General features: G+C 46.1%; 8 protein-coding genes and 1 non-coding gene across 15 annotated transcripts in view; 4 read left to right on the forward strand and 5 right to left on the reverse strand.

The window, feature by feature from the left end:
* The window catches only part of Abtb3 (ankyrin repeat and BTB domain containing 3), a 269,082-nt gene extending 235,595 nt beyond the window's left edge, over positions 1–33,487 (forward strand). The window contains exons 6-17 of one of the 2 annotated variants that reach the window (XM_052165691.1): positions 928–1,017; positions 2,990–3,091; positions 4,968–5,061; positions 5,192–5,327; positions 5,943–6,163; positions 7,574–7,752; positions 14,413–14,518; positions 19,717–19,819; positions 21,991–22,072; positions 26,382–26,450; positions 29,654–29,767; positions 32,232–33,487. In XM_052165691.1, the coding sequence (XP_052021651.1) occupies positions 928–1,017; positions 2,990–3,091; positions 4,968–5,061; positions 5,192–5,327; positions 5,943–6,163; positions 7,574–7,752; positions 14,413–14,518; positions 19,717–19,819; positions 21,991–22,072; positions 26,382–26,450; positions 29,654–29,767; positions 32,232–32,441 (1,506 nt within the window). In that variant the 3' untranslated portion in view covers positions 32,442–33,487. The remainder of the gene's footprint in view (positions 1–927; positions 1,018–2,989; positions 3,092–4,967; positions 5,062–5,191; positions 5,328–5,942; positions 6,164–7,573; positions 7,753–14,412; positions 14,519–19,716; positions 19,820–21,990; positions 22,073–26,381; positions 26,451–29,653; positions 29,768–32,231) is intronic. The other variant, XM_052165693.1, reaches the window with a different exon arrangement.
* Positions 33,488–62,988: 29,501 nt separating this feature from the next.
* Pwp1 (PWP1 homolog, endonuclein) lies at positions 62,989–81,123 on the forward strand. The gene is made up of 15 exons (XM_052165357.1): positions 62,989–63,172; positions 65,691–65,749; positions 65,874–66,067; positions 67,710–67,795; positions 68,022–68,118; positions 69,751–69,861; positions 70,992–71,122; positions 71,544–71,605; positions 73,796–73,892; positions 74,648–74,709; positions 76,169–76,280; positions 77,426–77,516; positions 77,613–77,734; positions 78,826–78,931; positions 79,794–81,123. Exons 1-15 carry the CDS (start codon positions 63,101–63,103, stop codon positions 79,901–79,903), a joined length of 1,512 nt encoding a protein of 503 aa, XP_052021317.1. The 5' UTR covers positions 62,989–63,100; the 3' UTR covers positions 79,904–81,123.
* A 2,843-nt stretch (positions 81,124–83,966) lies between these two features.
* On the reverse strand, positions 83,967–109,004 carry Prdm4 (PR/SET domain 4). 3 transcript variants are annotated; one of them, XM_052165289.1, is made up of 12 exons: positions 108,834–109,002; positions 108,551–108,756; positions 104,123–104,256; positions 101,197–101,382; positions 98,217–99,011; positions 96,251–96,400; positions 95,050–95,168; positions 93,269–93,354; positions 92,094–92,221; positions 91,026–91,340; positions 89,537–89,705; positions 83,967–85,391 (listed from the first exon to the last, which is right to left on the reverse strand). In XM_052165289.1, exons 3-12 carry the CDS (start codon positions 104,253–104,255, stop codon positions 85,085–85,087), a joined length of 2,388 nt encoding a protein of 795 aa, XP_052021249.1. In that variant the 5' UTR covers position 104,256; positions 108,551–108,756; positions 108,834–109,002; the 3' UTR covers positions 83,967–85,084. The 3 variants fall into 3 exon arrangements, with proteins under 3 accessions (XP_052021249.1, XP_052021248.1, XP_052021250.1); XM_052165288.1 differs by having other exon boundaries at positions 95,050–95,189; XM_052165290.1 differs by lacking the exon at positions 83,967–85,391 and adding an exon at positions 89,372–89,435 and having other exon boundaries at positions 95,050–95,189; positions 108,834–109,004.
* Positions 109,005–122,912: 13,908 nt separating this feature from the next.
* On the forward strand, positions 122,913–124,209 carry Ascl4 (achaete-scute family bHLH transcription factor 4). Its single transcript, XM_052165699.1, has one exon. It carries the CDS (start codon positions 123,476–123,478, stop codon positions 123,908–123,910), a length of 435 nt encoding a protein of 144 aa, XP_052021659.1. The 5' UTR covers positions 122,913–123,475; the 3' UTR covers positions 123,911–124,209.
* Positions 124,210–132,884: 8,675 nt separating this feature from the next.
* Positions 132,885–155,412, reverse strand: Rtcb (RNA 2',3'-cyclic phosphate and 5'-OH ligase). Its single transcript, XM_052165335.1, has 12 exons — positions 155,230–155,412; positions 153,705–153,783; positions 148,480–148,547; positions 146,398–146,497; positions 144,326–144,482; positions 141,917–142,073; positions 140,958–141,117; positions 138,637–138,812; positions 138,033–138,221; positions 137,374–137,484; positions 135,147–135,266; positions 132,885–133,350 (listed from the first exon to the last, which is right to left on the reverse strand). The coding sequence occupies exons 1-12, from the start codon at positions 155,320–155,322 to the stop codon at positions 133,243–133,245; spliced, it is 1,518 nt and encodes a 505-aa protein (XP_052021295.1). The 5' UTR covers positions 155,323–155,412; the 3' UTR covers positions 132,885–133,242.
* Positions 155,413–157,521: 2,109 nt separating this feature from the next.
* On the reverse strand, positions 157,522–202,082 carry Bpifc (BPI fold containing family C). The gene is made up of 15 exons (XM_052165060.1): positions 201,959–202,082; positions 197,109–197,229; positions 193,466–193,594; positions 191,605–191,760; positions 191,414–191,477; positions 189,114–189,174; positions 181,095–181,186; positions 178,292–178,468; positions 176,815–176,868; positions 175,297–175,467; positions 174,441–174,508; positions 163,978–164,020; positions 160,192–160,255; positions 159,082–159,158; positions 157,522–157,644 (listed from the first exon to the last, which is right to left on the reverse strand). Exons 1-15 carry the CDS (start codon positions 202,080–202,082, stop codon positions 157,522–157,524), a joined length of 1,524 nt encoding a protein of 507 aa, XP_052021020.1.
* A 22,856-nt stretch (positions 202,083–224,938) lies between these two features.
* Positions 224,939–245,731, forward strand: Fbxo7 (F-box protein 7). 4 transcript variants are annotated; one of them, XM_052165569.1, is made up of 9 exons: positions 224,939–225,148; positions 227,438–227,732; positions 232,302–232,529; positions 234,431–234,572; positions 236,899–236,982; positions 240,175–240,270; positions 241,912–242,088; positions 244,213–244,250; positions 245,126–245,731. In XM_052165569.1, the coding sequence occupies exons 1-9, from the start codon at positions 225,027–225,029 to the stop codon at positions 245,510–245,512; spliced, it is 1,569 nt and encodes a 522-aa protein (XP_052021529.1). In that variant the 5' UTR covers positions 224,939–225,026; the 3' UTR covers positions 245,513–245,731. The 4 variants fall into 4 exon arrangements, with proteins under 4 accessions (XP_052021529.1, XP_052021530.1, XP_052021531.1 ...); XM_052165570.1 differs by lacking the exon at positions 224,939–225,148 and adding an exon at positions 225,224–225,344 and having other exon boundaries at positions 227,590–227,732; XM_052165571.1 differs by lacking the exon at positions 224,939–225,148 and adding an exon at positions 225,234–225,344.
* LOC127671380 (U6 spliceosomal RNA) lies at positions 237,475–237,578 on the reverse strand. The gene has a single exon (XR_007974741.1). It is a non-coding gene; the product is annotated as a U6 spliceosomal RNA (small nuclear RNA).
* Positions 245,732–251,725: 5,994 nt separating the features above from the next.
* Positions 251,726–286,873, reverse strand: part of Syn3 (synapsin III) — a 397,752-nt gene continuing 362,604 nt past the window's right edge. Inside the window, exons 7-13 of the mRNA XM_052165574.1 lie at positions 278,409–278,551; positions 271,009–271,083; positions 266,735–266,837; positions 261,677–261,811; positions 260,904–260,991; positions 254,514–254,805; positions 251,726–252,894 (exon numbers count right to left, since the gene is read on the reverse strand). Coding sequence (XP_052021534.1) covers positions 252,762–252,894; positions 254,514–254,805; positions 260,904–260,991; positions 261,677–261,811; positions 266,735–266,837; positions 271,009–271,083; positions 278,409–278,551 — 969 coding nt within the window. The 3' untranslated portion in view covers positions 251,726–252,761. The remainder of the gene's footprint in view (positions 252,895–254,513; positions 254,806–260,903; positions 260,992–261,676; positions 261,812–266,734; positions 266,838–271,008; positions 271,084–278,408; positions 278,552–286,873) is intronic.

Below are 286,873 nucleotides of genomic sequence, written 5' to 3' on the forward strand. Positions count from 1 at the left end.
TTTTCTTGTTTACTTAGAGGAATTCTTCCTATATGAGGGCACGAAGTCCTTTAATGTGACAAATGCATCTCAGTTTGTCGTTGACTTTGGAACTGTGCCTATATTTTCTGTTACACAGCACCCGTGCTAGACCACCTTCCCTGTACGATGTGCTTTGTCACGTTTCTGCCTAGAGACGGAGGCAGAAGCCAACTTGGCACCGCTTACGATTTTAATTCTTTCTGGCTATCTCTAGTAAAAATTAAATGTTCTATTGGTGTTTAGTGTGAGATGTCTGTGGCATGACATCTTCCCAGATAGCTGCCTTCACAACCCTTTGGAGGGAGAGCTTCACCCCTTCCTCCCATTGGTTGTGATGTTCAAGCAAGAGTCACAGCAAGGAAGGTTCTCCCAAAGGCCATCCTGCCTCAGTTACCTTGTGCTTGTACAGAGCACTATCAAAGCAGGTGTCAGTGAAAGTGACCACAGGGATAGCCAGTGACCTTTGACTCTGTCTGACCCAAAGCTCACATAGAGCAGCAAGGACGTCTTGACATACTGTGGAAGGATACAAATGTCAGAGACACTGTATGCATTGTGGTTAAATACTTTAGGGTTGATATTACAGAATCCAGAAGGTTCCTGTGAGTCCCACCCCCACCCTGTTCCAATCAGCCACTTGTAAAAAATCACACACGGATAGGTCTGCTATACCGTTGAAAACCTTCCAACCCGAGCCTCGATCCGTGCTAAAAAGGTGACGTCGCCTCCCCTCACTCCTCCGCTGTGGTTTCCAGAATGCAGAAGTTGTGGCCCTGTGCGTGACAGGGCTCCACACTGACTCTTTTGTCCCGCCGGAGTCTGAGTCCAATAAGACGTCCCACGTGTTTGTTGACTGACCACGGCCACCTTGTAAACGTCTCCGTCTCTGGTTTCTGACCACCGCAGGGCATGACCCCCCTGATGTACGCCTGCGTCCGTGGGGACGAGGCGATGGTGCAGATGCTGCTGGATGCCGGAGCTGACCTGAATGTGGAGGTGAGGGTGCGGAGGGCTGCAGGCCCTGCCAGCCCATGCTTTCCCTTCCCAGACACCTTCACATCTCACCCTCCCAGTGACCGTGGCCCTGGCGAAACCACCTGGCAGATTGTGACCTTTCTGAGGCCCTAGCCAAAATCCCAAGTAGTTACAGAAAGTCCCCGTGTGTGCTTCACTTAAAGAAATAGCTATAGCTGTAGGGACCTCTGGCATGTGTCGACTGGGCAGCTCCCAGCTAGGATGGGACAGAAAAACCCCACATTCTAGCACTTTCCTGATGCCTGACACTTGCTGTGCTAACCAACACACACATACACACACACACACACACACACACACACACACACACACACACTGCCAGGCTGAGGTTTCCCTCCTCACATCTTCCATCCCTCCCACTGTGTCACTTTGTTGAGAGAGCTATCTCAAGGCTGCCGCCCCCCCATCCCCCCCCATCCACCCATCCCTGTAGTGCACTAGGCTGGAAATTGAAACGCCCCTCCCTGCAGGCTTTAGAATCAAGACAGGCCTTAGGTTCAAGTTCTGAAACTACCACCTGCTTTGAAGTTTGAGAAGTGGGGTGACTCCAGAGATGGAGGAGAATCCCCGACGCGCACATGATCGGGAGGAATCGATTCTGAGCAGAGGCAGTCGCCGTGGTTAAGGTGCCGTTTGTAATAGCTGCTCCAGACTCCTCCAAGGCTCGAACTAAGCAGAATCTCACTTGTTTCTTCTTTGCTGCCCGAAGGCCTGCTCAGGCGTCACTTGGCGGTTGCAGATGTCAAGGAGATTGGTCTGCTGCAGTCACCAATCGGCAGCTGACAGAAACCTTTTAGCTTCAAAATTAGATGCCCTGGCACTGTTACCCCATGCTTTTTTTTTTTAATTATTAGTGAGTTTTATATTCATCTGAGGAATGCAGACAGTAAACACAGCTCTGAATCCAAACCCAGTTTGGACCTTACCAGTTGAGTTATATAGGGACTCTCTACCCCGGTATGGGGCACTAGGTGCCCCAGACCCTTCCAGGTCCTCAGCTACAGAGATCCTTTGATCCTCCTCTCCAGCCTCTCCCATGCGTTTTTCTCAGTGCCTTTGTGCACTAGAAGGACACTCTGGCCAAGGTTCCATGTGACAGGAATGCTAGGGAGAACACCATGTGCTGGTATTAGTATCCCAAGTCTCCAATTGTTGGTTTCCCTAATACCTCCCAGTGTTGTATATGTTCCAAGGCCTCCCTCCATCCTGAAACCCAGTCTCTCATTATTTTTCATGGTATGTTCAGGGCAAGCTCTGTGCCTGTGTTTCCGGTTACATGAGGGCCCTTGTCGACTATGAAGCTGGAGGTGACCCGTGAGCAGAGTGGCAGAGTGGCAGGGACATCCACACGCAGATGACTGACTGTCTTCCCTACTGTGAAAGTGTGAAACAGTCCCACTCTTCACCTGAGATTAGCTGCCCTCTTTGAGTGAAGTGTGGACAGAGCGTTAGTGACAATCACTAACACCACTACGTCACTTCCTGTAGCTCTCAGAACCACCACCTTCCTTAAGCAGAAAGAGGGAAAGACAGATATAGAAGCTGGCTCCCTGGACTATGTTTCCAAAGCATCCGTATGAGTGAATAGTCTTTCAAGAGGGAAAGAAAAGGCTCAGAACACAGTCCCAAAAACCTTCCCCTGCCCCCATGGATAATGTCCCCAAACACAGTCCTCTGATGGCCTGCTTTCAGAAAGCTACTCCAACATCTCTTCTATCAGACATAAACAAGACCAGCTCCCAGTTCTGGCAAGAGGTTGCCTGGGGCAACAGGGGAAATCGCTACCTACCATCACCACCATCTCCCAAGGCACCTGCCAGGATATCTTTTTGGTACCTGACTAGCCTGTGTACCTGGCTACAGATAGGCGAGATTCTGCAAGCCTAAATATTGTGAAGGTCACATTTTGAAAATAACTTCAATTTGTTTATAGGTTGTCAGTACTCCTCATAAATATCCATCCGTCCACCCTGAGACCCGCCATTGGACGGCTCTGACTTTTGCTGTGTTGCATGGACATATTCCTGTAGTTCAGGTATTAACGTATTTCCCTATCCACATCTGACCGTTAACTGTAACTTCCTCCATGACACAAATCTAATTCTCTCCCAGCATGCATTTCTCCCTGAGTGATTCGTATTGGTTAATTGCAATTCCCTGTAACATATCCCTATTTTATAATAAAAACTATTATACTTAAGTATCTATTTGGCCAAGCATTAACCAATATGAAAACATCACGTACCTACATTCAGCCTCACGTACAGAGTGACTTGATCTGTGGAGTTTTCTTCCTTGTTGCTCTGAGGTGGGACTTCAGCTGTTATTCTGTGGATTGGCCCCCTTATACTCGTCTTAACATGTGTGAGACTTAGCCAGGGTCAATACCTGGAGGGACTCTTCCCTCGGGTGTGGCCCTGGTGTTGTGTAGACTCTGGTGGTTTCCAACCAGTGGGAAGAAGCATCCAGATCAACAAGGGGCTGTCTGAAAAGATGCACTGGTGTGAGTCCTGACTCTTGAGAATCGGCTCCTGGAGATCTACAGGAGTCCCCTGTATCTCCTGAAACAGCTCCAAAGGTGGTGACATGCCTGTAACTGTGATCCTTTGAAAGTATCATTGTCACATTTTCAGACTGTGGTAGTCTTGATGGTCAGGGGATGGCCCCGGTCTTAATGTGGTCTTTACCTGATCAGAAGAGGGAGATTGGCGTCCAAGTCCAGGACCACACCCAGCCCCACAGCTAGTGTAGAGCTTTTGAGACAGCAAGAATGTGACTCTTTGATGTGGCCTGTGCTTCTGAATTCTGTGCCTCAGAGAGCAGGGTGGCAGGGACAGCCCAGCAGTGTTGGCATTTCACCGGAACCTTTGTTGTTTCCTGGCTATGGGGAATCCTCATGACAGACCCGTAGTGGCGTTTCAGGAGGCTGAGTGTGTGGTGTGGCACCCTTAGGGCTGGCTTCTGCTTGTAGAATATCGACCTCAGCCCCTTCCTCGCAGAGGGGAAATCTATGAAAGAGGGGAGCTGGTGGCTTCTGGAGGCCACAGACAGCACCTCTCAGTGGGCAGTTGCATCCTTAGGCATTCGTTCAGGAAAGGAGCCAGCTGAAAGCCAAGCAGAACTTCCTGGCAGTCAGGCTGAGTCCGTGCTGCAGACTCAGTCACGGGGCTGTGCCCTCAGTAGGTAGGTAGTGAAGATGGGGGATTCTTCCCCATGTTACTTGCCTTGCAGATGGCACCCTCACCGAGAGTGGTGAACCGGCATGGGCAGAGCCTCCGTCTCCTTTACTAAGCTTGTATGTCTCAGCAAATGCACTGAATGAAGGCGGGAGAAGCAAAACTTCTGCAGCATTTGCTACATTGCCGGATCTTGCTGGCCAGAGAACTAACTAAACACCTCACCTGTCCTCAGAACCATCCAGGGGGATTCTGGGGGGGATTTTCACCTTGGCTGGCCAGGCGTGTTCCTGGAGTCATTCATAATCCCAGAGCTTTGGTGGGCAAAAGGGACTACTTCAGTTGCCTTCAGAGGCTTGTGACACAGATCGGACAGTGGAGAATTGCAGCATTTGGATGCTTCTATCCCAGTGCTTCCAGAAACCTTAATATACCTAAGGATGCCCTGGACGGCCTGTTAAAATACAGACTAGTTCAGAGTGTCCAGGCTGGGGTCCAGAGACTCAGCCCTTCTAACAAACTCTCTAACACATTCTTGTGCATGGACCACTCTGGGAAGTCTGGGGTTCTGGAAGATGGGAGAGGCTCCTTTTCTGAGGTAAAGTTGCCTCAGTGCACATAGTAACTGACCCGGGGGTAGGGGACACTAGTGTCTGACTGATTTCTGCCGGTGCACTGGTGTCTCCTCATCATGAGTGCTGTCCAAGTGTCTCAGTGGCCATTTTTCCCCTGCAGCTTCTCCTGGATGCTGGGGCCAAGGTGGAAGGCTCCGTGGAACATGGCGAGGAGAACTATTCAGAAACTCCTCTCCAGCTTGCAGCGGCCGTTGGTAAGTCACCAGTTCCAACTCAGACCTCGTGTCTCCCCTGTGGCCTTTGATGTACCTGTGACTAGTTTGTTTTGTTTGTTTGGTCGGTTGGTTTTATACTCTTATGAAATCCCCTTCTCTGGGCTTGCAGGAAATTTTGAGCTGGTTAGTTTGCTGTTGGAGCGTGGTGCGGATCCCCTGATAGGAACCATGTACAGGAACGGAATTTCTACCACCCCCCAGGGTGATATGAACTCTTTCAGCCAGGCCGCAGCCCATGGACACAGGTAGGCTAGGATGGGCCAAGGCCGCCAGGTCCCAAGTGGTGCTTGTTAAAAATGCAGATTCCCAGGCCTGCCCCAGACCCATTCTCTCTCTGGATGTGGGGCCCAGGAAGTGAGGTGACCCCATCTCCAGGCCTAGCCAGACTGCCCTCACTCACAGATTCCTGACAAGAGCTAATTCCCTACACTGCACATGCGTGCAGACCGACATGTTCTGTTCGCTCTCAGACAACTTTAGGCACAAGGATGCCTCACTCTCCTCCAGTATGGGTCATGATGTGAGAATTCACATAACAATGACAGAGTTCTTCATGAGTTTGCCCATGTCCTGTCTAGGTTTCTGAAAGATTTTATTGCACATTACCTCAAGGCAAACAAATTTACCAGACTGACACTCAAAAAGGCCAGAGTTCCAGAACCTTCTGGGTATTATTTCTCCTCAAGTTGCCCTTCAGGAAGCATGGCAAGTCATACCCCACCATCTCCCTCATCCCCAAAGCTGCCATGTGTCATTCCTGATCCTGAGTGAAAGCAGCTTCCTAGCCCCTGATGTGCCCCTGCCCCAGCACAGCTGCTTCCATCTCTGAGTGTCTTCCTCTCTGGGTTTATGATTGACAGGAATGTGTTCCGCAAACTGCTCGCTCAGCCAGAGAAGGAGAAGAGCGATATCCTGTCCCTGGAGGAGATTCTGGCTGAGGGGACTGACCTGGCAGAAACAGCCCCGCCCCCCTTGTGTGCCAGCCGCAACAGCAAGGCCAAACTGAGGGCCCTGAGGGAGGCCATGTATCACAGCGCTGAGCACGGCTACGTGGATGTCACAATTGATATCAGGAGTATAGGTCAGTCTGAGCACCATTCACCACTAGACATAGCATGCAAACACATATACGTACACATACATGCATGTATGCACACATGTCACGGGGTACACACACACACACATGTCACATGGGGTCTCAAGGAGCTTCACTGGCTAGAACATTTCCAACCCTGACCCCACAAGCAGAAGTACCCTGCCTGCCCTGAGATTCCACACTTAGATCATGTTGTCCTGGTTCCCAAACTCTGCACCTTGAGGCAGGTACTTAAGTCACCTGGGGAACTTGTCTGAATACAGATTGCCAGGCCCTGCACCCAGAGGCTCTGCTATTGAGGGTCTGGATGGATAAAGGCTGGAAATCTTTATATTTAACAATCACTCCAGGTGGTGCCCAGTGGTTGAGGACTTCTTGTGTAGAACACGCAACACTACTGACACAGAGTGACCATCAGGGCAAGGACAAATGCCTCTTCATTAAGACGTGTCCTCTGGGCCAACAGGAGCCATTCTGACATGCAGCAGCTTCTTCTGGTGTGAACTAGCCTAGAACTGTCTCATTGGTGTGTCTGGGGTTCGAGGCTAGGCTAACAACGGTCTAGTAGCTCTGACCTAGCAAGAAAGAGAACAGGGAGGCATGGAAACAGGTCCCTAACATGGTAGGCTGGAAACCAAATAGAATTGGTATTCTGGACAGAACCTCTTGACAGGTTGACTGTTCGATATATGGGAAATTTATGCTTTTGCCCTGAGAGTCTGTCTTGTGCGATTATGAAGCTCGGGCTAGGAATGATCTACCTATTCATTTTGAAAGAGGTGAGGGGTGTCCTCCTTCTTCACCACCTCACTGCACCTTACAGCAATCATTTGCTGAGGAGACTTTGTTAAAGGGAAAAGGCCCAGTGAGGTGCTGCAGATGGAGATGTTTCTCACGGGGGACCAGTAGGGGTCTCCTTCCCTTTATTAAGTGGTGCCTAGAGATGGTCAAGTCCTATTGATTGGTTTCACCAGTTCTAAGCTTCCATCTGAGTGTGGCTGTCTCATCTCATCCTGGACAAAACTTGTTCTTCCCTGAGTCCTTTTCTCCCCCCACTGAGTGCAAGGAAGACCGTGGACGCGGAGGCGTAGATACATACGAATGAGTAACTAAAAGACTCAACTCTGTGATTGGTTTTGTAAGATGCAGCCCCTAATAATACGAGTAGTGTCCGTAAGCAGAAGAGGATGAGTTACGACCTTCAAGTCCAACTTCTGCAAGTCCTGCCTGTGCTCACTGAACTCTGGGCCCTTGGTCTCATAGCTTGGGAATGTCCTAGACAAAGGCCAACTTTGGGATAACGATATTCCTGTTCCTTGGTTGTGTTCTGCCTTCCCCTTGCCTGCCCTCCCCTCCCGCCTGGCCCAATGCCTCCCCCACCCCGCCCCCGTCCAGGTGTCCCATGGACTCTGCACACGTGGCTGGAGTCACTTCGGATTGCCTTCCAACAGCACCGCAGGCCTCTCATCCAGTGTTTGCTCAAGGAGTTCAAGACCATTCAAGAGGAGGAGTACACAGAGGAGCTGGTCACCCAAGGCCTGCCCCTGATGTTCGAGATCTTAAAAGCCAGCAAGGTACAAGGGGGTGGGGGAAGGGTGGGAAGCCGTGATGGCGGCATCGGAGAGTGAGGGTGGAGGCTCACGGATCTGGATGGTCCATTGCTAGGAACCAACGGTCCCTAACATCCCCACATCACAGCCATAGGTGGAGAGCATATCCCCGCTGCCCACAGCTACCTGCACAGTGGGCTCAGAGGCATAGGTCCATACGAATGAGTACTTAAAAGCTGTGGGGTCTGCTTTTTGACTGAGCATGTGCTAAGTACCAAGGTACTTGGGCACAAGGGCAGGTCAGGGACCTTTGACTCACGGAATTTGCATTCAAGCCAGGGGATAACACCAACACATGTGCTCTAGAAGCATAGAAAGCTAGTTTCCCTAGACCAGGCCAAAGGAAGTAAAAGATTCAAAGGGGGAGGAAAGGAGCTTCCCGAAGGTGCTGGCACTGGCCAGGCCTCAAGGGACAGTGGGAATCAAGTAGGAGGAGGAATCTGGGAGAAGCCCTTTCATGTAGATTGATAGTATATCCACCATGCAGCCCACAGGATACAAGCATCCCAGGATAACTATGAATGAAGCCCAGCATATTTGTAGATGATGTCACAGCGCAGTATCAAAGTGTTGCACACCGCTGACAGGAGAGCCAGTCAGAGGAGCTTCATTCTGGCTCCTTGGGGTTCACATCTACCAAGGCCTCCATTCCAAGCAAAGGAATCCCGCATCCCCACTGCCTTTCCAAACATCAGTCTTGTTCTCTGAGTATCATGAGAGTCATCCCACTAAAAAAAACAATCCCTGTGGAGTTATCCTTTTGGGAATATCATAAAGGCACCCCAGGCTGTCCAGGGGTATATGACCCACACCTGTGTATATGTGGGAAGTACTGACTTTGGGCAACCTTGAACTTCCTTCCTGATACTCATTGGGGTCAAAAGCCAAAGACAAGAGAAGACTGTAGAAAATCCCCAAGCACTGTGACCGTGATAAGCACTAGGGAGGACCAGTCTCTCCGAGAGGTTCTAGAGAGTTCATACCCTAAGCCGTCACATCCCACAAGGCCTTGGGCTCATAGAGCACAATGGTTGAACATATGTTCCCTGGAGCCAAATTACAAGGGTTCAAATCCTGGCTCCCTCACTTACTAGCCCTTTAGTGCTGGTCAGGTTTCCTAAATCCTCTGCCTCAATTTCCCCCTTCCCCCCCCCCCCCCGACTGTGAGTCAATAATCATACGGGCCTCTCTAGGTGACCTTGAGTACAAAGTAGTTAAAAACTGCAGTTCCTTCCACTTGGCCATGACACCAAGTAAAAAGCTTTATCTTTGAGGCTTTGAAAAGCTAGTTAGAGGATGCAGGCCCTCTGTGCTTTCTCCGGGTTCTTCTGTAAACACCAGGCCGTGGCAGCTGCACGCAGCATTGAGCTGTGAATCCCTGGGTTGCCTGTCACCTCCTGCCCTCAGAGTGACGGGGCACTGTAAACATTTCTCTCTTTGGTGCCCTGAATACCCTAATTCACAAAAGGAATTAGGATGTTTCCCAAACTCATTTGTCTGTGGAACCCTTTCACAATGAACTGTCTCAAGACATAAATGAAGATTTTTTTCAAAACTTATACAAACATATACATATATATGTATATATATATGTATATATATACATATGCGTATGTGTGTACAATTATTAAGAATATATATTTAATTACAAGCCAGCCACTCACTTAAGCATATTTAAGGTTAAACTCTTACAGCTTTCCCAAGCACTTCCAGATGAAACCCTAAATTTATCTCTATTTAACAAACAGGAGAAATGGAGGCAGGATGATGGGTAACTAACGCAGAGACAGCCTGTCAGCAGCATCGCCCATCTGCTTTCAGAGCATCGGGGAGCCTTGGGGCCAGAGCAAGTCCCATAGGTGTGCCAGTCAGTGCCAGCCCTCAAGCCAGCCTCTGCAGGCCCCTGCTGGCTGTGTTGAGTGTCCCCTGTGCCACTGAACCTCAGGATAGCAGGCCTCAGTGAGTCCAAGGAGAGCGGAACCTGCTGGGATCATTCCAAAAGCCAACTTCTCCTCTGTCCCCCTCCAACTCAAAGTAAATGATAAATGCTTTCACCTGAAATTACCCAAGAACTTCCTCGGTGAAAAGGCATGGCTGGACGCGTTCCCAGTGTCTGTATTCCAGCATATTCTGGCTTGTCTGGTTTTAACTTTTTTTTCCAGGCTACAGAGGAATTCCAGAATTTATTGAAGTACTTTGGATTTATGTTTTTTAGGTATTTGTTTGGTTTGGTTTAGTTTGGTTTTGTGTGTGTGTGCGTGTGCGTGTGCACGTGCGCGTGCGTGTGCGCGTGTATGTGTGTGTGTGTGTGTGTGTGTGTGTGTGTGTAAGTGTCACTTTGAAGTATGACATACCCTTAGGAAATTTCCCAGGTCCTAACTGCAAAGCTGAATACCAAAAAGTCAGCACTAGACCACAAAACCCAGCACACCTAGCACCCCAAGGTCCACTGTCTCCCAAGCCACCCCAAAAGCCATCCCTCTCTGACCGCTCATACCCTGTAACTAGCTCTTTTAACTAGCAGAGCTCAGGGTATGCCGAGCCTCCCACGGCACTCCAGTGTCTGACAGCAGGAATAGGTGGGTCATTGAGTCGCCAGCAGCCCTGACAGGAGCATGAGAAAGGTGAGAAGAAGGAAGGCCTTCACCACATGTGAACTGGAACCTGCTCCCCGGCAGCCATGCTGCCCATCCAGGATAGGTGACCCAGAGGCAGCACAGGCAGCTCCATTCTCTAAAGGTGCAGGCCTGAAACGAATGGTACAGCCAGGAGGGAGGAAGGAAAGAGGGTTGACTGCTTACACAGGAAACCCCAGGGAAACTCTTACCTGTATGGCATGATGCCACATAGACTGACCCATAGGGAAACATAGTTTAACATAACTGCAGTGTGCAATCAAATATTCCCTGAACATGCACTGCTCCACCATCTCCAAGCATGCACTGCTCCACCGTCCATATTTTCTCCCCATCGAAGTTTTTTTGTTTTTTGTTTTTTTTTTTTTTTACATTCTAGTTGAATTGTTTGTTCTTTTGTTCGGTTTAAATGGTTGACTCCTAATAGGGTTGTGTGTGTGTGAATCCTAATAGGGTTGTGTGTGTAGGGTTGTGTGTGTGTGTGTGTGTGTGTGTGTGTGTATGCTAAATACTAGTCCTTTGCCAGCCATAAGGTTTGCAAATATTTTTCTCCCCCTCTGTAGCTTGTCCTTCATCCTGTTGTCTTAGTGCTAGTATTTATTGACTGTCCTCAGCATCATCAGACTGGGCACCAAATTTTAACACATTTTACAGGGAGACAAAGCATATTACCATAGCAGCTTATCATGAGGAATCTCTCCACCAACAGGGGACAGAATATGATTGTTTGAATTAAAAAAAAAAATACTGGTCGGCTACTTGTCCTAGACTTTCTGGAGTCCTCTGTGTGATACTTTGGAAATAAATCTCTCTTTTACAATTATTTTTTTTAAAAAGCCTTCTTGCTGGTATATACCAGTATTATTCTATGGAACGCATTTTGGATCTCAGCTACCCTCAAAGAAGCAGGTGTGTGTCCAAACTCCCTTGTTGGACAATAGCTAGTAGCAACACCAAAAGTGTAAAAAATAAAAATAAAACGTCAATCGAAGCAGGAAAAAAAACAGCTAATCAACTGGACTAGGGAACCTCTGAGCGACCTTCCAAGCCCAGCTTCCAGCCGTCAAACGGCTGCCAGAGAGAGTCAGCGCTAAGTGAATTCCCCATCAAATCCTGGAAGCATCAAAAAGTCACCACAAGTCACCAGAGACAGCCCACCATCTTCTCAACAGAGCTTCCAAACCGTCTCCGGAAAACTTTGAAAATGGGATTCGGTGTAAACACCGTCTGCTAAAACTGCTTAATTTATCAACTTCAGAGAAAGCACTGGAGTAGGACAAGTGTGTGCTCAGCAGTCTTCCCCCTCTGCTTACACCCATCCATCAAAGCCTTGTTAGGACTCTCCTTCCCTGCTACCTTCCTTCCCTACGTCCCTCACACAGCTCGCAGTCCATCCTGTGCCGCCTGTGCCCGGGGGCAGTGCCGTGCCGTGCTGTGCTGTGGACACTTAAGCCAGGACCTGAGTTTAAAGATGATAATCACCCATGTTGCAAAGCACTTCCATGTGCCCAGGACCCTTCTATCCATTCCAAAATCACCCATCCTCATAAGGACCCCTGGAGGGAGGGGCTCCTGTGTCACCATCTCCATCTGAAATGGTAAACCTGAAGCCTGTGTGGACATGGATGCAGAGGAGCCAGGATTTTAATCCAGGCAGCCTGGCTGTTGCAAACCTCATGCTTTCAACCATAAAGTAAACCTGTGCCTCAGGTCCCCCTCAGGTTTGTCTGCAGTACATGTTTCATTGTGAAATGACAGTTTTGTCTTCATGGATGAGAAAGCAGACATCAGTATGCAACCATTGAGCCTTCTGCCAATGGGAAGGTCACCCCACATCTGCTGATGTTACAGCCAGTGGTGGCTGCCTTGAAAGGAACCTTGACTGTCACCTACACAGTGATTTCCTCTACTCATGTGCACCCTGGATTTGCCCAGATACAAAAGAAAGAAAAGAAAAGAAAAGAAAAGAAAAAGGAAGGAAGGAAGGAAGGAAGGAAAGAAAGAAAGAAAGAAAGAAAGAAAGAAAGAAAGAAAGAAAGAAAGAAAGAAAGAAAGAAAGAAAGAAAGAAAGAGAGAGAGAAAATTATTTTAAAAAGTGTGAGATCCAATCCAATCTGGTAGCTTTGCCTGTTGTGCCAGTACCTAGAAAGGTAAGCAGATAGATCCGGAGTGTAAAACTAGCTTAAGCTACATATTTAAAAACTGAGAAACACACACACACATACACAGAGAGAGAGAGAGAGAGAGAGAGAGAGAGAGAGAGAGAGAGAGAGAGAGAGAGAGAAGAGAAGAGAAGAGGAGGAGGGGGGGGAGAAGGAATAGAAGAAAAGAAGAAAAGAAGAAAAACAAACAAACAAACAAACAAACAAACAAAGAGATTTCTATTCCTTACCAGCTCCCAGGGGGCTCCAGTGCTGCTCATGGGGAGGGAGGACCCTTTGCTCGCCTGAGGTGGCTGCCACAGGGGAGGTTGCTAAGGGGAGGAGTGCCCTCCACCTCTGCTCATGACATACCATCCGCACCATCCTTAGAAAAGCCACTTCTTCCTTTCACTCTAAGGACACATCTATAAATCACGTCCCAGGTGACACTGTGCCTTCTGTGATCTGTCCACTTTAATAGAAGAATTTAGATTTTCTTTGCACATATGGAGGGGCTGTGTCCTGCCCTAGGGGTTTAAATTTGAGAATATTGTAAACCAATGGCATGATTGTGGTTCCAAAGCCATCTTTAAAAAAAAAAAAAAAAAACAAATTTTTGAGCCTCCTGCCAAAAAAAGTTTATAATTTTGATCACAAAAGCAATACTCACTCGTTGGAAATATAAAGATAAAATTAATGATCTCACTCTGAGACCTCTTCAGTGTTTATTTTTCAAAGTGTGTGTTAACATACTTTAAAAAAAAAGTTATTGTGTTAGTCAGCTTGGCGTCGCTGAAATAGGTTGCCTGAGGTAATGGACCTGGAAGAAGCTTAACTTAAACCGAAGCTCACGGTTTCGGAGCTGTGTGGTCAGTTGTCCATTGCTTCTAGGGTAGAGGTGAGACAGGGCATCAGGGCAGAAGCTCGTAGTGGGAACAGTCAGGAAGCAAAGAGATAAAGCGCTGAGTAGATCAATGCCCCATCATCCTTTAGGGACACACGCTCGAGGACCTCTGATTTCCTGCAAGATCACATGAAGGTCCAACCATCTCTCCGCAGGACCGTGAACAAGGGACCACACCCCTAACACATGGGCACACAGGGATGCTTGATTAAGCCACAGCAGCAGTAACTGTTCATCTAGCCCCTGCCTTAGCCAGTTGCCCAATAAAAAACACCACAGTGATGTGAGTCCACTCCCTCCTCCTGGCCTGCACACCTGTTCTTGGACCAAAACACTAGGATGGAGGTCACCCAGGGCAGTCTCCTTCCTCCCTGAGGCACGGGCAGCTGGAACTTGGAAGCACAGAACTCTCTCCCTCCGTCCTGATTTTTATTTTTATTGAGAAGTGATTCAACCGATGACTCCCAGATCCAGAATGTCTGAGCCCTAGAATCCGACGTATTACAGGGCTGATTCAGAGGTTTTCATCCTGCCCTTGTGGGGGACAGTCACGGGATCACAAGGGCTTTCCGCTGCTTGGTCAGGACCGAGGACCGCTTCCAGAATTGGAGAATATAGATGAAGGTGGATTGAGGGTAAAAAGCTTTCTGTTCACGAGCTACACAAAGCCTGCTTTCCCTTAGCTAGTGAATGATCAGGGTGGGATGGAAAAAAATTTTTTTATACATTTCATGAGCACCCAGCAGTGAACTCATAAGAAATAGACAGTGGTTTGTAGACCCAGCAGGTCAGCCCAGGGGTGGTAAGTGAACACTCAGTGGCCATGCACCAGGAGGACAGAAAATGCTCCGGCTCCTCTCACCCATGGGAGCAGGTTTCTATAGTGACAACCTGGCTGGTGCGACCCAAGCACTCCCATAATGCCGCTCCTTTTCCTTCACAGAATGAAGTGATCAGCCAACAGCTGTGTGTCATCTTCACCCACTGTTACGGCCCCTACCCCATTCCCAAGCTCACGGAGATCAAGAGGAAGCAGACCTCACGCCTGGGTGAGCGGTGGCCCCCGGTATATTCAGGCTATGGCTGTGGGGTGTAGGGATGGGAAGGAAGCAGACATGGGGAATGAATAATGAGTGGGAGCTTTGGGGGGCTGGAGAGATGGCTCAGCGGTTAAGAGCACTGACTGCTCTTCCAAAGGTCCTGAGTTCAAAACCCAGCAACCACATGGTGGCTCACAACCATCCGTAATGAGATCTGACGCCCTCTTCTGGTGTGTCTGAAGACAGCTACAGTGTACTTACATACAATAATAAATAAATTTTTTTTAAAATGAGTGGGAGCTTTGGAGGGCAAACGAGAGACAGAGACGGGGGTGGGGGAAGGACAGAGGGGAGCCAGGCCCAAGAAATGAGCTCCCCTTCAGTAGGTGGTAAATCTCTTTGGAGAAAACAGCAGAGGAGATGGATAAGGGGACCCTAGTACCTCACCTCTGGAACCTCTTTCCTCATTCACTCACACTGGGGACATCTGGGGCATAAGTCCCATGCACCAGAGATTATGAGAGATGGCTCAGTGTCCATGTCAGCTCTGAGGCTTTTGATCGTCATCTTGATACATACAGTCTGTATTAGAATCACATAGGAGGAGAACCTCTAAGGATGGGTTCTCTAAGTTAGGTTAGTCTGTGGAGATTGCCTTCCCTGGATTGTCGCTGTGGGGAAACCCAGCCTAAAAGTGGGTGTGCTCTCTAGTCCTGCAGTGACTTGATGTGCCAGGGTGGGCTGGTATGGGTGGGCTCCCCCTTATCAAAGAAGAATGGGAGAGGGGTAAGGAGCTTTGAGACAGGGGGTGGGGGTATGGAAGGAGACAGGGGGCTTTGATCAGGATGTAAAGTGAATGGATGGATGGATGGATGGATGGATGGATGGACGGACGGACGGACGGACGAATGGATGGATGAATGGATGGATGGATGGATGGATGGATGAATGGATGGATGGATGGGTAGGTGGATGGATGGGTGAATGAATGGATGGATGGATGAATGGATGGATGGATGGATGGGTGAATGAATGGATGGATGAATGGATGGATGAATGGATAGATGGATGGGTAGGTGGATGGATGGATGGATGGATGGATGGATGGATGGATGGATGGGTGAATGAATGGATGGATGAATGGATGGATGAATGGATGGATGGATGGATGGATGGATGGATGGATGGATGGATGGATGGGTGAATGAATGAACTAATTAATGGGTGGGGGAGTGAGTGTGCACCATTGCCTGGATTTGTACAAAAAGGAAAAATGAGAAGAACATATTGGTGTGTGCATTCAGTCTCTCTCTGACTGTGGATGTGACCAGCCACTTCGAGCACCCGCCGCCACCCTGACTCTCTGCCATGACGGACTATAACCCGGAATTGTGGACTAAACCCTTTCTCCCCTAAGTTGCCTTTGTCAGGGTATGTTATCAAAGCAGCAGGAAAAGAAATTAAGACAGCGAGTCTCCCATCTATGAAGTCCCTCATCTTCACTACAGAGGAGACTCCAGTGAGTCAGGATGGTCCCTGGCGGAAGTCCTGCTTGAGGAAATGATAAAAAAAAAAGAGAGAGAACAATCACACACACACACACACACACACACACACAACTACAAAAACAAAGGCAAGATGCCCCAGAGGTTAGGAATGAGCACTGCTCTTCCAGAGGACCTGAGTTCAGTTCCTAGCAGTCATCTGCAGTGACTTTTAACTGTAGATCAGGTGAGATTCAACACCTCTGGCCTCTTGGGGCACCCACACAGAGACATACACATATATAGGTAATTAAAGATAAAAAAATCTTTTTTTAATTAAAAAGGCAGGACATACCTGAGCAGTGGAGGCTGGATGCTCTGAAACCCAGTGAAGAAACATGAGTCCTTTATATGCTCTGTAGATGCTTGCCCTGAGCCTGGTTTCTACCTCTCTGTAGCTCTCAGATATCCCGGGAGGAAGGATAACCCATACTCTGACTACAGTCTGGAAACAGGGTAGAGCTGGGACTTAAAGACCAACACTGCCAATGCCCTAGTTCCTCTCTGTGTAGGCCCAGCGCCTGAGATTCCCTGGGCAGGCCCTGGCTTCTTCCAGATCTGGGACTATGACAGGCAGGGCAGAATGGAAGAGACAGAGAAAGTCCTGGCTGTCTTGAGGCTGGGAACCTGAGCCTGCTGTTGCAGAAGCCCATCCCTTTCTTTTTATGATGCCCGGAGAATAATAAAAAAAATCAACAATGAAGGGTTGTTTTTCTTTTAAGGATTGGGATCATCCTGTTTCCTGTATCCTTTCTTTTTAAATATAAAACATTGGAGAAATGGAAGCATCCGAAGTTTCTATTCTGTAGCAAAACCATTCCTTTGCTTTGATCAGTCGAGACACTGAGTGCAGGGAGGCAGCTCGAAGGCCCTTCGTTACTGTTCTGAGTAACTTGTACGCTTAAGTGTAACACAGCTTTCTCATAAAATGGAACCGCTGGCGGCAGAGTCAAAGGTTAGATGTTACCTGTATGACAATGCCTGTGACAAACCTGAGTTGTACCTAAGTCACGAGTGTGTCCGCCCTGCAGAAAACATTGATCATCAGGGTGACAGGTTGGAAAGGCCAACCAAGTGAGAAGGCAGTAGATGTGGAGGGCCACCTTCCCAGAGCACGACAGCAGGGACATGACAGAACATGAGAGCCTTCTGAGGCGCCTTGTTAGTGTGAACATCTTGGAGGGCTGGGTCAAGAATACAGAAGAATACAATCAGAGTTGCTTCCCATGGCCAAAGTCGGTGCGATTTCTCTCATTTGCAATGAAAGGTACTCAGTCTTTAGGACACAGGTCCGTTCCAAGGTTAGCCCCCTAAGAAGACAGAGACAGGACTGGAGAAGTAGCTGCGTGGTGAAGATCACTTACTGCTCTTGCAGAGGACCAGGTTTTGTTCCCAGTGAGTCTTGGCTGTCTGTAACTCCAGTTCCAGGGCACCAGGGCCTCTTCTGACTTCCATGGGCCCCTGCATATACATGGCACACATATACACACTCAGGCGCCCATGCATAAAATAAAGTGAGTATTTTTTTTTTTTAAAGAAAGCATGGGTCTTGAGAAGGCAGAGGCAGAAAAGGAACTCAGTCATAACCGTCTCGTCAGGAAGTGTGGACTCGGGCTAGAGAGACAGCTCAGCAGTGGAGAGCATGGACTTATACTGCCCTTCCTGAGAACTTGAGTTCTGTTCCCAGGACCCACATCAGACAGCTCACAACCTCCTGTAAGTCCAGACCAGGGAAGTTAGAATCCACAGGCTGCACTGGCCTGCACATATCCGTACAAGCACATGCCATTAGAGGTAATGCAAATAAATCTTTTTTTTTTTTTTTTTTTTTTTTTTAAGGAAAGGAGTGTGGCTTCTCCTGGGAACACTAGGGAGCTATTGAAAGGTTTGTAGGAGGAGAGAGGTGCATCGTAATCAGAACCCACCCTGCCTGCCTCCACAAACACCAGTCACTGGAGACAGGACCTGAATCATTAAGCTGTGCTATAATTCAGAGAACCCAGGATCTGAGACAGTAGGCAGTGGGCTCACACACTAAAATCCCTTTCTCTCCTCTCCGGCCAGCAGCCTTATAGGGATGGTGGACACAGAAATAGTGAGCCAGTCGGGAGTTCAGTCTTGCCTTCTGCCAGGCGGTCGATCACAGCTCTGAGTCTCCTCCTATTACACCTCGGGGCCACTCCTGGTTCTCTGGGTATCTGGGCTCAGGTTCTTTTTAGATCCCCCCCCCCCCACTAGAGATTTACCTGAGGACCAGCAAGCATTACCAGGTGCCCCGCCCAGTAATTCAGAGAGTGTATGTGCGGATTCTTTCCTGCACTGTGAAGTGCAAGTGCCCAGCCCCCAATCGGGATGGGGTCTGGCTTTAGAAAGATAGCTCTCGTAGTGAGTGAAGGCAAGGAGAAACTCCGTAAGTGTTTAGAAAGATGATGTAACCCGAAAAGGGTGGGGCAGCATGCAGGGCAAGGAGGGAGGAGTGGTCGGGACTTTGGGGATGACCTAGCTTTGGTCCTTGTTTGGGGTTCATCTCATAGGGATGAAGCAGGGAGAATCATTTAGCTGAGTAGAGATGTTGTAGCTCCTCAGGAAGCCCTGTGGAAAGCCCTGACTACTGCAGTTCTGATCGGCTGGAGCTTTGTATTTGGCAAGTCAAGCCAGAGAACGGAATGCCTTAGTTCAAATCCTGGCTCGCACAGCCACTGTGATGTCTGCGTGCCTCTGTTTCCTCCACTGTGTGGTGGGGGGATGTGACCCCTGCACAAGGCCTACTGTGTCATAAAGTAGACTCAGTATGTATTAGCTACATTGCCTTTGGTCTGAGAGGTAGGAACAGGGGCGGGGCTGGCTCCTTTGTCACTGAGCCTGAGAAGAAGCCCGAGGGTGGGGAGATCCCCTTCATAGATGTGCCTCTCACACCCTGAGGTCTCCGAGCTCTACTTAGAGGTGTGTCTGCTGTGGAGAAGGACGGCTTTTTTTTTTTTTTTTTTGGAAATAATCTTTGTGAGTGTGAGGGTGTGGCTATGTGGGTGGTCACAGGATAATCTCAGCCATCAGCCCTCACTTCCCCCTTGTCTGAGGCAGGTTCTCTTCTTTTGCTGCTGTGTACACCAGTTCGGGCTGGCTGCCAAGGATCCTCAGACTCTACCCCCATCTCTCTGAACAAGATGCTAGTGCTACCATATCCAACTTTTCATTAGTTAATTAATAACTTTGTCTGTTTTGGAGACAGAGTTTCTCTGTGTAGCTCTGGCTGTCTCAGAATTCGCTCTGTAGACCAGGCTGGCCTCGAACTCAGGGATCCACCTGCCTCTGCCTCCCAAGTGCTGGGATTACAAGTGTGTGTCACCAAGCCTCAGAGACACATCCAACTTTTAAGTTGGATTCTGGGGATCCGAACTCAGGGCAGCCCACATGCTCTGACAGAGAGCTGTTGCCCTACTAAGTCATTCATTTCACCAGCTCAAGGGCTGCTTCTAAGCGCAGGTCAGCTTTGAGCCTCTCCTGTGATGAGCCGTAGTGGTGCATCTGTCCTCTACGGGTGCCGTCCTCCATTTTGACTCTTGGGTCACCCATGAGGGAGGAGTGTATCACTCTGCTTCCCTGTCTTCTCTCTGGAGTTCACCCTTCCTTCCCTAACACACCCACTCCCTCTTTCTGTTCTAGACCCTCATTTTCTTAATAATAAAGAAATGTCGGACGTGACCTTTCTGGTCGAGGGAAGACCCTTCTACGCTCACAAAGTACTGTTGTTCACCGCCTCTCCCAGGTGCGTACCCTTGGCGCTGCGCGAGGCTAGAGTGTGTCTGTGACTCTTGTTGTTACCGTTCCTTTTCTTTTCGGAGACAAAGCTCGTGTAACTCGAGAAGTCATGGAACTCACTGAGTAGCACGGTTGACCTTGAATTTCTGATCCTTCTGCCTCCACAGTCCTAGTATGCTGGGATTACAGAGACGCACCAGTATGCATGATTTATTTGGTACTGGGGGTTGTCCCCAAGGCCTCATGAATGCCAGGCCCCTCTGTACCAACTGAACAGCCACATCCCTAACCGATCCGCTGCTTTATGAAGTCTAGTGTGGTATTGTCACTGGGCTACTAGGACATTTTCTCAACATCAGAGATCCCGGAGTACAGGGTACCTCTTCATTCAGCCTAGACACCCTCTTGTCCTGGCAGAGCTCTGCACCAGGGGTAAAAGTGTGTGAGCAGATGCCCTCGGCAGCTGACAACTTCTCCCGTGGCAGCCTCAAGAGGCCCACTCTCCAAACGTGAGAGAATAGATTTGCTACAAGCCTCCAAAATGGAAGAGCATCAAACTTGCTTTTTTCCTTAACTGTGCAGTTAGCCCGTGAGAATTCCATGGAGAGGAAGCAAGCTGGAACACAGCCTAGCAGTATCGCGTCCTATGAAGCTCCGAGTTCTGTCCCCAGGGGAGGGAGGAAGGGAAGATGCATCGCCTCCCCTAGCCCTATGGCCGGCATCTCTTATGACTGGGTCTCAGTGCATCTGGAATATGTACAGGGGGCAGAGGGTGTGGTCTGTGCTGGGGTGATGGCTGGCACACCTGACAGAGACAGGAGGGGAGCAGAAGTACCCGCCTAGGGTGAGGATTCTGGCAGTGCATCTAGAGAAGCCCCTCTTGGAGTTTGCTCAGGGAATGATCACGCATGAGCATCTGTCTCCTGTGTACCCACGAGAAAAACAAACCCCAGGCATCTGCTTTGCAGCCACAAGAAAACTGAGCCTTCCACGTGGGTTTTTGATTGGTGCCACCAGACAAGCAGGTCCACGGTGTGCTGGTGTCTGATGCTTAGTGTTCTTCTTGGTAACTGTGGCCCTGGGGGTTTTACTCCTGAGGGAAGCTGAGGAGGGGAGCAAGGGTAGAACACAGCTGCCTGTTTTATTTATTCTTTTTCAAACCTGTTCTCATCCTGAAGGGGAAAGAAGTTAAAGAAAATAAAAGAGGCAGCTTGGCCTATTCTCTTTAAAACCCCATTCTTTGCCTGAATCTCTGAATCAGTGTGTCCCACTAATAGGGTCGCTATAGCCCAGAGACTTTGCATAAAACACCAAGACCTATGGTCACCCACGGGGACTCCCTCTCTTCCCAGGTCAGCAAGCGTACTGGCTGGTTGTGTGTATTAACTTGACAAAAACTAGAGTCATCAGAGAGGAAGGAGCCTCAGTTAAGGAAATGCCTCCATGAGATCCAGCTGTAAGGCATTTTCTCAGTTACTGATTAATGAGGGAAGACCCAGCCCCATTGTGGGTGGGTGGGTGGTACCATCCCTGGTCTGGTGGTCCCAGGTTCTATAAGAAAGCAGGCTGAGCAAGCCATGGGAAGCAAGCCAGTAAGCAGCACGCACCATGGCCTCCCCGTGAGCTTCTGCCTCCAGGTTCCTGCTGTGTGTGAGTTCCTGTCCTGACCTCCTTCTGTGATGAACAGCAATGTGGAAGTGTAAGCCGAGTTAACCCTTTCCTCCCCAACTTGCTTTTGGAGCATGGTGTTTTCATCACAGCAACAGAGACCCCAACTAAGACAGCAAGTGTGGGTTTAATGCTCTTGGGGGCTTCGTGCCTCACCAAAACCTAAGTTCCTACTCCTCTAGAGCAAAGCTTGAACACCGGAAAGGCCTGGAAATGACACCTGGGCACCAGAGAAGAGGGAAGCCAGGACAGATGCGCAGAATAGACAGACACCTGCGGAAGCCATCCTGAGGAAGTGCCAGGAAGCAGAGCATCCATTCCTTCCCAGAGCCAGTTTGGGAAAGAATATGAGCTCCAGGCGGTGTTCTAAAGCTTTGAACGAAGACACTAACAGCTATAATCCATCTGTGTTTTAGAGCAGGATCCAGAGATTTCTGACATAAGGAGAGTCAGCCTGGGTAAGCCACAGGGGTGTGGATGAGTCTTTTGATGTCTCTCTGTGTTATTCAGGTTCAAGGCCCTCCTCTCCAGCAAGCCAACAAATGACAACACCTGCATAGAGATTGGCTACGTGAAGTACCCCATTTTCCAGGTAAGCCCTGGGTAGCCTTCATCCCTTCATCCTGGGTAGCTCCTAACACCCCACCCAGGACACCCCTGGCTGTGCAGCTGGCACCTGCACTTCCGGCTCCGCTACTCCACCCCTCCCACACCATCCCTGTACCAAGCAAGACCAGTGCTTGCTACCAATCTTGGGCTGGGGGAAGGGAGCCCAGTGGTAAAGGACTCTCTCTCTCTCTCTCTCTCTCTCTCTCTCTCTCTCTCTCTCTCTCTCACACACACACACACACACACACAAAGACTCATAAGTCTAGAGGGAGAGGGAATATCTTGAAGCACTAGTCAGCCACGGTACACCGTGGCTTGTGTACAAAAGAGAACACCCTTTTCCGAGGAATGTACTATAACAGCTCAGACCCAGGACGCTGGGGCAGGGTTAGGGATGGAGAAGGTCAAGCCAAAGCTGGGAGACTCAGAACGAGGCTTTGGGCTTGAGAAGGAGGTTAGACCATTCCAGACAGAGAGAAGAATGCATGTGAAGGACTTAAATGATGTGTCCAGCCAGGTTAGCGAAAGCAGAACCTGTGTCCAGCCTGTCTGGTGGCCCAGTGCAGGGACTCCATTCTGAGATGGTCTTTCTACAGCAAAAAGACAGAAATCCTGTTTCCTCTGCCTCCAGAACACACCGGCATTGCCTCCAGAGCTTTGAAAATGCCCCCTGGATATCCAGCCTGTAACATCAGACCCATAAAATCAGGATCTCAGAGCAGGTCCCAACCTTGGGCACACTGAGGCTGCCCCCTCCTTCCTTGTCATCAAGAAGCCAGACACTCTACCCAACCGTATGCTGGCGGTTTCCCAAATGCCCCGGAGATTCTTGGGATGGCTGTTAAAACAGGAAACACATTAAATGAGAACTCCTAGGCACACCCTTACTGCCTGGCTTTCAGGCAGGAGACTTCACATTTCTGACAAGGGCCTCTAATGCTGATGGGCCCAGGCTTCCAAACCTGAAGGCTAATGCTGTCCTTGTGCCCTTTGACCCTTCCAAACGCCCCTGCCAAGAGCTCTTGGAAGGGCATGGCCCAGGTTCCCACAGCTGCCCTGTAGGAGAGCAGAGATTCAAACTAAACCCCGTTCCACTGTTTTCTCACATCCTTGGGAACCTGAGTCAGCTCTGGAATCACCTAAGCATGCAGAAAGAATCTATGACCTGTTAAAGGAGGATCGTGAACTGAAGGCAGGAAAAAGAGCACGCATGAACGTGTGTGTGTGTGTGTGTGTGTGTGTGTGTGTGTGTGTATGTGTGTGTGTGTGTGTATGTGTGTGGTGTGTGTGTGGTGTGTGTGTGTGTGGTGTGTGTGTGTGGTGTGTGTGTGTGGTGTGTGTATATGTGTGTGTGGTATGTGTGTATGTGTGTATATCTGTGTGTGTATGTGTGTGGTGTGTGTGTGTGTGTGGTGTGTATATGTGTGTATATTGTGTGTGTGTGTGTGTGGTGTGTGTGTATGTGTGTATATCTGTGTGTGTATGTGTATGTGTGTGTGGTGTGTGTGTGTGTGGTGTGTATATGTGTGTATATGTGTGTGTGTGTATGTGTGTGGTGTGTGTGTATGTGTGTGTGTAGATGTGTGTGGTGTGTGTGTGCGTGTGTGGTATGTGTATATGTGTGTGTGTGATGTGGCATGTGTGTGTGTGGTGTGTGTGTGCATACGTGTGGTGTGTGTATGTGTGTGTGTGGTGTGCGTGTGTGTGTGTGTGTGTGTGTGTGGCATGGCGTGTGTTTGCGTCTGTGTGTGTGTGTGTGAGCGTGCATATGCATGTGTGTGGGTGTGTGGGGTGTGTGTGTGGGGTGTGTGTGCACACGCACACACCAAGAAGTATTCTGGGACTGGTCAGCCTGGCCCTCACTGGGACGGCTCCAGTAATAAGAACCTGGCTCACGAAGCCCCTCAGTAAACGGTTGCCCAGTGGGCTTGTCTTCAGAGTCCTGCATGGGAAAGGCTGGCCTCAGATGGATCCCCGGGCCTGTAATTGCTTCCGATGGGGAAAGTTCGCTGGCCACATTAGTTTCAAGTTCCTGTTATGGAAACGGAGATTTATCAGGCCCTGGGGACTTGTCTGTGTCCCTGCCCATTCCCCATAAAAGAAAGTAACCTTCATGTGTGGCTCAGAATAGGCCAAAGAAGGCCGAATCCAACCCAGAAGGGGGCTCCCAGAAGCCCGTGAGCTTTACTCACTCCTGTAAATATTGGCAGAGGAGTTTTTAATAATTGGCACTGCCCTGTGTTTTCTCTCTCACGACTATTTAATATCACGTGTGTACAAAAGCCAGCCCCCCTAGGTCACACCTGGATAGCCTCTCTCAGGCTGCAAAGGTCCCTGCCTCACACAGGTTGGTAGTCGCCAAGAAAAACAGTTCCATGTGCTGGCCCTGTGGCCTGCTAAGGGCTTGTTGCACCCACTTGGAGGAAATGCTTACACGTGCAGAGTTGCACTGGCGGGGGCTGGGACGTCCGATTTAAGCTCCATTAGGCCCAATCTTCCTCTGCCTCAGCAGCAGTTCCAGCCTGTGGCTCAACCTTGAACAAATGAGACAACGCGTGTGACAGATAGGAAGGTGCTTTATAAATGCAGAGCCTGTGCTGGGGGCGGGGTAGACATTACGGTGCTGCCTCTTGTTGTTATTGGCTTGGCCTTTATAAGGAAGGTACTGGAGCAATCAATTGATTTTAATAAAACCAGTAGCCCAGTGCTGACTGACGGTATTCCCACACGTATAAGCTCCTCTCCCTAAGGTGAGAGTGGGGGAGGGGACCAGTGCAACATTATTTCCCAAGGCCTAGACAATGTCACCGCCTCTCTACCAGGCAGCCGGACCCAGAAACCCCAAGTCAGTATAAGGGAGACTTAGACACGGGAGACTTGTTATGTCTAACGTGTTCACATGGTGAGGTGTGGCTGCAGTCCCAGCACTTGGAAGATGAGGCAGGAGGATTGCCATGAGTTCTAGGCCAGTCTGAGAATACCAAGTGAAACCCTTTATCCAGATGATGATGATGATGGTGGTGGTGGTGGTAGTGATGATGATGGTGTGTCTGTGTGCCAGGCACTATACTAGGCACAGAAATACAGTGAGTGAGAGACCTCTGTACTCTCAGATGACTGTAAAGACACTTCAGTTGCAGATAAGCTGGGAGACATGACCAGGTTCCGGTAGAGGCAAGAGAGGAGGGCAGTGCACATAGAAGACACACCCCAGGGCGAATGTGGTGACACCCACTTGTAATCCCAGTACTCAGGACGTGGAGGTACGGGGAATGCGAGTGAGAGGCTAGCCTGGACTACATGGCAAGTTGTTTGTTCATGGTGAGATCTGTCCCAAAACAAGCAAGTGATCGAACAAACCAACTGAATTCTGTTAAAGATCTGCTTAACTGAAACGTGCAAACTGGGTAATTCCACAGGCTGTCCCGGCCAGCAGTGGGGGAGACAGAACTGTCTGCTAATTGGTAGTTTAAGAGTGTTAAACATTTCCCAAAATTGGTGTTTTAGTGTGTGTGTGTGTGTGTGTGTGCATCACACACACAATTGGATATACCATGGCACATTTGAAAAACAATTTTACTATGGAGGTAGTTTGTACCACAATGGGATCCCAACACAGGTTGTGACCAGTCTGCAGATTTTGCCAACCCGGTTGCCAAGGCTCCGGGCAGGTAAAGCCGGTCATGTGGAAGGAAGGGCAGTTGAAAATGGAGATCCTGGGGCAAATGGGACTGTGTGTGCATCTCGTGCAAAAGAACCCTTGGCTGTCAAGTAAAACATACACAAAATTCAGATACACCCATGGTATTCAGTCACTCAGGGCACACCCATTTGCAAAACTCTGTCATTTGGGACACGCTTCAGACACTGGAAGTCACATGACAAGGGGCAGCCCTGCTTGGACCATTCATAACACCACGGTGACATTCCAAACCCTGGACCCCTTATGGCTTCCTCTGGAGTCTTGTCAGCTTGTCATAAGGGACTTGGCTCCCGGAGTGGCCGTCTGGGACTTCAGGAAACTCTCTAAGTTGTGTCACCTGCACAGCCTGACTGGATGACCCGGGTGATTCAGCTGTCATGAGCTGTCATGAGCTCAGCTGGTTTCATTTGACCCTGTGAATAAACATGGAGGCAGGACCTGGAACCATGAGGATCACGATTTCAGGGTGTCGTCCGGGAACCTGTCCAAATGTCCCCCATCAAGTAGAGTGATGTTTAGGGTGGTGTGACGGCTTCCGACAGAACTGTGTCCTACTGAGGTTTTGTTCACTGTGTCTTATTCCTTCCAGCTGGTCATGCAGTATCTCTACTACGGTGGCCCAGAGTCTCTTCTCATTAAAAACAATGAGATCATGGAGGTAAGGAGACCTTTGTGGGTTTAGCTACCCCAGTCCCTTCTCTCTGGCTTCAGACTGTTGGCCCAGCCGGGCTCTGTGATAGTCCCTGACTCTGTGGTCCTCCCAAACAAGGCAGCTGCTTCTCCAGGAAGGCCTCCCCTTGAATATTGGCTGTACCAGGAGCCCTAGGTGGAAACCAGTTTTAACTGGCTTGTGAGGTGCAAGTTTGAGAGGTGAGATGGGGGACCACCTGCGCTGGCACGCATGGACCTCGACAGCACCATGGGGAAGTATCCTAAAGATCATCCTCTCTCTTGTGGTTGCTAAGAGAATTACACCCATGAGAAGCGTACCCGCTGTTCTCCATGCCTCCACCCCTACACGGTCCCACCCCAGCTTCTGCTCCCTCTGCACCTGACTCCCCATTGTATCCCCCTCTCCAGAGCCAGATCGCCGAATGCATTTTCCTAAATCAAAGTCAGGCACTAGCTGGGCATGGTGGCACACACCTGAATCCCAGTACTCTCCGCGTAGAGACAAGTGGATCTCTGAGTTGAAGGGCAGCCCTGTCTAAATGGGGAGTTCCTGGCCAACCAGGGCTAAGTGATAAGATCCTAATAATAATAATAATAATAATAATAATAATAATAATAATAATTAATAATAATAATAATAATAATTAGTTAAGTAACTTTTTTAGAAGCTGAAAGTTTAGTGCCAGAACCTTTCAGCCCAAATTCTGGGTTGCATAAGGGCTCTGCCTCATCTAATCTGTGGGGCCTTGGGTGGCATATTTGACCTAGCTAGCTTCCGTTTTCTCTCCTGGAAATGGCCATGGTCTAGAGGATTTTACAAACATCTGTTTTAGAAGATTCTTAGCCACCTTTGGCCAAGGAGAGAGCTATAGGGCTTGGCAGCCATAAGTGCCCAGTTTGTCCTATCTCCACTGCCCTCTGCTTACCCTCCCACACCCACACCCACACCCACACCTACACCCACACCCACACCCACACCCTGGGAAGCCTGTCTCTCCGGACCCCTCTCGTCTTGTCCTCCACAGGACCAGGCAGCTTTTTTTTGTTTTGTTTTGTTTTGTTTTGTTTTGTTTTGTTTTGTTTTGTTTTGTTTTTCCAGACAAGGTTTCTCTTGTGTAGCCCTGGCTGTCCTGGAACTCACTCTGTAGACCAGGCTGGCCTCAAACTCAGAAATCCGCCTGCCTCTGCCTCCCAAGTGCTGGGATTACAGGCGTGTGTCACCACCGCTGGGCTTTTATAGGCAGCCTTTATAAACATTTTTTTTATCTTTCTTTTTATTGAAAAGGGAAGTAAAAACACTTTATGATAAAAGTAAAGATTTACATGGAAAATATTTCAGATTAAATAGAAGAGATACATAGAAAAACACGTTAAAATTGACAATTTCCATGGAAAATTAAAGAGTAAAGTGGTAGACATGTGAAACATTGCTAAATTAATTAAAATATGAAATAGAAACATTTTATGATAGAATTGAAGATTTACATGGAAAATATTTATGATAAAATTGTAGAAAAATGTAGAAAAACATGTTAGAATTGAAGATTATCATGGAAAATTTTATATAGATATAATAATGGTAGCATAAAAGTATAAAGTAAACATTTTAAATCTTTCTTTCTACATTTACTACATTTACTAGTTTGTTAAAGAGGCTGGATAAACAGGCAGGTGAGGGTCCACACAGCCACCTCAGAACCCAAGTTCTGTGGAGTTGAAATGCGCTGCCTTCCCAGGACAGGGACGTGTTCACCTGCCCAGCATCCCTCGGAGCCGATTCCCTGAGAGACTTTATGTAGGTAAATAAATTCACATGTGAATCACAGCCAGCCATGATGTTTCATGTTGTAATTCCAGAACCTGGGAGGGATTCGAGGCCTACCAGGAACAGACAGCAAGCCCAGGCCAGCCAGGGCTACTTAGTGAGGCTGTGTCTCAAAAAAAGAAGAAAAGCCGGGCAGTGGTGGCACATGCCTGTAATCCCAGTACTCTGGGAGGCAGAAGCAGGCAGATTTCTGAGTTCGAGGCCAGCCTTGTCTACAGAGTGAGTTCCAGGACAGCCAGGGCTACACAGAGAAACCCTGCCTCGAAAAAACCAAATCCAAAACAAAACAAAACAAAACAAAAAAAACAAAACAAAAACAGAAGAAAGAAACAAATACAAGAAAGCTTAGGATAAACCCGGCTTTGCTCCCTCACACTTGGGGAACCATAGCTCCTCCTCTCCAGAGCCTGTCATTTCAGTGCACTTCAGGGAGCCTTCCATGGCCCAGAGCTGACCTCGGTGGGGCTGGGAGTGGCAGTGGCCCCGTGGGGTGAAGAACCTGACCTCCTGGACTGACGAGGGAGGCAGGACTGAAATAGCTTCTAGATAGGAAGTACCATAAGGAAGAAGAAGGGGTAAGGGGGAGGTCCCTGAGGTAGGGAGACAAAGAAAGACCCTCTGAGATGTGACATCAGAGTGGAGACCCAGAGAACACAGTCCATGGGGGAGTCACAGTGATATCCACCTTGCTCATAAGTATCAATCAATCATATCCCCTCCTCCTTGCTAGATGTGATTTGGGGCATCTGGGGTTCACCTGCTATAACAGGTATGTCAGCGATTCACTTCAGCACACATTACTCTTACCCACAGTTAACTTGCCTAACTAGGGCCTGTCCCTCTGGTGTCACCTTACGCCTGCAGTATGCTCCAGTCATCCCTACTTCCTGACCCTCAACCGGGCACCCTGTGGGCTGCGGCTATATGCATTGCTTTGCTATTGCTGTGTCAAAACACTCTTGACTAAGGCGACTTGGAGAAGAGAAGCTTTATTTGGGCTTGCAGACCCAGAGGGATAAGAATTCATGTTACTGACGTGGAGATGGCGGGACAGGGGGCAGCCGTGGTGGCTGGAGCAGCAGCTGAGAGCTCACAGACAGGAAGTAGAGGGAGCCACTAGGAGTAGGGAGAGGCCTTGAGCTCTCCAAGCCTGCTTCCTGTGGTGTGCACCCTCCAACAAAGCCTCGCTTCCTAAACTGTCCCCCAGACAGTGTCATCAACTGGGGACTGTGTGTTTGAATTCCTGGGACTATGGGGAACATTTCTCACCCACACCATAGTCACAGACTACTGTCACTCAGAGTCTTGCTGGTCTTTCTTCTGCCCCTTCCCTACCGCTAACAGGCTCTTTTTATGGATTCTAGCTTCTGTCTGCCGCTAAATTTTTCCAGCTGGAGGCTCTGCAGCGACACTGTGAGATTATCTGTGCAAAAAGCATCAATACTGACAACTGTGTGGATATCTACAGCCATGCCAAGGTGGGTCTCTCCTTGATGCCAAAGCTGGGCTTGCGCACCCAAGACCATCCTGTGTTATGTGGCTTGGGACTAAACTCTGGGCCTTAGCACATCTTAGCCAGTTGTTTCTGCTCTTCAGTTACGCCCCGAGCCATGGGGCTTTCTTTCCCGCCTCAGATATGCCATCTTCTCCACCTCCTTTCTTTCTAGAACACTAGAAGGTAAGCCAGGTGACAGTGGTCTCTAAGAGTGTCATTTACTCTGCAGTGACAAGAATCACATCACAGACTCTGCCGGACTGGGCTCTCAACTCTGTCTCCTAATCAGGTTCTAGCTGATGTCTCTTCGATCAAATGATCTAGAAGAGAAGATTTTAGAAGAGCAGGCCTCAAAATGTGGTCTCCAACTCAGCAGCAGGCGAAGGGAATTTATTAGGAAATCACACCCCAGATATATCAAACCAGAAACATGGAAGGCGGGAGGTTATTCCTAGGAAGTCACATCTATTAAGTCAAAAACTTGGGGGCAAGGAGTGTTCCTGATTCCAATGAAATCAGTTCAAGTGTATGTTAATTATCTTTCTGTTGCTGATAAAAACACCACAACCAAGGCAGTTTCTAGAAGGAAGGGGTAGTTTGGGCTTTCGGTCCCGGTCCAGTAAGAGTCTGTCATGGTAGGGAGGCATAGCCACAACAAGAAAAAACCATGGCAGGAGCAGGAAGCTGAAAGTTCACATCTTCATGAAGCGAAGAAAATGGATTTGAATTGGCATGAGCATTTAATCCCCTCCATCCAGGCTGTACCCTCCAAACCTTTCCAGCGTGCCACCAACTGGGAGCCAAGTGTTCCAATGCCCCAAACTGTGACTCATGCAAACTATGCAAGCTACCACTTTCCTTCCTGTCTCTGGGAGACACACACACACACATACACACACTCACACACATTCACACACTCACACATACACACTCACACACACACACACACAACTCATATATATACACACAGCCACACACTCACACATGCACACTCACACAGCCACACATACACACACATACACACACTCACACATGCACACACTCACACACATTCACACACTCACACATACACACACTCACACATACACAGACACACTCACACATACACACACTTACAAACATTCACACACATTCACACACTCACACATACACACTCTCACACACATACAACTCACATATACACACACATAGCCACACATACACACACTCACACATGCACACTCACAAACACACACACACACACACACTCATATTCACATGATTTTCTGGTTAGTGTGGAGTATACCCAAATTTAGTTCCTAAGGATCTAAACATTTGTTTTCTTTTTGAGAGAGTCACTATCTAGCTGGCTTTGAACTCTCCATCCTTCTGATTTGACCCTGAAGACTGAAATTTTTACCTGTACCCTCAACTAAGCAGTATTTGTCTTCATCTTAAACGGGTTATTTTGCGTAATAGCACTACCCAGAGAGACCTTCTATGCTCAGGAAGAGAACCAGTGTCTTCCTCCCTTCCTCTCCTCCTTTAACTGTGGTCATTTGAATCGCCCCGGAAAGCTGCCTCCGTGGTAGCTTTCTGTGGCTTTTCACTTTGACTGAATCCTGTCCATATCCTACGAGTCCTTAGCACATATCGTCAGCAGCACATGCCTGATGTAACTATGAAAGCTGATACCATGTGAGTCCCAGCAGGGAATATAGGCCAAGAACCCCTGTGACAGACAGGGGAGCAGCCTCCCACAGTACACCCTCTGCTGTGACAGACGTTACGTCAGCTTCCACTTCCAAGGTTCCCATCCCGGAGTAGTTCCAGTGTCAACATCTCCCATTTAGGATATTTGCATGTGGGAGAGGTCGGGGTCAGCTGCCTCCTGCTGTGTGTACACTGCTTCCCTCAGCCATGGACAGTGCAGCCTCAACAGATGATTCCCCAGCCACCGGGATTCTTGTATGGAGAGATTGTGTACTAAGAAGCAGAGAGGTACCAGTTGCTTAAACAGCCAAGGTCCAAATGTTCACAAGGACCTCCGCAGCATCTCCTCTGTGCTTCAGGGAACCACTTGAGACAGCTATGGCATTTAGACAGAGGAGAACCCTGGCCCGTCAATGTGCGGGTTAGCATCTCTTCTTCCCAGACGCTGTAGTGTTTTAGATTATTCTAAATATAAATGTTTCATGTCTTTTATTTGGGAACTAAATAACGTAGAAATAGCCATTTCCTAAACAGTGGCCGTAGGCCACCTCACCCATTCTAAAGTTCAGAAAGGTGATTGGATTTGCACAAGGCCAGAGGTAAAAAGAAGGGACTTCAGCCCTTGGAGTGGGAGCCACAAAGCCACAGCCTGGGACTGGGAGGATGGGACTGACAAAGCCTCAGGCTGGTGTAGCTGAGTGCACGTTCGCCATCTTTCTGTCAGTAACCACCTGCTCCCTTTCCTCTCCCCACAGTTCCTGGGGGTGACGGAGCTCTCGGCGTACTGTGAAGGCTACTTTCTTAAAAATATGATGGTCCTCATTGAAAACGAAGCGTTCAAGCAGCTCCTGTATGACAAAAATGGCGAAGGGGCGGGGCAGGATGTGCTTCTGGACTTACAGAGGACGTTGGCCATTAGGATTCAGTCCATCCACCTGTCGTCTTCCAAGGGTTCTGTGGTATGAGATGCCCCCCACGTGGCAACGCTTCCCAGGAGCAAGGTTTCTGGCTCCCTCCCACACTGGCACCACAAAAACACACAAATGGTTCCTGGTGTCTGTCTGTACTGGGCCAAGGAGCTGCCCTCCACTGCCTCAGCTACTTGCCGGTCAGTGAACTTGGCTTCCGTGTGCTCCCGAGTGAAGAAACTTCCATGCGTCTGCAGGTTAGACTATAGCAGAAGCCAGAACCTGCAGGCCAACTCAGAGTAGCCAAGAGACCTCCAATGCCCAGGAGCCATGGACACCTACTGCCCAGGACCATGACCTAAAAGACGGACCGAGGCTTAAAGATCCCTCTGCTTCCTGGTTGACTGATGAAAAACTCAGTAGTGTGACCTTGAAAAGCATCCCGTCACCTGCGAGTGACCTTAGAGGCTAGACTTGCTCAGGCATCAGCCATGGTGGCTAGTTGTTAATGCTGCTGTCCAGCATGAGGAGATCGCATGGCTGATTTTTAGGGGTGGGAACTTTTTAAAAAATGTCCATGTATAGGAAACGCAGAGAGGTCTGGTAGTTTCGAATATATTTCTAAAAGTTTAGCAGTTCATTTTCAACTGAATCTGTGTTTAGGAAATCTGTGTTTGGGGTTCTTTTCGTTTGTTTTTAGACAGAGAGTTGTGGGTCCATGCCGTGTAAACGTGCATCTGACAAATTCCTGCTGATACTATCCGAGGACATGTATTCCTGCCTTAGTGATTCGATTATGGTTCCACAAAAGAGGTGCACTGCCAATTGTCTCTAACTATCTCAAATCCAATAGTTGACAATAACCTGCATGCTGATTGCGGTTTGGGGGTGAGACTAGGGGACCCCCACATAACAAAACATGCATTTGCATGGACCTAACCTGTACAACATCCTGTTTGTGCTTTGTTTTCTTTTGCCAAAGTAAGATACGTTCTCTCGCTTCTTGCTAAAAGCCCATTTGGTGAAACAAACATATCTGTTTCTTTTCCTGATCATGAATGGCTCTGGGGATACTTTTGCAGAAACATGTTCATTTCTGATCCTGAACGGGGGTGGGGGGGTGGGGGAGCACGTCAGAGAATCTACTATTAATCTCAGAGCTTTTATCTGTATTCTCAGAAGATGTTCATAGTTTGTAACTAGCCAGAGAGTATGACTAATGTTAGATTATTTTTAAAGAAGAAAAGTGTAAGATAGGCTTGACGCTTTCTGGATTCTGAGAGTGCGCAGTCTACAATTATCTATGATGAAAGTTTATATTGACAGGGTTGTGTTTACTCTGCCATATAATATATATACATAGATGTATATATATATGCGAAAGAGATTGGTAAAGTACCACAATACTCCAAATAATTCTTGAGTTGCAGCCTTTTTTTTCTCCTTGTCCTTTATTTTTAATCCTAGATGCATTAAGGTTAAAGCTAGGAGAATGGCTTTTGTCTTTTGGGGTGGCCAAGTTTTGTTGATACCCCCATTTCCTAGCATGATTTTGGGAAGTTGTGCCAAACCCTAGAGTCCAAAGGAACCTTTGCCTGTCATCCTACTCCCTCGGCACCTGTCAGGGACTCAGGTTGAGTCTTGTTTCATGGGTGTGGTGTGCAGGGAACCCAGTTTGGGTCTGTCTACAGCATCAACTCCTGTGTGATGCAGATCCCCGAGGCCTCTCTCTTCCACGTAGTCATCCATGAGCCTACCCAGCCCTACCATTAAATGAGGATGGCAGCAACTGCTTGAGGTGACAACCAAGTCACAGACACACAAGGGTGACACACTGCCACTTGCCTTCTGGGGTGCTGCTGTCCAAGCTAGCTGGTTCTCTGTGGATGTCTAATGCTCTCTGGATCTCTGGGTCTGTACATTGGTAACGCCCGCCTAGGCTTCTGTTCAGTTTGGTGTGCTTTCCCTGCCATTAAAAGGAATTCTTTCCCACAGTTTGCAGCCTCTTTATGGTACATGGGAGTGCTTCCTCCCTCGACGCCTGCCTGGGCTCGCTCAGCTAGGAGATCAGAATGCAGCTCTGCAGACCATGAGGAGGATAGGAATGGTACCACAGAGAGGACAGGGGACAGGATGCGTGCCGAGTGGGTGCAAAGGTCTGTAATCACCTCTGAGTGACTCTCCAGGTTTCCTTTCCATAAGTATATCCACCCTGGCCACCCCAGTGGTACCTCTGGTCTACAGTGGAGATCTTGCCTGTGGGAGCCAAGTTCTGGATGTTCTCAGTGTTCCCTGGTGACACTCTGAGGAACAGAAGATAAGAAAATTACAAGTCTTAGGCCATCGAGATGGCTCAGTGGCTAGCCCACAGTGGCGGTACATGCCTTTAATTCCAGCACTTGGGAAACAGAGGCAGGTAGATCTCTGAATTTGAAGCCAAGTCTACATAGTTCTAGGACAGCTGAAATTACATCATACCTATCATTTAAAAAAAAAAAGGGAGGGGGGCTCAATGGTTATATGTACTTACTGTGCAAGGCTAGAGACCTAAGTTTGATATCTAGATCTCATGGAAAGGTGGAAGGAGAGAACAGACTCCACAAAGTTGTTCTCTGACCTCCACACAAGTGTTATGGCACTACAGCTCACACTACACACAGGCACACACACACACACTAAACCTTAGTTCTTTTGAAATTTGTCTTTAAAGGCAAGGCTCTTGAGTGTGGTGCTATGCCTATCATCCCAGCACACAGGCAGCAGAGGCAGAGGATTGATACAAGTTCAAAGCCAGCCTGATCTATGTAGTAAATTCTACATCAGTCAGGGATACATGTCATTAGGGTTGCTATTGCTTGAATGAAACATCATGACCAAAACAAGTTGTGGAGGAAAGGGTTTATTTGGCTTACACTTCTTCCTTGAAGGAAGTCAGGACAGGAACTGGAGGAACACTGGTCAAGGACCTGGAGGCGGAGGCTGATGCAGAGGCCATGGAAGGGTGCTGCTTACTGGCATGCTCCTCTTGGTTTGCTCAGACCTGCTTTCTTAACCTCTGAGTTATCTCTCTAGTCCCTCAGTCTGCTTTTTTACAGAACCCAGGACCACCAACCAAGGGACAGCACCACCCACAATGGGCTGGGCCATCCCCACCGTCAGTAATTAAGAAGTTACCCTACAGGCTTGCATACAGCTTGATCTTATGGCGGTGGTTCCTTAATTGAAGAATTAATTAATCCCTTAAGGATTAATTAATTATTGAATCCTCCTTTCAGATAACTCTAGATTGTGTCAAGTGGACATAAAACTAAGCAGGACATATGGCCGTCTTGAAAACGAGAAGAAGCAAGAGGAAAGGGAGGCTAGGAATGTGCCTGCTTCCCAAGATGGGCATGGGTAGATAGATGCCCCTTCACAGGGAGTGGGGAGGTCATCATTCCTGAAGTCAAACCAAGTCCCAGTTGGTGGGTTCTGCTGCCTAGCCTGGTCCAGCCCAGGACCCATGAATCTGGTTTCCCTTGGTAATCCACAGAGCTGCACCATAGATCTTTTCATGTGGCTGTAACAAATCACCTGACAAGGACTTTAATGGAGGAAAGGTTTATCTGGGCTCACAGTTTGAAGGGCTCATTCCATCATGGAAGGAAAAACATGACAATCGGAGGCCAGCTGGTCACATTGCATCTACAGTCTGGAAGCAGATAGCCAACTGGAAGTGGGACCAGGCTGTAAACTGCCAAGGCCCACCTCAAGTCACCCACCCATATCTCACACATTCGACCTTCCCAAACACTACAAGCTGCTGGAGACCAACGGTTCAAACATGAGCGTGGAAGACATTCTACTCAAACCACAACATTCTCCATAGCAGGAAGAGGCCAGCCTGCTTTGGCAAGCCCTTGGAGCATTCTGGGAACGAGCTGGTCTCACCTCCCATGACGACGGCTCGGTGGTCTCAGTAGGGGAGAGGGAACACAGCTGTGCAGGTCAGGTCAGGACAGAAGGTCCATCATGGCTGACATGCTTCTCTTTCTGCAGAGCCTCGGGGAATTGAGCTCAAGTCGTTCCTTTTCGCAAAATAAAGCGAGTTTTGTAGCAATCACCATTTTGTTGGTGTAACAGGTGACTTTGTCACTCGGTGAGGTCTATACAGAGCTCTCAGCATCTGAGGGACAGGAGAGGCGGCCCCTCTACCTCTCCTTCAGCAAAATGAAGACAAAGGCACCAATTTTGGCTTCTGGGCCCATTCCCAAGGTAACTGAGCATAAATATTACTATCCCTGAATAACATTCATCCTCCTTGAAGAAGCCAAACCCATTCTGGAAACCAGGTATGGGTGTCCACCACTGGCTAAAGTGGGAAACACACAGAACAGAGTTGGTTGGAGGGCCCTGGAATTCCGTGACACAGTTCATTCTGCATTCTGACCGTTGTGGGTTTCACAGTGACTTTTCATGTAAAGTCCGGGACAAAAAACGTCACTCCAGCTATGGTGGTGGTGGTGGGGGGTGTGTCATGAAAGAAGACCTTGTAGTGCATACAAGATTTAGTTAGGATTTCTATTACTGCGACAAAATACCATGACCAAAAAGCAAGTTCAGAAGGAAAAGGTTTGTCGGTTTATACTTCCACTTTGCTGTTCATCACTAAAGGAAGTCAGGACAGAAATTCAAGCAGGGCAGGAGCCTGGAAGTGGAGCTGATGCAGAGGCCATGGAGGGTGTTACTTATCAGCTTGCTTCCCAGGGCTTGCTCAGCCTGCTTTCTTATAGAACTCAGGACCACCAGCCCAGGGATGGCACCCCGCCCTGAGCTGGGCCCTCCCCAACTGATCACTAATTGAGAAAATGCTTTACAGCTGGATCTTATGGAGGCATTTCCTCAGCTGAGGCTCCTTCCTGTCTGATGACTCTAGCTTGTGTCAAGTTGACATAAAATCAGCCAGTACAAGGACTTGCCTTGATGCGTGTGGGCAAAGGGATGTAAGGGTAGCACTCCTAAGAACCTAGGCTCTGCTTTCAGAGTCCAGCACCTGCCCCTCTCTGTCCACCTTGAGTCACAGATGAAGGTTGCAGGAATGTTGCCTCCTTCCATGTCTCATGACCTTTCTGACCAGTACCCCATCAACCAGAGATCCTCAAAGACTGACAATCCTTTTCCTCGGTCCCTCTCAGGAATACACTTTTCTCTCCATCCTGGTTCTGACCCTGACTAATTCTGAAACTCTGGGAAGCTTATCAATGTGTCTAGTTTACATTTTCCTCTTGGGAAAATTTAGGCTTAAAGGATGTATCTCAGTTGCCAGAATGCTTGTCTAACATGCACCAAGCCCTGAGTTTTTATTCCCAGTTACCACATAAACCAGGTGCAGTGGTACACACCTATTTTCTTAGTTACGGTTTCTATTGCTATGAAGAGACATCCTGACCATAGCAACTCTTAAAAAGCCAAAGATTTAGTCAGGGCTGGGTTACAGTTCAGAGGTTTAGTCCACTATCATCGTGTTGGGAAGCATGGTGGCACAAAGTCAGACATGGCGCTAGAGAAGGAGCACAGAGTTCTACATCTGGATCCACAGGCAGAGACAGGGAGCCACTGGGCCTCACCTGAGCCTCTGAAACCTCAAAGCCCACCTCCAGTGACACACTTCCTCCAACAAGGCCACACCTCCTAATAACACCACTCCAGATGGACCTACAGGGACCATTTTCATTCAAACTACCACACCTACAGCCAGTAGTACTTGGGAATGTAGAAGCAGAAGGATCAGGAATCCAATATCATCCTTGACTACTAGTAAATGAGGCCAACCCAGGCTGCATGAGACAGGGTCTTGGAAAGAAGAAAGAAAGGTAAAAGAGAGAAAATGGAAAAGAGAGAGAAAATGCAGGTTTCACTATAATTAGCTGCCAGGGTTAGGATGAAGGCGTATGCCCTATGGGTTGCCTCATAGATAACAGCAGGAAGATGGCATTCCTAAGCTTCTAAAACCAAGCAGAGGGAAGAAGGGATTGACAATTTGTATAGGAAATACAACATTTAATACTTCTGCCCCTTGTTTCTAGAACTTCCTACAAAACTGATTCCCATGATGCCTCACAGTTTTCCAGGATTTACTGCTCATTTTAATGGATGTTGGGGGCCTCCCCCCAAACCGAATGTCTCGTTTATAACTCTTCTTCCCAGCACATGGCTTCATACAGTCAGTCATCAATCATTAGTTAGGCCAACGTAAGCAAGTCTGTTAAGCTTCCTTCCCTGCAAATATGGTATTTTCTGAAAATGTTTCAGGGATTCATTCATTCTTCCAAGATTAGTCAAGAAGGTGAGGATTATATTCGTGACTCCCACTGTGTTTGCATAAAAATTCCAGGCTCCACAAAAGACTAAAACAGGCCTTAACCCACCAGAGTCATCCGTCAGGCCAGCATTGGGAACCATAACTCTGTGGGCAAGGAGACGGGTAAGTCACAGCTCCTCAAACGATTCAGCACCAACCCCATATGTCCTTTGCTGCCTTTTGTACGGCCACTCAGCCCCTCCCTCTCCACTGAGAAACGGCCCAGATGCAACTCTAAAAAGCTTCTCTCTAACAGAATAAGCCAATTAAAACAGAAGTATAAAGGCAAGTTCACCGACCTCACAGGAGGAGGTCAGTGAAGTCACCGTGCAGACAGGGAGATGGGAGAACAGAGAAAGAGAGACAGCCTGCACACGGACGGACAGACAGAAGGACGGACGGACGGACAGGAAGGGGGAGCAATAGGGGAAGGGAGGGGGAGGGGAGGGGGGAAAGGGAGGAGAGAGGGGGGAGAAAAACAAAATCCAAAAAGACTAGATTATATAGGGAAGAACCTCTAGGGGAGAAGCCCAGCCCCCTGGGCCAAAACATTCTGAGTAGAAGGAGCTGTGCCTTGTAACAGGTAACTGAGGAATGCTGGGAGAACCTAGAGGTCAGGTCTGCTTTGGTATATCACCTCAGCCGATTGTCCCAGGTCTGAAACCCAGCTATCAGCTCTGGTCCTTCACTCAGCTAAGGCCCAGAGGCACGTGTCTCCTCCGGACAGGGCCTTCTCAGAAGCTGTTATAATCCCTGCTTTTTTTTTTTTTCCGCCCTGTTTAAAAATAACCCAGTAGATTTTGAACTTCCTGCTTAGGAAGAAAAAAATAGAACCTATACTCAGCAATCAAATTGCACTTTAGTTCCCATTCCTGATGAGGCATCCAGATAACAAGGGCCCCCGCAGAAGGACACAGCTCCAAGTTTAGATCGCAATAAGAGAAGACAATCTGTCTCTGAATAGGCAATTAAAAGAGATGCCCTGGTGCTGATCATCTCCTCTGGCTGTTGCTTCTCAGACGTAACCTTCTTCTTCGGATGAGTTCTGAATTTTAATGTCTTAAACCTTCAGGGTGAATGGGGAGCTGAGAGAGAGAGAGAGAGAGAGAGAGAGAGAGAGAGGAGCATGGTGAGTGTCACCCTTGGACCTGCTTCTGCAGTCAGCTGCCTGGGTGACCTTGGCCAGGCCTCCTCCACGTCCTGGACATCCTTCCTCAGCTCTGAAACTAGGGTCCTCTGAGCTGGTGACCTGTAGGTCTATATTAAGACATTGTACTCTCCCTTTCACACATCCTTGTCTTTCAAAACCTGGCAACCGTGTTTAGAGTGATAGAACATTCTGGAATGCATCTGCAACATGATGCGTTCATCAAACGGACTCCCAGCAGGAAACCAAACACTAACTTCAGAACCGCGTCCCGGCTCTCTGATTCTGAAGATTGCTCTCACTAGTGACCATCTTCTTTTCATCTTGCTGGCTTACCTTACATTTTATTTATAGATTTACAAGAAGTGGCGAAAAAGTCCCCATGTCCACTTTCCCACAGCTCCCTCCAGTGATGAACGTCAGGCAAGTCTAATCTGTGAAAACCAGGAAATCAGCATTGGTACGGAGTGTGTTTCATTCTGTGACATCGTAGGGAGATTCACATAAAGACTACCACAGTCACCGTGCCCCCACCGCAAACATCTAGTGCCTCTGCCACACTTTCTAATGTTAGAACACATGTTCTCAGTGTCACATAAGGAAGCAAAGTAGTTAAGGCAAGCCGTGTCCTCCCGAGGAAAGGGCGCTTCTGCAGCCGGACACTGCTAGCAAGCACACTGGGACAAGGCACTCACTTGGTTGGTATTCTAAAGAAGGTGATGATTTTGTCTTTTCTCCTATAGTCATTCAAGACTGACATTTTAAAAAGAACCAACACAGAAGAAAGAAAGAAAAGCAGACAGAAGCCAGCTGCTCCAGGCCATCAAGTCCTGGGGGACGACGCTTCAGGGTCTTTGCATCGTGTTTTCCAAGACGGGGGGGGGGCAGATTAATAGAACATTGGCTCTTGGCAGGCCTCGCTAACTTTGATAGAAAAAACTTATTTTCCTCTCATTAGGCAGCCCCACAAACCTCCCAAGCCCTGGCAGGCCCCTCTCTTCAGCATCTCTATATACCGATTATTTCAAGAATATTACACAGAGTCAGGTGGTAAATACCAAATATGTGCTCTGTCTTCTCTTCCTCCTTTTCCTCCTCCCTCTCTCCTCTTTTTCTTTTCCGTGGAATTCAGAATTGGACTGAGGACCTCATACACATTACGGAAGCGATCCTCCACCATGCTATACCCTCAGCCTTATTAAACGCTCTTATTTTGAGGCAAGGTGTCTCTAAGCAGCCCAGACAGGCTTTGAACTTGTGAGCCTTTAGAAACAACTTACAAGCTATGACATGGAAGTAATCTGCTGAGGTCACTGCGGCCACTGCTGCCACCAAATAGACAGGGGCAGAAATGAATAGGGGACCATTCTGAGTTTAGCAGGACCTTGTCTTCGGTGACAACCCCCGCCTGTAGCAAGCACTGCAGTAGCAAAGACTGCACCTTCCCGGAAAGCCCAAATTCTCCACCTCCTTCCTCTGCATGAAGCAGGGCCCCATTTCCTTCTGCTGTCCCCCCTGAGTGCACCCCAGGGCAGGAGGTCATTTTAGATGCCCGCGGGGGTGGGGCCGAGGGGGTTGTGGCATTAGGGACACAGAACACAGGCTATGATGGTTTCTATTGATTATCAAGTAGACGCCATCTAGAGTCACCTAGCAGACAGACTTCGGAATGTCTGTTAGAGAGTCTCTAGATGAGGTTACCCAGGGTAAGAAGACTCACTCTAAATATGAGCCGCACCATCCCACGATCTTGGACAACTGGCTGCATACAAAGAAGACCGTGAGGGGCTGAGGAGATCACTCAATGGCTAAATGCCTGCTTGGCTAGCATTAGAGCCTGAATTCAGGCCCTGAGCAGTGAGTGAAAGCAAAGAGTGCTGCATTCCCTGCACGGAGGAGGCTGGGCCAGAAGGATCCCTAAAGCTCACCAGGCCAGCCATCCTAGCTAACACCGCCTGGGTTCAGTAAGAGACCCTGGCACTCACACAGAAGGACGTGGAGCCAGGCATGCTGACATGGGCCTTTAATCCCAGCATCCAGGAGGCAGAGGCAGGAGGATCGCTGTGAGTTGGAAGCCAGCCTGGTCTATATAGCAAGCACTGGGACAGCCAAGACTACATAGGGAGACCCTGTCTCGAAAAACAAATGGCATGAGCGAAATGGAGGTGGACACACGACACCAAACTCTGGCCTTCACATGCACACAACTCAATGCACACATAGTCACATAGCCATACAAACACATATATATGCCACTCACATACATGTGTGAGGAGGGAGAGATTGAGGGAAGGAAGGAGGGAGAGAGTGTCAAACATGCTCATTCATTACTCTTTGTTCCCATCCCAGGATCGTGTGACCAACCACCTCATCTTCCTGCTGCCGTGAATTCCCCACCATGCTGAACAGACCTCAAGCTGTGGGCCAACCTCAACCGTCTTTTCCTGGAACGGTTTTTGCCGGGTATTTTGGTACAGCAACAAGAAAATGCCCTGCGTTTGTTTTATTTTTCAGGCAGAAATAAAGGTGGGGCACGAACACAGAAAGTGTGACAAAGTCACAGAAGGAAGCAGAGGCAGAAGGGCAGGCGGAGAGGGGTCATCGACTTGCCAGGGATCGGGGCTGCCCGGTCCGTGGACTCCGCCAGGATCAGCATTCAATTTATGAACAAAGACTTGGACCAGGGCAAAGCCTTCCCAGAATGTTAGGAGCCAGGCATGCTGGCACAAGCTGGCAACTCTGGTACTGAGCAATAGACACAGGAGAATCAAGGGTTCGAGGCCAACCTGAGTTCCAATGAGAACTGGTCTGAAAAATATTTAAAAATATTCAAAGCAAAACAAAACGCAGCAATGGGGAGTATGTCTCCCATCCTAGGAAGTAGTCGAGAAAATCCTCGCTAGCCCCTTGATAGGGGTTCAAGAAACATAAGGCTTGAGGGCCTTCTGGCCCCGAACACCATTCTTTCTTTCCTTCAGATGGGAATCATTTATATGGCCTCGGAAGACGGATGCCCGCCATGATAGATCTCATGTAGCACATATAATGACCTCGCGGCGTTCATTTATTCTTCGGCCAGGACTGCATTTTATTAAGACCTGCCACCTTATCTATCCCCATCAAGTTAGTGAGGCAGCAGGCTGATTCATTACTCTTAACTTATCTAGTACGGGAGGAAGAGAAATGGGCCACGAAACCTCAGCAGCCAGAAGAGAGAGGGGAGCTTCAAGCAGCTCCGTCGCTGAAATATGGGACTTCTTTTTATAAAGGAAAAAAAGTGGATTCCAGTCATCCATCAAGCTAGGGAAGAGCCTCTTTCCTCTTTATAATTAGAGTACTCTATCATTCCATTTTTCATATGTTATCTTAATTAGCATACAGAGCTACTGTTTCATTATTGCACTTTCATACTTATTTTTAGCCAATCCACTCTCTCCTCTCTGCACGGTCCCACCCCTTTCCAGGCTATGCCCTTATATTTGGTCACCTTCTCCAAAGCCCCTTTCTAGTCCTGTGGCCTGTACCCTACCTCACTCCCACATAAACAAACATGTCCTATCTTTATATCTCTCATGAATCAATCTCTTACTAGAATTCCATAGTTAGCTTTTCAGACAGAGTCTAAATCAGTCGTTTGCAACCTTCCTGACCCTGCGACACTTTAATAGAGTCCCTCGTGTTGTGACGAGCCCCCAGCCATAAAATTAATTTTGTTGATACTTCATAACTGAAATGTTGCTACTGTTAGGAACTGTAATGTGAAATGTCTGTGTTTTCGCGTGATGTTAGGCAACTCATGTGAAGGGGTAGTTTGCAACTACCGAGGGGTCACAGGTTGAGAGCTTCAGCCATTGTCTTAGTCGGGGTTTCTATTCCTGCACAAACATCATGACCAAGAAGCAAGTTGGGGAGGAAAGGGTTTATTCAGCTTACACTTCCACACTGCAGTTCATCACTAAAGGAATGGACTGGAACTCAAGCAGGTCAGGAAGCAGGAGCTGATGCAGAGGCCATGGAGGGATGTTTCTTGCTGGCTTGATTCCCCTGGCTTGCTCAGCCTGCTCTCTTATAGAACCCAAGAATACCAGCCCAGAGATGGCACCACCCACAAGAGACCCTTCCCCCTTGATCACTAATTGAGAAAATGTCCCACAGTTGGATCTCATGGAGGCACTTTCCCAACTGATGCTCCTTTCTCTGTGATAACTTCAGCCTGTGTCAAGTTGACACATAAAACCAGCCAGAATAGTCATGTAGCCCAGCATGTCCTCAAACTCAATATATAGCTGAAGATAAACTTGAACTCCTAATCCCCGTGCCTCTGCCTCTCAGATGGTGGGGTTATAGCCATGTGAGAGAAGGCTATTTTTTTAAAGATTAGACTGCAATGCAAGTTTATGACTGACACACAAACACACAGTTACACATTTCTTGTATTTTTCCTTTAAAACAGGGTCTCATGGGTCTCAGGATAGTCTGGAAATGACCATGTAGCTGAAGACACCTTTGAACTTTAGATCCTCCTGCCTCCATTTCCCGAGATCTGGAATTGCAATTGTGCGCCACTACCTCAGGTTCATATGATGTGAGGCATCAAACCCAAGGCCTTGTGCATATTAAATCACTCTATCATCTGATCGACACCCCCAGCCCCTTTTATATGGTTCTTGAACTAAGCTCAACAGAAAAAACAAACAAACAAACAAAATACACACAAGTTTGGCACAAGTGTCTGGCGAATGAGTTCTCACCAGCATCAGTCTTCCTGCCTGTAGAATGGAGGGTGTCGTTGTGTTAAGACAGGGAGGATCACAGGCCTTCTTGAAGCACCAGTGTGTGTGTGTGTGTGTGTGTGTGTGTGTGTGTGTGTGTGTGTGTGTGTGTGTGTGTAAAACGCTGTGCATGACTCAGGCCCTGGGTTTGGCTCTGATTACTAATTACTTAAACTCACTTCAACAGGTTGGCTCCCCAAAGAGCAGCACAGGCTCTATCAGACCTCTAGTGAGGGGCAGCCAAGAACACACACACACACATACATACATGCACACACATACACACATGCACACACACTCACACATACACACACAGACACACACACACACACACACACACACACGCTACACTGTAGAATCTGAGAAAGCATCTGCTCAGTTTCAGATTGATCTGTGGCACTCTCGACAGCCTCAATCCCTGGAGCTCAGACATATCTCTTGCTTGGAGCTGTCATTGGGGAAGGGAATTTCACTGTATGATTGACAGCAAATTGTCACACTCCATCTGAGAGGCCACGGGAGCACGGCCTGCATCCCGCGTCTCTTGTCAGTCAGAGATGCTTCTCTCACTGAAATCTCCTGGACTACAGTTTCCATGGTGTGGGGGCCAGTACATTTTCTGTCCCTCACTTCTCATGATGCTGTTTATACACAGCGCCTCAGTTCTCGTGGTGCCTTCCGCTTAAGACTTTCCATTTTCACGTCAGATATGGAAACTGAGGTAAAGCTAAAGGTAAGTGGTAGGCCTGGGCTGCATATGGGACTGATCTCACTCATAGCTCACACCTTCTTCTCAACTCTGCCCCTCCATTTATAATCATATGGTCCTTTTGGTTGTTCTTTTTTTTTTTCAAATTTATTGCTTGAGAACATCATACATGTATACAACAAAATATGGTAATGTCTACCCTCTACTTCTCTCCTCTAGCTCCTCCCATACTTGCCTCTGCCTGCCAAGTGCTAGGGTTAAAAGATAAACTATCATACTCAGCTTCTCTAGAAAGAAGCTTTTGACTCCCCTGCCCTGTGAACCCCAGGTAAGGTCTAACTGGGAAAGATGTTTGTCGACCATCTTGCATTCTTGAACTGATCCTCGCTGATCTTCGCCTGTCATAATTTTATAGAGAAAAAAAGCACAAAAGAACTTCTCATGGTATTCTGGCTGTCTCTTGCCACTTCCTCAGACTTGTGCCAATTCTGTGGAATCTCGGTATCTTCTGGATAGAGCTGGTGTTACTGAATCATGTTTGGTGTTTGCCAATTGGACTGGACTTCTGCTATTGATTCGTGTTTGATGTTTTAGACTGGCCTGCTGATATCTGGACAATGAAGATTGGAATCGCCCCCAAAGAACTTCTTCTAAACAGGTCCACATATCCCTGATCCTATTAATGATCTTCCTCATCTACCTTTGGACAGTGGACTAGAAAGGAGGTTGAAGCTTTCAAGAACCATTATTCAAGTAGGTTTTGAACAATCTAAGCCTACACTCATGGGCCTTTGACCAGGTTTATACGGAGCAGACTCAAATCTAATCAGAGAGCGGTTGGTTTCCCCAAGACAGTCATGCCGCTATTGCGCTGTGGGTACCTCTTGCCTGGTAGGCCAGTATTGCAGTATGCAGAGTCCAGGCCCAGAGAGCAACCCAGATTTTGGAAGTGTAGCTTTTACTCTTTCATTACAACACAGGAGGCCATCAAATACTGACCTACATCCAGAGCTTTTAGAATTGCACAGGTCCATAAAGAGAGGTGATCTTTCTTCCATTGCTCTGGGACCGGGAATGTGATGACTATTGGTTGTCAATTTGATGACATCGGGAGTTAACTACAATCCAAGCAGCTGTGTACACCTGTGATGGATTCTTTTCTAAATTAAATCATTTGTGGGAAGACCCACTTCTAATCTGGATAGTTGAGGTGGGGAGATACGCCTTTGATCTGAGCCACATCTTTGGCTGGCAGCCTATATACAGGACACAGAAGCAGGAAACAGAAAGCACTCGTTCTTCCCCTGCTCGCTCTTCCCCTGCTCCCTCTTCCCCTGCTCGCTCTTCCCCTGCTCGCTCTTGCTCTCACTGGCAAACCCATTGCTTCACTGCACTAGAGCCTACCTCTCAAAGATTTTTGCAAATACTGAAGACCAGCTGGGACATCCAACCTCACAGACTAAACAAGTACTGGATTCTCGGACCTTCTGTTGGTAAACAGCTATTGTTATACTAGCTAGAGCACAGTCTTTAAGCTCTTCTAATAAATCCCATAGATAAGCAGATAGGTAGGTAGGTAGGTAGATAGATAGATAGATAGATAGATAGATAGATAGATAGATAAATAGATAGATAATGATAGATAGATAGATAATAGATGATAGATAATAGATAGATAATGATAGATAGATAGATAATAGATAATAGATAGATGGATGGATGATAGATAGATGATTGATAGATAGATAGATAGATAGATAATGATAGATAGATAGATAATAGATGATAGATAATAGATAGATAATGATAGATAGATAGATAATAGATAATAGATAGATGGATGGATGATAGATAGATGATTGATAGATAGATAGATAGATAGATAGATAATAGATGATAGATAGATAGATAGATAATAGATAGATAATAGATGATAGATAATAGATAGATAATAGATGATAGATAGATAGATAGATAGATAGATAATAGATAGATGATAGATAGATAATAGATGATAGATAGATAGATAGATAGATAGATAGATAGATAGATAGATAGATAGATAGATTGTGTCAGTTTGTTCATCTAGAGAACCCTGACAGGGAACATGCACAGTAGTGGTTCTTACAAGCAGATTTCTTACTTCCACAGGGATACAACCTATTCCTTTGGCTGCCTTTACTGAGACATTAAAAACATATTTGAGGACTTGGAAGCTAGCTCACGTCAGGAAAGTGCTTGTTGCACAAACATGGGGACCTGGGTTTGAACCTTGGAGTCAGCCAGGCGTGGTGGCGCACACCTGTAATCCCAGCACTTGGGAGGCAGAGGCAGGCAGATTTCTGAGTTCGAGGCCAGCCTGGTCTACAGAATGAGTTCCAGGACAGCCAGGGCTACAGAGAGAAACCCTGTCTACAGACCAAAGCTGGGTGTAGCTGTGTGCAGTTTTAATCCTGACCCTGGAAAGGCAGACACAGAAGGACCCCTAGCAGGGCTCCAGCACAGGCTGGTTGTTGAGTTCTAAGCTAATGAGACCCCCCTATCTCCAAAGACAAACAGCACCAGAAGATGCCTGAAGTTGTCCTCTGCCATCTGCAGCCAGAGGTCCAGGAAGCGCTGAGCAGGACAGCTGGGAGGCAGTGTTGTTTTCCCAGGTCACTGTGACCTGCTCCTCTCTCTGAGGATACATCAAATGGTACCTGCAAAAACAGCCTATGTAAAGCCGGGACTGGGGGAGGAGATGGAAGTGGGGACCGAGAGAAGATGCTTCAAGTGCTTCCTGTATTCATCCGGAATAAGCCATTCGAAGAGGTCTGTGTTCTCCAAGGCCACATTTTCCCACAGTTTTGTGTTCATTCTTCTCTTGCTTGTGAGTCTCCCTGGCTGAGGTGCTTTACAAGCCCTTGGTGAATGTTTGTTAAATCATCTTTCTCACTGGATGGCTTCCCCTGATGTCTCTCCCAGGGGGTGTGTCATGGGAAAGCTTTAGCACTACGCAGGCAAGCCTTTCCAGCCACCTGTTTCCATGACAGCTTTGTGAATTAGCAAGCACTGGATTGCAAGCCGTTCCATTTTATAACAGAGAGTGGAGGGCTTTGAACCTTGGATAGCACAAAGACATGTGGAGAGTGTGCCCAGGCCACACTGTGTCCCCGACATGGAAAAGATGGCTATGAAAGTGTTAAGTGAAAAAGAAGATATGCCAAAGAGACATCCGTGCTCTTTCCTCGGCTGTCAGAGACCACACAAAGATGTACCCCAAGGAGCCTCTTGCTGGAGAAGAAAAAAGGCTGAAACCTTGATGCCAGCCAGAGCGGGGAGCTTGTCTCTCAGAAAATTTCACAGAGCTGACAGCCTGTCAGAATGCCTTGCAGGAGAAACTGGAGCCAAGACAATGATGGGCCAGTGATAGATGGGACCACACCTTTGATAAAGACGCCTTAACTATAGGGCAGGTATAAACATGAATTCTCCCTCTCAGGTATGTGAACACCGGCCCCCAGTGGTACTGTCGGGAGGCTGTGGAACCTTTGAGAGGTGGATTCTTGCCGGAAGAAGTGTGCCTCTGGGAAAGGAAGGGCTTGCTTCCAGTCTCCTCCGTCTTCTCTTCCTCTTCCATCTTTGTCTCAGAATTATGTTTGAAGATTCGAGCTCTCAGCTGAGTGGTGGCAGCGCATGTCTTTAACCCTGGTACTCTGAGAGTTTGAGGCCAGTGTGGTCTACAAAGCAAGTTCCAGGACAGCCATGTCTGTTACACAGAGAATCTCTACCTCGAGAAACAAAAACGAAAGAAGATGAAGATGCGAGCTGTCAGCCTCCTGCCCCCGCTGCCATGTTTTCCCCTGTGACAGTCAGGTCCCTCTGAAGCCATAAGTCCAGGAATCTCTTACTTCTATAAGTCTGTTTTGGCCATGATATTTCATCACAGTGACTAAATGAGAAGAAGAAAAAAAAGACATACATATGCATACTTCTTGTGTTTTGTTTGCCTGGTGTCAGGAAGGATCTCATTACTTCTGCCTGATCCCAATGTGACCAAACTAAATAAGTCTTTCTCTGCTTTTCACTATTATTTTCCTCTTTAACTGAGACGGCCAGGACCCAGGCTCTAAGCCAACAACTCCTACAACAAGAATGGAAATTTAGAAAAGGGAATTTCTGAATGCCTGAGCTACAGACTGAATGCTATGTCTGTCCTCAAACACATTTGTAGCTTAGAACGTGATGCAGTCACATCAGGAAGAAGACACTTTGGCATGCAGTTGGCTCTAGGGCTGTGGATGTGGGTAGTCTTAAAGAGCGCCTTTGCCCTTCCTACCCTGGCTGTGAGGTGTGAAGGCACGTCTAAGAGCAGGACTAGGACCCTTGCTGGATGGTGAGTCCGCTGCTACCTTGATCTAGAGTTTCTTGGCTTCTAGAAGCATGAAAACAAATGTTTGTTTGAGCCACCCTGTCTATGCCATGTTTGTTGGAGCAGCTCGAACTAAAACACTGAAGAAGAAGAGGAGGAGGAGGTCCATATAGATGTGTGTGTGTGTGTGTGTGTGAGAGAGAGAGAGAGAGAGAGGTAGGAATACCCATGGAGGCCAGAAGAGGGTAATGGTCCCCAAGACCAGGTGTGAGCAGCCTAACATAGGTGTTGGGAACTGAACTCAGGTCTTGAGGGAAAGCAGCTAGTGATCCTAACCACTGAACCATTTCTCCTTCCCAGACTCAGACAATTTGAAAGAGAAATTTCAAGGTACATTTATCCAGGAATATCTTCCTGAAATATCTTCCTTAAGAATGTCCTTCGAAAGTATAAAAATAATAAGAAATTACTTTTTATAAAATGTCCTAAATTGCCAATATTTTAGCTCTTAGGTTCTGCCCCTGTGTCCTTACCAAGAACTGCCAGGCAGATAGAAACAGTTCAGCAGCACAGAAAAAAAATTCCCATTCCCAAAGAAGCTATGGTCCAGTCCACGATGCAGCATGTCAGTTTTCCAGAAAATTCCAGGTCATACCCGCCCATTGCCACTCTACACAGCCATCATGCATGTCCTTTGTCAGAAAGATCTCACCGGGGTGGCAAGTCACACTGTTTGTGCTGGCTCAGCGAGCCACCTGCCTTGCTGCTCCCCATGTCTGCTCTGGAACACTGGTGCTCTAGACAGGGCTCCTTTGGCCCACAGGAGCATCCGGCACGGACACCACACAGGGCGAGAGCCCGCGGCGGAGGATTAACTGACCCTAAATATCAGCAGCACTCTCAAAGTTTCAGTATGGGAGGTGGGATATCTATAGATATCAATATCTAGAGGTGTGGCCTTATTAGAGTAGGTGTGGCCTTGTTGGAGGAAGTGTGACACTGTGGGCGAGGGCTTTAAGACCCTCATCCTAGCTGCCTGGAAGCCTGTCTTATCCTAGCTCCAACCATGGCAAAGCAAGCTCAGTTGAAGGGATTGAAGAGATGATCCCAGCCCTTTCTCTCCCGTGGAAAAATGTGTGGTGTGTGGTGTGTGTGTGTGTGTGTGTGTGCAGGCAGTGTCCCTACACTCCAGAACTAAGACCAGGCACACTCAGAGGGCACCATGGGACATCCCATGGCAACAGCCTGCCTACTTGTTTACATTTCACACCTGTCTTAGGTTTGCCTTTTTTTTTTTTTCCAAGACAGGGTCTTACTACATAGCTCTGGTTATCCTAGAACTCACTACCAAGACCAGGCTGCCCTCAAATTCAGAGATCCACCTGCCTCTGACTCCTGGGTGCTGGGCCTAAAGCCACCCTGCCCAACTCCTAGTTACACTTCTATTGATGTGACAAACACCAGGACCAAAAGCAATTTTGGAGGCAGAATGTGAAGGCACTCTTTAATCCTAGCACTGGGAAGGCAGAGACAGGTACATCTCCGTGAGTTTGAAGCTAGCCTTTGTGATAATTTGTATATGCTTGACCCAGGAAGTGGCAATATCTAGAGGTGTGGCCTTATTAGAGTAGGTGTGGCCTTGTTGGAGGAAGTGTGACACTGTGGGCGAGGGCTTTAAGACCCTCATCCTAGCTGCCTGGAAGCCTGTCTTATCCTAGCTGCCTTCATACCACGAGGTGAAACTCTCAGTTCTTCCAGCTCCACGTCTGCCTAGATATCCCCATGCTCCTGCCTTGATGATAATAGACTGAACCTTTGAACCTGTAAGCCAGCCCTAATTAATTCTGACCTTTACAAAATTTGCCTTGATCGTGGTGTCTGTTCACAGCAGTAAAACCCTAAGACAGCCTTTAAGATGTATTTATTTCACATATGGGAGCTCTATCTTTGGTGCCAGAAGAGGGCATCTGATCCCATTATAGATGGTTGTGAGCCACCATGTGGTTGCTAAGGATTGAACTCAGGAAACCTCTGGAAAAGCAGTCAGTGCTCTTAACCACTGAGCCATCTCAAAGACCCCGTCAAACAAACAAACCTGAAGAGAAAAGTGTTTATTTCACCACACAGCTTTGCCGACTTTCATGAGGGGAAGTCAGGATATGAACTCAAGGCAGGAATCTGAAGGCAAGAACTAGAACAGAGACCATGAAGCACTGCTCCCAGTGGCTTCACCCAGGGTGGCGCCACCCACAGTGGCCTGCCACTTCAGTCACCAATCAAGAAATGCCTCACAGGCTTACCTACATGTCAATCTAATGGGGGCACTTTTCTCAATTGATTTTCTCTCAGATGATTCTGGCTTGTATCAAGTTGGAAGAAAGAGAGAGGAGGGGAAGGGGGAGGGGAGGGGAGGGGAAATGGAGAGGGAGAAAGAGAGGGAGAGAGAAATGTAGGAAGGAAGGAAGGAAGGAAGGAAGGAAGGAAGGAAGGAAGGAAGGAAGGAAGGAAGGAAGGAAGGAAGACCTCAAGAGGGAACTCTGGGATTTGGTTCTTGGAAGTAGATCAGGGATCTTAGGAGGTTTAAAAGGAACCGACATATGTACGTATGAAGCCTTGAATGTCTGGATAACATTCTAAGCAGTAGGATGTGTGTGTACAGAAAATTTATACAGCACTTTGCTGCCCCAGTTTGCAGACAAGAAAACTAAAATTCGAAGATATTAAACGACTTGTAGGAAGTTACACAGAGTTGCACAGTGTGGGCTGGAGAGTTGGCTCAGGTTAACAGCACTGTCTACTCTGCACTTCCAGAGGTCCTGAGTTCAAATCCCCAGCAACCACAGGATGGCTTTACAACCATCTCTAATGGGATCTGACGCCCTCTCCTGGCACACAGGTGTACATGCAGATAGTAAGCTAACAAATAAATACGCAAAATAAATAAGTCTTTTAAAAAAAAAACTGCACAGTGTGGTGCCAACATCAAAGTCAGGAAGATCAGAACTCTGGCCTTGGCGTTGCCGCTATTACTGTTAAAGCCTTGGGCTCCTTACTTGATTTAAAACCAGTCTCCTCTACTGTAACATTGGTGGTCCCCACAGGCACACGACACGGACCCTCATCATCTGTGTATCTGATCTCAGACTCAGCTTCCCCATATAAGACAGGGGATGGCTTGCTCGAGGCCACACAGCTAGGCATGCATTTCAGGACAGCAGCTGCAGCGTCCTGTATTCATCAGCAGATCTAAGGCAATTCATCTTAGCTATTCTATTCTGTTCTCTAAGAGCATCTTTTCCAAATCACCTGCAAGGATGTGCCACCATCCTCAGTGTGTGTGAAGCAGGAACACGCTGATGGGCTGATGGAGACACCACGAAATTTAAAAAAAAAAAAAAAAAAAAAAAAAAAAAAAAAAAAGCTTTGGGGGTGCAAGGGAAATGTTCACGGTGCATAATTCTGAAGTGCCCACTGGGTGGCGCCATACCACTACATTCAGTGTGAAGAGCATACTTGTGCCTCATAAAACATAACTTGAAAAGGTTTTTTTGTTGTTGTTTTATCCATCTACCCAGTCATTCATCACATCTTTGCTAAGTGTGAAAATACACGTGGAAGGCCTGGGAGCTACAACCGTACAGACCATACCTAAAACCATTTTAATCATACCTGGCAGCTTTCTGGTAAACGAGTCTGCCTCCGTCTCAGGCTTAGACGCCATCTCATCTTACAGTAAAGACAAATTTATGACTAAATCTGTCTCTCAGGGGACTGGGTTATGCCTGTCCTGTCACCTTAACTACAAACGATTCTGTACCGCCTGTTCTAGGAAACAACAACTATGTCTTTGTTTCAAAGGTTATTAAGCCCACACTGTTCACGACCACGTTGTTATGTTATGCTTCTCCTGAACTATAAACATCTCAGTCTTGCCCGTGTCCAGTGCTGATCTCTTGAACTCCACCTTTAAAGAGAAGCCTGTTTTAATTATTTTGGCTGTGATGAGTTGGGTCTGGTCTTTCTCCCCAAATCTGTGGGATTAACACTTCCCAGTTCCTGTATGAATTTCACAGCCATGGGAGGACTAGATTGTTCCCCATTAACAAGCACTCAGCTGCATTATCCTTCCCTTCCGTCTTCAGGTAATATTTGGCCTCCATCTCTGCCAGTCCCTGGGAATGCTAGAATGGGAAAGACGCTCGTGGAGATAAGAAACACACTATTGGTATCAATTTGGCCAGGGCTACTTGGTGACTGAAGTTTGCAAATTCCAGAAACCCTGCTTCGAATCTTCTGAAATGTCAGGAACTTTCTCCTGTGGCCTCATTAAAGGGAGAGCAAACCTATGCCTAGCAATTCTCCCTATGCTTAAGGACGTGACTGAGTCCGTTGTATTTGTGACTTTAGGGAAAGCCCTTGCTTTCTCTGTACACACATTCCCGTCTTCCCTCCCAGAAGCTGCTATTCAGGTGTTGCAGACAGCATCCAGGAGTGGAGCTAGAAACCTGGATTCCATGCCCACATCATGGTCATTTCCTGGGCTTCTCTCTGCATCTGTGATAGATTAAAGTGTCACCTAACTCTAGGCATCCCGATTCCCGAACCAGCAGCCCAGAAAGAGATGAGATAAGATAAAGACGTGTGCTTATCTGCTAGGGCTGCTGGTGCTGAGGACACTGCGAGCCTGAAGCTAAGGTAGCTTGAATGATGTCATTTATGTGGTTACACAGGGAGTTATCAGGTTACCCGTCACTTATATCGGAAAGGATGAATGAATCAGTGGTCACATCTGGCAGAAACGCGTGTGGCGAAAGCCAAGGAGTTGAGTGGTATCTTGCTATTACTAACTATACAGTGCTTCTCAATCTGGGAGTCACAACCCTTTTGGGGGTCAAACAACCCTTCCACAGGTGTCACCTAAGACCATCAGAAAACACAGATGTTTACACAGTGATTCATAACAGAAGCACAAGTACAGTTATGAAGTAGCAATGAAAATAATTGTATGGTTGGAGGTCACCACGACCTTATTTTTTTTTGAGGGAAGGAAGGGTTAATTATTTCAGCTCATGATTCTGTAATATACAGTCCATCACTGTGGGACGTCAAGGCAGGAAGTTCAAATAGCCAGGCATAGCGCATCTCTAGTCAAGGGCAGAGAGAGATGAATGCGTACCTGCTCATTTGTGCACAACAACCTTCTTCCTCTCTCTCACAGTTCAGGACCCCTGCCTAGGGGATGGTGCCTCCCACGGTAGGCTGTGTCTCCCCACAGTTAATTTACAAAAAAATCCCGCACAGACATGACCCTAGACAAACCCTGTGTGGACAGCCCCTAATTGAGACTCTCTTCTCAAGTGATTCCAGTTTGTGTCCAACTGAAAACTAGAACTAACCATCACATATTACTTTACTATATAGCTAAAACATATTAATCAATTTCTATTTGAAAAACATATAGAGTGATTTAAGTATGCCACTATTATAAACAATACCTCAGAGAATATCTTTAGGCATGTATTTGCACCACGACTGTATTAAAGGGTCACAGCCTCAGGCAAACTTCCCAGTGTCTTTGGACATCGACGAAGGACATTTGTATCAATCCTTTCTCATTTAAACACTTATTGCCACTTTCTCTGTCAGGTACTGTGTCAGGTCCTGGCAATCCTGTGCTAGCTAGACTCATAGAAGATTTGCCCTCATGAAAATGGACAGTTCAATTCAGGTCTGAGGATTTTGGCACCAAATATATAAACCGAGAACATGGCCACTCCAAGGTATGGTTGAGAAGAGTTTTTAGTGTAGATATGAGGGTGAGTACTGCCAGAGGCATTGTCTTAGTTAGGGTTTCACTGCATGACCAAGGTTACTCTTATAAAGACAGCATCTGATTGGGGCTGGCTTACAGGTTCAGAGGTTCAGTCTACTATCATCAAGGCAGGAGCATGGCAGCTTCCAGCCAGGCATGGTGCAGGGGGAGCTGAGGCTGAAGGGAAACAGAAGCCTGGCTTGCAGGCAGCTAGCTAGGACAAGGGTCTTGAAGCCCAGAGTCACAGTGACACACCTATTCTAACAAAGCCACACCTCTTCATAGCGTCATTCCCTGGGCCAAGCATATGCAAGCCATCACAGGCTTCCATCTGTAAAATAGTAAACTGAATAGGGCCAGCGGGCTGGACCAGTCATGGTGGGGCAGGGCGGCAGGGTGGGAGAGAGAGAAGACGAAAGAGAGAGCAGAGCTGAAATGGCAGGGATCGCAAGGGAATGGGAAGCTGGAGTTGGGAAGCCCAGGAGGCGGAGACATGTGGGGAGGGGGAGGGGGAGAGCTGAGAGGAGTCAGGGATGTCTGCCGCCTCCCCTCCTCCCGCCTCCCCTCCTCCCTGACACTGAGGAAGCCAGGAGGCCAGAGTGTGCCCTGGTATACCAATAGGCAGGCACACAGCCATTTGTCCCAAGTTACTTTTGGACCCGACACTGAGAAAATAAATTTTCTTTTTTTCTTTTCTTTTCCTCTTTTTTTTTTCTTTCTTTCTTCTCAAACCCCTCCCTTGAAGGGTCTTACTATGTGACATAAGCTAACAGAACCCACGGTCTTCCTGCCTCAAATGCTGAAATTACAGGCATGAATTTGTAACCACCAGGTGGGGACTTTATTTTATTTTTTTCCCCGGTTTTTCGAGACAGGGTTTCTCTGTGTAGCCCTGGCTGTCCTGGAACTCACTCTGTAGACCAGGTTGGCTTCGAATTCAGAAATCTGCCTGACTCTGCCTCCCAAGTGCTGGGATTAAAGGCCTGGCCACTGCCCGGCCGGGGATTATGTTTTGTGTTAACTGGTTTGGTCTCTGCTCATAATCTCCAGCACTTGGTAACTAGTAGCCATTATTGTTCCTTCATCCTGATCTGCTAGTATTGCAGGTACGCTAGAGGGACAAAAACAGCCCAGTAGACTAGGGAGAAGGGTAACGTAGACTTGCTTCCCTCCCAGCTGTCTTAACTAGGGTTTCTATTGCCATGAAGAGACACCATGACCATAACAACTCTTAGAGAGTAAGGCAATCAATCGATTAGGTCTAGATTACGGTTCAGACGTTTATCCATCGCGGTAGAAACAGCTGAGAGCTCTACACCCAGATCCAAAGGCAGCAGGAAGTCAGAGTGACTGGGCCTGGCTTGAGAATCTGATCTCTCAAAGGCCCTCCCCTCACCTCCCCCAGTGACACACTTCCTCCAATAAAGCTACACCTGTGGCACCATGAAAGGCAGCCTGGTTCCTGGCTAGAAACCCTGGAGACCCGGAAGGGATGGTATAAGTTCCACCTGTTCCCGGGCACGGGGCCCCTGTCACTAGCCACAGCACTTCCCCCCTATAGATTTGTGGCTATCATTCACGTAAGGGCAGCACCCCAAGCCCCTCCATATGTAGAGGACTTGAAGCAGGCTCAAGACAGATCTCCATTTTAATGAGGTACCTAAAGGCCTGGAGGGCTTAGCCAATGAGCTTTCCTCCCCAGACACTCCTCCCTGCAAAAGGTATTTAACCTCAGGGCCACCCTGAGAAGTGGGTATGGTTTTACTCTTCCTCTCTCCGCCATGACAATAAATGACTTAAACCATGGATGCCTCTTTTCATCAGGATCCGCTGTGGGGAGCCAGGGAGAAGGCCTTCACCTATATTGCCACCGTCTAATCTCCTGTAGAAGAGGAGCCATCAAGGAGTCATCACAACCACAGCCACCACCAAGGCCAAGCCTGCAGCCTTCTGCCATCAAGCTAAAGACTCTCCCCCTTGGGACCAGTCAGAGCTCCTCACTTCTTCCTCCCCCACCAGCCCCAGGCTAGATCCAGTCTGTGGGGGTGGGGAGGTAGCAATCTGTTCTCGGCTCCTCCGAGGGTTCCAGTGGCACCTGGATGTCCAAGAACCTGAGAAACAAATGGCCATGGCCTCATTGCAGGCCCGGGGACCCCCAAGCCAGCTCCGGCTGTCCCACACCTCAGACTGTGCTTTCCCACTCCTGGAGGGGTGTCCCAGGGCTTCCCTATAGCCCAACACCACCTGCCCAGTGACAGAGTGGGGTGGGCGGGGTCAAAATTCCCTCGTCCTGTCTCTCTGAACAATCAACCCCTGTGGTGGAGAAATGGATGTGGGACCCATAACCCTATGCCAATAGGACGCTACCTCTTAACAGTGCCACTCCCTAAGAGTCTGTGGGGACCATTTCCTACAAAACTCCACACCAGCATTCAAGAGCAGCTATTAATGTTTATCAGACTAATTATAGAGGCACTGAACTGGAGGGCTCAACAGGAGCCTGGGTATAGGTCTGAGTTCAATCCCTAGGAACCCTTAGCTCTAAGTATAGCCAACATGCCTCTGGCAAAGAGAGTTTTCTCAGTTAAATAAGCTCATCGGTTCTCGAGAACAAAACTTAGAAACTGAGCTGCTTAAGCTCAATCTGTCAGTTCTTGTTACAAAACACCAATAATGTCAGCCGTTCACAACTTGGGCTGAAATGACACACTCTTGGAACAAGGGCCATGTTGTGCTGTTCTTGTGCCTGGTGCTGTTCTTGTGAACCAATCTCCTAATGAATAAAGGAGCCAATCACTGGGAGAGTAGGTGGGACTTCCGGGTTGGATGGAGGAAGAGAGGAAGCAGGAAAGAGTTAGGTCCTTTTGGAACCGAGACAGTGGAGGGGTACGATGTAACTGCTAGAGTTTTCTAGTATCATGGCGGATCTGCAATGACCCTCCACCGGAGGAATCAGATTTTAACAAGGCTTACAAGATTAGGTTTGAGTTGTTGCGCCCAGAGATTGAGTTACCATTGTTTCTGAACTAAGTTTGTGTTGCGTTGCAGCTCATCTGGGTTCAAGAGAGAAAGGTATGGTGGCAAAGTATGGGTTTGCCGGATGTGTGCCACAAAGACAGTGGGGGATTCGAAGCACGGGGTTGGCATGGTAGCAACCAGGGTGGAGAGGTTGTGGAGTTCTGAGTGAGAGTCCCCATGAGATAAAAACAGGTCAGCCATTGCCCACCAGTGTATGGCCAGCCAGGCCAGAGGGTTAGAGGCACACACTCCGGAACGTGCAGGTCCACTTTAATATTCCCCACAAGTCCAGCAGAAGAGAATAGCTTGTGTAGGCCCAAAATAATTATAGAGCTACCTCACCTTCTAGTCTTTATTTTGCTCATTCATTTGACAACAAAAAAAAAAAAAAAAAAAAAAAAGATAGTCACAAAGTGCTCGTCCTATACCAGACCCTATGTTGGAAACAAAGCAGACAGGGGCAGCAGCTAGCTCATAGGAGGAACTGCCAAAGGGAATCCAAAAGTCAGATACTCAGACACGGGCCCACCCATCTTGCCAAGCTTAGCCAGATATTTAGAAGTAGCCTCTACTAAGTAGTCAGTTCACAGCAGAGGGGGTAGTTCTTGGTGGTGCACTTGTCTAGCCTACCCTGGGCCTTGGATTCAACCCCAACACGTGAAAAGAAAGTCAGATGTGTCATTTGACACACACGAAGGGATCCTCACCTGGTCAGTATTGCTGCATTATAAAAGACCTCGAAATGTAGTTGTACTATGTTGTAACTGTAAACATAAGTTGCGCAATCAAAAGTGGTTTGAGATGGTAAGCTTCTATGTTATGTATATTTATAGAAATTAGGAAGTTAGGGGTGTGGCTTCACGGTAGAGCATTTGCCTGGCATATGCAAATTTCCATGGGACATTTTCATGAGGGACGCTTAAAATTGTGTCTTCAACACAGTATATTTACTACACTTAGTAATGGCGGTAACTCATAGGCGCTGTTTTTTTACAAAGAATAGGGTGTGCTGGCTAGTTTTATGTCAACCTGACACAAGCTGCAGTCATCTGAGAGGAGGGACCCCAAGTGAGAAAATGACTCCATAACTCCAGGCTGCAGACAAGCCCATAGGACACTTTTCTTAATTAGCGATTGATGAGGGAAGGCCCAGCCCACTGTGGGTGGTGCTACCACTGGGCTGGTGGTCCCGGGTTCTATAAGGAAGCCAGCCGAGCAAGCCATCAGGTGCAGGCCAGTGAGCAGCATTCCTCCAGGGCCTCTGATTCAGCTCCTGCCTCCAGGTTCCTGCCATTTGAGTTCTTGCCCTGATGTCTTCTATGATGAGCAGTGATGTGAAGTACGGTAAACCCTTCCCTCCCCAGGTGGCTATTGGCCAGGATGTGTCATCGCAGCAATAACCCTAAGATGGGAGAGAGGGCTTGGGCATTTTTAGCCAAGTCTTCCTATGAAGTGCTGTCTGGCCTTCAAATGGTAGCTGTTAGGTCTCAAACTTCGGGCAAACAGCTATTGACATATCAAAGTAGACTCTGGGCTCTAGACTTCCTCAATCCCTACCTGTTACAGGGTCCTCCAGGGTGACATGCTCCACCCCTTATCCTGGACTCTCCAGCCCAGGAGCTGGGCTGCCCTTTACTTAGTGGCTTTCCCTATATAATCCAGTAATTTTGGGTAGGCATCTCCTCCTGCCTTTTACTTCTCGGTCAGTCCCTGGCCTTAAGTGGTCCTCTCCCCCACTGGCTCCTTTCTTACTCTCTCTCCCCCTCTCTCAAAGGACCTGGCTCAGTCTGACCATGTTCATTCTGGACTCTCCAAGATAACGTGTTTCTGTCTCTGCCTCCATTTTTCCTTATAATTAAAGCCTCAAGCCCTAAGGAGCAGTCATGTCTTCCTTTTATTTCTTTTTTCATTCAGCGGTAACCATGTCTCAGCCTCCCCAGTGCTGGAATTAAAGATACACATCACCATGCCGGCTAATGTGCTAAATGTTTTACTATGAGAAAGCAGCATTAGGTAACGAAACTGCTAGGCGAGTTGACTCAGACCTGTTACTCTCATATCCAGAAGGCTAAGGCAGGAAGATCCAGAGTTCTAGGTCAGCCTGGACTACATGGAGAGAAACCGTCTCCAAAAACTGCAGGCAGTGAGGAGAGGAAGAGGATGTAGTTTATGATAGAGCGTGCATGGAGCCCTGGGTTTGATTCCATCTGTATGTGGTTTAAAAGTAAAGAAATAGGCCGGGCAGTGGTGGAGCACACCTTTAATCCCAGCACTTAGGAGGTAGAGGCAGGCAGATTTCTGAGTTTGAGGCCAGCCTGAGAAGAGAGTGAGTTCCAGGACAGCCAGGGCTACACAGAGAAACCCTGTCTCAAAAAACAAAACAAAAAAGTAAAGAAATAATCCTGCTGGCTGAAGAAGATAACAAAAGATGGAAAAATCTCCCATGTTCACGGATTGGTAGGATTAACATAGTGAAAATGGCCATCTTACCAAAAGCAATCTACAAATTCAATGCAATCCCACCAAAATTCCAACACCATTTTTTATAGATCTTGAAAGGTCATCTTAACATAAAATCAGATACACTAAGAAGTCTCATAGAAGAGAGTGGGAAATACCCTTGAACACATTGGTATAGGAGACAATTTCCTGAACAGAACACCAATGGCTCAGTCTCTAAGAACAAGAATCGATAAATGGGACCTCATGACACTGCAAAGCTTTTATAAGTCAAAGGACATTGTCAATAGGACAAACTGGCAACCTACAGATTGGGAAAGGATCTTCACCAACCATACATCTGACAGAGGGCTAGTATCCAAAGTTTGCAAAGAACTCAAGAAAGCAGACACCAACAATCCAAATAACCCAATTTAAAAATGGAGTACAGACAGCCGGGCGTGGTGGCGCACGCCTTTAATCCCAGCACTTGGGAGGCAGAGGCAGGTGGATTTCTGAGTTCGAGGCCAGCCTGGTCTACAGAGTGAATTCCAGGACAGCCAGGACTACACAGAGAAACCCTGTCTCAAAAAACCAAAAAAAAAAAAAAAAAAAAAAAAAAAAAAGAGTACAGAGCTAAACAGAATTTTCAGAGGAATCTCAAAAGGCAGAGAAGCACTTAAAGAAATGTTCAAGGTCCTTTGTTCAAGGTCCTTTGTCCCCAGGGAAATGCAAATCAAAACAACTCTGAGGTTCCATCTTACATCCATCAAAATGGCTAAGATCAAAAACTCATGAGATAGCACAAGCAGTCGAGGATGTGGAGAAAGGGGAACTGTCTTCATTGCTGGTGGGAATGCAAACTAATACAACCACTTTGGAAATCAATTTGGCAGTTTCTCAGAAAACTGGGAATAGTTCTACCTCAAGATCCAGCTATACCACTCCTGGGCATATACCTAGAAGATGCTCCACCATCCCATCCCACAAGGGTACTTGTTCATCTATGTTCATAGCAGTTTTATTTGTAATGGCCAGAAACAGGAAACAAACCTAGATGTCCCTCAACTGAAGAATGGATAAAGAAAATGTGCTTCATCTACACAATGGAATGCTACTCAGCTATTAAAAACCAAGACATCATGAATTTTGCAGGCATGTGGATGGAACTTGATAATATTATCCTGAATGAGGTAACCCAGTTCCAAAAGGGCATTCAGGGTATGTACTCACCTATAAATGGATATTAGCTATAAAATACAGGTACCATGTTACACCCCACAGAACCAAAGAAGCTAAACAAGAAGGAAGGCCCAATCAAGGAAATTTGAATCTCACCTAGTAGAGGGAATAAAAGAGTCATAATAGGCGGTGGAAGAAGGAAATGGGGGATTCGGGATTGGGTGTGGGGAAGGACAGGAGAGATAGCTACATGGCCACGAAAATGAATGGAAATCTGCAACTGACAGAGTGAGGAGGTAGTGGGGTGCATCTCCAGGAGACAAAGGCCTGGGATAAGGGAAGCAGCCCAAGAATCAATGGGGGTAACCTTAGCTGTGACTCACTACACTAGGGGATATGGAACCTGAAGAGGCCATCTCCTGTATCCAGAATAGAACCCCAGTGGAGCAATAGAGACACCAAGCCACCCACAAAACTTTCAACCCAAAATCTATACTGTCTACAAGACATGCAGACATGGGGTAGGGAGCAGAGACTGAGGAATCGCCCATCAATAACCATTCCAACTAGAGACCCATCCCGTGGGCTTAAGATAAACATCCCAAAGATGTTTCCGCTTGTCATCTCTTAGTCCATGGAACTACACGGAAAATGGAGTGAGTGGTGGTATGAGATTTTAACTCAGGCCTTTAGAGTTCCATGCACCTCCTTTGTCTCCAAAAAGCCACCGATAGCTTCAAGGAACCGGGACCACCCAAGAAGCCGTCATCTATTTGCATACGGCCACACCCACCTCGAGCAAGTTCCCCGCCCTTTTCCCTTGGCGCCTGCGAGTGACGCCAACTGGGCGCCCGCGCCTGCGCGCTGTTCCCCTTCGCGGCTCTCAAGAGTAGTCTCTCCCAGCGATTGTAGGACTCCAACCTGCGCCGGGTTCACGCCGAGGATCATGAACCGCAGCCGCCAAGTGACCTGCGTGGCCTGGGTCCGCCGCGGCGTGGCCAAAGAGACACCAGACAAGGTGAGGCCTATGTATGTGGCGGTGCCTCAGTATGCCCGCGGGCTCGGCCCCGTCTGGGGACGCACGCGCCCGGCAGGAGCCACGCGATGGGACCTGCGGGACCTGCCAAGGTTGGCCGGACTAGCCACGTGTTGCCAGGAGCGGGAACCCGGGTCCCACGCCCCAAATGTGCGAGCACGTGGACTTTGTGCACTGGGAAGGGGCGGGGGTGTTTGCTTGGTGCGAGTTTCTGACGACGATCCAGATAAAACGTTATGGGACAGAAAGAACGAGGTTGGTCAGTGTGACACAGTATGAAGGAAGTCGTACAAAAGCTGGACACCGTGGCAAAGGAGGCGGTTACTCGGGCGATTTTGTTCATTACATTAAGTGTTTTCTGCAAGCCAAGCGGAGCCTGGAGTTCCGGGAGCGATAGGTCAAAGCTCTGATTTTTTGCACTTGACTTTCGGGGTGTCATGGGGTGTTAAGTGTCCTAAAAGAAGTGAGGGGGTTACTGTGGGTGTAATTGTCTGGGTAGTGACAACTCGGTCTGTGATAGACATGGGAGTGGCCTCGACATGAATTTACCTGTGGTCAGGGATGGAAATACTCCTTATAGGTGTAAATTCCACCCGAGTACAGCTAGTGTTTAGTCACAGTTTTCTTTGGCGTTTTGGCAAAAGCAAGCAATCAATGTATATTGATAGGATAGGGACAACAATTACCTCATTAAACTTTCTCCGAAAGAAAATTGTTTTCATTTTAAAAGGGACATACAAAGCTTTCGAAATATTAGGAGTCTTAAAAGTTCCTAGTTGTCATGCCTCAACCCCAAGTAATACAAATACCTTTGTGTATGTGTGGGCCCATGTTAGTGTATGTGTGCGCTGTCCGCCTGAACCCAGAGCTAGCTAGCCAGAGCACCAGAAATTCTCCTGTCTCTGTAGTCCCCAGCGCTGAGATTACAGGTGTGCTCTACACTACGCCCCACTTTTCAGTGGACTCTGGGATAGAACTTAGTCCTTAGGCTTACTCAACAGTTTCCTGACTGACCTCCCTGCCTTCCCAGTGTTTTTCAATCTTTCTGGATCTTCCTCAGGCAGAATTGAATGTCATTCTCGGGAAGATTCTTGTATCACATTTTTTGTTGTTTTGGAGACCAGGTCTTACTGTGTAGCCCACTGTAGCTAGCCTCAGACTTATGACAATCCTCCTGCTTCAGCCTCCTAAACACTAGAGTTATAGGTGTGGTCCACTGAAGATCTGGAGGCTCTTTAGTGGAAAATGAGCAATTGATTCCCCTTCAGTCATGGAGTATCTCCATTACGGCCAACCCACACGATGGGCTTAAGAAAACCAACGCCACCAAACCAATGCTGGCCTTACGAGCTTAATGTAGGAGTGCTGCTCTGCTCTGGTCTTTTCTCCAGACAGGGTTTTTCTGTGTAGCTGTTCTGCAACTTACTCTATAGACCAGGCAGGCCTTAAACGCAGAGAGATCCGCCTGTCTCTGCCTCCCCTGGGATTAAAGGTGTGCACCACCACCGCCTGCCTGGTGGGTGTCTGAGTCACTGTTTAGGTGGGAGAATGCCAGTTTTGAAGAGGGTGGCCTTAGCTTTGAACTCCATTAGAACGAAAGATAGCCAAATGTGAAATGTTACTGGAAGTTGGGAAATTAGAGCTGGATTTCAGTGTTAGAGGTGAGGGAAGTTGGGGAGTTATTGGTTCCCAGAAAAAAATCCATTTACAAGGGGCAGTGTTGCCAGGGGAAAAAGCAGAGGACCGATGTTATGCGGTTTGTTGGTAGGTGACCACTGGCAAGAGAGGGAGGTGCCCTTGGAATCTGAGATAGTTGGAACATGGGAACCACAGATCCATTTTACAGAAGCCAGCTGTAATAGCTGGTTTTGTGTGTCAACCTGACACAGGTGAGAGTTATCACAGAGAAAGGAGCTTCAGTTGGGGAAGTGCCTCCATGAGATCCAGCTGTGGGGCATTTTCTCAATTAGTGATCAAGTGGGGAGGGTCCCTTGTGGGTGGTGCCATCCCTGGGCTGGTATTCTTGGGCTCTATAAGAAAGCAGACTGAGCAAGCCAGGGAAAGCAAGCCAGTAAGAAACATCCCTCCATGGCCTCTGCATCAGCTCCTGCTTCCTGACCTGCTTGAGTTCCAGTCCTGACTTCCTTTGGTGATGAACAGCAACGTGGAACTGTAAGCTGAATAAACCCTTTCCTCCGCAACTTGCTTCATGATCTTGATGTTTGTGCGGGAATAGAAACCCTGACTAAGACGCCAACCTATTTGAATATTGAGGAAGGTGGAGGAGCCGAGTGAGCAGGACTTCTAAACAGTGTTAGGAAGGAGGGGTATTAATCACAAGGATTTGTACAAGCACCGCCTCCTGTTTAGAGTCTAGATCAGTGTATGAGATGTCCTGATGGCTCTTGAGGGTGTAGTTAGCATTTGCTTGAAGACTCAGTTCAAAGGCTTCTAATGATGTTCATAAATATGCGCTAATGAAGCATTTGCTCCCTTGTAGGTAGAGCTAAGTAAAGAGGAAGTGAAACGTCTCATTGCTGAAGCAAAAGGAAGGTTACAGTAAGTAATTTCAAAAATTTCAACATGTTGCTGATTGTGGTCAAGTCCAGGCGAAGCGTGTTGTGCGCCTGTTGTTAGGAGGCACCATCGGGGTGACATCCTTTCCCTTTCTGTCTTCACTCAGAGAAGAAGGCGGGAGTGAGGAGGAGGAAGAGGAGGCAGGCAGTCCTTCAGAAGATGGCATGCAGAGTGCCCCGACCCAGACACGGCACAGGGAGGAGCCCCTGGAGGACGGAGATCCACAAGATGACCGTACGCTAGGGGACGACGAGCTGGCCGAGTACGACTTAGATAATTATGACGAAGAGGACAACCCAGGTGAGGAGCCGCTCACCTCCGCTGTGTCTGCTCATAGCACTCTACAGTCTGCTGTGTTGTCCCAAAGCTTTTGTCTATTTCAGGTCAGATAATTTGGCTCATGATTTGGAGTTGTTTCCCTAAACTAGTTTAGAAGGAAGTCTGATCTGCTGGTCTAAGGTATAAATTTGAGATCTAAAGAGGGCGTCTACTTGACTGCAGTGTCAGGAACTGGCTTGGGAGCTCTCTGCAGCTACAGCATGCTGTAGGAGAGGGAGCCGGGGAGGCAGAGGGGAGGGAGGTGCAGCAGAGGCAGTCAGAGCAGTGGCAGCCCAGGGGAAGGACAGTACCCAGAACACTGGCCAGGCTGCTCAGCACAAGAAGTGAGAGGCCTTCTGGTGTGGTCGCCAAGAAACTTATGCTTGAAACCTTAAGGGTGAGAAAAAGGCGGCACCGTTGTCTCTGAGTAGGTCAGTTAGCTCTGTGACATGGAAATCCCAGTCTCTGGAACCTTGTGGAGTTCTCAGATCAGCAATCCCAGCTAACAACTTCTGAAAAACAGCTGGGCTGGCACATCAACCGTAGCTCAGAGTGGCTTCTGCTGTTGTCGGCAGCAAGCTGAAGTGGCCACCAGCCTCTGTCCTCCGGATTTCCGAGGGCGAGTGGCAGTCTGCAGAAGCGTGTTGCCCCGTGGGAAGGCCAGCACACAGGCACCAGCGAGGGCGCCTCTCGTATTTGCTGTGTTCTTGGTGTTGATGCTTTTGTGCCCTTTGGCTGCTGCTGCTGCTGCTCTGATTCTCTCTCCTCATCAGGTCTGATTCTCTCTCCTCATCAGGTCTTCCCATCCTTGGCCTTACTGACCACCGAGTAGTGGGGGGTGGGGTGGTGCAGCACTGTTGGGCTTCGTGGCACTGTGGAGTCTGGTGCTGTTTCTTTTCGTGGGAGCTTGGATTTGGTTTGCCTTCCATTTTGGCCCTACCACCTGCCCTCCACCAGCTGGAAATAATGCCATCATATTTTAAATCCATTGTTTAGGTCAGAACTGAGAAGATTTAATCCCTTCCTGGCAAATAATTATCTAGCAACCCATTCCCTAACACAAGAGCCTTCAAAGGATATGTCAGGTCCAAACCATGGCAGTTACCCTAGGTCTGCTCGATGCTGCCCTTGCAAAGGTCGTATAAAGATTCATTCCCTTTTGAGATTTGTGAAGGGCCTGGTTGTAATATGAGAGCACTGCCTGTGGAGCAGCCTGGCCAGCCATGAAGCCTGCGTCTTAGTTTTTACCTAACAACCTAGTGTGTTGAGGACAGTGTTTTGGGGAACACTTTCTTGAAAATACTCAAAGCTGCCTCTCCAGCACCATGACTACTAATTGTATAGGACAAGGTAGAAAATCTGAACAGAGCTGCAATGCTTTCTAAAAGGGTTAAATCCTTGATTTAATTTTTTACGTTCAAAGATGATGACTTCCAAGACTTAGGAATTCATTCCAGGTGTCAGATAGAAATGACTTGGAAGTTTGTACAGTTTCCTTTACCAAATCTGAGCACTACGGTTAGTGATAAAGTAGACCCAAGCCAAAAACTAGAAGTCCTGGAGAAAAGGTTTTGTCAAGATGATTTTTAACTTTTCTGTTTTGACGGGTGGATTCTGATTCCAGATGCTGAGACCATTGGTGAGTCTCTGTTGGGCCTTACAGTCTATGGCAGCAATGATCAGGATCCGTATGTCACCTTGAAAGACACGGTAAATGTTTAGCCACATCAGTTCTCAGATTGGTCCTGAGTGTTGAAAATCCTCATTGAGGGATAGATGGATGGATGGATAGGGGGAAAGGGGGGGAGGGAAGAGGGCTTATAGGACTTTCAGGGAGTGGGGAGCCAGGAAACGGGAAATCATTTGAAATGTAAATAAAAAGAAAATCCTCATTGAGCCCCTGCCTCTAGCCAGTGACTGTTCCCTGTTCGCATAGGAACAATACGAGCAGGAAGATTTCTTGATTAAGTCGACTGACAACCTCATTGTTTGTGGCCGCGCAGAGCAAGAGCAGTGCAATTTAGAGGTGCACGGTGAGTATGGGGGCACCCACTAGAGAGCCTTCCGCGTGACGTCAAAATACTGCCGTGGACACTCTGGTGGGCCAGGTCCACAGCACCTCATTTGAGCTGGTGACACAAACCAGGTTTGCACCACACATCCTGTGCTGCTTATTCTAGGCAAGTATAGTCTAGAAACAGGTCCCTTGGGGAAGGGGTTCTTGTTTCTATTTCTTTGTGTATGATTGTCCTACCTGAATGTAACTGCATTGTGTATCTGCTTGGTGCCCAAGGAACCAGAACAGGGTGTGTTAGCTCCTTGGAACTGGAGTTGGCAGCAGGTGTGAGCAGCTGTGGCACTGGGAGTTAGACCCAGGTCCTCTGCAAGAACAACAAGTGATCTTGTCCTGCATGGTTTTGTTGTTTGTTTTAAGCTACTTGAAATAGTTTCCCTCACAAAACATTTTGTTTTCTTCTTAATTCAACACAGAGCTACTATTCTTTTAAACAATTTATTCAGTTTATAGGTTTTCTTGTGTGTATGTTTGTATACCAGGAGTGTTGCTACTTCATAACTGGTTTTGCTACTATTATGAATTACAGTGTAAACATCTGTGTTTTCCAATGGTTTTAGGTGACTTCTATGAATCATTTGACCCCCTCAGAGGGCTCACAACTCATGAGGAAACATATAATTATTGTCCATTTTAGCCCACATATCATTGTGTTCTGCCAATATTTGTTTCTATTGTAAAATTTTTCTAAAATAAGGCTTTCAATGCATGTATAGCATGAAGTTGTTCTAACTCCTGATGTTTTAAACTTTTAGATGTAAGCTGAGAACTATGCAGGTTAATTGTCTTTTTAAGACCAGTCCTATCAGAGAGTGGTGACATGGGTCTGTAATGCAGCACTTGGGAGGCTGAGACAGAATCCGTGCAAAAGAAATGTAGATAGGATTAGTCTCTGTGAGATTGCTTGTACATGCACATCTGAGATCATTATATCATCACCAGTTTAATTTACAACAAATGCCACACATTGGTGGTGGCCAAGGGTTTTACAGGACCATGCCTTCTCAGCAGATAGAACATGATGTGAGATTTCCCAGTTCCCATAATCTGTCCATGATCAGATCTAGAAAAGTCCTTACTTTATTTTATAACTTCTTCCTTAATAAAGGGCCCATTAAAGGAGACAGGGGCAAGTAGAACTTGCTATTTGGGCTTTCGTAATGTGATTTTGCTCCTTAACTTTCTGTGTCCTAAATGTTGAAGAGCTACTTTTGTAAGTTGCTGTATTTGAAACGGAGTCCCTTAAATGTTTGGTCTTCATAAACTCTTGGAATACTGAAATAATTTTTGGCAGGCATTTAAATTTATAAAGATGATTATTTTCCCCCAATGTTGTTTTTGTTTGTTCTTACCTAAAATCAGCTAGACCTTTGGCTGATGTCAGTCCTGCTCGTAGGGTGTTTTTTGTAATGATGGAAGCAGTCATTTATCTGGCTGGTAGTATCCACGGAGAATGCCAGGCGTGAGGATGTATTAGACTGGACAGACACACTGGCAGCAGTGACTCTAGTCAGTGTTGTCACCTTGTTTTCATAGTGTTCTGAGGTGGATGAGCTCTCGCTTATTAAGTCTCTCTTCCCAATCTTTTTAGTTTACAATAAAGAAGAGGAGTCTTTCTATGTCCACCATGACATAATCCTGTCTGCATACCCTCTGAGTGTGGAGTGGCTGAACTTTGATCCTAGCCCAGATGCATCTACTGGTAATTGGAAAACTTGTCTGTTCTTCTCAGAACTGTTGCTGAGCATTTGTGAAGCAGTACTTATGTAATCCCTAGTTTAGTGTCACATCGTTTGAGGTCTGTGTACCTCCAGACTTCAGATAAGCCACTACACTATGGGATGAAAGATATTGTACTGGCTGGTTTTGTGTGTCAACTTGACACAAGCTGAAGTTATCACAAAGAAAGGAGCTTCAGGTGAGAAAATGCCTCCATGAGATCCAACTGTGGGGCATTTTCTCAATTAGTGATCAAGGGGGGAGGGTCCCTTGTGGGTGGTGCCATCTCTGGGCTGGTAGTCTTGGGTTTTGTAAGGAAGCAAGCTGAGCAAGCCCGGGGAAGCAAGCCAGTAAGAAACTCTCCATGGCCTCTGCATCAGCTCCTGCTTCCTGACCTGCTTGAATTCCAGTCCTGACTTCCTTTAGTGATGAACAGCAGCGTGGAAGTGTAAGCTGAATAAACCCTTTCCTCCCCAACTTGCTTCTTGGTCGTGATGTTTCTGCAGGAATAGAAACCCTAATTAAGACAGATAATATCTTGAAAGCTTTTTTTGAGTATAGGTCTATTGGATCTCCTGAAAGTAAAATGGTATCATGTTACCAGCTGGAATTCGGGTATAACCTGTCTCAGAAAACACTCAATGAGCTAGGTATGGTAAGGTAGTGAGGGCATCATTTGGGAGCTGGGAAGGAGAATTGTGAGGTCCACGCCAGCCTGGACTATATAGTGGAACCTTGTCACAGAAAGCTTTAAAAAAACAAAAGGCAGAAACCATAAAACAAAGGTGGTGTCCTGGGGCACTAGCTTCTCTTGGTGCTCCCAGCCTTGGCTGGATCCTCCTCCCTGCAGTAGTGCACGGCGGAGAGAGCAAGAGCTGTTGCTTACCTGCAGTGCATTTCATAACTGAGGCTGAAGGGTCAAACCTTTCTTACTAAAATTAACCACTCTCAAGCTCAGGGAGGGTGTGGGAACTGTCAGACCCACAGGATTCCAAGACAGAGGCGGCAGTGGGGTTAAGAAGCACCATTCAAGTCACTCCGCTGTGCGACATGCTAGACGGGCAGATGTGGGTGTTAGTTTTCTAATGGAAAGGGTGCTGTCTCTCCCCATAGGAAATTACATCGCTGTGGGAACCATGACCCCTGTCATTGAGGTGTGGGACCTGGACATAGTGGACTCTCTAGAACCAGTCTTCACACTGGGAAGCAAGCTTTCCAAAAAGAAGAAGAAGAAAGGGAAGAAGGTAAAAAGGAGTGGGTATTTAAAAAGACAAACTAGGCTAACTTACTGGAGGGAAGGAATAAGAAGAACATGTATTTTTGCAATCAGATAGTTGTGGTAGAACAGGACAGGAAGTTACAAGGTTAGTGTAATTTCTAATTTCACATAGTCCATGTATTTTCTGGTTGCATGAAACTTGTTGGTGAGCCTTCATGTAGAATAGCTATCCTACTCAGTGCTAGGTTTTGGACTTTAAGTTTTTGTTTACCTGCTTGTGTGATCGATTCTGTTTTTCTTTTAGATTTTAAAATAGGTTTGGGGAGAGGTGAAGGGCAATGTTAATAGGCTATGAATTACTATAGTTTCTTCCTGAAAAAGAATATTTATGATAATATAGGATAACAGTTCACAATGGATTTTTTAATAATTAAAATATATTACAGAGTTCCTCTGCAGAAGGGCATACTGATGCAGTCCTTGACCTCTCCTGGAATAAGACAGTCAGGTAAAAAGACAGCATCTGTGTGGTGTGATGTCTGCGTGCGCTAGCTCACGCCTGCTGTGCTTGGGCCTCCATCTTTCCCCTTCCTGCCGTCCAGGTCACTCAGGCAGCAGCTGTGCTGTGAGATACCCTCACACCGCCTGGCGACTGCTGTAGGTGTTGTCTACATTGTCTCCACCCTGGGGAGTGTGGTGCCCGTGACGTCCCAGCAAACAGTACCCTCACTTTATTCCACTCTTACATATCACCCACTCCTTCATCTTAATCTGTGGCCGGATACTCACAGCATAGAAGCATCACTGGCCCCTTAAGTCCAGTGAGTCAGTACAGTCACGTCGTGCAGCTGCCGCCACCACCCAGGCTTCCCAGACTGAACTCTGTGCCTTATAAATACCAACCCTGCCTTCTCCTCTCCCATCCCTGGCCGCCGCTATTCCACTTCTGCTGAAATGCTTTTAGAATGTGTTTTGGTGTCTATCTTTTTTTATTATTATTATTATTATTATTATTATTCTCCCCCCCCCCCCCGCCCCCCGAGACAGGGTTTCTCTGTGTAGCCCTGGCTGTCCTGGAACTCACTCTGTAGACCAGGCTGGCCTGGAACTCAGAAATCCGCCTGCTTCTGCCTCCCAAGTGCTGGGATTAAAGGCGTGCGCCACCACCGCCCAGCGGCGTCTGTTTTTTTTCTTGGCTTTTTTCAGGACATGGTCTAAATATGTAGCTCTGGCTGTCCTGAAAATCAGTGTGGCCTAGGCTGTGTCAAGCTCACAGAGCTCCACGTGCCTCTGCCTTCCAGGGGCTGGCCTTAGAGCCGTAGGCACTGGAGCACTACTCCTGCCTCAGCTCCAGAATTGGAGCTGTGCACACGTCCTGGGATTGAAGTTGAGCATCACAGTGCTCGTGACCATTGTGTATGGGAAGTGTGTTCTGAAGTCACGCCTAGCCAGGCTTGTGTTTCCAGACACTCTGTCATGCTGTGGGTTGTCTTTCATTCTTTTCGTTTAACATTGGTTGGTTTGTTGATTTTGTGTTTGCGGTTGCATCCAAGAAGTGTCCCTCCCTCCCTCCCTCCCCCCAGGTCATCGAGCTGCATGCTAGCTGCTGCTCTGGGATGTCAGTGTTCGCTCCCACACTTAGGTCTGCCATCCAATCTGAGGTGTGGATGCTGAGATGGGGGTCAGACTTATTTTCACAAGGACATTCCACTGTCCTTGAATTGTTTGTTGAAAGTGCCAGCACTGTCATTCCCCCAACTTGAACAGTTCATTGTCTTGGCACTTTTAAAAATACCAATCGCAGAGAAATGCAAAGTGAACACAGCCACAACCCAGTGGGAGGCAGTGGGAGGCACAGAGCTCCAGCTCACTGGGAGGCTGAGGCAGGAATGCGGCTTGAGCACAGGCTTTGAGACCACCAGGGCAACACAGTGAGACTACATCCCGAACAAACAGCTGGTGAAGTGGCTCACTGGTGAAGCACGCTTAATGCTCTTATAGAGGACCTGAGTTCCCAGCACTCATATGCAGGGCTCACAACAAAGTGTCTTTTCTGAGATTACTTTTGTTTAGTCAGTCTATAGACTGACTGTTGTGATACTTTTGTTTTTCTTTTCTTTTTTTTTTTTTTTTTTTTTTTTTGGTTTTCGAGGCACGGTTTCTCTGTGTAGCCCTGGCTGTCCTGGAGCTCACTCTGTAGACCAGGCTGGCCTCGAACTTGGAAATCCACCTGCTTCTGCCTCCCAAATGCTGGGGCTAAAGGTGTGTGCCACTGCTGATACTCTTAACTTTTCCACTAATTTTAAATTGGGAACTGTGTGCTTTGCAGTTTTACTAGTTCCCTTGTTCAGGCATGGAAACTTTAGAATCCACTTGACACTTTCTGCTGAAGTTGAGTAAGCTTTTGAGCAGAGCCGGTTGAAGGTGTCCATGAGGCTGAGCTGTAATCAGATTGGAGCTCAACCTGGAGTTGCTGTTTGACTCTACAATATTATATCTTCCAGTACAGGAGAGGGGTCTTTCCACTTGGACATTCTTTCCTTTATTTTGATAATCTTTGGTAGTCTTTAGAGTGTAAGTCTTAAGGTTTGTTTTTTAAGTGCCTAATATTTTACTGTTCTGATGTTAACACGTGAGCTTATATTTAATGGGCTTTGTTTTTAACATGACTTCTCTCTTTTGTTTATCTGTTTCTCAGAAACGTGCTGGCAAGTGCATCAGCGGACAGCACCGTGATCCTCTGGGACCTGTCTGTGGGGAAGCCAGCAGCCAGGCTTACTGCACACACAGACAAGGTGTGGCTTCGTCAGTAAAAGGCTTGCAGAGAAATGACAGAGGGCTGGTTGAAGTCATCTGGACATTCGTATATGGCTTTCTGTGATTTACAAAGTACTTTTGACAGCATAGTGAGGTTCACAAAGCCCTGGGTGATAGCTACATCCCTGTGATCATTCAGAATAGTAAACAGGGACATTCTCACCCTGTGATTTGTTCATGAGGCACCTGGCCTGGGGCGGGCGTGAGTCCGGTCATACAGTGGTAAGGGAAGACAGCAGCAGGTGTGTGCAGCACACAGGCTCTGCGCAGGGTGCTGGTGCAGTAAGAACCCATGCACCTGCCATCCAGTCCACGTCTCCCCTTTCTTCCGAGGGATGTCAGTACTCCACCACAGTTTGAAGAACGCCACATTATTCTTAGACATGCTAGCCTTTAGCTGAGAATACGGTTTCTCTTTTTGAGTGTTTAATAACTGGCTTCTTGGCCAGGCATAGTGGCATATACCTTTAATCCCAGCACTCAGGAGGCAGAGGAAGTTCAAGACCATTAGGCCAGCCAGGTCTATAGAGCAAGTTTCAGGCTAACCATGTCTATATATTGAGGCACTCTCCAGAAAAAAAAACAAAAAACAAAAAAACCCCGAAACAAAGATTACACACTGTTGGAATTTCAAAGGTGAATGCATAGGAACACTGCCAGTTCTGTCTCACCACACCACAGCAATATTACTCAAAGTGGGTAAAGATAGATGTTTTATCTTTCCTCACTTTAGGTTCAGACTCTGCAGTTTCATCCATTTGAAGCACAGACTCTGATTTCTGGGTCCTATGACAAGTAAGAATGCACTTCTCGTCATGTCGCCTTGTCCTTGAACTGATTTATAAGGCCTGGGGGTGTGGCTCAGAAAGGCTATTGCCCAGTATGCTCAAGACCTTGAGCTCTGTCTGCGCCAAGGCAAGATGGGGTGCCCTCTGATGCTTACACACGCTGTAGTACTGACGTGCTACATGTTTAAATTTGTAAGTGCTGGTTTTCAACCCCAGTCCTTCATTTCCTCCTAAAGAGAAATATGGTTTTGTCATAGTAACCTAATTATAGGAACTAGCAACTTCTCTGGTTTTAAAAAGGTGTATGAGGTAGCCAGACTTTTGTGATATGAAAAAAGTGACCCAGTGACAGTCACTTTTCCCTCTTGAGATCCTGTCCCTGTAGACTGAGTTCAGCTGAGTTCAAAGTAGCGTGGTTAGGCTGAACAGAGACACTTGGTTCTTCAAAGGTGGATGTTCCAAGGCCTTTGGAGACCTGTTTCAGAACTAGTGCACTTCCTCTCCCTTCCCCCAGTCCAGTGTCGTCCCCCATGCACACGTCAGATGGCCTAAGAAATGAGATGCCTCTGTGGGGGCACTCCCACAGTGCATGCAGAAGCTAGGGCATAAGAGAAGTGGGTGGGGTGGGGCTACTCCATCAACTGTAGGAACCCCGGTCACACATGCTCCCCTTTTTATAGACTGATCTGAGGGGAAGGACGGCGAGTAGAATCAGACCGTTAGAAGAGTTTGTTCCCAGTTCTTCTTAGATGTGATTTGTGAAAAATTGTAAGAGTTGTATCCCTTAGTTCCCCAAGCACAGTAACCTGGTGAGAACAGCTGGGATCCTGAGTTGCATGGCTCTGAGCCCTGCCTGGGAAAGGGAACTAAGAATTGCCCTGGACTTGCCACAGAACCTTCCAGTGACAAAAACAAAACAACCCACCAGTGAGAGTCACCTCGGGACTGGAGGGATGGCCCAGCATTAACAACAGTTTGTTTGTTCAAAGATCCTGTGTCGGTTCCTAGCACCTTGACTCCAGTTCCAGGGGATCTGATGCCTTCTGTGGCTTCTGTAGGCACTGTATATACATACAAGCACTCGTGTGTTTGTGTGCTCCCGTGCACACAAACACACACATGATGCACATACGTTTATGCAGGCAAAACACTCATACATAAATCGAAAACAGAAAATGAATACTTCAGCAGGCTAGGGAGATGGCTCAGTCAGTATGCTCTCTGCAAGAGGAGCAAGTTCTCCTAGGTTCAGTCCTAGTACCTATGTCAGAGGGCTCACAGCCAACTGCAATTCTAACCCCCAAAGATCCCGTGTCTTCTGAACCACATGCACACATAATGGGACTTTCCCTTTTTATGTAAGTTTAGAACTTAAAACAAGCTTTAAATAATTGAAATGAATTCACAGTGCTGCTCTGTTACCATTTCACTAAAATAAACGTAACCCTAACCTGCAATGTGTGCAGATCAGTGGCTCTGTATGACTGCAGAGATCCCAGCCAGAACCACCGCCTGTGGCGGTTCAGCGGGCAGATCGAGAGAGTGACCTGGAACCACTTCTCACCCTGTCATTTCCTGGTAAGAATATGCATTGTTTTTTCTAATTCTATTACAGACATATTCTCAGAAAAGCATTTTCTCTGCTAGTGTGAAGTTTTTGGACCTTAGAATTGAAAAAGTAGAGTGTGTTGCTTAATAATACAAAAAAAATTTACTTAACTGCAAAAAAAAGAGTAGTTTGTGAATTAGCTAATTTTCAACTTTTCCATTGGGCTACATATTGTTTTTATATTTTTAAATCATTTTACTACTTATAATATTTTTGAAATTACTAATCATAATATTCTGTTGCTTCAAAGTTTTTTGATAAAGGATCTGTGTAGCCCAGGCTGGCTTTGACCTTGCAAATCCTCCTCCTCCTACCTATTTTTGGTGGTTTTTTAATGGTTAAATCAGTCCAAAAGATTCCTAATTCCTTATGTATAAACTGGAGAGATGAGGCTTGCCTGTGATTAATAGCACTGCCTACCAAGTGGGAGAAAGTAAAGCCTTTGTAAACATTCTCTCAACCAGACAGAAACAAGTCCTAGTGCCGTGAGAGGTCCCTGCTGTATCGGTCGGTGTTGCTGTGTCTCTCGTCTTTCTCTGCTCCCTGATTCTTAAGAGCCTTAACAGCTTCTTTCCGTCCGTCCCTCCACTGCTATGGCAATGCTGAGACATGATCTGACCAGGCCATTCTTCTTAAGTGCCGCACTGGCTCCCGGCATCCATCTTCCTCCCTGCAGCTGCCTTTCTCTGTGCTTCTCAGCTCACAGCCGGAGCAACCATGCTCACCAAGACTCTGGTGCCAGCCCCGCTGCTCTTCAGTTACCACCCCCCCACACACACACACACACACAAACACAAACGCATGCCTTCCCCTCCTGCCCTTGGGCAGTGGTGCCAGCCTGCTGCTCTTCGGTTACCGCACATGCGCGCGCGCGCACACACACACACACACACACACACACACACACACACACGAACGCATGCGTTCCCCTCCGGCCCTTGGGCAGTGACTACCATTTCTGTGTTTCCACAACTCTAACCTTGCTCTCTCCTGCTTCATGAGCATAGCTCATACAAAAGTAAGTTCTCGTGTTTAGTTCACAGATAAACATACTTTCTTGTAACCTATAGTGTCATGTAACATGATCATACCATACCTGTCTTTCCTTCTGCAGGCCAGTACAGATGATGGCTTTGTATATAATCTGGATGCACGATCAGATAAGCCGATTTTTACACTTAATGCACACAATGATGAAATCTCTGGTGAGCACGAATGATGCTTCTTTCAAATGCATTAAGTTATGACAATGGAAATCTAAATCTCAGGCAGTAGCTCCTGAACCACTCTTTATCTTCCAGGTCTTGATCTGAGCAGTCAGATCAAAGGCTGCCTTGTGACTGCTTCTGCAGACAAGTTTGTGAAGATCTGGGACATCTTGGGAGATAGGCCAAGTCTCATTCACTCTAGAGACATGAAAATGGTGAGCATCTCCCTGGCGTTTTTACTGTGATTCTGACCTATCCGCTGTCTTTTCCTAGGAATCACTGCATGCAAGGATGTGTTGAGGTTCATTTTGAGCTAGTTAAGTTTGGTGGGAGTTAGTATCTGAATCCTTTCTGGTTTAGAAGTTTAATAGCCACTGGGCAGGATCAAGAAGACTGGGGAAAGGACGTAGGGAGTGGCCACAAGGTATCCATAACTCAGGGCTACATCTCCGGCAGTGAGGCGCCAGAGCTATGGGGGCTTTATTTACTTCTCATGACTAGCTCTGTCTGCATCGAAACTGATAATATATAGGTGGGCAAAACATTTAGAATAAGTAGTACTCTTTAACAGATAGCAAGCACTGACTATAGAGCGAGTATTGACTATATAGGGCACTGAGTAACACTGGCAGCACAGTAGAGTCACAGCAGTTAAAACCATGTGTACTATCACTTAGCTTACTGAAAGGCAGGGAGGCAGGCAGGCAGGCCATGAAGTGTCTTAGTTCCTCCCAGCCTTTTATATATATACTACTTGATTGAGTGCTTATCCCCAAATGAGTTATCTCACTGAGGGGCTACATTTTTCTTGTTCATACTTTCTATAATGCATAATTTTTACTTATAACAATGTTCACTTATAAGGGGAGCTAGAGAGATGGCACTTCCTGCTAAGGCTGATGACCACTCCTGCGGGTGGTCCTCTGACCACACACATAAGACAAATGTAATGTTTGCCAGTGCTTGAGTGCTGAGGACACAGCTCAGTGGTAGAGCACCTGCCTAGCAATCTCTGCTCCCCAACCTGCACACAAGCAGAGACTATTTAAGAAAAAAGACTTGATAGTATCACTGTTATTGTTTGAGAAGATGAATGTTTCTGGGTGTACACAGATTCCTAGAATGAGGTAAGAGATTCTAGAATGAGACCTACAAACATAGTGACATCATGACCAGCCTCATGGTTCATGCAAACTGCCGCACCTAACCTAGCTTTGAGTAACCAATCAAACCTGTTCTTAGAGAGCAGTAGGGTCAGGTTAGAACGCTCTAGGGTAGAAATCTCTGACTGCTCTTTTCTCCCCAGGGAGTTCTCTTCTGCTCTTCATGCTGTCCTGATCTGCCATTTGTTTATGCCTTTGGAGGACAGAAAGAAGGACTTCGGGTTTGGGACATAAGCACCGTCTCTTCAGGTAAGAACCTTTGAGCTTCTGCTCTTTCTGGAAGTATCAGGACTAAGGGCTGGAATTTAATGTTACAGAGATGGCAAAGGCGTGTCCAGTGCGCATCCTACAGGCCTTAGAAATTGGAGTGGGGCTGGGCAGATCCCAGCACTTAGGAGGCAGAGGCAGGCGGATTTCTGAGTTCAAGGACAGCCTGGTCTAAAGAGTGAGTTCCAGGACAGCAGGGGCTATACAGAGAAACCCTGTCTTGAAAAAAACCAAATCCAAAAAACCAATGGGGATGGGCACGAGTAAGCTGGCCTTCAGAGTTAAAGTGTAAATAATTTTTTAATTACCTTAAAATTGAAAAGCTTCCTGGGAAAGCTGGAAGGAAATGTAGAAGTCTCAAGGAAGAGCCTTCCCCTTCCCCATTGTCTGAGTACCTCAGTGTGTTCCTTTCCCAGCCACCACAGCTCCTTCAGAATAGTGACTGGACTGTTGAGTTGTCTAGTGTGGTCTGCAAATAGTATGTCTCCACTAAATCCTCCCTCCCGTCATGAGGAAGGATCCTAAGATTTGTCTGGGTTGCTCGGATTTGAATTTAGAAGTATATATAGATTATACACATGTGGTCAGATACAGAGGGAAAAGGAAACCTCAAGCCGAGCCCTGTTCTCAGGCAGGTTAGAGAATAGAACAAGCCTGAGAGACATACAAAAAGACAGCAGGCGCTTAGGAAAAGCCCCACTCTCGGTAGCTATGCTAACTGATGAGGCTTCCAAGTTGGTTACTTTCTCCCTTAGCCTATGTTTTCACCTCACAGCAGACCCTTGTTTATCCTCTAGTCTTTATAGGATGCGCTCTTACCTCTTCATCTAATGGTTTCTTTCAGTAAACGAAGCGTTTGGAAGACGGGAGAGACTGGTTATTGGCAGCTCGAAAGGTTTATCTGTCAGTGGCCCCTGTGGGAGCAGGAGTCCACAGACACCAATGGAGTCCTGACAAAGGTCACAGCCTAAAACTGTTCAGAATGTGTACCTACAGCCATGACAGAACTCAGTTCCTGGTGCCGTCCCTTTCTGCAGCTCTGGCGGCAGTCTGCAGCCCTCTGCTACATACATACTGTACAGAGTTCTTTGCATTTCTTCAAAGTAAACATTTTTCAAAAATGATTCCTTAAACAGGCCGTCTGACCTAGGAACTGTAGGTTTATCAAATACATGGTAATTTAAAGAGTTTTTGAACAGAGTCTGGCTGTGTTAGCCAGGCTAGTGTGGTGGCTCGTGCTTGTCTGGCACTGGGAAGGACAGAGAAGATGGGCAGGTTCCCAGGACTTGTGGCCAGCCGACCTAGCCTGCTCAGGGGTCCACCTGTCTCCATCTTCCCAGGCCAGGATTACCTGTATGCATGGTAGGTTCTAGAACTGAATTCAGGCCCTTGTGTTTGCAAACCAAGCATTTTACTAACTGAGCGGTCTCCCTATCCTGTTTTTTTTTTTAAATGTAACCCCTAAAGGGCTTTTCACCTTTTGCATATTAATCATATTTTGACAGTGCTACCACCTTTTGGTTATCAACTTACATGTTCTTCAGGGATATTTTGTTTAAAAATGCCAGTATTTTTAAAATGAGGATTTTGTTCATATTATTTTCTATGATTGAAATATTTTACTAAATAGACAACAAACTGTCAAGAGTAAAGTCTGTACATCCTGGGTCCTCACCCTTTAAGTGCTGGTTCCAGTAAGTTCTCTGTCCAGTCACTTGAAGTGACTTGAGCTCGTCAGGCCCATAAAGCACGCTGGGCTGAGCGGTCTCACGCTGAGGAACCTCACGCTGTCCCTTTAGTCGCTCGGCCTCACAGGACTGGCCTCTCACTCCTCCCAGACTCCACCACTTCCTAAGCTGATTTCTAAGCTTTATGTTAATACTTTTTGAAGTAGTACAGTAAAATGACCTGTCTGTCATTGAGACTCACTTGGCTTTTACTTCCTTCGGTATGTCCAGAATGCCAGGGCACTTCCCAAGGCTGATCAGAACCTAGTTGATCATCATGAGCTTCCAAAACTGGAAAAGAACCACCCAGGTGGTTAAATTTGCTTCCCACACAGTGACGGTTGTGTAGCAGATAATTGGGAAAGTACTATTACCCTTCCTCTTGTCCTCCTGTAAGAGCCTACAAGCTGTTACTATGAGAATAAAGTTACCTTGGTGGAGACTTCATGCACTTCCCTTCTTAGTAATTATGTTGGCTTTGAGCTTGAAATTGAATTTCCTGGTTCCATCCTGCATTTCACGCCTATGACTTGGTTTCCAGACCAAGTCTATTCATCCTGTAAAGGCAGTTCAACTGCTGGATTACCAGCCCTTTACTCCTTATCTCTTCTCAGATAGGACCTCGTCCTGTTCCTAGACTTTTGGTTTCCAGACCAAGTCTATTCATCCTGTAAAGGCAGTTCAACTGCTGGATTACCAGCCCTTTACTCCTTATCTCTTCTCAGATAGGACCTCGTCCTGTTCCTAGACTTTTAACAAGTTGTACATACAGTAGCAAGCAGCAAAACAGTATGCAGTGACAAGGCCCCCATGGTTTATAATGGGGATGGAAAAGTCCCTGATAAGCAAACTAAAGTACAGACTAACATTCTAGCACAAAGCACTGCTCATGGCTTGTGCCTGATATAAAGCTAAAGCACATACAATGTAGTATGTAATGCTTAGTATTACTTGGAGGTATTACATGGCAATGCTATACCTCGGCCTCCCACACCAATGCTGAAGCCACACTGAATGATGGTCTATGCCATCTAGTTCTGTGTAAATCCACCCTGTGCTGTTACAAAGCAGTGAATCGCCTAGTGACATGGTAACACTGCTGTAGCATGACTCGGACGCTGTATTTGCAGGGCTCCTGTGTACAACTGCAGCCTGCTTCAGAATCACCTGTAGTGGGGAGCCTAACGGGCTGACTGCACACCCAGCCGGGGCTTCAGAGTCCTCAAGCAATAGGAATGTGAAGACAGATTTTGGAGGTCCTGAAAAATATTGTGTATAAATGGGCCACTGCAGAGTACTAAGCAGTCTCTCATTCCTCCTACAACGCCTCAAAACTGCTGACTCCACACGTCCCTTTTTTTGCTCTGTGCTTTGTCTTTTGATTTAAAATGGGGTCATATAGTCCAGGCTGGCCTTGAACTTGCTGCAGTCATCCTTAGTCTAAATGCTAAGATTACCAGCTTGTGTCACCACAATGCCTTACATGGTTTCCAAGGTTTATGACCTAAGACCCTTCAAGTATATATACATATTTAAGAAAAACTAAGAACAGAAAATACACAGGTGCCATTCCACCCCACTGACTGGTGGTTCTAAAAACTTCTTCCCACTTCTCAGGCAGGGATGTAGTCAGACAGTCAGCAGGGCATTGGCAGTGTTGCCCAGTGGCTGAGTGCCTTACAGGCGTCCTTCACACTGCTGCTGCACGAGTCCTCATCCAAACTCAGCTATTCATAAAGGGATGCCAATCATTGCATAGGGATTCAACTTGAGGACTTCATTTTAACTCAGATTAAATGTCATCTGAGAGGCAGAGGCAGGTGGATTTCTGAGTTTGAGGCCAGCCTGGTCTACAGAGTGAGCTCCAGGACAGCCAGGACTATACAGAGAAATCCTGTCTAGAAAAAAACCAAAAGACCAAAAACCAAAAAAAAAAAAAAAAAAAAAAAAAAACCAAAAAAAATAAATGTCATCTGAGATATGGAGGTTAAGATTTTAACACAAATAGGGGAAGATGATTTAATCCGTATAGACATTGGGTATATGGAGAGCTCATTCTTTAGTGTGCTTCCCGTACAGAAGTTGATGGGATAATTTGGTTCGTGAAACTGACAGAGTAAAAGCTGCTGGCATATTTGTTTCTCAGAAAACTCGTAAAAGAGTACTTCCTGCACATTTATTGGGCATCTGTACCCAGGTCACCAGTCAGCAGCCTGCTATAGACCTAGACTGACATCCTGCTGCCTCACAGCACGCTGAACCTTAGCTCGGCACATAGGCAAGAAATATGAACAACTCCCCTTTAAAGGACCCACCAACCACAATCAAGGCATTGTGGATATCTCTAGGCTCTAGCCCAGAAAAGCTTAGGACTTCCTGGCTATAGATCCCGTTTATCTTAGGGTCTGTACTAACATGAAAAAAAAAAAGTATAAAACAGTATTATTAAGAGGCACCCAAGCCAGGAGGTGGTGGCGCACGCCTGTAATCCCAGCACTCTGGGAGGCAGAGGCAGGCGGATTTCTGAGTTCGAGGCCAGCCTGGTCTACAGAGTGAGTTCCAGTACAGCCAGGGCTATACAGAGAAACCCTGTCTCCAAAAAACCAAAAAACCAAATATCCCCCCCCCCCCCAAAAAAAAAGAGGCACCCAATAGGCTGTGTAATTTGGCTAGGGTTACAAACTACTGTCCCACAGTAAATCCCAGCGAAGAACTTTGAGTTGAATCCAGAGCACACATTTACCATATCCTGTCTGACAGTGTGCCCACAACAGCAATAGTGAACACGACCTGTAGCAAAAGAGTTTAAATCCTACCAAAGGGTAGTTGCTAATTTATCTCTTAAAGAATAATTTTAAAATGTGACACTTAGACCTGAGAGGTTGAAAGGTAGAAGCTACATCCTTACAGTAAGGATTTTTTTTCCTGCCCTCCTTCTTGTCTTATTATTTAGCTTAATTACTGTAGGAGCATCTCTGTGTAGGGCAATGAAAGAATCTGCCCTGTGTGCTCCTGAGAAAAGGGAGAAATACACTGGAACCCTGATGGTGATGAGAGAGGCCTCATGCATTAGCATTAGCAGTCACCCACAGCACTGGCCTTCAACTGTGGACCTGCTAGTTTCTAAGGAGACAGTAAAGCCCTGCCCTAAGAGGGTGGGAGGAGGGGCTACAAACCCAGCAGCAGTCTGCACACCATTACACAGAAACAATTATGATCTCAGAGCTAAAACTAAGAAATGCTTCAACGCTCAAGTCCTTCCTCCACAAAAGATCATGAGAAATCCCATATTTTCATTAAAAATGATTTTAATTCTTCCTAGAGGAATACAGATTTGAATGAAATACATTCATTCTATAAATACATTAGCAGCAAAACCTTCCCAGCAGAGTCTTCTACTTAAGCCAAGGCAGTGCCTTTGAGCAGGAAGGCATGTTCCATCCACCAGCCCTGTCAAGTTCAGGATGTATCAGCTTCTTGACAAGCTGGGTATGCCTGCTCTCGGGGTGACTATCCGCCTTCTCTAACACCTCTGGTGTCCCCTACACCTCACTGGTGAGGACCTCAGCAAGGACGACGACTGGGAAGGCCCACTGAACCCCTACTTGTTGCCCTCAGCTAGCAACATTGTGATGGTTTCCATAAAGTAAGCCCACATTTAAAACACGCCCCCTCTTCCCCCTGTGGGCAGCAGTCATCAGTGAGCGCAGATGCACTCCTGACTGGAGACCGCCCAGCAGGCTTTATTTGAACACTGGTAATACTCTAGGTCCACTCAGAGACTGAAGGTTGGCTTTCCTGAAGACAGAGCCATGGCTAGACCACAAAGATGTGCACATACACATAACCAGGTGGCTAACCTCGGCTTCCATCAGAGGTGGGCGTCCGGACCTTTTCCTCTCTCGGCCAGTCCTCTGACCCACGGCTGCTGCTTTACCTGCCCTCTCAACCGCGGCAGAGGGCGGGCAGGCAGGCAGGCAGGGATTGTTTCAATTAATTACAGTCGTCCTAACACTTGCACGGCTGTTACAATTCTCTCTGAAACACATACCTTACAATAGTGCATGTGTAGTTAGCAGTGGGATGGCTCCAGTCACGTTGGCTGGGGGAAATGGAACAATGGGAGAGAGATCTGGTTTGTTTGGACGAAAGGACGTAAGTGCACCCTAAGTTACATGTGACTAAAGAGCAGGTATCAAACGCTGGGCCTCTCACTGCCACCCATCACTGAGAGACAGGACAGACCATGCCTCGCCTCCCAGCCACCTTAAAGAACCCACAGGACGTTCCTCCACCGGACGTTCCTCCACCGGCTGTTCCTCTGGAAGTGCTGTAGCGAGCGACCCCCACTCAGGCCACTTGAACAGCGGGTTGGTTTTATGTTTCCATCCAAAGCAGCTGCTTGTCCCTATTTATGTGCAGAGAGAGACTCATCTGTTGAGTAAATAGCACTGCTCATCCTGCAGTCCTCCGTCATGGAGTCTGCGAGGCCTTCTTCCTCTGAGTCATCGTCCTCTTCTTCCTGCGCTGAGGAACTGGAGGTGGGCTCTCTGCAGGTCTTCAGGTGGCGAGTGAGATGGTACTTGGTCAGATAAGCCTTTGTACATTTCTCGCAGACATAATCTCGTTTTCCTTCGTGAGAATTGAGATGCTTCTTCAAGTGGTTTGTTCTCAAGAACAGTTTATCACACTTCGGACACTTGATCTGGCGTTCTCTACGAGGAACACAAGAGTTACATCTGTGTGGGCTGTAAACAATCAGGCCACATCAGTCTCCTAATCTCAGGCCCTCGTAGGAGCTTTTAGAACCAGGCTGCTGCTCCCTTCTAGAGTACTATGCAAACGAGACCGTCCAGTGTAGGTTTCTTTCACTGGAAATGAAGCCTGTGATAGTCACTCGAGGTGCCCAAGTGCCTGTAGTTTGTTCTGCTCCATGAATATGAAGTATTTACAGAGTCTGCAACTGGTTTCTCTTATTCTTCATAGATACTCTGTTGGCTTTCAGTTTTATATTTTCATAAGCAAGAATATCTACATCTCTCTGTGTATACACACACATACATATACACACAGAGAGAGACAGAGAGATAGAATTATATTGATAGATGGATAGGTACACAGACAGATGGAGATAGAAGGAATTACACAGGAGAAACATACACTTGGATCAAAGGTGCGCACACCTTCAAGGTCAAAAAAGATGAAAGCTCTGCTATTTACTGCACACTAAGCAAGCAAGGAACTACAACTCTTGTTCCTAAACCATAAAATCCTGTGTTCACCTTGGGGACCAAATTTGAAACTAAGCAACAGGCCAAGAAATATGCGGAAAGTATAAAGACATGCCCTGACAGGAAGAGAGCTCTATGGAGACATGACAGTGGCCACAGATTACATAAGAGGCCCTTATGTTACAGAGCGGTTAGAGCCTAGAGATGTAACTGTAGATGTTCCCTGCATGTGGAAGATCCCAGGTTCAATTCACAGCACAATTCACCTTCACACACACCCCACCTCCCCAAAAAAAAAAAAAAAAGTGTTAAACCTGTTTAAATCTTTGCAGAGGACAGGTGTCAGAATGAAAGGACAGGCTAATACAAGCTCAACCAGAACAAAGCAATTCCTCCCAAATTACCTTGAATGTGTGGTATTCAGAAAGAAATAACATACCCATCTGCCAGAGACATTTGGAAAAGTGGTGTCCCACAGCATATCAGTCTCATGAGGACCTTTTTACAAACAGCAAGATTTGCAGGGCTCGGGTAAGGATTATTCTTGCAGAGGACCTGATTTCAGTTCCCAGTACCCTCCTTGAGTGACACCTATCAGCTTGAGGAAATCTGAGGCCCTCCCTCTTCTGACCTCAACATCCTCACTCATGTGCACAAATGCAATTTAAGATAAGTCTTAAGAATAATGAGGGGAAATGTAGCTGTGGGGGTACACCTATAACCCCGCTTTACGACAGTGGGGGAAGGGAAAAGGCTAGGCTGGGGCTCTGTCCAAACCAATCACCTTAGAATCTCTATGGTAGGAAGGGACCTGTCGTCAGTTGTTAACATCCCTGTGTAGTGTTTGTAACAGGCAGTGTTAGCGCTCAGTCTCTCCTACCATCTCTCACAGCCCCAAATTCCTATTTTGAAGCCCTACCTCCAGGGTGAGGTTTAGATATAGGAGAGAATATGGAGCCTAGAAGTGTAAGAGGAAGATACTGAAAGGTAAGCTCTTGTCCTTACCCCCTTCTCGCCACCTGTCCTCCAACCAGGAGGCCGGGGGCTTAGCGAACAGTGCTATTTCCAACAGCTCTGGAGGCCAGGGCAGGGAACTGGCTCACTCCGCCAAGTGCCCGACTCGTGGTCCTCAGGGCCACTTGCCCCAGCTGGGATGCAGCTGCTGACACACTGTCTGAGCATCTGCACCGAGGACAGCACTTACACGACCCCAGAGATCTTCTCACATCTCATACTGAGCAACTTCTATCTGATAATCAGAATTTCACGCTATCAATGAAACTAATGAAGACTGTTATAAAAGATCCTTTATGGGGCCAGCAAGAAGGTTTAGCAAGGAAGGCCTGACAACTTGAGTTCCCAAGACCCACGAGGAGGAAGGGTGCATCCAGTTGTCTTCTGACCTCCGTGAGTATGCATCACACAAACAAGCACACACAGATACGTTTTTAAACGAGTCTTGCAGCGGTATAGCAAATACAGCAGTGCCTACCTATGACTCCAGCTAATCAGGAAGCGGAGCCTAGCCAAGGCTAAGCCAAACTCTCGAACCAAACCCGGGAAAACAGTCCTATTAGATCCTGAGTCCTCAGTTGAAACCAAAGCCATTCTTTAGAATATAATGTTCACAATGCACTCCCGTCTTCCAACACCTGCTCACAGCTGAGGAGAGCACTATCTACTGCTTCTGCCTACTGCCACTAATAGCAGGAGAGACCGTTTCTTGGGCCCAAATTCAGTAAAACATTCCTAGGCAATCTCCTGCCTGTCTGAAACAGAAGAGGTATGTCACCAACAATGTCGCGGTCTGCCGAGGGGACGAGACTCCACAGCACTGCTAGATCAGGCTCAAGTGCTGCTGTTGTATGGTCTTCAGCACCCAATCCAACTCAGCGTGGTAGCTACTGACTGACTTCTTTCACTTTCCAAACGTGGAGCTCTTCGATGCTAAGGATAATGTCTTTATCTCTGTCCCCAGTACAACAGTGAGCATCAAAGAGGTGGTTTTAAAACTTAATGTTTTAAAAACATGGATGAAAGTAAATACAAAGAACATATAAAAATAAGAACAGAGGGCTGGAGAGATGTCTCAGTGGGTAAGAGCACCAACTGCTCTTCCAGAAGTCATAAGTTCACATCCCAGCACCCACATGGTGGCTCACAACCATCTGTAAAGAGATCTGATGCCCTCTTCTGGTGCTGTCTGAAGACAGCTACAGTGTACTTACATATAATAAATAAATCTTAAAAAAAAAAAAAAAAGAACAGAGTGAAATCTTCCACGGTACAGCCTAAGGACTGGCACAGACATGTAGGAAAGGCTATGGAAAGCAAGTGAGTTTTCTGGAGATGGCCCACCGTTGTGCATGGCTGGGATGGGTGCATTCTGAGGGGCGTGGACTTTAGAGACTGTGTCTCACTGCTGAGATGCCTTTCCTGCCACTACTACATAGCCTAATGATTCCGGCATCAGCCCACCTATTGGGCAAATGTCCTACAGGTCTATATAAAGATGTGCTTTCATATCATAATGCTGCTTAGATGAATTAGTAACTTTATAGAACTCCTGATTTGATTCAAATAATTTTAGGAAGAAAGTTTAAGGAGATGGTTTGCCAAAAAGATATAATAAAGTTAGAATCAAGACTAGAACGTGCCCCTGCCTCACAGACTAGTAAGTAAAGGCTACATACGCAGGAATACAATGAGCTCTCATAACCTGCACTAAGAAGAAAGACGTCTTGGGACAGATTATGATCAAGAAAAACCATTCATTCTAGATCAAGTCAAAGGATAAGACACACATATACAGTAAGATCAGAGAAGGCCACACAAAACTCTTGCTTTGAACTAATGAGCTTACAGAACGACACAGCACTGTGAATTACCCTCAACACCCTTCTGTAGCTCCTTCTTGGGCAACATTTTATCTATGAGGTAATTTTATAAAGAACTTTTGTCTAAGAAGCTATAACAAGGCTGAGAGAAAAAGTAAAGTGTGGCTGTTGGGCTCTGCCCCAGCAATCGAATGTGTTTATGTGGTTATATGCATGTGCAAATGTCTGTCTGTAGGTGTGTACATATGCACTCATATGCACATGTGTGTATGCATGCACATTCATAAAACTGATGAAACTGGTGGTCAGGCCCAGCAGAGGGGAGGCATGAGGGAGGGAGGGAGGGGGAAGAGAAAGAGAGGGAGGGGAGGGAGGGAGAGAGAGAGAGAGAGAGAGACTGACTTTCTCTTTATCCTTTTTCTTACTCTCTGGCTCAGGAAGAGTTAATGAGCGCCAACTGGCAGGTGAGAAGCCTCTGAGTTAAAGAGCCAAGTAACTGAGTTCCTTTGTCTAACCCCGGCTGCAGTTAGTCAGCTGCCAGAAACCACCAGCTCTGGCCCCCATAACAATAATAGAAATACAATAGCAGGAGGATATCAGCTCCAGTCTGTCCACCCTGTGCCCCACCTCAGTACCTGGGTGCTAGGGCGGGGCTCTGACAAAGGACTGCTTGGTCCATAGGGACCATCGCCTGTAATGGGAGAAGCAGACACACAGCGGCACCTCAGGTTCAGGGGTACGCACAGTGGACCACCTCCTACAAGCAGCGCCTCCCTCGCACAGGACACTTACTGTGTGTGGATGAGAACATGCTGCTTGAGGTCTTGTCTCCGCATGAACAGCTTGTCACAGTAATCACACTTGAGATTCTTCTCACCCGTGTGGATGACCATGTGAGACTCCAGGTGAGCCTTCTGCGTGAAAGACTTGTCACACAAAGTACACCTATAATTCTTCTGACCTGCAAATTATTCCAGGACATCACACTGAGAATAAAATAACTACAGATTCTCTGACAAGCAGGTAAGTTTGGAGAAACAGCACAAGAAAGAATCAAGCAGAACTAACTCAAGCCTGGCACTCCACTCCCCTACACTGTCTTATCTAAAACCCACACCTAAAGCCTTAGATTCAACTTCCACCACCAGATTAGCCAAGTACGGTGGTGCATGCTTCAGAGCCCAACACTTGGGAAGTTGATATAGGAGGGTCAGAAGTTCAAGGTCATCCTCAGCAAGCAAGAGGCTAACCTTGGGCAAGGAGACTTCACAAAAGAGAGATAACTCACAAACTATAGTGCCTTTCTACAGGTCTATAGGCCTTTCCATTGAATAATTTTATTTTTGGGTTTTTGTTGTTTTATTTAAAAAAAAAAAAAAACACAGTATGATCTCACAAACCAGAATTGAAATCAAATTCTTCCAAGTATATTGTAAGAAAATTCCAGGACAAGGGCTAGCAAATTTGGGGGTGGGGGGGTAGAAAGAAGGGAAGGAGAGGGAGGGAGAGAGGGATGGAGGGAGGAAGAAAGGGATAGAGGGACAGAGGGAAGGAGAGAGGGAAGGAACCCAGCCTCTCCTCCAACTACCTATTCTTAAAATAACAGGCTGAAAATGAAAGGTCCTTTTAGTGATTTGTAGAACAAATAATTCAATCAGGAAAGTTAAGGCCTTACTGGTTACTCTGGAGAACAGGGGATGAGGGAAGAGCTGAGAGGCTGGGGAGATGGCCAATGGTTAGGAAGTACTGGCTAGCTGGCTACTCTGACAGGACCTGGGTTTAATTCTCAGCACCCTGTGACAGCTCACACCATCTTGAACACAAATTCCAGGGATGGATGCCCTTTTCTGTTCTCCACAAGCACTGCACACAAGTGGTACACATACAGGCTGTAGTCATACACAGAGAATACAAATAAGTAATTCTTTTAGAGATGGTTTACATGGAGTTTAGAAACTGGAAGCTCAAATATAAAAACTGGGCTCTGTCACAATGCACAGTAGGACTCCTTAAAAAAGGACCTTGGTAACTGTAACACCCTTAGGTTTCCACTTCACAAGGCTTACAGTCCAATGACATCCCCACAGCTATCTGCATACATTCTATGACATATTACAACTCTATCCTTCAATACTTTCTTTCTGCTAAGACTTTATGGCTGTGAATTCTAACTACTGTAAAAACTCCACGCCAGTGGTTCAGCCCAGCTCACCGGTGTGGTTCAGCCCAGCTCACCCGTGTGGTTCAGCCCAGCTCACCCATGTGGTTCAGCACAGCTCACCTGTGTGTATTTTGAGGTGTGTCCGTAGGTTGCTTGGATCACTAAAAGCCTTGCTACAAAAATCACACTTGTGGGGCTTCATCCCCATGTGACCCATGAAGTGGACGTGGAGCTTGGAGGGGGAGATGAAGGCCTGGGGGCACATGGAGCACTTCCACTTCCTCTCCTTGCTGTGCGCTGGCCCGGGGCTGCTGCTGTGGCCCTGGCTAGGGAGATGGCTGTGGATATGGCTGGTCAGATGCGCTTTGAACTCGGAATAGGAACTGCACTCCTTGCCACAGTTACAGAGGTGCACATCTGGGTGTTCAGGAACACCTTTAAAAAATTAAATCAATATCTCCTGTTACTTTAATTTCAAAATTATTCTTAACATTAATAACTGACGATTATAATTTCCCCTTCTAGCAGACTCATTACCGGTCAAATTAAGATGCCTTGATCAGAGCCGGGCGGTGGTGGCGCACGCCTGTCTGTAATCCCTGCACTTGGGAGGCAGAGGCAGGTGGATTTCTGAGTTCAAGGCCAGCCTGGTCTACAGAGTGAGTTCCAGGACAGTCAGGCCTACCCAGAGAAACACTGTCGTGAAAAAAAAAAAAAAAAAAAAAAAAAAAAAAAAAAGAGAGAGAATCATTGTTCAGTGTCATATCCCTATCATTTAAAATAGTGCACCAGGGCACACACAAAGTACTTGGTAAACAGAATTGATGTCTTTTTTCCGGAAGAAACCATTTACATTTTGTAGTGCACACAAACTAAGTAGACCTATAAATGTGACACAGCAGAAAGAGGAAAAAACACATTAAATCAAATTGAAGGGGCTCTGCTAAGTTTCTAGAAGCTCAAAAACCAGATTCAGGGATTTACAAGCCCTGATTCAAGGTCCTACAACAAATGCTTGTTTATTTGAAATAGCAACATCTACCTCGTGAAGAAGTACCGATTTCTGTCACCTCACACACAGCTAGCAGCTTGCTTTCATAAAACTGCCACTGTAAAATCATTATCAAATTCTCTTCCTGGTTACTGGTGGAACTGCACTAGATTCATGATAACAAGTCTCAGACTTACCCATCTGTTGAGCATAATTCCGGCTGTAGTAGAAAAGCAGCTCGTTTTCAGGAGGGATGTCTTGTGAGGTACAGAAATAGATTTTCCCATCATGGGGATAGGCCACCAAATTCTGTTCTTCACGGTTCCTATATAACCACATTCAATAGAGCAAGTGTAAGAGAAAGGCTCTCGTGGTGTTGCTCAGGATGGTCGCAAACATCTGGCCTCAATTAAGTTTCCTGCTTCAGCCTTCTAAGTAGCTAGGGCTATTTACAAGCACTTTATCACACTTGGCTAAGGATACCTTTTCTTCAGCGCTGTGGTTCAGACTAAAGCAGTACACATTCTAGCCCAGCAATCCTATCAATGAGCTACATCCGCTGCCCTCTGTCAGCAGAATCCAGTGAATGCTTAGACAGAACTGTTTGCTCTATTGTTTCTGTAACTCTACTGTCCCTACTGGGGTTGCTTTAGTACGGAGGTAGTTATCCCTTTAGTCAGACACATCAGTCTGTTAGTAGATGCAAAATGAGTAAGTAGCAAGGCAGGGGCAATTCACACTGCAGTCCCAGCACCTGGGAGGCAGACAGAATTGATTACACGAGCACTGCTCCAAGTGCCAGGCCTGGCCGAGCACATAATGAGATCCTATCTCAAAACAAACAAAAGCTAAATTAAAACACAGCATGCCTGCTTATTCTGAGACTAGGTCCTAATCTGTCTTCGGACTGACCTCGGGCGTGCTATGTAGCCCAGCCCAGAATTTGCAGAGGTTCCTGCCTCAGGCTCCCAAGCACTGGTCACTGGTTAGGGTTAGGCCTGAGTCACAATGTCCATGAAGTCTTAAAAATTCTTTATGACAAATATATCTGAAGATAGAAAGCTAACAAAAATTAATTCTAATAATAGCCTGAAAAAAACTACTGGTGCTATGAAGAGGCATTTACAGTCATGGGTAACTGTATCATTCCTCATTACCCAGAAGCCAAATAAAATGTTTTTAAAAAGACACACTCTGCTTTACAGCCACCACAGGTCAGCGGCTACCAGACTGGAAATGCTGAAAAGGCTTGGGCTTAAGGACGTGAGGTCCTGGTGCCAACTTGTATTCATCAGTCTTCCACAGTTTATGCCGAGTTCACTACTAAACAACCACCTGAGTGGGAGGGACACCAGGACTAAAGCAGTCTTACCTGGCTTTGCGCACAAACATCATCCAATTACACTCATTTTCATCAGTTGTAATGATGCAGAATTCTAGGACGCCATTGTGGTATATCTGCCAACAGAAGGCAAGCACACATGCAAGGTGAACTGAAAACCTTTCATGCACTCATCTAGGGAGTGACAGCTAGGGCCCCTCCCCATCTAGTGAGTGCCAGCTAGGGCCCCTCCCCCATCTAGGGAGCACCAGCTAGGGCCCCCCCCATCTAGGGAGCACCAGCTAGGGCCCCTCCCCCATCTAATGAGTGCCAGCTAGGGCCCTTCCCCCATCTAGGGAGTGCCAGTTGGGCCCCTCCCCCATTTAGGAAGCACCAGCTAGGGCCCCCCTCCCCATCTAGGGAGTGCCAGCTGGGCCCCTCCCCCATCTAGGGAGCACCAGCTAGGGCCCCTCCCCCATCTAGGGAGCACCAGCTAGGGCCCTCTCCCCCATCTAGGAAGCGCCAGCTAGGGCCCTCTCCCCCATCTAGGGAGCGCCAGCTAGGGCCCTCTCCCCCATCTAGGGAGCACCAGCTAGGGCCCTCTCCCCCATCTAGGGAGCGCCAGCTAGGGCCCTCTCCCCCATCTAGGGAGCGCCAGCTAGGGCCCTCTCCCCCATCTAGGGAGCACCAGCTAGGGCCCCTCCCCCATCTAGGGAGCACCAGCTAGGGCCCTCTCCCCCATCTAGGAAGCGCCAGCTAGGGCCCCTCCCCCATCTAGGGAGTGCCAGCTAGGGCCCTCTCCACGGTTATTTTGCCACCCTTCCTGTTTCCAGAAATACAAGGAAGAGTTTTAGAGGTCTCCAGGTGCTGCTGTGTACAGGATGACTTCACCCTTGAGAGCCTTGGCTAAAAAGATAAACTGCAGTCTATTTATCTATCCGTCTTTATCAGAACTACCAGATGGGTACAGTGCGGATGACTGTCTCCTAAAGGCAGAGAGCTACCTCCACCCATCTTCCCAGTCAGACATTAAAATTAAAGTTCCCTATGATACACCACCTCACTATTTCAATTCTGTACCCATATTTAAGATTCTATATAAATATGTTACTGATACAGCTACTGATGTCAAAACCTTACATTCCCATTAGGAAACTAGAGAAGTAATTGTAGCTAATTCTAAAACTGTTTCCTAAGCCAAATTGAAGAAATGTTTAGCTAACTAAAAATAACTTTCATTTTGTAAACAAAGTTCATAGCTTCAGCAGCCATAAGGAATCAAAACGTATAAATGATTCAAAGTAGGGCTGCGACAGCCCTGGTGGTTAGAGCACTCGTGCTCTTCAGAGGCTCGGGTTCACTCCCAGCTCCCACATGAAGTTCACAACTGTCTAGAGCTCCAGTTCCAAGGGCTCTGACGCCCTCCTGTGGCCTCCACAGGCACTGCACACAAGTGTTACACATACATTTAGGCAAAATTCCCAAACATAAAAGACAAAGATGTCTTCTAAAGAGATCAGAATCATTGCATTAATCTATAAAATGAAAACTGCATCAGTTTATCCCCTATTTCCTCAACAGCTGCTTATACCAGAAATAAGAGAAAAGGTAATTCACAGTAATGGACAGGTGAATGCATTCTCAGTCCTGGCTAATTGTGACTTGCCATGCTTTAAACAGTGAAAACCGCCCCAGAGATGTCAAGCACCGTGTTGGCATGGCACAATGCCAACATCTGGGAAGCTGGAGAGGAGGACTCAGAGTGTGAAGTCAGCTTGGGACACAAAAAAACAGCAGCATCAGCCAAAAGTCAGAGAAGTTTCAGCACTGACCTTCCAGACATGGTTAACTGCCTTGTCTGTCCACTCTGCTACTTCCAAAGAGTGACTCTGCTGACCAATGAGAGGCCCGAAGCACGTCCGCACAGGGATGGTCTCTGCAGTCCACACGCCTATCGATGGAAAGACACCAACTACACGATGATGTAAACCTACTGAGACAGGTACTTGACCCAGACAAAGAATCTCATGTTCACCAAAGCTAACATTTTTGATGTGTCAACAATCCTGAGACAGCTAAGATTGTGTAGGCCCTAGCCTAAAATAACAGACAAAAGTAGCCAGCAAGATGGCTCAGTGTCACTTGTGACGAAACCTTGATGACCTGAGTCCCCCCACAGAACTCTACTTCTGAAAAGGTCATTCTCTGACCTTCACGCCTCTCTCTCTGTCTGTCTCTCTGTCTCTGTCTCTCTGTCTCTCTCTCTCTCACACACACACACACCAAAATTACATTGAAATGCAGAAGCAAAATCAAATCCCTGCTGTATACACACAAAACCCACGTTTCCAAACACATTATTTTAGAGTAAGCTAGAGACTAGGAAACATTTTATCAAAAAAATAGCAATCTGTATAAGATAAATCAAGCTTCTAAAACTTCTTATACTTAATATAATGCACGACTATTATCTAAACTGTTTAGTGCTTTCAAGATTCATGCCCAAGCTGTAGCTGAAAATAATAAACCTAATTTTGCATTTTCAAAGGACTGACACAGTACTTCAGAAGCTGTTAAATTCAGAAATGGGTAAGTAAGCCCCAATAATCTCAATTCCTTCCTGAGAAATGCCCCCTGTACATTTTAAAAGTACATTTTTTAAAAGTCTGCTTTTCTTCTCTGTACCACCTGATTATCAAATTTTATTAGAAAACAAGTTTCAGGGAACATGGTGGCTTGGTAGATGATGGATGTCTGAGAGCAGAGGCCATCGAGACTCAGGCCAGGACTTGCGCCTCTGGTCAATTCTGATTCTCAGGAGAGGCTTCCCACCTGAGCTTTCACAGGCTTTATTTCTGTCACCATCAGAGAAGTCAACCATTCCCCAACATTTACAATTTTATTCCCTAATGTTTATAATTTGAAACCACTGAGTTTTAGATCAACTAATCACTAAATCCACACACATACTTTCACAGCTCCGCCCTCTCAAGGAGATCAGAAGGGCCTGTGTGGCTCTTCCAGTATCCTTACCGACATCTGCTCCTACGATGGACTGGCGGAGGACAAGCTGCTTCGGGAGAGATAGTCGTGCTCTGCTCTCTATTGGCGTGTCAGGAACAAAGGTCACTGGTCCGTGATCAGGGCAATCAGAGGGGTAGGCTCGGTCACAGAGAGTGCACCCTGCAGGCAGCAGTCAAAGACAATAGGTCACACAAGCTAAGTACCACGGGGCTGCCGGTGCTCACAGCTGGGTGCCACCAGCCGGAAGGACACCCTCACACTTACTACTAATGGAGGATTTAAAGACCGTACAGAGGCTCCTCACTGACCGGCTTCTGCACTTTTGGACCTTCTTGTCCCTTGTATTCAGAAGTTCTTTTGTACCCTTTGCTGGGTTCCACCCCACTGCCATGGCTGTGATCATTACCTTCAGAGAGTCCCCCTGTGAGCTCCGCTAGCTCTCTACTCAACACCTTACACACTGAATCAATGTCTAAAATGGACTCATCACTCCCCCTTCCCAAAAGCTAGCGCTCTACTCTCCCGACCTGTCAGCAGAGTTTATACAGCATCTCAGTCAAGAACTGGAGCTTTCTCCTCAACACCAGGCCTTAGCCCACCGAGCTCTCATGACTGCTCCACAAATGGCCGACTTTCTTCACCTTAGTTACTGTAAGGAGATAGTCACTGTTCACTTAATTTCAGCATCATTTTCCTACAATAATTGCCTCAGCAGGCCTAAGCGCTCATAGCGCAGTAGAACCCCACATCACTCCTCACTCTTTAACCCTCACTGACCTTCAGAGCCCAGGATGTTAGGCTCCCGCTTGTCCCCCCAGGTGACTGTTCCCTCAGACCCATTTTCCACCGCAGACACCTGAACCATTTCTCTTCTCGTCCCAGGCACTGAGGGGTGCCAGCGGCTGGCTTCCTGTCAACTGCCTACCATCTTACCTGACTTCAGGCCTATGCTAACACATCTGCCGCCCTCTGTGGCTAATATGCCCTGACCCGTCCACAGCCCAGTTAGCTGATCCTCAAGCTTCTTAAGCACCACGAGCTTAACTCCTGGTCACGCCTTGACCGTTACTCTGTACTTCAGCTGCCCGTGTCTGGTCCAGGCTTTCTACAGGCTACAGGCTCCTCATGGTCCGTGCTGTTTGGGGAAACTGCCCTGTCCCCTGCATCTGGCAGAGCACAGCATACAGTAAGCATAGGAAAGCTTCCCGCTTGGATTAAGCACACAGTGAAACCAACAAATCAGCCATTTTATATGTTTTTTGGTTGCTGCCTAATAAAAAAGAACTTTTACATGCCCAACCATGGTAATTTATACACTCTAAGAAAAATCACTGCATATCAACCTACATTCCCCACAGTTATAAAAGTGGCCCAGCAACTCTTTTCTTCTGGTATATACTGGAAACACACCGTATATCACCAAGCTTATCTTTGTTAAGTTTTATGACTGTAATGCTCTGTTTGGGGAAATATCTTGAATATTATAGGGAAAATATAGACACAACTATATTGTCTGTTTACTCCAGGGCATCACTGTAAGAACAACTGAATTGTACCTTATTATGTGACTCCAGCAAATGGCACCAGACTAAAGGTGGCATAAAAGGGCAATATGAGGGCAAAGAAAATTCCAAAATGCAGTTCCTTTCCTTACTCCATTAACCAGTATCAGAGTATGACAAACATTAGTTAGGACAATGGTATTTTAAGGCCAATTATTTGGGATCCAGGGAGATGGTTCAGCAATTAAGAGCACTTGCCACTCTTGCAGAGGACCCAGGTTCGATTCCCAAAACCCACAAGGTGGCTCATAATCTGTAACTCCAGTCCCAGGGAATGCAACACTGCCCTAGCTTCTGCAGGCATTAGGCATGCATGTGATACATGTATATGCATGCAGGCAAAACCCTCACACACATAAAATTTTAAAACACAAAAAAAGTACTTCCAGAAGAGAACAGTGAATCATACTCACAAATTGTAAACAAGGTTGCCATGTTTTCCTTGTTTGAATTGGAGTCTTCCATTTGCAGTGAAGATGGTACAAAAGACAAGCTGTCCGAGGATACATCTACATGACCTGTCCCCATGGCAACCTCCTGCGTGATGGAAGAGACAGCCACTGGCTCTAGGCTAAGGCCAACTTCATGGAGGGAAACAGATTCTAGGGAGGCCAGGTTGTGTGAGGTAGAGAGTGCCACGCTTACAGAGTTGGTGCTCATGGCCACAGTGTGGATGGAGTCACTGAGGGCACTGTCCGACATGCCATTGACCCGGTTTGCAATGTGGTCTGTCTCCATGACCACGGGAAGCTCCAGACCATTCCCATGAATGGGCATCACACCACCATGGCCCACAGCGTCTGCTGTAAGGCTGGTGCTCACAGAATCCACAGAGAGGGGCTCATGACTTCTGGAGCCATTCGGGATCTGGGAATGCTCTCCTGTAACCCCATCCATTGTAAGCTCCTCTGCCATTCCGTCTGTGGAGATTGGGCTGGTGACCCTAGACACATTCTCCATAGTGATCGTTGTGTCCAATGCTACTTCGTGGCCATCGTTAGGATGAAGACTTTGGGCACCATGTGTGTTTACAGAGCGAGAGTCTATGGAAACAATGCCTAGTTCTAATCCAACATTTCCATTGGCCTGATAGGGATCTAGTGCTGAAGGGTTGTTGGTGATCGATAATGCTGTATTTCCATCAACATTTATAGAGTTGGGGTGAATATACTGAGGAGGTGGTCTGTCAGCTAAATAAGATAAAATGCCTGAGAAAAGAAGAGATATCAGAAATATTTAGCACACTGTTAAACATAAATGTCAAATGTTAGGAACTGTTTTCCTTACTAATATAGCTAAGTTAAATAACCTACTAATTCTTTAATTAATGACTATACAAGTAACACACATACCATTCTGAGTTTCTCTAGGGAACTCAAATCCTAAACACATGCAACTCATCTAAAGCCTATCACAAACAACTTACAGGAAACCGACTTCTAATAGCTATGTGATTGCAATTCTTTGGTCCAAAGATGCTAAAATTTGCTCTATTAAAAAAATAGGTAAATAAAGAATAAAATTATTTAAGAACTTCTGCTATAAAACTATCAAAACACATTTAACTATTCAAAACAAGCATATTTTACAGAAATTTTTTGGGGGAGCAACGATAGGTTGGGACCAGACCCAGGGCTTCAAAAAAGTCGTACTATAGAACTACATCCCAAATCCAAAGCTGTGACTCCAAGGATATGGGATGTCACATGCAGTACTGCTAGTGGGGGAGTATATACTAAAACACAGTATATTTATGAAACTCAAAAATGACCACACTGACTTGCATTAAACACCATTTACAGCAATCTTCCCTAAATACCTAAGTGTATTTTGTAAATATACATAAAGAAGATACCACTAAGAATATCAGCTACAGTAACAATAAAGTCTGGAGAATGCAAGCTGGCCACTGATGTAATAAACCATTACACATCCAATTGGTAGATTTTTTTTTTTCCTGAAACAAAGTCTAGTCTACATTCCTGGTCTCCCTGCTTCAGCCTCCCAAACGCTGGAATTACAAGGGTACGGTATTTAAAAAGACCATTATGGGTACGGGGCTCAGTGGCACATCTCTTTAATCCTAGCACTAGGCAGAGGTAGGCAAGTCTCTGTGAGTTCAAAGCCAGCCTGGTCTACATAGTGAGTCCTCAGGCCAGCCAGAACAACACAGCCTATTTCAAAAAAAGGACAGGAGGGACTTACGAAGAATCATCTAGTAGCAGGGGAAAATACTAAGTACAAAGACACACAATTGTAGAGAAATCACAGTCTTAATCATGAAAAACTGTAGCAACCCATGCTCCAAAATGAAAGTACACCAGGACAGATGTGGCTTCCCTTTCTCCCCACTTGCTAAACTTTCTAAAGAGAGTTTATAATACATTTATAACAGAATAAAAGTCAATAAAACTCTAAGCCAGACAGGTTAAAGCACAGAATTAAAAACACTGAACCAAAATTCAGTGATCATCGTTCACTTCATACACAGGGAACTGGAGATGGCTCAGCAGGGTGTTGGGGATCCGAGCTCTGCTCCTTTGGCCTGCACAGCAGTGTAAATCCCATGGTGTGTATCTCACCTATAATCCCATAGATCGCTGATGCTAGCTATCGAATCAGCAAGTTCTAGTTCAGTGAGAGACTCTGCTTCAATATGTAAGGTGGAGATAACTGAGGAAGACACCTGACGTCAACCTCCAGCTCCATATGCACACGCACCAATGGGACACCTGTGCACTCACACACTTGCACGCACACTACACACACATACAGATACAAAGAAAACATAGTAACACAAACCAGGCATGATGGGGCTCATCTATAATCCTGACACCAAGGAGGCAAGGCCAGAGAAGAGCTCAAACTTTAAGGCTGCCCTTGTCTTAATAGCAGATTCCAGGGCTACAAATAAGACCCTGTCTCAAACCACCACCACCAACAACAAAAAACCAAAACCAAACAAACAAACAAAAAAGACCCTCGTGCCTATAATCCAGCACTTTGAAGGTGGAAAGCAAGAAGACTGGGAGCAAGGCCATTCTCATATATAGGCAGGTAGTTGCCCAGGATCAAAATAAAAAGGCTGTCAGCTATAGCTCAGTGGTGAAGTGCTTTTCTAGCATGCATGAGGCCCTAAGGTTCAATCCCCACTACTTCAAAACAATTAAAACAATTAAAAAATAAAAAATAAATCCTGCGCTAACAAGATTCAAATTGCTTCTTTAATACTGAACTGTATACATATTCTAAGCAAAGCACACAAATAACAAACCCAGGAACTGCTATCCAAAAGTGAGAGAAAAAGACGTAAACTCTAATCTCCAAACAGGGCGGTCAAAAGTTGGTTCTATCCCCCACCATCACCACCACTAGTAACACTCTAAAACTTACCAGGTAGGATGGTTCTGAAGTAACTGCTCTCCAGGTGAGGGTAAGGTGGTGGAGGTAGGGTATAGTTCCTTTCGGGTAACCCACACATTACTCCTCGATCGCCAACGCCCATGGGGAGCATCAGAGACAAGGCGGAAGGCAGAGAGCTCAGGGAGGGACCCAGGTTGGGAATTGCCACTGGAAGTCCTAAAAAAACAAAAAAGAACGTTTTTTCTTAGTTAAAAGGTTGGTACCTAAAAACCACTGACAAAACCTCTTAAGCAAAAACAAAATCTCACCCTAGTAGCACTTTATAACCCAAGATACTATTGGGCAACATCTATAACATAAACATACAAACAGTCCTCGTCCACAAATTACGTCTCAGAAAGGGTCTACTTAGCTTAGGCTGACCTACGATCTTCTAGGATGCTGGGATTAGAGATGTGCATGAACAAACCTGACCCTCCAATTAGGTCAGTGTGTATGTGTGCACAGCAGGGTTTTTTTAAGTGCTAAACTGATCCTCCAGAGGTGCTTCTCCTAAATATCCAAACAATTAATAATCTAGTTTAGATATCAGCTAAGAGGAAAAAATTAACTCTAAAAACAAAAACAACACAAAGGGTCTGGAGAGACGGCTCCGTGGTTGAGAGGATGTACTGCTCCTCCAGAGGACAGAATGCAATGGGAGCAACCTTATCAGTGTAACTTCAGCTCCAGGACAAGCCGGCAAGGCCTCATGTGCACACACTTACAAGTAAATAAAATTAAACGAGTCTTGCCGGGCAGTGGTGGCGCACGCCTTTAATCCCAGCACTTGGGAAGCAGAGGCAGGTGGATTTCTGAGTTTGAGATCAACCTGGTCTACACAGTGAGTTCCAGGACAGCCAGAGCTATACAGAGAAACCCTGTCTTGAAAAATAAACAAAAAAAATCAGTCTTTAAAATAAATAAATATCAAAAACAAAAACTATCCACAGTTATGGTCTCTTGCAGTGATAACTTTCTGTAAAGCTTCAATTTATTTTCCTTTTTATGACTATACATTTCACTTTTAAAACTCTCAAATCCTTGGCATGGTTGGTGCATTACTGTAATCCCTGATCCAGGGAGGCTGAGGCAGGATTTTGAATTTGAACCTAGGCAACATAGTGAAAACCTGTCTAAAAGTGTTACAGACAAAACCCAGGAATGTTTGCCCTTGGAATCCATCCAGATTTAGAGTTAAATGTAGATCTGGATGTGTGTATTTTCAGCCCTTTCTCTGCGCACTGTACTTCACAATAAAAAGTCTAACCTTGCCAGGCAGTGGTGGCACATGCCTTTAATCCCAGCACTTGGGAGGCAGAGGCAGGCGGATTTCTGAGTTCAAGGATATAGAGTGAGTTCCAGGATAGCCAGGGATACACAGAGAAACCCAGTCTTGGGGGAAAAAAAAAGTTTGACCTTAGACTACATCCACCCCCGATTATACTCATCTGCAAAATGCTTACATGACTTTTCTTGTGCCTAACCATCAATTGAATAACCACCAACTTACTCAGCGCTGATCTGCATATTTTGGCCAGAGGGCATATTTTTTTAATACAAACTTTTCCTCTTAGTAAGTCTGTTTCCTAAAGGAATAGCTAAGGCATTGACAGATGGTTAACATTTCCAAAGACAGTTTCAAGGCGAAGGTTGGCCTTCAACTGATCTTCCTGCCTATACGCGCTATACACATAAACAATGAGATTAAAGCCTAGGCCACTATGATCTTTCAGCATTTGTTTTGTTTTGTTTTTGTGGGGCTGGAGAGATGGCTAAGCAGCTAAGAGCATTTACTACACTTAGAGGAGAACCCAAGTTCAGAGTCTTAGCACCCACATGGCAGCTCACAACCGTCTGCAACGTGGCTTCCCAAGCGTCTGACTCCCTATTCTGGCGTCTGTGGGCACCAGGCACACACATAGTGCACAAAAGTGATTCTGGACTGGTTCAGTTCATTAGTATGTAAAGAAGCACCATGTTTTCAACAAGAATCAGACAAAACACACGTACACATCACATAAAGTTTTTTTTTTAATTTCTTTTGTTGACACTTTAAGAGATGCTAATTTCAATTAATATGACTTGGCTGTTGCATTTTATGAATTCAGGATATAACTTTATATGGAGAACTAAACATCTTTTCCATAATGTTTAAAATACTAAACATACATTACAATACATTACTAAACATACAGTTCAATACATTACAATACTACATATCCTTAAGAACCAATAGCTTACTCATTTCTCATTTCAATAGGAAGAGAATGAGTCAGACAATAAAGTAAAAGGATTTTCAGAACCAGGTGTGGTGGCACATGCCTTGTAATCCCAGCACTCTGGAGGTCAGCCAGGAGGTCAGGAATGCAAGCCCATCACCATTATGTTAAGATTGAGGCCAACCCAGGGTATGTAAGACTGGTCCTCAAACAAAACATCTCCCAACAACAAAGGGAGTTCATGCATTAAGGCATGGGCTAGGAAGAGTAAAGTGTCTCCTCTGGGTTTCTGAGGCTGCACAAACTCATGGGAAGCCCCCCCTCAGACCTCCATCCCTGCACTACTTTCCCAGAACGCCGGGCCTTGTACATTTCTACAGAGGCTCAATTTCCAATCTAAAAAACAAGCCTGATTTTAAATGCTTTGGAACTTACAGAGGAAAGCTAACTGATCTCCTACTGATGAAGGACATAATGTCAAAGTGTCACCCAGATGAGTGTGAGACGTCCCAGATAAAGAGCCCAGTCGGTGTCAGCTCTGGATGGAAGGGACTAACCCGAAAGAGATTATCAGGAAAGAAAGCTGCTACTCTATCCATAAGGCTTTGCAGAGTCACTCACTGGTTCTCTGTACGACCCTACGCACGCAGAACTGACCACAATGCCGAAGTACAGTGGCTCCGCCTCCCACTCACCTGGGGCAGGGATGGCACTGTGAGAGGGAGAGGCAGCCAAACCCAGGTGACTTCCTGAGACTGGCAGGGCATTGCTCACGGAGGATGAAGACAGCTGCTCCATCCCCACTGGGCTCAAGTTCATGTCATTCATCCTAGGAAAAAGCACAGACAACGTTGAGCCCACAGGTTAAGAGGGACAAGAATCTAGGGATGGGAGACAGGACCTGACCAGCTGCTCTTTATACACACAACTCTGAAACCACAACAAGGAACTGGGATTCAAAGTTAACTAATATGTGTCAGTTTTGTACACCATACACAGAGGTGAACTCAATCTGCCTTGCTCCAAACCCTTCACACAGCAACCAAACACCTTCTGTAGCACTAGTCACGGTGGCTTGTTTTGTTTCTGTTGTTAAATCAATCTCAGCCAGGCGGTGGTGGCGCACACGGTTATCCCAGCACTCTGGGAGGCAGAGGCAGGCAGATTTCTAAGTTCAAGGCCAGCCCGGTCTACAGACTGAGTTCCAGGACAGCTAGGGCTATACAGAGAAACCCTGTCTCAAAAAAATCAAATCCAAAAAACCCAAAAAACCTAAATAAATAAATAAATAAATAAATAAATAAATCTCATTGTAATTACTGTCTCCATTTGGCTTTTCAGTGGAAACCAGTAGTTTTTAGGCATTATCTTTAAAGTACTGGAATAGTTTTACTAACCTTTTTATAGTGAGTTAAAAGCAAGCCTGAGACTGATTCAGATGGCATAAAGAAGCACCATGCTCTCTCCCTAAGAATCAGTATTTTCTTAAAATCTGTAATCATGGGCTGGAGATGGCTCAGTGGTTAAGGGCACTGATCTGCTCTTCCGAAGGTCCCGAGTTCAATTCCCAGCAACCACATGATGGCTCTCAGCCATCCGTAATGAGATCTGACGCCCCCTTCTGGTGTGTCTAAAGAGAGCTACAGTGTACTTACATATAATAATAAATCTTTATGTCAGAGAGAGCTGGAGCAAGCGGGGCTGACCGAAGTGGACAACCTTCATTCCCAGCACCATGATGGCTCACAACCATCAGTACAGCTACAGAGCACTCATAGACATAAAATAAATCTTTAAGAAAAAAATCTGTAACCATACCTTAGTAAACAATAATCCTAATACCCTCACACATTGAGGTTCATCATGCAAGCTTTACTAGACCTCTACTGAAATAATTTTGAAATTGTACACTAATTCTGCAAAGGTAGAGGAGGATTTAAGTGTCAAAGATATAACATATGCACCAAATCGTAAAGTAGTTCAATAAAAGGGCATCAGCCATCCTGCAAAGGACTATCAGGGATGTTCTAACACATCAGACTCTATTAATTCACCGGTCATTTTCAGAAGGCTGAAGAGTCAAAGAGTTGCCTTTCCTGGACAGCCCATCTGCAGTGTCAGTAACTGCATGTAAAAGGGTAATACTGATATGGAAAGGAAGTAGTCTAGCTAGGTGTGCTGGCACAGAAACAGGGAGGCTGGGCCAAGAGGGCTACCAGACGTCCCAGGACTACTGGGAACTGCACGGTAAACTCAAGGTCAGTCTACACACTACATAGCAAGATCTTGGCTCAAAAGAAAAGAGCTAGAACAATGGCTCATGGGTTAAGAGCCCTTGCTATTTCCCAAGGACTTGAATTCAGTCCCCAATAACCATGCATGGTTCCCAGGAGACATTGGGTGGCTTCAGAAACCTCCTGCACTCACTCTAGCTCCAGGAGTTCAACACCCTCCGCTGGCCTCATAGGACACCTACACACCCTGCACAGGAACAAACACAAACACGTAATTAAAAGGAAACATTTAAGTGTATGCACATTTACTAGTTTCTACTCAGAATTGAGAGGCTGTCATCATTTATTGAAGCCAGCCTTTTTTGTTGTTGTTGTTGTTTTTTCGAGACAGGGTTTCTCTGTGTAGTCCTGGCTGTCCTGGAACTCACTCTGTAGACCAGGCTGGCCTCGAACTCAGAAATCCACCTGCCTCTTCCTCCCAAGTGCTGGGATTACAGGTGTGTGCCACCACCGCCTGGCGAAGCCAGCCTTCTTAACAGAGGTTAAAGGAGAGCTTCCCTGGCCCCCATCCTCACTCCACGTTTACTGCAGCAGGTTCTTCCTGGGAGCCCAGGGCACCTAAGAAACAACGGCAGGTGATTTACTCCTGCCTCCCCTAAAGCTCACACTTTGAGGTTGCATTATGGCAAATCTACAGTCAACCACTGTGAACTTAGAATCACATAGGCACACACTTCTGAGTCTATGTGGGTGATTACACCCCATTCAATGGGGTAGGATCCTGTATCAGGTAAAAGAGAGGACTCGAGCTCCTCCCCACATTTCTCTTGGCTTCCAGGTTACAGGCTGCAATGTGACTGCCTCCCCACCACGACGGACAGTGTCCCCTTGAACTGTAAGTCACAGTCACAGTCACCTTCCCTTAGGTTGATTGTGTCATGGATTTTGTCATAGCAACCGCAGTGTTAGCTAATCCACTTTGTTATCTTTTTTTTTTTAATTGACATAATGTACACGTGTTGAAATGGTTGTAGATGTATTTGGTGGTCAGGAGGTTTCCCACTTCCATGTTGTTGAGGCAGGTTCTCCTCGTTGCTGTGATCTCCTGCATCTGACTCCCATCTCTTGGAGACTGCTAGAATTACAGATGCACACCCCTGCAAAGCTCTTTATGTGAGTTCCAGGGACCGAATTGGAATTGTCAGCCTCCCTACACAGCTGCTTTTACTCACTGGGCCATTTTCCCGGCCCTGGACTGGTACGTTAGACCCATTTTAATGATAAGAAAGCCTAGATTTTGATGTTAAAAAAAACTAAAATCACCTAACTAGTCAGAGGCACAGCTGAGCTTTGAAGTCAGGCCTAATTTAAGACTCCTAATCTCTCAGCCTAGTAACAAATTACAAACAAAATTGTTCTTGCTCTTTTTTTTCAGAATCCTATTTACATTAGAACCTGGCTAAACAGTGGGGTATAAAGTTTTTCATAGACCTGTTTCTAGAATCATACTCTATCTATATGGTAATTGTAAAACTAGCTTTTGGATATCAACTACATCCAAAAAAAAATGTTAAAGCTATGCCCACTCGTCACCCAGAAAGACAGCTAGAACCACATGGCAAATGAGGTGGCACTAAAGGAGGGTCAAAGGTCAACAAAAGTATGTTATTTCTCACAGAAGAATGGAAACTCCTTGTAACCTAAATAAGCCAAGGCTACTTTAAGTAGCAAACTTCTCTAAAGTTAAAAAAGACTTCTCTAAATTTTCCCACCTGCAACCATACCTAAATCACAACCATCACCAGAACCACAAAGCCTACAATAAACATACAGATTACAGTAACTTATTAGAGCAGCATGGTTTCACCTCTCATTCTGAAAGCTCCTGAATGTCTATATAATGTCATCTTAGTAATAATAATAATAATGATGATGATAATGATGATGATGATGCATGTGAAAACCTGGACCTTCTCAAACCAGTTCAAACAAGACTTTAGTAACAGAGGCTCAGCAGATTTGTGTTTGATTTGAGTCCCCAAAACGTGATGACCTCAACAGCCATAAACCAAAGATAACAAGTACTCAAAGACAGAAGACAGCAGGAAGGAATGCACACTGTGATTCCCAAAGGGCCTTCCCATCCAACAAGGCAATTCCATTTTACCAATCCCATATCACGTCCAAAGAAGGCCTAAAGCAAGGATACTGGGTTCTGTCTTGTCACTGTGTCTTCTGCAAATCATTAACTGCTTTTGTTTCTAGCCGACCTACTTAATCATCTGTTGGTTGCAGACCTCACACTGTTTTCTGGAAATGACGCTTTAGAAACTAACAGAAATACAGCCACATTGCAGAACGCATCGACTAGCTCCAATAATTTCAGTCAATGTTTTCTCTTCCCCACTCTAATGACAGCCTTTTAAAAGCTTCGGGGGAGCGGGGGGAACAGCTAAACACTACTCCGTCTTTGGTTTGTTTCTGTGCTGTGCTATCATGGTACCTTCTAATTCACAAGACTTTGGCAATTCAAAAACTTCATCTCCGCATTCCACCATCCCTTGGCTACAGTAACCCGCAAACCCCCAAAGGTTTTATCGACGATCCTACAGGAACAGCCCAAATTAAAATAGCAAAAGCTAAAATAAAGTCAACGACTGGAAAGAGGTATCAAGCAGCTCACAAGGTTTGGCTACTCAGTACAATCACCCCAGGGATCAACTAGTCCTCAGGATACTTCTATTGGGTTCAAGTGCTCAAATCTATTTACGTGTCACACGTGTGCCCCGAAGGCACCCAAACAAAGACTCCTCGGTCTCGGTCCCCCGACCCCCACCTCCGTCCCCCCACCTCCGGCGGAGTCCGCCCCGCTCCCTCCGCCCTCCTCACCTGCGCGTCCTGTGCAGGGGGCCGGCGCCTGATAGGTGCGCGCTGGGGCCGGTGTCACGTGCTACCACATCCCGCCGGTGGCCGCGCCTCCCCGCACTGCCCGACGTCTCCGAGGGCCGGCGGCTGCGCTCCGCGCCGAGTGCCCAGCATGCTGGGCGGCGCCCGGGGCTGTTTTCGCAGAAGCGCTGGCAGCCGGACTGGCCAACCTGGAAGAAGAGAAAAGCGATCAGCCGTGGCCTTTCCCTGCCCCGGCCGCTCTAGCCCGCCCAGCCGCGTCGCCCACCTGAGGCCCGCGCCGGGGAGCACTGGCCCAGCCGCCTGGCTCTTCATCCGGCCAGAGGTCGGCCCGGACGCTCTTGCCTCCCGGGACCCCGTGCCCAGTTTACAGCTCCCCTAACATTTCCCGCCCGGCCCCGCCCGGTCAGGGCCGCACCCTCGGGGGCCGCGCTTCCGGCTTCTCAGCCACTCGGGGCCCGCTTCCGGCTTCCCAGCCACTCTGCGTCCGTGTAACCTGCCCACTGCGGGCGCTCCGACCCGCCCTTCCGTAGATACGCACCGCCCCCTCTCTGCGCTTGAGTCCGGCAGAGCCCCGGGGAGTGGGCGGGCCTAGAGACGCTCCACCCACAGCGCTGCCGCTCAGGTGGGTGCCGATCCAATCGAGCGCCGAGTAGTCGACCACCGTTGCTAGGAGACCAAAACTGATACACGTGCTAGAGGTGCGCTCTGAACTCCAAGGTTCTCCACACTCTGCTTTTCCGCTCAAATGGCATGTCCTCAAGTAGGGAAGCATGAATCCACATAATACAACTTTTAACTATAAGATTGGGCCAGACGGTGGTGTGACCCAGGAGCAATTGGGTTTCGATTTTGTAACCCTTGTACCCTATGTGAAGTTTCCCTGCTTCCACATCATAAAAGATGATAAAGGGATTTGTGCAGGTTTTCTTCTCTTTGCCTTTCCGTCTGTTCTACATGGACAGGCACAGTGCTTAGAATGATCGTTGGAACCACACCACCTGCTCAGTAGCCAACTTTTTACATTATGTTTATTTATGTGGTGGGTGGGTAGATGTGTCTGTGAAAGCGAATGCGCATGTGGAGGTTAGAGAACAACTTAGAGGAATCGATTCTCTCCTTCCCACATGTAAGTCCCAGGGATCAAAGAACCTTACCCTCGGGCCACCTTGTCAGTCTATATATGGCAATATCTTATACCCCGAAATTCACTAATCATACCTAAGTATTTACCCAACACAGAAATATGTATGTGTATGTATGTATGTATGTACAAAGACATATTCACTAAGTTCCTTGCAACTTTGTTAATAATGATCTATAACTATCCTAGTCAACAAATAAATAGTTGCACTAATCACTGCAGTATATTGGCAGTAATAAAAAGTAACAAACTAGCTGGGCAGTGATGGCACATGCCTTTAATCCCAGCACTTGGGAGGTAGAGGCAGGTGGATTTCTGAGTTCCAGTCCAGCCTAGTCTACAGAGTGAGTTCCAGGACAGCCAGGGCTATACAAAGAAACCCTGTCTCGAAAAACAAAACAAAACAAAACAAAAACAAAAACAAAAAAAAAAGTAACAAGCTTGAGGACTGGAGAGATGGTTCAGCGGTTAAGTGTACTGACTGCTTTTCCAGAGGTCCTGAGTTCAAATCCCAGCAACCACATGGTGGCTCACAACCATTCATAATGCGAGCTGACTCCCTCTCCTGGAATGTCTGAAGACAGCTACAGTGTACTTACATATAATTAATTTAAAAAAAAAGTAACAAGCTATTTGTATGTTGGTAGACCTCTAGAAGCTTCCTACACTGGGTGAAGAACATCAGACCCAAAAGATTTCAAGTCAGTATAAAATTCTAGAAAAGGGCAAGACTTTACTAACAGCTCTGATGGGTGTTGAGAGTTAGTGACAGGTGAAGAGATAAAATTACCTATACAGAGACAGACACGAGGGGACATTTGGGTTGTTTACATGCCTATATATGTTTATTAAGATTAATCATAGTAAAGTTAAGATTTTGGGGTTTTGTCATATGTAAAAATGTATTAAAAAGTAAAGAAGTTGGGCATAGTGGTACACACAAGTAATACCAATCCTTAGGGATACTGAGGCAGGAGGATCAGAAGTTTATATAGTAAGTTCTAGACAAACCTGGTGTCTTAGCTAGGGTCGCCATTGCTGTGAAGAGACACCATGACCAAGGCAACTGTTATAAAGGCAAACATTTCATTAAGGCTGGCTTACCAGTTCAAAGGTTCAGTCCATTATCATCAAGGCCAGAGCATGGCAACATCCAGGCAGGCATGGTGCAAGAGGAGCTGAGAGTTCTACATCTTCAACTGAAGGCTGCTAGGAGAAGACTGACTTCCAGGCAGGTAGGATGAGGGTCTTAAAGGCCATGCCCACAGTGACACACCTACTCCCAACAAAGCCACACCTCCAAATAGTTACACTCCCTGGGCCAAGCATATTCAAACCACCACACCGGGCTACAGAAGATGTAGCCCAGTGTATGAGGATACTTTCTATATAAGCCCAGTGACCTGGATTTGATCCCTGGAATCCACTCAAAGGTGCAATGACAGGGTCAACTCGACAAAGTTGCCCTCTAACCTCCACATGGTACACATGCCCACACACATCATGTTCCCACACAGTATTTCCTTTAATTTTAAATAGTTTACATGATCTCTGCAGATAATGGCAACTGCTTCCACGCAATTTCACTCGCTTCTAACAATTTCAGTTCCCAGAACTCTCTTGGGGGATGGAGAGAACCAACTTGTGAGTTGTACTCAGAACTCCAAACACATGGCATGACACATATGCATGTACGTGAATGTATGTTCACACAGACACACACAGACATACACACACACACACACAGAGAAGCAAACCAACTAATGGGGGCTAGGTAGATGGCTCAGTGGTTAAGAGTATATACTGCTCTTGTAAAGGACCCAACTTAGGTTCCTGGCACCCATGCCCAGTAACTGACAACCCCCTGTAACTCCAGCTCAAGAGGGTTCAGCATGCAGTTTTGGCCTCAGAGAGCACTGCACTCACAGGCACATGTACATGCAGAGACAGATGCACATAGGCATAAGTAAAAGTAGACTTTTCTAAAAAGTTATTAGGCTAGTGATGCAGTTCAATGCTAGAGTGATTGCCTAGCAATCATGAGACTGGGGTCGATTCACAGATGTATGTGCCCATGCAAAACTATTTTCTTTCTATCTATCTATCTATCTATCTATCTATCTATCTATCTATTGGGAACCAGAGAGCTTGGCTCAATGCCCCCAGCTGAACTGTTTGCACAGGTTTCTTGAGAGCAAAACATCCCATGGCTTAGCTTGATTCCTGCCTTCCTGCCCGGTGTGGTATGGACTTCCCAGGTGCCTGACCTATAACTATAATTGATTTTTCCTGTTCCCTTCCCTGGCCTCTAGTATATATGTTGCTGGTCTCTCAGTAAGGCTTTGGCATTCTCCTTGCAGAATGACCCGTGTCTGTGTTTTTTAATCCCCCAGGCCTACGCCTGATACTCAGTACCATGGCAGCATGGGCTAGGATGGGGGCTTCCTGATGTGAGGTTTCCTGAATAAGCTGCTTCGAGAAGAGTCTCCCGTGTCGTCTCCCTTATTCCACTGGACGGATAATGGCGGCGACAAGTGGTGGCCCGTACAGGGACGTCAGAACTCGTTGCAGTCAGGGTAGCTAGCTGGTAAGTTCCCGGGTAAGTGAGACAAAGTAAAGTTCTCGGTATTGAGAGACTATAAGGTTCCGATAGTGGACTTAAATACACCATAGGTAGCACCTCTTCTAGTAGATCTTTATTTGCAGTGCTTAAGAATCTGTTGAAAGCGAAAAGACTAGGACTGAAAGATATTATTACTGGTTACAAGTGCTCTTTCTATGTATTGTCTTTGGTGCACCAATTTGTCCACATGTGTCTGTCCTTGTTTCGTTGTTTGACTGTCCTATGTTTCATGATGAAAAGAAAAAATGGTAAAAACTTTTATCTTCTGGAGGTCCATCTCTTGATCCAGTCTCAGTTTACACAGCAAAGGCTGATTTAAGCAGCCCTGCATTTAGCTAGGAATCAAGCACAGCTAGAGAAAAGCTGCTTTTAAAAGGGCCAGCAGCTTCTCAAGTTCTAGAGCAAATAGGCTGATGGTTATTTCTCCTATTGGAGCTAGAACTTCAGTTTTTGGTTCCTGTGCTTTGCAATGTTTCCATGAATACTAAACCATGTATTTTAGTCCCATTCTTCTGTAGTTCGAAAAGTCTCTAATGAACAGAAAGAAGATGAGAAGAAATTGAATTGTTCTAGCAATTGTGTGTACTGACAAACTACTGAGAGTATGAAGATGCTGCTGTGGTTGAAGAGTTCCTGGAATTGTGTCTATGCCTCTAAATAATGAAGGGAGATTCCCTGTCACCTTGTATTACCGTCAGAGAGACTTTGGCATTATCGCCACCCCTGATTTAAAAAGGTCTGGGTCCATGGCACTGGGGTTTTTGGCTTGTGGAGCTGCCACATTGGGATTGTTCCTTCTAAACCATATGTGCAAACAACAAAACCAGTCCAGAGCAGTAACTGAACAAGTGCTTATGTCTTTGGCACAGGATAATACATCTACTCAAATTTGGCTCAGCCTGTATCGAGAATAGTTAGCCTATGACGGGCAACTCCTTTGCAGTCCACACCAACCTAAGACAGGGGCTCTGGGACTGGCAGAGATTCCCAGAGACAGGTAATGGGAGTTGGACGGAAGGTGTCCTAAGACAGACGCTATTCATTCTTAAAAAAATAAAGGGGGAGTTGTTGGGAACCAGAGAGCTTGGCTCAACGCCCCCAGCTGAACTGTTTGCACAGGTTTCTTGAGAGCAAAACATCCTGTGGCTTAGCTTGATTCCTGCATTCCTGCCCGGTGTGGTACAAACTTCCCAGGTGCCTGAACTATGACTATAATTGATTTTTCCTGTTCCCTTCCCTGGCCTCTAGTATATATATTGCTGGTCTCTCTGTAAGGCTTTGGCATTCTCCTTGCAGAATGACCCGTGTCTGTTTTTTAATCCCCCAGGCCTACGCCCAATACTGGGTACCATGGCAGCGAGGGCTAGGATCGGGGGGGGGGGGGGGTTCCTGATGTAAGGTTTCTTGAATAAACTGCTTGGAGAAGAGTCTCCCGTGTCGTCTCCCTTATTCCGCTGGACAGATAATGGCAGCAACATCTATCTATCTGTACCGGCTGGTTTTGTGTGTCAACTTGACACAGGCTGGAGTTATCACAGGAAAAGGAGCTTCAGTTGGGGAAGTGCCTCCATGAAATCCAGCTGTGAGGTATTTTCTCAGTGATCAAGTGAGGAGGGCCCCTTGTGGGTGGTGCCATCTCTGGACTGGTATTCTTGGGTTCTATAGGAGAGCAGGCTGAGCAAGTCAGGGGAAGCAAGCCAGTAAGAAACATCCCTCCATGGCCTCTGCATCAGCTCCTGCTTCCTGACCTGCTTGAGTTCCAGTCCTGACTTCCTTTAGTGATGAACTGCAATATGGAAGTGTAAGCTCAATAAACTCTTTCCTCCCCAACTTGCTTCTTAGTCATGATGTTTTGTCCAGGAATAAACCCTGACTTAAGATACTACCTACCTACCCACCCACCCACCTACCTACCCACCCACCTACCTACCTACCCATCTACCTATGTATCTCCCCCACCTATAAATCTCTATATGAAGTATTAGTAGATAAGGTTAACTTTTTTTAAATGTTTGAAAAGAGCAGAAAAATAATAACACTAATTGTGGCTCTTTAAATGTGGTTGGAAACAATAAGATCTCTAAATTAGAATTTAAAGGTATGGAAAAACATTAATAAAGCTTTTCCTTTCTACCTGGCAATTGACCTTCACTGAACATCCTTCTGTTCTTCTGAACTCCTCACACCATTCCCCAACCTCATCCACATTAAAGCAATGGTTTCACGGGCAAATTATAATTAGATGGGAACATAAATACCGGATGAGAGATTATTAGCTTTAGGCCTCTCTGTGTGTGGAGACTCCTTGAGAATCTGTCAGTAAATGCTCCCCTTATGGGATGGTGACAAAAAGCACTGGTTCCAGGGGCAGGAATCACAGATGTTCAGGCAGCCGCAGCATCTGTGTGATGCGGATCTAGAGTCTTTGCACCTGAGCAGTTACTTGGCTACAGCGGGGAGGACCTGAACACCACCTTGGGTTGCTACAATGATTCCAGATGGAGCGCCTAACTGTGCTGTAAAGAATGGAATCTACCTCTAGGTGGAGACAGGTCCTTGTCTCCTCTTTTAAGAGAAGGGACCTGGCTAGGGGACCACTTTTAGGAAGGCTGGTTCACCTTAAGAGATGCAACTTTCCTTTCCAGAATTCCTGTCCCTTGGTGCATCCCCTACTTCCAGAACCACCAAGACATTAGGTTGGGTTTGCCCGTCTGTCGCATGGTACTGGCATCTCCAAAATACCTCTATCTTCAACTGTAATTAGGCTTCACCAATAGCCTCTCATAGGCTCTCTTGATGGTGACAAGCCTCTGCTCCTATGCATGACCCCTTCAAGTCGTGGGCCATAATTGCAACTGAGGCTGCACCTTCACTAATGGCCTTCCATGGCCTCTCACTGTGCCAAGAGCCTCAGCTGCTCTTCATGACACCTTCATGTCTTCAAAACCAGTACCATCTGGGTGACTCTTACACAGTACCAAGTCCAGCCACAGCACAAAATACAACTGTGGCTATCTCTGGAACACACTCTCTGTGCTCTCAGAAAACACTTCCCAGATTTCACCTCAGTGATGCTGGTCTCTTCTTAATCGCCGCTAATTTCTTAGTTCCAGCTAACCAGCATCAATAGTCCCAGTGACACAAAGGTTCAATTTAGTGGTTCTGGTATCTTGTTAATCACAGCTGATTCTTCAGCCCCAACTAACTAAAACCACCGAATCTTCACAATCAAAACATGGCCACTGTAAGAGTCTTTAATCTTCCCTCTGAAATTTCACAAGCCAGGCCTCCACCTTCTGCACTGTTCTTATCATTGTCTTCCAAGCTCCTACAGAACTTTCCACCGAACTCTTAATATCAAATGGATCATCTAGCCCAAAGTTCCAAAGTCCTTCCACAGTCCTCCCCAAAACATGGTCAGGTTGTCACAGGAATACCCCACTATGCTGGTACCAATTTGTCTTATTCAGGGTTTCTATTCCTGCACAAACATCATGACCAAGAAGCAAGTTGGAGAGGAAAGGGTTTATTGAGCTTACACTTCCACATTGCAGTTCATCACTAAAGGAAGTCAGGACTGGAACTCAAGCAGGTCAGGAAGCAGGAGCTGATGCAGAGGCCATGGAGGGATGTTCCTTACTGGCTTGCTTCCCCTGGCTTGCTCAGCCTGCTCTCTTATAGAACCCAAGACTACCAGCCCAGGGATGGCATCAGCCACAAGGGGCCCTCCCCCTTGATCACTAATTGAGAAAATTCTTCACAGTTGGATCTCATGGAGGCACTTCCCCAACTAAAGCTCCTTTCTCTGTGATAACTCCAGCCTGTGTCAAGTTGACACACAAAACTAGCCAGTACACTTGTGCCGGCCTTTCTGCTTAGATGCGAAGATGTCCTGGAACTCAGTAGCCCAGGAACCATGTAGTTCTGAAAGGAATCCTGCTAGGTAGAGGCAGCTCCCAGGGTTGGCTATCTCCTGCTGCGCTGAGGAGCTCAGGAGCCTCAGCCCAACTCCTTCTCATCGCTTCTTCCCTTCTTCTCTTTATTGCTTTTTGTCATTTTCCAATGAGAGAGTCACACCAGGCAGCAAATCTCATGAAAGATTTATTGGAGGGTGCAAGGTGCAGAAGAACAAGCAAATCCAGGAGTGGCCACCAATGTTCCCAAAGGGAAGCAGACAGCATCAGGACATTGGACATATATTGGCAATATCGGGCTTATATTGGGGAGTAGAGCTTTCTATGTGGCGATTTCCAGGGTGAGGATTGTGGGATTTCAAGTCCTGAGCTCGGGGGAGCTCAGGGATTGGTGTTTTTTCCTGTTCAGGGATTAGTCACTTTTGTTCAGACTTTTCACCTAAAATTAGCAAAGTCTGGGGAGGGTCGTGTTGAGGGGCTGGAGATGACCTTTGTGACAGTTATGGCAGGGAGGTCTTGGGTAGGGGCCTGGCTGCTGGAGCCCCTCAGATGGGGCCCTGGCCGCTTTCCTGCCTTGCTGGTTTACAAAGTTTACAAAGTATCCAAAGTTTACCAAGGGAGTCCACTGCAGGAAAAGTCTTTCCTGCCACTTGAGTGGGGTGAGTCTCTAACAACTTCTTTCTTGCTTTTTAATTCTTTAATTGGCGGAGAAGACAAACTCATTACTACACTCTGAGATGGCATCATGCCCTGCTCTTAAGCTGTCATTCCAGACTTTCATCTTTTCTAATGATTTGAGGTTTAAAACATAGTCTTTATATATATATAAATGTGTGTGTGTGTGTATATATACACACACACACACACACACACACGCGCGCGCGCGCACACACTTACATATACACACACTTACACATACACTTTTGCACTCCAGGATAAACTGGAAGTCATGATTCCTGCCTCAGCTGCAACTTTTTTTTTTTTTTTTGGATTTGTTTTTTTTCGAGACAGGGTTTCTCTGTAGAGCCCTGGATGTCCTGGAACTCACTCTGTAGACCAGGCTGGCCTCGAACTCAGAAATCCACCTGCCTCTGCCTCCCAGAGTGCTGGGATTACAGGCGTGTGCTACCACTGCCTGGCTGCAACTTCTTTTTAAGTGAATCTGACAATGCCAAATGAAGCTATTGATATTCTTACCTGACTAGAGGTTTAGTTGTCTTAGGGTTTCTATTGCTGTGAAGAAACATCATGATTGTGGCAAATCTTACAAAGAAAGACACTTAATAGGGACTGACTGTTGCACATAGCTTTTGCGACCCCGGACCTTAATGCTCTGGGAATGGGCTGTGTTACCAGCTCCCCCAGAGAATACTGGATTCACAGATGAAAAACACAGATACACGTGTTGTTCAATTTCAGCCTGCCCTTTTGGCTCAGGTGCTGGATGCTTCCAATCTACCAAGGCGAGAATGCCCTTTCCCAATACTCTCAGCTCAACACTCTAAATCTGCCCTAGCTTCAGTTGCTCAGTCACCTTCAGTCCCAGCCGAACACCCCAGCCTCCTGCCTGAAAAAGCTGCCTGGGGCCACTGCCCAAGATCTCACATGGCTGGTTGGCGTTTCTCCTTCCAAAGCACGGTGAAAGCCTCCTTTCCTCTCTCCCCTGGGTCTGCTTGCTCACCTGCTGGGACTGGAAGTCCCACCTATCCTGCCCAGCTCATGGTGTCAAGAACCAATTGGAGAACAGGACCTTAGCATTGGTACCACCCCTGTAGCTGGCTTACAGTTTCACAGGTTTGGTCTGCTATCCTCATGGCACAGGAGGCATGGCAGCGCGCAAGCAGACATGGCAATGGAAAAGGAGGTAAAAGTTCTACCTTTTGATTTTCAGGCAGCAGGAGACTGTGTGCCACACTGGGTGCAGCTTGAGCACAGGAGACCTCAGGGCCTACCTCTTGGTGACACACTTCCTCCAACAAGGCCACACCTGCTCCAAGAAGGCCACACATCCTAACAGTGCCACTTCCTATGAGCCAAGCATTCCAATGAGTCTTTGGGGAGGGACCATACCTATTCAAACAACGACAGCTATGCTTGGTAGAAAACACACATTGTGATACAAATACTTATATATATATATATATATATATATATATATATATATATATATATAGAGAGAGAGAGAGAGAGAAGGGATAATTGAATACGATCATGTTAGATAATTAATTTGTGACTGAATTATACCCAGTAGAATTCTAGCATGAGATCCTAATATATAGATCCTTGTAATCCCTTGTGATATATGATGCAAATTTCAGGTTCAGGGTCAGAAGGACATTTCTATTTCACAGCCCCAGAAAACCAAAATCTGTAATGAGACATGAAATGGTTTGCAAGGAGAGCCAACCTAAATCCTCTTCTTTCAAGCAGGTGATGAGAGAGCTGTTGGGGTGGAAACCTTCCTCTTCCCCAAGAATACCTTGAAATCTAATGAGTTTGACCTTTACCAGTGAGTTCCCTTCCCCTTTGATGATCAGATTCAAGTGAGATGGCACAAACCCAGTTCCAAGTGATCTCGGTGCTGTAGCAAACTTGAATCTCCATCTAACCAGCCTTATGTGAGACATCTCAGGTGGGAGAGAAACTTTAGATCAAAACAGATGTGAAGTTAGCATGTGGCTGGTGTTGCTAGAGTTTTATAAATCCTGTACATATCCTTCCCAGATTTGTAACCTTCCTGGCAAAGCATAAAAGAAATGTGTATTCACCTCAAATAGGGAAGGAGCAGACAGACCTAAGAAAGATTCCACGAACCCCAACTTATAAGTAAGTTTATCATCATTGCTTGTAGGAGCATGTGCAACTTGAGAACAACTATACAGTGGAAAGGTCTTACCGCCACTCTCAGGCATTTTTTTAACCTCTTTTCTTTGAGATAGAATCCAAAGCAGCTGAGACTAGCCTTAACTCACTCTAGAGCCAAGGTTGGCGCTGAACTCCTGATCCTCCTGTATCTTCCTTCCAAATGTTGTGGTTACAGGTATTCACTATCACACCTACCTCTGTTTCTACAACTCTGATGGAACCTGAAAGGACTTTCTTGTAACTCCTTCCCTCTTTAAGAAGGAACGTTTGTCCTATCACCACAGACCTTTCCATGTGATGTGCGTTCTTCATGTTTTCCTGCCATTAAGGTGGCCAAGGGGTCCTGGGGGATCTCTTCCGCCTCTCTGCTTCATGATAGTGCTGGGCATGTCAAGTGTGCAGGAAACAACTGTACCACATTCTCCAGAGAAAGAATTTATAAGGAAACTTGATCCCAGAGCCTTGAATATTAATAATAAATATGTAGGTCTGGCTCCAGTCAGTGTATCATTTGTGTGCTACGTACATTTCCTCTTTATTATTTTAAAACTTATGAGTTTGAAAATATAAAGCACTATATGTATATATGTATATATATGCATACATACATATATGTGTGTGTGTATGTGTGTGTATAAATGCTATTTGTAATAAATGAAAAGTAGTGAGAACTATGAAGGACAACGATCAGGCTTCTATACCCAGTGATGTACTTTCTAGGCACCCAATGGTAAAATTTGAGTATACATCTTTCCACTTCATTTTCCATGTCTACACAAACACATAAAGGCAGAGATGTCACCTGTCAAGGTGTTGTTATTCCAGAACTCAAGAGGCTGAGTCAGGAGGAGCTTGACTTTGAGGCCATCCTGGGCTATACAGTGAGATCCTGTTTCAAAAACAGAAGCAAAATGAATAAATCATGTCAAATTGTTTCATGTTCCTATCGCAAACTTTGTCTGAAATTTTCTTACTTTTTTTTTTGCTTAACATGTTTTTTATACTTCTGTAAGTACTTATATATAGTGTATGTAAAAATACTTATGTTACTTTTAATAACATAAATCTGTATTAGTGTTTTCCTCATGGAGAAGTATTCAGACTGTGTCTCCTGTGTCCTCCTCACTCTATCCCTTGGAACAGAACCTAAGAATAACCCTAGCCCTTATTTTTGTTTTGGTTTGTTTTTTTGAAGCAGAGTTTCTCTGTGCAGCCTTGACTGTCCTGGAATTCACTCATAGACCAGACTGACTTTGATGAGATAAAAATTATGCACCACCATCCACCACCCACCACCCTCCACCCACCCTCCACCACCCACCCTCCACCCTCCACCACACCCACTAGCCTCTTTTGTTTGATTGTTTTGGATTTGGTTTTTTTTTGAGTCAGGGTTTCTCTGTGTAGCCCTGGCTGTCCTGGAACTCACTCTGTAGACTAGGCTGGCTTCGAACTCAGAAATCCGCCTGCCTTTGCCTCCCAGAGGGGGGCAATTATAGGCGTGCGCCACCACCGCCGGGCTCACCATCCTCTTTGTACTTTGTCTTTTGAGACGTCTCACAGGTTGCCCTGGTGGGCTTTGACTCATTCTGTAGTCCAGGCAGGCCTTGAACTTTCTTTTCTTTTTAAGATTTATTTTACTTTTCAAACTGCAGTTATTTCTTTTATGTTTTCTTAGGATTATAATATAGTCACAGCACGTCCCCCTTCCCTTTCCTTCCCTCTCTCCAATCCCTCCCATATATACCTCCTCAATCTCTTTCAAATTTATGGCCTCTTTTTTTTTTCATTAATTGTTGAAACATACATATATGGATATTATAAACATATATATTCCTCTACACGTAAATCAGACTCATTAACACAACTGTCTAAACATGAGCAGAACAAGGACAACCAGCAACAGACGTGCTAATGCAGACAGGAGAAATCCCAAGAAGCCTGGGGCCTAAGTGGGGAGCTACAGGCTACTAAGGGTGCTGATGGCGACAGAAATAACCTTCCCCAGGGAGGAGCACACCAACTAGCTATCCAACACCACATGGTCAGCCCTGAAAACACATCTAGCTTTATACAGGCCTTGAACTGGCCATCATCCTGCCAAGCCTGCCAACACAGCTGGGATTACAGGTACGCAGCCCCAGCCAGCCCCAGCCGCCCCCAGCCACAGCCCCAGCCGCAACCCTGGCCTCCTTTTTAATTCACTACAAATGCTGTGCTCAGAGTGTATCTGTAGTTACATAGAAAGCTGCAGGGTTGCATTTCTTTCTGTGGGACAAAACCGTCAGCAGTTCTGGTTCAAAGGCGGTGGCACAATAAATACGCTGTGAATTATAATCATGCCTTCCTCAAACCCTTAAGTGTTTCCACCCTCCCCCAAGTCCTCAACACGGGCAGTTGTTAGTCGGCCTTTACCCGTTTATTTTATTTTAATAATAATAATAATAATAATGAAAAAACCAGCCCTGACTGGCTTGGAATTTAAACCAGGCTGGCCTGCCTCTGTCTCCCCAGGGCTGGGATAAAAGGGTGTGCTCCACCACACCTGGCTTGCAGTCTTTTTTTTTATTTGTTGTCAGGCTGAGAAATAAAAACAGATCTATGTCATGTTCCTGTTTTCAATGATCTCATTTTCTCTTGTCACTCTTAGCTGGAAGTTCAAAATCTTTGACCTGGCCCTATGCAGGAATTCATGGTCTGGGAGTCTACATGCCCTGGCAAATAGGAAGGCTTTCTCAATCCATGCAAAAGTGATGACATAAGAATTCATGACGCCTCGTTGAACTGTTTGCCAGTACAAGGGCATAGAGAGCTACGTCTAAAATGGGACAGCTCGCGCAGAAAAGGAATAATTATTTCCATGTCATTTGCCTTGATGCAAATGTTTTTCCAGTTGCTTCAGGCTGATCAGTTAGACTCTAAACTTTAATAAACTTAGAGCAGAGGACTCCTTTAAAAAAAAAAAAAAAACAAAAACCAACAAACATGTTAGGGCGACAACCCAGCTTCCAGAAAAGAGGTAAGTCTGGTTGTAAACTTAGGGGGTTTTGCATCTCGTTTTTAAGTTGGACTTTTTAAGTAGAAGATGTCTTTAATGTGTTGGTTTGCAGTACAGGAAATCTGATTTTTCCATGTGATAACACTCTTTGACATTAACCAGTATAGTTGGATTTTTAATGACACTTTCATCTTCAAAGCCCTTTACCAGCACAGATGGATTAATTATTCATTTGTGTGTGTGTGGGGGGGGGGTGTTAAAAAGACAAGCCTTCAAAGCCAAATCTTTTCTCCTTGGGACTGGGGTTCTTTTCTTTTCAAATGCTGTTTTCCAGTCCCTCAAGGGAGGAAATAAACTTAACGATGAATACAATGGGAAAAATACTTTGTGCTACAGGAAGATATCCTTATATCCTGAGCGGGATTAGAAGAGGTTGCGAGGCAGGACTAAAGGTGTGTTTACAGTAAGCACTCCGAGAAATAACTGGCTAAAAGTGTTTGTTACTGTTCGGGCTTTTGATGTGTTTTTACAGAACAGCAGAAGCATAAAGGGCCCCGCGTTAAACATACATTAGAACACAATGTGCGGATCCTTACATTTGATGCTAAAGTACATATATTTTGTGTTCTTGTTTCCTTTGAAAAGTGTCTAATTTGGTTTTTAAAAGATTCTATTTCGCACAAGAAAACCTCGGGCTTCCCCGGAGGTCCAAGAAGGGCTTGACACGTCGCCTAACCACAAGAGAGCAGTCTTCCCTTTGATGAGCGCTTCTCCTCCACCTCCCCAGAAATGAAAGAGCAGGGGTATGTTTGCAAACACTCTGAAAGCTCTTTCCATCAGACCTGAACGCCGGAAACCACAAAGGGCAGTCAAGTTTGGATTTTCAAGGAGAACGTCAGGGTAAACTTTCGCTCTGCCTGCATCCGATCAGCCAGTGCCTTGGGAGGGTCTCTGCTTAATTCTTGAACAAGTTCGGGCTCCCGGATAGCCACACTTGCTGACCCAGGAGTGAATTACAGCAGTTGGGCAGCTTTGAAACCCTCTGTTTAAAGTGCGATCGTCTATTCAGGCCGGGGACCCTTTGTTAACTCTTGAACTAAGATCAGAGGGGGCACATGGATACAAGCGTGGATGAAGCGCATCCTCTATCTTTGCTCCTTCTGCTCTGAAGCTTTATAAAAGACCCAAGGAGAGCTTCGGAAATCATGCAATGTTCTCTCCAAGTGTGCTCAGGCACCTAGCTTCTGGACCTAGAAACTTCTCCAAAGACAGACCGGGAAGTCTGGATGGACCAGCATTTCGGCTACGGCAGCTTCCAGTCTCGTCTTCAAGGTGAGAGAGTCATCTGCGCGCTTTTCCGCAGAAAATGGAAAAACGCAAATCGGCCGGACTGCTTGCCCTGCCGTCCCCGCTCCGTACGGCGCCGCTGGGCGCGCAGCCGGGGAGGGAAGCTTGCAGGGTCTCGGCGCGCCGGGATGCGGCGGACTGCGCGCGGAGACGGCCGTGCCCGTCCCTGCCGCTGGGGGGCGTCGCAGAGCCCGCCTTTCTGCGCCAACGCAACGAGCGCGAGCGGCAGCGCGTGCGCTGTGTGAATGAGGGCTACGCGCGCCTCCGCCAGCACCTGCCGCGCGAGCTGGCTGGCCAGAGGCTCAGCAAGGTGGAGACGCTGCGCGCCGCCATCAGCTACATCAAGCAACTGCAGGAGCTGCTGGAGCGCCACCGGCCGGACTGCAACAGCGATGGCGAGTCCAGAGCGTCCTCCGGGGCCTCGCCCTGCAGCGAGCCTGAGGAACGTGGCTAGCAGCGCCCTGGTCCACCAAGGCTTTCACCGTTGCTTCTCTGGGCCTCAGTCTTTAAACCAAAAACCAAAACCAGAAAAGAACTAAGTGCTTCTGGGTCTGGGAAAGAAAGGTAATTTAAGGTTTAGAGGGTTTGGGTTATTTTTTTTCCCCCTCCACTCTCATTGGTCCCGAGCTTGCAGCTTACAAATGCTTAAGGAAACTCATTTCCCATACTTTTGAAGCACAAAAGGACCATCTCAAATCTATGCGGTGATTTTAAAAACACAAAGGACTGTCAGAAACCTTAGCCAGAGAAGAAAACCACAGTTACACACACACACACACACACACACACACACACACACACACACACACACGACAGTCCTTCCTGTGAGAGGAACATTCTCACTCATTCTTTCCTATTGGGAAATGCACTGGAAATCTCATCAACGCCTCACCGAGGGTGAAGGTGGCTGAGCTGACTCTATATGACATTTGTGGAGCATCTGCTGGACCCGAACATCGCTGTGCTAAAAAAGCACAATGCTGGGCCCATACTGCTTTGTCGGCAAGAGGTCGATTGGAAACTAACAGGTAATAAAGTGTCGCGATGTTAATGATCTTTTTGGAGGAGATCTGAACGGCCGTCTTCTCTCCCAGTTCTGCCCACTGTTTCTCTTGCCCTTTTCTCTATATGTTTCCTTGTACAGTTCTCATCTCGTCTAACCTTCGGTTGGAAAAAAAATAAAAAGAAAAAGCAGATATATTTAGTGCCTTTCAGTGTTTGACACTGACTTGACAAATGAAGAGCAAATATCCACAGTGCCTTTGGGCCTTTGAGCTGAATGGAGAGAGCTGTGGACAATGGGATTCGATTGAACTTCCTACTTCTCCAATCCATTTGTCTTTGAAAGCTTTCTAGGTATTGATATTTGACTATGGTCATTCCGTCTACCTCACCAAACAGCAATGAATTATAGAAACCACTAGTTGCTTGTTGTTTAAGGGTAAACTGATTTCTAAAGCTCCTCACCCAACCCCCACCCCTTCTGTGGTGCTGGGAGTTGAATCTAGGGCTTAATGGATGCTAGGCAAGTGCCCTCCCACTGGTCTATGCTCCTTCTTTAGAGGTAGCGTGGGGTAAGAGGGGTGAAGTGGAGGGGGGGGGCTCATGTTTGTGAGCACTCTGAGGCGCCATCTCAGGCCGCCCCTTGCTGCCTGCCCCATTACTCGGTGGCCATCTTTTCCTTACTAGGATGCTGTTAATCTTTCAATTCTGTCTCATTTAATTCTCAAAGATTCGTGGGCTGGGTGTTACACATATATCTCCCTTAAAATTTAAAACAGTATATCCCGGTGGGACCTTGCCCTTGAGCTGGGCATGGTGGTACACACCTCTAGTCCCAGCATGTGGGAGATAGAGGCTAAAAGCAAGGCCAGAGAGGTCTTCGTAGCCATTTCCATGTAATGAAACTGTCTCTTTTTTTGTTTGTTTGTTTGTTTTTGTTTTTCGAGACAGGGTTTCTCTGTATAGCCCTGGCGGTCCTGGAACTCACTCTGTAGACCAGGCTGGCCTTGAACTCAGAAATCTGCCTGCCTCTGCCTCCCAAGTGCTCGGATTAAAGGCGTGTGCCACCACTACCCCGGCCAAAACTCTGTCTTAAAACAAACCAATCAATCCCCTCTTATTCTAAGAGGCAGGGAGCTAGAGAGGTGCTTTGGTAGTTAAGAGCATTTGCCACTCTTTCAGAGGACCTGGGTTTGGTCCCCAGCACCTCCATGGTAGATCACAACCATCGGTAACTCCAGTTCTAGAAGACTGGATGTCCTCTTATGGATTTCATAGACACTGGGCACAAATGGTGGCTTTATATAATACCAGCAGAACACTTACATAAAATAAAAATAAATATTAAGAAAAATGAAGTGAAAGCGATCGTATGCCTGGAGCCAGCCAGTGTTGCCAGGCCTGGCTGCGCTGCAGACTCTATGTGCTTGGCTCTGAGGCCGGGGAAGCTTTCTCCTGCCCTTCACTCTCTTACGTTGTTATTTTCTAGCCACGTGCCCCTGAAATGTTATCTTCTTTCCTGCTATTTCACAGGAGATGCGGAGGTGTAAGGTACAAATGTTAAGTCAGTGGTGTTGTTTGGAAAAAGCCTTGTACTATTCCTTCATGGTGTGTAAGGCCAGGAGTACCCTCTGGACATATTGGCCTGAGAGTTTCTAAAGGGTAAAGTGACCATCTTACTTTAGGATTTGTCCTTCGATGCTTTAGAGGACAGGACTCGATCCCTAGTATGTTGGATCCACTTTAAAACATGTAGTTGCTAATCGTTATCATGTATAACCTGATGCTCCTGGGTCAGGCTTGGTAGAAACACACTGTGGGATGATTCACTATTCCTGGTACCCGGGCCAACCAAGGAGTGGTGGTCGATGCTTATAATCCCAGCTATCAGGAGGATGAGGCAGGAGGTCTGTGAGTTTAAGACCAGCCTGGGCTACCTATTGGGACCCGGTCCCAAACAAAACAAAATCATTCCTGGGGCCCTTTGGGTTGACTCAGCTATTTCCCCCCAACCTGAGACAAAGCCTTACCTGGAATTTGAAAGTCAGGTCCCATCTGGCCAGGGAAAGCTTATAGCAATGTGTCAGTACCCGTGGTAACGAAGCACACAGGCCCTAAAGGGATGCCGTTGTCAGAGACTTTCTCAAGTTTCCATTCAGACAGGTTTTCTTCAGAACACCTGAAGTTATCTTTGCTGTCTTCAAAAAGAATAGTAATTCCATTTGTCACCCTGGAAATGAGACTTTGGTGAGTGAGAAATGTGGGTCCCCAGAATCCTCCACTGCAGTTATGGCTGTAGGTAGGATGCCCCTAGACACCCCCTTTGACCTTTCTCTGTTGGCCATCAGACATCATTCATTGCATGGCTGTCTCCTGGGGTAGAGCAGAGGGCCTGAAGATGCTTTATAGTTCCTTTACAGGCAGGCCTGTGACAGCTAAGACCGCTTCCAGCCCTTTGATTGCTGTCTCCGAGCTGCATATGTGTTTCCCTTGGAGGCCTTCTGGGTGGGGAGGCTGGTGTTTAATCTCCTAGCTGCTTGGCTGTGTCCTTTGCTTGAAGACCTGTCCGTCGTCCTTTCATGTTGGCTTCCTCACTGTCATTAATTGCAGCCAGAATGAAACCGCAGCTGCAGCAGTAAGGTGTCCACCCAGACAACAGAACTCTCCAAACTGGTTTTTGTTTTCAGAGCGGGCCTAGAGAAGGCCACTCCTGAAGCTGGTTTTCATTTCCCCAACACTGGGAGGGAGTCAAAGAATTCCCCGTGTGGGCCGCAGGCAGGGGCTTGGGAGATGATCAGATCTAGTTCCAAGAGGTTGAAACAGATCCAGGGCACACGCTCCTCTTCAGATGCATCTTTTTTATTTTATATTTTCCTCTTCCTCCTCCTTCTTTGTAAATTGAAGGCAGATTATTCCATAAGCGAGCAGTTCCTGAGGTTATGCTTAGAGCAGGCTAGCCCTTCTAGGCACTGTTCTCAGCTGATTTCCACAACTGTGTGAAAGGATGGATGAATCACTTCCATTCTAAAGATGCGGGACCCGAGCGAGGCTTAGGGAGTCACTGACCGCACTGGTTACTTTGCTCGCTGCTTCACGAGACACCCAACAGAGGAGACTTAAGGGGCAGGGGGTTAATTTGGGCTCATAGTTGGAGAAGGCTATACCGGGGAAGGCACAGAAACCTGTGGCTCCAAGGTAAGGGGACTTTGGCTGGACCTGATAGTTCATTTTCCCCCCTGCAAAGTGTAAAGCAGAAATAAGACGGGAATGTCTATAAATTTCATGGCTATAAATCTCACAGCTTGACCCCCAGGGAGCTGCTTCCTCTGTTGATTCCCTACTTCTCAAAAGTTGTACAAACTCTCAAGGTAGCATCAGCTAGGGACTGAGTGTTGAAATATGTGGCCCTTTAGGGGATGTTTTACATCCAAACCGTAGCATTCTGCTTTGGCCTGTGGCCATCATATTATGTGAAATACTCTTAAATTCAATTTCAGAAGTCTCCACAGTCTGTTTCACCACTGTTAAAAACTCTTCTGAGCCTTCTGTCACTCTCCTAACTAGGAGGCCCTATTTCATTTGGTTCATTTTTTGTTTTTTGAGAAAGGGTTTCTTTGGGTAGCCCTGGCTATCCTGGAACTTAAACTCACAGAGATCACTCACCTCTGCCTCCTGAGTACCGGGATTACAGGTGTGTGCCACCACGCAGCTAAAATAAGGATTTTTTTTTTTTTTTACGCTATATATTTCTAACGTAAGGTGGAGCAAATATTCCTTTTCTAAAAGAGAAGAATGGATACATAACAGGGACAAATCAGACCAAAGCAAGACTGAAGCCAGCGGAGCAAAACACCAAACTACTCCGCCCCATGTGCAGCGTGCGGGTGGCGTCATGACATCATCTGAGCTCTAACAAGCTCCGTAATACCGCCTTCCAGCTCTGCTGCCTGCAACACGTTGGTGTCTCTCTTGGACCGCCTCCACTCAGAGCCAGCAGCTTTTGCTGGTGAATGTTTCACGTTTCTGGAATCTCCAGAATAAAACCCTAATATCTTAGTTAGGGTTTTATTGTTGGGAATAAACTCCATGACCATGGTAACCACTTATAAAGAACGACATTTAATTGGGGCTGGCTCATAGATTCAGAGGCTTAGTCCACTACTGTCATGGTGGGAAGCATGGCAGCCTGCAGGCCAACATGGTACTAGAGAGGTAGCTGAGATTTCTACATCTGAATTGGCGGGCAGCAGGAAGACAGAGTGACACCGAGCCTGGCTTGAGCTTCTAAACCATCAAAAGCTCAGCTCCTGTGATACACTTCTTCTAACGAGGACACACCTACTCCAACAACACCACACCTCCAAAGATGCCACACGCTGTGATTCTATGAGGACCATTTCATTTAAACCAGGACATTCCATGTACACTTGTAGCCATATCATAATGCAAAGTGCATTTAGTCCAACTTCAAAAGTCCCCCTAGTCTGTAACAGTCTCGGCCTTGTTTAGAAATCCAAAGTTTCTTCAGAGACTTGTGGTAAGCCTTTCAGTGTAACCATTTGTACTGGCTGGTTTTGTGTGTCAACTGGACACAAGCTAGAATCATCAGAGAGAAAGGAGCCTCAGTTGAGAAAATGCTCTAGTGAGGTCCAGCTGCGAGGCATTTTCTCAGTTAATGATCAGTGGGGAAGGGCCCAGCTCATGGGGAGGGGGGTGCAATTCCTGAGCCGGTGGTCCTGGATTCTGTAAGAGGGTAGGCCAAGCATGGCAAGGGCCAGCAAGCCAGTAAGCAGCAACTGCCATGGCCTCTGCATCAGCTCCCGCCTCCAGAATTCTGCCCTGTTTGAGTTCCTGTCCTGACTTCCTCCACCGAAGTATTGTGATCTGGAAGTGCAAGCTGAATAAACAAACCCTTTCCTCCCCAAATTGCTTTTTGATCATGGTGTTTTGTCACAGCAGTAGAAACCCTAACTAAGACATCCCTGTAAAATCAAAATAAAAAAGCAGATCAGGTACTTCCAACATACCATGGCATAAGGATGTATACTACCATTTCAAAAGGAAGAAAGGGAGATCCTGAAATCCAAGGAAATCCTGGATTAAAACCAGACTGATATCCAGCTGGGAAAACTACAAATTCTGCATCGCCATGTTTGATGTCAAAGTGTTTTACAGATCTTCAACTCCTTTCAGGCCTGTTGACTGTAACACAGTTCTTTCTCTTGGTCTGATTCCACTCCCTGTTGGTAGCTTTCCTTGTCAGGTACACCATGATACTGGTATCTCCACCATTTTGGGGTCTCCCAAAACAGTCCAGATTTCACCCACAGCCTCTCTCTAGGCCTCCATTGCAGGGGCACCTCTGACACATGCTTGGCGTTAGTAGCTTTCCTTAGTCATGGAGGGAAATTCCATAACCCCTTTCTTGTGTCCTTGACTCTAAAGCTAGAGCCACGTGACCTAAGCTGACAAGCTCTGCTGTTTGCTGGGGCTGGAATATGCGCTCCTTGTTGAAATATATATTTACCAGTTTTCTGTTTTCCATAGTTTCCTTCACTTCCTAAGCTTGGTGGTTCTAGAACTCATTCTGTAGACCAGGCTGGCCTCAGACTTAGAGATCCTCCTGCCTCTGCCACTTAAGGGAGAAAGGTCTTGCCTTAGCTAAGGTTTCCATTGCTGTGAATAGACACCATGCCCAAGACAACTCTTAAAAAGTACATTTACTTGGGGCTGCCTTACAGGTTCAGAGGTTCAATCCATTATCACCATGGCTGGAAGCATGGCAGTGCCCAGGCAGACTGGTGGAGGAGGAGCTGAGGGTTCTACATCTTGTTCCCAAGGCAACCACGAGAAGGCTATCTGACAGGCAGCTAGGAAGAGGGTCTCAAAGCCTACCCGTAACATACTTCCTCCAGTACGGCCACACCTCCTAATAGTACCACTTTCTGGGCCAAGCATACTCCAGCACATGAGTCTATGGGGACCAGACCTATTCAAACCACTGCAGAGCTTGTTTTGCTCACTGTTTGAGGGTACCGTCAATCATGGTGGAAGATGCGGAAGCAGGCTCATGAGGATGCTGATTACATTGTATCAGCAGTCAGGAAGCCAAGAACAATGGATGCTCAGATTGCTTCCTCCCTCTTTACTCAATACCCCACCCCATGGAATGGTGCCAGTCACAGAGAGAGGAACTTCTCACTTCAGTTAAATATCTATCAATCTCTCACAGACATCTTAAAACGCTAACCTAGTCTCTCAGAAACACATTTAGAGACTTGTCTCCTTGTCTACATCTCAATAAATTGACATTTTCAAAACCTGTATTTAAGTGAAAATCATTTGTATTTTTTCTCAGCCATGGTGTTCTTTTCTTCTTTTCTGGGAGAGAGTCTAGCCTACCTATGCTGGATTATTATAGAAGGTCCTTACCTCAAAGCAGTCAAAGAAAATTAACATCTCCTCTAGCATTCATACTTAATAGTTTTCATAATTGCTTTAAAATAGCTCCTGCTATGTATTGTTACTATAAGAGACAGAGCTTAATTGGACAAAAGGGGAAATGTTGTGGGTTGGCCTGATGCTGTTTGTATTCTGCTGTTAATTCTGCTTCCTCAAGGCGGGTTACCTGATGAGCACTCCATTGTGTACCCAGGGGATCTCATGTGAACCTGCTCCCCCTTCTAACTGGTCAGTAAAGGCTAGAGCCTGTGACTGGGCAGTGGAGGGCAAAGGTGGGACTGGAGGTTTGAGAGTGGGGGCAGGTGGAGAGGAGAGGACGGAGAGAGGACCGAAGAGGAGGAGGAGGAAGCAAGGATGCAGCAGACGCACGTGGCCAGGAGAAACCACGGAGAGCAAGGGGGTGTTACAGTATAGTGTTAGATCTGCCCGATCTAGGCTTCTAGTTTATAATAATTGAATTGTGTTTTTTATATGGGCTTATTGGGGTTGGAAATTCCAGCAACATCATTCATTGATCCTTCTATGCTTCAAATAGGCCAGTACCACACTGATGGTCCCTTCACACACACACACACACACACACACACACACACACACACACACACACACACACACGAGACTAGGTGTTCTCATATCATGCACTGACTTCATGCTTTCTCATCCCTGCACGTGGATTCCATTCTCAGGGAGGTTCTGTAACCAGGTGGCTGTTGACAGCTGTTTGCAGACCTTAATTATACTGCCCTAGCAACCCTGGGGGAAGACAGAACCTTGCTCTTGAGCAAGAGAACTTCCAGGATTATCATGTGCCACTTCCTCAAGCCAGGAACCGGAAGAAGTGATTTGTGTGTCCAGGCCTGAGCCTGTATGTGGTTAGCTCACCCACACAAACTGAAAGGTGGAATGGGGGGTACTGGCTACTAGAAGTAGTTCAGTTATCGGAAGAATAAAGGATGCGCATGGCTCCTGTATTTAGAGCTGTAAGGATCTAAAGAATGAGATAGGGTTTAAATGAAGAGGGGAAGACTAGAGATGTCCAGGAATTAGAACTGACAAGGCTGAGGTGAATGTCGGCAGAGACAGGAATCAACAGTGACACTAAGGCTGGCTAGATGGCTCAATAGGTATTAAGTCACTTGCTGCCAAGCCTGACAACCTGCTTGATCCCCAAACCCACACAGGAAGAGGACCAACATTTGCAAGCTGTCCTTGTATATACCCAACCATGTATATACATTAAAGTGCCTGACTGAAAATGCAGCCTTCTCCTTTGTGCCGGGTAGCATAGCCAACTTGATAGAATGTGGAATTATCTAGGAGGCAACCCGAGCATGCCTGTGGGGAGTGTGTAGATTGGGTGAGGTGGGAAGGCCCACCCCGAATGTGGATGCCCCACTCCATGTACTGGAAACTGCATGAACAGAACACGAGTGGCCCCGGGAGAAACCTCTGCTTCCTGAATGCAAGGCCATCGATGTGACCACCGGCCTTCCCTGTGGCTGCTGTGCCCTCCCTGACACAAGGGAGAGCTGCTTTAAGAGGTTACCTTCTGCAACACAACAGATATCCACGTAAAGCAGCTGTCAACATCACCAGCTGCGGGCAGTTAGTGTCCTTATAATAGCTAAATAAACATGTAAATGCAGTGTCACTGCAGAGCATCCCTCGAAGCTGGCCAGGTCAGCCTCACTATCCATCAGGCGCCCACGCTCACGCTGCAGGTGCTCTGCCTTGTATTTAGGGTAAGAAAGGCAGTGAGGCTATGGAAGGTGATCTCTTCCTTTGCTCTATTCCTCAGTATACCATGTCCTCCTCAACACACCCCACTGGCCCCCGTCTAGTGTCTTGATTTACACTTTGATTGTGTGGTGCTCTCCATGAAAAGGGAATGAATCTGAGTTTGCTTCTTGTAGAGGAGCTCCGCAGATGAGTGGACAAAACTGACACAGGAAGAGAAAAAAGGAAACATTCAAAAACCTATTTACTAGAATGTTCTCCATGATACCTACTGGGCTATAAACAAGCTTGGTGTGAAGAAGTCCACTCTGGTGGTTACAGACTTGTATGACCAAGCAGGGCATTTCTGGACCCCTTCCCACACCCCAGTAGACAAGTCACAAACCCCCGTGGGACAAAGGAAGAAGAGGCTCATTTGCCCTGCTCCCAGACACTTGTCCCCTGGAAGGCGATTTTCCAATCCCGTGACAGCAGCCTCTGCACCAGCCATTGTGGCTCGCACAGCAGCAGCTCTGCAGTTCGGATCCTGTCAGGCCTCGAGGCTGCTGTCTTAGGAGTTCAGTCCGTGGGCACCAGAGACTGGATCTACCCTTTAATGACAGCAATTGGTCTCAGTTTAATGGCCTTCTTGCTGATCCCAGCATCATGGCAGGTGTTCACGACGTCTGTCACGTTCTTGTAGGACTCTGGAGCCTACAGGAAGGAATTGAACATTGTAAAATCCACCAGTAGGGAAGCTTTCAAACTACTGAGCTTTATTTGAAATAAATACTCAGGTGCTATTTTTGCCCTTTAAATTAGCAAAGGTTAGCCTGGTGTGGTGGCTTATACTTTTAATATCAGCACTTGGGAGGCAGAGGCAGGCGGATCTCTGAGTTTGAGGCCAGCCCGAGTTCCAAGACAGCCAGGACGACCGAAACCCTGTCTTGGAAAAAAAAATTAGCAAAGGCTAAAAACATGAGCAAAGTCAGTGCTGGGAAGGAGTATGAGATAAATACTTAGTCTCACATTTTCATCTGCATTTTCTAATTTCTCCAAAATCATATATAGTATTTGTATACTTACAAGCAGGGGCCAGTGTAGGGCGTGTTGGACCTTGGTGGGTACCATATAGGCATAAGAAATGGTAATGAATGAGCTCAAACGACAGGAATCTCAGGACAGCAAGCGGGGCCATTCCTTACCTGCCTGTACCTGGTCTGGAACTCATAACCATGACACCCACCGAGGACCACCAGCACTGGGTCACAGTGTAAACACCTGGAGTTCTTCTCCATGCTAGTGAGGAATCTAGATAGCTCTAAGCCTTCAGGCAATGAGCTTCCCTTCCTGGATATTCCTTCCCACAAAAAGTATTTATTCCCTGGTTCACGCATTTACACCCACCATCAAATAAACCAGTATGAACCAGCAAGGATTGTCTCTTCATTAAGGATGACAACAGGGAAGGCCTTCATCTTAAAGTGAGCCATGGAGGAAGGCCTTCTCCTCCTCCACGCCCATGGCTGGTATCCTCAGCCCTCACTCCCACACAGACGGGGATTTGCCTCCCCTCTCTGTCCCTACGACAGATACCCCGAGGGAAAGGTAGATGGGGCCTGACTCCCTATGGTACACGGGTGCAGAGAGGAGACTGGGAACCACAGCATTTGTCCCAGACCCTCAGAAGGAGAACACAGACTGTGGACGTCTATGCGATGCTCCAGGTACCACAGCGGAGAGGAAGGACGCAGCACGCCAAGCCAGTGAGATGGCTCAGTGGGGAATGTGCAAGCCTGGTACCCACCCTGATCCCTGGAATTCATTGGAGTATGAAAGATCCGACTCCACTATGTAGTCTTCTGGCCCTCACACATCCTTTTTCCTTAAGTGTTTCCACAGTGTTTAAATTAGAACAAAGGACAATATAAAATAAAATGAGATAAACCAGAACCAGAACCAGGAGTAGTAAGTAGCTCACATTTGTGACCCTCAAATACAGGAGGCTGAGGATTGTTTCAAGGCCAGCGTAGGCTAGAGCTGGCCTCCTCTGGGACAGTGAGCGGTGGGGGTGTCATAAGGAGGACTGCATGGGTGATGGTGGGTGGGGGCGTCATAAGGAGGACTGAGCGGGTGACAATGAGTGGGCATGACAAAAACAATTCTATCTGTGGACGGAATTTTCAAAACAGCAAAAAGTCAAAAAACAAAACCCCAAATGCCCAAACTGAAGCCATTGACGACCCACCTCGTTTCTTTTTTGTTTGGATTTTGATTTTGTCGAGACAAGGTTTCTCTGTGTAGCCCTGGCTGTCCTGGAACTCACTCTGTAGAACAGGCTGGCCTCGAACTCAGAAATCTGCCTGCTTCTGCCTCCCAGAGTGCTGGGATTACAGGCGTGCGCCACCACCGCCCGGCTCCCACCTCATTTCTGTAATAACCACACTCCAGTCTCTGCCCACAGGCAGGAATCTTAAGGCTCTGTTAAATACTTTCAGGGCGTCACTCACCTCTTCCATAACCAGCTTGGGTGAAGCAACCCGGATTGCGATTCCCATATCTGCCAGCTTGTCTAAGACATCTTGGAAATCTAAATTACGACGCGATTTTGCTCTGGACAAAGCACGGCCCTAGAATGAGAAAGGAGCAAGGACAGGAGTAAACCAGCTTAGCATTCGAACTGTAGCTCCACTTGAGTCCAGCAGTTGTTTAAGCCCTTGGAACTCTATGCCTTTTCCTTGATAACTCCATTCTCACCATCACCACATTCTACTATGTACTTATTCACAACCCTTTTATGTTAGTATGTACATGTGCACATGTGTGTACAAAAGCCTTGGCAGGGGTGTGGAGGTTGGAGGTGGGCTCTCTCCTTCCACCTGGTTGAGGCAGGTCTCTAGTGTCTGCAGCTGCTGTGAACCCCAGGACACCTGTGTAGGGGTGCTGGGATTACAGGTGTGAGCGTGCCAGGCTGGACCTAGCACTATCAGGCTTGCAGCGAGAGCTTTACCCTCTGAACGATCTCACCTGCCTTATCTGTTCACTTCTGAGCTGAGTCTTAGATGCTGCTGACAAGGTCCAGGCATGCCCTTAGCTTGTACTTCTGCATTAACCTTCTGAGTAGCCAAGATTATAGGCGCATATCACTGTACAAGGCTTCATTTCCCTTTTATCTTATACTAAAACCAACCAACCAACAACCCACCTGACAGGCTACTGAGCTAGAGAGGAGGGTAAAAGTGCTTGCTGCTACAACTGTCCCCTCCCCCGAGTTTAATCTCTAGACCCTGTAACATGGAGGGAAAGATCCCAAAGCTACAGAATTGCCCTGATTCCCATATGCATGCTATGTCATGTTACCCTTAGCCCTCTGACATACACACATACACCAAAGAAAAAATAAAGTATAAACAGTTTAAGAACAAACAAAATGACCTGGGCTATGGAAACAGTTCAGTAGATAAAGCACTTGCTGGACAACCATGAAACCCTGGGTTTGGCTCTCATGTAAAGCTAGGAGTGGCTACACAAGCCTGTCAGATGGGCACGGGGAGGCTGAGACAAGAGGAGCCCAGGGCTTGCCGGCCAGCCAGTCTAGCGATCAGTGAGCACCAGCTTCAGAGAAACTGTTTCACAAAATAAGGAAGAGTGAGAAAGGAAGACAACCAATGCTGGACTCTGGACTACACACATGTGCACACACCATAAACATACAAGCCAACCTGTCTTTTCTACTTTAACCTTGTTTTATTAAGAAACCTCATCACACTCTTTTTGAAAATAAATTTCTACCTAAAGAATTTTGTATTTAAAGATTTTGTATGCTTCTAAATACCTTTGACTATATATACTTCAAAATAAATGTTAATTTTATATTATACATAGCTTTTTGTGATTTGTATGTTTCTCTACCTTAGCAATGACATTTTGAACTATATGACATGAACTATCATGTGCAGCCCTGTGATTCCTTAGCTGTTTAGCAGCCTCATGGCTTTTACCACTAGATACAGATAACACCTGTATCTTCCAAACCCAACCACGATCACTGATTAGGAATCCGATGCTGTCCATGCCTCTAGAGGAGTAGGGGGCTCATACTGTTAAGATTCAGTGGGTGACAACTAGGCGGGCAGATAGCTGGAAATGAGGAGTGATAAGAGGGAAAACGCATGTTAAGATGTATTTGAGAAGGTACTCTAGATGATTTTTATTTCCCCTACTAACACTGACTAAACACTTTGATAGTTTAGCCAACCACCTGTACTGCAAGTAAATGTTTTAAAACACATCAGTAGCACTATGGTTCCTCCTGTCCTATAATGGCACAGCTGAACTGTATAGCCCCTGGTAGGATGACTGTATAGCCCCTGGCACTCTACAGACAGGTCACTGATAGGTGGCTTGGAAGACGTGTGGCAACACATGGAAACAGACAGGTGCTGGCCTGCAAAGAGTGAATACCCCGAAACCTGAGGTGGACTGTGGAAGAGAAAGGACAAATTGGACAAATGAGTAGGTCCGACGGCTTGTAGACCAGAGCCACGTGTTCATTATGGTGCGGCAGTTACTTATGCCACTTACATGTGATAAATTCAGCTTGGCCATTGTCCAGTTTGGATTTTCTGGACCTCAGGACACACTCAAAGTGTGCTGTACTAAATCAGGTATTTACCTGTCAATTGCACAATAGCTAAACCGATAGAACATTTCTAAGCAAGTTTTCATTCTCCTTACCGCTCCATGACAGGTTGTTCCAAAGGTCTCAGTCATGCCTTGTTCAGTGCCAGTCAGAACATAACTACAGGTCCCCATGGTGCCACCAATAAGCACTGGCTGTCCAGTGAGCTGAGGGTACACAAAACCAACATTACATTTTAGAAAGGCACAAGCTTTTTATGCCTGAAATTTCTGTGCTGCAGAATTGTAGAAGAAACCTAAATCTCTAAACTCAATGCACTTGTCAACTATAATAAGGCATTACTTGGGGTTTTTGACTCCTTTTAGGAAAAGAAGAAAAGGAAACTATAAAGGCCTAAAACAGACAGGCCTTTATAGTAGTAGAGTAGTACAGAAAGTAACCAAATTGGAGAGATGTATGGTTAGGATTTTCATCCATGGAAGGCACCTGCCCTCTCTGGACTTCTGTTTCCATATCTACAAAACCTCGAGAGTAAGGGGAAGAAACACTGCAGTTTAACTTTCGTCTGCCTTACAGTAACCTCCAGGCCATAGAGCTCAGGGGACTAAAGCATACCTGGTGTAGAGACTAGGAACCATGCAGTCATAGGGGACAGGAGATTTTCTTTACACTTGATTTCCTGCTTTACTGAACCTGTATCTAGAACTCTCTCTTCCTGACCTTACTGTTCAAATACAAACACAAGGTCGCATACCTGGTAATCCACAGCAATGAGGGGGTGGTGAGGAGGGAAAGCACGGGTGGACCCCTTCCTGTGCACCAGCAGCGTCCGCTCCTTTCCGTCTACCACGTGCTGCTCCACTTTGGCGATATTGTGAGAGACATCATAAATCACATGCAGGTCCAGGTCGTCGGGGGTTGTGTTGAAGACTTTGGCAAAAGCCTAGGGGGAAAGTGTCCATTACATGCAGATAGTTCTAGCTCTTGAGAACACATCTTACTACTTTCAGCTAGCAAGTGGTGGACTTCAGAGTCCTAAAACATCAGTCACCAGTCTTCATATGAAGTACAGACACTGCCCTTTAGACCATGCTGCTTGCTACAGAGTCCGCCTCCAGCAGAAAGGCTGTCACGGCTCTGGATCTCACCTGCAGAGGCGATTCTTGCCGAGTCGTCTCAATCACAGAGAATGGCATTTCCATTATTGCTGAGGCTCAAGGCAAAATTAGGTCATTCTGGCTGACCTCTCCTAGCCAAAGACACCTAAACCCTAAGACACTTCCCTACATCTAGAATGCACATTTCTAAAAGCAACCATGCTTGACTTCTTGATTAACTCAGGAGCAATTTTACTTTACCTGACGGGTTAAGAAGGTCATAGAGGAGCGGTTAACCCAGGCATAGTTTCCAGCCGCAGCCATTCCCTTTAGATAGTCTTGTCCCTCTGGGGATGCAATCCGAGCACAAGCCAACTGCCGGTCATTGACTATAATCTTGTCTCTCTTCATGGCCTTTTCCATAGCTACCAGTGCATCTGTAACAGAACCATCGGTCAGACCAGGTAGATTTCTCTTAAATAAGTCATTCAGATTTACTACAGAAAGAAGTGAACATTTACATTCAAAACCAAACCCTAAGCATGCTTCTGCATTCATCTGTTTGCTCAGCTAAGAGACATTGGGGCTGGAAAGACAGCAGTCAATAGCAGTGGATGTTCTCTGCAGATGGCCTGGGTTCATCCACATGTGGCTCAGATTGTCTGCTCACTCCAGTTCCAGGGAGTCTAAACCTTCTTCTGGCCTCCATGGGCACTGTATACATGTTGCACACAGAGAAAAGCAGGCACACATACACACACTTATAAATAATGCCTTCAAGTTATTTTTTATAAACAGTATTTATTGACAATCTCCTGAGTACAGTGGCATAGCTATGTGAGACACAGAGCATTTGCCCTTAGAAATGTGAAGTGGGGTGTGCACTGCAGCAGCAGCACAGCTTTAGTCACTCCCTTCCCAACATGTGAGAGAATAAGCATGTATTTTGTTACTATCATGGTTTTAAAATAAATTTGTTTTTCTTTAAGACAGGGCCGCACTTTGTAACCCATTTATCTTCCAACTAACTACACCGTTCGGACCACTTCTGCCCAGTCCTTGAACGACAAGATCACAGTGTGTGGAACAACACACATCTTAAATACAATGTTTAGTGCCTCCACAGTGAACACGCATGAGAATTGCTCAACACCAAGCCACAGCCAACACTTCATATTCTGGTAGATTAAAAGTAAAGGGTCAGGAATGATTGAGTCTTACAGGTAAAATAAAACTGCAAAGCTTCACAGTAACATGAGATCCACGGTTCTAATTTTCAAGTGTGTACACTGTCTCACACGTCACCAATGCCTGTACGTCACTTAGACAGCGATCTCCCTGCTCCCTGCGTGTGTTCCTGTTTCCTCAGTGTCTTCTATGTGTTACTACTCAAACCCAATGGCCTCGCTTTGAGTATTGTCTACGAATCTATTTCTAAATATCTTTCAAATATATTAAATTTATGTTGCATTTCTTACAATATTTTATCAACTACTATTTTTTATCTTTGGTAGTTGTGATTTGAATACCCCTGGCCCGGGGAGAGGCACCATTAGGAGGTGTGGCCTTGTAGAAGTGTGCCATGGTGTGGGTGGGCTTTGAGAGCTTCCTCCTAGCCACATGGGAACCAGTCTTCTCCTGTCTGCCTTTGGAACAAGATGTAGAACTCTCAGCTTCTCCAGGACCATGCCTGCCTGGACACTGCCATGCTTCCCACCATGATGATAATGGACTGAACCTCAGGACCTGTAAGCCACCCCCAATGAAATGCTGTCCTTTATAAGAGTTGTCTTGGTCGTGGAATTCTTCACAGCAATGGATGCTCTAAGACAGCGGTGGTGGAGGGTTTGGATGAGTGTTCCTATGGATGCCCATGGTCAATCTTGAGTGTAGTTCCTAAGTGTCTTGTGTTTTTGAGAACTGGACAATCAGGCTGTGCTGGCTGGCTAGAGTTCCAGGCACTGCCAGTCTGCTTCCCCATATTGCGATTACTAGTGTGAACCAGCGCATACCATTCTTCTCTGTAGGGTTGGGGGACTGAACTTACATCGCCAGGCTTGCCTTCCACTTTACTAACTGAGCTATCTTTCCAACACCCTTCTTTTTCTTGATGAACATGATCTTATATCAGAGAGTGAGGTAAGTACCTATTTTAGAACCCAATCCACCAAAATTCCTAACTTTGCTGAGTATTACAGGCTCACTGAATGAGCATCGCCGTCAACTCCACAGTCCATGCATTACTGAGATAGCTAGCACTCCCCCACCCCCACAGCGAATAGTGCTAAAAAAGAGCTAGCTGGCACTACCAAGAGTTTTCTAAGTGCCACATGCAGTTACACGCTTTGTGTATGTTATTTCACTGACCTTCCATAACAATACTAGATGAAGTAATGACACCCATTTTTTTCTCAGATGAGAAAGCTCAAGGTCCAATGAGGAATTTTTCAGTGTCATAAGTACAGAAAGCCACAAACTGAAAACCCATTTGATGTAGTTCTATGGCTCAGTTAGCTCTCCCATCTTGTTCCCCCTAAAACATACACTTTAGTTCCAAGTAAGAATTCAGGCCCAGAGTGTACCTGTAGCTACTTGGTGGCCCAAGCCTCTGCTCCCGCTGTGGATCATCACGCACACCTGCCCCTTGTGGTCGATGCCCATTTTCTTGGCGGCATACTCATTGAAAATCTCATCTACAACCTGGATTTCTGCATAGTGGTTGCCTGCTCCCAGGGTCCCCAACTGTAAAGGCAAGAATGTCTGATTAGAAAGTTTCTATTCTAGTTAAAAACAAACAAACAAACAAACAAACACACAAACAAACACATTTAAAAAGCAAATAGGTGAAAGCAAAGCAACAACAAAATAGCCATACAGTGTTTCATGTAATGAAAAAATTCTAAATTTATTACTACATGTTTCAAAAATAACATGCACTGCTCTGGAGGTCTAGAACATCATATGCTTTAAGTATTCTATATAGAAGGCTTAAGTACCACTGAGGTGGCCAAATTCCAGGAAGAATGCTGATTCTCAGATAAGCCCCAGATTGAAATGATTTCTGATACTTCATTTTCATGTTAGATACTGGGAAACACTCGACAAACCACAGAGACTGTTTTATGACTCCTGCTGTATGATGTGTGGGCATGTGTGCGGCAGCATGCATGGAGAGGACAGGGCTCACATTTTTGGAGTCAGTTCTCTCTGTCCACAGTTACAGAAGTTCTGGAGATGGAGTCAGCTGTGAGGCTTGTGCTCCCACCCACGGAATGTCTCACTACTTCCTCCATCCTTTTCAAACGAGTTTTTAAAATCTAGCCTCATAATCATATCCCACTTTTCCCTTATCCACTTGTAACTCAAGAGTTCTTTATGAATATTTGAAAACTCTGCATAACCTTTCAGAAAAATGATTCATGAGCAAACAGATTTATGTTCTTTTTGATGTACTATTAAAAAATCTCCAAGGATACCTTTTTGTTAAATAGAAGATTTCTTCCCTCTACAAAAGCTAAACTGGCCCTGCAGAGTGAGTTACCTGAGGAAGGCCCCTTTTCTTTGCTCTGGGTGAGACCTTATTGGGGTCGGCCTGCAGCATCCTTCCATACTCCTCACAGTGCTCCTTGTCTTCGGCCCAGGCATAGCCTTCTCTCAGGGACCAGTCCACACCCATTTCCAACGCCTCTTCCAAGTCTCTGTGTGAATAAGGAAACCCAAGTCACTTCATAGTAAAGGACAGTAAAACTTGGGAAGGAACACGTCTCAAAGAGCACAGGAATATGCAACAATTATTACTTCCTGTGCACCAGATTTTGTTCTAGAGTTTAAGCCCTCTAGTTTTTTGGGTTTTTGTTTTTTTGGGTTTTTTTTTTTTTTTGAGGAAAGCAGTCACCTGGTTACCATTTAAAATTGTGACAGTGTCATTACAATGATTACAGTTCCACTTATTTTCATGGTCTGTTGTACTTAAACAAACCAGGTTCTCATGTAGTTCAGGCTAGCCTTAGCTCACTGTGGCCAAGGATGATCCTAACTTCAGATACTTCCATCTCTCTCCCCCAAGTACAGCACTATGCTTACTTTCCGTGCACACTAGGTAAATACTCTACCAACTGAGCTATATCACCAGTTCCTGTGATACACTTTTTATATTTTTTATATTACATTTGTGTCTCTAATTCTGAACACCCTGAGAACAATTAAATATCCAAATAAAAGCTGTAATCTTAATCAGATATTACCATCTACCTTGATTTTTAGAATGTCTTTACTAATAATTTATGAAAAATTAGCCAGAAAATGAAGGTATCTGAATTTCCTTAAGTAACACAGGCTCCATTTCAAGGATTATTTTCACCAACCCACTGTGTGGCTTCACTGCAGCTGTACTTTGAAGCTGGAGGACACAACGCCAACCGCCTAGAAGATGCGTTCAGGTCCACACAAGCTCCAGGCTTCTCCAGCCCAGCCGGAGCAACACAGCCTTTAGCATGCCTTCCCAGCACCCCAAGTGACGATCCTTTACAAACAGCATGAAGTAGGACCAGCTCTCTCCCTGGATTATCCGTAAACATGATTCCTGTCACTCACTGTTTCACGCATGCTGTTCATGGTGGAGCAACACAGGCATCACATGAAACAGGATGAGCACCTTCTAAATTAGTTTTCCCTCAACTGTTGTTTTTTTCTTTTTTGGTGGGAGTGCGTAAAAGGTAACAATTAAGAGTGTTTCTGCATACACCTTAAAATGCAGAGTTCATTCAATGCAGATGTCGAAGAACACCTTGGACTTCTACTTGATAAGCACAAGGTACTTGTGGTATATGGTGTACAGTATACCACAAGGAACGGTGGTGCATGCATACAGTCCTAGTATTTGGAAGGCTAAGGCAGGGGGCCCATGAGTTCAAGGCCAGCCTGCTACATAGCAGGTTTGAGGTAGTGAATACTCTGCCAAGTTTACAGTGTGCTGCTGTGCATGCGCAGTGTGGCACTGTCCAAAGGCACCCGACAGACACTAACACTTTAGCGTTGTGTTACTGCACTGCTTAGTAAAGAAAGCGCATATTCAGTAGGCAGGTGGAGATGAATGGGTTCACTGAATGGTACTTGGACAATGCTTGTCTGAAGGGCAGAGATCTTTGGCCTGAAACCTGACTGCTTCTCTCACTCACTTGGCTGTCGTCTAGCAGTGGTCATCATCTGGACTAGGCATCAGGCCCGGTGCCTTATGCTGAAAATGCTCTTGTTCTAAAATATTCGACATCAAGGATGGCTTTTCTTGACTAACCAATGTTTAACGGCTGGAGCTTTGCCCACCATGTGTCTGTGCACCATGTACATGCAGGATCCAGGCAGGACAGACAGACGGTCAGAACCCCTGGGCCAGTTACAGATGGCTGTGAGCTGCCATATAGGTGCTGGGAATCGAACCTTGGGCTTCTGGAAGAGTAGCCAGTGGTCTTAACCACTGAGTCATTTTTCTAGCCACATGCCTTTTCTTTCTAATTTTAGACAAGTCTTATATGCTGTCCAGGGTGGCTTCGAACTCTTGAGTTAAAATAATCCTACCATGTCAGCCTCCTCAGAGGTAGTCCATCAAGTATAGTTCAAGGTCTGTTCTAATGAACATGGGCCCGGACAGATGCTTTAAAAAGCAACTAATTAGCCGGGCAGTGGTGGCGCAGGTCTTTAATCCCAGCACTTGAGAGGCACAGGCAGGTGGATTTCTGAGTTCGAGACTAGCCTGGTCTACAGAGTGAGTTCCAGGAGAGCCAGGGCTACACAGAGAAACCCTGTCTTGAAAAGCCAAAAAAGAAAAAAAAAAAAAAAAGAAAGAAAAAAAGAAAATAAAAAGCAACTGATCCGCACTTCCTAAGGAGTGACTGAGAAACGTCTAAATCGGGGGTGAAGCCTGGAGCTTGTGGCCCCCAAATGGTGCTCTTACTTGGCATTCATCGGAATGACACCTTTTGATCCCACCCCAACAGGGATGTGGTCAAACATAGCTTGGGCAAGCTGCTCCTTCACAGGCTGCACATCGCTCTCATCTAAATTGGTTCTTAGCAAGCGGACACCACAGTTAATATCAAATCCGACACCGCCTGCAACATACAGAAGTCAGATATTAGCAAAATCAGACAGAGCATTACTTGAAGTTTCTTAGTATTAACAGAGTTAAAAGGATACCATTGTTTCAAAGGCAATCAGGTGTTAATGTAGGCTAAAAAGTGGCTGTCTGCTGAGTCAAGTCTGCCAACACTAAAGTCATGCAAGTAACACACACACACACACACACACACACACACACACACACACACACACACACACACACAGGTATTCCGCCCACAGTGGGGACTATGGCACACAGACGAGAAGGAGTGGCATGTCTCCCTGTATGTTCTTGCATCAGGCTCTGATGGATTCTGTTAGTCTTCTCAAATGGACAACCTCTGGCTTTGGTGACCTTCCTTTCTGTTTATCTGTTGGATACCTAATGATATCCAACTTTTTGCCTTTTGCTAAATTGTTGTTCTTTCTCTAGCTTTTTTTTTTTCTTCCCAACAAAGGGTTTCTCTGTATAGCCCTGGCTGTCTGTACACCAGGCTGGCTTCAAACTCAGAGAACCACCTGCCTCTGTCTCCCAAGTGCTGGGATTAAAGGCACGTGCCACCACTGCCAGCCCTTTCTCCAACTTTTAAAGACCTTCCAGAAGGCTGGAGAAATGGTTCAGTGGTTAAGAGCAGAGTACTGGCTATTCTTCCAGAGGCCCTAGTTTAATTCCTAACATCTACAAGGTAGCTCGCAACCTCACTGTAATCTGAGATCTATTATGTCCTCTTTGGCCTTCCCAGGCACAAGGCACACACATGGTGCATAGACATATATGCAGGTGAAACATCATATACATTAAATAAATATGACTTTTAAAAAGGAAAAGATATTTCAACCCTCCTTTCCTAATCTGAATATTTGGGGCTATAGTATATTTGCATCCAAGAATGGGATTAACAGTAATTGAAAATGTTTATATTTAAGTATTTCTGAAAATGATGTCCCTGAGCTTCATTGAGATGACTGACAAGAACAACTTTTATATGAAGTATTACTTGTGCACACCATGAAATGATAGCACAATTAAGCTTGTCAACATCATCACTCATGCAATTACACCTTTTCCCTGGGGAGAGAACTCAAGACAAGATGTCTTAGCAGATCTCAAGTGTACAGTGCGTCATCACTGTTTCTGAACCCACCATCCTGTACATTAGGTCTCCAGAACTGTAATTCACTTCAATCTGTAATCTAAATCCTTAAGCCACCATCTCCCAAATCAGCTTTCTCCACCAGCCCTCTACTCTGGCAACCACCATTCTCTAAGTGAGCGAGCTGTGGTATCTGTTATTCTTGGTGTAGACTAGTTTGCTCATAGGTTCGCCCATGCTACACAAAATTGAAAGGATCTCCTTTCTTCCAGCTGAGTAATAGCCCACTCTTATTGCCTCTACCTAGTCACCCCTTAACCAACATCTGGGTTGTTTCCCTAGCTTGTCTATTGTGAATTAATGCTATAGTAAACACACTAATGCAGATATCACTTTGAAATAATGATTTCACTTCCTCTAGATACATACCCGAAAAGGCATGGCTAAGTCATAACCATTCTCTGCGATGGCTTCATCCATCTAGTCTCACCAACTGTGCACATCTCCTTTTCTTTAAAACCTCTTTTGTCTGTGATATACACAGGTGTGCAATCACCCAGCTGTGCACACAGGGTTTCTTTTATAGCCAGTGTCTGATACTGCCTGACATCTGACAAAAGTCTCCAAAGTTTTCAATAAGTGGTTTGACTGATATTTTAACAGCCCAATTGTCCAAGTTTAATATGGAAAAAAAAAAAAGGCCTCAAGAACACAGTGAGACTGAGAAATGCACACAAATCCACTGTCTCAGAAAGGCCACACAGCAGAGAACAGCCACACTGTGACAGCAGAAGGGGACAGGGACCTTACTTACCTGGGGATACAACAGCCTCAGGGTCGTTCATATCAAAGGCAGCCATGTTCCCTATGGCAAACCCATAGCCTGAGTGGACATCAGGAAGCCCAATAGACCGCTGCAAGAGAGAGACATGAAGCACAGCGGCTGCAATCCGCACCCTAGCTGCCTGATGGACCTGTCCTTGATTCTGTGGCAGTGGCCATGCAGCGTCTGCTGGGAGCAGCATCTGAGTGCCTCACTGACGGAACTCTACTGTGTCGCAGCCCATGAACACCCCTTCCCACTTGTCAAGGACCTGTGGTAAATTTGGTGGCCTCTATGCTTAGTACCTAGATTGTGTGTGCTACAAGCTCTCCTTGAGTTCACTATGTTATCTATATGCATAGCAAAATTTAGATTCACTTTGTCATAGGCAAGGCCGGGATCACACTGGCTGAAAGCCCTGTGGATGATTCTATGTTTTCCTCAATACTCTTTTGAGGGATAAAACCTCCTCTCCTCTCTCTCTGCTTCTGTCAATCTTCCAAATGTGACCATTAATCCTGGGTGTTTTGGCACATGTTTGGGGCAACTGTGGAAAGCAGTGGGTCTTGTTTGTCTAACTGTTCTGAAAAAGATATGTCTGATCTACAGAGACTGAAAATAAAGAAGCTATGTCTAATCAACAGAGACTTAGAAAATAGGATAGTTATATCTGATCAATAGACTTGAAAATGGTTCTTAGAAAGATGGTATCAAGAACTGATAAGTGCATATCAGAAAAGGTTTCTTGGTATAATGAGCTTGTCTTCATCTCCAATTAAAAAAGCATCATAACAGAGGGGCACTATTTGATGACTGGACTTACACCCACAAATGTTTAATCAGTCTCTAATTTGTCACTTGCCTTGCGTAACTGTGTAACCGCATTTGCTATGAGCTGGGTATGTGTTCATGTCGACGGGACATGCCTGGCTAGACATTTATTTTTGGGTTGCTATAATTGTGCTTCGTAGTACAAAATAAGGTTAGGGGGTGACTGACCCAGCAGGAGGGGAGGAGGAATGGAAACTACTGGAGGCCTTTTATAATAATAGGTCTTTTATATGCTGCTGCTATGATTTCTTTTAATAAACTAGCTAATGATGTTACTGCTCAGGGAAGCAGGATTGTATATAAATAAAGATGGCTTGAAGTATTCAGGGCCATTTGTTTGAAAGTTAAAAGGTGGTCAATATCTTCATTTTTGCAGACACCCTTTCCCCTGTCACAACCTGGGCCTTCCAGCTGGAGCTGGTCTCCAGCAATTCTGAGTCTCTATTGGTGGGCCATTCGTCTACAGACTCCTGTTCTCAAAGAAGAATGTAGCCAAGGACATCTTCTCATGAAGTCTGACTGCCAACAGAAAAGCCTCAGAGTAGCACTTTACAGGAGAGTCACACATCAAGAAAAGGTGCTGCTACCTTTTAAATTGTCTTAAGACACTGGCAAACTGTGGTTTTACCAGGGTTTGTCTATAGGCCATGAGGAATTTCACAAATGAAATGTATTTGATTATTTATGGCTGAGGTGAAGGATGGCGTGCCAAACAGAAGAGAGGTCAAATAAGGTGAGGACATGGAGACAACTAGCAGTATCAGTTCACATACACATAAGTCACTCTTCTATCAGCGCCATCCCCCACCTCCAAGTGCATAGCACTGGAAGTAGCATTAAGAAGTCTCATGGAAGTCTGGTAAATGGACCCTCTCACACTCTCCTCTGAAGGTGCAGTCTGAAGCTGGGTAGCTAGGCAGGTGGTTTCCCCCCCGCCCCCCTGTTGAACTCACTCTCTCCAATTGTATAGAGCCCCAGTAGAACCTCGGAAGGTGTACTGGGGAGGGAATAATGACCCACAATGGCAAGACTGGAATCTTGCCATAAAAACTACTCGAAAGGTTCGCAAATGCTTAGATTTCAGAGACTGAAAGGCCGTCTGGATTCCATTCTTAGCTCCAAGGGTTACTGCTATGGTCAAAGGTCATAGTCTAAATGACACCAGCATCTATTAGGTGGAGTCCTTCATTCTTTCTACAACCTTTAGACAATGTAGATGATAAGGTTCTGACTCCGACTCACATGAACTATCCCAGGCAGGGCTGCCACATTGCCAATCTGCTTCATGGCCGGCAGGAAGCCACCAACACCTGTGGGGGGGAAAAATCAGTCTCAGGAAAATGACACATTTGATTTTTTTTGTTTGTTTGTTTTTTTGTTTTTTGGAGACAGGGTTTCTCTGTATAGCCCTGGCTGTCCTGGAACTCACTCTGTAGACCAGGCTGGCCTTGAACTCAGAAATCCGCTTGACTCTACCTCCCAGAGTGCTGGGATTACAGACGTGTGCCACCACCGCCCAGCTCATATTTGATTTTTAACATTAGTTACATGAAGAGGCAGGAGTTACGGTTACTGAGTGGAAAAGGATGGTTGAAATGAGAGTGGGGAGAGAACTTCAAGACAAAAGCACATTCACAGGACAGTTCCACATGCCTGCCAGCGTTGTGTGTATGTAAGAAGTTGGCTTACAAATGTGGTAGGGACAGAAAACATCACCTCTTAACCTTTATGTTGCCAGTTGTACTGGCTAGTTTCTTGTGTCAACTTGACACAGGCTGGAGTTATCACAGAGAAAGGAGCTTCAGTTGGGCAAGTGCCTCCATGAGATCCAGTTGTGGGGCATTTTCTCAATTAGTGATCAAGTGGGGAAGGCCCCTTGTGGGTGGTACCACCTTTGGGCTGGTGCTCTTGGGTTCTATAAGAGAGCAGGCTGAGCAAGCCAGGGGAAGCAAGCCAGTAAGAAACATCCCTCCATGGCCTCTGCATCAGCTCCTGCTTCCTGACCTGCTTGAGTTCCAGTCCTGACTTCCTTTAGTGATGAACTGCAACATGGAAGTGTAAGCTCAAAAAACCCTTTCCTCCCCAACTTGCTTCTTGGTCATGATGTTTGTGCAGGAATAGAAACACTGACTAAGACAAATTGGTACCAGCGTAGTGGGGTATTCCTGTGACCTGACCATGTTTTGGGGAGGACTGTGGAAGGACTTTGGAACTATGGACTAGATAATCCATTCAGTGTTAAGAGCTCTGTGGAATGTTCTGTGGGAGCTTGGAAGATAATGTTGAGAACAGTGCAAAAGATGGAGGCCTGGCTTGTGAAATTTCAGAGGGAAGATTAAAGACCATGTGGCCATGTTTTGATTGTGAAGATTCTGTGGTTTTGGTTAGCTGGGGCTGAAGAATCAGCTGTGAGTAACAAGATACCAGAACCACTAAAGCAAATCTTTGTGTTACTGGGACTATTGATGCTGGTTAGCTGGAGCTAAGAAATTAGCGGTGATTAAGAAGAGACCAGCATCACTGACATGAAATCTTCTGGGAAGTGTTTTCTGAGAGCACAGAGAGAGTGTTCCAGAGATAGCCACAGTTGTATTTTGTGCTGTGGCTGAACTTGGTACCGTGTAAGAGTCATCCAGATGGTACTGGTTTTGAAGGCATGAAGGGGTCATGAAGAGCAGCTGAGGCTCTTGGCACAGTGAGAGGCCATGGAAGGCCATTGGTGAAGGTGCAGCCTCAGTTGCAATTGATGGCCCAGGACTTGAAGAGGTCATGCATAGGAGCAGAGGCTTGTCACCCTGATGAGAGCCTATGAGAGGCTATTGATGAAGCCTAATTACAGTGGAAGATAGCAGCATTTTGGAGATGCCAGTACCATGAGATGACCACCAAGAACAGCAGCAGCAGTGGAGTACAGGCAGCTGGAGCCTAGAAGACAAGCTGTGTGCTACAAAGGGCAGAGCTGAAGAAGTGACCCAAGCCCTTGGAGGAGCCCAGAAGATCGTGAGTTGGATCCCAGACATTGAACCATTGGAGTTTGAGTTTTGCTTTTGATTGTGATTGTGCCCTGATATGTTTCCCTCTTGAAGGAAGAAAGTATTTTAGAGGAGCCCACAGTTGAGAGACTTTGAATTTTTAAAAGGCTTTGAATTTTAAAGATATTGGACATTTTAAGGTGATTGAACTTTTAATATGTAAAGACTGTGGGACTTTTAAAGTAATTTAGATCTTGGGGATGAATAAGAAAGTAAGGGTTGAGGCTTAATAGTGATGTGTTTGTGTGTCAAGTGACAAGGGGTCAATTGTACTGGCTAGTTTCGTGTGTCAACTTGACACAGGCTGGAGTTATCACAGAGAAAGGAGTTTCAGTTGGGGAAGTGCCTCCATGAGATCCAGTTATGGGGCATTTTCTCAATTAGTGATCAAGTGGGGAGGGCCCCTTGTGGGTGGTATCACCTTTGGGCTGGTGCTCTTGGGTTCTATAAGAGAGCAGGCTGAGCAAGCCAGGGGAAGCAAGCCAGTAAGAAACATCCCTCCATGGCCTCTGCATCAGCTCCTGCTTCCTGACCTGCTTGAGTTCCAGTCCTGACTTCCTTTAGTGATGAACAGCTGTGTTGAAGTGTAAGCTCAATAAACCCTTTCCTCCCCAACTTGCTTCTTGGTCATGATGTTTGTGCAGGAATAGAAACCCTGACTAAGACACCAATATAAAATGTACTCTCTCAGTAACTCACCCTAGCTATTAAAAGCATTAACAGTGGGGCTGGAGAGACTGTTGCTGCAGTAAGAGTACTGGCTGCTCAATGGTTAAGAGTACTGGTTGCTTTTATAGAGGACCCAGGTTCAAGTCTCAGCATCTACATGGCAGCTCATAACCATCTCTTGCCATCTGTAACTCCAGTTTCAGGGGATCAAGACTGTTTCAAAACAAAACTACAGCAAATCAGCAACTGTGTTCATCTAAGCGACAAAGAAGGGCAACGGGGGCTGGGGAACCCAAAGAATGGCTTGCGAGTCAGGGAAGATGGAGGACGTGTCCAGCTCTCCCAACTGCTTGCAGTTCCCTTTTAAAACAATGTGGGTGCATGTATGCGGAGGCCACAGGTCAACAGTGTTCCTAGGATCTACTCACTGTATGTGTACACAGAGGGAGGTCAGAGGACAGCTCTGTGGAGCCAGCTCTATCCCCGTCTTTACATGTGTTCCAGGAACTGAAGCCATGTCTCGAGGCTTCTGTAACAAGTACTTTTTCCTTAAAGCTATCTCTCTAGCTCTCCACCTTATTTTTTTGAGACAGGGTCTCTCACTGAATCTGGGCCTCAATTATTCATTAGATTGACCAGCAAGCTCTGGAGATCTGCCACGTCTCTCTTCCCCACCAAGTGCTGAAATTACAGAGGTGCCCTTGAGCCTGACTTTACCTGGGTGCTAGGGTCCCAACTCAGGTCTTCATGTTGACATAGCTGACTCTTGACCCACTGGGCCACAGCCAGAGCCTTTAGCAGTGCCACTCAACACAAGTGGACATCTTCAAGCAAGGAAGAAGGGATTTATTTTGCTAATATAAAAGTGGAAAGGGCTAAAAGATTGTTTTGCTACCACTTTAGAGTATCATTTTAGAGCACTACACCTTAGTGTCTAAGCCACCCTGTAGTCATGTGAAATAGGTATCAATACTGATGTTCACTAAAGCTTGTATACCAGTTAAGACTACTGGTTTTGCTTTTTTCCCAGTCTGCTGTGGAATCTGGTGTGCCCTGTGGTCTTGGTCCTACTGAGATGCTTCAAAGGCTTTTAAGAATGTGTGGGTCCAGTCTTATTTATAACAGTCAGAAACTGGAAAGAACCCAGATATCCCTCAACAGAGGAATGGATACAGAAAATGTGGTATATATACAAAATGGAGTACTACTCAGCTCTTAAAAACAATTTATAAAATTCTTAAGCAAATAGATGGAATCAGAAAATATTCTGAGTGAGGTAACCCAATCACAAAAGATAATGCATGGTATGCACTCACTGATAAGTGGTTATTAGCCCAGAGGCCTGGAATACCCAAGGTACAATTCACAAACCAAATGAAGCTCAAGAAGAAGGAAGAACAAAGTATGGATACTCTGGTCCTTCTTAGAAGGGGGAACAAAATACCCACAGGAGGAAATACAATGACAAAATGTGGAGCAGTTACAAAACCCAGACACTATTGTGGATGCCAACAAGGGCTTGCTGATAGGAGCCTGATACAGTTGTCACCTGGAAGGCTCTGCCAGTGCATGACAAATACTGAGGGGGACACTCTCAGCCAACCATTCAACTGAGCATAAGGTCCCCATTGGAGGAGCTAGAGAAAGGACCTAAGGAGCTGAAGGGGTTTGCAGCACCATAGGAAGAACAACAATTTGAACCACCCAGTACCTCCAGAGCTCCCAGGGACTAAAACCACAAACCAAAGAGAACACATTGAGGGGCCCATGGCTCCAGATGCATAAGCAGCAGAGGATGGCCTTGTTGGACATCAAAGGGAGGAGAGGGCCTTCCTGAGAAGGCTCGATGCCCCAGTACAGGGGGATTCCAGGACCGGGAAACAGGAGTGGGTGGATTGGTGGGCAGGGGGAGCAGGGATGGGTTAGGGGATTTTCCGGTGTGTGGGGGGGAACCAGGAAAGGGGACAACATTTGAATTGTAAATAAAGAATTTACCTAATTAAAAAAAAATGTGTGGGTCCCCATGAATACCCTATAACACATAGATGTACTAGGAAATTTGGGTAGAGATGACCTTCATCCTTTATAAAACCAGGAGTGCTGATATAAGAAGTAACGCTCTGAAAGGCTCCTGTGCCTACCTTGGCAGTCAGTAACTACCCTCTGACTGCACTCACGATGCATGGTGCTAACCCAGCTACATCTAAGCAGGCTGTGAGACGGGACATGGAGCAATGCTGCACACTTGCCTACATACTTGCCTACATACAGTATGTATTCACCTACATAAATGTATCTGAGAAGCACCCTTCCCCCAAAAAGATAAAGAGTACTGGTCCGATAATTAGGCACTTTGAGATTTGAATTCTGGCTCTGTCACTATGAAGTTGTGATAGAGAACAAGTTAAAATTCACGTAAACTCACTGCATTTTGGAACTGTACAAAAGACAGACAATATCTTCCTCTTTAGTTATTACACACATAACAAGAACAATCAGTGTAGAGTGTCTGATGAGACACCTAACACAGTGAGTGCAGGATGGACAGCAGCGCTGGCTCTTACTGTGTGCAGTTATCTGAGAACAAGCCCTGAACTCCAAGCCTTTATACAGAAGCATGCTCCACCATGTGATCACAAATAAACAGGTGCTTTGATTCAACTCTAGCCCACCCCGTAAAAATAATCCACACTGGCTGAGTTCCTCTCTATTCAGGGAGCAGGGAAGGCTCTACCTGTCCCATACAGGAGTCTCTAGTATACTTACCACCACCCCGACAGGCATTCCTTAATTCCTCAAACATCAGTTTTTCCAGAGCATCATTCACATAAAACACTCCTTCAACCTGATACAAAAGAAAAGCAAAATGCATTGTCTGAATGTCTGAACCCAAGTTTATCAAGTACACGCCCACTGGGCAGAATGTATATATTATATACAGTGAAGTGCTTTGTTCTGCATGAAACTACAACATTACTTCTTTTAAGAGAAAAACTTCCAATCACGAACTAAAAGGGCTTTAGAGCATTTTAGACCTGGGTTTAAACTGGGAATGTTCAACCAGTAAAATTTAATCAACTATCTCCAAATCGGAAAAACTGCTCACAGATTTCTGAGGAGAAATGTCTACCATGATTTTGCTTTTATCACACACACACACACACACACACACACATTCAATTTTCATGTGTCACTTAAAAAATTAGCAAGTGACTCTACTAACCAACCTCTCCTTTCTTTCATACAGCAAAGGAAAATATTGTTTCACTGCTGTGGACTTTTTCTCCCCAGTACCTTGCAAAATGGTACAAAAGGAAGACTTGCGTGTGTTTGTTTTTCGAGACAGGGTTTCTCTGTGTAACAAGTCCTGAACTCACTTTGTAGACCAGACTGGCCTCAAACTCTGCCCACCTCTACCTCCTGTGTGCTGGGATTAAAAGCATGCGTTATCACTTCTGGCAAGTTTGTGTTTTTAGGGAGAATGTCTTACTTAAAGGTGCTCTAGCTGTCTTCATATGATAAATTGTCCTCTCACATCGGATGTTTCACTTCCCAGCCTCCAGGGATTACAGGCCCGAGCCACCAATCGAAGCCTATCGGGAACTTTTTACTAAGACAAACCTTTATTGCATTCTCGCAGCATTTAAGGGACCGTGTCACTTAACATGTGTAACAAAACCTCACAAGTGTTTTCTTCCTTTACTTTAACGGAACTCTTGAGTACAAACGGCAGTGGAGACAGCAAGCCCAGGGTTTCAGACCCTGGTCTCTGGCTCCCAAGTCTTCACATCATCTAGGCTGAGAAAGAAGCGGGCTGGACATGAAGTCGGGGCTGTCTTCCCAGATGGGCACCGATAGATCACCCATCAACTGATCCTCGGGGTCCTTCGCGAAGAGCATATTAAAAGCTTCAATCTTGGCGTCTGTCGTTACATTTAAACCCAGCTAAGCTTGGTGGATGCCACCTGTAAACGTTATCTAAATAACCACCATGACTCAAGAAGAACGGAGCTCCAGGCTAGCGGTGCCAACTTGGAAAGTCCACAGAAATCTCGGGAAGACCTGGAACAAGTCCCGTCTGACGGTGCGTGGGGGAGAACACGCGTGAGACCCCCGCCGCGTCCGTCCTCGCGTGTGCGTGTGTGGACCTGGCGCGTGGGGTCTGCGGGTCGGAGATGGGGAGGGAGACCTGGAACCCCGCGGGGTCGGCCCGCCGGGCGCTGGGCGGAGGAGGCCGGTTCGCGGCGGAGTCGCGCGGCCTGGAGCTCCGAAGGCCGCTGTCCGCACTCACCTGCATGTTGGGCACGAAGCCCTTCTTGATCCTCCAGCAGTTTTTATTGATCTTGTCCAAGAACTGTAGCTCATCGTTGTAGTTACGACTCATGGTGGCGACAGCTCCCGGATACACTGAGAAATAGAAGCCGCCCCGTAGTCCACCCGCTCCACGCAGCGCCGCCTCTCAGAGCGCAGGCGCGACTCGGCTCCGCCCCGGGCGGGAAGACGGCAAGCGCTGAGGCTCAAAACTCATCGCGCAAGTCCTGTTCCTCTTGTTACAATTGGTTAATTGGTTCCTAGTCTTCTCTTAGGTTCCTTCCTTCCTTCCTTCCTTCCTTCCTTCCTTCCTTCCTTCCTTCCTTCCTTCCTTCCTTCCTTCCTTCCTTCCTTCCTTCCTTCCTTCCTTCCTTCCTTCCTTCCTTCCTTCCTCCCTCCCTCCCTCCCTCCCTCCCTCCCTCCCTCCCTCCCTCCCTCCCTCCCTTCCTTCCTTCCTTCCTTCCTTCCTTCCTTCCTTATTTAAAGTAAGGTCTCGCTGTTTATAGCCTCAGCAAGCCTGGAACTTACTATGTTGGTCTCGAACTCTCAGAGATACACTTGCCAATGTCTCCTGACTGCTGCTATTGAAGACATGCTGCTTGGGAATGTTTTTGAGCAGCTCCTGAAAACTCTTCATTCCGGTTCAGGCCAACTGCTATAAAGAATCTAGAGTTTGGAGTTCATGCCCCCATTAGCGAAACAGCTGAGCAAGATAAAATACTAACGAACGACACATTTAGCATTTATAATGGATCAGAATGAAATGGAGGATATACAACAAACATTCTCCATTACAAAAAGAGCATCCCAAAGGAGCATCTCATGACGGTGTGTTATTTATTTCTACAAAAGCATATGAAGGAAATCTGCTCTGGCCAGCAATGCCCTGCAAACGTGAATAAATTCCCGTGGCTGGGGATCCTTGTGTTTCCTAGCCTAGTTTTGTTTGAAGTGTGTCCCGTGATTGCACCTTTAAACTCAGCCGACTCTTGCTCTTGGGATAAGAGAGCTTGCAGTGTTTTGCCGTCCTATCCAGGGAAGAACAGCATGGTAGCAATCAGGAAGGCTTGGGCTCAGTTTCCACCTATGCCGTTACTACCTTTGTGTGATACATTCCTCTGTTTTCACTTCAATGAGATGGGATCATAAGTCTTCATGGAGTGAATAATAATAAGAATTATTATTTTTATCATCGAAGAATAAATGAAACTGGGGGAGGAACCAGCCCAGGGTGTTAAGTACTTACACAGTTCTCTTCTATCCCCCAGTATAGGAGTTGAACAGAGGGTGTGGTTTCTGTTCACTTTTACATATCCATCCTGGCTGCCCCACTCGCCTGTTCCCCAGTGCAGCCTCACCCTGCTGATTAATAAACTAATGTCATTGGTGAACTGCCTAAGTTTAGTAAGCAGCACTGCCATTCCAGCCAATGTTTTAAAAATATTTTATTATTTATTTTGTGAGTACACTGTCGCTGTCTTCAGACACACCAGAAGAGGGCATCAGATCCCATTACAGATGATTGTGAGCCACCATGTGATTGCTGGGATTTGAACCCAGGACCCTAGAAGAGCAGCCGGTGCTCTTAACCGCTGAGCTGTCTCTCCAGTCCTCATTTCATCCAATCGGTGAAAGTACACATCCTCAAACAAACGACGCAAACCACAGGAAGGACTGCAGAGGCTCTCGGCTCTCTTTTAATATTGGCGTTTGAAGAACTTCAGTCTTTGCCAAAGTTAAAAATAAAACATAAGCCTTTTCCATTTTCTGTCATATTTTATTAAAATAAATTCAGGACAGGAGCTTTCACACACACAGATACTGACATGGATCGAAAACAATTCTAATTAAGCACACGGGACAGGAATAGTAAACATGAAACACAAAGTCCGATGGAAGTAGAAAGTCTCTAAAGAACAAACATAGTCTTATAGACACACACACACACACACACACACATATAGCAATGCAAATACAGACAAGTTCCTTACCCACCTGGTCAGATCCACATACCTCACTCTTTCCCACACACGGCACACACAGGCACACAACATGCTCACATAAGCTTACATACGTACATCCTGCTCCCACTCCCTTGTCCCTGATCAGCACTGTAACCCAGTTGGCCTCACTCTCGGTCTCTTAGGGATCCAGAAGGAGACCTTTGCACGAAGGCTTTAATATCCAGGATGCACGGCCTTCATCTACCAGGTTTACGGTTTCTGCGGGTCTGAAGGCATCTTACTTCCTGGGATGGATTGTGAGGAGGCCATCAGCGGGTTGGCTGCTCTCTCCATGGTCCACGTACCAGGTTCAGACCCCCCCAGCTGTGGAGATTTGGCTGTGGCTTTGAGGATGTTTCATGGGCCAGGTCAGTAGAGATCAGAAGGAAACCCTGAGAGGAATACAGAATGAAGACAATTTTAAATGAAGGCCATATCTGGGTTTGCATGAGGGGAGGAACGTTTCTTTGCCAGGCCCTAAAGCACCAAGCCTTTCTCAACCCCTGTACCCTATGTGAGGGCCCCTGATGCACGAAGTGGCCATTTTGGATTTCTGTCCCTAGATGTGACTTAAGTTGTGGGGAGTGGAGAAGAGGGAGTCTAGGAACTATGAGGAAGTGTCCATTAGTGTGCAGGTGGGAGGTGCTTTATGAAATATATTTCTACTTTCCCAAAACTACAAAAGCAAAATGCAGAGAAGGGGCAACAGTGCCATGTAGTTCATTCGAATCTCCCAGGAAGCAGCTGCAATAGGGCGCAGCCAGAGGATGGTCTTCAGGGGACAGCCCGGGAGTTCATTTGGCTGAAAGTGTCAAAGAACCAATCAAGTGCTTAGCTGCCATGGTTTCAATGCACAATGTGCCTCAGCCTCCTGTGTTTAGAAGCTTGGCCACCAGCACGCGATGCTGCTTTAGAAGGTTGTAGAGCCTAGGCGCTGAAGGAAGTGGGTCAGTGGGGGCGTGTTTTCAGGTGTTATGGCTTGATCTATTTCCTGTACACTGCTTCCTGACTTCTAGGAAATGGAACCAGGTATCCGATGTTTCTCCTGCCACACCTTTCCCTGCTGTGGGGGACTGTATTCCTTTGAACTGTAAGCCAAAAGCAAAAACAAACAAACAAGCAAACAAACAAAAACAAAACCAACAGAAACAACAACAAAACCAAAATACCAACAAAACCAACAATAAAAAGAAAGACCCACTTTCCTATTCTAAGTTGTATTCTGTCAGGCATTTAGTCACTGCAACAAGAGAAATGACTAACATAACACCCATTTTTCCTTTCTACCCAATACACTATACTTATCTGGGTCTACTTTCTTCATTCATAGAATGAGATTCATAATCTCAGCCTTACAGCTTATCTGGTGAAATAAAACACTTTTTAAATTGCTTTCCTTATTCTGAGGGGTCACCTCAAAGTGAAATTAGACTTAGCCTGACTTTTACATTTTTATTATTATTTATAAGCTTTAATAGTTGGATGTTTTGTTTATGAAACTCCATGGCTGGTAAAACTCCATGGTAAGCAAAATAAAATACAATGAGGGGAAGGAGAAGGCTTCACGGTAAGCGAACTCACCGTCCTTACAGAGGACCTGGGTTTGGTTTCCAGGGCCAACATTGCGTGCCTCACGACTGCCTGAAACTTTGGTTCCAGGAGATCTGATGTGGAACCAGTATAAATGCGGCATAAATACATTAGACTCATGCACACACATATCCATATGAAATAAGATAAATAAATCTTTTTAAAAATAGGTAATAAACAAAACGGGAAGCTTGCTCTACTCTGAAAAGAAATAGTGAAGAAGAGATTCGGAGCCTTACCTCAAGAACTTGAATATCCGAATTGATGAATGAGATATTGTAGGGGTTGGGGAGAGGAAATCCTTGCTGCAGTTTTGCTGCAATTTAGAAAAAAAGGTATAAGGTAATTAATTTTTAAAAAAAACCCTATAATTATGCATATTTAGATACTGGAACAAAACAAAACACAAATAACACATGTGTATATAAATGTATATATATATACACATACACATACATAACACATATATACTATATATAATATGTATAATATATATAATATGTATTATATATGTATAATATATTACATACATATATGTGTATAACACACACATATATGTGATATATAATACATATATGCATAATATATACACATATATAATATGCATTATATGCATAATATATAAAATATGCAACACACATATATATTATGTATATATGTATATGTGTATATATATATAATATATATATTACGTGTGTGCATGTATGTGTGTGGAGGTCAGAGGACAACCTCAGTGTCATTTTTTACTTCCATTCCTATGGTGATGTGAATATGCTTGGCCCAGGGAGTGGCACTATTGGGAGGTGTGGCCTTGTTGGAGGAAGTGTGTCACTGTGGGGTGGGCTTTGAGACTTTCTCCTAGCTGCCAATGAGACAGTCTCTTCTGGATATAGTCCTATCAAGATGGAGAACTCTCAGCTCCTCTAGGACCACGTCTGCTTGGACTCTGCCATGCTTCCCACCATGATGATAATGGACTGAACCTTTGAACCTGTGAGCCAGCCCCAATAAAATGTTGTCCTTTATAAGAGTTGGCTTGGTCATGGTATCTCTCCATGAAAAAGAAAGCCATAATTAAGACAGAATATCATTTCTAATTGACCTGGAGGAGTCAGAAGTTTTATTTCTTTCACTCAAGCCAAGTTGGTCTTTCTTGCTGACTTTGTAAATCTTGCAGCCAACAAGCAGGAACCTGTTAACTGGTTCCTTCAGCTCTCAATGCTGTACACCGCTAAGTTCTCACCCAAATTCACGGCGACACAATAAACACGCAGGCATCAGTGGAAAAGTTCCAAAGAAAACCCAAAGCATGACCGATTCCAGTCATATATATATAAAGAAACCCTTACTGTTGGCCAGGGGCAGAACTCCGAAGTGTAGAATGGAAGACAGGATATTCTCGAACCTCACAACCTAGGATGCAAAGGGGAACTGTATCAGTGACAAACCCAGGGTTCCCGGGAACAGCAGACCTCGCTTGGGACAAGTTCCCGGAACTCAGCTGGATCGAAAGTCATGACCAGAGCTTCCCTGGAGGAACAGAATGCTTTCTGGAAAGCAGCGCCACCAGGTTGTTTCCTCCCGGTTCCTTCTACACCGGTGATAGCTAGCGAACAGAGAACCAGGATCGTAGCGTAGTATGTAGTGGTTTAGGTACAGACCAGGGAAATCTGGAGAGCTAAGAGGCTCCAGTTACCAGCCACAGGCCCTCCCTTCTCTTTGCGTCGTACCCTGAACCTAATGGCATAACTAAAACACCCCCTTTATCGACAACAAACCCTAGTATCTGGGTATTCTAGGCAGTGTGGCTTTCTGGAAAGATCCAGGTATTAAATGTGAACTAAGGTTGAAGAGGCAGCTCCGTGCTTAAGAGCACATATCGCTCTTGCAGAGAACCAGTGTCAGCTCTTCCCACCCACATCCGGTAGCTCACAGCCACCTGTAATTCCAGCTCCAGGGAATCTGATTCCCTCTTCTGGATTTTACGGACACAACACACAAACATACAAACATAAATCTCCAAGACGTCAATGGACCTAGGTGAAGAGCAACTTACTTAGTGAAGACTTTTTAATTTGTTTGCTGGGATAGGGTCTCATGACAACTCAGACTTACTTGGGAGGCCTTATGTAGCCTAGGTTGGCCCCTGAACTCGTGTTCTTTTTTATTTAGACTTTCCTAATGCTGGGATTACAGGTGTTTGCCACCACACCCAGATCATTAAAAAATAATTTTGGCCACTCTGAAGACAGTCTGTGTGGGCTTATCTCTCTGGTTTTATTTCTCCCCCGTTATTTTGTGATATCAGAAGAGTTATTCAATCTCCTGACACCTCCGCTCCATCAACTATAAGATGAAGACGATAATTGTAGGATAGCATCATCAGCATCAGCATCACCACCACCATCATCATCACCACCACCACCGTTGTCAGCAGCAGTATCTTGCATGGTGGTTGTCAGAACTAGACAAATTAATCCTATGTAAATGGTAACCACAAACCATTGCCATTTTTTTTGACATTGTCTTGTCAACGTTAAGCATTTGCTGGGATTACAGGCGTGCATCACCACACTCAACTCTGATACTGCTTTTTCAGATGCCAGAAGCTTGTCTGAAAGCTAGGTCTTAAATCCCAGCTTAAGGACTGATTATATTGCCCCTGATACCTAATCTCGGGATTCTCCCAAAAACGGAACATCTGTTTTGAACTCCGCTAAAGTCACTGACTGGGCTGACGCCCCCAGGCCTGGTCCCGTCTTACTATCACCTTCCTCTTGGATGTGGCAATGATGAATTCAGTGACATGCACGACCTCACAAGAAGCTAAGTAACCTGGGTAAGGACACACAGCCAGTGAGTGCGACTTCACTCTTGCAGTTGGGCCTCAGACTATCTATGAATCTATGAAACCCTTGTGCTTGTTATCCTTTTACAGAGACGCAGGGTCAGTTATCATGCATGGAAAACCAGTGGCGTCTTACTGCCTGCCTGCCACTCACCGTGCTGCCGATGTGCTGGTGAATCTGGCTTCAGCAGATCCTCTCCGCAATCCTGAGATCCCTACCTCCACGCCTGCTCTAGGTGCCGATTCAGGTTTTTCTATATTATTTTCACACATGCGCCGTATATCTGTTCACTATTTGTACCCCCGACTCGTTGCAAAAGCACAAACATACTCTCGCATGTTCTCAAACTGGCTTCCAACAGTGGAGTTTTTGTTGTTTCTGCTGCTGCTGCTGCTGCTGCTGCTGCTGCTGCTGCTGCTGCTGCACCGGCTGGCTGGCTGGCATGCTCTGGAAAGCTTAGAAGCATCTCCAGCATTTGTCCCTGTGTCACCACTCTGCCTCCCACTCCAGATCATGATGGACAGAGGTCCCTGAGGGACTGAGTGGAGCTAGCAGAGTACCACTGTGGAGAATGGTAATGCCACAAGGGTGACACGTGTCTTGCACATTGCTGTGCTCAGTAAGAAGTTCTAATGGGAAGAAGGACGTTAAGAATGAAAGTTCAAGAATAATTAGAAACTATAAGGCAATTTAAAAAAATTAAGAGAGCAGTGTGCAGAATGCAGAGGGAAAGAGGAAAAAAGGAGACACTGCAGAGAGCAGAAGGAGCAGGCAGGCTTCTCCTTACCATGGGACAGGACAGGTCTTGTCTTTTCTTTCTTTCTTTCTTTCTTTCTTTCTTTCTTTCTTTCTTTCTTTCTTTCTTTCTTTCTTTTTCTCTCTCTCTCTTTCTTTCTTTTCTTTTCTTTTTTTTCTTTCTTTCTTTCTTTTTTTTTTTTTGGTTTTTCGAGACAAGGTTTCTCTGTGTAGCCCTGGCTGTCCTGGAACTCACTCTGTAGACCAGGCTGGCCTTGAACTCAGAAATCCGCCTGCCTCTGCCTCCCAAGTGCTGGGATTACAGGCGTGCGCCACCACCACCCAGCTAGGTCTTTTCTTAATCACAAGGCAGGCTTCATTTTACAAAAAAACGAACAAAACTTTCTTCTTACAAAACACTTGGTTTTAATACAGTTAGCAATATTAGGGTAGAAACTTTTTCTTTCTCTATGCAATAAAGACTGAAGCTCATTTTTCATCCAGAAAAAAAAATGGCCGGGCGGTGGTGGCCAGCCTGGTCTACAGAGTGAGTTCCAGGACAGCCAGGGCTATACAGAGAACCCCCCATCCCTCTCCCCCCCCAAAAAAAAACAACCCTCGGTCTCGAAAAACCAAAAAAAAAAAAAGTTCAGTGTGTGAACAGGCGCTAGGCAGACTGCTACCCAGGAAATCTGTCGCGGAAAGCCATGCGCTTACACCCTCTGTGATAGCACGGTTTGTGAGCACAGAGGGTCGTGGAGCTGGAGGCGTTTTTGACAACTGAGAGTATGGACATTTCAAGTGTGGGTCTGCAGGGATTGGAATGAGAAATGTCTCCCTCAGACTCATGCACTTTCAACATCTGGACACTAGATGGCGCTGTCTGAGGGAGGTTATCGAACCTTTTAAACCTTGCTGGAGCTGAAGTGTATCACTGGGGTGGGAGTTGCTCGTTTATGGCTTCACCCTATTTCCCTCTGCTTCCTGTGTTTGGTTAGAAATGTAATCAGTTGCTTCACGTTCCTGCTACCAGACCAGGACGAGCCTGCCATTGTGAACCCATAAGCAAAACCACATGTTTTCTTCTATGAGTTGCTTTTGGCCACGGTATTTTATCACAGCAACAGAAAAAATAGCCAATACAGGGTGTCTACTCCCAAGCAGAATGTGGGCTTAATGCCTTTGAAGAATAAACTTAATCATGAAATTCCGAAGCTTAAATTTAACTTGCCAGGGTCATTTTATCCAGGAAACAGCCCCCACCCCCATGACAATGCCTACTTGTCTAGCACCATACACAGTCCTTACAGTTCTTCTCAAAGCCCTGGAATGTGAGTAAGCGTATATTGCTAGGCTCAGGGGCTTAAAAGATAAAGGCCCTGTGTCCAATCCCCTGTGCTGTAAAATCAACCAAACAAATGAACAATAAATTCCAAAGCTAAAGCTTAGAATTACGCAGAAATCGTAGAAAGCAACACACATGGACTACGATACAACAGAGTTCTATTTCTCATGCTTTTCTCAGGGAACCCCGAGAGCTCGCATTCCTACCTTAACATCTCGATGGCTGTTCTCTGGCAAGGAGAGGCGGAATCTGAAAGGAAATGGGAGGAGATTAAAGGAGGGTAGATTCACAGTTCAGCATTTAAGAGTTAAGAACAGTTGCTGCTCTTGCGGAGGACCAGGGTTCGATTCCCTATCACCCACATGATGAGTCAGGGCCATTCGTAAGTCTAGTTTCAGGGGATCCGTTGACCCTTCTGACCTCCACAGGAATCAGGCACATGGTACACATAGATGCAAAACATTCATACTCATTAAATGAATCTATTTTTTTTTAAAAAAGAAAGGCAAATTAGAAGAAAAATAAGAAATGGTGGTGTACATCTTTAATCCTAGCACTCCAGAGGCAAAGGCAGGGGGATCTATAAGTCCAAGGCCAGCCTGGTCTCTGGAACAAGTTCCAGATCAGCACAAGAAACACAAAGAAACTGCCTCAAAAAAACAAAAACACAAAATAAAATAGCAATAACAACAAAATGATAAGAGACAATACAACAAGAGGAGATTTTAATTTTTTAAAGATAAAAACAAATCACTACTAAAAATTGCGCCCATAACCAGGCATGACAGTGGACACTTCTCTCTCTCTCTCTCTCTCTCTCTCTCTCTCTCTCTCTCTCTCTCTCTCTCTCTCTCTCTCTCTCTGGTTCTTTGTGACGGGGTTTCTCTGTATAGCCTTGGCTGTCCTGGAACTCACTCTGTAGATCAGGCTGGCCTCAAACTCAGAAATCCATCTGCCTCTGCTTCCCAAGTGCTGGGATTAAAGGCATGCGCCACCACTGCCCGGCCTGACCCCTTATAATTTGCTGCTTAGGAGGCAGACTGTCTTTGGGGTGACACACCCCCTGCCCCCTCACACACACACCCGCCCTCCCCCGTGCTCTGACCTGTATGTGGGCCTTAACAGTTGATAGTCTGGAATGCAAAACATTATTGCACACTTTGCAGATCTCATGACTTTCCCCAGGTCACTGTTTTCTCAACTGTGAAATAGGTGTGTGTGTGTGTGTGTGTGTGTGTGTGTGTGAAAACTGAGGGAGATGATGCACGTAGAAGGTGCAGCGCGGGTACCTACTATGGTCTTACTGTGCTGCACACATGGGGACTCATTTCCACGGCGAGCGGAAATGCTAAGGACCTACACAGAACTTTCTTGTTATTCCCGGTCAAATATCAAGATGGCAGACAGTCTCTCGGTTGGCATTTAGTCTAGGCTCCGCCCCGTAGTTACCTGGCAACAGCAAGGAGCGCCTGACTCACCATAAAAGGAGCTGCTCGCCCCGCCCACTCGGCTCTCTGTTGCTCTTCTCTTTCCTTATCTCTCCTCCTCTGTATCCACGCGCCCTTTTCTGTTTCTCCTTCCTCTACTCCCGTCTCCATGCCCTGAAAAAACACTGTTCTATACTTCTAGGGGGAAGGGATGCCTCAGCAGGGGCCCGCAGAGGTGCTCCACACCATACCACACTCCACCAGACTCACCCCTGCCTTTTCTCTATCTTTTTATAACTCGACACTCTCCTCCAGTTCTCCTAAATTCTCTTCCCGAGGGACAGGCCTCACATTTTTACCCACTAGTGAGGGTAATATGAACAACCTGTAATTAGTGGGGGAGACCCCTTCATTTTGCAGGTTAGAAAAACTGCAGTCAAGAGAGGATAAGTGGTAAACATAGGATAAGAACCCGGGGCCTGCCTCCCCACCTTGAGACAAGATCTTTTTATGAAGCCAAGGCTGGCTCTGAATTCCTCAGCCTTCCGGGTGCGGGGACTGTAGGCCTGTGCACTATGCCTGGCTAGAACCTAGTGCTGACGTCTGTTCACTTCCGTCTTCCTTAGCTTTCTGCAACTCACTTTTGACCAAGTCTGAGCCTCGTTTCTGTTTCAGCTTTCTCCTGAACCCGCGCATCTCTACACTTGAACTTCTGCAGTCCGTCTTCTGTGCCCCACCCTGGGTAAGCTGTGGTATGGATGTGTTTGATGAAGACACTTGCCTGGCCAAAGCTTTCTAATGGCTTATAATAAAATCCAAGCCGCTTACACAGCACGAGAGACCTCCTTCTACCTTGGCTCCCACTGGCCGCTTCAGTATCAACTACAGATACTTCCGCACCTTGAATTTTACCCTCATTGGTCTGGAACTATAAAATGTGATGCTGTTTTATTCACCAGGCATTTTTGAACTAAGATTTTAAAAAGGTATTGGCACCAAATGCATATCCAAAAAAATGCATACCGAAAAAATAATACATATTCACCTAAAATAACATTATGGCTGCTGGTCACCGCAGTTTAACTCTGTCCACGATCAGATACATTTTCTGTTGCTTGCATTTAGATACATGTAATGTACTTTAGCTTGGAGTCTTCAGATATACCTGAGAGATATTTCTTTTCCTTACATTTCATGATGTTTTGGATTCTCTGCTTCACTCGGGATGTTTTCTATTTTAGGACTGGGCCCCTTTTCTTTTCTCTTTCTTTCTTTCTTTCTTTCTTTCTTTCTTTCTTTCTTTCTTTCTTTCTTTCTTTTTGATTGGCTAACCTTTACTTTTTACAATTTATAATAATAATTATTGTTCCTATTATTATTATTATTATCAGTGTGTGTGTGTGTGTGTTTGGAGGCTGGAAGTCAGCTTTTAGGAGCTGCTTCTCTCCTTCCTCCATGAGTTCCAGGGATTGAACTCAGGTTGTCAGGTTTGTACCACAAGCACCTTTACCCGCTAAACCATATTCTTTCTGGTCAGTGCTTTTGAGTATCTTTTCTGCTACCTCTTCTGAGAATCTTCCTGTGACTGCAGTTAAAACACAGATTCTCAGGAGGCATCAACTGATTATCAGGTACTATCGTGTTAGTAGAAATTAGGTTTGAGATACCTTCCAACTCATAAAAAAAACAAAAAAACAAAAAAACAAAAAAAACCACTGCAAACCATTAAGTTTGCACAGAGCAGAGATGATGTCCCCGGCACTGATCTTGGAGGATCCACAGGGCATCTTAAAAGGCTCTGTTGAGGAGGTAGGTGCCTCCCCCTGAGCACGTTGTCTACTCTCGTGTGGAAATGTTGGAACACAACTGTAAGTCTCCTTTCTTTCTTGACCAGCCTCCACCATGTGTGGCCACCTCGGGGGTACCTGCCATGGGAGCGCATGCCTCAGAAGCGCATGAACTATACTCCGCCTTTTTCCTAGGGCCACCTTAACTTCCTCTGACATGCCCACAGCTTCCTTTCCTAGGAGATTCTTGTCTCTAGCTGCACAGACACTGTGGAAAGACAAAAATCACTGTCCTGGCTCTGAAAAAGACAATCCCAACTCAGACCACTAGGTGGCACCTGATTTCAGTCTTTGAACTATCTTTTATTTGGCTATCAGCTGCTGCTTAGAGCAAACTCCTACTTCCAGGGACCATAAGAGTGGTTGAGAAGGAATAGAGCCCTTCCTTGAAGACAAGTAATATTCTCTCTTGGGCTAGGAGTGAGGCATAGTGACAGAGGCCACCTAGTATGCCTGTGGCACAGCGGTCCATCCCTAGCAACACACACACACACACACACACACACACACACATGCAGGTGCATAGAGAATATAGCCTACTTAAAACGTTTTAGATAACATTAATTACCTTGGTTGGAAACCAGAGTAAAACTTCACTCTTAAGCATAATGAAAGGCCATTCGTGACCTGGGTCAATATGGTTAAATGGGTATAACACAAGACAAGAGTCAAGGTCAAATGCAGGTCACGCCCCCCACCATGTCCCAGGGGAGAAAAGGAAAATCAGTCCTGCTACTCAAGGACCTATATCCTCCTGTTTCTGTTTCAGTCTGTGACCGTGAGCCTCTGAGGGATAAGATCTGGTTTTAATGATTGTATCTCGGTGTTGAGTACATATCCCAGCATATCTCAGCACCAAGCATGGCTTTATTGACCCATTCAGAAGATATTTCCTGAGCACCTAACATGTGTCAGTTCAGGGGGAGGCGCTGGCGATGACTGTGGACATAACTGGACCCAGATAGAGTTCTCAGAGAGCCCACAGCCCGGTAGGAAGTCAGGAGCATTATTGACAAATCCCAACAATTAAAGTTTAACTACAAATTGAGAGGTAAATGCTCTGGAGGGAAGAAAAGAGTCATCGAGTCGCATGACAGAGGCTCTTGATCTGGCTTGGTAGATGTGGGAAAGTTCCTAAGGACAGACTTCTTGAGCTGAAACAGGATGGACAGAGTTTAAAAGGAAAACTGGAAGGAAGAGGGAAAGGGGGCTGGCAGGGGTCCTTGGGGGGAACAGAGTCTGGCGAGGGCACAGGAAAATGGTCCTGGAGAACCAGGCGAGGCTGCCCACTCTAGGTGACCCCACCATGAGGAATTCGATCTTCACTCTAGAAGGTTTTGAGGACACAAGATGATGGGCTGCAGCATGGAGAGATGACTGACAGGCCAAGGGCTTCCTGGGTGCTCACTGAATGCTCAGCCTGGTGCTAGGCCAGCTAAGAATTGAAGTTCCAAGAGGATGATACAAAGTAGCCTAGACGAGATTGATACAAAGTAGCCTAGATGAGGATGAGACAAAGTAGCCTAGACGCAGGTGTTTCTTTTGTGGATTTGCATATTATAAAGATGACTCAGGAATTCTTAAACTGTGTGAAAAGTGGGGAGAAGTCAGTGTGGGCTAGAAGGACTTACGGACATGTGTGTACGGTGGAGAAAGACAGTCCTGGGCTAAAACAAGTTGTTCTTTGGAAAAAAAACATTCCCTATACACCTCTAGAAGGATACTTTGCCCTTCTCTCTGTTCTCTGGGCCAAGAACAGTACAAGGCGCAACATAGATGCTCAATACTTATTGAATGGATGTGCATGTGTGCAGGCACACACACACACACACACACACACACACAGAGAGAGAGAGAGAGAGAGAGAGAGAGATGGGTAGGGTACTAGCTGGAATCGGGGGTCCCTTTAAGGTTTAAGGCATTCTATAGCAAAGTTTTAGGAAGCTGGGGAACTGAGTTGGGGGTTTGGAAACTAGGACCAACAGTTGAAGAGCTTCAAATGCCAGACTGTGGTGCTCTCCTGAGGGGCTTCTCCGCTCTTCCCTGGCCCCTCCGGCCCCTTTCTGCCAAGCTTCTGCTTCTGCATCTGGGCTGCCCGCCTACCAGAGGTCAGACAGTTCGGCTCTTACTCTTCCTCCTTGGGCAGCTGCTGAGATTTACCGCTTGCCCGTCCCAGGGTCTTTCTTTTAAACTCTAATACAACTGCCCTTGATTAAAACTAAACCCAACCAAAATAAAAAACAAACAAACAAAAAAAATCCCAACAAGCTGTAGATTTAACCTTCAGCTAAACTTTTTTTCTTTCAGGGAGAAATACTAACAGGCAATAATTCCCCACTGTTTTAACCTTAGTTCCTCCTGCAGCCTGGAAATTTTCCAGAGACGATCCATTTAGAGTTTCCTTCTTTACCAGAGTCCAAAGCATCCTTACAAAGGAAAATGCAGACTCACTGTACCTGGACATGTGTTCCTAGTTCAGACGGCTTGTGTTGGGAAATATTTACCTGCCTAACCTGTGAGACTCTGAGAAGAAGAGTTAATAATCAGCGGTGTTTGTATTTTCTGACTATGTTGCTTGGGAAGAGTTGCAGGTGTGTGTGTGTGTGTGTGTGTGTGTGTGTGTGTGTGTGTGTATCATGATAATAGGTAGGGAATTTGAGAATATCCAGCCTTTTCATCATACAAAAATGAAACATTGTTTTTGGTTTGGTTTGGTTTGGTTTTTTTCCAGACAGGGTTTCTCTGAAGAGCCCTGGCTGTCCTGGAACTCACTCTGTAGACCAGGCTGGCCTGGAACTCAGAAATCCAACTGCCTCTGCCACCCAAGTGTTGGGATTACAGGTATGAACCACCACTGCCCGGCTTTTGTTTGGTTTTAAGTGAATCAACAACAATGCACGATTGTGTCATGTTTTTGTATACGTACACACCCATTGTCATATGTGTGTTCGCATGTGTGTATGTATATATGTACATGTGGGAAGGTCAGAGGTCAATGGTGGGTGTCTTCCTCAATCACCCCACCTTATTTTTGGAGACAGGGTCTCTCAGTGACCCTGGATCTTCCTGAGTTAGCTAGCTGAACAGGGAGGTCCAGGGGTCTGTCCGTCTGCTGTCTCTGCTCTGGAGTTACAGACATTTGTTACAGCACCTGACCAGTCTTTTACTTGGGTTCTGGGGATCCAAATTTAGTTTCTCATTTGTGCAGAAAACGCTCATAACTGACTGAACCAGTCCTCAGGCCCAGACTGAGTGCCTTAAGTTTTACAAGTGATCGAGGGCTAGAATTAACATATCTGGATGAAGACCAAGAAAGAGAAAGTACCATTTAATTTGGCCTGTGAATCTACAAAGCACCTACTATGTGCTAGACAATGCCCTCAAACACAATTCTGTTTGGCTCAAAAGGCTCCGTGACAGGACAACAGGAATGTGTCTTGTAATGCGGAGGGCCTGTTCTACAGCGTTTAAGGCTGGTCCAACTTGTCAGGCCTTTGCGGGACCAGTCTCCCCATCCAAGGCGGTCAACCTTGGATCCTGGAATGGGAAGAGAGAACGAACTGACCATCAGCACCGGCCAGGCTTTGCACCAGGGCTTTCGTACCCATCACCTCGCCGACTCACCCATCAGCCTATACAGAGGTAAGACGCTTTCCTTGCGTGTAAGATGCATACACGAATGTAATGCTTGTCTGGTGAGAAAGCCGCCACTCAAGCTTGAATAGTTGGCATCGGCTCACACATCCACTAAGTAACGGGCAGATCTGTCTGACTCCAGACAGCAAGCGTCCGACTAAACGATCCCAGAGAGGTCAAGTCTATTATCAGGGCTCCGGGCTGTCGATTTCTTTCCTCCTTTTCTCTACTTGAGCATCAGTGACAGGACTGGTATCACCTCCACGCAGGACACTCTGTTCCTTGTCTTTTCAGTTTCACATGATACCAGGTTCATGGGTGTCCTGACTCAGACAACATTTATTTCCTAAGTCCTAGATCTAAGTGCTACTTTATATATCTTAGCTCTTTCCTATGCCAAAGGCGAGAATACAATGTAATTAAACACCTGTGGGTCTGGTCCAGCCATTGGATGGCTTTGTGACCTTGAGAATAGGCTGTCTGAGCTCTGTGACCGTCAAGTCACCTCCAGGTGCTCATTTAGCCTACAAGACACTTACTGCACATGGTCAGGTCGTGAAACAGAGCGGTAAAGATTGAAGTGACATCACGTGGTGTCTGCGTTGTCTCGGGTCCTGGCCATTCAGGCAGTGTCAGGTGTGGGCTAACTCTCATGGACCTTTTCCTCTTACTGGGTTGCTTAGTCCTGCCTTGATATGAGGGTTTTTGATAGTCTTATTATAACTTGTTGAGCCATGTTTGGTGGATAACCCTGCGAGACCTGCTCTTTTTTTTTTTTAAAGACTCATTTATTTATTTTTTATATATGAGTACACAGTCACTGTCTTCAGACACTCCAGAAGAGAGAAGGCATCTAATCCCATTATAGATGGTTGCAAGCTACCATGGTGTTGTTGGGAATTGAACTCAGGGCCTCTGGAAGAACAATCAGTGCTCTTAACCACTGAGCCATCTCTCCAGCCCTCTTTTGTTTTGTTTTGTTTTGCTTTGTTTTGTTTTTTGTTTTGTTAAGGGGACTGTAGGACGAGTGGATCTGGGGAGAGGGGAGGTTGTGGGGCAGGGGACTGGGAGGAGAGGAGGGAGAGGAAACTGTAGTCAGATATGATAGGAGAAAAGAAGAAAAGAAAAAGATTTGAGTGAAGTAAAACAGGTGTCGTGCTGGGACCTGGTAGAATCTAAAGCTCAACAGTAAAGAGGAGTGAAGGGTGTCTCCCAAAGGCCCTGCCGGGGGTGAGGCAGGGGAGTGATAGGCTTTCTCAGGGGGCTAAATGGGAGGCTGAGTATTCGAACACTTGTTTAACAGGTTAAGTCTCAGGTTGTGCCTGAGACTACACAGGGGATAAACGGCAGTGCCAAGACCTAAACCCAGCCAGCCACAGGGCCCCACTGCTTTGGGTCGCCTTGAATTTCACCCATACTGCCACGGCCAAGCAGCTCTGTCGGGATTTGGTTAGAAGGCCACGGTATGCGGGGAGATTTGGAGACACCGTGTCACTGCCTGCTTCTTCTCCTTAGGTGTCTGTCTCAGGAATCCTCACCCATGCCCTTCCTTTCCCGATGACTCTCTGTGACATCAGAGAGCCAAACCAGCTCAGCCGGAAAGCTGCGGCTGAGAGCCCCAAAATGGAGGCGTTGGCTGGGGACCCGATGTGGAAGGCGGGGCTGCTGCTCCCACCCCTGAGGACAAGAATGCCTGTCAGTCCAGCCTGGGCGACTTTGCTAAGTCCTACTCTCTGGCTCTTTGCCCAGGTGAGGCATGACCCACAAACCTTGCCCAAAGCCGGCTCAGTGCTTGAGTTTAATACAGCCTCATCTGTAAGAGTCCTTCAGTTTCTACTCCGACATTATTCATAACTTTTTAAACCTTGTACGTGCATGTGTGTGTGTGTGTGTCTGTGTGTCTGTGTGTGTGTGTGTGTGTTATGTGCTCATCTCTGTGTGTGCCTGTGAAAGCCAGAGTTCCACTTCAGATGTCTTCCTCCATCTGTATTTGTTTGTTTGTTTGAGACAAGGCCCCCAGCTGACCGTGGCTCATTGTTTCCGCTAGTCTGGTTGCCCAGGATGCCCCCGGGACCTGCCTGTTTCTGCCCCTCAGCGCTGGGATTAAGCCACACACCATAACAACAACATGGCGCTTTTTCAAGCTCCTTGAATGTCCTGTCCTTGGCCCCGCAGTCTGGTGAACTCCAGATATACTATCTTTGAACCTTCTGCAAAGTCAGTGGTGCTTGGAGGGCAAGTTTGAGTAACACCTCAGGAAGCCTTGCCTCTGTGTGACTATTCTACAGACACCCCTTTACAACTGGATTCCTCTTCTTGTAAAACGGTAGAGCATAATAAATATTTTTATGGAAACCTTTAATCTCCCAATCTCATAATCTTGGGTCCTGATTTCTTTTGAGGGGGTAATGGCTGAGCTAGTTTCCTGCTTAGGTCTGAAGCTTCTCATTGCACAATTGTATTTATGTGGTTTTATATTCTTTTTCTACTGAACATGATTTTATTGAAAGAGTTAGGGAGGTGGGCCGACATTCCCCTGTTGGTTTTCAGTTCTTTTCTGACTGTTTTTATTACTTCTTATTCTTCCACAAGTTTAGCCTGGGCTGGTTGATCTTTCTGTAACTTCTCACCTTAGGCAGTCTGCTTCACGATTTCTATGATCTTGGATTTTGAAGATGGCGTGCAGTGAGTGACCTGTATGTAGGAACTGTAATGTCCCTTCGTACCTTATCACCTCCCCTGAGATTAGCTAGGTTCTGGGCTAAGATCCTGTTAAAGTCTGTGTTCTAGTTATAGGTCCCAGTTGTTAGAGTCTGAGGGTGGGGGAAGGGGTCAGTCCAATTCTACTATGCTTCGCATAAGGAAACAGAGACTTGAAGTGGAAGTGGTTAATAGACTTGTGCTGGTTTCTTTTTTGCCATCTTGACACAAGCTGCAGTTATCTGAGAGGAAAGGACCTCAATTGAGTAGATGCCTCTGTAAGATCAGGCTAGAGGCAAACCTGTAGAGTGTGATTGATGTAGGAGGGCGCAGACCATTTTTGGTGGTACCACTCTGACTGGTGGTCTCAGGCTCTACAAGAAAGCAGGCTGAACAAGTCATGAGGAGCGAGCAAGTAAGCAGCACTCTTCCATGGCTCCCAGAGGAGCCTTGCCTCCGGGTTGGTTCCTGCCTCCTGGTTACTGCCCAGTTTGAGTTCTTGGCTAAGCTTCCTTCAATGGGAATGTAACTTAGAATATGCAAGCCGAATAAACCCTTTCCTTCCCAAATTGCTTTTGGTTATAGTGTTTTCTCACAGTAATGCTAATCGTTACTGTGACAAGGCTTGGCCATGGCCATGAAGCCAATGAGAAGGATTTAAAACCTGGCCCCTTAATCTCCAAAGATGTATACCTCACGTAAGTGTTATCACAAACCCCTTTTCTTGCAGTATCCCCATTTAATATACTCTCTCTTGAGTCACCAAGAGGAACTTTAGTCATCACCAGATTGGGCGCTGATAGAATTATTTTTACAATGACTGTGTCCCTATTTTATCTTACCATTGCTTTCATGGGTAGACAGGAGAAAAACAGAAGTGCGACTTTCTTTTGCCCAGTTCAACCTTTGAATTCATCTGTTCTGTTAGAGGCAGGATACCGAACTGACCCACAGTCCCACCGGGGTAAAGCATTTGTTTTCTCAACGGTCCCTTTGTCTTTGGGGAATGTTCTCTAATTTGTTACCAAGGTTTCCAACAGTCAAACCAATTCATCTTACCTGTTCAAAGATAAAGAGCAGATCAGTTTTTGTCCCAAAATAGCCAGGCCAACACTGGTACTTGCAACCTAAAGAAAAGAATGCCCTTGTTAATGAGGTGAGTGGCTGTCCATTTGGACCACAAGTACAATCTTCTACAGTGGAGACTTTATGAGCCCAAGGTCCCCTCTTACTCAATGGATGAGGCAAAAAAAAAAAAAAATCTCTACATCTGGGCAGCATGTGGGTAGAAATAGCATTTGAAAGGGTGAGAGAGGAGGAGTGAAGGGAATTCAAGGCCAGCTTGGGCTACATGGGGAGATTCTGTCCAAACAAATAAGTGATTTTGAAAATACTGTCCTGCAGGGAAAGACGCTAAATATAAAGGTTTATTCTTCGAGGATTTCTTTTCAATTAATCCTTGGTGGGACTGTGGATTAAACGCAGGGCCCTGCTCACGCTAAGTAAGCAGTCTATCACTGAGTGACAGCCCCAGTGCCCTCTTTAGTTTTGCCTTTTCCAAATGGTTCTTCTGATTCTTGTGTGTAATTTTTGCTTGCCATCAATGTCTTACTTTTACCTTTCATTGGTCAGGGGACCTTGATTCCAGCTTTCTAAGGTAAACGGAAGAGAACATGGGAACTAGATATTGGTGAGGTATTTACACACAGGTTCATGAGCTCTTCTGTCTTCGTATATGGCCATTTCCATACATGGGTTGGTGGGTCTGTTTGTAGACAGCCCCAGTATCGACTCTGTCCTCACTCTTAATTTAGGAATCACCTATACTTCAAACATCAAGAAGCTGCTGGCTAGTGGTTCACAGCAGAAACAGGACGGACGCCCAGAGGCTGCCGGCCTGTATCCCCAAACTCACAAAGTCCATGGAGACGATGGGCTGGATAGTAGCGTTGTCCGGTTGAGTGAGCATGATGACGGCGGCAGGGAACTCCAGGCTGAAGTTGTTCGGGTGTAAGTTGACCACAGGAGGCCCCGTGGCCATGATCTGCAGCATGAACGGCTGAGACAAGATGTAGATCTCTGCAATCTGTCCCGTTCGGGGCGAGAAACAGAGACGGAGAGTTGGGAGCTGATGAGGGGGAACTGCAAACTGGGGTGACTTGTGCTAAGTGTGTAATCTTGCACCATGCAATGAGGACAGAAAACATCTCTTTACTAGGCTTAACAATGTGCAAAACTCAACTGTCACAACAGTTGACATTTGCTGAATATTTTCTGGGCCAGCGACAACACCAGGAACTTTATCATCTCTTTTCTACAATTCATAAAACCCCAAGTGCTGGTTTATTTTTATTCTATCTATCTATCTATCTATCTATCTATCTATCTATCTATCTCTCTATCTCTCTATCTCTCTATCTCTCTATCTGTCTGTCTATCTCCTCTCTCTCTCTCTCTCTCTCTCTCTCTCTCTCTCTCTCTCTCTCTTTCTCTCTCCTTCTGCCTCTGTCTCCTGAGTTTGAAGGCATGTGCCACTACCTATGGGAAGTAGTTCTGTATTATAATGGAGCATGACTTGTGTAGAGTCTAAGAGGTTTTCTCATACGTCTCACAGAATAAATTATAGAGCTGAAGTTCAGGCCAAGACTGTCTGCCTTGAGTGCCTTTCTCTGAAGCATCTCAGTCCTTCAAGACAAACTGAACCCTGTAGGCTCATTATGTACGATATCTGGGATGCTATGAAGGACTAACAGTAAGAGTTGTTTACTAAAGTCATGTGTAGCCCAGTATTTGAAATGCTGAGACAGGAGGATCAAAAACTAAAGACTAGCCTGGGTTAAATACTGAGTTCCAGATCAGCTTGTATTAAATAGTGAGACCTTGCCAATAGATAGATAGATAGATAAATAAATAAATAAATAAAGTGATTTAAGGATGAAAGCTTTCATTTAAACCAGTCATTTCTATATTTAAATGAATTATTTTAAGGGTGGTGGAACTTTGTAGATTGGTTATTTTATAAATTTACAATGCTTTAGTTGTATTCTAATAGGCTTTATGTATAAAACAATTCTGGATGTTTGATTAGAAAGAAAAAGTCTTATAGGATGGAAAAATGGCCAAGTATGGTCATCTACACCTATGATACCAGTATATGGGAAGCTGCAGCAGGAGAATTGCAAGTTTGCCTGAGTTACATATTAAGATACTGTCAAGAAATGAAGAAGTGGGGGCAGAAAGGAAGAGGAAGAGAAGGAAGAGAAGAGAAGCAGGAAAAGGAAGAGAGAATGGGAAAGAAAACAAATAATAGAAAGATTAACTGACTCATGTCTGGGCCAAAAGAGAACCTGGAGAATCCAAGAGTCTCCTGGAAGTGACTTCAGTGAGGACACACGTGCCCCGGAGCACTGAGGAGCAAAACCAGAGCACTCACCTTGGAGAGCACACTGCCGAATCCTTGAGCATTTTGATTGAAATAGTTGGAAATCTGAAACAGAAACAAAGTACTGTGTCACTGCAAGATTTTACCTGGGCTGACTCTTCAGGTAAAATGTAGAATCCTTGCTAATGTGAACTGTGAAGAGGTGGAGCCCCAAAATGTTAGAATAACCTTATTTTATAGCCCAACCTTAGGAAATCTGAGGCCCAGAAAAGGCAAAACATTTGCCCAAAGTCACCCTCCTTTCGAGAAATCCCCTCTTCACTGGGGGAGCACTGTATCACACATGCTCAATCTGTATGCAAGCATTCTACAGTCATGACCGATAAGTCTCAAGTTACTATTATCATTTTCAGAGATCCCCAAGGCTCAAGTTGCTTAAGTAATTTGCCTGGTAAGCATTTCTTCCAATGCCAGGGCACCTGGTGCTGCTGTCCTTGCCATACTGAGCGTAAGGTTTACAGCAGTGTGTATAATTACAATGCACAGAAAGTAAAGTCTTAAAATGGGTATTTTTTTGTTGACTGGCCAGAGAAGGGTGGTATTGTGTGTGGTGGTTTGAATAGGTTTGGCCCCCCCCATAGATTCATGTGTTTAAATGTTTGGCCCTTGGGGAGTAGCACTATTGGGAGGAGTGGCCTTGTTGCACTGGGTGTGGCCTTGTTGGAGTGGGCGTGGCCTTGGAGGAAGTATGTCACTGTGGGGCAGGCTTTGAGGTTTCCTATACTCAAGTTCCACCTAGTGTGGAATTTCAGTCTCCTTCTGCTGCCTGGAGATGAAGATATAGAACTCTTAGCTGTTCCAGCACTATGTCTGCCTGCACGCCACCGTGCTCCCCATGGTGATAATGGGCTGAACCCTTGAAACTGTAAACTAGCCGTAACTAAGTACTGTCCTTTATAAGAGTTGCTTTGCTCATGGTGTCTCTTCACAGCAATGAAACCCTAACTGAGACAGTGTGAGAAAAAGAGAGACATATGGCGGAGAGAATCAACAAGTATCTGAAGCATTACTGTGTGATGGTATAAATCATTGTGATGACTAATAAGAAGCCCTTATATTGGCAGAATGCAAGGAGTGATGGTGGTGGTGGTAGTGATGGTGGTGGTGATGGTGGTGATAGTGATAGTGGTGATAGTGGTGATAGTGGTGATAGTGGTGATGGTTATGGTAGTGGTGGTGTTGATGATGATGGTGTTGGTGTTGATGGTGATAATGGTGGTGGCGATGATGATGTAATCCAGAAGCAACAGTTGCAGAGCACTTACTGTGCACTGAGATTGTTCTAGAAGTCTTACATGTTTAAACCCCTTAGTGACCATCATGACCCTAAGAGTGTAGGACTGACTCTCAGACCCCTTTCTCAGATGATGAAACCAACACACGGAAATGGTGGAGGGACACACACACACACACACACACACACGGTTAACGGTGATGGCCACAGCCACCATCCCATGGCTTTCCTCACCTCCCTGGTGGACAGCGTGGTGCCAAGAGCCCCAGACACAAAGTGAGCAAATGAGGCAGATTTAAAGAAGTACTCAGAGATGCCGATGTAGAGCATGGAGTCCCTGCTGTCTGGGAGGTCGAAGGGAGCCGGCGCGAAGGGAGGGTCGACGAGGCTTTCCAGCGGGTAGAACGCACCCTGTGGGAAGCAGCAAGGACATCCAACTCTCAGGTGAACGCACAAACGTCGCACTCGGAGAAACTGGGACCTCTCAAGGCAGGATAAAGAAGATCCCAGAAGCTTCTTGGTAAAAGATGAGACTGTGACAAGGTCTTTAGGCTCCTTGGCTAGTGGCTGTGCTTCAAAGCTCTGGGCTTAACAAAAAGATTGGTTTTTAAATGATATGTTTGTGTGTTTTGTATGGGTGTGTGAGCGCAGGTGCCCTTAAAGGTCAGAGGCCTTGGATCTCCTGGAACTGGAGTTCCAGCTGTGAGCTACCTGCTGTGGGTGCTGGGAACAGAGCTCCCGTCCTCTGGAAGAGCAGTGTGTACACTCAACAGCTGAGCCATCTCTCCAGCTCTAGAACTCAGGAGGCTTTTGAGCATATCTATGAATATCTGTCACTCCTAGAGATGCTCTGAGCTGGAATTTTTCTTAGATAAAGAGGGGAGGAGCTGTCAGCTAAGGTGCACAACTGTACAGCTCATGAACTAGACTTCCAGATGACCAGCTCTGGACCTTCAAAATACGTGACTGCTGAATAACTGGTGTACTGACTGGTTTTGTGCATCAACTTGACACAGGTTGGAGTTATCACAGAGAAAGGAGCTTCAGTTGGGGAAGTGCCTCCATGAGATCCAGCTGTGGGGCATTTTCTCAATTAGTGATCAAGTGGGGAGGGCCCCTTGTGGGTGGTACCACCTTTGGGCTGGTGCTCTTGGGTTCTATAAGAGAGAGCAGGCTGAGCAAGCCAGGGGAAGCAAGCCAGTAAGAAACATCCCTCCATGGCCTCTGCATCAGCTCCTGCTTCCTGACCTGCTTGAGTTCCAGTCCTGACTTCCTTTAGTGATGAACTGCAATGTGGAAGTGTAAGCTGAATAAACCCTTTCCTTCCCAACTTGTTTCTTGGTCATGATGTTTGTGCAGGAATAGAAACCCTGACTAAGACAACTGGGGAGCCACAGAAGTACTCAGGAGAGACAGTGACTCCAAATGGCTTAATGAAACATTTTTTTGAGACATGCTCAATTCTGGTTTTATTAGGTCTTGGGCATTATTTAAATATACTATCTTGAACAGCACTTAACTGATTTGAAAGACTGTGAATGAGGGAAATAGAAACCAATTTTTATTCTAAAAAAAAAAAAAGGTAATATATCAGATGTAGTAGCATATGCCTTTAATGCCAGGATTTGGGAGGCAGAGACAGACAGAGGTCTGAGTTTGGGGTCAGCCTGGTCTATGCAGTGAATTTCAAGACAGCCAGAGGTGGGTACATAGGGAGACTGTTTCAGAAAAGAAAGACTGCGATATTAATTTGGAAAAGACAGAAGTACAGAAGCACAATGGTGCCTTCCCAGGACCAGCAACTACCGCGTCTATATAATTATGATTTCAGTAGACGTCAGCAGCCTCAGTGAAACCTGATACTTCGTACAACCCATTAGTTGCGCTAAATTCCTCACACATGCACAAGAATGTGGAGTGTTCATATGCATGTGTGGGTGCATGTATGTGTGTGTGCATGTGTGTATATGTGTGAAGGGGGCTTAACAAGAGAGAGAGGGGTTTAGGGACTGTGGCACGGTGGTGTGGGGGAAGGGGGTGTCTAGGCGGGCCCATGCCCACGCACCTCTTCCCCCTGAGGGACCACACACACACAGACATGGTATAGAATAGAGTTTCTTCAGGGCACAGGGTGGGAGTTAATGGTATAGTGGAGGTAGAGAAAGGCAGGGAGGGAGGGAGGGATGGAGGGAGAGAGAGAGGGAGGGAGAGAGAGAGAGAGAGAGAGAGAGTATAGAATAAAGAGTAGATAAGTGGAGGCCGGCCCTGACCACGAGGAGAGGGGGGAGGGGAGGAAAGCGGAAGAGGGGCAGAGAGGTGAGAGTGGGATGAGAGAGAGCAGGATGTGAGAGAGAGAGAGGAGGGGCAAGTAGCCCCTTTTATAGTGGGCCAGGTCCATGGGGCGGGGCATACCTGGCTGTTGCCAGGTAAGTGTGGGGTGGAGCTTAGACAGAATACCAACAATGTGTGTTCGGTGTGTGTTTGTATGTGTGCATGTTTGTGTAGTACAGAGTTGATGCTGAATATCTTCCAAAATCACTCTTCAGCTTATTTTTTTGAGTCTCGGTGAACCCGGAGCTTGAGGATTCACCTGGCTGGCCAGCCTGCAAGCCTCAGGGATTTTTCCATTGCTGCCTCATGAGTCCCACCATGCCCGTCCTTTTTCTCGTGAGCTTTGGGAGACTGAGCGTAGGTCCTCATGCTTCTGTAGCAAGCATGTTCCCACCTGAGCATCTCCTCAGCTCCTCCTGATGTGTTGGGTTCTACCAAAGGCAGGTCATTTCTCTTGCAGGCTCCTAGCCTTGAATCTTCCCCAGGAAGGAAGAAGCAAATTGTCTTGGTATTTCTCACCAAGAAGATAGACATAATAAACAATCACCAAGAAAGGGTGGCCAGGAGAGCTCACATGTGCAAACGTGCGGCAGGTGCTACAGGACATGCAATTGCTTGAAGAGCACACATGTACTGTTTCTTCTGTACATGATCCAGCCTCTAAATAGTCACCATAGCCAGCTGGGTGCTCTGGAACAATAGTTACCTTCAAGTTAAAGTCAAGGTGGTTCTCGGTGATTTCCGGAGGACTGATCAGGGAACAATCCAGCACAGTGTAGTTGTCGATCTTGGTTAAAACTATAATGGCCAAGAAAGAAAATAAAAGAAAATTTATGTTCATTGAAAGCCTGACCTATGAATAATATTTGCAATACCAATTCTCCCTTTTCATAAGAAACATTTACATCTGAGAACTCAGAAAGAAGAGATAAGTCAAAAGAAAAAAGTAAATTTATCCCCAACTATGAGAGGGACATTAGCAAAATTTTGGCGCACCTTTTTATTATGCTTGTGTTCACAAAGCATTCACACACATAATGCATGTGATTCTTTTTTAATTTTTAAAACTTTATTATTATTGTCATCATCGTAGTCATCATCATTGTCATCATCATCATCATTATTATATGTGTGTGTGTGTGTGTGTGTGTGTGACTATGGCTGCACACATATTACAGTGCATGTGTGGAGGTCAGAGGGTAACTTTGGGAACGTATTTTCCATCTTTATATGGGTTTTGGGGATTGAAGTCAGGTTGTGAGGCTTGTGTGGTAAGCACTTTTCCCATTGAACTACTTCACCAGCCCCCAATTAATTAATTAATCAATGATAATTATATACATATAAATGTATGTGGCAGTCAGAGGACAACTTGTATGAGTAGACGCTCAGGTTGTCACCCCTGAATCATCTCACAGGCCCAGTGCTTCTACTTTAAGAAGAAAGACAAGCAGGAGAGGGAGACAGAAGACCTTCGCCACTGTCTCTTCCCCGACAAATCCAACCCCTAGTCTTACCCTCTCTCTGCAACAGAAAACTAGCTGCATCCTTCCTTCTCCTGACCACATCTACAGATCCCACAGACCGGTCCCTCCTAACCTTCTTCCTTTGACTCTTTATTTGATCCCAGCCCTCAATGCCAGCCAGGTACCCCCTGCTTGCCCACAGTCCACGCCTTCCAGAAACCAGGTAGGCTGTCTGGTTCTCTTCTCTCACTATTTTTCAAGAGCTAATCCCCCAGTCTCATCCCCAGACCTACAGCAGAACACCTGTGGCAGCCATCCTTGCCCCACCCCTATCTCCAGCAGATCTTCCCCTGGCAGCCTCTCCCACCCCATTGTTTTGCCCCAGCCCCCAAACCCAGCAGGCACACCCTGATAATTTAAAGCCTGCTTTTCCCAGGACAATAAATAGGCTGACCCACCCCTCTCCTACTGCTCCCCATCAACAATACCACCAGCTTCATCCTCAGCTCTATAGCTGTTGTAGGTCTGTTTAAATCATTCATCTGTTCTCTATATAACTATGGTAAACAGTATTCATTGATACCCTTTTCTTTTTAGATTCTTCAAAATGTTGAAAAACAGGTTTTTATGATGGTTTTGTGATTCTCTGGGGTTCCTTGATGTCTAGTGTCAGTGTCTGCCCTTTCATTTTTGATTTATTAATTTGAGTAGCTTCTTTCTGACTTTTAGTTAGTTTGGATAAGGGTTTCTCTATATTGTTCATTTTGTCAAAAAACCAAACTTTTTGTTTCATTGATTCTTTGTATTGTTGCCTTTATTTCTATTTTGTTCATTTCAGCCCCATGTCTTATTATTTCTTGTCATCTATTCTTTTTTGGTGTACTTATTTCTTTTAATTCTAGAGCTTTCATCTGTGCCATTAAATTGTTAATATGAGATCTCGCCCATGTTTTGATTGTTTTATTTCTTACATAGATATCACAAAAACAAATAATCTAATTTAAAAATGGCGTACAGGTATCAGGGCATTATGGTACATGGCTTTAATCCCAGCACTCATGAGGCAAAGGCAGGTGAATCTCTGAGTACAAAGTGAGTTACAGGACAGGCATATCCCTTGAAAAATGTGGTATAGATCTCAAAAGAGAATAATTGTAGTAAAGGAATCTCTAATGGCTGAGAAACACTTGAAGATATTCAGCATCCCAATTAAGGAAATGCAAATCAAAACTATTTTGAGATTCCATCTTACACCTGTCAGAACGACTGAGATTAATAACACAAGTGACAAAGATGTTGAGCAAGCAGAACAATCCTTTGTTGGTGGGAGTAAAAACATGTACAGCCAGTTTGTAATGTCATTGTGTGAAAATCAACACTGCTGTTTGTCTTCGTCAGGGTTTCTTTTCTTTTCTTTTCTTTTTCTTTTTTCTTTCTTTCTTTCTTTCTTTCTTTCTTTCTTTCTTTCTTTCTTTCTTTCTTTCTTTCTTTCTTTCTTTCTTTTTTTTTTTTTGGTTTTTGAGACAGGGTTTCTCTGTGTAGCCTTGGCTGTCCTGGAACTCACTCTGTAGACCAGCCAGGCTGGCCTCGAACTCAGAAATCCACCTGCCTCTGCCTCCCAAGTGCTGGGATTAAAGGTGTGCGCCACTACTGCCCGGCTTAGTCAGGGTTTCTTATTCCTGCACAAACATCATGACCAAGAAGCAAGTTGGGGAGGAAAAGAAAAAAGAGAAAGGAAAAAAAAAAAAGAAAAAAAACACAATGAACATGGTTGAGTAAATGTCCTTGTGATAGGATGGAACATCCTTTAGGTATATGGCCAAGAGTGGTATAGCTGGGTCTTAAAGCTGGGTTTATTGAGCTTACACTTCTGCAGTGCTGTTCATCACTAAAGGAAGTCAGGACTGGAACTCAAGCAGGTCAGGAAGCAGGAGCTGATGCAGAGGCCATGGAGGGATGTTCTTTACTGGCTTGCTTCCCCTGGCTTGCTCAGCCTACTCTCTTATAGAACTCAAGAATACCAGCCCAGAGGTGGTACCACGCACAAGGGGCCCTCCCCCATTGATCACTAATTGAGAAAATGCCCCACAGCTGGATCTCATGGAGGCACTTCCCCAACTGAAGCTCCTTTCTCTGTGATGACTCCAGCCTGTGTCAAGTTGACACACAGAACCAGCCAGTACACTGTTCCTCAGAGAACTGGAAATTGATCTACTTCAAGACCCAGCTATACCACTCTTGGCCATATACCTAAAGGATGTTCCATCCTATCACAAGGACACTTACTCAACCATGTTCACTGTGGTTTCTTTCATAAAAACCAGAATCTAGATGTCCCTCAATAGAAGAACGGATAGACAGAATGTGGTACACATATTTACACAATGGAGTATTTACTCAGCTGTTAAAGATGGCAAGTGGATGGAACTATAAAAAAATTATCCTGAGTGAGATAAACCAGATAGGGAAAGATAAATATAGTATTTATTTGCCTATATGGGGGATATTAGCTGTTAAGTATCTAATAGCCAAGAGACAGTCAGTGGACCCAGAGAGGTTAGGTATCCAAGGGTCGAGGGTGGGCACGTGGATTTCCCTGGGAGTAGGAAATAGAATAGGTTTTACAAGTGAATTGGGGGCATGTTGGGATGGAAACAGGAGTGTCTGGTGGGCATCCAGAGGGAAAATGGGATAGGAGGAGAGAATGGAAGGAGAGAAAGATGAAATCGAGGAACATTTGGGGGATGACACGAAAACTAGTGCATTAGAAACTCCCTAAAACATGTGAGGGTGATCCTAATGACTGGGCTGCAGAGACTCAAGTGGCCAACTTGTCACTAAATGAGGCTTCCACTCATGGGGCTGGGTTGCATTCAGTTGAATTGTTGGCCAAGGGGGTTCCATAGAAACCCCAATCTACCCAGTCTGTTCCTAAGACAATGATGGGATACAGGGCTGAGGGCAACGCCCACACAACTCATTGAACATGGAGACATCGAGCTGTGCCTACATGGAACCTTCATGTACATTCTATATGGTACAGGAAGAAACTTCACAGGCTACCAAAAGAAAGACCCAAACACCAACCTGGCCACAAAACTTCTGACCTATATTTTGCCCTGCTTACAAAACATGCTAGGGCAATGGTAGCATAGAACTTGTGGCAGTAGCCAAGCAATGTCTGATTTGACTTAGGGACCACTCAAGGAGTCAGAACCAATACCTGACATTGCTTGAGAAACCAAGAACCAGAGATTATGTAGCCCAGAAACCTAGGGCAAAACCAAACATTACTGGTCTAAAAAAATAGTAGCAATAAAATGACTCTCAATGATATTTAGATGTAATCATAGATCAGTGCCTTGTCCAGTAACCATCAGAGAGTCTTCCTCTGGCATTGGATGGACAATATTGATCATGCACAGCAGGGAGCTGAGTCCCTGGGAGGAAAGATTTCATGCCTGAGACGATGTCATTGCAGCACATGGGCTACGATTTGGCTTGGGAGAACAGCTTTGCTGTGTAGTCTGGGCTCTGTGGTCTGAAGACTCCTTTTGGGATCTAGAGGAAGGTACTCAAGGATCACCAGAACATCATGAATGAATATCTCTTTCATATCATATTTGGCTTGTGCCATAGATGAGGATGAGAAGCGGGAGGAGGTGAAGTGACTTGCCAAGTTAGTAAAACACAGTGCTATCCTGTGTCACTGTGGCCTTTCCATTCTGTACGCTTTGCCTTTATTCATGTGTACGTAAGTGCCTGCTTGTCTGTGGGTGTATCATGTGTGTACAGGAGTGACACACAAAGGCAGGAAGAGGCCGTCTGAATTCCTGAACTGGATTTACAGGTGGTTACATGCTACCAGATGTGGATGCCGAGAACAGAACCTGAGATCTCTGCAAGAACGACCAGAGTTCTCAGTCTCCAGCACTAAGGATAGCTTTTGAAATGTTCTTAAAGTGCCTAGTTTAGATTGGCATCTACAACAGATCCCATCACTCCTCTGGGAGGGGATAGGGGTAGGGATTCCTTATAGTAAAGGCATTGAGGTTTGGGGAGGAAGGCATAGCTCTGTCTTTCCCTGCCCTTCCTTCTGACCCACTCACATCCTCTCTATCCATCCTCTGTCTCACTGCCCATTTCCTTTCATTCCTTCATCCATTCAGTATTTATTGGCCTGTGCCTGATGTTAGAGCAAAGCTCCTGGCCCCTAGGAACTCAGAGTCTGGAGGAGGAGGCAACAGGCACATGACCAGGAAATTATGACCCAGTACAGGAAGAAGGTTTCTGACGCTGACCTGATGATTGAACCACAAAGTTTTCTTCTGGCTCAGGGTGACCTGAGGTCATTCTCGAATACTCTCTTAACACACATTTGGTCTGTTGGCCATTACTGTTGTCTACTTGAGAGGTATGTCCGGATTAGGAACACATCTTCTCTCTCTGTTACTCTGGTAGGCTAGCTGCAGTCCTTACGTGAGTGGATCATTGCTCTACTGAGTTACGTGGTTTTTCTGCTGCCACCTCACTCCTCCTTCCTGTCTATTATTATCCGGGACCCCAGAGTTACTGTCGCAAATTAAGAATTAGACTTCATAGTGTCCCAGATACCTAACTACCTCCTCCCCTAACTACAAACCCACTTATTTTTCCATTAATTTCTTTACTCACTTTACATCCCAATCGCAGACCAATTCCTCCTAGTCCCCCCTCACATAGCTCCTCCCATCACTACACATAGCTCCTCCCATCACATAGTCCCCCCTCACATAGCTCCTCCCATCACCACTTCCTCATCTCCTCTGAAAAGGCTGTAGTGGTCCCCTGTGTACCAACCCACCCTGTCATATCAAGTAACTGCAGGACCAGGCACATCTTTTCCAGCTGAGACAGATAAGGAAGTCCAGTTATGACAACAGGATCCACAGGCAAGCAACACAGTCAGGGACAGCCCCTGCTCCAGATGTTGGAGGACCCACATGAAGACCAAGCTGCACATCTGTGCAGGGGAAGGCCTAGGTCCAGTCCTTGTATTCTTTTTGGTTGGTTGTTCAGACTTTGGTAGGGCCCAAGGGTCCAGGTTAATCAGTCTTCTTGTAGAGTCCCTATGCCCCAGGGGTCCCTCAATCCTTCCCCCAACTCTTCCACAAGACTCATGAGCTCCATCGAATGTTTGGCTGTGGGTCTCTGATCTGTTTTAGTCAGTGGTTGGGTGGAGCACCTCAGGACAGTTATGCTCGGCTCCTCTCTGACAAACTAATTTTTGAACTCCCCTCAACCACGCCCTTCTTCAGGTTCTATCATGGTCTCATGGTCTCTCCAACGGACTCAGCACATTCCTGCTTCATGGACTTTGAGCATATGATCTGTTCTACCTGACTGTTCTTCATGTATGCTATGATTTGGACATCCCTCTAAAATTTAACCCACACTTTAATTACCAATATAATGGGTATTGGGAAGTGGGACTTTTAGAGATGACTAGGCCATGGGACAATGGCCTCTGGAATGGTCTGTGACTAGACAGTGGATAGAGTAGGCTTGTTACAAATTTGCCTTCATTTCTTCTATCCCGTGTGCAGTCACTTGTCCTTCTGTCACAGTGTGAGTAGTCATAGAAACCCCCACCAGATGTAACTCCTTAATCTTAGACTTTTCAGCCTCCAGAATCATGAGACAAATACCTTTCTATTGTTTATAAACCTACCCAGGCCCCTGGTATTCTATCACAGTCACAGAAAAAGGACCAAGACAACCAGATTGGGGGGAACTCACTCCCCAGTTCCTTTGGGTTCATCCTTTACTGTCACCTGCATTTTCTAATCACATTATCTAAAGCAGACACTCCTCTTCCGCCCTTCCCTTGCGTTTTCATCTTATCATTTTTCATTTCCCTAATACAGGATCTACTTGTTTGTTTACTGCTCCCTCCCCGAGGTCCCATGAAGGTGGGTTTTCTGTCTCCTAGACTTTGTGTATCTCCAGCATCAATATCAGCGTTCAGGTGATTCTAAGAGCTCTCTGTACACCGTCAGTGAGCACATGGATGGCAGGCAAAGGGAGATATGGATACAAGAGCATGCAAGAGGAGGCCTTGCTGTGGGGTGTCGAAGGGAGGGTCTCTTAAGCTGAGTGCTTAGAAAAAGAGAAATGAAAAGAACAATGGAAGGCAGAGGGGTAGGAAGTCTGTAGACACCAGCAAAGTACCCCAGTAGGCCTGGGGGGCTCAGTAAAGGTCTGCTCCAGGAATGAAGGGAGGGAGAGAGGAGGCTCTTCTCCATAGAGTAGGCTGTGTGGGCAGAGCCAAGGTGTGAGGAAGGAGGCAGAGGCAGTTAGAGAAGGAAGAAGTAAGAGGTGAGGCAGAGAGAGGGAGACCCTAACCCTAACCCTAAACCTAACCCCTAACTCTAACCCTAACCCTAACCCTAACCCTAACCCCTAACCCTAACCCTAATTCCTAACTCTAACCCTAACCCTAACCCTAATCCCTAACCCTAACCCTAACCCTAACCACTAACCCTAACCCTAATCCCTAACTCTAACCCTAACCCTAACCCCTAACTCTAACCCTAACCCTAACCCTAACTCCTAACCCTAACCCTAATCCCTAACTCTAACCCTAACACTAACCCCTAACTCTAACCCTAACCCTAACCCTAACCTTAACCCCTAACTCTAACCCTAACCCTAACCCCTAACCCTAACCCTAACCCCTAACCCTAACCCTAACGCCTAACCCTAATCCCTAACCCTAATCCCTAACCCTAACCCCTAACTCTAATCCCTAACCCTAACCATAACCCTAACCCTAACCCCTAACTCTAACCCTAACCCTAATCTCTAACCCTAACCCTAACCCTAACCCTAACCCTAACCCTGATCCATACTAAAGACAGCCCCAGAAGGGGTTAGGGACGGCTAGTCAGATGACCTGCTCAAGAAGCTGGATTTAGCACCATAGTTTGGATTAGAGCCTGGGAGAGCTTTTCTCCCTAGCCCCCCCCCCCCCCAGTGTATCCCCATAAACCAATTTCTGTTCCCATATCGAAGTTGGTTAGTTGCCAAGGACTACATGAGCGGTGACTGGGATTATCCATTATCCTATATGGAGTCTCAGAACTCTCATTTTCAGACAGAAATGAAAAAAAAAAAAATAAGAGTGAGCGTCAAATTGGCATTTTGTCCCTAGAGAAAAGGACCTCGGTAAGATTTGAAGCCAGGCGGAGAACCACCCGGAAGTCAGTTCTAAGACTCACCCTCCAGGGCGCTGATGTTAGCATTGAATTCTTCCACTTGGCTGACGGCAATGGGACAAAGCTGGACCAAAAGAATGTTTGAAAAAAAAAATCACGTTACCATATTGAAAACCAGCCTTCTGCTTGGGAGACAGCATCCCTGTGGCCATGACCATTCTCCTTTAAGCTAGCTGATGCGCTTGGCTTTCAGCCTCCACAGGGAGGGGCAGTGTGTCAAATCTCATAGCAACTGGAACCACACCCAATTAACTCCATAAAAGAGCTTGGCTTTTCTTTCGAGATGAGTTATGGCATGTGCTCTGTCCACACTCTTGGCGTCGCACCAGAGGAATCCACTCCCACACCGGCTATGTCTTTCTTGTCCGAGTGCCTCAGCCTCCCATGGCACCGGCATCTCAGTGAAGAGGCTTACATTGGAACCTTCATTTTTTCCTGGGCTAACCGAGAGACCATAAGATCAGAGATCTGTTAAAGACCCTCTCTTGCCCCCTTTCCCTCTCCTTTCCTTGAGACATGGTTTCATGTAGCCCACGTTGACCTCTTAGATATGCTATGTAGTCTAAGATGACCTTGAACTTATAATATTTCTGCCTTGACCTTCCAGGGGCTAGGATTATAGGTGGGCCTCACCAGATCTAGTTTATGGGGTGCTAAGGAATCAAATCCAGGACTTCATGCATACCAGGCAAGGTCTTTACCAACTGGGAGGCATTCCCAGTCTTGTTTTGTATTTCTGAAAGAGTGGATGCCAGTAAGTGTATTATAGAGAGAAACTATTAAGTTGGAAACACAGATGGGCCGGCCCTGTGCTCACCAACGCTCATGCAGCCTGGTGGTTTTTAGCTAAGGCTGGGCAGCCAGGCCCAGGAGTGGAAACCACTGGCGATTACTTTTATTCTGACCTCAGCCTTCTCACTGCAACATGGATACGGTCGTTAGATTCACCTCTTCACGGTGCTCGGAAAACTGATGGTGTCCACAGAGACTGCCTAGCTCACGCTCTGTACTCGGGACCTCTGTTGCTGCCTTTTCTGAGACAACCCAGGACTTCATGCATACCAGGCAAGCCCTTTCCCAACTGGGAGACATTCCCAGTCCTGTTTGGAATTTCATGTGGCTCAGGCTAGTTTCCAACTTCCTATGTATCCGTAAATGGCCTTGAACTTCTGAGTCTCCTGCCTCTACCTGCCAAGAGTTGGAGTTACAGGTATGCTCAACCACACTGTGGGACTGGGGACCAAATGCATGGCTTCGTGCATGCTCTACGAGTACCCCACCAACTGAGCTGTACTCCTAACCCCTAATTCATATCCGTTGGCATGCTAGAAGGGGCCAAAGGACCACACTCCATTTAAAACACTATTTCCAAGTTCTTTTTCAGGAACCGTATTCCCTGGCAGTCTCCACCTGTCAGCTGGGCATGAGAGAAGGACACATCGCGCCCAGGCACCTGGACCAGCTCTACAGTCTCCCTGGGCAAGCTGCTTCATGCTCTGAACTGCATGCTGATTCCCGTCATTCATCATTACACACCTGCCGTCTAGCAGACACAGAGCCAAGCACCGGGGTCATGGAAGTGTCAGGCTCCTTCTCCATCGTTCTTTTCCACCTCCCTTTATCCCTCTCCTCATTCCCTCCAGAATATGAGACAAGGATTCCGGGTAGGTATGGTGAGAAGATGAGGAAAGAGAGAGCATGTGGCCAGTTCTACCCTTCCCTCCTTCAAGCCCCGAGTTCTGGAATCAGGACATTGAGCGTTTTTTGAAGGCAACCTAACTGATTCTGCCTTGTAAATGTGTTCTTAATTATTTCCTGGAAATACCTGCCATCCCACTACCCATTCCCCTCCCACCAAAGTCTTACCTATATTTCAAGGCCCAGTTCCCTAAAGAAACAAATTTCCCATTCTTTAACCCCCATGTCACGTGACCATGCATTAAAGTCAAGCCTGGTTCAGGTATTGCTTTACAAGCCTGGGTTTGTTTTCGTCTAGATTTACTAGTATTTGTTTCTTTCTTTTGTTCTCAGTAGTTCCTAGTCCAGCCAGGCCTGCACTGGGAACAAACTGCTTGTCCATCCTATGAGGGGAGACTTGAAGAAGGGAATTCATTTCTGTGTCTCCTGCCACAATGCTTGAACCATGAGAAATTATTAAATTGCATAGACAGTATGAATTAAAGTGTCTTGCACGGTGCTTAGCATACAGCTGGTGCTCAATAAGCATTATGATAAAAAATATTAAAATATGATAAGCCTGCTGATACCATTTGACAGCGGTCGTCTAACTTCTGAACACTCACCATTTCATTTAAATTCCTTAGGATGGGTTTCTCCATGGGCTCAGCAAAGGAGTTATAGAGTACACTAGGGGGAAAATGGAAAAAGGGAGCTCATCAGAGACTGGCAGACTCCCGTGGGAAACTTCTCTGAGTGGCAGCTAGAAGCTCCGGCTCAGGGCGTGGCCTCTCTCCACTAGGTTGCTGTCAGTCACCTGAGGCTTCCGGAAAATGAGACTCTGGCATGGCTCACTTGTACGTGGCAGTCTTGGAGTTCCAGAGCTGGTTGACCAACGTCATTACGGGTGAGGGCCACTACGCCGGTAAAGTAGATTCCAGAGAGGAACAGATCGGCAGCTCCTGAGTCTTGACTGTTTGGAGAGGAAGGGAAAGGTTACCCAAGTCTGCGCCGTAGGGTCTTCTAAGCTCTTAAAGGACAAAGACCGCTGTGCTCATATCAGGGTTTCTAATGCACCGTGTGTCTCGAATGAATGCTTACTGAATAAACGAGGTGGTGAGTGTAGGAACGGGCAGCTGGGGACACTGTGTTTATGTCATCCCCGACGCTCTGGTGCTGCTGTTGCTAAGACAAGACAGGGCACCCTTCACATACAGTATTCATTTCAAGAGGGAACACCAGGGGTAAACACCTTACCGAGGAGGGATGTACAAGGGCAAGGGTCGCTTAGCATGCCGGGAGCCCTTGAGACTGTGGAGCGAATGTTACCCAAGACTCTGCAGAGGGCCCTATACAGAATAATTTCATAACACGTGGCTGTTAAACCATCAAAAAATGAGGACGTGTATGAATCTTTGTTGTGTATGGGGAAGCATGCTATTTATCCAGAATCTCTTAAGACTGGGACAGTGATATACAGGCACTCAATTAATGGTTGTACAGTACCCTAGCAAAACGGTTGAATGTGTTATTTTGGGTGCCAATCAAGACAGACCAAATTTTATACTGGGTCAAAGACTTGTCTAAAGAAGTTGGTTTGTAGGTATATTTTGAGTTTAATCTCTCTCTCTCTCTCTCCCCCCTTCTCTCTCTCTCTCTCTCTCTCTCTCTCTCTCTCTCACACACACACACACACACACACACACACACACGTGCCTAAGAAGGTCAGAAGGGGGTACCAGAACCCCCAGAACAAGAGTTATAGGCAGTTGTGAACCTTCCAATGTGGGTGCTGGGAACTGATCTCAGGTTCTCTGCAAAAGTAGCCAGTGCTCTTAACCACTGAGCTCTCTCTCCAACCCCATGGCTTCTTTCTTTCTGTTACTTCTCCTTCCTTTTTCACCCCTTTCCCCTCCCCCTCTCTTTTTCTCCTCTCTCAAACATGATCTCATTCTGTAGCTCAGATGGTCAAGAACTCAGAATGCAGCCCAAGCTGTCGGCAATTTTCTCGCCTCAGCCGCTCAAGGGTTTGAACTACAGGCGCTGAGGCACCAGGCCTGGCTTCAACCTTTTCTGTTTGAGGGCACAGGGATCTTTCAGTTGGAGAAGAGTGCGGCTCAAGCTAACTACAACCCTTCATCCTCCGTGTGAGACAGGAAGCTCCGCTTCCATCAGCTGACCCTGCAGATGGGGAAATGCACTAAACATCCGGTGCAGGTCAGTGGACCGAAAATGTGGGATATTCAGGAATTTTTCTCTCAGCCAGCTTCTAGTTCTTAGGAAACTTTTACTATTTATATATTAAATTATATATATAATATATAAATCACACAGACATGTACGTATACATATACATAGATTCTCACTTTGTCTGTCCTTACTGGCCATCCTCACTTTGTAGACCAGGGTAGCTTTGAACACACAGAGATCTACCTGGCTCTGCCTCCCTAGTTCAGGGACTAAGATTTCTTAGGAAATCTTAAATGCTTGGTCGCTCTCCTCCTAGGAGAGGGCCCCTTTCCTCCACCTCCCTTCAAAGCAGGGGTTTTCTGAGCCAGCAGTCACCTGATAATGCTCTTGAGGAAGTGTGGGTACAGAGAAAGAAGCTCACACAGAAAACAGCAGCGGGTTATCTCCATTTCCCCCTCAACCCTAGTGGATGTCAGTGGGATACTCACAAAAGCGGAGCCTTGACGTCCCAGTTGGTGCTGATGTTGGCAGTGCCGTGGTTGCTCAGTGCTCGGATTCCCACCCCAGGTACAAAGGCCAGCGAGGTGTTTGGGAATGAAAATGAGTTGATTTTTATGCTGTAAAACAAGAGACGGGAAAGTGAGGGCATCGCTTCCGGACATCAACAAGGCGGGCAAAATTGGAAAGACTGGAGCTGCTCTGAGATTGCAAATCCCTACAGAGGTAGAGCTCCCTGAGCTGTCTATTGGGGTGTCTGCCCGCAGCCCCATGAGTCCTCTTAGCAAGGAGCACTGACTGCTCTTCCAAAGGTCCCGAGTTCAAGTCCCAGCAACCACATGGTGGCTCACAACCATCTGTAGAGATATCTGACGCCCTCTTCTGGTGTGTCTGAAGACAGCTACAGTGTACTTACATATAATAATAAATAAACCGTTACACACATGCATTTTATGGCTTGTGCATGCTGAGGCCAGAGGAGGACTCAGGTGTTCTGTTCTCTCACACTCCTTCTTATTTGCATCTTCTCGTATCTGAACTGGAGCTTAGACATGTACCAGCATCCTACAGGGATCCTGTGAGGGCCAAACTGAGCTGTGATGTAAACTCACCAAGAGGCGGGGCAGTTGGGGATCACCCAAATCATAGTAATGTGTAGTTGAGCATGTTGTTTCTATCCTTATGGGTCCCTGTCCACATGTTTTGTTGTTCCAGGGTGTGGAAGTGGGGGATACAGAAGAGACTTGAAGGCAGGCTGGTGGCCAGTGAAGGCCAGTGGTCCTCCTTTCTCTGGTGCTGGCAGTGCTTGCGATACAGCTCTACAGAGTCCAGCTTGCTTTTGATGTGGGTGCTCGAGATTTGAATCAGGCTCTCCTGCTTTTGTAGCAAGTTCCCTTGCCTGCCAAGGGGTCTCCCTAGCGCTTTGCATTTCCTTAAAAAAATCAAAAAACAGGTACGACACTGCCATTGTGTTTTTATTTAAAAAGAAATACCTGTTTCACCACTTCTTAAAGGAGATAACATCGTTGTTTTAATGAAGCATTTGTGTATTTGTTTTTTTTTCTGGGGACTGCCATATACACTGGCAGATGTTTGACACGTGTGACCTGTAGCCCTGACTTGCACTCACTGGAACAACAAAGCACACCTTTCACCTTGTTTCCCGGTGCCCCTATATGGCAAGCACTTTTCCTAGCCTAGTTGCTGAGGAGAGCTGCAAGGTTCCCTGAGTTGTCAAACAGGTCGTTCTAGGAACCTGTAAGACAGTGGGTTTGCCTGTAATCCATGGAGATAGAAACTACATGCTCAACGACACATTACTATGATTTGGGTGATCTCCAACTGCCTGGCTGCTTGGCGACCTCTATACATCACAGCTCAGTTTGGCCCTCACAGGAGCCCTGTAGGATGCTGGTGCATATGCAAGCTCCTGTTCAGATACGAGAAGATAAGAAAGGCCTATGAAGTCAGTTGTAAGTGGTAGAACCAGATCCAGAACCCTCTGCAATCTGATTTCAGACTCCTTCTAATGGCTGGGCCATGCCACTACATGTTACACAGTGAGCCCTTGACCCGGACTCAAGGATTGTACTAGTTGTACAACCTCAAGCAAGGTGCTTATCTTCTTTCAGTCAGTGGTTCAAAAAGAAGTGGCCCTCACAGGGAGGATGAAAAGACGACATTGAAATGACTTTATCCATGCCTCGGTGCTGTGCAGGAGAAAGGTTGCTCTGAACTGAGACTGGGAAAAGTCTAAACATACATTTGTTAGCTGATAAATGAAGCTGCTGTTTCCTTTCCTATTCATGCTCTCCTACCTGTCCCCCCATACACCCCAGGCCCACTGTGAGAAGAGAATGGCCAAGATTAACTTAGTGTGCTTTAGAAACATGCTCAGTTGACACATAAGGTCTATCTCATTCTCTCTCCCCTTTCTCTCCCCTCCTCTAACTGAGACAGATTCTATGCAGCCCTGGCTGTCTTGGAACTAACTATGTAGACCAGGCTGGCCTTAAACTCACAGAGAGCTGCCTGCCTCTGCTTCCTGAGTGCCTGTATTAAAGATGTGAGCTGTGACACCTAGCTAATCCATTCTTTATAACTACTACAGAATACTCCAAAATCCTTCTCTGGGCTGTTTCCATCATATACACAAGTCACAGGAAACATATATATTATTTGTGGATTATACTTTCCCAAGGAGGAAGCTGAGAAGTGGGATTACTGGGTCCAAAGACCATATATCCTGTGATGGTTAATGTTGACTTTCAATTTGATATGCTCTAGAATCACCTGGGAGGCAACCCTCTAGGCATGCCTTTTAGAAAGTTTCTAGACTCGGTTAGCTGAAGTGGGAAGGACCACCCTCACCGTGTATTGATGTGTGTTCTCCCAGACAATCGGCATGCTGAACTTGTCTGTACATTCTTTTGTTGGTGTCTTGTGTATCCCCCTTTTGTCCTCAAAACATAGCTAAGGATAATCTTGAACTCCTGATCTTCCTGCCTCCCCCTCCCAAGTACAGGTGTGTGCTACCACACCTGGTTTATATAGTACTGGAATTATAAGCACGTACCATTATGGTTGAGTAAGAGTCAGCTTTTTGAGTTAAAATGAAGTAAAACTAAGTAAATAAAAATGAAGCTTCTCTGTTACACAAGTCACCTTTTGAAAGCCCAGTAATGGTGAATGACCACTGTCTATTGTTTGGACAGCACAGGTTTAAAATTATATGGATGTATCTACACATGCCAACAACCAATTTCTCCTCATCTCTCAGCACTTATTATATAGCTCCCTGCACATCTCTGCTGTGTCATTATCATTGTAGTTAAATGTTTATCCTTATATATATATATATATATATATATATATATATATATAAGGATACAACTCAACAGAAAGCCATGGGCAAGGACTTACACCTGCATTCACGATAACTTTCCTCGTGTCTAGAACAAAGCCCTTTGTGAGGTAGCTGCTCAATAAACACAGGTTGAACAGTGAGGGACTTGGCAAGGAAATTTCCTTGTACTATCTCTTTTGCAACAAGGATAACTTGTGATTTTGTAAAAGGATGTCGCCGACATCAGGGAGATTATTACTGGAAGTGTTAGAGCAAAAGGCAACTGAGAAAGCTTTGTGGCAAATGGCAAATTACAATGATAGATAACTATATGGGAAAGCTGTTCTCCTCTCCCCTTTAAGATTGATTTCAATTTGCAAACATATCCTCCCCCTCCTTTTGTAATCTTATTGGATCCCTGTTGTCATTGAAATATCCGTTTCCCCTTCCCCACACATCCAGGACATGTGACTAAGTCGTAAAGATGGAATGTGCTTAGCTTAGAGCATCAGATAAAACCTCAACAATGAGAAAATTAACGTGGCTGAGGTTAAATCAACAGAGCTTCTAAGAGACTTTCCCTTTAGCTACATGAAATATACATCGGATGGTTGGAACTGTATTAGCTATATTAAACTATGAGGCAAACTTGGGAATAGAAGTCAGAACTTAGATGAAACAGAAAAACAACAGCAACAAAAAAGATAAAAAAAAGTTAGGGCTGCCACAGATTTCTCCACCGGTTTTGAGCTCGTAGCGATATAAGTCAACCCACTTCACTCTCTTACTTCGAGAAGTTGTACTTTACATAGTCAATCTTCAGAAATTTAAGAGACTCAGAGCCATTCAAATCTGGGATGACGATTTCCTTTGCCAATTGCTCCATTATCTTCATTCCAACTTGAAGACCTGTGAGGGATGGAGGAAGTGTTTGTTGATCGATCATAAGGAAGACGGCGGCAATGCAGTATCTTTAACCCTACAGATGCAGCATTGAGAAAGACCTGATATTAGAGAAGAAAGCAGCACCCCTACAAAAGAGGTGTTGTAGTCTTGGCTTCACATATGGAAACTCTAGTCTTACAAGAGCTGAAGGAGCTTGCCTGAGACCACAGGGCTACCATGAGAAGTTTTCATTGCATGCCCAAGGTTGTGATGGAAAAAATGAAAGATAGTATTTAAAGGATGCTACAGTTATCACCAGACACATCTTGGAGACATGAACATTTAATTTGTTGCCTGAGAAAGTATGGGTTCTGGGGAGCTAGGAGCCAATTCTGAGCAATTTGGCCCAGAATCTGGGTTGTGGCCAACTTTAATTTCATAGTTATTTTTCTACTTTCTTTTTGGATTCTTTGAACTCAGATGTTTTGGCAAAAGGTTCATGGGTCTTAGGTGTACTGGCTGGTTTTGTGTGTCAACTTGACACAGGTTGGAGTTATCACAGAGAAAGGAGCTTCAGTTGGGGAAGTACCTCCATGAAATCCAGCTGTGGGGCATTTTCTTAATTAGTGATCAACGGGGGAGGGCCCCTTGTGGGTGGTACCACCTCTGGGCTGGTATTCTTGGGTTCTATAAGATAGTAGGCTGAGCAAGCCAGGGACAGCAAGCCAGTAAGAAACATCCCTCCATGGCCTCTGCATCAGCTCCTGCTTCCTGACCTGATTGAGTTCCAGTCCTGACTTCCTTTTGTGATGAACAGCAATGTGGAAGTGTAAGCTGAATAAACCCTTTCCTCTCCAACTTGCTTCTTGGTCATGATGTTTGTGCAGGAATAGAAACTCTGACTAAGACATTAGGTAACCACTGCAATTCCAGTAAAAGACAGTGAGCAGGTTGAGTGCTTACAGAGTTTCATTTTTTCACTGGAAAGGAAGCACAAATTCTCCAAAAGACCTCCTGACTCAGAAGAGGCAACTAATCACTGCTTCTGCTTTGTTTACTAATTTCTTTGCATGGAAGCATCACAGAACGCCTTGCTGTGAGCTTGTGGCGTGAAAAGAGCCTGATAAAAGTGACTTCCAGGGCTGGCTAAACAACTCAGCAGATAAAGAAGTTTACTCTCTTTAACAATAGCCAAACCTATTGATCTTTGAGTTTGACCCCCAGAATCCTCACAGTACAACACACTACTACAAGTTGTCCTCTGACCTCCTCATGTGCACCATGCCACATGTACCTGCATACGTGTGTGTGTGTGTGTGTGTGTTCACATACACAATAAATTATAGATGTTATTTGAAAAGTTAATATTCGTTAACCTTGCCTTTCTCCCTTTAAGTTCATCCCAGTTGGCCTATCTTCCCTGGAGAGGAGGAAGAGATAGTACCCTATAAAATGCTGTGGATACTGTTGTAATATGGGGATGTAAGGACATACTACAAAGGAGGGGAAGATAAGAACCAAAGGTAGTATTGAAGAGCTTAGGCTCGAGCCCAACACTCTCATGCACTTGTGACACACACTCAGCTTGTATGATTTGGCCTCTGTGTCAGTCACTGTTCTCATCTGTGACATAGGAATGAGGGTGACCAGGAAAAAAATCTAGTCACATACGTGAAAGGGACAGTCACCAATATTTACTAGGCATTTCGGTTTACTAGGTCTTGTTCTCAGTGCTTTGTACATGTGAACTCACTCATTTCCTCACACAGCAGAGAGGTGGGCATCCCTATTGTTGTCTCCACTTTGATAAGCATTCTGGGGGGCTGGAGAGATGACTCAGCGGTTAAGAGCACCGACTGCTCTTCTGAAGGTCCTGAGTTCAAATCCCAGCACACACATGGTGGCTCGTAACCATCTGTCATGGGATCTGATGTCTCTTCTGGTGTCTGAAGACAGCTATAGTGTACTCACATATCATAAGTAAATCTTTTACTAATAATAACGAGCACAGCAAATTGCGTTCTGTATAAATATGGAGGCATACCATTGCTATGGTGGATAATAATAGTTAATTTGTATGGAGGACCTGTATTGTGTCAAGACTGTTCATACTCTACATATGTTATTTCCTTCAGTTCTCAAAACAATTCAGTGGTATAGGCATTACCCCCCCCCTCCACATGGAACCAGCCCAGGCTCAGCATGAGTCACTGACTTGCCCATGATCCCATAGCCAGTGACTGTCATCAGGCAGGGCTTCGAGGCATGAGGAACAGAACTGTAAGCATATGTTGTAGGGTAAGACCTACCTGTTTGGAAATATTTCCCCATGTGTGGTTGGAGAGGTCACAAGTTCGCCAAAACCATACTGACGATTGTTAATGTTTGTAAGTGCTCACAGAACTAGAAAGAGAGACCTTGTTGCTGAAGACACGAAATGTGTTGATCAAGACATCCAGAAACCACACTAGAACTTGGCTGGAAGCCTTCTCCCTCCTGGCTAGTTCTCATCGCACCAGAAGGCGCCTCACAGACTGCTGGGGTGAATTGCCAACAGTTTTACTCAACTGTGAACCCTGGGTAAAGCAATACCAATCAGTCAGGCGGGGTGAGCCCATCAGTGGCAAGTCTGTTATGGGGTAGCCAACAACTTTCTGATTGGACTAACTACTTGGTCCACAGGGGTAGCTTCTATGTCATAATGTAAACCTGATCAAAAGCCCAAGGCTAGGAAGGACATAGGCCCTAGGGGAAGCGTTGTTGTGTTGAATGAACATGTCTCGCCTATCAAATGGCCTTCTAAACAGGCATGTCTATTCACATCGATTAGTGCTGCTGTCAGCCTTCGTCAGAAAAATCTTGTTTTGAGGTGGTAAGTAGTGGCTTCGGACTCCTAACTAGATCCATAAACAGGATGTCTCTATCACCTGCTTCTGATGCTCAGGGAATATCACAAAAGAAGGAGACAAACCTAAGAGCTAGAGGAGGAACCCGGAAGAGGTGTGGAGCTTTGACTTCTGGACAGGAAGTAGTTTTTATATTCTTGAACTCATAGCAGCTGTGATTGACTACACAAGAGATGCACTGATTGGGCCTGTGGGCACGCCGCTGGAATGGAAGTGGGAGGACTCAGAGAACTCCGCCCTTCCCTGAGGGTTTATACACTGTTAATGGTCGATGGGGGACGGAGACACATTCTTATCTGTGGTATTGTCACTGATAAGGTATCCATGCTTCTGAGACCAACCCTGATTGGGACACGCACCCACGCACGCACGCAAAAAGGATAGGTAGGAAAGGGAAGGGAATTAGTGAAATTGAAAAGGCAGGAAGGGAGGGTAACAAAGGCGTGAATACAATCAAAATACATTACATACATGTATGAAAATATCACAGTGAAACATGCGATTTAATTACATATAGTTAACATACAGTAATAAAACACTTTTTAAAGGTCTCTCCAGAGGCTAGAGATATAGACCAGTTGATAGAGTGTTTGCTCTGCTTGTATGAAGGCCTGGGCTCCAATCCCAGTATTCAAAACTAAACTGAAATAAATTATACCAAAAAGGAAAAAGAGAAAAAAATATTTCTTCAACACTCAATGTGGTTAAGACGTGGCCCTGGATTATGAGGGCTTTAACTCCACCAGAGGGTTAATTCATTGATGGATTTGTAACTTAATGGGTTATTGGGAAGTGGTGGGAATTTAAGGAAATAGATTAGAGGAAGGAAGTCATTGAAGAAATGTCTTTGGAGGAAATAGATTGTCTGAATCTGGGAACTCTCTTTCTGCTTCCCAACTGTCATGAGATAACCAAATTTGCTCTACTGGCACAGTCCCTGCCAGAATGGGGTGCCTCATCACAGGCTTAGACTCAACAACAGAATTGCCTATTAAGCAACATGACCATGGGCTGTCACTTGTGGAATTGTGGGACAAAGCATCTCTCTATTTTTCTCTCTTAAAAGCTGTTTTATTCAGGTATTTTGCCCCAGAGATGGAAACTTGACTAAAGGTGGACCTAAGTTTACACTTGGCCCGAGTCCTCTGCTGGTACGAGACTCCTAACATCGCAGTCTCTTTCTGTGACATGACATCAGCTTCTTCATAGGCTTCTCCTTGGGATACCCTCTCTACTCAAGGCCCAGGAAGCACATTCACAGCCTGGCATGGAAGATGCTGAGAGCATTCTAGACTACAGAGCCTTCTAATCTCCATGGCTCCGTCATGCACCTCCACACGTGAGCTCCTTTCGTTCTCCTAACACTTACATTGTAGAGATAAACTGCTCATCACCATTCTTGCAGATGAACAAACCTACTTTCCCAAGGCTGGGCGTTGAGAAAAAGGATAGAGTGCTGGAGAGATGGCTCAGGGTTTAGGAGCACTGACTGTTCTTCCGAAGGTCCTGAGTTCAAATCCCAGCAATCAAATGGTGGCTATCACAATCATCTATAATGAGATCTGACGCCCTCTTCTGGTGTGTCTGAAGACAGCTACAGTGTACTTATTTATAATAATAAAGTCTTTGGGCTGGAGTGAGCAGGGGCTGAGCGAGTAAGGTTAACTGGAGCGAGCGGGGCTGACTAGAGCGAGCGGGGCTGACCGAGCGAGCAGGGCTGACCGGAGCGAGCAGAGGTCCTAAGTTCTATGCAGGTAGACCTCAGATCTGTTAAATGCTATGACTTACAAAGTGGAAAGACCACTCCAAGACTATTACAGGATAGCTGTTTCTGACATTTGACTCACCGTAGTCTAGTGCACGCTGGGTGATCCTCGCCTTGATTCCAGGGTAAATGGTCTGGGAAGAGGCGAAGTAGAGACTCCACAGGAGGAAGCATGCCCAGAGAACTGGGACCTGCTTTGTTCGCATCTGCAGGGAATCAGCATTTACAGTTCCTTTAAATATTTTTATTTCCTCGGCTGTCAATTCCGCCCACTGGTTTCTAGACTTTTGTATCCTCATTGCTACCTTCTCTAGTTTTACCTACCCACCTATGCCTTTCCCATTTGCTGACCCACTAATGCATCCATTCAGGCGTCACGTGTAGCAAAATACATTGCAGATGTAGAGATGACTTGCATATGACTCCTCATCTTTGTCTTCCATGGGCTAGGGGGTGAGTTGGATGTGTGTATGAACACACACACACACACACACACACAACACAATGCAATAAAATAGCTTCCCTGAGAAGGATCCTGGGTCCCCGGGTGAGATTCGGAACACACACATTTTAGAACATGCAGGTCAGTCATGTCGCCTTATGGCCGTGAAGCAAGCTTTCATCTGTGTAAAGCCGACTGGCAGCTCCCCTTGTCTACAGGACTTGATGTGAGCACTGAGCACAGCAGTCAGGCCCTCTTTTAGGCAGGCATGGTGGTGCACACTGTAATCTCAGCTTTTAGGGGGCTGAAGCAGGAAGGTCAGGAGTTTGAGGCCAGTCTTGGCTCTTTGGCAAGTTCTTAAGTCTGTCTTGAAACAAACCAAAGAACGAAATAAACCAAAAAGATTTCCTTTCATTGTCTCTGCATTTCTGAGCTGCTGTAGCTCCTCTTCTAAGCAGCAGTATTCTAAATGGGCCAGACAGAACCATCTGCTTGCCACTCATTGATTTACCGGCCCTTGAGCCCCTGTGGGCCTTCTGTTCAACTCTCTTCCATGTGAACACACACACACACACACACACACACACACACACACACACCGGTGTACATATCCTCCATTCCAGTTCCTGCACTGTGGTCACCCATCCATAGTCCCCCGGGGTGAAATCATGAGCTCCTGTGGGCCTTCTGTTCAACTCTCTCCATGTGAACACACACACACACACACACACACACACACACACACACACACACACACGGGTGTACATATCCTCCATTCCAGTCCCTGCATTGTCACTATGGTCACCCATCCATATTCCCCCGGGGGAAATCATTCTCCTGGGTCAGCTTCAGTTTCCCCTGTGACATCCTCCTCCTGGGTCAGCTTCAATATCCTCTATTGTGCCATTTCGTGCAGGCATAGTTCATTACACAGCCCTCTCACACTTGCATAATGAATGTGTCTTAGTCAGGGTTTAATTACTTATGATAAAACCCAATGACCCGATCTCTCTTCCCCCAGACCCAATTCACAGGTTGGTCCCTAGTGTTGCAACAGAACACCACGTGCAGCGTCCCCCTCTTCCTGTCCACACTTCCTGTGGATCCCACAGACTACTACTGCCCTCCTCCCATCCCGGCCTCCCTTCTCCTCCCTCATTGCTGCTCCCAAGATCCTGGCACAGGCAGACACCTTTGCTCAACCCACAGGCCGCTTGACATCAAGGTGAGACAAATAGGAAAGGAAGGAGTCAACGCATCTTTATTTGTAGATGATATGACAGTATACTTAAGTGATGCTAAAAATTCAACCAGGGAACTCCTACAGCCGATAAACACTTTCAAGCAAAGTAGCTGGATACAAGATTAATTAAAAATAGCTCTTCTATATAAAAACTCTCATATGTAACTGAGAAAGAAATTAGGAAAATAATATCCTTCACAATAGCCTCAAATAATATAAGCTATCTTGAGCTAACTCTATCCATAAAAGTGAAAGCTTGTATGGTTAAAAACGTCAAGTCTTTGAAGAAAGAAACTGAAGAAGGTATGAGAAGATGGAAAGATTTCTCATGTTCATAAATCAGTAGGATTAACACTGCACAATGGCAGTTCTACCACAAACAATCTACAGGCTTAAAGCAATTTCCAACAAAACGTTATCACGACTCTTTACAGGCCTTGAAAGGACAATTCTCAACTTCATATGGAAAAATAAAAAAGCCCAGAGTAGCTAAAACAATCCTGAACAATAAAAGAACTGCAGAAGGTCTCACCATCCCTGATCAAGCTGTACTACAGAGTGGTAATAATAAAAACCACAAGATTTTGGTATAAGAAAAAAGACACATTGATCAACAAAATCGAATTGAAGACCCAGACAAATCCATACACCTACGGACATCTGATTTCTTTTTTTATAAAGAAGTTAGAAATGCACACTGGTACTCTGCAAGCACCAGCCCAGCCATGAAACCTTCAACCTACAATTGTCATGCCTGCAAGAAGTGCTGGGGCAACAGTGGTGCAGAACTTGCGGACCTGGCCAACTAATGTCTAATTTAATTTGAGGCCCACATAATGAAAGGGAGCCTGTGACTGGCAGTGCTTGGATAACCAGAGTCTGGAAAGCCAAGAAACATTGGGTAAAAGGAAACACAGCCGGCAAAACCAAAACCAAAACCAAACTAAACCAATGAGATGATTCCTAATGATATTCTGCTCTATTTGTAGATTGGTGCCTTGTGCCCTGTTCATCAGAGAGGCTTCCTCCTGCAGCAGATGGGAGAGGGTGCAGAGACCCACCACAGAGTTTATGTGGAGAGAAAGTCTCTATCTGGTCCCTCCCCTCAGAGCTCAGGGAAGTCCCAGAAGAGGAGGAGAAAAGATTGTAGGAGTCAGAGGGGATGGAGGACACCAGGAGAACATAGCCCATGGAATCAACAAAACAGGACTCCAATGGGCTCACAGAGACTGGAGAGGAAATCACAGGGCCTGCTTGGGTATGCACCAGGCTCTCTGCATATGTCATGGCCGTTAGCTGAGTGTTTTTGTGGGACTCCTAACAATAGGAGTTGTGTCTCTGATTCTTTTACCTGGTGGTCTCCGCACTCTTTTCCTCCTACTGGGTTGCCTTGTCCAGCCAGCCTCAATATGAGGGCTTCTTCCTGCCTTGCCTTATTGTATCCTGTTTAAATGTGTTTGGTTGTTGTCTCTCAGAGCCCTGCTCTTTCCTGAAGAAGAAACGGAGGGAGAATAGATCCGGGAGAGAGGGAGGTGTGGAAATCTGGGAGGAGTGGAGGGAGGGGTAACTGTGGTGGGGAGGAAGTATATGAGAGAAGAATTTATTTTTCAATAAAAACAAACAAATCACATTTGACCAAAAAGGACTTCAGCTCACCCCTCCAAAATACATTGGAACATTCTCATCAAAACAACGTAATTCATAGGAAAAATGAAAGTCTTTAAAATTGAGAGGTGTGATTTTTTTCAACTATTTTTCATCATTGTACATGTTGATGTCTCATGAAAATAAGATTTGGGAATAGAAAACAATTGTCTCCCTATCTTTCTCCTTCTTTTTCATATTGGACTAGAAATTTAAACTGATATTAACAAATAAAAAAATGTCTTCCACCTTGTTTTTAAGGGACAGTTGCCTACCTGAAAGAACACAAATACAAACAAACAAACAAACAAACAAGCACCATGACCAAAAGCAACTCAGAAAGGACAGGGTTTATTTTAGCTTCCAATTCTACAGTACAGCCTGCTGCTGAAGGAAGTCAGGACAGGAACTCAAACAGGGCAGTTACCTGGAGGCAGGAGCTGATTCGGAGACCATGGAGGAGAGCTCCTATTGGTTTGCTCTTCCTGGCTTGCTCAGCTTGCTTCCCTATACACTCTGCCCAGGAGTGACATCACCCACAGTGGCCTGGGCTCTTCTATATCAATCACTAAGCAAGACACTGCCTTACAGGTTTTCCTACAGGCTAATTGGTTGGGGACATTTCTCAGTTGCATTCCTCTCTTTTCAAATGACTCCAGAATGTGTCAAGATGACAAAACAAGAACAACAAAAGCAAAACAAAACAACCCCCAATGAAACAGCATAGCATTGTGTGAGTTGGGGCATTGGACACATGCTGCTATCTGCCAGAAGGCAGATAGACCTCTTGCTAGTCTCTGGTTCAAGCCAATGTTGTGTCACATGTAAGTCGTTGATAACCTCTGTTCTAATTTCCCAGCTTCAGTATTTGTTCCTTTCTGGGTAGTCCGTGGGGACCTTTGAAATGAAGGTAGAATCACATCAGGCCTGCTCCGGCTGGCCGTGTTACAGTCCTTCAGTGAGATTTCCCCATCTCACTCTATAAATCTCACTAGAGTCATGGATTCCTCAGCCTCTGTTCCCTCGCTGACCTCTTCCTGCTGCTCACAGGAATACCGGCCTGTCTAGTCCACTAGGTCTTTCTTGAACACCTTGAACAGCCTGTCTCTAGTCTACACTTATTTTCTCTGCCTCACACAGTCTTCCTTAGATGAACTTGTGGCCAGGGTTTTCACTTTCACTAGGATGTCCAGCACCACCTCAAAGAGCCTTTTCCATCTACTCTATGCAAAGCAAGACCCTTCACCGTGACCCTAACAATTCCTATGCTTTTTCTCAGAATTAATTTTTCTTCAAAGCATGTATCACCTACCACACTGCCTCTTGAAAAAATTTCCACCTACAATCCTTTTTGCCCAAGAAATTTTTATTCTATTCTGGCTACGTAGGCTTATAAAATACCTATACAAAGCCAATTTACTGATCATAAATCAAAAAAAAATTTATTTTGAAATAACAAGGATGCTGAAATCAGAGGTGAAAGGTTGAGTTTTTGCTTGGGATTCAAGCCCTAGGGACACAAAACAGTCTTTTATATATATATATATATATATATATATATATATATATAATTTTACTGTTTGTTAAGGACAAAAGGACATTTGCATGCCATTGAAAGGGATGTGTTAATTTTTATATAAATAATTAAAATATTGTATATTTGATGCTGTTGGACATAGAACACCTTCAATAATTTTTTTCAGAGTAGATCAATATTTTGATTTAAACACCACCACTACAGAGACTGTTACCTTCCATAAGTACGTGTGAAAAGTCTATTTAGGAGCATTACAGAATTGTTGGAAATACGTGTAATCCAAAATTCATTTAAATTTTTTTATGAGACTCAAATCAGCAACAAAAATAACAATTTCAAAAATCAAGCATTCTAAAATAATAATGTAAAAATTAAGCATTGTAATATAACAAAATCTAAAGATATATTAATTTGATATTTACATGTTGAGTAATGATTCTAGGAAAGTATTAAAAGTTTGTTGTTTAATGGCCTACAAAATGGTCCAGCAGGTAAAGGAGCTTGATGCCAACTCTGATAGTCTGAGTTTGTTCTTTGGGACGCACATGGTAGAATGAGAGAATTAATCTTTACAAGTTGTCTTCTGACTTCCACACATGTGATGTTGCTCATATGCCCCTATTCCAAAACACACACGTGCACACACACACACACACACACACACACACACAAATAAATGCAATAAAAAGTCTTTGTTTTCTGTAAAGAGACCATTGTGTTTCTATGAGAGGATAAAACTTTGTATGCACAGTAAGAACATTGCAGTTCATACTGCAAGGTAGTCTTTGTTGTAAGCCGAGCTATTTCAGCAACAAATGTTGGTACTGTATGGTATGACGGCTGTGCAGTGAGCTCGTCGTCTGCTCGGAACGATGGCCACAGTGACATCACACAGTGGAACATTGGTGTACATTCCCAGAAACACTTTAGGTTCATTATGAGTTTTTGAATTAATTTTTTGTGATTGTGTGTTTAGATACCTTTTCCTGTTACATTTTTTTCTCCAGTTCTATCAGTTATGAGACTTCATATGGAGCTGTGATTCTTAGATGAACAAGTTGTAACCTAATCATTATGTTAAATACTGATTATCGGGCTTTCCCCCTTACTGGACATTTTCCAGTGTCATAAGCAATGACTTCATTGTGTCAGCACTTGGGACAGTAACTGGCACACAATAGACAATGGGCAAACACTGAATGATGGATTGAACAAATGAATCATTGTCTCCTTGAGGCTATGAATTGAATCATATGTGCCTTACAGGTTCCTACTTAGCGCAGGGTAGTCCTGAGACCTTAGTATGAGGTGCTCCAGGCTCTGAATTGTGATTGCCTCTTTACTTCTTTGTCCCTTCATTAAGGGAGTCTTTTATTTCTTTAGCTCCAGAGTCTAGTACAATGCCTGTCTCAAACTAGTCATGCAGAAGTGTCTCGATGAGACAAACATACTCTCCAAGGGAAAGAAAAACATTGTATTCCGTGTCATGTCACCCATGTTAGGAATGTATAAGCAAACAATTGTTTGCTTGTTCAATTAATGCCGCCCCATGGACTAATGCCAACCTATTTTTCTTGTTGGTTAAATGACAGATGCCAATAGCAACAGTGGTGTAGACTTATTTCAATGGCAGCCATGTGATTAATACCCTCACAAGCCTTACTTCTTGTTTGGGATGTTTACAGTTTGGATGAGCTGTCAACTGTTGAATTCAGAAAGGCAAAGTCACATGAATTTAAAATAAGTCAAGGAAGGTGGTCAGGAAAGAGACATTTCTGAGAGTTCTGTGCTTGGAGAGAATGAGGAGTGGGGTTAGATAAGCATCAGAAGAGGAGACCTTGGGAGAATCCCTGGTGAAGAGGAACAGGTCATCATGAGGGGGCAGAGTGGGGCTTGGTTAATGCAGCTGAGAAGTATGATCCCTGGAGTTTGTAGCTGTAGGAGTGAGATCGTGGACGTGGAGATGAGGATGCAGACAAGTGTTTGGTCTAGAGAGCTGCTTTTAAAGGTCAGAACAGTGTGCCTAGGGTAGGGGCAAGCAAGGCTGTTACTCCCCTCTTGGACCTTTGGGTGAAATGGAGAAAGATGGCCTCTTGTGGGAGCAAAGCGGTGACAGTGGGGAGAGCGTGGCAACCAAGCAGCACATCGATGTGTGAGCTCGGAGTGAGGGCTACCTCACTTAGCCTTTGAACTACTGGTTTTCTCTAGTGCATAGTCCACCAAACTCACACAGTGGGCCTGTGCTCAGATTAGAATTTTACTGGAGGGCCACGAACATTAGAAAATGACTCAAAGCATCTGTGAGGGTTTATCTTTATATTTAGTCTATCTTTGTTTAGGTGTGAACCTACCCAGATCTGCTTGCATCTATCACCTGGTCCCCCAGGAGCCTCCTCTATATATGCAATATCCAACCAGAGTGAACCTGCAAGCCCCTAAATAAGCAAACAATGCCCAGATAAATGTCACTGCTCATGGACAGGCAGTGGTGGTGCACGCCTTTAATCCCAGACTTGGGAGGCAGAGACAGGCAAATCTCTGAGTTAGAAGCCAGCCTGGTATACAGAGTAAGTTCCAGGACAGCCAAAGCTACCCAGAGAAATCTGTCTCATAAACAAACAGACAGACAAATAAACAAATGAACAAAACAAAACAAACCACCGCTCATGTTTTTCTCTTTATCTAGGCTGCAAAAACCTTATGCCCCCCAGGAAGTCCAGTTTAATAATTTTATTTGTTTGGATATGCATATGTGGTGTACATGAATGTGACTATGCAACATCACGTGTGTGCATATGTATATGCATGCACTTGAATGAGTAGGGCTGAAGTTGATACCAGATGTATTCTTCAATCACTCTCCATTTTATTTGTTTATGTTTAGCTTGCCTGGACAGAGAATCCTGTCTCTCAAGTGCTGGGATTATAGGTGACCACTGTGACTGCCCAGTCTTGTTTTTTAAATATTAGTGTGTGTGTGTGTGTGTGTGTGTATGCGTGTGTATGCGTGTGTATAGGTCAGAGATAGATTTATTGGTGTTGGTTCTCCTTCTACCATGTACACTCTGGAAATTGAGCTCAAGTCCTTAAGTTTGGTGGCAAGTCACTTTATCCGCTGAGCCAAGTCGCCAGCCCTACCCAGTCTTCCCACAGCTTCTGGGGAATCTGAACTCTGGTTCTCACCCTTGTAGTGTTTTATCCCCTGGAGCCATAGTCACAGTCCCTGAAGGTGTGTGTTAACTATTCTTTCTGAAGATCTTTCTGAATTCCTTGAGCTCATTTCATTTCTTTTTTTCTTTTTCTTTTTCTTTTTCTTTTTCTTTTTCTTTTTCTTTTTCTTTTTCTTTTTCTTTTTCTTTTTCTTTTTCTTTTTCTTTTTCAAGACAGGGTTTCTCTGTATAGCCCTGACTGTCCTGGAACTCACTATGTAGACCTCAAACTCAGAAATCCACCTGCCTCTGCCTCTCAAGTGCTGGGATTAAAGGCTTGCGACACCACTGCCGGGCCTCTCATTTCTTTCTTAACTACAGGTAAGAGAGTCTATTTATTTATGTGTATATGTTTCTTTTCTTGAAAAACTGACAGCCTCTTCTACCAGAATGCAAGCACGCAGTTTGGAGGCTCCAGATCGGGGACACAGTGGGTGATTAGCGATCGATCGGTGTGGTGGAATGAATTTATGAGTGAACTAAGGAGGAAATTGCTCTTATCTTACTCTGGATTGTGCCACAGCCCACTGCAGGGATGACTAGCATAGCATTATGAACTGGTAGAGTACAGATGCCCATCAGATGTTGGATGCAGTTTTGCCACAGGGTCTAGGAGATTGGGTCTGGGCCATGGGGAGGATAGGGCATTTTGGAGGACTGGTCAGGGCAGTTGACACCGTTGGGGCACAGAATGGATCTTAACTAGTAGACATTTTGGTATTTGACACTGGCATGGTCTCGTGGATCTAGTGTGCTGGTTTTGATTCGGCAGAGCCATCTCCAGGAGGAGCCCGGGGGGGGGGGGGGGCAGAGCTGACAGGGAAGAGATGCCATGAGGTGAGAGGGCAATCCAGCTGACGGAGAGGCACTCAGCAGGAGAGGCGGCCTCTGGCCAAGCAAGGAGTTACCTGAGGTTGGAGGATATGTAAGGAGGGATAAGCAGGTGTGAAGATTCCTTATCTTGGGAAGCAGAGTACAGGGTTATAAGGGTATCCTGTACTCTGGATGGGGGCAGTTTCTGTGGCTTCCTGATATCAGACTAAGCCTTCCTGATCCTGTAATTGTACTGGGGGCAGGGAAGTCAAGAGATACTGGAGAGCTGGAAGGATGGATTATTGGGGAAAATGCTTGCTGGGCAAACAAAAGGACCTGGGCTTGGATTCCCAGCACCCACATAAAAGCTAAATGTGGCTGTGTATGTTTGTAACCCCCCAGCGCTTAGGGGGAGATAGATGCTGGCATGTAGTAAGGGACAGGAGGAGCAAGGTCTAGCTGAGAGGTGAGCTCCCAATCAGTGAGCGATTCTGCCCAAACCATTAGGTGGAGAGAGATAGGAAATACCCAACCTGTTGCCTCTGCAAGGTATACACACAAAGGTGAAAACACACTCACACATACAAGGTATAACCACAAAGGTGAAAGCATGCTCACACAGATGCACATCATAAAACACACACACACACACACACACACACACACACACACACACACACACACGGGATTCTGGAGTGGAGATTGGGCCCATTGGGATGGATTATTGGAAGTAAGAACACCCCAGGCCCTTGGATTAGATGTATTTACCAATTGGTACAGAATATTTCCACATTTTGCCACACGGAGAGGCCATACTGCTGGTGACCACATTATTACCACTGGAGGAAAAGACCGGAAGTGGAAATGCCACTCTGAAATGGGCACCAGAGGGATTTTTGTTGACTCTTTGAAAATGAGGGAACAGGACTTCGGTAAGATCCTAACTACATAAAGAAGACAGGTTCTAGAAAAGGTTGGGACCAAAGAATAATTAAATTATGCATGCACATATACAGACAAGCATTCTGTGCATTCTATAGATATTCCCATGTTTGCAGTGGAAAAACACAACAAATCTCACATGGTCTGCACAGGGTCACATCCGTGTCAAATACTTGGATGTTTCAATGTCTAATAGTGACGTGTGTGTGTGTGTGTGTGTGTGTGTGTGTGTTTTCTTAAGCCGATCACACAATTCACAAGGTTGATACTATTGTTTCAAGCCCAGTTTAGGCAGGAGATTTATAAAAGTCTTACTGACTCATTCAGTTCCACAGGCACACGAGAACCAAACCTCCCTCTTCTGGTTCCTAATTCCAGTGTTATTGAGTATTTTTCTCATCAACTGAGTTGGTAAATGCCAGGTTTTCATTTTTATCTAGAGATTTTTTTTTAAAAGGTAAGAATTCCAGAGGGATATCTTCAATGTGGAGAAATCTAACCAGCACTAGGAAGTTTTCAAGCCTTCTGAGTACCCCTCCTTTGTATTTTCTTGGGCACATTTTCTGTAAACTCTTGGGAGTTTAAAGTTCCCCTCCTGAGGTAAAAAGAAAAAAAAAACTGTTTTCTCTCCTTGGCTAAGGGAAGGTACTTTGAAGGCAATCCAGGAACTCAAATCGTGTGTAGAAAAACATATTTTTCCTGCAGACATCTTATGAGAGAATGAAATTACTGAAGTAGAAAGGGCTGGATTGTCCATAACTTTCAGCTGAATTGTTAGTCTAGGATGATGATTTATGGGCAGAGGAGGACAGCAACCCTGTCAGGCAAGCCTATGACTAGGGAAAGGTTAAGTAATTTGTCTGACAAGTAAGGGCAGGGTGAGCTGCCGGCTCATGGAAGGGACCCAGGACGCCTCTCACGCCTTCCTGGCCAGTTCCCTATTTTGTTGCCTCTCAGGAATTGTCTCTTTCTAAGACTCAAAGCCTCCACAGCAATATTTCCTTGCCAACGCACAGAGGGAAAAACCGCCCCTAGATTAAATGGTCTGGCTGTCTCAAACACCAGGAATAATAAAACACCAGTACTGTTTAAAACTTTCTGAAGACTCACAGCTCAGCTTCCCACTGCTGTCAATGACAAGAGGGGTCTGGAAACCCCGATGAGGGGAGCAAGGGGGGGAGCCAAACACAACATTCTCAACAGAGGCAGCCATTGAAAACTTGAGTTCAGTGGGTTTGAAGATGTTCACTAGGTGGTTCCAACATATTGGGTTAAGAGAAGAAAAAAAAAGTTGTTCCTGTCCAAACATGGAGTTTATCACTAACAAGTTCAACTGTTCAGACGAGTTGGATCTAGGTCACTGGTGTGGTTTGAGACACAGCTCCAAAGTGTAGGTATCACGATGGCTCCTTAGTCCTGACCACAATGACGCCGGCACAAGAGGCTAGATTTATTCTCTCAGGTGGAGACTCAGACAAGCAACCAAAAGCCCAAATTCCATGTCACTATGACCACCTTGAGGAGAATGTATAGTCCAGAAGGACTTTTCTCTTTTCTTCTGCTCCCTTCCCCCCTCGCCCAATTTTACTAAGCCTCCTCCCTAGGAGGGTTACAGGTGAACCAGGAGGACAAATGAACACAGCACAGCAAACCCCCGGACAGTAAGAATTCAGAATGCATGACAACTGACTACTGAGTGTCAAATCTGGGATGTCTGCATTGAAGGTCCCCATCCCAAGGTCCCGGGCCAGTAGAGACCTGAAGTTTGTTTGGGATTCTTACCTCAAGCTCAGGATGAGTCCAAAGCTGGAGAGTACGTTCAATTGCCTTCACCTTCGAAGCAGGAGTGTTCTCTCTACTGTGCTTCTTAAGCGCAGAACCGAAACATCAAGATAATTAAGTCTGAGTCATCTCAGCCGTGAACTTCTTTTTCAGATGACTCTTTCAAAATGTGATACATTAATTGCCTCACTACAATTACCCAATGGCATGAATGAATACTCCAGTCTCTCCCAAGATGAACAGACAAGGCCACCTATGCAATCATTACCTTCTTATAACACTAGTGTGTTAACATGCCAAATACACACATAGCAGACTTATCAAAGTGTTTGGCTATTTTACCAATGTGACTAAGAATAGACTTCAGATCTATCTCTCCCCATCCCCAGACAGGGTTTCTCTGTATAGCCCTGGCTGTCCTGGAACTCATGCTGTAGACCAGGCTGGCCTCAAACTCAGAAATCCTCCTGCCTCTGCCTCCCAAGTGCTGGGATTCGCCGCCACCACCACCTCCCAGCTATCTTTTTTTTTTTTTTTTTTTTCCAAGACAGGATTTCTCTGTTTTAGCTCTGGGTGTCCGAGAACTCGCTCTGTAAAGCAGGCTGGCCTCGAACTCACAGAGATCTGCCTGCCTCTGTCTCCCGAGTTCTGGGATTAAAGTCATGTACCACCACTTGGCCTGATCTACTTTTTAAAAAGTTGATAACTCCTTTTTAAAATCAGTTTATTTTAATTTTTTATGTACATTAATGTTTTGCCTGAATGAATATCCGTACGAAGGTGTCAGATCCCTCAGAACAGGAGCTACGGACAGGTGTGAGCAGCCATGTAGGTGCTGGGAAATGAACCTGGCATCCTCTGGAAGAGCAGCCAGTGTCCTTAACCCCTGAGCCACCTCTACAGGACCTAAAGGTCTTAATTCTAATTGAGCTGACTCAGGATGCAGCTAAGTAATAGAGTGATTGCCTAGCATGTCTAAGGCCCTGGGTTCCAGACCCAGCATCGTGGGAAAAATGGAAATACGGAGTTGAAAGATGAGGGGGAGGAAGAGGAGGAAGAAGAAGAGGAGGAGGAAGAGGAGGAAGAAGAGGAGGAGGAAGAGGAGGAGGAAAAAGAGGAGGAGGAAGAAGAGGAGGAAAAAGAGGAGGAGGAAGAGGAGGAAGAAGTGAAGGAAGAGGAGGGGGAGGTAGAGGAGGAAGAAGTGAAGGAAGAGGAGGGGGAGGTAGAGGAGGAAGAGGAGGAGGAGAAGGAGGAGGAAGAGGAGGAGGAGGAGGAGGAGGAAAAAGAGGAGGAGGAAGAAGAGGAGGAAAAAGAGGAGGAGGGAGAGGAGGAAGAAATGAAGGAAGAGGAGGGGGAGGTAGAGGAGGAAGAGGAGGAGGAGGAAGAGGAGGAGGAGGAGGAGGAGGAGGAGGAGGGGGAGGAGGAGGAGGAGGAGGAGGAGGAGGAGGAGCAGCAGCAGCAGCTCTGGGATGATAATTCCCACCAGGGTACCTGCAGTGGATGTCTCCACCACTGACTGCATAGGATATTTTTTGGAGCTGAGGCGGATCGAGAGATTCAGTGTAAGAGCATGTGGCTTGATAACCAGGCTGGCATAGTTAGCGTCTTTGTCATTCGAGGTAGGACCACAGATGGCATCTCTATGTGGCTGCTCCTCTTCAGAATGCTGTGACTTCCTGTCCCGGCATTTCTTTGACACAAATTGTGTGTGTGTATCAGCGCCTCTACATCCATGGTTTACACGATTTAGCCAATGTATTTTCAGTTTTTCTTTCTTGCAACAGGTCTCTCTGTATAGCTTAGGCTGGCCTCAAGTTCACAATCCTTTCCCAAGGGTGAGGTCCAGGTGCGAGCCACCACACTTAGCTAGCTAGTGCATTTTGAATGACCAGGGATTGGATTGCATGATACGTTATATTTATGTACATTAAAAGTTGTCTTGGGTGAGATAGAATCACTGTCTCAGTTTTTCCAGGCTGTGCGACTTTTCAATACTAAAGCAAGGACAGCTTGGGCCAAATCAGGATATTTATTTTCTCTAGTGAGGGCAGCAGACACGTTCACTTTGCATATCCCTACTACTGACGGGGTTGCAAGATTGTCATATAAAAATACGTTGAATGGATCTGGAGGGGGGAGGGAAGATTGGGGGTAGGAACTTGGAGGAGAAGAGGGAGGAGAAACTGCGGATAGAATGTAATAATGAGAAAATAATGACAGTGATGATGATGATGATGATGCTGGTGATGATGATGACAACAATAATAAATCCCTTGAGTTCTAGTTATCTCTTTACCTTGGTTTTTTAAAATACCGAGCAAAATGAGGTTCTACATGCGCAGGCCCTGTACATCAACAGGAAACACCAAAAACACAAGAATATGCCATTAAAGCCATACAATTTTAGTCAGTGGCAACACAGGCCTGGAGACAGTCATCACAGATAAATCTACTTATTCAGTCAACAAACATTTATCAAGGGCTTACTGTGGGTGAAGATCTCAGTACAAAAAAAGACAAGAACAACATTGGCCACCACAGAGCACAGCTTCCAGCAGACAGAAACAAAGCGAGTATGGGACAACCAGAGCAAAACTGCACAGAGTGGAACATGTGCTGCTCTATGTGTTGGATGCTGAATATTCCTTCCGAGGCCCAGCTGTTGAAGGCTGAGTTGTCAATGCCGCATTATGAGGAAATGGCGGAATCTTTGAGTGTGGGATCTCATAGGAGATTCTTAGGTTATTGGAGGTATACTGTTGCGGGGAACGGTGGGACCTTACACCCCCTCCTTTATGCTCTTTTGTTCTCTTGACCCCCAGGCAAGCGATTTTCTTCCATCACAAAACACCTACCTTGTCACAGGCTCAAGTCAACGGTGCCAAACTGTCATAGATCGGAACCTTTAAAACTGTGAGTCAGACAAACCTCAATTCTTTATAACTTAATTGTCTCAGGTAATTTCTTATAGTGATGAAAAGCTGAGTAGCATATATTATATGAAGGGAGTAAGGGAATGTAGCTGGTGAGGTAACCTTTTAATTGGTAAAGTGACGTAGTTGCAGGAAACCAGCTCACTTTGTCAGGATGGTCCAGGCTGGCCTCTCTGAGGAGGTAATTAATGTGTGGATTGAGCTCCGGCTATCAGAAACCACTGACGGGAAACAGTGGAGAGGGAGCTAGAATAGTGAGCCAGCGGAATAGTGTGAGGATGGACACAGGGATAAGCGTTGTCATGGTGATGAGGTGTGTGTGTGTGTGTGTGTGTGTGTGTGTGTGTGTGTAGCCTGAGTTCAGGGAAGAGGTGTCTGGAAGCATGGATTTTGAGTCTTCACCCAGAAGTGAAAGACATCATCTGGGCATGGGGTCCTGCAATGCATGATGGGTGATAATGCCATGTGCCACGCAGGCAAACACATCAAATTGTACTGTGGCCCTTTTTGGTGAATTGGGAAAAAAATGCAGAAGCTGGAAGATGAATGATGCTGTGCATCATATCGAAAAATTCATAAAAGAGCTCTAAACATTTATGCTTTCTTCAGTATCTGACTAGGATGGCATCAATAGTTTCTTTCTTGTTCTAATTCTCCCCCTTGGAAAAAGTGCTAATTTAGTCTTCATGATTGTAGTCATCCCTCCATGACTATAGGGCATTGGCCAAAAATCCCCTGCAGGTCCCCAAATCTGCATCTCTGGCTGTCCTGGAACTCACTATGTAGACCAGGCTGGCCTCGAACTCAGAAATCCACCTGCCTTTGCCTCCCAAATGTTGGGGTGCCACTACTTACATATATATGTATTTTTTAAAAAATTACATTCCCTTTTTGAGCAACTTCAAAAACATTTCAAGAAATGGATCATTTATGGGAAAACTGTACAGCTCACATGGAAGGTAGAATAATTTTTTAAGAGGGACACAAACAATTGGAATTTAAAAAACCTACCATTTTATCTGTATAATTTTCCATGAAATAGTCAATTTTAACGTGTTTTTCTATATAATTCTTGAATTTTATCAGAAATATCTTCCATGTAAATCTTCAGTTCTACCTGAAATGTTTATAATTCCACTTTCAATCAACTTAGTAATACTTTTATGCCTACCATTATTATATCTATATAAAAATTTCCATGATAATCTTCAATTTTAACATGTTTTTCTACATTTTTCTACAATTTTATCAGAAACATTTTCCATGTAAATCTTCAGTTCTATCATAAAATGTTTCTACTTCCTTCTTCAATTAATTTAGCAATGTTTTTTCATGTCTATCACTTTACTCTTCAATTTTCCATGAAAATTGTCAGTTTTAACGTGTTTTTTCTATATATTTCTTCTATTTTATCTGAAATATTTTCCATGTAAATCTTTGATTTTATCATAATTTTTTTTTTACTTCCTTTCCCAATAAAAGAACATGCTTTTTCAAACAACAACAACAACAACAAAACAAAACAAAAAACTCAAAAGGTAGACAGGAAAGATGACTTCTCAAGTAACGCAAGTAACGGTTCTTGCCTGGAGCTGTAAGTTCAATCCCTGGGACACAGGTGAAGGTAGACTCCATAGCCTGGCCCTTTGCTCATCATAGCCAGACACATCATGTGCCCTCGAATCATAAACAACAAGTTTAAAATGGTCTAAGGAAGAAGAATTTGCTTTATTGCTTTTTGGAAAGGTCATTTGAAAGTGGCTAAGCTAGTTTTTCTACTCTGTTCAAGGAATCATTTTAAGGCAAAGTTTCCAAGTTTGTCAAGAAAACAACAAAAGCCAATAGCACCCCATCCAATTTCTTTGGTTCCACATTTAACGGGGGGGGGTGGGGGGGGGTGGGGGGGGGGTGGGGGAATCCTTCTGGTAATTCCTGCTTATTCAGACTACTCATGATTGTAATCTAAAACACAAGATTACTTATCTTATTAATGGCTGACAGGGACTTGGTCTTTTCAGATCAAGGGATACTTTTTAATTAAAGCTCCAGATGAAAAATAATAATTAACTAGGCAGAATAATTATTAAAGAAAGCTGCCAAGATCCAGTTGAAAGGAATAAAGTCTCCCCAGTTCCTGGTTTCTAGAATGTGTAGCACATAGAAGATGATACTCTGAGCAAAGCAGTCACCATTTTTATCAGATCAGCTGTGCATACTTACAAGAGGGAGTCTGTTGACTGCTCCCTCAGAGGAGAGAGTTGGAGGACCTTCAGTTGAGATTCTTGTTGTTCATCTGGGTCATTTATATGTAGCTGTTCCGCTTGTCTGTGGCCTTAGGTTCTCAGGAGGTGTGATGTCTACAGGTTGGGTATGATTAATTGGGGGAACTCCATTATGTTGTTCTGGGAAGTCATAATCTATGCTGGCTTTCCAGTTAGTTGATTTGGGGTCCTCCTGTGCTCCTTCCTGTAACTCACCTTTGCTCTGTAAGGAAGTCTCACAAACTCATCGTGCTCCCAAGGCGAGCTTTGGTTTGTCCTTGTGACTCTCTGAGAATCAGTGGGCAAGGTTTGTGTCTCCCTAAAGAAGGAATTATATTTCCATGTAGAAGGAAACACTCTAAATTGTTTTTAACTTAAATATAAATTATACTGTTTTTATGGGAGGGGATGGTGTTAAATGTATATAGGGCAAAGGAGAACCAGAAAGGGCAGTTTGGAGGCAAAAGGCAAATTTCCAGCTTTGCTCTTTGTCTCCCCAGCACTTGAGCTACTTTAATCTGATTAAAAAGAAACCCCCTAAGGAGACATAAGGGCTATGTGAAATGAGACCTAGTATTTATCATGTATTTCTTATGCTTTGGGTACTTTTCATACATGAACTCCCTAAAGCCCAGCCGAGGCCACACAAGGAACAAATACTATCTCTGTGCTACAGATGAAGACATTGAGGTCAAGGCTGCGGTGAAGCTTGGCCTCAGTGCTGACATTCAGGATGTGGGTGCGATGCTTCTAGGCATCTCTTATGCCGTGCCATTGCTTTAGAAAGGTCGCAGAAGGGCAACCCACAGTTCAGGGTATGTGGAAGGCCAGGTAGAGAGGAGGATGCTGTTACTTGGTAACCCATCTGGTTTCCTCCCTTGCTAATTGAATCTGTGTGAGCAATACAGATTTGTATTTTGAATTGCTACCGGAGGAAGCTGCCTGGAATTTGTTTGGCTCTTCAGAGAGATGTGACTCTGTAGTCTGGTAGAATGACCTTGCCAGCTGGCATCGTCTCCATCTCTCTTCCATGCTTTGTTTTGTAGGTTGCAAGTATCTGGAATAGCATGACTGCAGAGTTTTGGCGGAAAAGGAATGAAGTCTGTCAGTCTAAAGGCAATGAGAACTTCAGACCAACTGGGTAGGCCAGTCAACGCACGGTGTGCAGTGTGCACAGACAGCACGATGTCAATAGGTGGCAGTCGGTTGTAACCAGGTTTCTCACAGTCTGGAGGGAAGCAAGGGAGAACGTTGCTTTACAGAAGGCTGGCATAGCTTCTAGCAGGGACGAAAACAATTCAAGGGTAACCTGGGACTTAGTTAAACCCTCTCCTCGGTGTTCCCTCATCTCTGTGGAAAAGCTGTAGGGCCATTATCTGCTAGCCAGAAGGAAAGTGCTTCTCAGGTAGTTCTGAGTCCTTAGAACCTACAGCCCTAGGGAGGGCCTGATATGCCCAGGAACCCAGCATTTCCCTTTAAATACACCAAACTGTAAAACAAGGCAGTTCTTTCTTCGAGTAAAGGAAACCAAGAGACTCTGTGGGTCTCTCTACACGAGTCTCTGATCTCCTCTTCCAAGAACTCCCAAGTTTTAGCTTGTGCTGTGCTGGCTGAGGCAGGAGGAGGCTGTGATTCGTATGTGAATGGGTCAGAGTTGGGGCCACCAGAATGCTATTTCTGATTACACATAGAAGTGCATATTCTATTATGGAAATATGATATACCTTGCTACAGAGGCTTTGAAACAAAGACACTTCAGTAACAATACATATAATCAGCACCCAGGTCTTTGTTTCAGATACCAATATCAAAATAAAAAAAGAAAGAAAGAAAGAAAAGAAAAGAAAAGAAAAAAGAAAAGAAAATTTAATCAATGGCACTTCATGGTTGCAGAAAAATGCTCAAAAATGGAATTGAATAAAACAAACGAGAGAGAAATACGGCAATGGAAAATGGATACAAGAGCCAGTGGAAGAATCTTCCAGGGGGCAAAGCTGGGCTGAAGAATTAGTATTAGACGATGGTGCAAACTGTAAAGTAAGTATTTATAAGTTCATGCTAATGTAAATGATTAAATGAAGTGAATTAAATGCCTATGTTACAAGTCTGAACAAATTTATTTATTGAATGAGAAAGAAAAAGGAAACATGACCGTTTCTCCACTATGGTGGGGGAGGTGTATTGCAGATATATGGGGAAGCACAGCCAGAGGCAGGGGCATAGCCAGAGTGGACAGAGACTGACCTGTGCCATGTGGGGGGGGGGGGAGGGGAGAGAGGGGGACACAGGGGAACCAGAAGCAGCAGCCAGGAGGCCCCAAGGTACAAAGAAAGGTGGGTAACTGAAATGGTTGGATTATATAGGAACGAGCAGCCCAGCCCCTGGGCTGGAGAGTTCATGGTAGCGGGTGGGGTATGCTAACCAGGAGGACCCTGTGAAAGGCAGGGGGGCTGAGGGATTCTGGGAGAACCTGGTGGCCAGTGTCTGCTTTGATATGTTAAATAGGCACCTCAGTTATTTGTCCCAGGGTTTGAAGTTAATAATTAATTAATTAATTAATTAATTTATTTATGAATGAGACAGGAGTTCTCAATATGTACTCTTAGCTGGCCTGGAATGTAGATCAGGCTTGCCTTGAAGTCACAGAGATCGCCCAGCCTCTAGTTGCTGAGTGCTGTGGTTAAATGCACGCACCGCTATGCCTGGCTATTCTTCATGTCAGGACTCACGTAACTCGGATTGGTCTGGGCTTGTTAAGTAGCCAGGGGTGAGCTTGAACTCCTGATTCTCTCACCTCTCGCAAGGGCTGGGACCAACAGGCATGCACCGTTATACTTAGCTTGTGCAGCGTTGCTGATCAGTCACGGGGCTTTGTGGATGTGTGGCAAGCACTTTACTATAATCAGAGGTATGGTAAAGAAATTACACAAGTGTCTGCTCCATTATTAGGGGGAAGGCTTTCTACTGCAAGAGAGAAAGGAGATCCACAGGTATTTGCAAGAGTATGAAGTAGAGAATTAAAGCAGACGGGACATAGCCAGGGCTAGGACGGAGAGCTAGGGTAGTGGGGCATGGGGATCCGTTCTAGTTATAAGGAGGATGAGTAGCTCGGGGAAGGGAAACTATGAACTGGAACAGCCTATGATGTTAGGGTACTGGAGGTGGTGAAAGGGGCCAGGATGCTAGTATGGGCTTTTAAGTGCATAACAATATGTGTGAATAGGGACTGCATGGACCAGAAGGCCAGTATGGGCTTTGATATACAAATACAGATATATGTCAATTGAGAGCTATTGGTCCCTTTTGCCGGAGTCAAGGGCAGGTTAATGGAAATGACTCTTTTCAGCAGACACACTTCACAGATTTCTGAGGAATGCTGAAAGAATCGGCCAGCGAATCCTATAGTCCAGCATCATCTGAGCCAAGATGGTCATTTTGGACCAGATTAGTAGGCTGCTCTTTTGGGATGCTTGGGGGTTTTCCTTCAGACCTAATATTTACCAATTGGACTATATTCCCAGCCTTAGTCTGAACAATCTATATAGATACCCCTCCTACAATGAGTTGGACACGGCCCCTTTCCTGCGTGTCTGTGGACCATGTGAATGTCTCGTGTCCATAGAGGGCACTGTGGGTGCTGGGAATTAAATCCAAGTCTGCCAGAAGAGCACCAAGTCCCCTTGACCCCTGAGACATGTCTGCAGCCCTGCAGATGTTCAATGCCACCCCCCCCCCCCCCGTTTTTTTTTTTTTACAAGTCATACATTTCAGATTAGAGCACGACCCTAGTAGTTGTACATCTGTCAAATCCATGGCTTCCTATCAAAATTTGAACAACCGTCCTTATACTTCTGTGGAAATTCTAATGTGTTCCTGAAGAAGGAGTTAGGACTCAGCTATGGGGTCCAAACTTCTTTAGTCAGATTGCACCCCTATAAGCCCTTCATTGGGAAGTAAGGTAAGAAGCCAGTCTTTTGGAAGCTTCTCATTTTTTGGTGCAGGACATAGCAAAACCCACTAGGTATCTGAAGGTAGCAGAGACAGGGTCAGCCACTCTCCAGTCTTCCCTAGCAGTGATGACAGCAATTTCCTCTAGTCCCAACTTTGATATATGTATGCATTCCTAATCAGGACAGGTCTTCGGTATAGTTATGAGTTTTCTCCAATCCTTCCTGGAATCCACTGGTCCATATATTATGTTTAAAACTGTTCTAAACAATTTCCACTGTTTAGAACTAAAGACCCCGATACTGGAGACTCCCTCACAACTTTCCAGTGGGTTCTGATGTATTCTAGAACATTCCTCAGACTCTTTGCCCAGCTCAAGAATATCCTCTTTCATAAAAATTGGTTTTCTATTATAACCAGTCTCAAACCAAGAGTGATCTGATTTATCAGGATTCATGCTTTTGGTTTGATATTCTTATACTAAAATGTTGACTTTTAGCAAAAAAAAAAAAAAAAAAAAAAGACAAATATGTAACTTCTAAGGCTATGTCATAAAAGACCTCACAGTCTCTGTCTTGGTTAATGCTCGGCTCGCTGACTCTCAGGGAATCCAACTATCATGTTATGTGGACATTCAAGCAGATCTCTTGAAAAAAAATCTGTGCAAAACTCTGGCCAATAGGCTGATGATATGTGTAGTTAAGTCTTCGGGCAGCTCTGGCGGAAACCCTGAGACAGAATCACCTAACCACCCCACACCCAAGTTCCCAACCTACACAATCTATAGGGCAACAAATGTTTATTGATGAAGCTAGTAAGTTTTGGAGGATTACTAATACACTGTATGTATTTAAAAGCTGCTTTAAATTTTGTGTTAACATGAAGGAGGTAAAGGAGTTGGCTTTAACTTCAAGTTTCTAAGAGCAGTGCCAAGGAAGAAAGGTGGCAAAGGTTAGTCCCATAGAAGAAAACATCAGTCCCACAGAGATTCGAGGAGAAAGACCATCAAACCCAAATCTTCATGGCTGAATTAATTAACGCAAGCCTTTCTTGGTTTGTGTACATGGGCCGGACATAGGCAAGGTACGGTTTTAATAGTTCAGGAGTAGGGGGTTTCCGGATGAGGATTTGGCAGGTGAATAGGCATGAATTACTGAAGCAGAACGTGAGCATACCTAGCTGGTCATAACAACCTCTGGAAACAAAGACATGGCTGCAAGGTGGTTATAACAATGTAATCATAACAAGCTGATTGCGACAGGCTCGTCATAACAACGGGTGGTCATAATAACCTTTTGTAATAAAGGCAGGGGGCACTACAGAGCCATGTGTAGTTAAGGCTACAGGTGGGACCTAGCCAGATCCTTGAGGAACAGAAATGTAATCATAAGCAGGGATGAACCTAGTTCGTCTTTACTATCAGATGGCTTTGAAGCCTGAGATGGAGGCAGTCTGGCTCATCAAGATCTACCTTGGCAAGTGAAGAGCTATACTGCCGTGGCCTTCAAATCCATTGGGAGAAACCAAAGACTTAGGCTCAATTTAAATGTATACTAAATGAGTTTATTCTCTTAGCAGAAGGAAGGCAGCTTTAAACAATATTCCACAGGGAAGGGGGATTAAGGATTAAAATGGCGTTTTAAATTGGGCATTAGAAAGGTGTCTAATGAGGTAATTAGATAGGTAACCATGAGATGCAAGCTGGGCAGGAAATCTGTTTTACTTTCCTCAGTTGTTTCTTTCCTTCTTGCTATATAGTAATTTCCCATAGTGATAGTGAGTTTTAAAGACGCAAAGGCTTAACTCACAGCCATTATCCTATGTATCTCACCTCTGGTATCGCCCAGGCATTCAACAGCCCTTAAGGGATCCCTGGCTCCACATTAACTTTCTTTAGTCATCATAGGGAACGTGTGTAAATTATTTCTCAGGCAGGTCTGAGCGCTCTAATGACAGGGATAGAGTAGTTCATTTCTGGGCAGGCAAAACCAGTGCCATCAGGTTGGGGCAGTCTGTCATTGTCTTCACACTGCCGGCAGCATTCCTTCCAGAATTAAAGATCCTGCTAGCTGGGATGGAGGGAACAAACTCGCTCACACCAGCGGGAAGCACACAGGGGATCATAGCCCGCAGACTCAAGTGCGCCGAAGCAAACTCAGCGCCTGCGCCGTGCGCGCCTCGCCCCCAGGGGGCGCTGTCGCCGTCGCGCGCCGAACCACCGAACCACCGAACCACCGATAGGGAAGCGCAGGCGCTCAGCACTCCGCCGGAGCGGAAGGCTCTAGGGGGCGTAGTCAGAGAGAGAGAGAGCGGCGAGCGCTGGGATCCCTCGGGAGCGTAGGCCCCGGAGCGACTTGCTTTCGGTTTGTCCGACCCGGGCTTGCGGTGCCCTCGCCATGAAGCTGCGCGTGCGGCTTCAGAAGCGGACCCAGCCGCTCGAGGTGCCGGAGTCGGAGCCGACGCTCGGGCAGCTGCGCGCGCACCTCAGCCAGGTCCTGTTGCCCGCTTTGGGGTTCAGGTGAGCGGCGTCGCGGTCGTGGGGCTCGGGGGTTGGGGTGGGTGGCGCGTGTCGGGCGGTCACGTGGGGCCCGGGGCCTGCGGGGCGTAGCTGCGCGGGACGCCCGTGACTGTGACGCTCGGCTGCTGGGTGCTCGCCCGGGTCCGGCTCCGGGAGACCATGGCCCAGCCTCCCCCGGGTGCCGCGGACCTCCCCGGTGAGTGGTCACTTCCGGGATTGCGGCCCCGAGGGCGGGAAGGAAACTCGGGAAGCTTGGCTTGCGTTAAATCTCCCAGGATCGGGTAGACTCCCCGTAGCTTGAGTTTGGGATATTTCAGTGGCTAAATCGGGAAAGCATCTTGCCTGAAATGACAAACCTCTTGACGCCCTAGGTCGCTGTCTTTTGTGCCACTGCCTAAGGCTACAGTAAACTTTGAAAACAGCTGAGCGCGTGCGAGTGCCAGACTGCACCTGACTGTAACTTTCTCACTGTAAGGTTTTAGGAAGCACGCATGCTTCGGGTCAGTGGGCACTTTTTGGGTGAGGATGTTGCTTTTTCTCTAAAATGGAGGCATGACCCCAGAGAGCTTTCAGTTTCATGGCAAAATGAAAAAGGATTAGGTTCTATTACTAATTTACGGGGTTGCAGATGAAGTTTCTGTGTTTCTGTAGAAGATAGTTTCCAGACCTGGAGAGACAACTGTGTGCTGAGCTAGAAATTTGAAGTACTGAAGAAAAAAAAAAAAATCAAAAGATGGGCTTCTGGGGGCTTTTAAAAGGAAAAATTTCAAAAGGAAAAAAAAAAAAAACCCTTTCCCCGAATTGGCATTTTAAGTAAGCCCTTTCACTTTATTTGTAGGGAATAAGCAAAGTGAGACCCATCCCCTTCCCCCCACCCTCCATCTCCCCATTAAGTGAGCCGAGCTAGTCCTTTATTCTAGCGCTCAGGAGGAAGTGGTAAGTGTCTCTCTTTCAGTTCAAGTTCAGCCTGGTCTACTTAGCCAGTTCCTGAGCAGCCAGTGTTACATAGTGAGACTCTGTCTAATAAAATGTTAGCCAAAACATTAAAAAAAAAAAGAGCCCTTTTTCATATTAAAAGAATTAAATATATTGACATATGTTATATATATATACATATATATGTATATATATATATCATATTATATTTCCATATAATGGTAATCTACCCACATGTTATTTATTAGTGTAAAACTGAGTGTTTTATATGCTGATAACAATTACTCCTCCTCACACTTGGAGAATTTAAAATTTAAGGTATTTACACATTGTATTCCTTTTCAGTTAAGCAGGGCAGTTTTGGAAGGGTTTGAAACCCAAGAGCTCAGGTTAGTTTCTCTTGCATGTTGTTTTCACAGTTGAGGTTTGGTTAGTTGGATGTAATTTAAGCCTCAGCTTGTGAAAGTAAGCTAGCTCATTCCTCTGAAATTTTGTTCATTTGGGGAGCAAAAGGGAAGCTTTAAAATGGGTTCATGTGACATTTGTTATTCTTAAAGACTATTTTTTCCTAAGCAAATTGAAGATTGGTATAAAATAGATTTATTTTTATAAGTTTGAAGCTTCGAGAATTGCATTATTTTTGGTGAAATTCTCCAATCCCAGAAATTACAGAAAATAGAACCTTGGAAAACATTTCAGAAAAGTGGGAGGGAAAACTGGCCTTTCAGTTAAACAGACTGTTCCTTATCCTGTCTGCAGAACGAATTGTTTGCATGGGGAGTTTTCCCTCTTCTGCCACAGTCGATATGGTGTTTTCATGGGCAGCTGGCGTGATCAGAACATTTTACAAGCAGCAGCAGAGGAGCTTATTTTGTGAAGAGTAGGAATAGTTTTAACTCTAATAATGTCTCTTTCATCGGTAAGAAAAAAAATGGATGTGTCTAAGGAAAATGAACTGGGTTGGGGGGTTGGCTAAAGCATTTGATGCACAAGCCTCACACGAGAGTTTAAAGTACAAGCAGAAAACTGTGGATTAAACTGATGTGTTAAGATTAAGAAGCTCCTCTAGTTCAGAGATTTTGAACTACTGAAAAGTGTATGCTTTAGAATTGATAAAAAATGTAGGTTAATAAGTATATTTCCTTGGCAATTAAAGTTTTAGTTAGAAGTCTATGACCCAGGCATTTGATGAGAGGAACAAGTAATTTTGTCTCCTTCTTTTTGTCTTTCTTTCTTTCTTTTTATATTACATAGAGCTTTTGGGTACACAGCATGTACTTTAATGTATTCCAAATGTATTCTTTGGAATATTGGTAGGTAGCTCTTACTATGCTCATCCGTCTTTCTTGGCAGTTCTGATACCCGATTTGCAATTACATTGAACAACAAGGATGCCCTCACTGGAGAGGAAGAGACCTTGGCTTCATATGGGATTGTTTCTGGGGACTTGATATGTTTGGTTCTTGAAGATGACATGCCGGCACCTAACTTACCTTCATCTACAGATTCAGAGCATTCCTCACTCCAGGATAATGACCAACCTTCTTTGGCTGCCACCTCAAGTCAGGCTAACATCCCAGACGAACAAAGGAGTGATTTGTCCCAAGGACAGGCCACCCAGTTTGATGCCTGGACTGATGACAGTATGGTGGGTATTAAAGACATGGGGTAGAGTAATTGATGAGGTATATTGATACTTCAGAGGACTTCTACACCCATCAGGGTGATTAGTATCAGTAAACTGTAGACTGTGCGTTTTATGAACATTTTTGGTTTGGTTTACATTGTCGAGACAGGGTTTCTCTGTGTAGTATTGGCTATTCCCTCTGCTACTCACTCTGTAGACCAGGCTGGCCTAAACTCAGAGATCGGCCAGCCTCTGCCTCCCAAGTGTTGGGGTTAAAGGCGTGCCCACCACTGCCCGGCTTGAACATTTCCTTTTTAACTGTGAAATGTCTGCACTAATGAGGTGCTGGCACTCTGACTTGCATAGTCCCCCTTACAGGAGTTCCTGTTCTGCCCCTCAGTGGATCACTGGCCTCCTGTGCCTGCTGACTTCTTGAACCACAGGCTGCCTGTCTGTTCTTCACTCTCTTCTTCAGGCTGTCTGCTTCCCGCATCATTATGACATTCTCTTGCTCTGTAGTAGTTCTGTGTCTGAGAGGCTTGGCTCTTTTGACATTAATTTTTCTATTCTAACCGTGTTGTTTCATAGAGGAGAAAATCCCTTATTGTCCGGTGCCCAGGCTTTCTGAAAGGTGTCCCAGCGTACCTCTCCAGGGTCCCTTTCTCTTCTTTTCCTGTCAGTGATGTCTCTAGTTAGTACAGATTCCTGATCGCTCCCATTCTTCCATTTGCATACTCACACAGGTGCACAACCTGCTGACCTTGTAACCAGTGGTGACATGGCCTGGTGCTCTTGCACCTCTTCCAGTTTGTGCTGTCTGTATTCCAGGGTCCTTGCTAATTGTAGCTCAGCCATTTATACATTTATTGGTGATCTTTGTTACTCTGTAAGTTCCTTATCATTATTATTATTAAGATTTATTATTTATAAAGAGGGAGTTCTTTCTTCCTCTGCGTCTGCATGTCATAGGGCATCAGATCCCATTATAAATGATTGTGAGCCTCCATGTGGTTGCTGGGAATTGAACTCAGGACTTTTACAAGAACAGCCAGTGAGTGCTCTTTCCAGTGAGCCAACTCTCCGGCCCCTAATTATTTGATCTTTACTTTGTGTGAAACGATTCTTATTTTATTTGTTTTAGGATTTTTGAGAGGTTTCTCTGTATAATAGCCTTGGCTACCCTGGAACTTGCTTTGTAGACCAGGCTGGCCTCAAGCGAAACAACTAATACTGACAACATATACCATTCCTAACTGTCTTTATGTATATATTCTTATCACCCCAATTTAATTTCTTTTGTAAGCTTTAAACATTGATCCATGACATAAGAATAGGCAGATATTCTGAATATGTGGCTATTAAAATACTTAATAGATTCATAAATTGTTAAAATAATTTCCACCTACAGTAAGTAATTTTAATTTGTGTTTTAAATCATTCTTGTATCTCTTGTGTGTTTCTGCTTCCTAGAGCAATGTGTAGGACGAATAAGGACATGTGACTGCATACTTAAACTTTATTGTGAGTCTGCTTTTACTGACAGGCCCTTTCAGAGATAAACCTGGAGAGAGGGGCCGATCTTTACTTCGGAGTGTTCTAAAAATCCTCTCGTAAGATAGAGTTCTACAGTGGTGAAATACCTTGTTAGTTTTTCTTTGGAAACTTTTGAGAAGTTACTAGACCCTCAAGGTAGTGATTCCAGTTCTAAGAGCAGTTCTAAGACCATACCGTTTGTCTTGTAAGGTTTTTACGGGGTGACTATGAAACCCTGGTGAGGTGACTGAGCTTGAAGTCATAAACAATGCTTGGGGTCTTTGAATCTATATGATCTGCTAGTTCAGTATAAAAGGGAGCTGTGGAAAAGGAAAATAAATGGATGGGCAAGATTCAGAACCAGAAGAGAGCAATTTTATTTTGTAAGTAAATAGTTTTATTTCACTGCTCTCGGGAGCTAGTGTTACTGACAGCGGGGGGAACCTGTATCAGACCTAGCAGGCTGGAGTGCAGTTCAGCCAGCTGTTTTCATTTTGTAAGTGGCCTGTGGCAAGACTACACAGACGTGATGGGCAGCTCTTTTCTGTCCTCACACGTGGAAGATGATAAGCACTCCTATCAGAGGGCACCAGGACTTCTTGGACTTAGGAATACGGTTTGATAAGCCCACAGCGGGGATGCAGTTAGCAGCTTAAGGTAATGCTTTTTTAAAAATTACACATTTTGTCCCATGCTACTGGCTAAGTAGTAAGTGGCAGAAGTAGGGATAACAGGGATAAGTGAGGAGGTTATTGTCATAATTTAGGCTTGATATATTGCTTTTAATATGGTCATTTGTTTGTGCAAAGAAAAGCATAGGAATGTTTTGAGCAATAGCATATTTTTTTATTTTTTAAATTTTTTATTGGTTATTTTATTTATTGATATTTCAAATGTTATCCCCCTTTCCAGTTTTCCCTCTATAACCCCCATCCCCTCCCCTCCCCTCCCCTCCCCCCTGCCTCTGTGAGGGTGCTCTCCCACTCACCCATCCACTCCTGCCTCAGGGCCCTTGCGTTCCCCTCTCCTGGGTCATCCCACCTCCTCAGGACCAAGGGGCTCCTCTTCCAGTGATGCCCACAAGGCCATCCTCTGCTACATGTACAGCCAGAGCTATGGGCCCCCCATGTGGACTCTTTGGCTGGTGGTTTAGTCCCTGGGAGTTTTGTTGGGTCTGGTTGGTTGATCTTGTTGTTGTTCTTATGGGGCTGCAAACCCTTTCAGCTCCTTCACGCCTCCCCTGACTCCTCCACTGGGGTCCCTAAGCTTAGTCTGGGTGTTTGGCTGTGAGCATCTGTATTGGTCAGGCTCTGGCAGAGCCTCCGGGACAGCTATGCTGTGCTGAGTAGTAACATCTTTTAGGTAGCCTTTTACATTTCAATTTGTTTTTCTTTATTCTTTTTCTTTTCTTTTTGAAACAGGGTCTTGTCATTTGGCTCAGACTGACCTTGAACTCTAAAATTCTTCAACCTCAGCTCCCAGTAGAATTATAGGTCTGTGTCACTGTGGCTCCTAGAGTTCGATGAACAAGTTTGATCTTTCTACCGCTGTTAGGCTTTAGCTCTACTGATTTTGAAAGAAAACATGTCAGCTGTGGCTCTATACCAGCCCTCCAACCTTGTCTTATACTATATAACTTCAAATTCTCCTGCGCTCTGATTCTTTTGGAAATACAATCCTAAAAAGAAAAAATTACTTCATATTAAGAGTTGAGCACGAACTAGAAAACAATTTTTTTCTGGATAAAATCAATGTAGCAACTTAGCTTTACTAAAGCCTATTTTATATGGAAAAGCCTTAATGGTGAATCTGAGGATCTGGTTCATTTCAAAGTTGTATAAACTGGTTATCTTGACTGGTTATATTATTTGTTTGAGTTAAAAATTATACTATCTATAAAAAGGTATTGTCCTCTTCTCTGCTTAAGTTACATGAGGATATGTGACTGCTATACCATGGGGACAGCTGGAAAAGAAAACTAGGAAATTGTAGTATGTCATCCTTTAGCAGTTGGTCACAAGCCTTTCCTGAATGTGTACCATGTGGCAGGTACTGTGTTCTTTTTACAAAAGGGACAACTTGTGTAGTCTTGTACTTTACATAAACTTGCAGTCATGGAAAGATGCAGATGTTTGAATTGAAAAATAGCAATACAGTGTGGTAAGGTGCAATATAAAGGCTGTGGGTGGCATCCTGTGGGTCTGTTGAAGAAGCGGGAATTCTGCAGTGGCAGGAAAGGGTTGGTAGAAAGTAACCAGATGATGAGTCAGGGGATGGGATGATGGATGGGCCTTGTATGCCTACATTTTCTGGACTTAATTTTCTAGGCCTGCACTCTACCATCTGTCTCTGAAGAACTTGTTTTATGAATTTGTAGTAAGTGTAACAAAGATACTAAGTGTGAGGAAGAAGACAAATGCATTTTGGTTAAATGAACAATGACTACTACTTTTAGAACTCTCAGAGCTTTTATAAGGTTACTACCAGATCCTGTGGCTGTAGAGAGTTAGATTAGGCAGGCATAGCATGTAGTGTTTCTCTGCTTGACTCTGTACCAACTTTTTCTCTAAGAACATTCAGGGACACAGTCTTAAGGTACAGTTGTGGGAAACAGTATTGCCTGTTTTGAGGAAATCCCAAGTTTTAAACTGGGACATAGGATGTGATTGAATTCTTAATTTCTGGGGAACCGGCAGGAGTACCTGGTGTCTATGAGACAAGTCGGGAGGCAGGCTCTCTGAGACAGTGCTGTTCCCGGAGGTCAGGAGACACAGAACTGGGTCTGAAGTCCCTGTGGCACGGGAGGCACAGCTTTAGAGATGTCCGGGCATGGTAGCAGTTGGAGCTGTGGGCGCGACACGTTTAGAGTACTGTCGATTTAGTGTGTGGAGGTATGGGGCTTGGGATGGAGGTGTAGGTTGCAGTTTAATTTATTTATAAGAGCTCCCTATTCTGACCCTCACGCTGGCTTTTGTTTTGAGCACCAATCCCTCCTCAGTTGAGGATATAGAATGTCTTCTGTAAAATTAATGAATCTCTTATTGTCATCCTCCTTAGGAAGGGCCTAGTCAAAGTGTTGGAGCTGAGTCCATTCAGAATGCCATGAGTATGGAGGAGGCTTCTGGTTTCCATCCATTGGAACCAATGCTCTGCAATGAAACAGAGGAGGGGCAGGTACCGCATTCTCTAGAGACCCTGTTTCAGGCAGCCGGCTGCTCCAACGTCAGTGATGCCTTGATAGTGCTGGTGCATCTCCTTATGCTCGAGTCGGGCTACCTACCGCAGGTGAGTCCAACCCAAATACCTTATGAGGTGTGCTGATTTGAATATGCTTAGCCCAAGGAGGAGCACTGTTAGGAGGTGTGACCTCGTTGGAGGAAGTGTATCACTGTGGGGATGGGCAATGAGACCTTCCACTTAACCACAAGGGAGCCAGTCTAATCTTAGCGGCCTTCAAATGAAGATGTAGAGCTCTTGGCCCCTCCTGCGCCATGCCTGCCTGGAAGCTGCCATGCTCTTGCCTTAATGATGATAATGGACTGAACCTCTGAATCTCTGAGCCAGCCACAGTTAAATGCTGTCCTTGTAAGAGTTGCCTTGGTTATGCTGTCTGTTCATAGCAGTAAAGACCTAACTAAGTCATGTCTCACTGGGTACCTCAGTCACAAGGGCATTGTGGTAGTCTATATTCCTTTACTAAATGTGATTGGTTCTTGAGTATAAAATGTCAGACGCAGTGAGGAGTTGTCATAGGTACTCAGTAAATGTGCCCTTTCCAGTATTCCTTCTTTTTCCATCATTTCCCTTGTTAGCATTTAGTATTACAGAGATAACAGCAACTAGTCAAAAACAAAAACAATAACAACAAAAAAGACATAAGGTTTATATACTATAATACTCAGATAAAGTGGTGGCGGTATGGACTGAGTGTGACTAAATGCTGGCTAACTAATGTTTCCTGTTCATAGGTTTGTGCTGTGGTTGCTTATCTTCATTCAGCGTGGGTTTGTTAAGCATCTACTAACGCAGTGACTTGTTTTTGTTCCCGGTCTTAGGTCTTTGTTTCACTTTACTGTTAGTCTAGGAGTAGACAAGAGTTTAGATCATTATAGTAAATTGTTTAAGTTCTGGGAGAGACATTTGCACAGCCCGAGTGCAGGGCCAGTTAGAGACATTTGCACAGCCCGAGTGCAGGGCCGGTTAGAGACATTTGCACAGCCCGAGTGCAGGGCCAGCTATAGACATTTGCACATTCTGAGTGCAGGGCCAGTTAGAGACATTTGCACATCCCGAGTGCAGGGCCAGCTATAGACATTTGCACATCCCGAGTGCAGGGCCAGTTAGAGACATTTGCACATCCCGAGTGCAGGGCCAGCTAGAGTAGAGCCGAGGAGTCCATGTTGGAGCATAGACTCTGAGTTAGCGAGCTCGGGCTGGAGCTGAGCTTCTTGCAGACTCTGGCCGCTCCCCTGTACTGCCAGCCTGCACACGGTCCCTGTGGCCATCTGACGGAATACAGCGATGAAGGGTAACCCAGGATTGTCGTGTGCCTGGGCACACCATGAACACAGGCACAGATTTCTCAGAGTTCACAGACGAGCACAAAGGAGCAGTCAAATAACAGTGTGAACTGACAGAGCACAGCAAATATGCAGTGACAGAAATGTGGACAAACTGTTAGAAAATAACTTTTCTGAAACAGGGCTGTGTGAAAGAAGTGCTGTTCACCCTGCGGTCTTGAATAATGGCATGTATGTATGTCTCTGCTAGGTAGAGAACGTGCGTCTTAGAAAAATTAAGCCCTATTTCTATGATGTCATTTTATCTATTAAAACAAAAATTGTGAGAAAAATATTATCTTCCTTTCGTCGCAGTATTAATGATGTGAATTTTGTGTTAAGGGCGCTATGCATCGTTTTACAATGTGTGTGATGTGCATGCCATTGAGCATGTGTGGCAGTCAGCAGAGTTCTGTGGAGCTGGTTTTCTGCCTTCACCTTTCTGTGGGTTTCAAGGCTCAACCTTGGGCATCGGGCTTCTGTGACAAGCGCTTTACCTGCTGAGCCCTGTCAGCAGCTCAAGGGCGAGAGGGGGGGGTACACTGCACCATAAGTTAGGGGTGTTGCTGAGTTTCAGGGTTTTCAGCACAGCATCTTTCTTATCTTTCCTTTCCTTCCATTCTTCAGGGGACTGAAACAAAAGCCTCATCAATGCCTGAGGGGTGGAAGTCAAGCGGCGTGTACAAGCTGCAGTACACACATCCCCTGTGTGAGGGCGGCTGCGCTGCACTCACCTGTGTGCCTTTGGGAAACCTAGTCATTATAAATGGTAGGTAATGGAGCGGAGCAGTCATGGTTGCTGCCGTATGAATTAAGTAGTTTCTTTTTAAACATTCTATAGCCACTTGAGTGGCTGGCCGAGTCAGTCGTTCACAACTTCATTACTATACCACTGGTGACATGCCTGAAAGATTTAAAGTGAGAGGATGTCGGTTTAGGACAGCATCCTTCACTCTTGGGGTAGCCACCTTAAATGTTTGCTTTTATTTTATGTTTTGAGGGTTTTACCTGCATGTATGTCTGTGTGTCATCACATGCACGTAGTGCCTGTGGAAGCCAGAAGAGGTGTCAGATCCCTGGAATTGGCGTTATAGATGCTGTTAGCTGCCACGTGGGTGCTGGGAATTGAACTAGGCTCCTCTGTAATACTAGCACAGCCAGCGCCTGTAACTAACTGCTGAGCCACTTCTCCAGCCTCAGCCCTTATTTGTGATTCTTGGAGCACTTTGTTCTGTGAGAGCTGTGGTCATAGACATGAAATGAGTTTACTGTGTAGAAACTTAGAAGTGTTTTTGTGTGTGTGTGCATGTTTATGAATGTCTCTTTTTATTTACTTCTTTAAATCTTAACCTGTGGCTAGGAAGTTGGTGTCTCTGAAGCTGCTGAGATCGTACAGCCCTAGCATACATAATTTAGCTGTCCTTCCTCACAGACGTTCTCTGAGTAAGCTCTCTGCTTTCCTCTTTCCTAAAAGGAAGCTTCACTGACGTGGTGGTACATCTCTGGATTTCATGTTAGTGGTGATGTCACAGGTCCTTTCCAACCAACCACCATTGGTTCTGGAATGTTCTCAGGATCTCACAGTAGGAGATCCATTTGGGTGACCAGGATCTTACATTTCATTCTGATCTTTTGTTTTAAGTTTTTGAAATTGGGTCTGTATAGCCCAAATTGACCTCAGATTCTTTATGTAGCTGAAGCTGGCTTTGAACTTCTGACCCTTCTGTCTCACATTCTGGGATTGTGGGTGTGTACTACCGCACTGGGCTAACACTGTTTAGTTTTTGAGGTTATCTTTTTCAGATACTTAAGCTAGTGAGTTGAGGCGGACCGTAATGTCTGTGTAACAGATTGTCTTGCTTTGCTGCCTTGGGTTGGGTTTTCACTGGGTCCTTCAGCTGCTTGTTTGGTTGAGATGATGTTGTTTATTGAAGTCCAGTGTTAGAGAAAAGTTTTCTACTAAAATTTATTTTAATCACTAACATTGCAGTTTTGATTATAAAATTAGAAGATAATTTTTGGTTCTCTCATGTAATTCCCCCCTCTCCCCCATTTCCTTTTAACTGCCCAATTCCCTTAACTATTTGAGCACTCAGCCTGTGATACTGCATGCTTGTCCGGATGTGACTGACAGCGTGAAGGCTGAGTAGTGCCTCTGTTAGTCCTCACCGTTAGCTTGGATAGCTTGTACTTTTGGTATTTTGTGCCTAGAGCAGCAGCGGTTTCTGTTTCTGTCTAGTCGTCCTGATTTATCACATCACACCTGGGAAGATGGAAGTTACCAAACAGTAATAGCAAATGTGAGGTGGCGAGTTTTGCCTCAGTTTCATATAAAGATACCTATACTGCCTATAGAATGCATATAGACATGCCTGTACCACCCTCTCTTCACTGAGGATTTTGGTGATTTCTTAATTTATGGTATTTTGTGCTTTAATTATTTGCAGATCGGTGCTGCCTTGCAGACTCTCACAGTAACTGGTTATTCCAGGCTCAAGTCTCTGAAAAGGAACAGTGTCCTTAAATCTTTCCTTCACCCAGGGCATGGCTTGGTGCACATGTGCAGGAGCCTGTCACTAGCTCTTTCATAAGCTGAGATGAAGTACGCCTTTGTATGCAAAACTAAAATGGAACCCTCTGGTGATGTCAAGAATATTAGCCTTTTGGGTCTAGAAAGCATTGGTGCTGTGAAAACTAGCAGGATCCTGTTAATGAACAAGGATTGGCCATTGCCAAGGATTTAAGAAAATGTATAGTGTTTTAGTGACTTCATTAGAAATAATGGTCTTTTGTGCTCGCCTGCCTCTTACTGACCTTGTTGCAGATCTGTCGGTTACTGATGCGCTGCTGTTGGTGAGACTGAGTGGATTGTGTATGAGGATACTTACTGTAGTCTTTACAGGGCAGTGTTCGAGGCTCATTACCTCAGGGCAGGGTTAGCCTTCTGACTGCACTTTAGCGAAGAATGGGCTCCGAGCAGTTCGTTTGGAATAATGTATCCATAGGATAGGAGGCAAGGAAATGGCCTGCACTAAAAGGGAATCGATTCCGGAAGTGATGGGTCGCTTTGTCATCTTCCCTTTGTTTATTTACAGCTACAATAAAAATCAACGGTGGGATTAAAAATGTGAAGTCAGTGCAGTTGCAGCCCGGATCCTATGTTTGTGGAGTGGAACCAGGTGATGTAACTCCAACTTAACTTTTGGAAAGAAGCTTTGAGAGGTTCACTGAAAAACAAAACCTGATCATTTCTAAATAGACTAAAGCAAATTCCAAATCAATGTTACCTCTAAGAATTCAGATGTTTAGGGCTTGGGGATGTAGCTCAATCCTTATCCTAACTCTTCCATAAGCTCCATCTAATGTTGGCTGTGGGTTTCTGCATCTATTTCCAGGGGCTGCTGAGTGGAGCCTCTCAGAGGACAGCTTTGCCGGGACTCTGAAAGCGTAACAGCATCCATTAGTCGGGTCAGAGACGCTCTTGCCAATCTCAGTTTGGCAGTCATTGGCTGGCCTTTCCCTCTGTCTCTGCTCTGTCTATGTCCCTGTACATCTTATAAGCAGGGCACATTTTGGGTAGAATGTTTTGTGAATGGATTGGTGTCCTTATCCCTCTACTGGGAATCCACTGGGTATAGCTGAGTTTTGAGTTAGAAGTATTCCCAATTTTCCAAAATATGGAATGTTTCCCAAATTTGGCTGTCACCCTTGCACTGGGGCCATGTTACTCTCTGCAGTGTTCCAGTTTTAGTGTATGTGCTGCTGGAGTGAGCACATCCCACATTTTATTTATCTATTTTTTGGAAGAGAAATATCTAGGTTATTTCCAATTTCTGGCTCTTATGAATAAATCTATAATGAGCACAGCTGAGCAAGTGTCTGTGCGGTAGGATGGAATATCCTTTGGGTAGATGCCCAAGAGTGATGTAGCTGGATCTTGAGGTAGATCGATAGTTTTCTGAGGAACTGCCATATTGATTTCCATAGTGGCTGTGTAAGTTTGTGCTCCCACCAGCCGTGGAGGAGTGTTGTCCTTGCTCCACACTAGTAAGCTGTCACTAGTGTTACTGATCTTAGCCATTCTACAGGTCTAAGATGGAATCTCAAAGTAGTTTGACTTGCATTTCCCTGATGGTTAAGAGTGCTGGACACTTCTTTAAGTGGTTCACAGCCATTTGAGATTTCTTTAATAAGAATCCTCCATTTAGATCTGTACTGCAATATTAATTAATTAGTTAGTTAGTTAACTTTTGTTGTTGTTGAGTCATGTAGTCCTGGCTGTCCTGGAATTCTCTTTTTAGAGCAGGCTGGCTTTGAACTCAGAGATCCATCTGCCTCTGCCTCCTGAGTACTGGGATTAAAGGTATGTGTCAGTGCCTGGATGCCTCTGCCCCATTTTAAAATTAGATTGTTTAGTTTTGTGATATCTAGTTTCTTGGGTTCTTTATATATTTTGGATGTTAGTCCTCCGTCAGATGTGGAGTTGGTCTTTTTTGATTGGAAGACTTTTGACTGCTTCTATGTCACTGGGGATTATTGTTTATCTGATCTTGACTTAACTTTGGCAAGTGGTACCTGTGGAGAAAACTGTCCATTTCTTTTAGATTTTCCAATTTGATAGAACACAGGATTTTTTAAAGTGTGTCCTTATAATTCTTTGGAATTCCTCAGTGTCTGTTATGTTCACCTTCTTGTTTCTGATTTTATTACTTTGGATATTCTGTCTCACTTAGTTATTTGGATAAGAGTTTGTTTTTTCTTGTTGATTTTCTTAAAGAATCCTTTGGGTGTGCTTGCTTTTTCTAGACTTTTCAGGTGAGCTGTTAGATTGTTATTATGAGATCTCCAACTTTTTTTTTTTTAAATGAATTCTAGAAAGTCATTACTTTCTTTTTTCATTCTGTCTTGACCCATATTTCATTCAGTGGAGAGTTGTTCAGTTTCCATGAGTGTGTAAGCTTTCTGTTGTTTCTGTTGTTATCACTAATTCATGGTGTTCTGATTCATGGCAGGGAGTTATTTCAGTTTTCTTGTGTCTATTGAGACTTGCTTTGTGTATGAGGTAAAGTTTGCAGAAAGTTCATGAGGTCCTGAGAAGAAGGTATATTTTTTTGTGTTTGGGTGAAATGTTCTGTAAATATGTTAGGTCTCTTTGGTTCATAACATTTGTTAACACCAGCATTTTTCTATCTGTTTTTTGTCTAGCTAAATTGTCTATTGGTAAGTGTGGGTATTGAAGTCTCCCTGTTAGTGTGTAAGAGTTAATATATGATTTAAGCTGTAGTAGTGTTTCCTTTCATAATCTTGGCAACATTTGTCTTTGGGCATAGATGTTAAAAACTGAATTATCATTTTGATGAGTATGCGATGTCCTTCACCATCTCATCACGCTCTATTTGGTTTTAAGATTATTTTGCTCGTGCTGCAGCTGTGTTGGAATCATCAGGGCCGGCCGGCTGCAGTAGGACAGCTGGGCTCCGGGGCAGACATACTTGACTCAGTGCTGATTTCACTTTACAGCTTGTAATCCATCATCGAGGAAGTGAGGGTAGGAACTCCAGGTTGTAACCTGGACAGGCAAGAATTGGTGCAGAGCCCAGAGAGGAATGCTGCTTACTCGCTTGTTCCATAGTGTGTTCCTTCAGCCCCAGGCTGGCACCCATGGTGGGCTGGGCCCCTCTTCAGTCAGGAAAATCACCACAGGCCAGTCTGATGGGGGCATGTTCTCAGGGGGTTCCCTTTCCTAAAGTTACTGTAGCCCATGTTAAGATGGCATAAACCAGCTATTCCGTGATTGTGGATACTTGGAAAAAATGAGTATTTTGGATCAGGCACAGTTAGGTTTGTACCCTTCAGGCCTCATCACTCCTGGGACTGAGGATACTCTATCATGTCTTTAGAAAGGGTAAAGTGGTACCTTTCTCTTACGGTTTCTCTTGGAGGAAACTGCTGATGTGAGAGAGTTGGAGAGCTGCGCAACACTGCTTAGATATGTGTTTGCTGTGAGATAGGTACTGTCCCTTTCTTGGACTTCATGCTGCATAAGAACATTTCTACACCGCATAGTGCCCAGAACAGACTGTTAGTGAGTTGGTGAATCTTGGTAGTGTGTACAGACCCCTCGGGCTTTCTTTGCAGCCTCTAAGCAGTATTTATTTCTTATTAGTTTGACATAAATCTTTACACCTGAGACTGACTTTTGCCAGTCGTGCACCACGCCTCCTTTTAAGGATTTTGATTTCCCTTCCTGTGTAGGAGTTAGTTACTCATGAATATTTAACACTTGGATTTTGTTTAGCAGAACTGGAAGACAGATGCCACTCCAGGTTTTTCTATTTGGTTTTGACTTCTACTTTGTAAAAACACTCTAGGGGAAAGTGCAGCCAAAGTGTACAAAGATCTTAAGAAGCTCTCTCGTCTCTTCAAAGACCAGCTGGTGTACCCTCTTCTGGCTTTCACACGACAAGGTGAGGGGTGTGAGTTGTTACTGTTGAGTGACTGGAAGAGCGGTCAGAGCTCACTTCCCACTGACTCTGAGACCTGCCTTGTCTCTCTCCCTTCTACTGAAATTCTGCTGTTAGATCCCTGCAGTGTAGTCCTTAAGCACTACCCCCTTTTCTTTGTACATTTACCAGGAACTGGTTTTCACTGTTTCTTTAGAGACAGTCCTCTCATGTGTAGCCCAGGGAAGCATCTGGCTTGTTCTGTAGCCCAGGCTTTGCCTTGTGTTTGTGATCCTTCTGGCCCAGCTGCCCTGCCCCGCCGGTTTCCAGGCAGTGTTTACGCTGTACCATAATGGGTAATGGTTGACATGATTTCAATGTAAGGTTGTGACTTGAAGGGAAGGATCACCTTCAGTTTTGTATTCTCATTTTCTGGCCAATAATAGGTTAGATCAGTAAACAAAAGTATATATAGCATGTGAAATGAATGTTTTCCTTAAATTTCTTATTGTATTTATTTATTTTGTGTATGAGTGAGTGTGTGTGTGTGTGTGTATATATATATATATATATATATGTGTGTGTGTGTGTGTGTGTGTATGTGCATGTATATATATATGTGAACCTGCGTTCACATGTGCATCTGGGTCACTATGGAGGACATGTGTGTGGAGGTTAGCGGACAACTTCTCAAGAATTGGTTCTTTTTTTTGCATTATATGGTCCTAGAGAATTGAGCTCAGGTCAGCCTTAAGGGCAGGCACCTTTATCTGCTAAGTCATAATTGGCTCACAGTTTTTTTTAAATTAAAAAAAAAAAAAAAACCAAAGCGGCCCACACTGTGTGTGAGTAACTTGTTGTAGGCATGTGTGTTTCGTGTGTGCTGGCAGTGTTGCAGAGATCAGAAGAGGGCAGCGGGGACCCTGAAGATGGGGCTACAGCTGGTGGTGGTTCACCATGGGGTGCAGGGAAGCAGCCTAACTGCGTGCCTGTGTGCTCTGCACGGGCGGCACTGGGTGCGCTCACTGCCGAGCCTTCGCCCAGCTTTGCCGTTTCCATTGTTGGGAAGCGACGGTTACTGGGCACCCAGACAGCTTTACATTGGTGATGCTGAGTCAGCAAGCTTTATATTTTTTTTCAGAAGATCTCTCTCTTTTTTTTTTTTTAAAGATTTATTTATTATTATATGTAAGTACACTGTAGCTGTCTTCAGACACCCCAGAAGAGGGCGTCAGATCTCATTACGGATGGTTGTAAGCCACCATGTGGTTGCTGGGGTTTGAACTCAGGACCTTTGGAAGAGCAGTCAGTGTTCTTGACCGCTGAGCCTTCTCTCCAGCCCAGAAGATTTCTTATAAGTCAGCTTTCTCTCCTTTGTGTCATAGTGAGGCACTTAGTCATGTGCGCGCGCGCGCGTGTGTGTGTGTTTGCTTTGGCGGGGTGACCTGCATAAGGAGCATCCCTGTCAGAGTCTGGCTCGTGCTGCTTCTCAGAAGTGCCGTGCTGAAGTCCAGAGTGTGATGGAGTGAGTCAAGTGAGTCGGTGGTAGTGGTTAGCAGTACAGTTACAGAGATGGTCAACCTGTCCCCTGCTCAGAGAGAAGCGGGGACAGCTTTCGGTGATGCCCTTTACTCAGTAACTCCTGTCGCTGCTTTTCCCATCTAGTGCTGAACCTTCCAGACGTGTTTGGGCTGGTCGTCCTTCCCCTGGAGCTGAAGCTCCGCATCTTCCGACTTTTGGATGTTCATTCCGTCCTGGCTCTGTCTGCAGTCTGTCACGACCTCCTCATTGCATCAAATGACCCACTGCTGTGGAGGTGTTTGTATCTGCGGGATTTTCGAGGTGATTTACATGATGACGTGTTGGTGGGAGGACAAAAGGCTCTTTGTCGTGGTTGCCATGGCTCGGCTGGTGAAAGGTTTTAAGTATAGGTTTTTCCCTTACTGTTTTGGTCTACAGCTTGGGTTGTTTTCTTTTTTTTTTCTTTTCTTTCTTTTTTTTTTTAATATTTATTTAATCTTTTTTTTTTTTACACTCCAGATTTTATCCCCCTCCCAGTCCACCCTCTGACTGTCCACATCTCATAACAACCACCCTCCACCCCCTCCTCCTTGCCTGGTCTGCACCTTGTTAAGGAGGAGCTTTAGAGTAAAGAAGCTCTAGTCTTCTGGATGCTAGCCTGTGCCACAAATCCTGTCTGTGCACTTTTCATACTTTCTGCAATCCAACCCTTTAGTCCTAATAAACTACTATGTCAGGATATAAAATAGAAGGCCACAGAGCATTTTAGGTTTCTGACTTAAATGACCTGCTACCCACTGCCTTGGGACCAGTGTCACCCTCAGTGTGCTGCTTATGGTGGTCACAGTGGTGACTGGGTGGTCACTGCAGCAGTGATGCGATGCTGGACCTTGCGCACCACAATTTCCAGATCAAGGCCAGAAGAGCCTGGCTGTGAGCCTCTCTCTGCTGGTGCTGGCATTCTGGTATCTTTGAAGCTGGTGTTTCAGCTGTAGGGTGGGTCATGAAATTGACTTGATGGGTCTGTTTATAAAACATGCAGAGAGCAACAGAACTACAGTAGAAATGGGAGTGAGCTGTGTGTCACTGTGCTGCTCGTGCTGTCTGTGTGTGTACTGTCAAAGACATTGTAGTGAAAATGTGTGTGCTATTAACATGCTACCTGAGCTGTGGACATCTGCTGGGTAGAGCCCCCCCCCCCTTTAATAGAATATCATGGAGTCATGTTAGTCTTCAAATTGGGCAGTTAAGTTCTTTAAGAAGTGTGAATGACCTTGATCCTTCCTTTTTGTCCTTATATCCCAAATGTAAGGTGTTTGTGATGGTGGGTAACAAGTGTGGTACAGAGAGAAAGTCACAGTTAGAAAGAAAAGACAGGCGTAGCTCCGTGGGTAGAGTGCCTGCCTAGCATATGTGGAGCTCTGGGTCCATCTCCAGCTTTGCATCAACCAGGAATGCTGTATGCCTGTAATCCCAGCATGTGGGAAGCTGAGGCAGGAGGGTTGCTCTAGTTCTTAAGTTAGCCTGCGTATCTTACAGACAAGTAGTTAAAAAAAAAGACCCAGTGATCAACATACATGGAACAGCTGACAAGAAGAAGCAGGCTATAGTATAAAATCATACAAGGGGAGCAAAGGCCCCTTCATCTGTGCATTTACTTGCCTTTGGTCTGGTTCATTTCTAATTGTGGGTCACAGTTCCTTAGTAAGCTTTTTTGTGTGAAAATTGTATGGGGCTAGGACAGTGGTTCTCCACCTTCCTAATCCTACAGTCCTCATGTTATGGTGACCCTACCACCATAAAATTATTTTCGTTGCTACTTTATAACTGTCACTGTACCACAGTTATGAGTCATAGTATAAATATTTGTGTTTTCCCATGGTCTTAGGGGGCCCTTGTAAAAGTGTTCAACGCCCAAAGGGGTCATGACCCACAGGTTGAGGACCACCAGGCTAGAACTTTCATTAACTTCAAAGCTAGTTAATGGCTTGTAGAGAAGACATGGCCAGCCTTTTCCTAAACTAGATTTGAAGTTGATTGAATTTTTTCCTTATTTGATCACTTAAGTTTACATATAGTAGTTCTTTGTGTACTCATATTCTTGGTGGGCAGAAAGTATATAACCTACTATAGAAGAAAGTCTGCTCAGTGTGACTTCAGGGATGAATGTGGGCTATACAGATAGCTAAGAGATGCTGTTAGGCCAGTGTAGCTCAAGGCATGGCTTAGAAGCAGCTGGCACATCCTCATGAGCCTGGGGCAGAAGCCACGTGCTGCCCAGTGTCCTGAGGAGTCACTGCCTTTCATCAGGCCGAGCCCAGAGCTTGGCTGTGTGGAGAGGTAATGATGTGCAGTGTATGCATGCAGATGCCCCATGTCTGCACTGTTGGGTGTTGGATGCACAAAGTGGCTTGTAATAATTTACATTTTGTTTTACTTTCTCAGATGGTACTGTCAGAGGTCCTGACACAGATTGGAAAGAAGTACGTATTTTTAAATATGAAGACAAATGTTTATGACTCAAATAACTAGTCAAGATTGAAAGGTTTCTTTTTTAGTGTGATATGATAAAAGTCAAAGTTAAATTTATTGTTAAATATTGGTAATGAAAATGTCTTTAATTTTAGACTTAGTCTGTGCTTTCAAAGAGAAGCCAATACATTTTTCATTGAAATATAACAAGGTTTTTGTATTTCATAAAAATCGTGTTGTGTTTGGGTAATCTAAATCAGTTAGCATGCCACATTGTGAAAAGAATAAGATACAGGGTTTTATTTGCAGAATGTGACTATAAAAATAGGCCCGAGGAAAACTCTTTGGGATGAAGGACTGAAGAAAAAAAATAGCTGAATGAAAGCCCTCAGCTGCTTGTAGAATGTATAGTATTGCTCTTGAGTCTATGTCCTGCCCTTTAAAATAGCCACTTGTGTATGCTTTAAATTGAAATCCACTAGAGATGAAAAACAGGAAGTGGCCTGAGGTACCTGAATGTTCCTTACAGCACGATGTTTTCAACAGTCCTTAGACTGCATGCCTAGAAAGGCTCACCTGAACCTGTGTTAGCCACAGAGTGCTAGGTTTCATTCTTAAAAATATATGCCCCTGAGTTTTCCCTGTTTTGGGCTTCTCGATACCTCAGATTAGGCAGTCACTCTGTAGCAAAGTACTTAAAGATCAGAACTCACCTGGCACTGCGTCTGGATTCAGGGCTCTTCATGAGGTAGAAGCTGGCAGCCATTCTGTTATGTCTGCCCTGTTTGCATAGAGTGTGAGAAAGACAAGCCCAGAAGAACTTAGGAGGTGAAGCAGCTTGGCGTGACCTACTCACCGTGTCTTGTCTCCCCTGGCTTTTCTACAGTTGTATAGACAGAAGCACATACAAAGAAGAGAGGCTCAGAGGATGCGGCATGCAGTGTTCCTGCCGTCAGCCCACCCTATCCCATTTTGTCCCATCCCCGTCTACCCCAGGGCCTACCTTCCCACCTCGCTGCTTCCTCCAGGAATCATTGGTGGTGAATATGATGAGAGGCCGATATTGCCTAGTGTTGGGGACCCAGTCACCTCACTCATCCCAAGGCCCGGGGAGCCTCCTAGCCAGTTCCGCCCACTCAGACCACGCTTTGATCCTGTTGACCCACTTCCAGGACCTCACTGCCTCTTGCCAGGAAGAGCTGTCCCCAACAACAGATTTCCCTTCAGACCCGGCAGGGGTAGGTCAGCTGACAGCCGGCTACCGTTCCTGTGACCATGGAGACTATGGAAACTGTGGATGCTGCTTCCGTGGAAGCTGACCTCTACTGTCAGTGTCTGGTTCTGTGGACACCAAGGACAAGGTTGCTCAAAGAGGGGGTAGCTTGGGAATAGGTGACTGCTGGTCCCTCTACTCTGGATTCACCTCTGGGATGGAGATTGTGGTACTGACAGTGTTCTGTGCTATATTAATAAAAGTAAAAATTATCTGGCAGACTTGACTTTTGTTAAGGGTATATTTAGTAGAAAACCTTAGTCACACTGTTAATTTGTATATTTGAAAATTATCAGGGTGCTTCTCAGTGTGAAAAGGTGGTTGATTATAGGAAGTGTCTGTTTTTATCAGTGGTGCAAAATCTGGTGAAAGCTCAGCTCACATCATGATACAAGCAGAGCTAGTTTGCTTAAACTCAGAGTGAGCCCAGCCCTTTTCTTTCTTAGCAGCTTTTCTGGGTTCTGTGAGGAACTTCAAGACCATTGGGTTGATATGGACGCATTACCACCTAGGACTTCCCCTTTGCGTTTTGGTATCAAAGACAGTCTTAACAGCAGCGTTCTTTATATGTGGTTAGGTGAGGTACTTGTTCAAGGACAGCCCCCTCTTGCTGGGAGATTGTTGTACTTTTCAGACTTAAAAATACTCAAAATTCAACATTTATTTATTCTACAACAAGAAAAGCCCAAACACAAATGACTTAATACAAATAACTATAGGAACATGCTGTAGTAACACATTAAATTGGAACTGCTGCACAGGAATAAAATGCTATTAGCATCTGCAGGAAATAGGAATAGTGCCAATATCTTCCTGTTTTTAAAAACCTGTTTGCATATTAGGAAATGGCTTGGAATATGTGCTGCAGGGATATTTTGAGTCTTGTATTCGAGTGAGACTTTGCTACATGTGTTTTGAGTCTTTGCATCACAGTGAAGAAAATTCTGTTTGATATTCTAGCGGCCAGAGGCAATGTGACCTTTAACATTATGTTTCTGTGATCTACAAGACAGTCTTAATGTTCACTAAATGCCAGAGGCTTCATTTAAGTGTGGCTAAAGGGATCACCCTGAAGTTTTGATTCATCTAGAGTCTGTTTCAGAACATGTTTTTGAGGCTGAATGTTAGATTGCCCCATGTTGTGTGTGTGTGTGTGTGTGTGTGTGTGTGAATGTTGGCATGGGAAACAGTGATGACCAGAGCACCAAATACAAGTTTTCAGAACATAGGTCATTTCCAAATGGGCCTCGGGAAGTCCTGATGGTGCTGGTTGGAGCCCAGCGTCACTGGGCTTAACTGGCAGATGTTGCAAGTCTTGAGTTTCAGATATTGGCAGAGTGCTCTAAACCTAAACTTAGGCACCTCTCAAAAATTGTATTGGCGTCCTCAAAACATTTCCTCTTGACAAGCAGCTAGTTTTATATTGAGAAGCTTAGAAAGTCTTGCGTCCTTGTCGCTGGACTTTGGGGCTTTGATGTATTGCTGATAGCAGTGAGTGCAGTGGTGGCTCTGCAGTGGCCTGGTCACTGCATGGCTTTGTGATGTCTTCTCCATGCAGTGTAATGGGAGCAGGACAGCCCAGAAGTCCAGCAAGCATTGAGAATGGTGCAGCCCCAGGGCATTGGCTTGCAGGCGCCTCACAGCTTCCTCAGCCCCTGAGTTCTCCAGTAGTCGCTTTTTAGTAATAGGATCTTGATTCTCTTCCCCTTAAAATGCCCATTTGTCATGGCCGGGACGTCTTGGGAAGACCCCTTTCTAATTCGTGACTCCCTGTGTAAGAATCCTGAACTCTGTAGCTCTTTTTTTTTTCTTTTTCCTAGTTCTCAGTTGCTAGACCATTGCTTCAATTACTTCATACATAGCTCTGTAATTCTTAACTGGTGGAGTTGGACATTCCTCCCCCTTCTTCTGTTCCGAGTTGGTTCCAAAGTGTTTTTTTTCCTATCTGCCTATTTGAGCCTTGGAGAAGAGCTAGACTGGTGCTCTGGTGAGCTCTAGTGCTGGCGGTGCTTTGTGAATACGCGCATGGATAAGGGTATTGCAGTATGCCAGGCACATCATGTAAAGATGCGTGTACACATTTGTCTCACTTGGCCTGGAGGAACTGATAGACCAACTAGCCAGTGAGCTCTGAGACCTTTATGTTCTCAATGTTGAGATTATGAGTGCTCGCCACCATGCCCGACATTTTCCACATGGGTTCTGAGAATCAAACGCAGGTCCTTGTGCAGACACTGACTGAACTCTCCAGGCCCTCAAGATTTGATTTGATATGATTTCTTTTTTTCTCTATTGGAAATCCCATGTGACTTATTAACACTCATGTCTGATATTCCAAAGGAAAAGAAAGTGTTGGGTATAAAAAGTGTTAACATACTCATCGAGACTCGATGAAAACCTCTGGACGTTTTTCGTTTCCTTCTCTAGGTCTGCCAGTTAGATCTGAATCTGAAGCCCGGGTGTGCATGCATTATCAGTCTGGGCTCATGCTTTGTGGGAACACAAAAGAGCTTCTGTGTCTTCTGTGCTCCTAAATGGAACAATTTGGCTTGCTTGACACCCAGCCTTCTCATTTGTTTACAGTCAAGCCCAAAACACTGCTTCCTATTAAAGTCTAAATATTAAACAGTTTAATCAGTTACTCTGGTTCGGGACGGCATCTGACACCAGGGTAATTCTATCAGCAGGCTTGGCTCTGGGATAAAGAACCTGGAGATACATGCGCAAGCTCCCTTTGAGAGAATGGGCAGGTCCTGGTGATAATCGTGTTACCACGTGTATGTGCAAGGCTGGCTTAACCCATGCCTGTGACGAAGCTGCAGCTGTTCACCCTTCTGGATACACAGAATGACCCACCAAACTGTTTTACGAAGCTGCACAGAACACATGAGATTGGCCGCTGCTGGGAGCTGGCGCACACTGTCCGGGGCCTTGTTTACAAAACCGAGCTATGTCTGGTCTGTACAGTGTGCGAGGCTCTCCTGTAGAAGGCCGCTTCCTTTCCTGTGTCTGGTAGCGCTTTCCTGTTTTCTTTTTTACTGATATTTCTGTTTAATTCCAGGCGGCTTCCTTGAAACGATAGGTTTAGGAAATCATCCATTCTCCAATCTTAATCTGTCACATACATGTCATTATGTCTCCTAATTTTCTAGGAGAGTAACCTAAAGAGGGCCCTGAATACCTAACGGCCACTGTGCAGCTGCTCCAGGCTCCTGGGCCAGAACCCGGGTGCCCAGCCAGCTTGCTCCCCTGGTGCTGCTTTGATGGATATTCACACGAGGACTTCCTGGAGGCAGTGGCTGGTCAGTTACATGGAGTTATCGCTTGATTTTTTTTTTTTCTTAAGTGATCTGATACTTGAGGCATAGACCAACTGCATGCTAGAGTGGATGCAGCAGCCCGGATGCCTTGGGGAGAGAAATGGCGTGGGTATTCTGTGCCTTGAAAGTTGATTCTCCACCAGCCAAAGTCCATCCAGCATCATCTGGTCATGGGGTGGGTCTGGAGGAAGTGTGCTGTGGCTGTTTTGAGGTGTCTTTGGGGGTTGTGTTTGGAAGTCCCTGGTCATTGTGCACACATTGAATAGGCCTTTGTTGTGTTTCAGCTTCACTAGGTCAGCTTGGAAGGAAAATGCTATTGTTTGGGTCAAAATTGTAAAAGTGCAGAACCCAATAAATAAAACCTTTCAGATTCTATTTACAATGCCTCCCCACCCCCTTTGCCCTTTTCTACCTCTAAATGTCACAGTTATTGAAGGTTACAAAGTTTGGGGAACAACATGTACTAGCCTATGGGAAAAACAATCCATTGGAGAGAGAGGTGGGCTCCACGGGACTTGGCTTCTGTTTTCGTTCCCAGGCCAGTTGGAAATGATTTAAAAGTGCTTGCTACGGTCTGGTGTTACATCATGGATCTAGACGTACTTGCATAGTTATAAAAATCAGGATGGCTGGCCTGATTTAGATTTTGAAAGACATTTCTGTTACTGTAGTTGGGATCCTGGAGGGATGTCATTGATTGTTGAGATATTTTTAAGGGCAGAATGTGAGACTATTTTGGCCACATGGTCACTGATGGAGCCACGGGTCCTGCCTGACTGAGGAGTGGGTCTTTAGCAAGGCTGGTGATTGAAATATAGTCCTCCCTGCCTTGCTTCAGAATGCAGCCCAGTCTCAGCAGGCTGGTCAGGCTGCAGGCTCTGAGCCTCTAACTACAAGTTCACAGTTCTGTGCTCTGAAGTGGGCCTTTATAAGTAGTTCCGTCCACGGCCCACATTTTGAGAAACTTCCTGCTGCTGCTTTTTACTCTGTGTGTCAGGAGCTGTTTTATCATTTAGACATGATAAAAGTTGGAGTGCTGGAGAGTAATGACTGCCACTGTGTCCCCTGTCACCCAAAGCATCGCTTTCTGTGATGCCTCTCACCCTTTTCCAGAATGCAAAGTTCTGTCTGTCTGTCTCTGTCTGCCTGCCTGCCTGCCTGTCTGCCTGTGTCTGTCTATGTCTGACTGTCTCTGTCTGTCTTTCTGTGTCTATCTGCCTGCCTGCCTGCCTGTGTGTCTGTGTCTGACTATCTCTGTCTGTCTGTCTGTCTGTCTGTCTGTCTGTCTTTCGACTGTCATTGTCAGGAGCTTCTGTGCAGCTGGTGTTCTGATTTCCCTCTACACACGCCTTATGAGCAAGGCCTGGCTTCTCAAGGTCTGGTAGGGAAGCAGTCTGTCACTGAAGCAAACATCAGGGACTGGAAAGAGTTACAGTGTGAAATGAGGTAATGGGCTTTAAGATGTTTAAGATGTCTTCATATGATTTAATGACCCTGTCATTAGCCAGGCACTAACATCCATGTCCTCTTCTGTAGAACTCACGCCACAGACTGTCTTTTGATAGTTCAAATCTTGCCTCTCACACTCCTTTCTTCTGTCTCGCCTCCCTTTCTTCAGAGGGTCTAGAGAAAGGTGCACCAGTTAAGAGCAGAGGAGGGGCAGGCAGGAGGAAGAAGCAGCGTCCTGTGGCTCACAAACTGCTCTGTTTTCTCCTTTGGATAACTACCTAAAGCGTGGCTGGGGGGTGCTGGCCTCAAGACCTCGTCCCTTACCAGGGAGCAGAGGCGTCAAGGAGAACGCACTGACAGCTGTGGCACGTGTCTCACCACGCGCTGGGTCATCCCCATCAGCCTCAAGAAGCGTTTGGCGGCCTCACCCTGTGATAGAAGAGCAACCGAGTAAAATGAGGGCGATGTGGGTAGGCTGCGGGTGGGCATGTCCAGGGACTGTCCTGCTCACACCGAATTCATGGAAGTTAGCGGTGAAACAGGCTGGGGTTTCTTGGTCCTGGGAGGGCTTCTAGGCTTTCGGTAGTTCATTCCTCACTTCACACTGCAGCCTACTCCCTGTCGATTCTGGTCATGTTCAGCCACGTCTAAGTTCTGTGTCTCCAGCCCCAAATTATGGCCTCAGTGGTCACTGGACCCACATCGAAGCTGCAACCTACAGCTCCAAACCAAGGAGGGCTTCTGAGACAACGCCAGTGTGCTTGCTCTCGATACTGACTAGATCAAGACAGGGAAGCGGTGAGGAGAAAGATGATGACCTTGAGGGCCAACTGGATCTCTAGCAGCCAGAAGCGACCACTTTTGATATGGATCTGATCCCTGCTGGAAAGCAGCCAGAAGGTGCGTACTGCAGAAATGCAGGGTTCTAGGTGAAGCAAGGCAGGAGAGAGGGCCTCTCCCCTTGTCTCTGCCACTCATATCTGGGCCAGGAGGACCAAAAAAAACGATGGATTGCTTGCTGGGTGTGGTGGTTCATAAATGTCATCTCAGCACTTGGGCAGCTGATAAAGCAGGTGAATCGCTGAGTTAGAGACTTGTGTGGGCTACAGAATACATTCTATGCCAGCCCGAGTTGCTGAATGAGACTGCTTCAAGAAAAACAAACTCCCCAGAAACCGTAGTGACTGCTTCTATGCTCCTGGAGACCCAAAGGAAAGGAAGCCTCAGGTGATCACCAAACGATATGCAGAACTCAAGCGTAACCAGAGCTGCTTCAGTTAATAACTCTTTCCTCATACAGTGCAAGGACGGCACTCCTCAGGTGGCCCCAGGGGCTGTGTAGAGAAACATGGCTCTGTTCTGATGTCCCGGGTCGGTCTTCTTGGGACCAGGAAGCTGCTTCTGGCACCTACAATGTTTCTAGCACCAGGTGTTTGGTGATGTGATCCTGGGGGGGTGGGGGGCATCTAGTGCAGGGGAAAGACCACTGGAAAGGGAATCAGAACAATTTTGCCTAGCTCTGCAGCAAACCGTCGTGGTCATCGTAGGTACACTGAAACAAGGTTGGAGTGGAACTTTTTCTGAAAGAAATTCCAAAAGGCTTCAGTATCTTTTAAAGAAAAATGCACACTGTTTTTGAAGGCTCTCCCACTGTAAATTGAGCAGCCTACTGACTCCCTTTCCAGAGCAGGTAAGATGCGGAACCATCACCGTGTCTTCTGATCCTGCAACAGGGAGCCGTCCACTTTCTCTGGCTTCCCATCTAGCCTTAAGGATGAAAAAGGACAGATTCTGTGTGAGGTCAGACAGGCACCATCCTCCTGTGACCCTCTCCCCAGGGAACACAGGCTCTCTCTTCTGGATTCCCTCTGTCCTGTTTTGAAAGGTCTCACTTGTTGCATAGGGTCTAGGTTTTGTCTGTTGACATCAAGGTCCCCATGAGGGCCAGCTGTGATGGGGCCTTTGTCAGCCTACTCCCAGCAAGGATGGCACTAGTTTGCTTTAGGTGAGTAGTGGGTTTCCAGGCTGGGCTTCCCTATCCCTGTTTGCAAAAACACCATTAAAAAGTATTGCCTCTTGTGTTGCTGAGATCCAACTACAATGTATGCATTTGATGGAGGCAAGTCAAGACCTAGAAGGGGGCCTCCGCCCAACGGCAAGCAAAATACTAGTAAGACTGCAAAAACAAGCCACAGAGACATTTCACTTGGTACTGCAGCAGGGAGCAGGCATATGGTGGATGTAGTGATGCCTTGTCTATCTAGAAGGCCCGTGTTGAGGAACCTGTGGGCTCTCAAGGCTACTGCTCTTCAGTCAGGCAGCATTGGGATGTCATGGCCAAGGAGGGGGGGAATGAATGTAGACCTGGGTCTTTAGGAAGCATATTTCCATCAGGAACCAAGGCTGAGAAGGAGGGAACCAGAGAAAAGACTCCAGTCATCGAGTCTTCATGCCTGCCTGTCCTCCAGCCTAGGCGGGGGCTAGTCGGAGAAGAGGCTGGCAAAGGACTTCCTCAGGTTGCGGATGGTTTCAGCCTTGGCCTCATCCTCACTTGGGGTCCCTCGGTGGGAGGCATCTGATGTGCTGAGGCTGTTAGTCAGGGACTGAGATTTACTGAAACAGAAAGCAAGAAGTTTGGGATGGTCATGGCTGGAACTCCCAAGGAAATGAGTCTGGGGCTGGCCCTGAAGCCTGCTGGCTCAGCACAGTCATTACAAGACGGTGAGACCCGAAATCAGGCATTACAGTGTGTACATGATGCTAGCCTAGAACTTGCAAGGTGGGTAGTATTACCATCATCTTCTTGGTTACAGAAATTGGGACTCCTAGAGACAAGTATTTGGCTTAGATAGGCCTTCTAGCAAGAAGTAGGGAGTATGCACTGCTTATATGCCCCCCTCCCCCATTCCAGGCTGCTCTGTATTTTGTGGGGACCATGTCAGCCACAGTGGGCTAGACTAGGCTCCAGTATTTCCCTCAGAATTCCCAGAATTAGCTGAGAAATGAGGCAGTTCCTGTTCTAGATCTCTTGTCTCAGTTGAGGGTTTGTCCAGGTCAGAGGTGTCTCTCAGCATGTCTGTGGAGAAACACTTGTTGGCTGGTGCAGGAGGGTCCAGCCTCTGTACGCAGCATCATTCCCTGGACAGGTGGCTTTGGGCTATGTGAGAAAGCTAGCTAAGCATGGGCCAGTGAGCAGGTTTGCAAATAGCATTCCTTCCATGGTTACTACTTCAAGTTCCTGTTCAAGTTTCCTTCCTGATGTCCCGCAGTATGAACTGTGAGCTGGAAGTCATCCTCTCCTCCCTAGGTTGTTTAGAAGAACTGTTTTTAAAAGCTTTTATGTGTATTTTATGTGTCTGTGTAGTTTGCCCGCGTGAATCTGTGTGCATCACTCGCATGCAGTACTCATGGAGGGCAGGGCAGGGTGTCGCGTCCTCCGAATCCAGTTAGAGATAGATGGTTATTAGCCACCATGTAGGTGTTGGGAACTGAACTTTGGTCCTCTGGAAGAGTGCTTTTTTAAAAAAATTAATTAATTAATTAGTTCATATTCAAAATGCTGCTCCTATTCCTGGTCCCTCCTTCACTGAGTCCCTTCCCCATCCCTCTCCCCTTCTCTGAGAGGGTGCACCCCCCCCACAACCCCCTCCCCCCCATATCAAGTGTCTGCTTCTTCCACTGAGGCCAGACAGGGCAGCCATGAAGACTGAGCTGCCTGACTGCTATATATGTGCAGGGGAGGGGGAGAGGAGAGGGAAGGCGAGGGGGAGAGGGGCTTGTTCCAGCCTGTGTATGTTCTTTGGTTGTGGGCATAGATTCTGAGAGCTCCCAGGAGCTCAGGTCTGTTGACTCTGTTAGTCTTCCTATGGTGTTCCCATCTACTTCCGGGCCTTCAGTCCTTCTCTCAGCCCCTGAGCTATCCCTCCACACCCCTACAATTGTTTTTCCACTGAAGTGTTTTGTCACAGCAACAGAAAGGAAATTAGGACAACCGGAAACCTTTTTGTTCAGCTGCATAAATCTGCGTTCGTTTGTTAAACAGCAAGTGGTGACTGATGGAGGGGTCATGAGGATGTGGTGGGTTCTAATCTCTCATCGCTGGTCCCTGACACCCTGAAGGTCCACTTTCCCCACGTGAATCCTCGGCGAGGCTTTGTTGGATCCCTGAGTCAGCTCATCTTTGGGTACATTCCTACTCTACACTATACCCATTCAGACTCTCAGATACTTACTTGAGGTGGGGGTGAGGTGACGCTGGCTTTTGGGGCTCTTCACCCTGCTGGGAGGTGCTGCGTCCCTGCACAGGAGGCCTGTTTTGTGAACTGAGGCTGGCACTTGGCTTGGAGGCCTGGTTTGGAGAACTACCACCAGATGCTCGGGATAGCTGTGGAGAGCCCGGTGACCTTTGCTGCTGTGGAGATCCTGACTGGGGACTTACGGGCTGCTGGCCTTGCGGGGAGAGTCTCTGTTGGGATGGACTTCTAGATCTGGGAGGCTGAGGAGACTGAGCCTGACGAGGGCCTCCTACAAGACGAAGAAAGAGTCAAAGTTCAATTTGCTTTGGAAATAAATGTGGCTGTGCATTTAACACATGCTTATATAAACATGTTGTTTACAGCTAAAACAACATAGATGTCAGATCTCAGGGAGGTGGTTAGAAACGTCAAGAAACATCTAGGTGGCTGGGGACATAGTTCAGTTGGTACTTTTCTAGTAAGCACACAGTCCTATTATTGATTCTCAGCATGGTTAGGCAGGGTGGGGCATGCTAGTAATCCCAGTATTCAGAAGGCAGAGGCAAGAGGAGTGGGAGTTCAAAGTCTTCATTGATGACACAGAATTCAAGGCCAGCCTGGGCAACATAAGACCCTGTGTCAAAACAAAGCAGTCAGAAGAAAGCATCTAGACAATGGAGTCTGGGATGGTTGTCATGGTGTGACAGGGTCCCTTTAACCGACCTGTCGACAGTATGAGCCAAGTATACACCACTAAACAGAAAAGGCAGATTATAAGATAGCACGTGTTTGTTTTTCATTTTAGCATTAATGCACAGAGCCATGTAATAGGGAAACACTGGGAAGTTGCACATTAGACAGGCAGGCCTCACACTCCAATGTATGGATGGATTGATCCATGGGGCAATTGGGTCAGGATAGGCATTGACATGGTGTGATAGACAGAAACATGTTTCCTTAAACTCAAATGCTGATTCCTTAACCCGCAGGGTGACTGTAAAGAGGTCGCAGGTAAAGATTTGATGTACTAGGGATGAAGTCCTACTGCACAAAGCAAGAGGTAATCAGGAGATTGCAGAGTCAAGCGTACTCGCTCACACTTGTAATCCCAGCACTTAGGAAGCTGAGGCAGGAGGACTGTGGAAAGCTGGAGGCTAGCCTTGGCTATAGAGTGAGTTTCAGTCCCATCTGTGTTTAGAGTGAGACACTATCTCAAAGACATGGTTCTCATTCTCTTCCTAAAGAACAAACACAAGGAAAATACGAATGGAGTCTTGTCTCTGTGGGAAGGCAGACGTGGGGAGCGGGGTCAGGGACAATTGGTAAGTCCCTCTGTGACCAAGGGAACATCTCTTACTCATTGCCATGGCGTACTGGGAAGAAAAATGTGTTGGGTGTTTCTAGAACATCTGTGCTTTCTAGAGAGGCTAAAAATTGACCAGGAGTAGGGTGGAAGAGTTAAGATAAGATCCAGATGTTTAAGTAAAAAAGTTTTATGAGTTTTGTATGTTGACTACATTTTTGTTGTCTCCACCCAGTCCAGGTCAACTAAAACATCTGTTTTCTCCTTTCATCTAAAATCTGTGACCTGGTTTAATAACTCATTAACTGTTACCACTGGGATCTATCAAGAGATGCTTTGGCTATTTCTTCCAGCTTTTGGTAAAGCAAACAACTTAGTTTTCTTTCTTTCTTTCTTTCTTTCTTTCTTTCTTTCTTTCTTTCTTTCTTTCTTTCTTTCTTTCTTTCTTTCTTTCTTTTTTTTATTGATTTTTGATTTTTTTTCGAAACAGGGTTTCTCTGTGTAGCCCTGGTTGTCCTGGAACTCACTCTGTAGTCCAGGCTGGCCTCTAACTCAGAAATCCTCCTGCCTCTGCCTCCCAAGTGCTGGGATTAAAGGTGTGCATCATCACTGTCTGGCTCAACTTAGTATTTTTTATTATATATATATAGTATTAATAAATAATATTATATATATATGTGTGTGTATAGATATAATTTTTTCCTAAGAACAGAATTAGTTGATCCTAGAAAGATGAAGTTTGTTGAAAGAAAACTTCATCCTCACTGAGTTTGAAAGTAAGTTTCAAAACAAGTTCATAATGTGATTATGCTATTTATAGAAATTGGTGAAAATGTTTTAAAATTAGCGTTGCCATTTTTGGTCTGAATGTTAATTCACTGAGAGTTTCCTTTAATTGCCTTAATTGGTTTCAAATTGATTATTTTTCAACTCACTCACATAGTGTTTAGCCACATGTTCCTTAAAATAATCTCTCTTTATCAAGCATGCTTTTCCTCTGGGCCAGAGAGAAGCTCAAAACACACTAGCTCTCTGTCTTTTAAAGGGCTGCCATTCAAAAGTAGTTTTAAAAAATTCTGGCAGAGAGGGAAAGGAACGGCCAGGACTGGGGGCTCAGTAGGGCAGCGAATACAGAGTTTGGTACCATTTGTAAGTATGGTATTGTCAGGTCAGAGGAGAGGAGGGCTACATGTGTCAGAAGGATCGCTAATGACAACCATAAAGAGCAATCAATTAGTCTATTAGAATTGTTTACAAGACAGCAGGTATTAATAGTAAGGTCTGTGTACCTGTCATTAGTTGTGAATTATTAGTGAGTGGAAGTCCTCCAAATACCACCCCTTTGCTGGATCCCTTTCTAATGGCTGTCATCGTTGTCCTATAGACTTGGAAGTGGTTATTTCTTCCATTGTCACTGAGGAACTTGAACTTTGACGGGGCATTATCCCTTAGCTAAACCTGAAAGGTGCTGAGGCAGGACCTGGACTGAATGCATACACTCCTCCAGAACACAACTGTTCCCTATACAGGGTTTGCTTTAGCTTGTGTCTAAGAGGCCCCCAAAGCTTCATGTGTGAGAAGCTTCATCCCTGTGTGTGTTACTCTGGGGATAAAGTAGAAAGGCAAGGGCTTAATGGAAATTAGGTCACTGGGCACATGACCTTGAAAGGGAGATGGGGGCCTAAGCCTTGTCTCTCTGTTTCCCTGTTTCCACGAGTAGACTGTCTTCTTCTAGGACATGTTTGCACTGCTGTGAGGACTGGGTCATCACTGGTTCTAAACACAGGACCATGTGACTGGGCCTCTGAAACAGGAGCTCAGACAAAGCTTTTCTTTTTAAGTTGGTTTTGAGTATTTTGTTACAAGGGGAAGCTGACCGACCTCCTGCCAGACTCCTGCAATCTCCCTTCGTGAAGTTCTTCCCGCTTTCCCTGGGGCACATGGTGGGCATCACATAGACAAGGAAAGTGGGTGCGCGAGCCCTGTTGTGGGACTGGCAGGTTTCTGCCCACACAATTAACCATTGCTGTTCTTTATTGTAAAGGGATCTGAGTTATTCAAACTGCGAAGACTTGTCACTAGAGAGAAGAAAATACAGACTCTGAAATAAATGGGGAGGCCAACTCTGACCTCCAGAATGAACACAGTTTTGGATATGTTATTATATGCCAACCCCCTGCCCCCTGCTCCTTGCCTCCACATGTGTGTGTGTTTGCGCAAGCACGTGCGCTCTGTATGAGCTATGCATGAGTTCAACCTCTGGATTATAAACCCACTGCCACACCCAGGTGGTTGGTTGGTTGGTCGGTTTTGTCTTGCTTTGAAATGTGGGTACTAGAGATCAAAGTCGTATTTATGCTTGTAAGGCATACAAGTACCCAGTCAGATGGCTCCTCAGCCTTCCACTTGCTTGTTTGAGACAGGATCTCACACTGTAGCCCAGGCTGGTCTGGCATTATACTCACTGGTAGCCCAGGCTAGCCTGAAACTCACAGCAGACCTCCTGTCTCAGCTTCTTTTATGTTGGGATTACAGGTGTGACTCATCATGCCTTGTTTGTTATATTCAGAAAAGAGTATTTGATCACAGATATTGAGAATTAAAGTGCCACCTAAATGGTATTTTAGCCCATGGTTAAATATAATTTTGATTACTGTCTATACATTTAGAGTATACTGGGGGGGCAGTCAATTTCAAAGGCATTTTTTATATGAGAAAGGAGGTTAATCTGGAGGGTTATGTTAATTAAAGTATTGGGGGAAAGAAGATGTAGGCTGTTTGATCACACTATGAACCCCAAGATTGTGTTGTTTACTGGAAAAACCTGTTTCCAGTTGTGGTTGTGGTTCAGCCTTACAGAACACATTTAATTCCTCTGGCTGGTCTACAGACAGGCCCTTAATTCACACCTTTAATCCAAAACATGAAGGTAAAGTTAGTTTGCAGAAGGAAGCACCCATGTTTGAAAGTGAAGGCTAATTGAGTGGCAGACGAAGTGACGGATCAGAGAAAGACTTGACAGAACAGGGTATGCCAACTCTCACAAGGAAAAAGAGGCTGCCCAAGGAAGAGCGGGGAAAGAGAGAAAGGGAGGAGGGGCAGATTGACTGGGAGAGTTTTACAGAGAGAGGTTGAAGAGGAAACCAGCCAGACACAGGTGATGACAGAACTAGCCAGAGTGAAAAGAAGCCAAAAGATTCGAACGCACTGCCAACGTTAGTATGCAGCTAATCAGAGCAATCCAGGAGAAGCCAAAAGAAGCCAGATGGAATCAGTCAGCTTGGAGAGGAGTTTGAGGCAGACAGCTGAACCGAATTAGCCAGCCAGAAATCAGGAAGAGCTAGAAAGGGTGAATTCATTCAGCAGCAAGTCTCAGAGGCTGAAGAGCATTCTAGATCGTATGGAAGCTAGAAGCTTCTAGGACTGGGCCTAGGTTAGCAGACGGGCAGTGAGCCTCCCAGACAATGAAAGCTGCTTTTACAGGAAGGAGAGAGAGAAGGCTGAAAGGGATGAAGGGAAGGAGGGGGAGCTGTGGAAGAGGAAGCCATCTGTCGCTTTAACAGAAGCGACAAGTAAGTTCAAGACAGAATGGATGCCTTCTGTCGAGACCACAAGGAGATCGTCTGCCTTGGCATCTCCATGCCATGCTGGTTCAGAGCAGCCGGGCCAAGCACCCCGATCTGCTGCAGGAGACTCGCTTGCAGGTATTTCTCTTGAGCCCTTGTGTGGGAGACCCTCACACGGACCCTCCTCCAGGAGGCCTTTGGCTATTCTCCTGAGCCCTCCTCCCCTCCGCCTCTTGTGGTCCACCCTGTATCCACCCTGTATCCACCGCTAACGAGCAGTGGCTCTTTTGGGGTAGCGCAGGGATGGGTTTGAGGAAGAGTGTCAGCAGCTGAGGGTTCTTTTCTCTTTCTCACTCTAGCTGGTTGGCTCACAGACGCATACTCAGGCACCACTAGTGGCTAGAAATAACATTTCCCAGGAGGCTTAAAAGGCCACGCTTGTAAACCTGCCATCTTCTCATTGTGCCTTCCTGGGCAAAGCTTCAACTTCCTACTGGGGAAAAGGGAACCGCTAATGCTTCCTCTGCGGAGGGGCTGCGAGGATGAATTCCAGTGTAGAAGGGAGTGGCCCCAGCGCTGGGGCTGACAGGTTAAATACTTAGCAATCCTTCTGTTCTCTCTTCCGACTCCTTCCCTGACCTCAGGAGGACAGCATCCCTCGTAGTGTCCTCATCATGCAGATGGAGGGAGTATGCACAGTACGGATAGAGCATCGGGATGGATTATCATGATCTTGGAGGGGGATGAGGGTGGGGATGGGGGGTGGGGTCAACCCTTTCACAGGGATCACTTAAGACCATCAGAAAACACAGATCTTTACGTTACAATTCATAGCAGTAGCAAAATTAGTTATGAAATAGCAACAAACGTAATTTTATGGTTGAGAGTTAGCACGACACGAGGAACTGTGTTAAAGGGTTGCAGCATCAGGAAGGTTGAGACCCACTGTCTCCAGCAATGCACTTTTATTGATTTAATTATTACTTAGTTGCCTTGTGTAGGTGCACACCCTTGGATGTGTACGTGGAGGTCAGGGGACCCTGAGTGTCTTTGTCTAGTGTTTCCTATCTTACTCTAGTCCAGAGGTTCTCAACCTTCCTGAGGCTGTGACCTCCCTAATCTAGTTCTTTTTGTTCCTACTTCATAACTGTAATTTTGCTATTGTCATGATTCATAATGTATATGTCTGATATGCAGGATATGCAACCCCAAAGGGATTTATGACCCACAGGTTGAGAGCCACTGCTTTGGAGTGCATCTTTTGTAGAGCCTGAAGCTGCCATTTGAGCTAGGCTAACTGGTCAACCCGTTGCCAAGAACTGCCTGTTTCTCCCTTCCTCCAGTGCTGTAGCTACAGGCATGTTTGGCTATGCCAAGACCGTTGGGTGATGGGGATTTGAACTCATGACCTCATGCTTGCACAGAAGGAGTTATTACCATTGAGACACCTCACAGTCCTCTGGGCTGCATTTCAACATCATCGATACAGTGCTCCTCAGTGGCTGTCCTGTGTCTTACCTTGTGGAGGTGGCCTTGGCTGGGGCTGTCCTAGCAGAGGTCCTAGCTGACTTTGCCCTGGAGATTTTGCAGGTTTAGTCTGTGGACCCTAGAGCAGGAGAAGAGGAAAGAAGCCAGTGGCTACAGTATTTCTGGTAGGAGGCAAAGCCTTAGATAAGCTTTAAAAAAAAATCACCGATGTAAAACCCACGATGCACGATTCTTCAGTGTATCTCACGATATATTTTTGGAATAGCCATGGAGAATGCTGCAAATGCCCCCTGGCTCCCAACAGCCCCCCGAGTTCAACTACTGTCCCCCTGCCTATGAAGAGATGAGTTTCTATGGGATAAGTAGGGGCTGGGGTTGGGCGGGGGGGGGGGGGGGGTAAGATCTGAAACTTGCTTTACCAGAAGACTGGCAAGTTGGCAAACTTTTGAAGAGGGGTCTGGTAGTCCCTGCTGGGGCCTGTGCAGGGGAGGGGTGGGTGTGGGATTGCTGGCTTGGGGTACAGGGGAAGTCTGAGACACAGCTTGGAACATAGGGAGCTGTGTACATGTATTCTTGCAACACGGGGATACAGACATGCAGTTGTCAACAATCTTTGCAAAGGCTTATGGGACAGGAGTTTTCTTCCTGGAGGATATGAGGGGAAAGGGGCCCTGCAAGGCCCCTGCCTGCCTCTGTCCCCACCCCATTCTATGAGATGCCACCTGGGGTTATCTCCTTTAATGGGGGGTGGGGAGGGCTCATTCCAGAGCCACTAATCTCCTTTCTTCTCAAGACCGCCTTACCCAAGGTCTCAGGGGTGAGGGCACCGTGGCCCCTGGCACCAGGAGTTGGCTCATCTTGGAGACAACAAGGTCAGCCATTAACTGCTTGTCCTCTTCCACGTGTTCTCCAATCAGGGGCATTGAGCTGTCCATGACCTAGTGGGGAGGGAGCAGAGGAGGCTGAAAGACCCTGAGGATGGCTTTAGAGTCCAGGGATGTTGACGCTGGGCTCAAGACAGAATGGCCACTAGATGGCAGTGTCCTCCATGCAAAGCGCCCTGCTGGGTCCTTCCTGCTGTCCAGGCTCCCAGCAGACACCGGTTCTCTCTCTTTCCTTCTGAACAGACTCCCTGGATTCAGTTCAACTCGGCCTCCACATGCTGGAGCCCAGCAACGTGACCAGGGTCGGGGAGCATGTGTTGACCTTTTCTGTACTTTTCTTTGGGGCGTTGGTCTCCACCCCCTCATTTCCCACCCCCTCATTTCCCACTCCACCGGCCCTCCCAAGGCTGGGGCTGGCCCTCTCTTCTGGCCCAAGGTTAAAGATGTCCTCAGAGCTGGGAACCATTGGGGGCTCAGTTATAACAACAAGTAAAAATTTGACACAGACTGGAAGTGACCCAGGGTTAACAGAGAAGACCAAAGAGGACAGACATTGTCCCGGGGCTCCCGGTAGGACACAGGCCTAAAACGACACTCTCCCCGGGAACCGGCTGCCCTTAAGGAAGAAGCAGTGGCATTATGGGAGGTCATGGTGGCCCAGTCTACTTTTGCAGTAGATGGGGAAACTGAGGCTCGGAGGGGTGAGCCAGTGTGCCAGGTGATTAGCAGGCACAGGCAGCTGATGGTCTTAAGGGAACATAACGTCTTGGTAGCCCCATGACAGAGCTGTGTTTCTTAAATCTTGCTTCTACTGTTGGAAGTCAGCTTTTCCGTCTGTCACCTGACTCACCCTGTCAAACCCTCTTTCCCGTTGTCTAGCTCTGGGATAATAGGATATTTTCACTTCCAGACCCTGTACCCAGCTCTCTCTGTCCACCCCTCACCTGGATAACTCCTTATCCATCATGAAACACCTAGTCTGCACCTCTTTGAGAAACCCTTCGGGGCCACACAGATTCCCAGGAATCCCCTCCATACCCGTGCTGTTGCTGAGCTCACCCAACTGTCGCCTTGGAGAGCTTGGTCCTAGAATTATCATTGGCCATCTATACCTGTAAAGTCTCGGTGGTCTGTGTCCTGGGGGAATGGTGGGTGTGGGGAGGTCCTTACAGTAAGCTCTGTCTACTGTGGGAAGGCCTTGACGATACAGTGTCACCAAGCACTAGTGGTTTATGGGACGCCATTCTAAGACCCAGGTGTAGATGATGTCAGCGTTTCTTCAAGCATCCCTTTGCTGGGCTGGAGATGCTCATCTAGCATGCTTGGGACCTTGCCTGTCACTTATCACTCCAGGATTCAGGAGTGGAGGCAGGGGCATCGGAAATTCAAGGTCTTCCTACATAATGAATTTGAGGGCAGCCTGGACTACACGGGGCCCTATCTCAGAGTGAGTCTTCGAGGCAGATCTTAGGGTGATTACAGTTTCCTCATCAGTGGTGAGGAGGCACATAGGAGAGTTCTGTAGCAGCAGGGATCTCCTAACCAAGCACTGGGCAGCTCTGATGTCACGTGAGGCAGCCAGGGTTCCAGGCCTGTGTTCTGTTGTGGACTTGCTTGGGGGGAAGTCTCTTGTCTTTTTTGGGTCTATTTTCTGTCAACCATGGGCTGAGGCGGCTGCTAAGACCCTCCTGGCTGTGACTTTCAGGGGGTTGTGAGTACAAGAGTGCCTCAGAAACTGAAAAACCAACTAGAGCGTGGATATGGATTCCAGAAGGACCTGTAAACTGTCCCTAAGTGGAGCTCTCTGGGGTCGCAGGCAGTCTCCAGTAGCAGTTACAAAGGTGCTCGAGTCTATCCCCAGTGCTCCTGGGCTCCCAGCACCCTGCCTGTCTCCCTTTCTGCCCTGGATCGGTCCTGCATTCTCTGCCCTGGAAAATGGCCGCTACAAGGAGCCTGGGGTCAAGAACTGGAATCCCCACAGTGGACACAGATGAAGGAAGTGGATACTCACCCTCCCTGGGGAAGCATTTTTTCCCAGTGAGCAAGGTCACAGAGGATGAGGCCCAGGGTGTCTCCCCTGAGCCCCTCACACATGTGTCACCAGCGCTGTGAGACGGGAATTTTGGATCTCTGCTGCCTTTCCCCCCTTACTGGGAAAAATACATTTTACATTCCCAGGAACAAACTCCCCCTCTCTCTGACCCCACCCCAAACTGTAAAGGCACAACGATTCTCTAATGTTTCTGAGGGGAAAACAAAACAAAATGAAACAATAAAAAAAACAAACAAAAAACTAATCTGAAAGCCATCTTTTTGATTGTTTGTTTGAGGTTTTCTGGAACATTTCTGAAGAGTTGTTTTCTGGTGTTTGGAAGGCTCAGACTGGCTTTTTTGGTTTGTTTTTAAAATGTGAAGAGTCTTTCATTTCTCTCCTCATGGAACGTCCAGAGCTGGGGCGCATGAGTGTGGATGGCTTTCTGTGCAGGTGGAGAGATCTCAGAGACCAGAGCTCACGGTTTGTGTGTGTGTGTGTGTGTGTGTGTGTGTGTGTAAACCAAGAGAGGAGGAAACCAGAAGGTTTATTATTTTATGTGTAGTGTTTGCCTGCATGTATGTCTACATATGCGTATTCCAGATGGCCATGACCATGTGGTTGGATGCTGAGAACCACACCTAAGCCCTTTGTAAGAACAAGAGTTCTTGTCTATAAGCCATCTCTCCAGCTCCCTGGTCCTCCTAGTGGGATAGCAGTCCTCCCCTACTCTCTCTCTCTCTCTCTCTCTCTCTCTCTCTCTCTCTTTTATTTTCTATATTCTTTGTTTGCATTCCAAATGCTTTCCCCTTTCCCAGCCCCCCCCCTCAGAATATGTCCCATAAGCCCTCTTCTCTCTACATTCCCCAATCACTCCCCCCCATTTCTCTGCGCTGGTACTCCCCTACAATGCTGGATCAAGCCTTTCCAGGACATGGAATGCAGTCACTCAAAAGTGGATATTAATTAGCCCAGAAGCTCTGAATACTCTCCTACTCTATTGTAACATCCGAGACCCATTTATCTGGTTTAGGGTCTGGTGCCCAGAGTGATGAAATGAGAGAGAGAGAGAGAGAGAGAGAGAGAGAGAGAGAGGAACATGCGTGTGCGTGTATGTATCTGTATGTGTATCTGTATGTGTATGTGTGTATGCACATGCATATCTGCCCAAATCAGCTTCATGTCCAGTGTCCTAGTGAGGAAAGGCAATGCTGGGTGGTTTGACAGTGCTGCTGATATCCCAGGTGAAGCAGTCGGTCCTCGACTCACCTCTGTTTTGGTTAGCAGTCAGAGGGACCGTGGTCCCTGACTTGCGTAGAGGATGGGGTCCTACACAGAGATGCCACTCACCTGGTGGAGGCATTCAACTTTCCTCATGAGTCAACCAGTGAGACTGTTGCCCTGGGCTCCCGGCCCCGACTGCCAAGGGAACCCTCCCTGACCTGGTGGTACACCTTCCTTCCTGCCATGCTGTACTCACACACATTCAGTTGTCTGGTGCTGTTTGGGTTAGGATTCTGTCTAAGCTCCACCCCACAATTACCTGGCAACAGCCAGGTAGGCCTGGCCTACTATAAAGAGTGTGCTCAGGCCCTCCGCTCTTTATTTCTCTGACCTCTCTCTCAGCTTCTCTCTTGCCCCCTCTTGAGATCTCCTCCCCTCCCCCCTCTCCACATGGTCATGGCTGGCCTCTGCTTCTCTGCTTTCTCCCTCTCTCTGCCTTTCTCTGCCTCTGCTACCCTCCTAATTCCCCTCCTCATGCCCTGAATAAACTCTGTTCTATACTATGCCGGTGTGTCTGGTCCCTCAGGGGGAAGGGACACCTCGGCATGGGCCCACTGAGGCACCCCCCTTCCCCCACACCACCGCAGAACATATTCTCTTAACCTCTTCCTCTTTTTATGATCCCAACAGTTTGCCTGTTGGTCCCTAGGCAGCGGGGCAGACACAGGGACTGGAGGACTGGCTGGCTGGCTGCTTGTGGCCATCCCAGCCATGTGCCTCTCATTAGTTGCCTACACTCGTGGAGAGGCAGCTGCAGGGGAGGGGTGGCCACAGGGCTCCCCTCACGTGTGCTGGCCTGGTGTCAGCTCCAGCTCGGTCTCCCTTAGGGGCTGAGGAGCCAGACTCCTGGAAGTAGAGGGCGGAGAGGCCCGCATGTGATTGTAGAGAGAAGCAGCTGGGACTGGAGGGGAGCCTCCAAGGCCACACGGGTGTTTCAGGGTAAAGTTGTAGACGTGTTGGAGGTTGGGAGCTGGGGAAGGAAGGAGGATCTGTGAGGAGGGTAGGAAGGGGGTCACAGAGGGAAGAGGATATTATGGGATGGAGAGATGTACGGATTGCAGAAGGGTCTTGAGAGTGGTTCTGGGTCCCAGTGCCCATCTGTGAACATCTCTTACAATTCTTCCTCTGGTATTTGCATCTGTCCACCCCTCCCCCCACCCCACGCCCCAGCCACACTTTCTACAATGGGTATCCATTTGCTCAACAATGCCCTGCCACTTGCTCTTGCAGCCTGCGACTTCTGATTCTCCCGTGTTCAAGACTGCCTCTCAGAATGACCCAGTGCCTGGCCCAAAGGATCCCCTGTAGCCCATAGTTTTTATTTGAAGGAACATGAGGGTGCAGCCTTTGTACGGTGGTAAGGGACATACATTCACTTCGTGTGATTGAACAACGAGAGCACTGCCCCAGAACACTGTGGACTCTTGGCCTGACAAGATGGGAAAAAAACCCATGCCCCAAGTTTTGAACTCTGAGCTCAGAGTACTGGACCAGAAGGCTCCCGACTGTTGTTACAGGTAAGGTGGATGCATGAAGCCTGAGGCAGAGACCTCTGGGAGTGTCTCACTATGCCCTGAGCTGCAGAGAGGCAGGCCAGGGGGCAGGACATGGCTGCCCTGCTGGGGATGGCCCAGGCTGGACCCTTCTGCTTGATTCCTCACCTCGATGATATAATCTCTGCCATCCTTGCTGTGGACGGCCTTGACGGCACAGATGTCTAGGCCGCCGAACATTTCTGAGCAGCTGTCCACCCACAGCCTGTACCTGCAAAGACATGACTGACGGTCAGCGTGGGGGTAAGGAGCAAGGACAGATGTTGGGCAGAGACAGGGGAGGGAGGGCAGACCAAGGAGGGGGGTGCTACTCGAGATAAGAAACAGGGAGAAAGAGAGCAAACATGGAGGAGAGAAGGAATGAGTACTGCCCCGGGACCTTGGCTCTGTAGCAATGGGAAGCTAGCCTTGCTCTCACCCAGAGCCATCCAGACACCCAGACACCCCTGCAGCCCTTTTCCCTTGGGAAAGCTGTTAGAAGGGTTCTAAAAATCTCTCTGGGCTGCCCTCCCTGTTCAAAGCCCCAGCCAGACAAGAGGCGTAGGGGGACAAAGGGCCTCATTCTCCGGGAGCCTGGGGAGGGGGCAGGGGAGCTCCTTCAGACAGCTCCTGACTCGCCCGAGGGCCTGCCTCTCTGGACCAATTGCTTTTATTCCTGTTCCAGTGACTGACAGCTACGGGGCCAGTTTGCTTTTCTGGGGACAGACAGATCTGGGCTGTGAACTTTGACCCCACAACAAGGGGTTGGTTGTGTCTGGAGAGATCTGGGCTTGCACATGGCTTCCGCTTGTGGAGTGGATTTGGGAGTCACAGGGGACTTTGTGTCAGTGTTCCTGCTTCTCTCCCCACTCTCTAGGGGCACACGGGACACTCCAGCTCTCAGGTCTGTTGGTGTGTTTGAGCCAGGTGACCTGGAATGAGGAGAGAGCATGGCTGGGGCTTTCTAAGAGCCTACTCTTTGCTCTTCTCCACCAGGCCTCACTGAGGCCTAGAGAGAGGGTCTCTCTCAAGAGGGATGTAACTCCCAGAGCTCCCAGAACTGGAACCCAGTCTAGTTCTCTCATCTAACCCGAGCCAGGAGCAAGCTAGCAAGCGCAGAATGGAGGTCCCACATCCACTGGACTCCCACTCCAAATATGACCCATTCTGGGCCTGGCGGGCTAACCCCTCTTTCCTTCCAAGCTCACCACAGATTGATCAGGGAAGGAGGGAGGGAGGGCTGAACTCACTTTTCAGATGGAGAAGCTTGGAGAGAGTAATAAATAACAGATTGGCTTCCAGTCCCAGACCCTGTCTGTGACCAGGTTATAAGCAAAGTTCTCTCTGTCTCTGTCTCTGTCTCTATCTCTTTCTCTCTTTCACTTGGAGCCTGCCACAACATCACAATGTGTGATTTGTTTTTAACTTAGCATGGAGGAGCCAGTAAGCCACCGTGTGCACTCACGCACACACATGTAAACACGTTGGGTAGGAGCACATGCGTGCACGCATGGGTATCAGAACCCAAAGCCGACGTTGGGTATTGTTCCCCTGGAGCCTTCCATCTTGTGTTTTGAGACAAGGTCTCCCACTGAATTTGAGGCTTGCCAGACAGTGTAGCCTGGCTGGCTGACAAGAGCCAGAATCCTCCTGCCTCCGTCTCCCCTGTGCTGGGATCATGGCTGCCTACTGCCGTATCTGCCTGGAGAGAAGCAGGAGATGCCCATAAAAAATGTGGGATCTGGGACTCAAACTCATGCCCTCATGTGTATATGACAAGTACCTCATGGCCTGATCTGTGATCTGGATGTTTACCATTATTTCCTTAGTGATTTCGGAAGAGCCTCTCCTTCCAGATGCCTCAGTTTCTTTTATTTGATTCTTGTGCTTGGGACACCCAAGGGTAATGAAGCCCATGTACAAATAAACGGCCAGCTTCAGGACTCTGCCCTGTGTTATTGGGTGGCCGCTACCTGTTCTCAACTCTTCGTACAACTCATGGGACACAGTGTGTCGAAAGAGCACAATGCCTGGACACACTCCTAAGTCAAGGTTCTTCTCGGAGAGACTGAAGAAGTCTAGACTTAGGACTGGAGGCAACTAGAGTCCAGAGGCTGTTTTCAAATGATGAACTTCCAGGCCGTCTGTGTGTATCACCCCAGGGGCAGAAAGCCCAGGGGCCAGGAAAGATAGGGAAGGTTTCCTTCAACCAGGTGGACTAGCACTGATCAAATGGTATGAAAATTGCTCAGGAGTCAGACTCCCCAACAAGTAGGGAACCAGGGAGGGGCTCATCCTGATTACGGGTCTCCAGGGACTTTGGGACTGTAGGAACTAAACTAGGTAGATCTGTCCAGGCCATGAATACAGCTCTGGACTGCACGAGGGACAGTGTATGCTAGGCTGAGCAAACACTGTCCTGTGAAGGTTCCTCGTGGAGTCACCCACGTAGCTTGAGACTGAGCCAAACCACAGGCTGGTGGCAACCTGGTGATCTCCATGGTAATCTTCTGAAGCAATGGAGAAGGTAAGACTTACAGTCTGGGACAGTCATGAAGAGGGTGCTGGCTGTCCATGAGAGTCCCCTGGGCACCTGAGTGCCAGGCACACTCCCACAAGACTAACTGCTACAAGGGAGTCCTAAGAGGATGCTGTAGCCCCCACTTAGGCGTGTGAGAAGGGCATATATCCACCCTGGCAAGTGCTTGTCACGGGGGTTAGTCTTTCAGATGACATGCACACTTGTCTCCTGCTGTCTTCGTTTTCCAGCTGAAGACGTTTAGCATTGTCTGTTAGCTTCTCTAGGAGTGTTGGGACACTCACCTTGGTTCATGTGGCTTCCTGAGCTTACAGCCCCGGAACTGACAGTTCCACGGGGTCTCTGCTGATGTCTCCTTTCACCACCACTGTTTCTCCAAGGCCCAGTGCTAAAACTATAGCCCACAGTGAGTGCATATGACATAGTTGCAGAGAAGAAACCAAAGCTAGCCCCTCCAGGTTCCCACTCATTCTATTCTATTCTATTCTATTCTATTCTATTCTATTCTATTCTATTCTATTCTTTGTTTTTTGGTTTTTGTTTTTTTTTTTTTTTTCTTTCGAGACAGGTTTTCTCTGTGTAGCCCTGGCTGTCCTAGAATTCACTCTGTAGATCAGACTGCCTAGAACTCAGAAATCCACCTGCCTCATTCTTTAGGATGGAATTCTGGCACCCCTTCCTTGGGAACCCTTCCCTGGTCTCTCCCTAAGTTTCACTGGGTGTCCTGTCTCCTTGTTCCTTCTGCAAGTGTTTATGTCTCATGATGTAATAACATTATTGTATTGGGCTACAATTGACTCCTCCCTTAGAGAAGAAGGGAAAGATGGCTGTTATTAATGTAGGAGGGGCAATTAGTTTCCCTCCTCCTAAAGACTTCTTAACAAATAGCATTACATTCCTCCCTGAGACCCAGAGGTAGGACCCACTCCAACCTCCAGAGTAGAAACTTGACATAGATTTAGAGAAACACAGCACTAGTTTTCTTAGCTAGTGATTAGCTTAGGGATGATCATGTGACCCAAAGCCTGGCTAAGCAGCCAATAACGTTCCATCTCAGGCTTTGGATGAAAGGCAGGAAAAGGTGTTTCTTTTCTGCGGTATTTGACAGTGAGGCTTAAAGCCTGGTGATGCCACGAACCTCTGCCTGAGGAAGTGCGATCCAACATGCCCACAAAAGAAATGATTTCAACAGAGGGAGCGGAGAAGGGGTCCTACGCCTCTCCTGAACACATGCCTCTTGCTCTCATCAACAGAAGCTAGTCAGTTCCAAAGCACCAACGCGCTTTGTTGTGATGCTCGCAGCTGCGTCAAAGCTCTTGGAGGAAATATTCAGTGCCTTTTACCTTGGCCTCTTCACTGCTTAGCACACTGTGGCCTGCAGGAGGCGCTCAGCGTTTACTGACCCTAGAGCGCATGTTCTAGCCACACCCACTGCCTGCTTGCAGGCAGTGTCCAGTGGGTTCCTAGGGAAGGTGTCTGTGATGGATGCGCAGAGCAGGTGCCCATCCAATTCTCACCTGAGGAGGTCAAACATGGCAGTGCTTAAAGACCTAAAGGTCCCCCAGCCACAGTGTACCTTAAAGGACTCACAATTTAAGGGGATTTAGCTTTTTCCCCCCCTTCATATGGTCCGAGGAAGATCGATCTCCGTTTTAATGATGCCTTAATCATTAACTGCTTTTTCCTAGATATCTGCAAACAATTGGGGATTGGCGAAGGCTCCTGTTTCTCTTACTGAGACAGCAGGGTGGGACCCAGGGACTTGAAGCCAAGGCCTCGGTGTTCCACGCTCGCTTCTGGGGCAGAGTTGAAGTACCATTCTCACCAGATGCTGGTGCTTTTCTGCACGCCTTTTGTCTCTTACCTTTCTGTCATGGCCACCTGTTCCAGCATAGCAGAGCCTGTATTTGCCTTCCAGTTTCCAGAGATGGAGGTTCTCCTGGGTTAGAACAAACCACACGTTAACGACATCATAGAGATCTCTATCACTAATCTGTCTTCTTTCTTTACTTTGTGATAGGAGATGTTGCTTCAAATACATGTCCCAAATTATACATAGCTTGCACTTTTACATCTGCATTATGTCTTCTTTTTTCCTTTCTGTAATTTCCATTAATGCTGACCGATTTATTTATTTCTGGATATTACGTATTGTTTTCTAAACTGTTTTTTTTTTTTGAAATTTAAAGATTATATTATATTTATCTATATTTTTTGTTTATCATATTTTCTGGATCTGAGTGTTTTGTTCATGTGCTGTGTGTCATGTGTGTGCCCTGTGTCGATGCTGGGAACCAAAGCCTGGTCCTCTTCGAGAGCAATCAAATTTCCATAACTGTGGAGCCATCTCTCCAGCCCCTAGATTAAATTTTAAAAAGGCAGACACCTCGGGGGAAATGGCACACACGTTGGTGCTGCAGTGACCCCAGACCAGATTCCACAGGCCCAGGTTTGACTTTTTTTTTTTTAAATATTTATTTATTATATGTAAGTACACTGTAGCTGTCTTTAGACACTCCAGAAGAGGGCGTCAGATCTCATTATGGATGGTTGTGAGCCACCATGTGGTTACTGGGATTTGAACTCAGGATCTTCGGAAGAACAGTCAGTGCTCTTAACCATTGGCCCATCTCTCCAGTCCCAGGTTTGACTTTTAATGTCTAGGTGCCATTGGAAAGTGAGGGAATCTTCAACAAGTAGTGCCTGGGAAAGGGAAGTTAGGTCTAGGGGTCATGCCCTTGAAGGGACCCTGGCACTTCCTGTCTCTTCTTGGTTTCCTGGCTACCGTGAGGTGAGCAGTCTCTGTGAGTGTGTCACCACAGCCTCAGGGACAGGAAACCATGGAGTTAAACCTCTGAAACTGTGAGCCCAAATAAACCTTTCTTCCTTTTAAGGTAGCTAGCTCAAGTGTTTTGTCACAGTAGTGGAAAAATGACTAATATGCATGACCTCTTGTTTTTGAGGAGAATTAGGGCATTGTACCACCTTGTGATTCTAGGATTTTTAAAATGTTTAAATGTAGGAAAAATGATCGTAGGGAGGAAGTAATCGCTTTCCTGTGGTGGAGAGTTTGGAAGGCGTTGTGACCTCTGCCTGCCTTGTCAGCGATCTTAGATCCTTTTCTGAACTTCGTTCTGTCTTAGCCATGGCTGTCTTCCTTCTTAGGACTGGTGCATGGCTGCTGTCTTCCTTCTTAGGACTGGTGCATGGCTGCTGTGGTAATCTGAGCTCTGCGCACTCGCTCCACTTTTAGCCCAGGCAGCCTGCGTTAGGAGCCCAGGCCTTCGCCTTCCTAAGGTCTTGCTCATTTCTCAGGCTTCATTAAATGTGGCTCCCTCCCCTCCCCTTTCCTTCCCCTCCCCTTTCCTTCCTTCCCCTTCCCTTCCTTCCCTCCCTTCCCCTCCCCTTCCCTTCACTCCCCTTCCCCTCCACTTCCCTTCCCTCCCTTCCCCTCCACTTCCCTTCCTTCCCTTCCCCTTCCCTTCCCTCCCTTCCTCTTTCCCTCCCCTTCCCTTCCCTCCCTTCCCCTTTCACTCCCCTCCCCTCCCCTCTCCTCCACTCCCTTCCCTTCCCTCCTCTCCTTTCTTCTCTCCTCCCTTTCTCTTCCCCCTTCTCTTTTCTTCTCCCCTCCCCTCCTCTCCTTTCTTCTCCCTTCCCCTCCTCTCCTTTCTTCTCCCCTCCCTCCCTTTTCCCTCCTCTCCCCTCCCCTCCTCTCCTTTTCTCACCTCTTCTCCCCCTCCCTAGCACTGTGCTCAGGATTGCTCATCTAACCTGCATGATAGAGGAGAAGCCCTAACAACAGGGAACATATTTCACTCCATCCCTTGAGGACATCATTCCAATGGAACTCATCATGGAGTAGGTACCCGATAGCTACTGACTGGGAGAGGAATGATACACACGAGTGGGAAGTCAGGACACATCTGGACTACTGTAAGATGGACCCTAATTAAATGCCTTGCTTTATAAATATCGTTGTCATGGTATCTCTTCACAGCAGTAGAACAGTAATCAAGACACAGTTCATCACTGAGAACAGCCAAGGCTGGAGCTCGAGCAGAGATCTGGGGAGCAGGAACTGATGCAGAGACCATAGGGAAAAACTCCCTTTTGGTTTGCTCTCTAGTTCATGTTCAATCACTTTTTTATATAGCCCAGGGCTACCTGCCCAGAGGTGGCACCATCTACGTGGAATCTTCTCCATCAATTCATAATTAAGAAAATGCCTCACCGACATAGCAGCATGGCCAATCTGTGGGGGGCAATTCCTTAACCAAGAGTCCTTCTTCTTGGGTGTCCCTAACATTTGTGTCAAGCTGACAAAGCTGTGACAACAGTGCTCACAGGCTCGGCCTTCATCCTGGATATGGTTTAGTTCAGGGGGTAAAGCGGAACCCTCTTCAGGTTCAGTGGGGCCGCTCACTTCCTGCCTTTGCTAGCTTTGAGCCAGAGGACTGGCATGGTAAGTTAGCAGTGGAGATGGGTTCCGGGGAAGCACAAGAAATCCCAAAGTCATTGGCTGTGGTTCCAGGGTGTGTCCATTGAGACGCGCCTTGGCTCTTCAGTAACTTTGGCGTCGTGCGTTAGAGGTGAAAGAAGGCAAGAACTGATGAACACGGAGGTTCAAGTATGGTCTAGTGACCGACCATGGGCAGCATCTCCCAGTCCTTAACTAGTTCCTTGGTAACATGGGAATCATTGTAGACCGGGCAAGACCCTAGTGGGTCCTGTATGAATGTGAGGAAGCATTTCTGTCAGCTTCTCGGCACATTTGGGCTGTACTGTTATTTTTAGTTAAGAGGAGAAGAGAAGGCATTGAAGAGCTAAAGCAGCAGGAACCCAAGCTAGAGTGCTTTCCTGCTGAGGGGATGATGATTGGGACAGCTGATACCTGAGTACTGCGTTAGCATCTCAGACGTGCGTCCACAACCCTTACAAGCATCAGCTCTTACCAGCCCCACGATGCTGAAGGAGATGGCACCAGTGTTATCCTCTCTTAATGGCAGATGCCCTCAAACTGCACTCCACAAACCCTTAGCTCGACGTACCAAGGCCACGCAGCTCATTATACATGTATGGAGGGGCCTGTGTTTTTGACTTGAAGGAGCTGGAGCCAGTGGGACGTAGGGTAGTATGCGGATAGTGGTCAGAGCAGCTATCTGGACTCTAATCGCCTTTATTTATCTGGGCTGGCAGAACAGGACCATGGACTGTACGGTGTATAAACAACAACTCATTTCTTGTAGTTCTGGAGGCTGGGAAGTCTAAGCCCAAGATGCCTAAAGATTCAGGTTTGGTGAGGACGCATTTTTCTGGTTCTCAGACTGTGCCTTCTTACTGCGTCTTCATGTAGTGGATGAAGCAAGGGGTCCTTTTGAATTCTAAGGATGCTGCCTTAACTTGATACAGCCTAGAATCATCGGGAAAAGGCATCTCAGCTGAGAGACTTACTAGGTCAGATTAGCCTGTGAGCATTTCTGTGGGATTGTCTTATTGTTAATTGATGCAGGAGGGTCCAGCCCATGGTGGGTGGCACTGTTCCCTAGAGAGGTGTTCCTGGGCTGTATAAGAAAGCTAAAAGCACCGGGCGGTGGTGGCACATGCCTTTAGTCCCAGCACTTGGGAGGCAGAGGCAGGCAGATTTCTGAATTTGAGGCTAAACTGGTCTACAGAGTGAGTTCCAGGATAGACAGGGCTATACAGAAAAACCCTGTCCCAAACAAACAAACAAACAAACAAACAAAAAAGAATGCTAAAAGTATGGGTCGATTAGACAGCAAAATAACATTTTTTCATGATCTCTGATTGAAGCTCCTACTTGAGTTTCCGCACTGACTTTCCTCAGTAATACAATAGAACTAGAATAAGCATTGAATGCTATCCTGATGGCATACTCCCCTCTCTGAACCCCGTTCTAAGATTACCACTTAAGAAGGGGGTGGTCTTTCAACATGAATTTGGGTGGGAGAGTATATAAGACCAAATGTACGACCTTGGAGATGGAGTTGAAACTTCTGGCCTGAGCAACTTTGGACAAAGAGTGAAGGCAGGAAGACAGGAGGTAAATGATCCCTTCTATAAGCGTGTACTGTGGCTGGTAGAGTTGTTTCCCACTGGACCACCAGGCAGAGGCTGGAACCGCTCACACGGAAGAGGGTCAAGTAAATCACAATGAGTGATGGATGGTGGAAGCCAGCTTTTCCTTGGCTGGCATAGACAAGCAATCAGGGAGGGCAGAAGTGAGCCACGTGGCAATGGATAAAAGTCCAGACAGCAGTGTGACTCCAGTTAGCGTCATATACACGCAGACAGTTACGTAGAGAAATAATTATGGATGCATGCATATGGGCAGAAAAATGTGCATACATGTGTCCTGGTGTGTATGCTAAGAGAAAATCTATAAGCAGTCACATCCCAGTGGCAGCAATCAGAAAGGGCCTGAGTGCAGAACAGGATGCGGGCCAGAGAAGGTTGAATGGCTACGGGCAGGGAGGACAGCCTCAGCTGAAGTGTGAGATTAGTCCCATCCCTTGGATGTGGACCAACCGAGGGTCCAGGACTCTCGGTAGGCAGTGACAAAGTGGAGCTGTCAGGCCAGAAGGGCTCAGGCTGCAGAATGCAGCGATGAGGTAATCCCTGGAAAAGAAACTGGGGCAAGGTGACACCAATGTCAAATGCAGATTCTAGCCATGAGGGGAGGAGGGATACCATGAGACGCCATGAGAATGCACTGAAGCAACCTGCTGTGCTCATCCCAGCTGAGGCAGGAGTGGGAGACCTCATCCCCAAGACTGGGAGAGGACAACTGAGAGAAATACTGCTCTGGTCTGTCCTGTGGGGGGGGAGGGGGGAACTGACTGTGGCTGGCTAATGCGATGGGGCAGAGCTATCCCTTGAAAATTGGCTTTGATCTCTTTTCTGGGACTATGTCCTTCTCCCTCAACTTCCAGTGCCCCAGGAGATTGTACAGTTGCAACCAACTGCATGGATCTCGAAGCTTAAAATCATCCCTATTCCTTTATTATTAATAGTAACATTTATTTATTTATTTATTTATTTATTTATTTATTTATTTAGGTGTGTGTGTGTGTGTGTGTGTGTGTGTGTGTGTGTGTGTGTGTGTGTGTACATGTGTACCTGTTGAGTCTGGAGGAAAACCTGGGGTATCATCCTTAGAATGCCATCTCTCTTCTTTGCAGCGAGGTCTTTCATAGGCTTAGAGGTAACCAGTTAGGATAGACTGGCTGCTGGTCAAGGAGCCCCAGAGAGCCTCCTGTCTCTGTTCATCTAGTTCTTGGATTACATGTGACCACACATGTTACTTTTGTTTTGTTTTGTGAGACACGGTTTCACTATGTAGCTCTGGCTATGGAATTCACTATGTAGACCAGGCTACCCTCTAACTCCCAGAGATCTGCCTGCCTTCCAAGTACTAGAATTAATGGCCTACATGACTATACTCGACCTCATACCTAGCATTTTTATGTCGGATCTGAGGATTGCACTCAGGTTCTTGTACTTGCAAACCAAGTGCTTTATTCATCATAACACCCAGACCTATTTAAAATACTCTACACATGTGCATGCATGTATGAGTACAAACACACACACACACACACACACACACACACACACACACACACACATGAGTGAGTATGGAAGCTAACTTGGGTGTTGTCCATCAGGAACTGTTGGCTTTGTTTTTTGAGACAGACTCTCTCACTGTGACCCAGGGCTTGATAATTATGTTAACTTGGCTGGTCATTGAGTCCCAGGATCCTCCCCAGGGCTGGGATTACAAGTGTGCAGCATCATATCTTTTTAAGTGGGTGCTGGGAATCGAACTCTGGTCCTCACGCTTGCACTTTCCCAAGTGAGCTATCTCCCTAGTCTCCACCTGGCCCTTTACACAAAGATGAGTTTTTCTGATGGCCTAGGCAATGTGAGTAAACAGCCGTGGGAGAATGCATTCATGAAGGGGCGCAGCACGAATAGGCACAGCTTCAGTTGACTTGGCATCTTTACAGCAGCAGGTGGCAGCTTGGCTTGCTCACAGGATTCCCAGGCAAAAGCTATGCAGTGTGGAATCACATGGACAGCATGGACAGACAGACCGTCCAACTGTTCATGGCCAATCATTGCAAGTTTCCTGATATGGAGTTATGACCACAGTGCTGCATGAATATGACAAAAGGTCACACTTGGTTGTCGGGTCTCAAAATTTGATGTGGAACCAGCAACAACATTCCAAAATAAGGGACACAGAGACCCAGAAGCAGGTTAAGACCTTTGCAGTGGGGGAGGAGCCTTTCCATCTACTCCAGAGTCATATTGAAACTGATGGCCTTAGTCCCAGGTTAGCCTGTCCTTTGTTGATTCACGATGAAGCAGAGACAGGGGACTGCCTTTGATACATGATATTCATGTTCCTCCTTTAGAGGAAGCACCTCCACTTCCGCCAGACAGCGATCTTGCTCCAGTTGCCTCTCTTCCTGCTGGGACTCACCATAGGGGTTTCCTGCCTTTCTCTAACCAAAGCAAGGGAGACAGATCTCACTTTAAGATACATGCTGCAGAAGACTCTGGTGGATCCTTCACCTATTGGTGCCATGACCATTAACTGTCACTTCTGGCTCTGTACTCCCCTGGGGCTGCCCTGAATCTCAAGGCTTCGATCAGTAATGTCATGGGATTTTGGTTTTTTTTTTTTTTTTAGAAGTTTCTGATCACCTATGATTTTGTAACATTTTTTAAAAATGCAAAGCATAATATTCAGAAGTAGTTTCTATTGCTTGCAACCAGAGAATTTAATGTGTCTTCTGAATGATCTCGTTGGTTCTAGAGAATAACAGATTGCTGTTCAATATACATACCAGACCATACATCTTTTTCTGACACATAAAAAATCCTGACCCTTCAGCAAGGTACTTAAACAAGTCCTTGATTTACACTAGCCTCTCTCTCTCTCTCTCTCTCTCTCTCTCTCTCTCTCTCTCTCTCTCTCGCTCTCGCTCTCGCTCTCTCTCTCCCCCCACACACACTCACACACACACACACACACACACACACACACACTCACACCCCTTTGTAGAGAGATCTACCCTGCGCTAAGCTGCAACAGAACCAGAAATGAGGACTTACGAAGGGTCCTGGTAGGAAGGAAGTGGACCCCTCCCACTTTCCAAACCCTGCTCTCTGACTCCTCCCATATTCCATTCCTGCTCCCTGACTCCTCCCACTTTCCAGCCCCGCCTGCTGACTTACATGTATGCCTTGTAGTTGGATCCAATCTTCTGTATGCGGATGTCATACTTGGAGTCAATAAAGGCCTCCGTGGTGGCATAGGTTTTGGCCATAGCCACCACACTGGTGATGTCCTGGTAGTCATGCTGGTTTTCTACTTTGATCTGTGGGGTAAGGAGGACACGTGAGTACGGCTGTCCATCTGGTCTCCGTTGTACACCTGTCCAGACCAGAACAGGGCACTCCAATCTGTCTTACAGGAGACACAGACACAGGAGGTGAATCATTCCATTGCCTGCCTTCCCAAGGAACAGAAGAGGGAGGGACTGGCTCCAGCGGGGAAGGCAGGGGCTGGTTAGGGTAGGGAATGCTTGAGCTACAAATGTTTTCAGACAGGGTCTCTCTCTCTGTCTCTGTCTCTCTGTCTCTCTGTCTCTGTCTCTGTCTCTCTCTCTGTGTCCTGGAGCTTCCTATGTTGATCAGGTTGGCTTTGAATCCACAGAGATCCCCGCTGCCTCTGACTCCTGAGTGCTAGACTGAAGGTATGCACCACCATGCCCAGCCCGTGAATATACATTCTGGGTGTATGACTGGTGACATGGGAGGGTTGGGGGGCAAACCATGAGGCACATCAGAGCCTCTGGGGAAAGGTGGCTGGTTATGTGGTTGTTGGGGGTAGGAAAGCGGGCACAATGGTTGGGTGACATCCTAGGTTCTGCTGGCTCTCATAATGTGCTTAGATTTTGGAAGCCACGGGAAGAGAGATTGTAGTTTAAGTGAGCAAGTGCTTTAATTTGTGTTTTCAGAATAATCATTCAATTGTATAAGGGTTTTGAATGGGAGAGTGTGATAGACAACAGAGAAACTAATTAGAAAAAGTAGTGTGTGTGTGTGTGTGTGTGTGTGTGTGTGTGTGCATGTGCGTGCACACATGCCATGTTTGCATGCATTTAGTGGGTGCTACTCATGGTATGTTTTTGAATGTTCTATGGTATGCTTTTGAATGTTCATGTGGGATTTGCTGTATATGTCTTGTGTTTATACCTGGTGCTACTGTGTGCATACAGTAGTGTGCATATAGTAGTGTGTATGCTTGCTGGCTTTAAAGTTCAGAAGCTTGAGGGAGAAACTTGCCCTGTTTATCAGGTTGAGGCCAGGACCACCAAGTAGTATTTTAGGTGAAACAGAGGTCTTCAAAAAGCTCCCAGGACCAAGTGCAGAATACAAAATCAAGTCCCTGTGGCAGAAATCTCAAGTAGAAGATGGATCTTAGAGTCCATGGACAACAAAATGGAGCGCCCCTTCCAGCTGGCCATGGAACCCTACTTGTCTAGAGTGACACTCTTCCTTTATTTTCTCAGGTTGACAGTGGAACATTTGACACTGGACCAAAGGCAGCGAGAAGCCCCAAGGGGCTGAGTGTAAAGACAGTATTTCCGGAATTGGGATAAGAGTAGGGCCAAACCTCACGGTTCCTTCTTTCCCATGTCCCCTGCCCTTTGCATCTCAGCTCTGAGAACACAATCCCTTCCAGAGTGTGGTTTGTGCATATTCATACCAACTTCACAGCATATGAAGGGCACCCTCAGGGGCAAGGCATGCAAGCTACACGTTATGGTCTTTCTCCAGATGTGGTATCCAAAGTCAGTGCATCAGAGCACTGGACCTATAATAAAACCCTGACCCAAAGGCCCATCTGTGTTACTAAGCAGCTCAGGGTCTTTGCAAGTGCAGGCTTTCTCTTCACCCTGAGGATTGTAGGTAAGCAAGCCTTCTCTTCGCCCTTGACAAGAGTCCAACCTTGTAGTCATGATGCTCAGTCACATGTTGCAGAGCGAACAACATCAACCAGGAAGAGGTCCCTCTGTTCTATTCATTTTCTAGCTTCTAGGACCCCTCTTTCCTTCCAGCTGTAGCAGAGGGAGAAGTGTGCCTTGTTCCTTTGTCTTGGGTCTCCCAAGGTTCTGACTGCTGGCTGTCCCTACTCCTTTTAGCAATAGGACCCTACAGTTTAATCTGAGGACCTGGTCTCCAAGATCCAGGTTCTTTTGTTCTAGTGTTCAAGTGGATGTGGTGAACTCTTCAAGTTCTCACCAATGAGAATGAAGTAGATGTGGTATGTGCCACTTGTTGGTGGTCCCTGGAGATTAAGAGACCTTCATTTCCCCTTTTCTTCTTTCTTATGGCTGTGATGTGGATATGGTAACTGGAGTAGCAGCAGGCTTCTTGGACAATGAGATAGGAGTCATAGTTTGAGGGTGGCTGAGTGGTAACCTGGAGGTCCATGTTACTCAATTTCCCCAGTGTTGTAAACCCTCCTCAGTATTTTGTACCTTTAGATTCTTGCAGGAGAAAGCAATGAGCTAATGAACTAACTCCGTTAAGTTCTCTTAACTCAGTTGAGTTCTCTCAATGAACTAACACAGTTAAGTTCTCTTGTTTTGGTCTCTGTGGGATCAGCTGAAGGTCATCTTTGTCCTTTATTTTTAGTCTCAGTGATTGTGGGTTACCATGATGGGGCAAGTCAACAGAGGGTCTGCCGTCTGCTATTGGGCACTCTGGGTTCTCACCCCTCTCTGTTCCTGCTAGCTTCCACTTTATGTTTTTCTCCCAAGTCACAGTCTTCATGTCTCATTCTCTTGGATCATGGCGGAGTCACTTTGGCCTCTGTTTTACTTATATGGCTTGTTTCTAGGACAAATTACCTGGCAGAAGCAACTTGGAGATGGAAGGGGAGGTTTATTTTGGCTCACCATTTGAATAGTCCATCATGGCAAGAGAGCCACGATGGTGGGAACAGGAAGTGGCCCATCCCATCCATCCCATCCACAGTCACGACGCAGAGTTTCGAATGCTGTGGTTCACCTAGTCCTCCCTTTCATTCAGCCTGGTAGTTAGGATGGGTCTTTGCACTTCAGCGAACCTAATCTAGATAAGCCCTCATGGATACACCCAGACACTTGTTTCCAAGGTGATTCTAGATCCTTACAAGTTGCCAGTCAACAAAATCCACTCCAGCCTCCTCAATGGTGAATCCTGTAGAGTTCTGTGGGCTGCATCCTATTGTGGCTCTGGCTAACATCTGGAATTGATAAACCTTAAACCTTTGAAGTCTGGTTTACCCCCCCCCCCCTGCCTCGCACACACACAGTTGGTATTGTCTCATCTTCCTTCAGAGTCCTTTGAGTGACATTAGGGCATTGTTTTAGCCAATACATGGACACAGGTGCAGGGACGCAAAGTTATCAGAAGGAAAGAGTCCAGAAGAGAGTTTTCAGGGACAGCATAGCACAACCATGCTTCTGTCACTAGAGGCTTGGGAAAGACTAGAACTTTCGCTCCGTGGCTTCTAGACCGCACAGTGTGCATGATAGGTGACCTTAGGGATGTCTAATGCCCATCACACTCTTTCTTCATCTGCATTCTCTTCTGATGTAGGGATCCTTGGCCACCAGAATAAATACTACAATTTCCCTTTCCCCTAACACCTTATTGCATCCATGTGACACCACGGTGCTTTGGTGTGATCAAAGAGGGGTGTGAACTGCTGAGAAGGTCTGGGCTTTCCCCCTTGCTCTTGACCTTCTCCTGTTGGCTTCATAGATGACAAGTGGATGATTCACACGAAGGAAGGAGACTGACCCTGAAACCAGGGAGGTTCCGTGCCAGCTCTGGGCTTCCTTTTATCCAGTTCCATTAGAAACAGAAACTTCTAGTTTGTTTAGGCCACTTGGCTTTGACAATCAGACTTTATCTCAGTCACAATCTAATCCTTAGAATGCATCTGGATTCCCCTCCCACCACCCCCAGTGGGGACAAAAGGGAACTAAAACAGAAAGCATAGATGTAATGGTTTAATCAGTGAGTGAGTTTGTGAGCCCACCTTCCTCTGGAAGCCTCCTTGTCTGAGTCTGAGTATCTGGGGGAATGATACTCATCGGGACCCACCCAGAGCTGGCATAACTCTTCCGTGGGCTCTTCCAAAAGAGCCACGTGTCCCTAGCAACAGGATATTGTTTTCTTTACAGAGGGCTCCTCAGATTGTATAAAGCTGGGGATGCATAAAATCCTGCCTCTGCTCTGGATCTCCTGTGCCTGTCTCCCTTTAGACAAGGCTGAGCCTCTTGGAGATGGAGATGGACAACAGATTCTGTTTTGAGTCACAACATTCCTGTCTGGCATGAAAATTATAGGTGTTAAAAGGTGTTTTCTGGAATGACTCTAAGAAGTTGGAGAGAGACTAGAACTTGTGGTTGGGAGAGGGTCATGGTAGTGGGAGACATAAATGAGTCGGAGAATGGCAAAGAAAGTGTGCCTTGGGGATGTGCATTTTTTTTCTCCAATGTCTGTGCAGGTGTGCGGAGACCCAAGGTCATTCTTCCACTTTAGTCATTGAAGCAGAGTCTCTTAATCAAAGCCAGAGCGCACCCACACAGCTAGTCTTGCTAGCCATATTTCTCAGTTCTCTCCTGACTGCCTTCAAGGGAACTCCTTGATGAAATTATAGGCAGGTTTCCATGCCCGCTTACCATTTATGTGAGTTCTGGGGATACGAACTCCAGGCAGGCTTACCCACTGAACCATCTCCCCAGCCCCTGGAAAAATATGTCTTTTTAGAAGATGATTTTTTTTCAAATTTCTAGGCTGGATGTTACCCTCTCAGAGGGCCAAAAGCCCCAATGGAACCAGGAATCCTGGAAAAGAGGCATGGCAGGTAGCTAGCTGGCAGAGCTGGAGGTCTCTGAGGTGGCCCTAGGGCCAGAGATGTAGGGTCTTGATGGCCACAAGAAGCAGTTGAGGGACGTAGAACTGGGCCCTGGCCAGGGAAACTTGGTACTCTGCCTGGCTGGCTGGCTGGAAAAGCCTCCATGGCTTCACAAAGATGAGATGAAAACAGGAAGACCCAAAGGAGCTGTGATTCAAGGAGACCCATGTGCTACCCAGAGTGTGGGGCCAGAGGACGCCAACTGTGAAGACACAGCGTCGCCACCCACCTCATCTTGCCTGCAGCTCTGTTCTTTTCTCCCCTCTCTACCTCCTTTTGCCTTCTCTCTTCTTCCTTCCCCCACCCCACTGTTCCTCTCTCCTGTTACCATCTCTTCCTCTCCCTCTTTTATATGTTCCATCTATGTTTAACTGGTTGCTTGTGTCTCCCCTTTCTCTAGGTGTTCCCTCCCACCCTCTTTCGCCCTCTCACCTTCCGCTTGCCTTTCCCCTCCTCTCATGGTCATTCTCCCAATCTCTGTTTCCTGTGATGTCTCCGTTTCCCCTGACCACTTCTCCCTATCATATTCACGTTCAGGGTTTCACTTGCTTCTCCCTTACTGCCAGTAGCACTGCTTTACTTCCTTTGTGTGTATATGTGTAAGTATATATGTAGTATATGACATATGTGATACATGTGATATATGATGCAAATGTACATGTATATGCATATATGATGTATATATTTATGCATATGATATATGTGTATATGCAGATGCAGATGCGTGTGCAAGTGAGTGTGTATGTTGAAGAGACATAGGAGGGAAAGTGGCCAAAGAGAACAACAGGAACTGCAGGAGGACCAGGATTTCTGGTGGGAGTGCTTCTGTGAAGACCTGGAATTCAGCCTGGAACAGGAGAAAGGTCTACACCTCATCTTGTGTTCAGACATCTCCAGTGAGGGGCAGGGTCTGCCAATGGTCATGACAACTCCTTCCTCTTCAGGGAGCATCTACCTCATCTCATGGTATATTGTCCCAAGAATAAAGGACAGGTCCCTGTGGACTGTCTTGCCATCTGCCTGTGTCTGTTCTTCATCTACTTGAGAAGAAGGTGAAGGAAGCAGATACAATCCTGAGGCTAGAGAACAAGTTAATTCCAAGAAACCTTGAAGCACAGCCATTCCCAGGGTCACTTAAAACAATTCTGGGTTCTAAGGCACAATTGCCATATGCTGTTGAAGCGCTTCACTTGCCAATTTTTCATGGATTTTCTTCCATTTGACTCATTTTGCTTTTTTCAAATTATGAGGTCACATGAATGAACGGCCAATGAATGAGCAAGTATAATTACCATCCAGGCCTCAGGAATTTCCATCTGACCATTTGTTTACGCCACTGTTGTGGTTTGAATATGAAGTGTCCTCCCACAAGCTCCTGTATTTGAACTCTTGGTGTCCAGCTGGTGGTGCTTGTTCAAGATGGCTGTAGGACCTTCTGGACATGGGACTTAACTGGCTGAAACGAGGCTGTAGGGGAGGGACTAGAGGGTTTATAGACCGACCCTATGTGCCCTGAGTTCACAACTCCTCAGTCCATTACAAGAAGCTACACTAACAACAGTACATATACAATAAAAGACCAACAAATACATATACTTATTTTAATAATGTCTACTGTGTTCTCGGACCTCTGCAATGAGCCTCAGTTTTTTAGGACCCTACATACCATTAGCTGAGACAGGTTCTGGATGAGTATTGGGAAAGTAGTTTGCAACTGAAGGAATCATTGTATGAAACCAAGTGTTTACCTATGGTTCTATGTTAGCAAAAAGTCCTTAACAATTAGCCAACTAAAGAAACCCAACTTCTATTGAGCACCTAGAATGTGGTTGACATCAGGCTAGGTAAGTCCTTGGATAATTAATTATAATAATTAAAAATTATAATAATCATCCTGTAAAGTAGTTATTATCTTATGCAAGAGTTAAGAAAAGCAAACATCAGAGAAGCAGCTTAACTAAGAGCTGGAATTTTGTCTGAGAACAACAACAGGAACACACGATTTACAAAGCATTTACATGGTCTTAGATCTAAGTTTCAGAGAGACTCTCTTGTAAGCATCACTTGTCAATAAAAAAGCTGATGGCCAATGAGCTGAGGCAGGACATAGGAGGTGGGACACCGGCAGGAAGAGAGAGGATTCTGGGAAATGGTGAGAATATAAGAGGAAGATTCAGGAGCCAGACAGGGGAGATGAACATAAACTAGAGGTAGCTGGACTCAGGATACAATACAGGAGATTCCAGAGAGATGCTGAGGGAGACGCTAAGGAGATGTGGAGAAGGAAGTGGGCCAGGACTAAAGAGAGATAACTAACCAAGTGGTAGATGTATAGGAGTTTAACTGGATTAAATAAGTGAGGAGCCAGTCAAGGAATGAGCCAAAGCGTATGGTCTAGGCATTTAATAAATTATAAATAAATAATAATAAATAATAATAGTCTTAGAGTCATCATTCCAGGAGCAGGACTGGGAAGGAAAGATGGTTTAACTTTTTTTAAAGACTCGGTAGATGTGTAGGATTGTATAAATGTGTGCATTATGTGCTAGCATAAAACTATTTTATTTATGTCTTAGTCTTTTTCCCTACTGATAAAACATCTTGGTATAGGTGACTTATGGGAGAAAGGATTTATTCTGGTTCACAGTTCAAGTCCTGGGGAAGCAGATGCTCATACCGCATCCATAGCCAAAAAGAAGACAGTGTTCAGCTTGCTTTCTCTTTACGGTTCAGGATTTCCTGCAGAGGGAATAACCCAGCCCACAGTGAAGATGGGGCTTCCCACATCAATCAGCTTAACCAAGACACCCACCCAGGCATTAGAGAGACCCCTTTTCCTGTGATCTCAGGATCTGTCAAGTTGATGGCATTAACTGTCACAGTGAAGAATGTGAGGACCTGTGGATTTGGTGTCTGGTGACACGGAACCAATGCCTCACGGGTTCTCAGAGATACATTCTTAGGTAGGTTCATTTCGTCATTAAACAGTCAGCTCCCTATGCTTCTCCATGAACTGCTATACATGTTTGCCATAGCTCGGATATGAAATGCCACCCAAGGGCCATATATTAAAGGCTTGTTCTTCTTCCCAGGGTGCCACCGGGAGGTGGTGGGACCTTTCTGATGTGGCCTCATGGGAAGACCTTAGGTCACTGTGGTGTGTGACTTCGAGAAGGATGTTTGATCCCAGCTCCTGCTTCTCCTCTTAGCTTCCCAACCACCACTAGGCGAGTCCTTTTCTCTAGCGCTCTCCCACGCTAGGTATTTCTTCACCATAAACCCAAGCAGCGGGAGCCGGAGCAGACTTTTGCTCTTTTTAAGTTGATTATCTGGTAATTTTTTTTTTTTTTTTTTTGACAGTAACAGAGAGTTGACACACGGAGTTTAAGCCAACAAACTGTTCATGGTGCGACAGAAAAACAAAGGCAATGCTGTGGAGTAAGATAAAGCAGGGTGAGGTGGGTGAGGAATGCTGAGTGGGTGGGGAACCACCCAGAGGATGAGGGAAGACAAGCTTGAACGGAGGCCAGAGTGAAGTGACGGGTATCCATGCAGGCTAGGAACCGAGGGCTTGCACGTCTAGAGCCCACCGGATGTATTATAGAGCCCGCCGGATGTATTATAGAGCCCGCCGGATGTATTATAGAGCCCACCGGATGTATTATAGAGCCCGCCGGATGTATTATAGAGCCCGCCAGATGTATTATAGAGCCCGCCGGAT

This window comes from Apodemus sylvaticus, chromosome 20, assembly GCF_947179515.1.
Source record: "Apodemus sylvaticus chromosome 20, mApoSyl1.1, whole genome shotgun sequence".
Taxonomy (NCBI): Eukaryota; Metazoa; Chordata; class Mammalia; order Rodentia; family Muridae; genus Apodemus; species Apodemus sylvaticus.

Excerpts from the sequence above, each read along its gene's own strand:
- Pwp1 (XM_052165357.1), top strand. The coding sequence starts at position 63,101 with ATGAACCGCAGCCGCCAAGTGACCTGCGTGGCCTGGGTCCGCCGCGGC. Across the intron at positions 66,068-67,709 it reads TGACGAAGAGGACAACCCAG|ATGCTGAGACCATTGGTGAG; the intron begins GTGAGGAGCCGC and ends TTCTGATTCCAG. Across the intron at positions 71,606-73,795 it reads TCCTGGAATAAGACAGTCAG|AAACGTGCTGGCAAGTGCAT; the intron begins GTAAAAAGACAG and ends TCTGTTTCTCAG.
- Rtcb (XM_052165335.1), bottom strand. The coding sequence starts at position 155,322 with ATGAGTCGTAACTACAACGATGAGCTACAGTTCTTGGACAAGATCAAT. Across the intron at positions 142,074-144,325 it reads GTCATTCCGATGAATGCCAA|AGACTTGGAAGAGGCGTTGG; the intron begins GTAAGAGCACCA and ends TTATTCACACAG. Across the intron at positions 137,485-138,032 it reads TCATTGCTGTGGATTACCAG|CTCACTGGACAGCCAGTGCT; the intron begins GTATGCGACCTT and ends GTGTACCCTCAG.
- Fbxo7 (XM_052165569.1), top strand. The coding sequence starts at position 225,027 with ATGAAGCTGCGCGTGCGGCTTCAGAAGCGGACCCAGCCGCTCGAGGTG. Across the intron at positions 232,530-234,430 it reads AGTCGGGCTACCTACCGCAG|GGGACTGAAACAAAAGCCTC; the intron begins GTGAGTCCAACC and ends TCCATTCTTCAG. Across the intron at positions 234,573-236,898 it reads AAACCTAGTCATTATAAATG|CTACAATAAAAATCAACGGT; the intron begins GTAGGTAATGGA and ends GTTTATTTACAG.
- Prdm4 (XM_052165288.1), bottom strand. The coding sequence starts at position 104,255 with ATGAATGACATGAACTTGAGCCCAGTGGGGATGGAGCAGCTGTCTTCA. Across the intron at positions 101,383-104,122 it reads CAGTGCCATCCCTGCCCCAG|GACTTCCAGTGGCAATTCCC; the intron begins GTGAGTGGGAGG and ends TTGTTTTTTTAG. Across the intron at positions 96,401-98,216 it reads GGCAACCTTGTTTACAATTT|GGTGCACTCTCTGTGACCGA; the intron begins GTGAGTATGATT and ends TGCTGCCTGCAG.
- Ascl4 (XM_052165699.1), top strand. The coding sequence starts at position 123,476 with ATGGAAAAACGCAAATCGGCCGGACTGCTTGCCCTGCCGTCCCCGCTC.
- Bpifc (XM_052165060.1), bottom strand. The coding sequence starts at position 202,082 with ATGCGAACAAAGCAGGTCCCAGTTCTCTGGGCATGCTTCCTCCTGTGG. Across the intron at positions 191,761-193,465 it reads GACGTCAAGGCTCCGCTTTT|TCAAGACTCAGGAGCTGCCG; the intron begins GTGAGTATCCCA and ends CTCTCCAAACAG. Across the intron at positions 181,187-189,113 it reads TAACATCAGCGCCCTGGAGG|TTTTAACCAAGATCGACAAC; the intron begins GTGAGTCTTAGA and ends TGGCCATTATAG.